Genomic DNA, 235,168 nt, shown 5'->3' with positions numbered 1-235,168 from the left:
AGTCTTTGGAGTAACTGTTTTTTCTCCGGCAAGGAGAGAGAGAATTCACCTGCCTTGGTGTCCTCCTTCCTTGTGCCACTGCTACCTTGGAAATCTGTTCATTTGTGGAGTTGTCCTACCCTGCGTGGAGTCTTGTATCCTGGTCTTCAAATTTGTGCCTAACAGTGTGTGTTGTAAAGCATCTGAGCACTGCCATTTCCACAAAGCTGGCAAGTCTGCCAGACACAAGGGTTTCTTAAGTTTTCTCTTCACACACTGGCTTTCAGAATTTCCTTCCTGTTATAAAGAACCAGCCCAGAGCTTCATCCTCCAGCTGTCGGAGCAGAGATTAGCAGCTCTATAACTGATTTCTTTCTTCCCCCTAATGCACAGGGGAGCTGCTGTACAGCCACCTGGCATGTGTCGGAGCTCATAGGCAGCAGCTGCCTACCTGGGCTGCCACTAGAATTGATGACTGAGGGGATGAATTAATTCTTCAGTGGGCTGTGGTTACAAAACTTAAGGAGTTGGAGCACTGGAAAGAAGCTGATATTCATTCTTTAGTTATCCAGGCACTATGCCCTGGTTTGGGCCAAACACCAAGGCACTCTCCTCACCCATTCTCAACTCCATCCTACGCACCTGCGGCTTCTGCCATCTTTTTTACTGAGGAACACCAGGCACAGTTGAAGATGGAAATACCATACTGGAAACAAGATGATTAAGCACAAGTTTATGAACTACTTAGATTATGAAATATTTAGTTTATGAAATAATTTAGAGGTTTTCTTCCCTCACTCAGCTCATTCAGCTTCCGGACCCTGGCAGACAGGAATGTGTCTTCCATGTAGGAGACTGGAAGAACTTCTGGGGTCTCTGCCTAACCCGAGAGAGAGAACTTGAAGATACTAACATTGAGTTCCCCAAGGAAATAGACCAGCAAGATCACCCTTGGTGAAGACTACTCTCATGATCACAGAGTTTCTGGAGAACCGTTTAGTGCCACATTCTTAAGTAGGAGCATATAGACAAGTCACCAGATATATGAAGAAAACATTTAATATGAAAGACAGAGACTAACATAAGCAAGCAGAAAAAAACAAATAACTTGGAGGAAGCAGAGGCTATGCATCAAGATGAAATTGAGACCAAAAAAAATCATTAATGTCCTCAGAGACTTAATATATTATATTTGTGAAAGAACATGCTGTTTCAAGAAGTGAACATTCAGAAAACAAAATGAGACCTTTAAAATGAAAGCATGCTAGCAGAAAATTTTTAAAACTCAAAAAGAGAAAGAAATTTAAAATAGGAAAAATGCATTTTATCTTTTCTCAGATTCTTGAAGAATGGTGGCTTGTTTCATGGTTTATATTTGTGTCTAATGCACATTTTAACATGATAGATGCAACGCACTGTGTAACTGCAGTTTTCTGGAAAAGTCAGTCTTTTAGGAATTGTTTTTTATATCTTCAGTAAGTTTTCTTTTTAATTAAAAGAAAAATAGATGGAGCTGGCCCAGTGGTACAGCTCTTAAGTTCGCGTGCTCTGCTTTGGTGGCCCAGGGTTTGCTAGTTCGGATCCTAGGTACGGGTATACCCACCACTTATCAAACCACACTGTGGCAGGCATCCTACATATAAAGTAGAGGAAGATGGGCACAGATGTTAGCTCAGCACCAATCTTCCTCAGTAAAAAGAGGAGGATTGGCAGCAAATGTTAGCTCAGGACTAATCTTCCTCAAAAAAAAAGAAAAAGAAGAAAACAGAAAAGAAAATTAATTAGAGGGCCAACCCAGGAAGTCCGGCATCTGAATAATAGGAGTGCCAGAAAAAGGTAACCAAAACATGGGGAGATGGGGCCAGCCTGGTGGCACAGCATTTAAGTTCGCATGTTCCACTTCTTGGTGGCCCAGCGTTCACCGGTTCGGATCCCAGGTGTGGGCATGACACCACTTGGCAAAAGCCATGCTGTGGTAGGTGTGCCACGTATAAAGTAGAGGAAGATAGGCATGGATGTTAGCTCAGGGCCAGTCTTCCTCAGCAAAAAGAGGAGGATTGGCAGCAGTTAGCTCAGGGCTAATCTCCTCAAAAAAACAAACAAAAAAAAAAGTGGGGAGAGGGGATTAATCAAAGAAATAGTTCAAAAATTCCCCCAAACTGAAAGATGAGAATTTCCAGAATGAGTCCAGCCCAATGGATGAAAATGGACCTACATTAATATACATCATTGTAAAATTTCAAAATTCTGGGGACAAAGAGACAATCCTTCAAATGTCTGGAATGGGTCAAGGAACAACATTTTTACAAAAGCTCAAGAGTCAGAAAGACATTGAACTTCTTAACCAGTTCTGGAAGCTAGACGATAGTGCCTTCAAATACTGCAGACCCTCTGTCTGCCTTCTCCGAAGAATAAACCGACACCCAAGATTGGGAAGGACAGTCACCTGCCCATGGAGAGTTAGGTAGGGGATCAGGGACCCATCCTCTTGCTTTCATTTCTATCTTCTGAAGTACCTGCTGCCTTTAATCCAGAGCCTTTTAGGGGTGCTGCAGTATAAGTTTCCCTACTGACGGCCAAGACTTGAGCTTTTTCAGGTGCTAAATTACCACCCATGGTTTGCTTTCCAGCTTTCAAAATTGTTACTCTTGGCTCCTCCCCACTCCACCTCTTTTTTTCCTCCTTGTAGGCAAAGAATGAAAAAGAGCTAAAACTTACTCTTCTGTATTGGGAAATCAAATGATAACAACTGAAATGAATACTCAAGAGATAGCATTATTGTGTTACTCAGACATATGGAAGTAAATATCATAAGGGTCATCTAAAATAAAGGGATTGGCTCCCAGGAACAAGAAATGATGGGGTATATGGTGAGAGTAGGGTATTGAGACAGCTGTTTGAATCAACAAGACCTATGGAACTTTTTGACTTTTCAAATTGTATCATGTATAACTTAGATGAAACTAAAAACTTTAAAAGCAGACAAAAGAATACATAGTTTATGGATGCATAGCTTCATATATAAAAGTATAATAATGGACTAGAAGAAAACCCACTAAACTCAAACAGTTTTCTGTCAAGGAAGAGGAAAGTGGGAGGAAAAATGGGACAGGGGTGTTGGTCAACTGGGACATTAGCTAAATCTTTTTTTTTTTTTTTTTGAGGAAGATTAGCCCTGAGCTAACTACTGCCAATCCTCCTCTTTTTGCTGAGGAAGACTGGCCCTGAGCTAACATCCATGCCCATCTTCCTCTACTTTATATGTAGGATGCCTACCACAGCATGGCTTTTGCCAAGCGGTGCCATGTCCACGCCCAGGATCCGAACTGGTGAACCCCGGGCCGCCGAAGCGGAACGTGCGAACTTAACCACTATGCCACCGGGCCGGCCCTTAGCTAAATCTATTTTTTAAAAAATAGGCTGAAAGCAAATATGATAAAATGATAACTGTTATTTCTGAGGATGGGGAATATGGGTGTTTATTAGGTTGTTCTTTGTGTTTTTCTATATCTTTTTAGTTTCTTAGTTTTAAAAAATAAAGACGAAACTCAAGTTGGCAGAGAAAGGATTCGGGCAATTGACAGACTGCTTAAAAGAAGTTGGAACCACCAGGGGCAGGCCTCCCAACCTGGAAAGATGGACGGCTGAGTTTGAGAGCGGTAAAGGAGGCCCAGTGGAGCAGCTGAGGGCAGACTGCCAAAATGATGAACACACGGAGAGCTCTATTCTCGGAGCAGCAGCCAGGCCACAGAGAGTCCCAAACCAAGCTCCTCTTGGACCCTGAGGTGTTTCTTCCCGGGATCTAACTCAGGAGCTTTGGTAGGAAAGTGGCCACTACGGCTCAGTCATGAGATCTGGTGCCCCTATAAAAATACTGCAGGCTTTCTTGGTTGTGGGCATGTCCGTGGCCCTGGACCTTCAGCTGCCACCTGATGGCTGCATTCACAAAAGGTGGGTCACAGTGCCCTCTAGTGGTCACAGAGTCTGTCAGCCTCTACAGCCAGACAGAAAGACAACACTTCTCAGCTTTTTAAAAGCCCGGATTGAACTCCCCCTACATCCCATTCCCCATCCTTTATATCAAGTATTCCCACTAAAGAAAGAAGAGATGGAGGGAATGTCCATGGATATGAAAAGAAGAAAGAAAACCTTTAACATTTTCCCTTATTTTAGAAAAGGTCATTAGACAACACTGATAATTTTATTATTTTGAATACTATTGTTGATAAAGGTTAAAACAGCGATACTGCTGCTGAGAGAAGCAGTGATGGCAAGAATGAGCGAGGGAAGCAAGCAAAAGGAGCTACGGGGCAGCCAGGAGGAAGACAATCTGGGACACCTGGGTAGGAGGAAATCAAAGGTCAGAACCAAGAGTGGAAAGGGACTTTGGAGTCAGGAAGACGCTGGGCCCAGTGTCCATCACTGACTAGCTATGAGGTTGTGGGCAAGTCATTTTGCTTCACTAAGCTTGTTTCTAGAAAAAACTAGCTCCTCTAGTCCAACTCTGAGCCAGAAGCCCTGATGGAATCTTAGCATTACCACTTACTGCGTGGCCTCGGGCAAACTATAGAACCTTTCTGTGCCTTGTATCTTGGAGGTGTTAACAGTGCCTCATAGGTCTATTGTGAGATTCAATGAATTATGCACGTGAAGTGCTTGGAAGAGAGCCAGCAAGCATTCAATAACAGTTGGCTATTAATATTATAATACACGTGTAAAGTACCTGGAATACGATCAGACCAGTATGATCAGACCAGTTCCCTTTCCCCTCCCCCTGGAATCTGGCTCTGGGCAAAATGCTTATGTCCCCATAATGGAACCTACTCCCCAAACAAGCCTGGTCAATACTCCACAATATCCTCCGACTCTGTGGGTACCACCCCCTTTCCTCCACAGATCTCCTTTCCACAGGATCCTAGTCCTCGCAACCAGTTCCCAGTCCTCTAGTGACATTTTTTTTTGAGGAAGTCGGGCTAACAGGCTTCCCTCAGGGAAGTCTGAATTCCTTGACTGGCCAGGGCAGGAAGCTGTGGATCAGAATGCACCTGGTCCCACTAGCATCCCTTGCAGAAGGCAGCAGGCTCCTAGAGGTGAGGCCCAGGATTGCCACAAGGAGCCATGCTCATCTACACTAGCAGGAGGACACTTGCTTCCAATTGTCACTCCAGGGGCAAGCTGCAAGTTCTTGCTCATTCATCTTATGAGCAGTGCACAGTGAAGCACCTGTGGCCACAGAAGAGTTTTTGTCCATATAGAACCAGTTGGCCAAGAAGGACAGCCAGCACATTAAGCTGACATCTGTCTGTCATGACCTCATTAGAACCAAGCTCTTGGCCTTTCCGAATAGCCTGAGGAGGAAATGGGACAGAAATGAGACCAGGATCAGGTAAACAGTTAGGTTGAGCCCAGGGCCTATGGAAAAGAACCACACCAAGAGTTTATACAAAAACCTTTATTTACTGTTTATATTTCATCTCCCCATCCCTATCCCCCCATCTGGAACCCAGCCAGCTCCTAAGGCTTCCTGCTGTCTGGTTCTTAAAATTGGGGCCTTGGGGACATGGTTGGGTGTTATGAGAGGTGGGAATCTCCTTGCCCACCAGTTGTGGAAGTTGAAGGAAGCTTTCCTGCCTGGCTGAAGCTCCAGCAGCTTCCCAGGGTAGCCCCTCAAGTTAGAGGATCCATCTCCCACTGGATGTATATGAGGCAGAATTAACATGTGTCTCTTGGAGGCCCAGAGGCTCCCCCTCACTCACTGCTTCTATACCACACCAGGCTCCGATAGCTGAACCAATCTCTCACCTGGAGATGGAGCCCAGCAGCAAAGGGGTGGGGAATGGGAGGGTGGAGAATGCAGCAGTTCTGAGTCCTAATCAACAAACAGGAAACAGGAGGAGGTTGGCCTGGTTGAACTGAAATGGGAAAGGGGAAGGAGGGTGCAGGAGAACACAGGAAGGGTTACTGGCCTGGGGTGGGGCCAGCTGGACACCTGTGAAGAGAGGTTACAGCCCCTATGGGAGTAGGCACTCCCAGCCCCACAACCACCTGGAAGAGGGAGAAGGGAGCCTTATCTCCACTTAGACAAAAGGCTAATGGCACAATGAACACTTTTGGTCTGAGAATGCCAGGAAAGGGCACCCACTGGCACAGAAATGGGCAGCTGGCTCTCATATGCCAGACATGGGGTTGGCTGCCTCCCTGGCCACCACAGCCCACTCTGGGTGCTGTCAACCCTGCCTCTACCATTACTGCCCCACCACAAGCTCCGCATAGCCCATGACCCCACTGGAGACTGATGCTGCCAGCCAGACTCCAGCTGGTGGGGCAGAAATAAGGACCCTGAGCTCCAGGGCCCATCCCTGGGTGAAGCCTACCCGTGGAGATGTCAGGGCTCTTTCCCACAGTCCTGCTGCTGTGAGCCAGACATACAGAACTCTCCTGGGAGGGTACTGGACCCTCAGGTTCTCTGGAAGACAAGTGCCTGGGGAAGCACACTCAGGGAGGGTGAAGAGCCTCGGACAGTATTTGCTCCTCTTTCTTGTCCCAGATCCTGCTCTCCAGGCTCAGAAGTCTGAGTCTGCATCCATGAGCTCTGCCTCCATCAGGTTGGTGCGAGAGTGAATGGGCCCCAGCCCCTGCCGTCGGCCCTGAGCCCAGGCCGTGGGGGCTGGGGCGCTGGGCAGAAACAGATCCTGCAGGGGGCTGGGCTCTGGGCAGAAGGGGTTGGAGACCAGGGTCCAGGCTCCTTGTCGGCAGGATTCCCCAGCTCCCCAGGCGCCTGTGGCCACCAGGCACTTCTGTCGGGGCAGCTGAGGCAGTCGAGGAACGGCACTGGAGGCAGGGGCAGGGGTAGGGTGGTGAAGCTCAGGGGGTGGCACCAGTGGACACACCTCCTTCTTCCTCTTCCTCCGCTTCTTCTTCCGGCCCAGGCGCTTCTCCAGCTCTGGGGAGATCTCAGCCTCCACCAGCCACAGATTGGCTTTTTCCTCTGGGGGCACTGACAGTGGGAGAGAGAACATGAATGAATCTGGGACCCTGGCTCTGTCTACATCACCCCTTCTCTCCTCGGACCCCTACTCTTTGAGCTCTGGGACCCAGAACTCTAGACCTCCAGTGCCTCAACTCCATACTTCAGATCCTCCAGGGCCCTTCCTTCCTCATTCCCTTCTGGCAACTCCAGTCCCAGGAACCTCCAGCCTCTATGCCCCACACCTTCCTACAGAAGCCTGAACCCCATACCTGGAGTTGCCACAGGGGTGACAGACACATCCTGGGGCAGTATGGCTCCTCTCCGAGCCACCATCTTGGTGACATGCTGGGCCCAAGCAGAGGACACATCGGCTGAGGGCTCATTGAGGTCAAAGGCCAAACCCGCTGTGGGAATGGAAAGAAAGGATAAGGAACTGTGACTGCCTGGTCCGTTGTGGTGACCACTCCTCCCTTATCAGCACCATTCACCTTCCCCCCAGCTGATGGCACTTGACTTAGCATAGAAAGCCCGCCTGGTAATCACAGTGACCTCTACCCGTTCCCAGTCTGAAGAGAGGGGCCCCACTAGAGCCAGAAATCCAGTCCCTGGAACCTGACTTCCTCTAGCCCAGGGAGAACAACTCCGAAGACAGGAGAAGGAGGACAGGGAGATGAACCTTGGGAACCAAAGCAGCAGCAAGCAGACCCAGGGACAGAAACAGAGGGGACTGGAGAAGAACAAGTGTGTGAGCGAGAGGAGGCGGCGCCTTATTCCTCGCAGCCTTCCAAACAGTCCACAGGTCCACACCAGCCTGGGAGGGAATGGGGCCCAGGGGCTAAGTGGGTGTTAAGCGGCTCTGGTGGAGGAAAGGGGCCGAAGCTCACCCACAGGCCCGTCGTGGGAGACAGTGTGCATGCTGAAGGAGAGCTCCTGGCCGGGGTTCTGCAGCAGCTCACGCCGCTTGGAGAAGGCCTTGGCAATCATCTTGCTCTTCTTGATCCGTTTGGGCTCGTCATCGCTCTGACCGGTTAACCTGAGAGCAGAAAGGGTGGGGGAGGGGGAGTGGAGGAGCAGCTGCTTCTCATCAAATCTTGTGAAAGACCAGTGAATCCATTCCGTCCAGGAAGGAGCCTCCAGAGGACCTCAAGTCCCTCAAGAACTCTGAGGAGTAGAGGCCTTCTCTGCAAAGAAGGGGGCCTAGAATGCAGGGCTTCTGTGTGCCCAGTTCTCAAATCACTCCACTCTTAGAAGATGCTGGTGGCTGGCTCACCACTTGGCCAGTCCTCCCAATGACAGGAGGTGTCACCAGGGGGCAGTGGTGAGCCACGGAAAAGGCAGCTTTAGGCGGCTTAGTGCAGGCCCTTAGAAATCACACCTGCTCAAGGCTGTGCTGGGAGATGTGAGACCAGACAAAGACTAAAGTCAGGATGCAGTGGCGGAGAAGAGCAAGGCAGCAGAGTCTGGATAGGCTGGCTGCCGACCCCACCTGCACCAAGTGCGCCTCCAGATGAGCAGCGTGGCCTTCGTCCAGACCCAGGTGCTCATGGCAATGCCGGTTCCAAACATGGCAAACAAGTTGATCTTCTCCACCAGGAGGCTAGGGCGATTCTTGATCTCACAGTCAGGGATGGGCTTCTTGGTGGGCAGCCCGATGGTCACATTGGCCTGGCACCTATGGTGAGGGGTAGGAGACAGGTGAGGCTTTCTGGGTCTTCTGGGTAGGTACCCAGATAATCCAAAGACTTTTGAAAGAGCTAAGCCCCACAGCACTGATTCGCAACCCTGGGTGCTCATTAGAGTCACCAGGGATCTTTTAATAACTACTGATGTCTAGGCTGCACCCTAGATAATTAAGTCAAATCCCTAGGGAAGGGACTCAGGCATTGGTGTGGTTAAAGCTTCCCACACTGGAAGCTGGAGCCTTTAAGAAAGAGTCTGAAGCAGTCAGGATGTGGCCTGGTGTCCATTTTAAGGAGCATTTTAACTGCTATTCCTGCTGTCGTAGGTGCTGCCCTTCTTTCAGCAGCTGAGGTGCCTTACTGTCTCAGATACATCCTCATCGTGACACAAAAAAGCACAGGCAAGGCCAACAAGCACCAACAGGTTGTTAACCTGTTGTAGGGGGGCAAATACTCCTGTGCGGGGATTTATAAGAAGCTCTGCAAAAGAGCGCAGGAGAAGCAGGGAGCAACTTGTGTGGCCAACACAGTTGGTCAGAAAAGCCAAAAGACGCGTTGGCTTCTTAACAGTTACAAACGCACCAGCCAGACAGCCACCAGGGTGAGAGGGAAGGGCGGAGGTGAGCAGGGACTTGAGGGCTGTTTGCCATATCTGCAAATTATAGAGCAACTGATGTCTTAGGCGCCCAGAGCAAGACCGGCAGGTTCACCTGCCGTGTGAGGCAGGGACTTGGCAGACCTCTGCTGGAGAGCAGAGGAGGGCTGTCTCTGCAGTCCTGGCTCCCGCTCCAGCCACCGCCATCCCCAGCCCCCCACTCACAACACGTAGTCCCGGAAGCTGCGTTCCCACTCAGCCTGGTTGAAGAAATCGTAGAAGTGGCAGCTGAAGGTGATGAGCACAAAGCCAAAGGCCAGGAAGCCAAAAATGCCTGTGGAGGGACAGGAGTGGGACAGGGCATTACCCAGTGTGGTAGCAGTAGTAGGGAGGGAGGTGTTTGCCCCACTTGGGCTGGAAAGACAGCTGAGTCTGGGGTGAATTCGTGCTGGGCTCAGTTCAAGAACTGTATTCTCCAAAATTAGGAAAGGTTTGGAAGGCATTTGAGGCAAGTGTGGAAGGGCCCCAGTGGGAGGGAAGTGGGCATGAGGAAGCATTCTTGGCATGAATTTGAATTCTTCCATCTGAGAATGCCCCCTTCTTTTGAGCTGCTATTACCATGACTATCACCACCACCACCACACACACACACACACACACGCAGCCTTGTCTTGTCCCCATGGCTGGTAACTTGTCTCATGACTTACTGCATCCTCTAAGACCCTTTCCAGGAGGGTGCAGTGTTGGACTGGCCAGTACCTCAGGCCAAAGGCCCCACGGCCACTCACCAAGCCGCAGCATGGTCTCGTTGATCTTGCTGGCAGCCTTCTCACTCAGCAGCCCAGGGTGGTTGCTCTTGATGGAGAACAGAGTCATGACTCCTGAACAGAAGAGAGACTCAGACATAAGTGGGGGCAGGCCACTCTCCTGGGAGGGATGGGTGTGTGGTAGGGGAGGGTCCCACGGCCCTAGAGTCTCAGGTCTGAGACGTGAACTATCGGTGCTGATTTAAAACTTGGGGAACTGGAGACCCTGGAGAAATGGAGTGCAGTTGGTGGCAGATGTGCTGTGGACTGGAAGACCAGGGCAGGGTGCCGACAGACAGTAGAGAAGAGAAGCACCTTGGTCTTGGCCTGGCTGCCCCTAAGTAAGGCAGCCAGGTCAAAGCTGTGCTGGCAAAGCTGGGAAAGGCAAAAAAACAGATTTGAGAACAGCGCTGCCCAACAGAAATACTGTGAGCCACATCCATTATCTCAAGTTTTCTAGTAGCCACATTAAAAAAGCAAAAGCACACAAGTGAAACTAATTTCAATATATTTTATAAGCAGCATATCATTATTTATTATCATTTCAACATGTGATCCATATAACAAATTATTAATGAGATAGTTCCCTTTTTTTGTGCTAAGCCTGGAAGGCAGTGTGTGTTTTACACTTACGACACATCTTAATCTGGACTAGTTTCAACACATGTGGCTGGTGGCTACCGTTCAGGACAGCACAGATACAAAACATAAATCAGAGGCCCAGACACTGCCTCTGGGGCAAAGAGGAAAAAGAGGTGGGCTGAACAGAAGGCTGACAGTGCCGGGGGAGGAAACTGACACCTACAAAGAAAACTCAACAAGAATGAGCTAAGAAGAGAGAGAGACTTATTGTGGAGGTGGCATATTGAGACAGGGAAATTAGGAAACAGAATCTGTGCGTGTTGTGAAAACTGCGTGCGTGTGTTGTGGGCAGGAAGGAGATGAGAACCCAAGCTCCAAAAGACTGAGAGCATATATAAATTCAGGGTGCATACACACGACTGAAGGCCCTCAGCTGGTCCATCTGGACGGGGTAGATTACTCAGGGTGTTCACCAGAACAGTGCATCTGGCCAAGGGCTGAGCAGAGGCTGGAACTCAGCCCAAGCTCCACTCAACAAGCCAGGAGCCCTGGCACGAGACTCTGGAGAAAGGGGTGCATTTTCCTGGCCAGCACAAAGGAGCTGTCCCACACCAAGTGCCCATGGTGCTGTGTCTGCCTAGAAGGGCACCTTCCACTTTGCACGAAGGCCTGTGTGAGCCAGCTGAGGTCCCACTGCAAAGGCAGCAGAGCTGGCAGCCCCTAGCCCCTACTTACACAGAGCAGGTGCTCAGCACATTTTGTTGCCCGACCGGTCCTAGCCTGGTCCTCACTCACCTCGGATGAGGAAGTAACCTCCCACAATGAGCACCAGGCCAATTGGTGCCAGCACGAAGCCAGCACGGTATCGGTAGTTCTTATAGCCCACAAAACAGATGCCACTCACAGAGTCCCCATCCACCTGCAGCAGGAAGGGGTGGGAGGGACAGAGTTGGTCACTGGTCCCCTCACCTAAGCCCACTCCACTCAGGTCCTCAGCCCCCTACCAATAACTATACCTGGGCCACGGCGAGGATTGCCACAGTGAGGACAAAGGGGAGTGACCACGTGAGGAGGTGGAAGTAGGAGGTCTTGCCCGAGAGAGGTTGGTAGGTGGTGCCCAGGGCTTTGAAGGAGGTGTGCCAGGCATAGGTGAGGACCACAAACCAGACGACGCCAGCCATCAGGGCGTAGTACACAATGACAAAGATGATGACGCAGGACAGGGTCTCATTGGAGCTGCGCAGACAGGTGAGGTGTCACTTGGGGAGGTCATTCTGTGCTCCCTCAATCAGGTCTCTCCACCCTGTCCCCAGACCCTTGGCTTCTAGGGTCTGGAGGTTCCCTAGGAGAAAGGGCTTGGAGACAGGACTCAGGTCAGCTTTGAAGAGGATATAGAAGACGCCCCTTTGAACAGATGCAAACAATCAAGGTCCTAACCCTGGAGAACTTGGGTGTAACAAGGCAGAGCTGAATCCTACACTGAAGGCTCAGTTTCAAGCTCAGCCTGTCCCTTTTGTGTAAACACACATTTCAGCCTTCCTCCCCTCACCCTCACCTCTGGGTCCCCAAGACACCTACGTGGGCTCCCCAAGCCTCATGGTGCCATCTGCACGGCAGACGATCTCCCGGCGGGCACCATCCATGAACTGGGCCAGCCAGCCAATGCTGCCCACAAAGAAACACGCATTGACGTAGAAGAGAATAACAGCAGGGTAGCGATTTGAATTCCGCCAGTCGGCTACAAATGTGGCCTAGAAGAGAGATGTGGGGCCCATTCTATGAGATTAGGGTTATTCTGCTGCTGCAGACACCCCATCTGAACCCCAGACCCCTCTTATCACAACCCTTCCTGGGGACCCCCACCAAGTCTTCCTCTCCCCATCTCCATCTCTGCTCCCAGAGCCCAGGCTTTCTCACTGACAGTCCGAGTCCCTTCCTACTCTACGGGCTGAGTGTCCTGGGTCCCCCCTCTCCCCTGACCCCTCCACCCACGGGCCTGCCCTCAGCTGACCAAGGTGAAGAGTGTGCAGAGGCCCGTGACGGCCCCGAAGGCCGCGATGTAGCTGTGCATGTCCTGGTGCTCAGCCTCAGTGAAGAGCGGGTTCTGGCACTGGATCCCGCAGCCCTCCACGTCCTCGTACCAGCTCTTGGGGTTGTCGGTCCGAACCAAGGGAGCCTCACACTGGCCCGAACTGTTGAACTTGATGTTCTGCACCTCATTCTGGCATGGGGGGAGGGAAGAAGACAGTGCAAAAGGGAGCAGGCTGGTCAGGGCGACCTGTGGTTTAATAAGGGGCGCAGGGATAGCAGGGCAGAGTGGCTGAGAGCACAGGAGCTGCAGACGACCTTCCAGGATTTGAATCCCAGCCTGGCCACTCAGCGGCTATGCAGCCTGGGGCAAATGATTTGACCTCTCTGTTACCTCAGTTTCCCCATCTGTGAGATAGCAGTACCTACTTCATGGTGTGGTTTAAGGGTTAAATGAATAACTGGATGTAAAATGCTTGTAATAGTATTTGGCAGGTAGTAAATAATAATAATTAGCATTATTACTATCATTATTACCATTATTATTATTACCATTTATGAGCTCCCCTTCCCAGAACTAGATCACATCCCCGTCTTAATGTCTCTAGCTATTTGACTCCCTAAACACACGATAAACTTCCCGGGGATGGGTTCCTGTCATCCATGACTCCCGTAACTTCCAACATCCAACAAAGAGGGTGCTAAACAATATTTGTTGAACATGAGTTATCTTTTCTAAATAAACAGATACTCCTTGAGAGACTGGCCCAGAGATTGAGCTTCAATTTGAGTTTGTGGCCTGCTGACCCCATGGCTGCAGACTCGGGGTCTCGCAGAAGAGAAGGCTCTGGACTTCCCTGCCTCCTGCTGGGCCCTGATCTATGTCTGGTCCTGCCCAGCGCAGAGAGCCCGGACCTTGCCCCACAGAGCACTCACCGGGCAGCCCTCAGGGAAGTGGTCGGGGGTGCAACGCAGGAAGTCGGGCCAGCCTCGCTCCCTCTCCACGATGGCACAGGGGCCACGGGTGGCCTGGCAGAGGGTGCGGCTGGGCAGTTCCACCCGGTCGTTCTCACACTTGGGCATGTACACGGCACACAGCAGGGGCTGGATCACCGCCCAGCAGCGGGGGGCATTCCGGAGGCCTGGGGGAATGGTGACAGTGTCGACACATTGCTGTGAAGACTCCTCCTCACTCTGACCTGCAGACACAGCTGTGCCCCCTGTTCCCCAGGCCTAAGGCATCTCTCTTTGCCACACACAGGTCATTACTGCTCAGAGCTGTCAGGCACAGTGTTTCTCAACAGGGCATTTGGACAGGACAAGTCTCCATGCTGTAGGACTGTCCCGTGTATTGCAGGACATTGAGCATCCTTGGACCCTGTCCACTAAATGCCAATAGAACCCCTAAATCATTGTGACAACCAAAAAATGTCCCCTACCCACTACTAAGGGGTGGTGACTGGAAGAGGGCCTGAAGAGGAACTTCAGGGATGCTGGTAATGTTTTTCTTCATCTGGTAATAGTTACACGGATGTATTCACCTTGTGAAAATCAAGCTTACGATCTGTGCACTTTTCTGTATGTATTTATAATTCAACTCAAGTTTTTAAAAAAGAGCCCCCATTTCCAAATGCCCTGCTAGGGAGTGTTAGTGCCTCTGGCTGAGAACTCCAGGTCAATTTACCTTTTACCTTTTCAGGGGCAAGGAGTGCAGTGGGACCCACCCCTCACAGGACCCATGCACTAGAACCAAAGGATGTTTCCCCTTGCTCAGACCCCGCGACCCCTGTTTCTCTTACCAAGCTGAGGTGAGATAGAGAACAGGTGGGAGCTTAAGGAGAGGTAGTCAGGGGAACCAGGTACTCCAAAGCCAGAGGAGGAAACAGGAAATCAGATGGAGAGAAACAGAGGAGGCTCTGTCCAGTGCAGAGGGAGGAAAGGTGTTGTCAGCAAGACAGAAACAGGCAGAGGTGTCCCGGCACCCCGTCCCAGCCCAGGCCTCTCCCCTGCCGCCCCTGCGCCCCTTCTGAATCATCCCCACTTCAGGAACACCCATTTCTCAAACAAGAAGAACAGGAGAAGCTTCTGAGGACATGAGAGCAAACAGGGTGACTCTACACTGCCAGGCTGGAGGTAGTGGGGGCAGGTAATCACTCTTTGTAGGGGCAGGCAATAAATAGGGGGGTAAGGAGCACGGACACTGCAATTAGCCTGCCTGGGTCCAGATCTGGGCTCTACCAGTTCCTGGTTGTGTGATCTTGGGCAAATTACTTCATCTCTATCTCTAGCCTAGGTTTCCTCATCTGTGAAATGGGGATAACAGATCTACCTCATGGAAGGGTTGTGAAGAGTGAGATAGCGCATTAAATGTGCTTAGCACAGAACCTGTCCTAGGAAGCACTCAGGAAATATTAGCTGTTATTGTTACTTATCTGAGGCCCCTGACCACTCATAGCTGTCACTGTGACAGAGCCTACTGCAGGGGTACAGAGCAAGTTCCTGTCACTTAAGCAGCAATATCCTGAAGCACTGGCTCCCAGACCTGACTCAACTCAGAATCACCTGGGGAACCCTTAGCAGTCTACATAGAGGACCCACTCCCAGGGAGGCTGACTAGGGGGGTGTGGGTGGAGAACACAGCAGGGGTTAGAGTAGGAGGGTTTGCCTACGCAGAGGCAGCACCGGGAGTACTTAGGGGCTGTGATAGGATTGTTGTCTTTTTTTTTTTGAGGAAGATTAGCCCTGAGCTAACATCTGCCGCCAATCCTCCACTTTTTGCTGAGGAAGACTGGCCCCGAGCTAACATCCGTGCCCATCTTCCTCTACTTTATATGTGGGATGCCCACAACAGCATGGCTCAATAAGCAGTGCCATGTCCGCAACGGGATCTGAACCGGCGAACCCCAGGTTGCCAAAACTGAATGTGCAAACTTAACTGCTGCGCCACTGGGCAGCCCACGGTTGTTGTCTATCTTGAGTGTAGTGGCTGGTTACACTACCCCATGCATCTGTCTAAACTCACAGAACTGTACAACAAAGAAACAGTGAATTTTATTGGATGTTTATTAAACAATATATTTAAAATGGGAGGGAAGCTCCCTAGAGGGAAATGTAATCTAGAGGAGCAGCAGGCAGTTAATTAATAAAAATATTGTACTATTTTCTGGATTTTGCGAATTTTTTTTGTGTTAATTATCAGCTTTTAAAACTATGCAATTTGTTGTTTTTCTTTTTTTAAATCATTTTAAGTATTGTTTCATACTTTAAAAATAAACTCTCCACGGAAAAGATATATTCTTAAATAAATCTTCAATGACAATTGAGGAACCATCTAGGGAAAAAATAAGTTGGATCCTTACCCCATTTTTCTTACATAAAAACAAATTCCAGACAAATCAAAAATAACTACAGTATTTTTAAACATTAAAGTACAGGTGAAAAGATGGGAAATGGTTTTTTAAACCTTGGAGCGGAGAAGACCTTTTGACATATGATACAAAACCCAAAAGCTATGAGATAAAAGATTTAAAGAAAAGACCTCAGAAAAATAAATTCACCAGGGTAAAAAACAAAATCATAAGAAAAGAAACACACTGAGAAAATATGTTTCCGATATATATCACAAGTAAAAAGCTAATTTCCTTATATGCATAAAGCTCTTCCACATCAAGAAGGAATTCATAATCCTATAGAAAAATGGGCAAAAGACAAACAGAACAGATCATAGAAAATACAAACGGCCTTTAAACACATAAAGAGATGTTCAATCTCACTCTTAATAAAATAAATGTGAAAAAAAAACTAAACTGAGATATAATTTTTTACCCTTTAGAGTGATAAAGATCAAAACATTTGAAAATGCTATATTGTGAGAGTGTGGGGGAAAGTGGCACTTTTATATATTGTTCGTAGGGAGAAAAGTTAGGAAGCACTTGTGGAGGCTATCTGGCATTATCTATCAAAATTTTATACTACCAATTCCACTTCACATGTTCACAAAGATAATATAAGATTATTCATTGCAGCATTGTTTGTAATAGCAAAAGAGTAGAAACAGCCTGAATGCATATCCATCAATAGGAGACCAGCTAAATAAAATATCATACATCAATATAAAAGGACACTATTCAAGGTTGAACGATTTGCACTGAAATGGAACTATCTCCAATACATCTTTCTTTTTTTTTGAGGAAGATTAGCCCTGAGCTAACATCTGTGCCAGTCTTCCTCTATTTTATAGGTGGGTTGCCACCACAACATGGCTGACAAGCGGTATAGGTCCACACCTGGGATCCAAACCTGCAAACCCAGGCTGCCGAAGTGGAGCAGGCCAAGCTTAACCACTACACCACAGGGCTGACCCCCTGGCAAAAATTTTAAAGGCTGACAATACCAAGTGTCAGGAATCATATGGAACAATAGCGACTCTTCTACAGCGCTAATGGGAATATAAATCGGCACAATCACTTTGAATAACTGTTTGGTATTATCTAGTAAAGCTGAAGGTATGCATGCTGAACGTAGCCCCATGATCTGGCAATTCCACTCCTCTAAGTACGTGCCTAGAGAAACTTGACCCAGATGCACCAGGATATACATAAAAGAATTCTCACAGCAGTGTTATTCACAGTGGCCAACAACTGGAGACAACTTAAATGTTTAACAACAACAAAATGGATAAATAAATTGTGATATATTCATACAATGGAATACTATTCAGCAATGAAAAAAGTGAACTGCAATAACATGGATGAATCTTACAAAATGATGTAGAGTAAAAGAGGCAAGACAGGGGCTGGCCCGGTGGCACAGCGGTTAAGTTCACACGTTCTGCTTCAGCGGCCTGGGGTTTGCTGGTTCGGATCCTGGGTGCGGACATGGCACTGCTTGGGAAGCCACGCTGTGGCAGGTGTCCCACATATAAAGTAGAGGAAGATGGGCACGGACGTTAGCTCAGGGCCAGTCTTCCTCAGCAAAAAGAGGAGGATTGGCGGCAGATGTTAGCTCAGGGCTAATCTTCCTCAAAAAAAAAAAAAAAAGGCAAGACATAAAAGAATACACAGCACAATTCGATTTGTATAAAGTTCAAAGACATGCAAAACTGAAATACACTGTTTAGGGATTCCAAAACTAGACGATAAAACTATAGAGGAAAAGAGAAATGATTATCAAAAACATCAGAGTAGTAGTTACTTCTAGAAGAGGAGGGGGGGATGTGATTGGAACAGACAAAGGGGAGCTTCTGGGGTTAAAAATCTGAAGCAGAAATGAAAACTTGGACCTGTGGGTGTTTTTCTGTATTTTTATACTTTCCCCAGATATATATATTTTTAACTGATTCTGATCATCAGCCAGGTTTGAAAACAGCTCCAAGGAAATTCTTCCTGATCTGCCCCTACAAACAAGCCTCTGTCACCTACAACATCCTTCCTCTCATCTCTCAACTTGATGCCTGAGAAGCAAACGAGAAATTCCTCCCAGCTCCTCCGGCTCTTCTATGGGCTGCCCCCGGCTGGGTGACAGGGCCACATGCCCCTGTACATACACAGAGTACAGCAGTGGTCAAAGAGGCTACGTGCTGGCTCTCAGGGACCTATTTCCTTCGCCAGCCGCAGGCCTTCTTGCCCCATTTACCAACCAGATTTGGCTGAAGGTGGACCACGGCCTGGACACTATGTTTGTCTGGTCAGCTTGGAATGCCAGAGAGGAGACATTTCAAGCTATAATGGGGAAAGATGCTGAGTGCCTGAAGAAGCCCAAGTCCAGAGAGTTGAAAGATATAGGAGAGACCTGAGTTCTATAAAAACCTAGAAATTGGCCCAACCTGAGCTATAAACTTCCTTACTCAATGGTATCCTTCCAAAGCCTCAGCAATCTGGGCAAAGGAAGCACATAGTTGCCACCTCTCTTAAGCAACGCCTATTTCAAGATCCACTAGGAATCTCCACATAGATGTCGAATGAGCACCACTCATTCACTGGCCAAAACTGATCCATGCTGTCTTCCTAAATCTACTCCTCCTCTAACATTCTTTACCCTAGTGAAAGGGAACGGTACCACCTTCCATCCAAACTGAAACCTAGGTCTTCCTGCTGGCTCCTGCCCTCCATCCAACTCAACAGCACATCCTATTGGTTCTAGCTCTGAAACTCTGGGATCTGTCCACTTCCTCCAGCCTGCTACCCCATCCTGACCGCCATTACGTCTCACCTGGACCACCTCACCCATCCCCTAAACAAGCAACCAGGCTCTAGTCTTTCCCTCCTCCCATGGCTTCTTCACCCAGCAACCAAAGAGATCTTTCTAAAATGCAAATATGAATACAGCTGTCCCTTACTTAAAAGCCTTCAATGGCTCCTTATTATCTTCTGGATAACATGCAAACTTATTAATATGGGGAATGAATCCCTCTTTTCTTTTTTTTTTAAGATTTTTTAATTTTTCCTTTTTCTCCCCAAAGCCCCCCAGTACATAGTTGTATATATTTTAGTTGTGGGTCCTTCCAGTTGTGGTACGTGGGATGCCGCCTCAGCATAGCCTGATGAGTGGTGCCATGTCCGCGCCCAGGATTCGAACCAGTGAAACCCTGGGCCACTGAAGTAAAGTGCGGGAACTTAACCACTCGGCCACCGGGCCAGCCCCTCCCTTTATTTTCTAATTCTGTAGGTCTTATCTCTTATAATTCTATTCCTCACACACTTTGATCCAGCTCTATTGAAATTCTTATACCTCTTTAAAAAAAGTACCAAGCCTTCTCACCTCTACACGTTTGTGCATGCTATTTCCTCTTCCTATCCCTTCCCACCCAACCCTTCCTTGGCCCAGGTACTTCCAACTTATTTCTCAGGTCATGGATTAAATGTCAGTTCCTCTGGGGGTCTTCCTCGGTTCACTAAAGTCCTTTGTGTTCCTTCAGCACACTACTATCTCACTATACCCTTCACAAGTATTGCTAAAGCCTGTTTAATTGTCTGTCTTATCACTGATGGCAGGGGTCATGTCTATATTCTTCATTTTTTTTTTATCCCCAAAGCCTCAGTACATAGTTGTATATTCTAGTTGCAGGTCATTCTAGTTCTTCTATGTGGGATGCCACCCCAGCATGGCTTGATGAGCAGTGCATAGGTCCATGCCCAGGATCCAAACCAGCGAACCCCTGGCCACTGAAGCAGAGCGTGTGAACCTAACCACTTGGCCACGAACCAGCCCCTGTATTCTTCATCTTTATATGCCCCAGAACCTGATCCAGGATGACACGTAGCAAGCACCCAATACCTAACTGAATGAGTGAGTGGATGGCTGTGTACTCAGAACTCTGGAGCTTTAAAGAAAAGTGAAGAGCAAGTCTGTACCTTCAAAAGTTTACGGATGAAGACAACCTAGATCACCTTCACCCTTTACCCACAAACACATCTCCAAGAGAGGCCGGCCCCTGGAGTAGTGGTTAAAGTTCGCCTACTCCACTTTGGCAGCCTGAAGTTCGCAGGCTGGATCCCCGAGCGTACCTACACACCACTCATCAAGACATGCTGTGGTGGAGTCCCATATACAAAAAAATAGAGGAAGACTGGCACAGATGTTAGCTTAGGGCTGATTTTTTTCACCAAAAAAACCCAAAAAACAAAAAACATCTCCAAGAGCCAGGTGACACCGACCATGTCTAATGCCAAATCAAGACCATTTAACTCAGGACAGGACAAATCACTAGCCAGAGGCTCCCAGCTGAAGGCCCGTCTGTGAGTCTCACACTTGGCTTCCATTCACTCTACCCTACCCACCCACTGACCCAGCTCCCACCAACACCTGCTTTCGGCCCTACCTCATAGAACATCTGGGAGAAAGACCCACAGCAGAGAGAGAACAATCTGAACACACACGGGAATGGGATTGAGCTGAGGGATGATGAGCGGTGGCAGAGAAAAGCTCAGGGTGAACTAAGGACCTGGGCTCAGCGCTGGCGCCTCTGCAGGACCCTGCCCCACCAGAGGCACAGCTAGTGAGGTTTGAACTTGCACAGCCAGCAGATGGTTCTAACTCCTAAACTCTCCTGCCAAAACGACTTCTGCATGCTCAGCAGCTGCTCCCAGGAGTACAGGCTGGAAAGAGGTTCGTACCCTTCCTCCTTGATTTGATGGCAACTACAGAAGGGCAGCACCACACAGGCATTTCACTTACGAGGATTCAACCATGGGCCCCCAATAAATAAATAAATAAATAGAGAAAGAGAGAGAGAGACAGAGAGACAGAGAGAGAGAGACTATCCTCGCATAGCGTGAGCAACTCTGTGGGGAGAAGTGGGTGAGATTCTAGCGCTGAGAGATTTGGATTTTCCATATAGCTGGCTCCTAAGTGCAAACTGAAGCCTTGCTTCAGGTAGTACTCAAAGAAATCTTATTTATACCTGTCTTTTGTGTTCCTTTTTTTATTCTTTTTGTCCTCTGCTCTTTTGCATTTATGTAACTTTAGAGACTAAAATTATATTTTCTATGTGTACCTCCTTATATTCTGTACATTACTAAATGTTACACATTTATACAAACATATTACCATAAAAAGAGCACACATGCAAAGTCAGATAGACCTTATGTTATGGTAATTTATGGATTTTTCAAAGCTACCGCTGATTACACATGGTTTCTGCCTATGTGCTGACTTTAGAACCTGATACCCACAAAGGATGTAGCTCCACCATGGGTACCATCCTCCAAATTCTTTCCTCTGGCAGCTGCACCAAGCCAGGAACAGTATCGCTGGCTTTGTCCTACATCCGGCAACGGCTCTGAGAACTCTAGTGGCCAAGTTGACGATGACAGACAGCCTACATACACTCCCCCATCAGATCCTCACCAGCCCCCTGGGCAGAACTGGGATGTGGGGCACTGGAGGCCTGTCAACAGAAGCAGCCAATCTGCTCCTGGCTTTTGATTTCATTTTATTTTTCAAGGACAGTTTTGGAATCAAACTGGCTAGAAGGGATGACAAGGCCAGTTCCCTTCCCCAGCCCCGTCAGGACAAGAGAGTGACAGGTGGAGAGTGAATCCACTCCACACTGCTAAGGAAGGCCCTGTTTGGGTTCAGTCTGCAGTTTTAAGGCCCAGCCATGATGCCACTTTGAGGAGAGAGCTCTGGGACTTCGAACCACCTTGGGAGTATCCACAGGCTCTCAACATCCCACACTTAAGGGTCCTTCCACAGCCCTAAGGCTGAGGATCTAAACTTCCAAAGAACACATAAGTTATCATTGGAATAGTCTCATTTCTTCACAACCTCAGACAAGGATCAGAGTCCCCATTTTTCAGATGAGGAAACTGTGAAATCTCACGTAAAAGCAAGACAAGATCACAGTTTTCTGGACTTCCTGTCTCCCAAAACAAGACTTCTGGAACTTTCTGGTTACCTTTAATTACTCATCACCAGGTTTCTTTTTTTCCATAAATTTCACTCAATTCTTTCCCCCCACCCTCTCCTTAATGTCTAAATCTTCTACCCCCATCTTTCCCTTTTTGCTCTCCAACTCGATTTCCCGGTCTCTTCTCCGAGGTATAATCACCTCCTTGAATCCCGGAGGTCTCCGGTTCCAGAGTGGCACTTAGGTGGAGCAGCTCCTCTTCTTAAAAAAATGTCCTTTTCTGGCCCCTTTCTCTCGGGACGCTCATTCCCCCTCATCCTTTGCTCACCCACTCTGCTCAGGTCCTTTGTGACTGGCTTCCTCAATTTCCTCGCCCTTCGCCCCTCATCACCGAGGGTCCCATCTTGCACACAGCCTGCCCCAATGTTTCAGACTCTTTTTCTCTAACTCTCCCGGGTGCAGTTCCCGCCTTCTCCAAAGCTCAGGCCTGAGCCTGTTCTTTCCGAGAGTCCCCACATCCCAGGACTGCAGCCCCCCGTCTCCGGCTCCCGAGCGCTTACCCGACCAGAGCACGAGCTTGCCGTGCGCTTCCTCCTGGGAGTCCGAGTCCCCGGCCAGCAGCGTGGAGGTGGCCGCGTAGGGTAGCGCCGAGCCCAGGCACACGTTGTAGCGCAGCGGCTCGCAGGGGGCGGCCCGGCCGCAGTGGCTCAGCAACGGCGGAGGGCCGGTCACGGCCGCGCTCCTTCTCGCGCTCCCGCCCGCGCTGCGCGGCCCAGGCCCCGTCGCGTTCCCGCTCAAGGCCGCCCCCCGGCCCGGGCCCCCCAGCAGCAACAGCAGCAGCCCCAGGAGCTGGAGCTCCGGCCCCCGTGCGAGGCGGGCAGCGGCCATGGCCAAACCCGCCAACTCAGCAGAAGCCCCGGCGCCCCCGCCCGCTCCCCCGAGCCCCTCGGCCCCGCGCGCAACCCTTGGGGCCGCGGAGGCGGCTCAGGCGACCTGTGCGCCCCGCGAGTCCGGTGCCGGGCTCCCCCGGACGCTCCGCGCGTCCTGGGCCCTCGGCGCCCAACTTCGCAAACTTTGGAACCCGGAGCCCATGTTGCGCGGCAGAGGGCCTGGCCGGGATGCACAACTCCCTACCCCCTCGCCTGGCGATCCAAGTAGTCTTCAGCCCTGGGAGCCTCCTGGGCCCCCAATCTCCAGCCCCATTCTCTCTCCCACCATGAAAACCACCTCCCGGCCCCGGGATGGAGGCCAGGCGCAGGCCAGGGTGCGGGACTGTCTCTGGCTCCGCCCGCGCGCCAGCCCGCGGCCCAGAAGCCACCTTCGCCCCAGCGCGCCGCAGCCCCCCGGCTTCTCCCCGCCGACTACCCAGCTCCTTTGTTGCTCTAGCTCGTTCGGCTCTCTGGAATGCACGGGCCTCGCCGAGCCAAGCCCGGCCCCCCCTCCGCCACGGCTGGGGGAGGGACTGGCCGAGGGAGGGAAGAGGAGGGGAGGGGATGCGAGAGAGGAGGAGCGCGAGCTTCAGCGTCCTGGCGCCCGGAGGGCCGCGGTCAGGGGGTTCTGTGACCCCGCTCGCCGTCCGGGGACAAGAGATGGGTGGAAATCGTGGCCCGTAGCTACAATGAAACTCTGTGGGCACCTTGATTGGCCTGAGGATCGTTCGACTCGGTCGTGTGCATGCAGTGGACTCTTCTGGTTTACGGTGGGAGAGAGAGGGGGTGCTGAAGTCAGCGGAAGCATCTACTACATCTCAGCTCGGATCCCAAACCCGCCAGTCTTTTCTGCTTTTGGTTAGATCTTTCAACTTGTCCCAGGGCCCCATGGAGGTGAACCAGGGTTTGGGGTTCCCGCTTCTCCAAATCCTTCCAGCTCGGGACCTGTGAAAGAGATGAACTGAGTCGCTCACGGCAGCTGTCCCTGCTGCTGGTACCTGTGGCAGCAGGTGTCTGGAAACCAAACGTGCCAATATCAAGCCTTTATTGCTACAAATGTGTGAAGTCTGAACTGTGGTTTCCAACCACTGGACCCGGCTTGTCTTTGGTTATGTCCAAAGGAAGCCAGTCCATCTTTGATTGCCTTTGCTGCTCATATGCTGGCCTAGGAAGTTTCTGCTGTTCTCCTTCTCTGCTCATTTTGCCTTTCCTCACTCCTTTGCTTGCCATGCTTTCAGTCACCCCACTTGATTTCACTGTGTAGCAGCTTGCGCCTATAGACAGGGGTCCAGTCAGGGGAGCGGACTTGCACTGAGCAACTGTTCCGAGTTGCTGATAAGGCAGCACATTCGGGGGGGTTTTACTTTCTTACCCACTATCCTTACTCCTCCAGCCTAGCTGAAATGGACTAGTTCTAGGTTTGGCCATTTAAGAGCAAATTAGCTTCTTGCACTTCAGCTACCTTCCTCAGTTAGTACATGGTGGGGGGGCGGGGCTGGCGTGGAAGGGTGTCTGGGGGGGGGGGTTAATTCAATTCAGCAGTCTTTCTGAAATCCTAGGATGTCCATAGCACTGTGATAAGCATCACATCCTTGAAGAACTTGGGGACTTGCATTTTACTCTGGAGACAAGGATTGCCCTCAAGAAACAGTAATACATCATGACAAAGCAGAAAAGTCTCTTCCTCCGGGGCAGAGACCTTATCCTATTCTGTGTATGCACAAAGCATCTAGTGCCGTTGGACATGCATATTACTCACTCAGTAAATAAGCTGCCGAAATGACTGGTACAGTGAGTGTGCTATAGGAATTTAGCAGGGAGAGAGCGGTGTGGAGAGAACTGGAGGAGGTGGGGTTGAATCCAGCCATGAAGTGTGAGTAGGAGGAGTCAGAAAAGTAGAGAGGAGCAGAGCTGGCATTACAAGTAGAGGAAACTGTGACTATAGCTCATGGTACGACTGGCTTGGCAATCAAGACGTAGAAGGGGATAAACAGGGAAAATGATTGGTAAGACACCTCAAATGACATACAGAGGAATTAAGGTTTAATTCTATTGGTAATAAGGAAACAGCACAAATTTTTGATCAGAGGAGTGATAATGCTAAGAACATTAATCAGGCAAAGTGAGAATGGTATAAAGGGCAAGAGGCAGGAGGCAAGTGATCATTTTGAGGGAGTTTGCTGGTGATTTATGGAAGAACTGGGAATAGACCATGTCATCAGAGCATAATATTCCCACTGGAAAAATAATTTAAAACATTATGACCTACTGCAGTTATTTTTTTCTGTGATGTAAATGAAATGGCTGTTATAACATGTCCAAAGTCTGAGCCACAGAGAAAGCTGTCTGATACCACACTGATGTTTTGTTTTGTGAATTTTCTCCACTTATTTTCTATCTGGTTGTTACTGTAGCAGTTTTGAAGCCCTGTGGGATTTTCTTAGTATTCCATGGCTTAATGAGGAACCTACATATGTGCTCAGGCAGCCCCTTACCTCTCTGCCTAAAAATGTTAGTAATTCTTTAAGTGGGAAAGCTCTACCATGCCTTGTGTAGGATTTCTTGGGAGGTATGAGTAAGAATCACATCGCTGTAATATAGCTGTATCTTTACACTGAAGATAGAAGAGGGTGAATTCAGAGGATCCTAAGGTGTTGTCTTCTGGCCAGAATGTTCTTCTCTTGAGGAAGGAGAAGATATTCGTGTGTGTGTGTGTGTGTGTGTGTGCATGTGCTTCTATTTACCAGGTTTTAGCATTCCTTTCTGGGAATCATGCTGGCCTGGGCAAAGGGCAGCAGGAAGGCAGACTGAGAAAATTCTCGTAGCACTGTACATAGCCACTGGTTCAGGTTCTCATTAGTGGAAGCTGCAACAATAGCCATGGCTCCACGTTTAAAGTGCCTGTGCTGTTTCCCAGAAACAAAAGGAAGTGGAGATTCAGGAATCCTGTCAAACAGCAGGTTTGAGAGAGGAAGGAAAGTGTTAGTGGGGACCGGGGAAGAGAATTTCCTGGTGGTTCCTGAACAGCATTCAGAGTCCTGGAGAAAGCTCATCCATCTCCTCCTGCAGGCATACCAAGACTGCCAGTGTCTGTTTGAGACTCCTCAGAGTGACTTGACACATTCCCGGTCTCCAACCTGGTGGCAGGCTGAGAAGTGCTCCTCTCCTGAGCCTGAGCTTCCCCTCACCCAGTTCCTCAAGAGACTTAACCCCATCTACACGTCTTAACACAGTCCTTTCATCAGGGCCATGAGAAACTATCCTGTGTTGACAATGCATTACAGTACTTGATTTGCTACAAGTAGCCTCCTGATTTCTGACTCATTCTCATCAAATATTTTGGCATTTTGAGGTCACACATTCAATGTTGACTCTTTGTTATTTGCCTCTGGGCCCTCCACTTAGAAAGAGTGGACATGAAAGTAACTATGGAATATCCATGGGTATACGTGAGACCTTGATTGCCTTCTTATGGTTCAGTTGTCACACCAGGCAGAATTTGGAGCATAACTGTTGTGGTGTTTCAGTTTTTTCTTTTTCCAATGTTTCCTATTTTGCAACTAAGAGCATCAAGTCAGAGAGAAAGGGCAAAATGGGAAAGGGGCTGGATAAGCCGCCTCCTCAGAGAGGTAGCACAATGGACCTGGAGTTAGAGACCTGAGTTGGGCCTTACTAGTCAGGACCTTTGGGCAATTTATTCTAAGCCCCTATTTCTTCCTTTGCAAAAATGAGATATTATCAGCTGTGTTTCCATACACTAGCAGTGAACAATCTGAAAAGGAAATTAAGACGGCAATTCCATTTGTAAAGCATCTAAAAGATTTAAATACTTAGGAATAAATCTAACCAAGAAGGTGAAAGACTTGTACAGTGAAAACTACAAAATGTTGCTTGAAGAAATTAAAGAAGACCTAAACAAATGGAAGGACATTCTGTGTTCATGGATAGGAAGATTTCACATAGTTAAGATGTCAGTACTACCCAAAGTGATCTGCAGATTCACGGCAATCTCTACGAAAATTCCAACCGCCTTTTTCACAGAAACGGGAAAGTTGATCCTCACATACATATAGAATTACAAGGGGCCCTGAATAGCTAAAACAATCTTGAAAAAGGTTAATAAAATTGGAGGACTTACACTTCTCAATTTCAAAACTTACTACAAAGCTGCAATAATTAAATCACTATGGTACTGGCATAAGGACAGACACATAGGCCAATAGAAGAGAATAGAGAACCTAAAAATAAACCCTCACATATATGGCCAATTGATTTTCTACAAGGGTGCCAAGACCATTCAATCCGGAAAGGACAGTCTATTCAACAGTGACGGGAAAACTGGATATTTATATGCAGAAGAGTGAAGCTGCACTCTTACCTTATACAATATAAAAAAATTAACTTAAAATGGATCAAAGACCTAAATTTAAGAGCCAAAACTATAAAACTCTCAGCAGAAAACACTGGAGAAAATCTGCATGACATCAGATTTGGTAACGATTGTGGGGATATGACACCAAAAGCACAGGCAATAAAAGAAAACAGAGATTAATTGGACTTCATCAAAATTAAGAACTTTGTTCATTAAACAATACTATCAATAAAGCAAAAAGACAATCTATAAAATGGGAGAAAATATTTTTACATCATATATCTGATAAGGAATTAATATCCAGAATATATAAAGAACTCCTAAATTTCAACAACAACAAAACAACCCAATTTAAAAAGGAGCAAAGATTTGAGCAGACATTTCTCCAAAGAAGACATACAAATGGACAATAAGCACATGAAAAGATGCTCAACATCATTAGTCATTAGGGAAATGCAAATCAAAACCACAATGGGATACCACTTCACAACTGCTAGGATGGGTATATAAAAAAAGACCACAAGGAAGTATCTCTCTACTTGCTATATAGGATACTGCCCAATTCATGAATCACTTAATAAAGCCAAATCTTCAAATTAAAAAAAAAAAGACCACTGAAAATAACAAGTGTTGGTAAGGACATGGAGAAATTGGAACCCTTGTGCATTGCTGGTAGGAATGTAAAATGGTGCAACTGATGTGGAAAAGTTTGATGGTTTCTCAAAAAGCTAAACATAGAACTGCCATATGACCCAGCAATTCCACTCCTAGTATATGTCTAAAAGAACTGACAGCAGGAAGTCAAACAGATACCAATATTCATAGCAGCACTTATTCAATATAGCCAAGAGGTAGAAATAACCCAAGTGTCCATCAACAGAGGAATGGATAAACAAAATGCAGTACATATACACAATGGAATATTATTCAGCCATAAAAGAATGAATGAAATTTTGATACATGGTACAACATGGATGAACCTTGAAAACATTGTTTAGTGAAATAAGCCAGATACAAAAGGAAAAATATTGAATGATTCTACTCATATGAGCTATCTAGAATAGGCAAATTCATAGAGACAGAGTATAGAATTTAGTTTATGAGGGGCTAGGAGGAGGGAGGAAAGAGGAGTTATTGTTTAATGGGCACAGAGTTTTTGTTGGAGATGATAAAAAAGTTTTGAGTCTAGATAGTGGTGATGGTTACACAACACTATAAATATACTTAACATCACTGAATTGTAAACTTACAAATGGTTAAAATGATAACTATTATGTTACGTATACTTTCCTGCAATTAAAAAAAAAGAAAAAAGAATATAGTAAGCATATTATTACTTAGCTATAAGGAATCTAATGAGGATTAATAAGAAGTAACATGAGAAATCTTCATCCTTAAGTGCTTAATAACTGTTAGCTTCACTTCCCTTCTTGCTTCTCCAACATCTTTCCTATGGTGCTATTTCAGTAGCTCCTAGAAGTCCAACTAGTAGGCAAAATTGTAGAAATGTGGCTGCTTTGGGAAAGAATAATCTTACCACATTCCAGTGTGTGCAGTATGTGACTGCACACTGTGAGATCAGGTTTTAGGTCTTTTCTGGGTAGTGACAATTCTGTTTTTATACTAAAGAACATAGTTTTCCTCTTCTTAGTAAATGGCACCATTGTTTACCCAGCTGCACTGGCCAAGAATCTTGGAATCATCCTTGACTCCTCTCTTTCTCTAACATCCCACACCCAATCCATCAGCAAATCCTGTCAGCTACACCTTCAAAATATGTCTAGACTCCAACTATTCCTCATCACCTCCACAGCTGCCAGCCTGGTCTGAGCTACCACCTGGGCCGCTCCAAGAGCTTCCTGACAGAGCTCCACGTATCGCCCTGTGACAGCCTATTCTCCAGCCAGGTGCTAGGGTGATCCTTCTAAAATGTAAGTCAGATCATATCGTTCCTGTGCTCAAAATTCTCTGATGGCATTTGATCACACTTAGAGTAAAATTCCAAGATCTCATCATGACTTCACCAAGGCTCTGTCGACCCCTGGCAACTTCCTGGATCTCATTTGCCACTCCTCTTTTTCTAGCTCACTCCATCTCAGACATGCTGTTCTTCTTGCTGGTCCTTACACCAAGCAAGCTCCCGCCTCATGTTCACTCTCATATCCCAGCTCAAGAAGGCATGCCTTATAAATTGCTCCAGAAAATGAAATTCTTAAGCATAAACCTAAAAAAATATGTACAGAATCTGTATGATGAAGGGTATAAAATGCTGATGAAAGAAATAAAAGACAAGCTAAATCCTTGGAGAGACACACTGTGGAAGATTCAACATAGCAAAGATGTCAATTTCCCCTAAATTGATTCCCTAAACCTCTAGTTTTAACACAATTTCTACCAAAATCTCAGCAAGATTCATTGTAGACATGGACAAGCTCATTCTAAAATTGATATGGAAAGTAAAATGCCATAGATTAGCCAAAACAATTTTTGGAAAAGAAGAATAAAGTAGGAGGAATCATTTCCTGATATTAAGACTTACTGCATAGCTACAGTAGTCAAGACAGTGTGCTACCGGCGGAAATCTAGACACACTGATCAGTGAAACAGAATAGAGATCTCAGAACTTAGCCCACAAATACACCCAATTAATTTTTGACAAAGTAGCAAAGAAATTCAATGGAGGAGGGATAAGCTTTTCAATAAATGGTGCTCTAGCAATTAGACATCCATAGACAAAAATGTGAAACAGAACCTAAACTTCATATCTTATACAAAAATTAACTCAAAAGGAATCAGGGACTTGGACTTAAATGTAAACGTAAAACTGTAAAACTTCTAGGAAAGAACACAGGAGAAAATTTTCAGGACCTATGACTCGGCAGAGTTCTTAGACTTGACACAGAAAGAATGACCCATAAGAGGAAAAATGGATAAATTGGACCTCATCAGAATTAAAAACTTTGCTCTGTAGAAGACACTGTTAAGAGAATGAAAAGACAGATTAAAGACTGGGAGAAAGTGTTTGCAAATCACATATTTGACAAAGGTCTACTATCTGGAATATACATATAAAGAACTCTCAAAACTCAGCATTAAAAAAACAAACAATCCAATTAGAAAATTAGGGCAAAAGACACACACAGACACTTCACCAAAGAGCATATATTGGTAGCAAATACATGAGAAGATATTCAACATCATTAGTCATTAGAGAAATGCAAATGAAACCACAATGAGCTATTACAACACACTGATCAAAATGGCTAAAATGAAAAACAGTGATTAGCACCAAATGTAGGCAAGGCTGTGGAGAAACTGGATCTCTCATCCACTGCTGAGGAATGTAAAATGAGAGACCCTCTGGAAAACAGTTTGTCAGGTTCTGAAGAAACCATACATACACTTATCCTAGAACCCAGCAATCACACTTCTGGGCACTTAGCCAAGAGAAATGAAGACTTATTTTCACACAGGAACTTGTACACGAATGTTCATAGCAGTTTTATTTGTAATAGCTCAAAAATGGAAACTAACCAAATGTCTTTTAACGGATGAACAGTTAAACAAACGGTGGTACATCCATACCATGGAATACTACTCAGAAATAAATAGGAACGAACTATTGATACATGTAATAACTTGAACGGATCTCAAGGGAATTATGCTGAGTGAAAAAAGCCAATTTCAAAAGGATACCTACTGCATGATTCCATTTATGTAACATTCATGAAATAACATGATTATAGAGTTGGAGAACAGATTAGTGGTTGCCAGGGGTTAGTGATGGTGGGGAGGGATGGGTGTGGCTATAAAGAGGTAAGACTAACGTGTCTTGTGATGATGGCACGGTTAAGTATTTTTTTGTAATAGCTTCACTGAATATAATTTATATACACAGTTCAGTACCTTGATTGTAGTGATGATTACGCAAGGCTACACTATGATAAAATTACATAGAACGATGCACACATACTCAAATGAGAGCATGTCTAACTGGTGAAAGCTGAATGAGCTCTATGGGTTGCAATAATAATGTCAATTCCTTGGTTTTGATATTGTACTATAATTGCATAAAATGTTAACATTGGGGGAATTAAGGAAAAGTGCATGGGGCTTCCCCGTACATTTCTTTGCAACCTCCTGTGAGTCTATAATTATTTCAAAATAAATTTTTTTATTGAGGTAACACTGGTTTATAACATTATATAAATTTCAGGTGTACATCCTTGTATTTTAACTTCTCTATAGACCACACTGTGTTCACCACCAAAAGTCCAGTTTCCATCCATCACTGTACACATGTCGCTCTTTACCTCTTTCCCCTTTTCTCCATCCTCCTTCCCCTCTGGTAATCTGCTCTCTGTATCTATGTGTTTGTTTGTTGTAAAATGTGGGGGTTTTTCTTTTGAGGCATTTTTAAACTGCCTTATCCAAGACAGCAACCTCTTCCGTCACTCCTCTCATAACTTACTTTCTTTGTCTTCATAGCCTATATTTCCTCTACCTGACATTATAATATATGTAATGTATAAGATATAACATATTTTGTATAAATTTGTCTCCTCCAGGAGACTTAGGAAGGCAGGAACTTGTGTTCTCCACTGTATGCCCAGTGCTAGAATGGCACCTGGTACATTACCTTTGTTGAGTGAATGTCAAGTTTACCTGCCTTCCTGTATGTGTACATTTCATTTGTTGTGTCTATACATAAATTGGCCTTTACAGTCTCCTGCCAGAAGCAACACTTTTATCAAGGTAACCACCTCAGACTCTCCATTCAGAGGAATTTCAATTGCCCTTTTCCAGAAATAACATTTTAATACATGCAATTCTCTAGTGGGAACCGGGTATTTGATCTTATTCTGTTCATTCCTTCCCAGATCCAATCAGGCCTTTTGGGAATACATCCTCATTTAGCGTCTTTCTGGGATAGTCAAACCTTCAGCTACGAGAAGGCAGCTAAATAAAGTTCCTTGAATCTGACAGAACTGACCCTGTGTTCCTCAAAAAGATTTTCAGGAGGTCAAGGCTTCAGACAGAGTTGTTCAAATAAAATGAAGCAATTTCATAAGAAAAAGAAACAGTACAAAGAAAGATCATTAAACTCTCAGCCATCTATCTTATTACAAATGGTCATGATCTATTTATTCTACTGTGCATCTGTGGTAGGCGAAATAACAGGTCCTAAGCATGTCCACATCCCAATCCCGAGAACCTGTGAATATACCTCATATGGCAAAACAGACTTTGCAGATGGATATGATTAAGGTTAAGGACCTTGAGAGTCGCCTGGATTATGGAGGTGGGCTCGATCTAATCACAGGACTCCTTCAAAGCAGCAAACCTTTCGTGGCTGCAGAGAACCAGAGGGATGGTGGTGTGAGAAGGATCTGATCTGCTCTTGCTGGCTTTGAAGATGGAAGAAGGGAATTTCAAGAAGCTGGACAAGACAAGCAAAGAGATTTTTCCTTGGAACCTCCAGAAGGGAATGCAGGCCTGTCAACACCTTGATTTTAGCCCAGTGAGACCCATATCAGACTTCTGATTTACAGAACTGTACGATAATAAGTTTGTGTTGTTTTAAGCACGAAGTTTGTGGCAAGCTGTTACAGCAGCAATGGAAAACTAATACAGTATCTTATTCTGAGTATAGCTTTTCTTTTAGCTCTGCTTGGAAGCAACAGAAACGAAGTTGAGCTTCCTTAAGCAAACAAAGCAAATTTTTCCGTAAGCATACAGAGTGTCTCAGGGAATCCAACACAGGACAGCCCAGGAGCTGCAGAAAGGTTGTAGGACCATAGTGAAAGCTTTCACCAGGAGTATCCTTCCTCCTTCCTTTGCGCTTTTGTCTCTGCCACCCTATCCCCACCCCCCAATCTGTTTCATTCCTTTCTCTCTGTAAGTAGACTTTCTCTGCTACTTAGCCCATAAGGTCTAAGAAGCCTGAGCCTCAGTTTCCCTTTGCCTTTTCTTTTTTCACCAGACCAGTCAGCCCAGGCTGTGACTAGAATCTCATTCTCAATTCCAATGTCCCAGGGAAGGAACTCTGGCACTTTGGGCTAGGGGCCTGTTATAGGTTGACTTGTGTCCCCCTCAAAAAAGATATGTTGAAACCCTGACCTTCAGTACCTCAGAACGTGACCTTATTTGGAAATAGGGTCGTTGTAGAAGTAATTAGTTAAGATGAGGCCATACTGGAGTAGGGTGGGCCCTTATTCCAATATGACTGGTGTCTTTATAAGAAGAAGAAATTGGGACACAGACACAGAGGGAAGATGGATGTGAAGATGGAGGCAGAGGTTCCAGCTAAGCTGCCATAAACCAAGGAATGCCTGGGGCTACCAGAAACTGGAAGAGGCAAGGAAGAAACCTCCCCTAGAGAAGCCAGAAGGAGCACGGCCCTACCGACACCTTGCTTTTGGACTTCTCGCCTCCGGAACTGTGAGACAATAAGTTTCTGTCATTTTAAGCCTCCCAGTTTGTGGTACTTTGTTACAGCAGCCCTAGGACACTAACACAGTGCCCAAACCTATCCAGTGAGCTATGTCTTCGAGAACATGTCTCAAATATAGCTCCTTAAGACTCACTTCTATGGCTTGACAGTAGGGGCCCAGTTTCCAAAGAAGGAAAAATCATTGTGAGCTGGACAGACGCACTGAAAAGCTGTCCATTCTATCTCCCTACAACTAGGACAAATATGATATGATTTTCATTTTTTTGTTGTTTTGCTTTAAAATATTTAATTATTTTGCCCTCTGGAATACACTGTAGTGTACAATGTAAGATATGAATCTGTTACTCCTTTTCCATACTGTAATCCATTTGTCCTCACAACTTTTATTAGTGATTACCTCTTCCTCTCATCAGTATGGTGCTTCTTGTTTATTAGTCAGTGAGTATTGATGATTGAAAATATTTCCGGAATCTCTGTGCTATTCCACTCATCTGATTGGTTTACCAGGTTCCTGGCATGAGAATGAGAAGACTCCAGAGGCTTAACTTCCAACCTGAGTTCTGGAGCATGGTTACCCCTCGCTTTATTCCCTCCTCTAAGTGTTTTATCTATGGCAATTTGGAATATCTAATTACTCCTAACTTATTTTTTTTGAGGAGGGAGGGTATTTACAAAATGTTCTTGACCTTTTTATTGTAATGGACCAGGAGAACTCTTCTGGTGGAAGACACTGTGCCCTTTCTGTGTCCCTCCCCCCTTTTTTTTAAAGATGGGCACCTTAGCGAACAACTGTTGCCAATCTTCTTTTTTTTCCCCTTCTTCCTCTCTCTAAAGCCCCCCGGTACACAGTTGTATATTCCAGTTGTGAGTGTCTCTGGTTGTGCTATGTGGGACGCTATCTCAGCATGGCCTGATGAACAGTGCCATGTCTGCGCCCAGGATCCGAACCAGCGAAACCCTGGACCCGCCAAAGCAGAGCGTGAACTTAACCACTTGGCCACGGGGCTGGCCCCCTGTGTCCCCTTTTTGAAACTGGTCCCTGATCCTGTTAACCCTAGTCTTTAGGATGAAGACAAGTCAGATAATAGCAAAGGACCCTCACACTAAACTTTGTAGTATATATGTGCCTGGCACACAGTAAGCACTCAATAAATGTTAGATAATTATTAGAATGAAGGCCAGACAACATCTACCCCAAACTCTTGCCAGTATCTAACAACAGCTCATTCCTACACCTCCCCTACTTTAAGTCATGCATGAGAGTGGGAAGAGGATATGGTAGGCTCAATAATGGCCGCTCCAAAATGTCCATGTCCATGTCCTAATCTCTGGAACCTCTGTATATATTACCTGACATGGTAAATTAAGAATCTTAAATGGGAAGATTATTCTGGATAACGTGGGTGGGCCTATTATAATCACAAGTGTCCTACAGCAATGACATAGGAGTCAGAGAAAAAGGAGCTGTGACCATAGAAGCAGAGGTTGGAGGGATGTGCTTTGAAAATGGAAAAAGAGGCCAGGCACCAAGGAATGCAAGTGGCCTCTAGCAGTTGGAAAATGGATCCTCTGGAACCCTCAGAAGGGACCGAGCTCTTCTCACACCTTGATTTTAGCCCATTTCGGAATTCTGACTTCTAGAACTGTATGATAACAAATTTGTGTTGTTTTAAGCCACTAAATTTGTGGCAATTTTTTTAGAGCTGCAATAGAACACAAATACACAGGGAATCAGAATTTCATTGAACATTCTGCAAAATTTGCACTCCTGGATACAGGTCCTTGTTTAAATTGCAGGGTTTGAGTGGTTCCTCTCTTGTCATGTCACCCTGCCCAGATTTTCACCTCCCTGCAGGCCTTTTCTCTCCATCTTTGCCTGCTCAGCCTGATTTCTGCCACCCCAAGAATCTTCTTCCATTCACTCACCTTTGAGGCCTAGATTTGATAGCTGTTCTGAGATAATGATGTTAACTCCACATGCTTGAGACTAAGATTATTAGGAACGGAAAGTCGGGGAGCAAATTAAATTGAACCATGAAATAACAATGAGAAAGCTTTTTAAAAATTGGTGCAGTTTCTGTCCCAGCATCGGGCCAAAAAGAAAGCTAGAGAGAGACGGAGAACCAGGCTGACGAACAATCCAGCCAGGAACAGCGAACTGCACTGTAGGCGTCTGAGATTTTGCTCAGCCCATTTTAAGGCCTGGGGCTTGGGCAGAAATTTCCACCTTTTTGTCCAAGCCCAGAAGGCTAGGTACCAAGAGCCAGTAGAAACTTAAGTTAAAATGTAGTTTGGAGTTTAAGAAATCTAGATTCGAACCTGCTTCTGCGCAACATCGTTCCTGGTCTCTTCCTCAAAGAGGCCCTGAACCAGGCCCCTGCCAGGTGAGCTCCTCAAACCCAGTGAACCGGGAAGGTGCAGCACCCCAGCTCCTAACCCAAAACACGGACTTCTGGGTCCGCGTCACCAAAAGAAGGAAAAGTATAAAATGCACGTCTCTGGCACTAAGAAAGCGCGCTGTTTTTACTCTCCTCTCCCAGAATAAAAGGCTCTTTTAATTCTTTATTTGTGATGATTTTATTTTTTCTTTCCGTTCTGTTACTAGCTGGAACTAAACATTGGCTGGGGCCCCAGGCGGCTGCTGGAAAGGCGCCCTCCCAGGAGCAGAAGGCTCGCGTAGGAGAGGCTGGGGGCTGGGAGCACTCACGACGCTCCAGCGCGGCGCGGAAGGGATTCTCTCGTCTTCCTCTGGCCAGCCCAAGCCCCTACTCTGAGCCCCCCGACAGCAGCGATCGGGCCAGGAGCCTTCGCGGGACGCTCACCGGGAAGCGGGACACGCAGCCCCGCCCCCGTCCCCTGGCAACCCGTCCCCCAGCTCCTCCCGGGCGAGGGGCGGAGGCGCCGGCTGGCAGCCGCGGGGGCGGGGACCACCCACGGCGCCGCGCGACCCCGCCCCGGCCCCGCCCAGCGCAGCGCCCGCCCGGCCTCCCGGCTTGACGCCCTCGCACGCTCCTCTTGGCGCGAGGAAGCCTCGCGCTTGTCTCGAGATTTTTTCTGGGGCCTCCCCAAAGCAAGATGGGCCTGGTACCCAGCTCTTTCAGATAAAGATGGAGGAGGGGGCTAGAGCGGCCAAAGTGGGGGTGAAGAGATGACGTTCTTCCTCCTTGTTCCCCTAACCAGCACTCCCCGCCTCCCCCCTCCCCCCAGCTCCGGAGACAGTGCTAGACTCTGATTTCCAGACACGTCCTTCCCTAACCCATCCTAAAAGTTCTGGGTGGCAAATTAACTGTAATTCACTTTAGTTCAGAAAAAAATTAAGGTCAGGTTTGGGGATAAAATTACGCATTCCCAGATCACAACTGAGAATCTTTCGACCTAATTTAGACCGGAGACGGCGGGGTTGTGGGAGGAGGGTAAGTAAGTGCATCTGATAGGGCGAATCAAGGGGCCCGGGAGGTACAGTGGCCTTTAGGGGAGTCCACGGTCCCCTCCTGGAGAGAGGGCCGACCAGCTAGGCCCTTCTACCCCTCCCTTTCTAATTGCCAGAATGGAAAAAATACATGGAGTCCAGCTTTGCCCAGGTGAACAAACTCTTATTGCCATTTCTGGCTCCCCAGCCCCACAAGATCCCTGCTTCTTACACTGTGGAAATACTGAGCTCCGGTCCAGAGGAATAGGCGCCTGTTACCTTACCTCCTCTGCACACTGCCAAGGTTAAAGAAACCCCACTTGCTGGAGAGGGAGGGCCAGACTGGGGAGGAATTCAAGGGCATGTATCACTCAGTCCCACCTCTGCTGGCTGCAGAATATAGAGACCATGGTTCCAAACACTTTTCAAAGGAGGTGGGGAGGGATGAATTTGGCTGCTCTTGTACCTCTTGCCCTTGCTGCCATGTTTCCATGGAAATGAGGGAGAGGCAGGATGTAGCTCACTCTGACTACCTGGGAAGATGGCAGGGCAGACATTTAGTAAACATAGTGCCTTCTACTCCTACCCAACACATACAACTGTCCCCAGCCGACCCCCAAGCTCACTGCCTGCTCCACTCCCTTCCCTTCTGGAGCTGGTATCATGCCAACTGGACTCCAGCCAGGTCTTGCTGGCAACAGCCGGAATCTGAGTAGTCCGTCATGCTTAGGAGCAGCCCTAGTAGAGCTGTTGGTTGTAGTGCCTTGGTGAAAAGCAGCACCTAGTACCCCCAGGACTCTGCAACAGCTGTTTCCCAAACATCTCTGCTAAGACAAAACTTAAAAAAAACATAAACCCAAATGAGTAAGATTAGAAACAATATAAAATAACTAGTGATGCTGAGGGCTAGGATGGGGAGAGGAGGTGCATCCTTCCAGCTGGGGGGGCTGGAATCCACTTGGTGCTATGCCCATTGCTTCTGGTTGATGAGGCTTGCCTGTCACCATAGTGAGGAGGTGCAGGATGAATTCTCAGTACCATGGGTCAGCCTGGTGCTGCTGGTTGTAGAGCTGTAGCTTGATCTGATCGCGGATCTGATTCACTAGGATCTGGGAGAGCAGGATTCCCACCAGCTAGGAGAGGCGAGAAGAAATGGGGCCCTCAGTAATGAGTGATGCCCTTGTTATCCCTGACTCAGTCTTCCCAGTGAAGTCGGCACCATCCCATGCCCTGCCCCTCAATAATTTAAGTACCTGACACCCTAGCTCATCCCCAGGTGCCCTCCCCCAAACAAAAAAGTCTTTGCAGAATTGTGGGACTGACAGGTCTTAAAGAGTAAGTTACCTGGGGGATGGCTAGGCCCAGTGCCACACCACCGACTAAGAAGAGGTTGCTGTGTATCCAGTTGACCAATTTGTCAATACAGCCATTGGTGTAGATGACTTTACTAGCTTCCAAGTATTCAAGGGCCTGCATACCTTGGCCACACATGGTGTTGATCACTGCCTGGGGAGAGAGTTGAGAAGCCCAGTAGGATTCCCATTCCAATAACTTTTTCTTTGGGGCCCTAGCTGATGGGCTTCCCACCCTTCCTAAACTCCTAAACTGTTAGAGCATATATGTACAGGATGCTAGGTTGGAAGTTTCTCATTGCAGGCCTGCCTTCCTCTGAGAGATCTGAGTCCTGTGCTCCTTGCTTTAGACACCTGCCCCTTCTGAATCCCCATGTGGGCTACAGGAGTGAAAGGTTAACAGGGCCATCAGATTGGGGTGAAGAAAATCATCTGACAGCTGTCCTACAAAATTGACTGGTTGAGCTAGGGGATGGGCAATCCCAATAGCGGCTGCCCTAATCAGAAAACAACTCAGATCGGAAATGAGGTGGGATGTGTGCTCACCTGGTTGGGGGTAGGCAAGCAACAGGAGTAAGGCACAGAGCAGCGCTCACGGCTGGGGTTGTCTTCTGAACAGTTGAAGTACATGTTCAGGGACCAGTCCTTGTAGGAAATCCCTCCACAGCAGCTGAACTGCAACAAAGCCCACCACAGAGGTTAAGAATCACCCACCCCTCACACCGAGGTGACCAGGGGAATTCTAGGAACAGCCAAAAGTCTATGGCAAGCTTCCACTTGTAAGTTCAGGTTGTTTTTAAACACAACCTTGAAACTTGAGCTCAAGTTTCTCAGTGGCCTTCACCTGAAGAAGTTTTCTCTTCTTAATTTCTATTACTTTATATATTTTATTATAACTTACCATAGTTGCATATATATTTTGTTTTACACATTCAACTATGAGCTCCTTGAGGGCAGTTGCTGGTTTTCCAGTCCTGCATAGCATAAAGCCTGGCAAAAGGAGGTGTTCTAAAATAGTGGCTGTAATAATTAAAGAAGCAGCACTGAAAACATTTGTCTTAATACAGAGAAAACACAGAGGAGATACTTCAGTATTGTGGGCCCATAACTACTCCATGAAAGCAAAGAGAATCCAAGTCAAGTGGCTGTTGCACCCAGGGAAGAGGAACTCAGCACTGGTCTCAAAAGTACTTTTATTTAAAATTTAACTTTTGATTTATAGCCACATTATTCACAATAGCCAAAAGGTGGAAGTGACCCAAGTGTGCATCAAAAGATGAATGGATTAACAAAATGTGGTATAGACATACAATGGAAAATTATTCAGCCTTAAAAAGGAAGGAAATTTGGACACATTCTACAACACAGATGAAGCATGAAGACATGCTAACTGAAATAAGCCTGTCACAAAAGGACAAATATTGCATGATTCCACTTATATGAGGTCCCTAGAGTATTGAAATTCATAGAGATGGAAAGTAGAATGAGGTTTCCAGGAACTAGGGGGAGGCGGAAATGGGGAGTTAGTGTTTAATGAGTAGAGAGTTTCGGTTTGGGAAGATGAAAAAGTTCTGGAGATGGATAGTGATGATGGTTGCATAACAATGTGAATACTTCGTGCCACAGATCTGCACACTTAAAAATGGTTAAAATGGTAAATTTTATGTTATGTATATTTTACCACCATTTTAAAAATTCAAATTTTGAATAGGTAATATTTAAAAATCTGCCTGGTTCCTCATCTCTCTATAAGTAACCACTTACAATGGTTTCTTACATATCTTTCCAGATTCCTTGGAAATATGAATACATATTCTTTCCTCCCTCTTTTTTTGCACAAATGGTAGATTACTATATATATTGTTCTGTGCCCTTAAAAGTACTTTTAAAGCACTCTGCTATGTATGTTTTTTTGCCAACCTCCTTCCCAGAATCCTGGCAAGTAATGAAGAAGCCCACAGGACTGGAGGGGGAGGCATCTCTTAGGATGGCTGTAACTTTTGCACACGGCCTCTCAGACTAGTAGCTGACCGCCCTCCCCCGCCTTAGTCCATACCTTCTTCTGCCCAAAATCAATGAGGTTCTGCAGGTCCAAGTCATCTCGGTAGTGCACAATGGCATTACTGATGATCTCACTCACTTTCCCCCGTGCCTGTCAGAGACATGAGTAGGGGATCAGAGCACAGGACTAACCCCTAAGTGGCTCCTCCTTGCAGAAATAACAGTAGATAGTAGTCAGCCTTCTTTATTTAAATCAGCCTTGAAATCAGAACCAAGTCCCAGCGAAGGAAGATGGCCAGTTCTGAAGCCCAGCATCCTTGGGCCCTCAGGTACTGTGGGCAAGATAAATGCTGGACCTGCTGTTGCACTTCTCAGAGCCAGATTTCAAGATAACCCTGTGTTTATCTACCTCTGAATACTATTACCACAAAATACTTGTTGATTGATGAAAAGCAGAGAAACTCTTTTTGTTTTTTTTAGTAGAAAAGGGCTTACTGAGCTGAGGCACTGACCTCTAGTGGACATAAGAGAATTGCATCTCTTTAGAATCAAAACAGATCTATATCATTTTAGGAATTTACTAAACCAGGAGGATTAGAACATTCTGAATGGACTCAGGGGCTCTCAACTTCATAGTTTCTACCATGCTTTCTTCCTTCCTGATCCTCTACTTTTCTCAGAGTTTCCTACCCATAGTCCCATAATCTGCCCCCAGCCATCAGTTGCCCTTTGGGAAAAGAATTCTGGTTTTTAATTAAAAGGACTGTCACTGAACGGCAGACCACTTCCAGATATGGTAAGCACTGCTTAAAATCTTGTTTACTTTCCCCCTTCCTTCCTTCTGTTTATCCCAATAAACAATTTTTAAAAGAAGTAAAAGGCTCTTCAGGTTGTCTGTGGTCCACTGGATAATTTTTACCCAACCATTTGCCATTAAAGTTTGCAGATTATTTTAACTTTGTGTTCACAGAATTTACTTCTCATTTGGCATCTCAGACTGTCAGAGGAAAACACCTTACAATCTTGAAATCCTCTTTAAATATGGGGACTTTAGAGGCCATTCATTCATCCCTAAGGAGAACCTTCCAAAGGCTGATGCTTCTCAGGGGAAGCACTATGGTTAATTAATCGGGCTAAGCATGGGCAGGAATCTCCCTTCCTCCCTCTGGTTCACACCTGAGGAGGCCCCTTGGCTCCCAATGCTACCTTATCTGAGAAGATGAAGCCCAGGATCCCAGCAGCCAGCTGCAGCAGGAACACAATGGTGAGGCAGAGCGAGAACTGTGGGGAGCAGGCAGGAAAAGCAGACAGTCTGTTACCACGCTGGGCAGTGGCCCCTCCCAGGGCTATGGAGAGTAGTGGGGGTCCACAGGGCACTTCTCCTAGACGCCCCTCACATGGTAAAGGCCAATGCCTCTGGGACACTGTCTTGGGGGTGGTCACCCTGTGCTGGGTCACCTGGGCTGAGCTCCACAGTGAGGAGTGGACAGCACAGGCCTTGGAGGTAGGGTGGGACAGGAAACCAAAAGGTTGTAGGAATGGCATCAGGAAGCTGAGAGGCACATGGAGGGGCCAGAGTCTTTCTGGTGGGGCCCCTGACCACTCACCGTCTGCAGGAGGCAGATGTTCTCTCGGAGGGATCCAATACAGCCGCAGAAGGTGAGCAGGAACATGAGGACGCCCACCACGATCAGCACGATGGCAGGGTCCACTGCCAGGTAGGCTAAGGCTGCTTCTGGGGGGAGAGGGCTATCTCTCAGTCTGAGCCTGGTGCCAACTGAGGGGGCTACCCAGAGATGGGTTTGGGGAGTGCCCCATCAAATGTTCTCCTCCTCCGGTGGGGGAATCTCCAGTGTGGTTGGGTGAAGGTTATGGGGAGGCAGTACTGCCTTCCCACGGTGAGAACAAAAAGGGCCCAGAAGGGTTTGTAGCATTTAATTTGAGGAACTGACAAAGTAAGAGCCTTTCTTCCTGGGCTTAAGAGAGGAGGGACCACTTTCGCTCCAGAAAAGAATTAGAATGGCATTAGGCTGGCCAGCTTTGCAGATTCTGTTTCCTGGAGACTCTGTGCAGTGGAAGTTGAGTTACTCCAAAGCAAAGGAGGGGCTAAATCCTCTGATTACTCTGCATCCAGAGGCCGACCTTCTTTCCTAGACACTTCCTAAGCCTAAAATGCAGGCATATCTTGGCAGATTTGTGGGAGCTCAGGGAAATCCAGGTGAAGTGGCATGGGTGGCCTGATGCCTTGGAGTAGGCCACTAAGATTTGGCTGCCCCCTTTAGCCCCATAGTTTATGTGGGAAAGAGTGCTAGACGGCCAAGGCTGAAGGAGGCAGAGGAAGAAGGGGCATGCAAGAGTCGTGGAGAGACGGATGGGGACCTATAGCTCACCTGCATGCTTCATCAGCCGAGCGTAGACTCCCACGGCCACCATCACCATGGAAATCACCTGTAGAAACAGGGAACAAACCACACCCTGAGATTTTGGAAACCAGAGAGCCCTGATGGCCGTGAGTAACCTTAAAGGAGAGCAGGAGGAGGACGACTTTCCCAGGACCCAGAGATAAGCATCCTTCTCCTCGGCAGTGACACTGCTGATGGTATCTGTCAGTGTGGTCCTCACAACGCAGTTATCTTGTGAGGCAGCTATTATTCCCATTTTACAGATAAGGAAATTAAGGCACTACAAGGTTAATACAGAACAGTGGTTAAGAATATGGGCTTTGCAGCGACTCAAACCTGGGCCCATGCCTCAGTTTCTGTATCTGAAGATGGGAATTAGAAACAACTACATCTGGGGCCAGCCCGGTGGCACAGCAGTTAAGTTCACACATTCCGATTCGGTGGCCTGGGGTTGCCAGTTGAGATCCCAGGTGTGGATGTGGCACCACTTGGCAAGCCATGCTGTGGCAGGCGTCCCACATATAAGATAGATGAAGATGAGCACGGATGTTAGCTGAGGGCCAGTCTTCCTCAGCAAAAAGAGGAGGATTGGCAGCAGATGTTAGCTCAGGGCTAATCTTCCTCAAAACAAAAAAAACCAAAAAAACAACTACATCTAATAAGATTACTGTGAAAACTAAATAAAAGAATGCATGGACAGGGGCTGGCCCCATGGCTGAGTGGTTAAGTTCCCGTGCTCCACTTCGGTGGCCCAGGGTTTCACCGGTTCAAATCCCGGGTGCAGACATGGCACTGCTCAAAAGGCTATGCTGAGGCAGCGTCCCATCTACGACAACTAGCAGCACCTACAACTAAAATATACACAACTATGTACTGGGTGCTTTGGGGAGAAAAAGGAAAAATAAAATCTTTTAAAAAAAGAAGAAAAGAATGCATGGAAAGCATTTAACACAATGTCTGACAATAAGCATTATCTATTCTCACTAATAGTTAATTGGCCAGGGTCACATAGAAGCTGTGAAGTTCTGAGTTCTAATCCAGCTACATCAAAGGGCAGGTCTTAAAGCTGAAGCAGGCCTGAGTAGATGCACACTCCCAGGTCTCTAACTCTCTTCGAGGTCAATATAGTGCCAAATGCAAGAATGAAAGTGCATATCAATGTGAAAGAAAGCACGCGAATGGGTGTGTGCAAAACAGCAGAAATGCCTTGACAAAGGAACTTCTATCTTTATAAACCCCGACTCCAGTATGGAGGAATAGAGGAATTTAGACTTTTCAAACTTCCTGGCTTCTCTCTGAGAGAACAAACCCATTAGAGACGAGGGGTCCCCAAAGGGGCCTTCTCTGCCCCAGCCCCCCCAGCCTCCAGGCACGCAGGGAGGCCTAAAGTGAACATCCCTTGACCATTTCTTTGCGCCCAGTCCCCAGGCTGGTGCTAAGCAGCAGCTGGCTGTCGCCATGGCAATAGCTGGGGCCAAGCTCTGGCTCTGGAGGGAGTTCTCAGCAGCAGGGACTTGACCAACTCAGCGGGGAAGGAGATGGCTGGCTAGACTCCACTGTCCTGCAAGACAGAGACCAGCTGAAGCCATCTTGGGGCTTTGGTGGGAGAAGGGAATTGGGCCCCCATAGCAGGTAGTAGGGTCAGACTAGTCTCTCAGTAGAAAGACATTTTTTTCCTTGGGGGCCTCCTTTATTAAGGTCCTCTGCCATCTGGTACATTCAGCAGTAAATGGGAAAGCCTTATCTAAAACCATGTCTTTCAGGACCCTTCTCTGCTGATATGCACAGACCCCTCTCCTTGCCCACCCCCCGTCATCTGACACTGCCACTGACTCAGGGCCAGGAGTGTTATCTGCCGCCTTCACACTCTTTGTCCAGGAGAGAGGGAGCTGCTCGCAGAGCTGTGTGTGGGGTTGGAGGTGCCAGCTGGCTTCTTGTCCCATAGCACAGCCAGGCTCAGGGAACAAGGGGGAATGGGTGGGAGGCAAGGAAACCACACGACCGAGATCCCAGTCATCCTCCAGGCGCAGAGGCACAGCCCTTTGCCAGAGTGACTGAGCATCTCTGCCTGCCCTTTAAAACTCACCACAGCCAATTACACTTCTGAATATCACTTTACTGAATCATTTAAAAATATGTATCTGCTCTTTATTTCTGTTGCTCTCAGGCTTCTCGCTGTTTTTTCACATGTTAAATTTTCACTAGGGTGTATAACTCTCCACAAAGATGGTCTCTGATTGAATCCTAACACAGCTAAAACAAGAAAGGGAAAGTAAAGAGATGCCACGTATCAGAGTAACTGAATTCCATGTGTGGGCCTGTAATTACAGCAGTTGCTCTGTCTCGATTTGTGGTAGGTAGAATAGTGCACCCCCAAAGATGTCCTGTCCTAGTTCCCAGAACCTGTGACTATGTTACCTTACATGTCCAGAGGGGCTTTGCAAATGTGATTAAGGATCTTGAAACGGGGAGATTATCCCGGTGGACCCAATATAATCACAAGGGACCTTATAAGAGAAGGGCAAGAGGGTCAGAGTCACAGAAGGAGAGATGACAATGGAGGCAGAGGTTGGAGTGATGTGGTGCTATGAGCCAAGGAATGCGGGCAGCTTCTAAAAGGTGGAGAAGGCAAGGAAAGAGATTGTCCCCTAGAGCCTCCAGGAGGAACATCCCTGCTGACACCTTGGTTTCTAGCCCAGTGAGACCCATTTTGGACTTCCGACCTCCAGAAGTGTAAGAAAATTAACTTGTGTTGTATGACGCCATTAGGTTTGTGGTAATGTGTTACAGCAGTAATAGGAAACTAGTATACTACCAAAATCCAATTCATCAGCTGCTTACGTACAAGATACTCTGAGGACTGCAAAGATGAGTAAGATGTGGCCCTGCCCTTAAGGAAATCTGTGCACTATATGGAGAGAGACAGGAGCATCTATAACCTAAAGCAGTGCTTCACAACCTGGCTGCCATTAGAATGAACGGAGGAGAACTTAAAAACTCCTGAAGCTTAGGCTGCACCCCAAACCAAGTATATCAGAATTTCTGGCATTGCAACCCAGGCAACAGTATGTGTTTCAGGTGATTCCACGGTACAGCCAAGTTTGAGAACCACAAGCCTAAAGCATACTCAGCCAGGGACCTAAAGCAGCAGGTGCAGGCTACGTTAAAGTCAAGATTAAGACTTTATATTATCATTAATATTTAATATGATCCTTAATGATACTCCTTACCTGGAGCTCATTAGCTAACTCCAAAATTCTGCATTTCTGTCATTGATCTGCCTCCTTCTCCTAGAGTCACAGCTTGCCCTTTCACACTTCTATTCCTGCCAACATCTCCCACCCTGATTTCTTCAAAGCTACTGCCATTCCAAAGTTAGTGCTGCTGCTGTTAATAGCATAGCATTTTAGAGCTGGATAGAACCTTAGAAATGAGCTCGGCCACTCACCTCTTTTTATAGATGAGGCTGAAAGAGCAAAGTGACACTTGACCAAGCATACATGGGTGCAGTGGCAACGTCTGTTCTAAACTCAATTTCCAGTCTCAGTGTGGTACTCTTTCCACTACATCAGTCTTTGCCACAAAATCCTTGTAACACCCTACAATATCACCAATGACCTCCTTTCATGATGAGGATGGAGATAAAGACACTTCTCTTCTTAGAATGGCTTTTCATATTCTGGCTAGAATGAAGCCTCGCTGGAAAATTTTAAAAGCTAGACACAGTTTTAAAAATAACTGAGTCCAGCAAAAGGCATGTTCCTGAAGAGTTGTGGACCAATTTATATAAAATAATTTGCGTGGACCAATACCTTTTTCCTTATGTAAGGTGAGTAATCATCTTATAAAGAAAATAGCCATCCCCTGGGCTCCTTGGGAAAAATGGCTGATTCTAGGACTCGGGTAGAAAATACACAAGATAAGCCTAGAGCGTATTGTAGTCCCCGAAAGTAAGGAAATGCTCAAAACCAAACAAAAAGCAAAAACAAAACCCTGCATTGATGTGGGTATGCCAAAGGGACATCAAAATAAAGAAGTATGGAATGACTACCCCAAATATAAAATAAATATCCATGAGTTCATACTGATAAAAGTGACTTAATAAATAAGCAAATAGGGGAGAAACGACAAATCTCCCATACAGAAGAATTCCAAATAATGTATGCGGCCACTGCGCTCTCAAGGAGGTGGAGCATAACTCCATTCCTAAGGGTAGGCTGCGCATGGAACTTCCTTCCAAGGAGTACAGTATGCAAGAGGGGGAAAAGACTAACTTGACAGTGGAGAAACCTGACAAACACGACCTCAGCCAGGTGATCAAGGTCAACATCAACAGAGATGCATCATAGGTATATAAGATGATGTAATGAAAATGGCACTTCACCTCTGTGGCCTTCCTCCCCAAAACCCATAACCCCAGTATAACCATGAGAAAAACATCAGGCAAGTTCCAACAGAGGGCCACTCTACAAAATATCTGACTAGTACTCCTCAAAACTGTCAAAGTCACCAAAACCAAGGAAATTCTGAGAAACTGGCACAGCCAACAGGAACCTAAGGAGACAGGACAACTAAATGAAATTTGGTATCCTGGATGGCATCCTGGAACAGAAAAAGGGCAATAAGTAAAAACTAAGGAAATCCATATAAAGTACAGACCTTAATGATAATGCCATTAATTGTAACAAATGTATTATACTCATGTAGGATGTTAATAATAAGAGATTCTGTAATAAGAGTTCCTGTATATCGCACAGGAACTCTCTGTACAATCTTTTCAATTTTTCTGTAAAACTAAAACTGTTATAAAAACTGAGATCTATTTAAAAAACAGCCACCCTCAATTTGTTAATGTTGTAAATCTGCATTTTTTAATATCAGATTTTCTTTTTTTTTTTTTTGAGGAAGATTAGCCTTGAGCTAACTACTGCCAATCCTCCTCTTTTTGCTGAGGAAGACTGGCCCTGAGCTAACATCCATGCCCCTCTTCCTCTACTTTAAATGTGGGACGCCTACCACAGCATGGCTTTTGCCAAGCGGTGCAACGTCTGCACCCAGGATCTGAACTGGCAAACCCCGGGCCACCGAGAAGCGGAACGTGTGCACTTAACCGCTGCATCACCGGGCTGGCCCCAATATCAGATTTTCTTCCCTGGGATTCACTCATATGTAATTTACACTCTTTAATCAGGGTAATTTCTCCTCACACCAAAATGTAAGGCAGTGGGTCTTAAAACTGTTCAGGTGACAGAGCACTGGAAAGCTACAGTGCTCTCTTGGTATACACTATACAATTTTGATATATTAAATTCTGTTTTTAAACTTTACTATGTTACTGCTATCTAATTTATAGACCATATTTAACTTTCCCCAATTATCTCAATAATGTCTTTATAACTGTTTTTTTCTTTTTTCTGTTCCAGGATCCATTCAAGGATCACATACTTAGTGATCAAGTCGCCTTTAGCCTGGAACAGTTGCAGCTTTTCTTTTCCTTGCTTTTGGTCTTTCAAGACACCGACTTTTAAAAAATTGTGGTAAAATACACATACTACGAAATTAACCATTTTAAAGTGTACAGTTCAGTGGCCTTAAGAACATTCACATTGCTGTGCAACCACCACCACTATCAGATTCCAGGACTTTTCCATCACCCCAAATAGAAACCTTGTATCCCTTAAACAGGCACTCCCCATTCCTCCACTCCTCCAACCCCTGGTAACCACAAATCTTCTTTCTGTCTCTATGGTTTTGTCTGTTCTGCACATTTCCTATAAATGGACTCATGCAATATGCAGCTCTTTGTGTCTGGTTTCTTTCACTTAGCATAATGTTTTCAAGATTCATCCATGTTGTAGCATGTATCAGTACTTCATTACTTTTTATGGCCTGATAATATTCCATTGTATGGTTTAACATAATTTTTTTATCCATTCCATCCATTGATGGACATTTGGGTTGTTTCCACCTTTTGGCTATGGTGACTATGTTGCTTTGAATATCCATGTACAAGTTTTTGTTTGAATATCTATTTTCAGTTCTCTTGGGTATATACCCAGGAGTGGAAATGCCAGGTCATATGGTAATTCTATGTATAATTTTCTGAGGAGCTGCCAATCTGTTTTCCCACAGCGGTTGCACCATTTCACATTCCCATCAGCAGTGTATGAGTGTTCCCATTTCTCTACATCCTTGCCAACACTTGTTCTGACATCTTTGATAAGTCCAGACCAGTTGTTTTGCAAAATGTCCCTCAATTTGGATTTATCTGATTGTTTCCACACAATTAGATTCAGATGACTTTTTTTTTTTTTGAGGAAGATTAGCCCTGAGCTAACATCTGCTGCCAATCCTCCTCTTTTTGCCAAGGAAGATTGGCCCTGAACTAACATCCGTGCCCATCTTCCTCTACTTTATATGTGGGACACCTACCACAGCATGGCTTGACAAGTGGTGCCGTGTCTGCACCCGGGATCTGAACCAGTGAACCCCAGGCCACGAAAGCGGAACGTGCACACTTAACTGCTGTGCCACCGGGCTGGCCCCCAGATGACACATTTTTGACAGGAATATTACACAGATAATGATGTGTCCTTCTCAGTGTGTCATGCAAGGAAGTGCAACATATTAATCTCTATCAAAGAAATATGGAAAAATTTACGACAGATGATATAGCTGTTAGACATATGTCTCTGCATCTCGTAAAATAATACAGGCACTACCCTAAATAGATTCCTAGTTTTCCATAATATTTGGCTGCTACTTGTCCTCTGTCTTTGCCTTCTGCTAGCACTTGCTGGCAGATAAGCAGCCACAGGTACTAATATTCATGGGAGAAAATGGAAAATGGAGAAAATTCTCTCCATTATCTTGACTTCTTTTTTTCCCCTCTGAAAATTGGAAAAAGAGAGCTATGATTTGATGTTTGTGAGAAAGACAGGGTATTGTTCTGTTGGAGTGGACGAGTCCACAGGGCTCTTTCATCTCCGATGTCTGGGGCCAACCCTTTAGCTTCTTCCTTAGGCCATCGCTGGCTTTGGTTTCCAAGGTTATAAATAAGGAAGGGAAGTCCACAAGGGCTCACAGTAGTATAAACACTCAGGAGTAACCAGCCTGACACCTAGCCTGCTACCAAGACTCTGAGAGGTACTACAGGTTTCCTTTTGTTCTTTTTAAAGGCTGCTTGAAGTTTATGATATTCTACTTGATACAAGGCAAACAGAGCTATTAGGGGAGTTAAGAAGGCATGCAAGTGACTTGATAGCAGAGGGTGTAGTTCTTGTCTTCATTTTTGGAGTTCTGGGGTTTTTCCTTATTTTTAGAAAAAGAATGTGACTACTTCACTTATTGTGGACTGTCTAGGCCACGGAGAAAGAAGGGGAGAAGGAGGAGGAGATGGGCTCTGCCTCCTAGTGTATGTAGAAGTGGGGGGAGGGGGCAGAAAGGGCCTTTGCCACTCAGGAGGAGTTTTTGCCAGGCTTCATGCCTGGTCACTTTCTCATGGTTTCTGAGCCAGGTTACAACAGATGGTGCTGCAGGTGGTCTGGGGTGATTCTGAGTGCCCTGGGGACTCCAATACAGTGGTCCTAGATGGGAAAATGAAGTTCTTAAAGAAGATGCCCCCCAGAGGCCTGGATCGTCCCAGGGAAGACTTGGATGGGCATCCACGTGAGCTGTAGTGGAAGTGAAAAAATATAGATGCTGTAGCTAGTAATTATGCATGGCCCTGAGCGAGATGCTGGAGTGGATGGCTGCCATTTTTTCTGACCTGGCTTGAGGGAGGGGTGCCAGACCACAGGATCCACCGCAGAGGAGAAGACAGTTGGATACCCCCACACACCAAGAATGCTTGAGGACTTAAAGTCGTGCTGCATCTTGACAGACTAGAGTCCAGGAGACAGGGAGGAGGGCCATCACGTCTCTACCCTGTAGGGTCTGCTCTCTTATTTGCCATTTAATAAACAGTCAATAAGTGCCCACTCTGCCAAATGCAGCTGGGCATGAGAATCCAGAAGTGAATAAGGTACTTTCTACCCTCAGAGCCTGAAGTTTAGAGGACAAGACATAATTAGATACACAATTACAGCACAGGTAAGAGGTGTGACAGTCAAAGAATGTACAAGGTGCCAGAAGCCCTGAGGCACAGCCACCAAGGAAGCCTGGGTGAGACACAGGGACTGGAGGTCTGAGCTTCTGGGCTCTGTCTGACTCAAAAGCCACCCCAACTGATGCCCTGAGTGGGAAAAGGACCAGCAAGGAAAGAGGTGGCTGCTGTGGGCAGCACTGATAATGTTCTTACCAACGTATGCCCAGGGCTGACAAAGCATGTACTACCCTACTATCTTCCCTCTTCACAGAGCTGTCCAATACAGGGAGGTGAGGAAAGTCAGCTATTTCTTTCTTTCTTTTTTTTTTTTTGAGGAAGATTAGCCCTGAGCTAACATCTGCTGCCAATCCTCCTCTTTTTGATGAGGAAAAAGACTGGCCTTGAGCTAACACCCACACCCATCTTCCTCTACTTTATATGTGGGATGCTTGCCACAGCATGGCTTGCCAAGCAGTGCCATGTCCGCACCCGGGATCCAAACCGGCAAACCCCGGGCCACCGAAGCGGAACGTGTGAACTTAACCGCTGCACCACCAGGCCGGCCCCTTAGCTATTTCTTAACTGAAAGAATGAAATACAACTTTTGGGATCTTGGGGCAACTAGTCCAGGCCATGTGATCCCAATGATCAGTAAGCCAGCAATATGGTTCTGGGGATAAAATCAGAACTACCAGACAAAGGGGAAATGAGATTTGAAACATGAACAGGAGGAAGTGGTCCTGGTTCCAAAGGAGCCAGCAACTTTCTGAGTCAGACTCTAAATGCCCCAAGGGTCAAGGCTCCTAGAGCAGCAGCAGAGGTAGCCACTGCCATCACTGAGCATGAGCGCAGACAGTGCTGGCTACTTTCGCAGTGTGTTCCAGGCACAGACACAAGCACAGCCCATACACAGCTCCCCAGTAGCTGGCCAGAACATGCACTCTGCCTGGAAAAGGAGTGGACTGACAGTCCCAACCATGGGTGCCTCCAGGGCAGAAGAGGACAATTTGATTAAGAAGCCTGCAAAAAAGAAACCACAGTAACCAGTCCCTGAAGGCAGGATGGAAAGAAAGATGACCTCTGATCTGGGGAAGCAGCCCTTCATCTCCAGCTGCATTTGTGTGAAATGTAACTCTGCGGCTCTGGGCCTGGGGAAGAAGTGACACTAAGTAACACCCACAAAGTCCCCTGGGAAGGTCAATGTCCCAGGGATACCAGGACACAGAAAGATGCATCCTTAGATCCAGCCCCAGGTCTTGAAGAAAGAAAACAGTCCCCAAAGTGATGCATTCATTTTTAAATAGTTCACAGAGGCAGAAAATTTTCTCCTTTATAGGAGAAAGAGTAAGGACAGAGAGACAAATATATTAGCTTAGGGTCACACAGTAAGTTGGTGCCAGAAAGAAACTGGGCCTCTTGTCCTTCAGTGTGCTATTTCTAGAGACTCTGACTTTTTATAAGTCTAAAGTAGAGCCAAGGGGTTCTTCTCTAATTTGGGGTGGTGCCAGCTGGTTAGCCAAGTCCTCTGACCTTGAATGAGGCATTTTTACCAAAGTAAATGGGTCTATGGAGCCAAACTCTCTCCCTGGCTGCACCCTCCCAAAGTCATTTTTCTGGTGAAAGGGGGGTGAGGTGGAGTCGGGAAGTCCAAGAAAACAACCAAGAACACAAGTGTAACAGATGCACCCAGCTGTTAACGCTGGGGAGCACACATAAGGGTGTGGTGCCAAAGGCTCCAAAGGAGATGCAGAGTCTTGGCTGATAGAAGAAGTCAGAAGGAGGCCCTAAGGTCACTGGGATGCTAGTGCTGGCTCTGAGGATGGCACGTCATCCTCCAGGCCTGGCGCACTCAGTGAGCATGCAGGAGGGTTCACTGGGGCTTGACTTTAGGTGGGGAGTTCCCCTTAGGACATCCCCTAGCCCTTGTCCTTCCCTAACCTCCAGCTGGAGCAGAACCTAGACCATGAGAACTTGGGTTGACTGGTTAACTACTAATACTGCTAACATCCCAGCTACAGTAGCAACCATCTGGGGCAAGGACTTCCCCTAGAGGCACTGTGGTTCATTAGAAAAATCACCAGATGAAGCCTATGAACCAGCTGTTGGATCTTAGATAGAACAGTTAACATCTCTGTGCTTTAGCTTTCTCATATATAAAAAGCGAGTGTTGAACAAGATGTCTTCTAAATTTTTTTTCCAGTTCTAACACTGAGAATTTGTTAGGAGCTCAAACTTCATTTTTCCCAGGATAATGGCTGAGAGTGAGCTGTCATCACCATTCTCTGGGATTTCTCTCACTTGTTCCAACAGGCTGGCACTTATGTACTTGGTGTCTGTTTTTCACACCATGGCCCCTGTGAAACCTTTCCAGCAACTGAGTTAGATGCCTGGTCTGCTCCCTCTCCTAGAAAACGTATTTTAGACTCGTGACTCCTCTCTCCTGCAAGTCTGAACTTTAGGTCTCAGGCAGAGGTGGACAAGGATAATGAGCTCCAAGAGCAGCAGCTCTGGTGTGCTTGGAGCTGGAAGAGAAATGGGGAGACGGAGGAGAGACCTCCCTAAGTTCTCAAATCCAGAGAGGCCCAGGACTCTCTAGACACAAAATAAGATTGAGCTGGCATTTCATGATCTGGTATTTCTGCTATCCCTGATCATACTGGGTTTGATTTTATGGAGGGGGAAACTAAGGCCTACAGAGGTGAACATATTGCCCAGGTTAGTCAAGTCAACAATTAGTAGCAGAGTGGAGATGAGAACCCAGGTAGCTGAAGTCCTAATCTTTTTTCCATTTCTCTACCCTGAAGCAGAAGATTCTTAAAAGACCCCTGGCTTGCCAGGCCAAAATAGGGTCCTATTTAAAGAAGCTGAAGACTGCCAGGCACCAGGAGATGGAGTCTGGTCAGGAGAAAGGTGGGACAAAGTTCAGGATAGTGGTAGGAAAGACATCCACACCTGGAGGTCATTCCTGTTCCTTCTCAGCCATCGAGGGGAAGGGGGCACCAGAGGCTGCAAAAGGAAGAGATGAAGCCCTTTAACTCATCCTCTCTGATGTAAGGGGGAGGGAAGGTCTGGGTTTTCCCCCTTCCTCTTTTTTTTTTTTTTTTTTTTTTTGCCAGCAGGGCCTCCCAGCCTCCAGGCCTGAAAGTCCCCCAGTCATGAATGTTCCAGTGGGTCTGCTTTGGGTCAACAGGAAAACCCACTCCGCCCGCTCAAACCCACCCTTTTGGCCTGACACAGACCCTCATCTGATGCCCAGAGAATACCCATAAGTCTTTACTGAATCCCTTGCATACCCTCCGCCCCAGTGCCCCCACTGTGGTGTCCCTCCCCAGGATAAATTACTCCAAAGTGCCGTCAGCCCAGAAAACTAGACAGTGCCGCTCACCACGCTCGCCTTGAACCCAGTATCCCGGGACGCCCCTTCCTCAGCCGCGGGCAGCCCACTCCACCCTTGGGGGGTGCCCTGCAGCCCAGGTGCCCCCACGACCCCCAAGACTCACCCAGAAGAGCATGTTGAAGAAGAAGAGCAGGTATTTAACCAGCGGGCTGACGAAGGAGAATTCCTCCCCGTGCGCGGCCGGCGCCGCGGGTCTCCGGGCCATGGTCCCGCCGCCGCAGCCGCCTCCGGGGGCCTATCTCCCCGCGGCTGCCGGCCCACCTGCGCGCTCCGCGCCCGGGGGCATGAGCCGCGCCGCCGCCGGAGCCCGACCGGCGGGGGAGCCGCGCCGCAGCGGGAGGCGCCCGAGCCGCGCGTCCGGGAGAAGCGCGGGCAGGAAAACGGCGCCGCCACCGGAGCCGCCGGGAGTCGCCGGAGCCGCCGCGGGCAGCTTGAGCGCGGACACTCCGCGGCGGCCAAAGGACCAGCCCGGCCCGCCCGGCGCCCAGGAAACCGAGCCCGCCCCCGGCCGCCCATTGGCGCGGCTGCCGAAGCCTGACTTCTCATTGGCCGGTCACTGATGTCACTCAGTGTCCAGCCATCCCTCTCCTGCGGGAGGCGGGGGAGACACCTGTTCCGTGAGGGACAACTTGGTAAAGGGTCAGCGGTTCTGCCTCCTCCCCCGAGAAGGAAAGCATCCAGCCTGCAGCTGCTCAAGGGAAAAAGAATGAGAAGGAATGCACGCTGCATCACACACCCACGTCCTCTACCCAGTTGCTGTGTACGTATGCAAACACACATCAAAATCAACAAGTACATACACCCATCGTGCGTTGAGAAAGACACCAAAAGCTGTGGGAATACAAGAGAACAGAGGTAATTCCCGGGGGGGATGACAATAAAATCGGGGAGACACAACTAACCTACACATAACAATTAGAGAATAGTTGCAATCCTGTTTAGTAACTATATATTGTAAATGCTTATATCAAAAGCTCTGTAAGTCAACAGTGGAAATTTGGATTTATCACCAACAGTCCTGCCAATCTAATTCGTTACTGTTTCAGTCTCCACTCCCTATTTCCTTAGAGTGTTTGTCTACACACAGACACTGTTTTTAACATGTCAATCCCACATACCTCCACAGGTATGGTGCAGCACAAGTGGTGGACACTAGGCAGGCTTCCAGAACTAACACAAACACAAATACTGTAGACTGAATGTTTGTATCCTCCCTTAAAAAGAACTCATATTTTGAAATCCCCCAAGGGGGTGGTATTATGAGATGGGGCTTTGGGGAGGTGCTTAGGTCATGAGAATGGGGCCCTCATGAGTGGGATTAGTGTCCTTCTAAAAGAGACCCCAGAGAGCTCCCTAGCCCCTTCTTCCATGTGAGGACACAGCAGAAAGACAGCTGTCTATGAACCAGAAAGTGGGCTCTCACCAGACGCCGAATCTGTGGGTGCCTTGGTCTTGGACTTCCCAGCCTCCAGAGCTGTGTGAAATAAATTTCTGTTGTTTATAAGCCACCCAGTTTATGGTATTCTTGTTATGGCAGCCTGAATGGACTAAGACAATGAGCATCAGGGAGGAACCTGATTGCACCCTCATCAGCTGCATGACCTGGGCAAGCTACTTAATCTCCCTGAGCCTCAGTTTCTTTATGTTAATTGGAGAGAGTCCTGGCCTGACAACACTGATGAGCGGATTAAATGAGATAATGCATGCAAATCACTTAGCAGAGGTTGGCCCATAGAAGGGCTCACTAATTGCAGTATTTTGTTTTAACGGAATTTGGAATCCAGTAGGGAGATATAAGTGCACAAATAACTACCACACATTTGGTGGAGGCTAAGTGAAGATGTCATGGCAGGTCAAGTTAGGAGAGGATGAGATTTGGAATAGCAGAGATGGAGGGGAAGGGTGATCCAGTGGACAAAAAGGGTGATCCAAAGCCTGGAGATGCAAAAGCACACTGTGTGTTTAGTGAGAAATACTCAGACTGGTTTGCCCGGTATACAAGGTATTCTTAGTATAGCAGTGGAAGATTGATTGATACCAATACAAGTCGAACTGAGTTAAAATCGTGGAAGGACTTGCATATCAAATTGCGGAGTTAGTGCTCAACTGATTTGGAAATAAGAGTTTTGAAGAAGGGAATGATGTAAAACCTGCTTTTTTTCGGTTAGACTGGGAAAGAGGCTGCAGAGAGGAAGGTTTGTTAGGAGACCACTGTTAATAATCTAGATAATTAGAAACCAGGATCTGATTTAGAGGTAAGGAATAGAATTGATACGAAAGGTTAGGAGTGAAGCCACTGGGAAGATAGACTCACTAGGGCTAGCTTGGGGGTGGAGGGGTAGGGTGACAGGAGCACCAGGGGTGGGGAGTGAGGCAGTGACCCAAGACCAGGTTACTGGGAGACTGGCCATTAACAGGTTAGTTGAGCATTTGGAGATCAGTTTTACTATGAAGGGGGTGGGTGGGCAGAAGCCATTTTACAAGACGTTGAGGAATGAATGGGTAAGCAAAGGGTGGGTACCCATTTTCAGATGTCAGAGGAGTGAGGACTGAGAAAAAGCCCAAGCTGTTAAATGCTTCTATTAGATGACCATCCAGAGATCGGTTTAGTACAGACAGGAAGAGGAAGGCAAGGAGTCAAGGGGGGAATGGGGGGTGAAATGGAAGCTCTGGCTGAAGACTGTGGACACCTCTATCTAGAAGTTTGAAGGTCATGGGAGCTTCGAGGGACCTTAGAATGAAGGGAAAGTTCTCTTTTAGCGTAGAAGAGACCTGACGTGTTTGTAGGTATAACAAGCCGGTAAAAAGGGATTGAGGTGGATAATGGATGGGACAAGGTTTGGGAGTAGACATGGGATCAGGAATCAATGGGATGACCGCAGTGTCCATCACGTGGAAGTCAAGGATGGTGCCCAAACAGTAGGAAGTCATGCAGCTGTAGGACAAAAAATGAGGAAACCCTCCATGTACTGAGTTGGAACAATCTTCAAGATAAATTATTAAGTGAAAAAAGCAAAGTGAGGAACAGTGTACATAATATATCGCATTCTGGTTAAAAAAAAGAAAGACAAAAATAAAAAGTGACATTTGTATTTGCTTGCACCTACCTAAATAAACTCTGGAAAGACACAAAAGATACTAAGAAAGGAGGTTACATCCTGGAGCGGGGGTGAGAATTAAGAAACGAGGAGAGAGACTTTTCACAGTGTGTCATTTTATTTTTTCTAATTTTTGAAGCATGGAGTGTATTAACTATGCAAAGCATTAAATTAAAAAAAGATATATCCTTAGTATGGACTGCTATGTAACCATTTAAAATAATGTAGAAAATATAGGTACTAACTTGAGAAAAGTTCCACGACATAAAAAGTTCAAAAAGCAGATTGTGGGGGCCGGCCCCGTGGCCGAGTGGTTAAGTTCGTGCTCCACTGTGGCGGCCCAGGGTTTCGCTGGTTTGGATGCTGGGTGTGGACATGGCACCACTCGTGAGGCCATGTTGAGGCGGCGTCCCACATGCCACAACTACAAGGACCTGCAACTAAAAATACGCAACTATGTACTGAGGGGATCTGGGGAGAAAAAGCAGGAAAGAAAAAAAAGGAAATTGGCAACAGTTGTTAGCTCAGGTGCCAATCTTAAAAAAAAACAACAAGCAGATTGTAGAATAAAGTATATAAAGTATCCAATAACCAGGAAATGGTTTTGATTTATTTTAGGTCCTTGGAAGGCATTTTAATCCTTTGGAATATATGATGTGGCCCTTTAAAATAGAAATCACTAAGATTATGTAATCACATATAAAATTTTAACAATGTGAGTGAAAAATTCTACACAGCATATTCACAGTATGAAATATGTGTAAATATCAACAGAAACAAACCGAAGAAAATGTAAAAGTAAGATCAGTTGCATTAATGTAGCAGGGTGTGCAGCAATTTCTAACTTAAAAATTATATTTAATATCATTATATGGGATTACGAAAATAATTAAAACATTTGAATGATGTTCTGTAAAGCAAAAAAAAAAAAAGAAAGTCATGTGGCTGGAGCTAACTTTGGCACGAAGGTGTGTGAAGAAAGGGACAGTGACGAGGAGGAGAGAAGGTGTGGATTGGAGCTTTCGGAAGGAGGAGTTTCAGGTAGAGCAGGGCAGGAGACCAGAGGCAGGATGGTTTAGCAGAAGTGCTAGCCCAGCGGGAGTGCCTGAGAACTGCGATCTCAATTAGCCTCTTTAAAAATTTCTTCAGAAACATACGTGGTAGCCTGGAGAGCGCACCGTGAGAACTACCAATGCTAGGAACTGCAAGGAGGCAAGTAAGTGATTCTGGGATGGTTTGAAATGCACGATTGAAAAGCTCATGTGTGGCATCTAGGATTGTAAAAGAATCAACTGCTGGTATGTGAGTCTAGGAGAATTAGAAAGTTTGTCTGCAAACCTCTGTTTAGTGTTTAAAAATTTTTTTTTGTATTTTAACTTTTTATTGATATATAACATACCTGCCAAATACATCATTCTCTTTTATTTATGTGCTCGTCTTTCTACCTTTTGTATATGCTATTTTAAAATCTGAGATCAATACAAAACTATATGTCCAGAGTAATCACAGTTTTGTAAAATAGAAAGAATTATATATGTAAGTGTATAGAAGGAAATGCATCATAATATAAATAATGATTATCTCTGCATGGTAGGGTAATATTTGCATTTTATTTGTGTTACTTTTCTTCTTTTCCAAATTTTCTTTAGTGAACATGTTTTATTTTTTTAAGCAAAAAATGTTTGGGGTTGTTGTTTTCATTTTTGATTAGAAGCATTTTCAAATACACCGAAAAGTAGAAAGAATAACCTAAAAACATCTGTATTCCCATTACCAAATTTTCACATTTTGCCATGCTCATTCATTTTTAAGCTACAGCCACTCCAATTAATTCAGTTTTCATATATAAAAATAATGACTTTTTTTACATAACTACAAGAACATTATACTTCCTGATAAATTTAACAATAATAATATCCTTTTGTATTCGTTCATACTTAATTTCCCTAAATTACCCCGGATAATCTCTTTGAGCTGGTTTGTTCAAACCAGGATTTAACCAAGAACGAGTCATTGCATTTGATGTTATGTGGGGTTCTTTTTTTTTAGGAAAATTATCCCTGAGCTAACATCTGCTGCCAATCCTCCTCCTTTTGCTGAGGAAGACTGGCCCTGAGCTAACATCCTTACCCATCTTCCTCTACTTTATATGTGGGATGCCTACCACAGCATGGCGTGCCAAGCAGTGCTATGTCCGCACCTGGGATCCCAACCAGTGAACCCTGGGCCACTGAAGCAGAATGTGCACACTTAACTGCTGTGCCACCAGGCCGGCCCCCTTTTTTTTTTTTAAGATTGGCACCTTTTTCTTCTTCTTCTTCTTCTTCTTCTTCTTCTTCTTCTTCTTCTTCTTCTTCTTCTTCTTCTTCCCAAAGACCCCCAGTACATAGTTGTATATTCTAGTTGTGAATGCCTCTGGTTGTGCTATGTGGGATACCACCTCAGCATGACCTGATGAGCAGTGCCATGTCTGCGCCCAGGATCTGAACTGGCGAAACCCCGGGCCACCGAAGAGGAGCACATGAACTTAACCACTCGGCCATGGGGCTGGCCTATGAAGTTCTTTTTGAGAAACTTTACTTAATTGGAACTTCACAAGCAATCATAACATTTCATGAAGAAGGTGGCATTGAAATCTGTGTCTTTAAGGAATATCAGAATTGACATGGGTAGAGAAGTGAGGAGGTCATTTCAGGAACAGAGACAAAAGTGAGAAAATGTAAGAGAGACAGAAAGGTACATGTGTTTGGGGAGTGGCAAAGAGCCCAGTTTATTTGAATCAAAGGAAAGGAAATAATGAGGGTTAAAGTCAGCAAAATAAATTGGAGACAGATCACAGATGGCCTTGAAGTTTTTTCCAGTTCACGCTGTAGATCACTTGAGAATTCTAGTGAGCCCCAGGTGTGAATAGCCCATCACGCCTGTGAATGAAACGCCTGTAGGACAGTGGCTGTATTTTATTCATCCGTGTATCCCTGGCACCCAGCAGAGTGTAACTTGCAGGATGCTCAGAATGTATTCATTGTTGAAAACATGGTGCTATTGAAGGATTTTTCACTGGAGACTAACATACTAAAATCTCCTTTGGGAAGATTTAGAAAATTGATTGGTAATGGTGGTGAGTAGAATAAAAATTTTGAGAAGACAGTTAGCTGAATGAGTTGGACCAATTGAAGAAGGCTTCATAGCGGATGTGGGGCTTGGCTAAACTAGATGGGGAAATATTGTAAGCAAAGATGAGGAGTCAGGAGTAAGCTGAGGATGCTTTGAGAAACGAACTTCCAAAAGATAGGTTCAGGAATAGTTTAGTGGGTCTAATATTGTTCAAATATCTGTTGTTATGTAATAAATGACCTCTGATCATACTTGAATTCAAGATTTGGGGTTTTAAAAATTGTGTCTACCTATATTTTTTCATATAAGAAAAACTTTCAGTACAATAAGAAAGACAAAATTGAATAAGATTATTCTGAGCTTAAAAAGAATTAATAACTCAAGAAAGCCTAAATGAAGGAACTATTAGATCAGAATTATATTGGATTGTGTTCATTTCAAATTTGTTAGACAATTGAAATATGATACTGAGTACAACTACCTGGATGAAATGGGAATATGTTTGGCAGTTAGCAAATTTAGTTAAAATAAACAATAAAGAAAGCAGAACATTTACTGAAAACCACATAGGAAATTGTGAACTCTTATTGAAGCTTGACAGCTTGTCCTCCTTCCAGAAGGACGTTGGACTCTCCTTGATTATATTCAAATTAAGGTGCAAACCAGACACATTTGTCCCTTTCACAAAGTGTTCACAGATGCTCTACCAGCAACTTTTGCTAATATCTCATTGGCCAGAACGGGGTCACATTGCCCCCTTAGCTGTAAAGGGTCTGGGAGAGTAGTAAAGTAGTATTAACTAAATGTACTACTTCTCTGAGAGGAAAAAAAAATGGAGCTCTATTTTCAGGAAAGAAGAGGAGAACGATTTGGGTAGAAGACAAGAACAATGTCTGCCACAAAGTGTTTATTGTATGTTATGGTGTCTATCAGAATACGTCTGTGTGTATTAACCTGGATATTTGTGTGAGCCTAACGTGTGAATTAAGGTCAACAGAATTGGTTATAAGTTCATTCAATAAATATCTATTTCTTGGCAAAGGCATTTGAAGATGAATGAGCCACTATCACTGCCCTTGAGGAGCTCTTGGTCTAGCTAGGGAATCACGTACGTAACTCTAATGGAAGTTTTGGACCATCTACCCTGTCCCCAGTTACCCTTAAGTGCTCCAACTCATCCATAGAGCTGGTGTCCAAGTTGTATGATGTGATCCTGCCCATCCACCATCCACACCACCCAGATATGTCCTGACCTCTAAGCCGGGTCAATCAATTCCTTCCCTCTCAAAACAGAATTACTCTCTCTTTGCATGGCTAAACCTCTAACAGATAAACTCAGTAGCTGAGGGACACACCAGACAGCACAAAGAATTGATCTTCAGTGGGTGAATGAACCAGCCACCCAGACAAGAGAGATGGTTGGAGAGAGGAGTCGCACCACTTGCTGGATTACCCCTCCTCAGGCCCTGTTGTCTACTTGCCCTTGGGTCCTAGCAGTTACTTTGCTTTTTTGATTGATTTCCCTTTAAGTTAGTTTAAGGTAGTTTCTCTTTCTTTCAGTCAAATAATCCTTGTTCATACAATAGAAAACTATAGGATGCAATAAATGGACAGCTCAGGACAGATCAGGTGGACCATGATCAAGCATTCAACCTTTACTAAGGCCCAGTGGCAAGTCAGAGCTATTTCTTAAAAGGAGAGCAGTTATGTGCAGAGGACAGCACAGCTTTGATCCAAAATCCTAAGTGTCTATGCTGTGATGCACCTAGAGGGGTCTGCCAAAGGCTTCATGCAGAATTTCTATCTGCCACAGACACATCAAACACCATCATATTTGCTAGGTCTTATGACAAGTAGCAGAGCAGCTTGCATGGCAGCCTGGACCTATTGCAGAGCCTTCTCTTGTCCTGAGCCCCACTCAAAACTGGCAGCTTTCTAGGTTACTCAATAAATAGGCCAGAGCAGCACTCCCAAATGGAGTCCACTAGGTCCACTAGGCATTATGTCTTTTTCTTAGAGGTAGGAGGGCCAAGGTGGAACAACCTGTTCATTATCTTGAAAGTGTTATCTCAAATGCCCCTAACCACTGGACCCCTAGAAATTTTACTAAGGTGGGAGGCTCCTGAATTTTTGTGGGATGTATTTCCAACCCTCTGGCACATGTGTATTGCCAATGTGTCTACAGAGTTGCTACTTCCTGCTCACTGGGTCCAATCAATATGATATCATCAATGTGATGGACCAGCACAATGTTCTGTGGAATGAAAAGTTGATCAAGCTCCCTGAAGACTAGATCATGACATAGTGCTGGAGGATTGATATAGCCCTGAGGTAGGACACTGAAGGTGTATACTGGTCCCACTGGCTGGCAGCACATTGCTTCTCACGGCCTTTACTAACAGTATAGAGGACAAAGCATTTGCCAGGTCAACAGCTGTCTACCAAGTGCCAGGGGATACGTTGACTTGCTCCAGCAAAGAAACCACAGCTGGAACAGCAGCTACAACGAAAGTCACCACATGATTAAGTTTACGTTAAATTGCTTTCGCTCTCCAAGATTCTCTTGTCTTCATAGGCCAAACAAACAAATTGAATGGGGATGTGTTAGGAATCATCACTGGTGCATTGCTCAAGTCTTTGATAGTGGCATAATCTCAGGAATATGGGATTGCTTTGAGTTTCCTATATTGGCAGGTAGAGGCAGTTCTAAAGGTCTCCACTTGGCCTTTCCTACCATAACAGCCCTCACTCTATGTATTAAGAAACCAACATGGGGATTCCTGCCTGTGCTAATTTTACATTACACAATTGGGAAAATTAACCAGAGGGTGATTGTGGGAACCCGCTCGGCCCCCTGTGAGATAAACCAAGAGCAGAACTCCACTATCACCTGACAACCATAAACCCCTATTCTGACTAGTGGACCACACTGGCATTTTGGGTGTTTAGGAATTACTATCAGTTCAGAGCCAATGTCCAGTTTTCCCTAAAATGATTATTTCTCCTTTCCCAAGGCATAGCCATCCAAGAAAATGGCTGCAGTTCCTATTAGAGAAGGCTTCCATAATTAATTAGAAGACGATTTACAGTATAAATTTTTGACTGTGTAGCAGCTTCCTTCTTCAAGGGGACCTGGATTCCTCTTCATGAAAGGGGCTCTGGGTCTCTGAACTTGTTCCAGTCTTGGAATTGGTTGAAGGGCTGAGATTCTCTATTCTCAATTCGGATTATTACTTTGGTTCTGCTGTCCATGGCAATACCCACAGCACATTATCTTTGCCAATTAAGTACCACCCCTTGGTCCTTGCCACCCTGGAATCCCATCATCCTCCCTGAATTCAGGGAACCCAGTTTAGTGATAGCAGTTCTCGCTGTCATTCCTGGCCTGCAGAGAATAGCCACCACAGAGTTCTTTAAGGAAGCTGGAGCTCTCCTTACAAATATCTTTCTCACTGTCCTGGGGGACACGGTAAAGGGTGGGTGAGCACATCTTACATGATAAATCTACTTTAGTGTTCCAATACCCCTAAGCCTTTGGAAACTTTCCTCTATAGCAGTGGTTCTCAACTGGGGCGATTTTGCCCCCACGAGACATTTGGCAATGTCTGGAGACATTTTTGGTTGTCACAACTAGGAGGCTGCTCCTGGTATTTAGTGGTTAGGGGCCAGGGATTCTGCTAAACAGGGCCAGGACTAGGATGAGCTGAGTGAGGCTCCCAGGGCACAAAACTCGTTGCCTCGCTCACCTCACCTTAGTCTCGGCTCTGCTGCTACAACATCCTGCGATGCACAGGGCAGCTTCCCTCAACAAAGAATTACTCAGCCCCAAACGTTAATGCTGCCAAGGTTGAGAAACCCTGCTCTATCGTGCACTAAAAAAAATCCATTCAGTCTAGGCCACCTTTGGGTCCAGATTTCAGTTAAGTAAGCAAACTACAAGAGCCATTTCCAGCAACTTGAGCTAACATATTAAATCAGCATCTCTACTTAGTGAGCCCATATTGATAAATTTGGCCTAGTCTAACTTTATATTTCTTTCACCCTCACCTCATACTCTTAGGATTCATTCCTACTCATATTCCCCAGGTTGACATAAATTGGTAAATTCATGCAAGGGGCTCTGGGTCTGTGAACTTGTTCCCGTCTGGGAATTAGTTGATGTAAATTGGTAAAATAATGCAATCCTTCAGGAGGTATCTCATCTCTTCACAGGTTATACTCTGTACTTCATCTTGTGGGTTGTGCTGTCACTTACCTTATCTAGGTCTAGGGGCAATGAGAAGTAGTGGGTATGGGTCCTTAGGAGGACCTGCAGTCCCTTGCCAGGGGAAGGCCATTATGAGTTCTTCAGACAAGGGGAGTCTGTTGCAAATTCTTATCAGAATGACATGGAAAAATAAATAAAAATATTGAAGTATAATTGAATTTTACATTTCAGGTATGATCAGTTCTTTAAAGATACAACTTCATTACAAAAAACAGATGGAATTTGTCCCTTTTTGAAAGAAGGGTTGAATAAAAATTGGGTTTCACAGACTATATTCTTTCTATTATAAAACCCACGTATTTGTGACAGCAATTGCTAGGGTAGACATTACCACTGGCAATTTTGACCACTATTAGTCTTAGATTTTATGTCACCTTAATTAAAGAAGAGCTGTGACTCACCTTCTCAAGGTGATGTATTTGTAGTAGGATACTGTTCTCTGTGGTACTTTTTGTGGGCACTCACCATGAATGAAAACGGATGACAATAGCTTTAAACTATTTAATCCATGAACAGAATTTGGATACTAGTATCCTGAAGGAAATTATGCTTGTAGGAGTGTTCAAATACAGTATAGCAAACGTGCTGTGGGCCGCCATTATATGTCAGGCATTGTGGTAAGTGCTGGGGTACAAATAACATGGGCTTATGTGTAAATTAAGGAACACATAACCTAGCTGGAGCTTAGCTAAACTATTCAGATTCAAAACAGAAATTGAGCTCTGCCTTATCAATGAAGACAGAAAATAAATTTGAAAAGAATCAAGATAATTCTTGAACTATCTGGAAACATCATACCAGCACCGCTTTAAAAAGAAAAAAAGAACCTCAAACTGCTATATAAGTAGAATACATTCATTATAAAAAAATATACATAATAAAAAAGGAGAAAGTAAAAATCATCTGTAAGCCCACTGCTTTCCAGAATTTTCTCTGGGCACATGCATGCGCATGCAAAAAACATATTTTACATAAAACGTCTGATATTTAATGTTTTCCAGAGACCTATACAACATTATGGAGGATATCTGGAATTTTTAAAGAACAAAAGAAAGAATTCTGTAATTGCCTTTTGAACTGTCCCCTGATAATCCTGCTCATTTTACTGGTTAATTTGAGGTTAATGCTTAGTGAGTGCCAAACTTATCTGTAAGTGTCCACTTTTTTTTTTGAGGAAGATTAACCCTGAGCTAACATCTGCTGTCAATCCTCCTCTTTTTTTTTTTGCGAGGAAGACTGGCCCTGAGCTCACATCTGTGCCCATCTTCCTCTACTTCGTATGTGGGACGCCTACCACAGCATGGCTTGTCAAGCAGTGCCACGTCTGCACCCGGGATCCGAACCGGCAAATCCCGGGCCGCCAAAGCTGAACGTGCGAACTTAACTGCTGTGCCACTGGCTGGGCCCCTTGTAAGGGTCCACTTTGATGTGGAATTTGATACGTTTGTCAGAGTATGTTTTGCCTAGTGGTTTGAAAGAGAGGTCAAGTCTGAAAACCAAAGGAAAAGGAAGAATGCAGTGACCTTAAAACAATCTTGAACTGACATTAAGAAGCAGCAAAAGCAAAGAAGCCATTCATAAAAATTTGGTTAAATTAAAAAGTGGTTAGATTGGCCTCGTTTGCCTGGGACTGAGGGGATTCCTGGGATATGAGATTTACAAGGCTAAAACTGGGACAGTCTGGGGTAAATTGGGTTGACTGGTCGACCTGGACATAGCCTGGGGTATTATGGAATACGTGTTATACAGACATTATTACAGCCTAAAATCTGAAAAGTTCTAGATTCTGAAACACATTTGTCCCCAGGGATTTGGAATGAAGCACTGTGGACTTGAATACACACAGACTGTCTCTGGAAGGTGACACAAGCAACGGGTCAACACCATCCCCCAGCCCAGAAGAAACATGTGGCTGGAGGGCAGGGGTGGAAGGGAGAGTTTTCACTGCACATCGTTTTGCATCTTTTGACTATGAACCCTGTGAATGTATTACCCAGGCAAAAAATAAATTATTGAAAAAAAAAGTGGTCAGCATTAATTTAGGGTCTTGATTCATCTTCTATAATTAACTTTCCTGGTTATTTATAAAATCAGTGGTTTCCAGTATCACTTGCTTACTTACTCTTTTTGGCCGTGTCTATAATATTCTTTCTATGCATATCACTTCACCAGGAACAGCAAGGAGTAGTGTAGGCAGATCAAGCTCTTTGGAGACATGCTACTTTAAGAGTTTCCCAAGTAAGGATGTTGAACTAGACAAGAGTTAAGCACGAGGAGAGGACCTTCCCTGTGAAGGTAATGGGACTTAACCAGTCAGAAGAAAATAATATTTGTAACAGTGCTTACTAAGTGCCAGTCACTGTTCTAAGTACAGAGTGTCTGCAAAGTTAGGAAACAGGATAAAAATAATTTTTTTATTCTTTTTTTTTTATTTTTTGAGGAAGAATAGCCCTGAGCTAACTGCTGCCAATCCTCCTCTTTTTGCTGAGGAAGACTGGCCCTGAGCTAACATCTGTGCCCATCTTCCTCTACTTTATATGTGGGATACCTACCACAGCATGGCTTGCCAAGTGGTGCCATGTCCGCAGCCGAGATCTGAACCAGCGAACCCCAGGGCCGCCAGAGCGGAACATGCGCACTTAACCACTGTAGCACTGGGCCAACCCCAGGATAAAATAATTTTCAAATCATGTGTTATTTAGCTTTTCAGATAATATGTACGGGGGTTTTCTTTGTTTAGGTTTTTTTGTTGTTGTTTTATTTTTCCTTTTTCTCCCCAAATTCCCCTGGTACATAGTTGCACTTTTTTTTTTTCAGTTGTGGGTCCTTCTAGTTGTGCCATGTGGGATGCCACCTTAGCATGGCTTGATGAGCAGTGCCACGTCCGCACCCAGGATCCAAACCAGTGAAACCCTGGGCCACCGCAAAGCGCGTGAACTTAACCACTCAGCCACGGGGCTGGCCCCTGTTTTGTTTTTTTTTTAAATCCCAAGACCTCTCTTCAGTGAAATATCTCTAAATTTGAAGCAATGGATATATTTGTTATTGTGGAAAAAGGTTTATTTCACAAATAAATATAATTTTCCCTTTATTTCCAGGCTTTTTAGACACTTTTTAGTGTAATTATTGTATTTTCTACAGATTAAAATTGGACTCATTGCTTTAAATTGGGGGTTGTCTACAGGACAGGAACATGTTACCGGGGAATCTAAAAATCTAATACGTTGTAGGAATGGTAACAAGATGATCCCGACGAACATGTGAATTGGCGAAAGGCCCTGGGAAATTTTGGAGTTCTTTTTTAAGCAGAAATACTACAAAGCAGGAAATGAGTGGGGGAGTTTCAGGTTCTTGCGTACTCACTCAAGAAGTCAAAAGCACTGAAGTTTGTCAGAATCCAGTGAAAAATTCCAGTTGTACTCAACTTCCACCAGCAGTGTAATCCCCCTAGATCACAGTGGGTGGAGGAGATAGACGATATAGAAATTAGCGAGGCAGCAGGGAGGAGCATCATGCGCAAAGGTGAAGAGGAGAGTCTGTGAGTGCCTTCTGCGGGGAGGAAGAGCCAGAGGAACAGCAGGACCTTGAAAACCAGAACAGATTGTATTGAGGAGGAGCAAGAAATAAGTTGGGGGCTGACTGAGGAGGGTTTCAGAATACAGGCAGCAGAGTTCAGGTTGTGTGGGTGGGAAACAAATAAGGCTTGGAATCTGGGGCCCCAGATGCCTTGGAGATGTTCTGTCTGTAGGATATCTGGAACTGGAGCGAGCATGTGTGAGAGGTCAGAACAGCAGCTGTAGATAGAGAGGGTGGGGATCAGGGGAATATAAGCAACACGTCCAGAGGAAGGTTGACCTTTGTAGACTAGGAACTTGTCAGTGAGGGAAGTGGTCAACCCAGTGGTGACCTCAGGAGAAGTATAATGATTCTGTGGAACCGGGACTGGGGCTGTGGACTGCAAACAAGGGAGTTGGGAACATTTCCTACCAGGAGCAGCCTTACACTCACATAGGGGTAGAGCACTGTCCATTTTTGTGTCATTTGAGGGGCTCTATAAAAGCTTCTCTTTCTCTACCTCTCACCTTTACCATCTTGCCTGAAATTCCCATCATTCTCTAATCCGATCATAATCTAATCTCATTTTAGATTAAGGTATTGAATAGCTTATTAAAATGCAAATATTCTTGGGAGGGATACCCAGTCCAATATCAACACTCCATACTGTGAAAGTCACACATTTACAAAACATTTATTCTGTATACCCTCCCTTCAAGCCAGCCAGAAATCAAAGATGATAGAACTCAGACAGAATCTCATGAGTATGAAATTCAGTCACTCTGATTTGAGGGAGAAACTGTTTCAAACGCTTAAAGGAGTAAAACTGATTCCCTGTTCGTTATTTTTCCAAACCCAGCATCCATTCCCCGAGCTTGTCCCAGCATTCTAGATTTCCTTTGGGAAACTACCCTACCTTCCCTCTCAGGCTAAGTTTATAAGGGAGAGTTTTCTCTTGGGCCCCAGAGTTGGAGCATGTGCCTCTGTTCTGGCCAACAGAACACTGGGATGGATATGTGATCCAAGTTGGCTCAATCAGAATGAGTCCTGGAGTATGGTGGGGAAAAGGAACCTTACTGAAAAAGATTCCCTCTTTCTTTTGCTGGGACCCCTAGCATTACAGATGACCTGCTGCCACTGAGGGCCACCACTTGGATCGAAGTAAACACTGAGGGTAGACAGAGCTGAGAGATGGAGTGAAACTAAGTCCTGATGACATTGTTTGAGACCTAAGATCCCCAAATCAGCCCTATTCTTAGACTTTTCAGTCATGTGAGTCAACAAATTCGTTTGTTTTGCCTAATTCAGATTGAAATGGATTTTCAGTCACCTTACAACTGAAAAAGTATTCCTATAGACCGAATATTTGTGTCCCCCCAAATTCATATGTTGAAACCTGATGCCCAATGTGATGGTATTAGGTGAGGCCTTTGAGAAGTAATTAGGTCATGTGAGTGGAGCCCTCATGAATAGGATTAGACCCCAGAGAGCTCCCTTGTCTCTTCTGCCATATGAGGACACAGCAAGAAGACAGCCAGCTAGGAACCAGAAAGCAGATTCTCAACAGACATCGAATCTGCCGGGCGCCTTCATCTTGGACTTTCCTTATGAGAAATAAATTTGTGAGGTTTGTAAGCTACCCAGTCTATGGTATTTTGTTATAGCAGCCAAATGTACTAGGACAAGTACTGACTGGCACACCATTAAACCCAGTTGTGTGCTGTGTTCCTTAATAAGGTTCATCTTTTCTCAGGAATTCATCCCATATGCCAGAGCACCATGATGTAACCATATCTAGGATGCCTGTTTTTATACTCAGCCATTGACTTCTTTACCTCTGGAGATTGCCTGATGACCTCCTTTTAGCATCTCCAGCAGAGAGAAGTATGGAGGGGCTCTTTTAAAGGTGGATCCCAAAGGCTGGTTATGCCGATAGCCAACCACAGTTAACTCCGGTAACCACAGTTGGCCTGGGTAGTTCTGAGGCAGATGACTCACCCCTATACTGTGGGCAGCTCTTCCTGCAGTGCTAGACCCCAGAAAGGACCCACCGCCAGCTCCTTGCTAAGGAGGGAAATAACCCCAAGAAATTTGGCTCTCTGATCTTGGGATAACCGAGAAATGAGTCAGCTTTCTAGAGAAAACCCTCTTTCCCACAGTCTGTGATTCACCATCTCTAGCAGGCTTCCATCCCCACCCCCACACTGGTAAGGCCTATGCATTTCTTTCAAGAGCATAATAATACTTTATATTTGAAAAGTACTGAAGTGCTGTACCTCTTTCAAAGTATTTGTGCATTCATTATCTCATTAGGATACCAGATTTGCCATTTTTTCCCCTCAGATTCATTTTTTCAAAACCTCAAATCCAGCAGAGAAATTTTTTATGTGGCTTTCAATGAGCTTTGAGAGGAGAAAATCAGAATTCAATCCAAAAGCAAAGCTTTCCTAGAGCCACAAATATAATTCTTCTCTCTTATGCCAAAAATAATAAGGGGGCAGAGGCTAGATTCTAGAGGAAAGAACATTAAGTGGGAGCTGAAACTTGGGTTCTAGTTCCAAACCTGGCACTAAGGAGCTGTGTGATTTGGACAAGCCCCTAACCTCTCTGTGCTTCGTGTCTTCCTTTGTAAAATGGTGGCATTGAGGCTTCCTAGAGAGGTTGGCCTTGATATTTTCTGAAGGCCTTTAAAGCTCTGAGGTTTTATGACTTTATACAGCCTGAAGGAATTGATTTATAAGCAAGTTGGCACAGTTTAACAAGCCCAGCTGCTATTTGGGGTATGCAGAGGAGAGCCCCTGTCCAGGGTGCCAGGAGCCATAACACAGTGGGACATAGAGCTGAGGATGGCTAATTCCCCAGAGATTCCAAGGACCACCTCTGACAGTGGCGGTTGGTCGGTGGTGCTTAGGTGGTTAAATGAAGGGTAAGTGCCTGACCACTCACAAAGTGCGGGCCTCTTGTGGCCTGTGGGATAAAGCACAAGCAGATGTCAGATTGCTTCTTGGAACGGAAGGGAAGTGGAACCCTGGTATTTCCCTGGAGACGTGGCCTATGTAGGGCTTGGCAGCCAGGGTAGTAGGTCCTACTTAGCAATGCAGAGACTGGCCCCAAGACATTTTTCTTGCTGAGTTCAACCTTCTCTTTACAACCCTTTCCTCCAGCAAGAGCTTTCTGCCCAGTGGAGAGGTGAAAAGATTCCCCAACCCCAGGAGCCCCTTCCATAGGACTACAATCTGCAGTATATCCTAGCTCTTCCTTCCATTTCCAATGACTACTTTGAGAAACTAGGATGTCAGTGGTTTATCTTGCCTCACTAGTGCCTGAATTATGTATCCTTTGAGAGCAAGGACTATGATAGACCGCGTCGTACCTTACTCAGGCCTGCTTTGGTTCTGAGCCAAACCTGTCCCCTCCCCCACCTCAACCTGCACTCTCCCCAAACCCTGAATTAAAAAAAGAAAAATCAAGACAACCAACTACCACCACCACTCAACAACAGAACCCCTCACCATCCCATTATGTATCTTGTCTTCTTTAGGAAATTTTTCTTTGCTCCTAAGGTAATTCATGCTAAAGTGCTGATAGCTGCTAAAGCTTATTACTTGCTCATCCCCCCTGCCACTGCTCTGAGTGTGTATTTGCATTTTAACAGGGAAATTGGATCCAGTTTGGCAGAAACACTCACATCAAAGGAACAAATGTGTTTCAGGGTCCAGCATCAGACCTAAGATGGGAGATATTTTTGTCCTTAAGGAAGGGCCATTTTGGTTCCTCCGAACACTGAGAGGAGGCTGAGTACTGGTGAGGTCAGAGCTATTGGAGGGCAGCCTGGCCAGTCGGGCCTTCCCCTGAGCCAACAGTGCCTTCTTATTCATAATCAGACCTGCAATTTTAACACGCAGAAAAAAATCTGCCACATTGCATTTGCGAGCCTCCCTGCATTTCACAATGGTATTTTGTTGATTCTTGGATCTCTCTTTTCCTCCTTAAATCCTGGCCCAGCCTCAGATGCCCCTGGCTCTCTATGGGCTGTACAGCCTGATGCTGGGATGTGAAATCTTGGCACCCTCTGAGAACTCCTTAGATTTGCCTGCCCCGTCCCGCCCCTCCACACACCGTTCCTACATCCCTTATAGAGTCTCCTGCAGCCCAACCCCCAGCCCTAGGACATCATGGCCTGAGCTTAAACAGGATGAGAGAAAGGGACCACAATTCCATTAAGTAAAACCAAACTTGAATTAATACCAGGAGGCCAGCTGAGTCTCAGGAGCTTCCAGATCTACATTACAAAGGAGCAACTTTCTATTCCAGTAATTTTCCCACTCTGAATTTTGGTCCCAGGCCAGTACTCTCTGCCACTCACCTCGTTCCACCCCACTCCCAACGACAAGGTTGAGAATGTCCCTGTGAACAGGAACCAACCCAGTTCCCCCAAATTGAAAGTCAGCTTGATTCTTTGAGGAGAGGGGTCAGATAGCTCTAGGATATACTAAAGTGATCGATTGGATGCTCTGGTTTTGCTGGCCTGTACTGGTGTTAACATGCAAACTAAGAAGGAATTTGCACTGATGTATAAAATATGATGGCCATGCTAAAGTAATGACATGAATAAACAGATAGTATAAGGAAAGTTAAAGTCTCTCTTAAGTTTGGAATTTCAAAATAACAAGAGTCCCATTGGAAAACCAATACTACCCCATCCACTGTCTCTTTCCCACCCCCACAGCCGGGGGCTGAGTCTTGGAGCTGGAGAGAAGGGAAAGAGCCAGTTCTCTTTCAGTCCCTGATTCATCCTGCCTAGCTCTGCTGGGTCCTAGTCTAAGCTTGCTGGTTAGAAATGTGGTCACTTCAGTCATCTTCTGTCCAGTCATCTTGTCCTTTCTGCTCCCTGATGTTGATTTGGTGGACAACACAGTAAAAGCCATGGCAAGCCCTCAGGAGAGGAGAAGCCCAATGTAAAGGGCAATGATTAACCTCGTAAAGACTGGGGACCATATAAAAGGAGATAGTCCTGAAAAGAAAGGAGAAGGAGGAAGGCTAGGGCTGAGGCCGAAACAAATCTACAACCCAGCAAAGTGCATTCCAAGGTCTTCCCTGCAGCTGTGTCTGTGGCTGAGCAAATTCTTGCAGCTGGGCGGATCCAGGTGGAGCTTGTCCAGCAACAAATCTGGAGCAGCCAAGCGGACTTTGTTCCTAACCCCACTTCGCTTACAGTAAAGGAGCTTTATCATCATCTCTAGGCTTCTAAAACCTCACCACTGTTTCCTAGGTTATTACTCCAGAACCAGACTTGGGCTCAGGTGGGCTACAGAAGAGGTTCTGGCTCAGTTCTCCGACTCACACACTTGCCAGCAAAGTTACGACGGCTAGCACCAAAAGGGCAGAGGGATTCTGGGTCAGCTCTGCTTTATGCAAAACTGAGATAGGAAAATCAAGATTTTTCCCAAAATGATTAATTCAGGAGGTGATTATGTTTTTATTTATTTAGTTAGTTTTTCCTTTACAAAAGCATCTCTGAAGAGTTTCTTCGGCTTTTCTATGGTTCTGTTTTTTAAAAGATTATCTGTGGAATAAAATTATATAATTACATTACGAAAAGATTTGGGAAAAAGTTGAAAAAAGAACATCATATATGACTGCATCCTCTTAATGCATCCGTCGCCTGCTAGCATTTGGATGATTCCTTTCCCATCTTTTCTCCTATATACTTCTAAACATTAAAGGTTTGCTTTGTTTTAAATTTTAAAAAATAAAAGTAATTCAATACACGTGATAAAAAGTGTAAAGTAAAAAGTAACAGTCTCTCCCTCCACCCTCATCCCCGGTGACCACTGTTAAGTCTTACACATCTTTCTAGAAAATAACTTTTCATATAAGGGGTGTGGCTTGGGAGGGGGGTTGGCATGTGCTGTGAGGGGCTAGGAGCAAGCAGTAGATTTGCTCCTATTAGGAATGTGGACACATGGACCAAGTTAGCAACCCCTCCCTGGTGTCAAAATTGTACAATCCCCGGGAGCTGCCAGGGATGGTGTTTCTGGCCATGTAACTAAAGTAAGTGATAGGAGAGCTGCAAAGAGAGTCCTGGTGTTATTAGAGATTCTGGATCCAGCTCTTTCTAAGCCTGATCCACGACCTTGACCTTCCTATGGTTTAGTTGTTCAAACTTTCTCAGAGTTCATGACCAATAAATTCCCTTTCTGCTAAAATTCACTTGAATCGGGTAGATGTCATATGTCAACAAATTGGCACATTCATTATAAGCATCTTTCTTTCTCTGCACAATTTTCATGTCTATAACTTTTAAGGATGAACAATAGCAACAAGCAACGGAAAGAAAAAATAGCTAAGTTGGACATCATCAAAATTAAAAACTTTTGTGCTTCAAAAGACATCAAGAAAGCGAAAAGATAACCCACAGAACGGGAGAGAATTTTTTTGCAAATCATATACGTGATAAGGGACTTGTATCTAGAATATCTAAAGTACTCTTACAATTAAGTAATAAAACGACAAATAACTTGGGCTGGCCCCACGGCTGACTGGTCAGCTCGCGTGCTCCACTTTGGTGGCCCAGGGTTTTGCTGGTTTGGATCCTGGGCACAGACCTAGTACCGCTCATCAGGCCATGCTGAGGTGGCATCCCACATAGCACAACCAAAAGGACCTAGAACTAGAATATACAACTATGTACTGGGAGGGGTTTGGGGAGAAGAAGAAGAAGGAAAAGAATAAAAGAAGATTGGCAACAGATGTTAGCTCAAGTGCCAATCCAAAAAAAAAAAAAGACAAATAACTCAATTTAAAAATGGGCAAAAGAGTTGAATAGATATTTCTCCAAGGAAGACATACAAATAGCCAATAAGCCATGAAAAGATGCTCAACATCACTAGCCATCACGGAAATACAAACCCAAATCACAATGAGATACCACTTAATACTCACTAGGATAGCTATATCAAAAAGACAAATAATAACAAGTGTTGGTGAGGATATATAGAAATTGGAACTTTCATATACTGCTGGTGAGAATGTATGATGGTATAGTTGCTTTGGAAAACAATCTGGCACTTCCTTAAAAGTTTGAACATAGAGTTACCATATGACCCAGTAATTCTACTCCTAGGTATATCCCCAAGAGAAATGAAAACATGCCCACACAAACACTTGTACATGGATGTTCAGAGCAGCATTATTCAAAATAGCCAAAAGGTGGAAACAACTCAAGTGTCCATCAACTGATGAATGGATAAGCAAAGTGTGGTATATCCATACAGTGAAATATTATTCAATAAGTGAAATAAACACCAATGAACATAAGGGTGCACAAGTCTCTTTGAATTGTTGATTTTAAGTTCTTTGGGTAAATACCCAGTAGTGGGATAGCTAGGTCATTGGTATTTCTATTTTTAATTTTTTGAGAAATCTCTATGCTGTTTTCCACTGTGGCTGCACCAGTTTGCCTTCTCACCAGCAGTGGATGAGGGTTCCCTTTTCTCCACAACCTCTCCAATATTTTTTGTTTTTTGTCTTGGTGATTATAGCCATTCTAATGGACGTAAGATGATATCTAAGTGTAGTTTTGATTTGCATTTCCCTGATGATTAGTGATGTTGAGCATCTTTTCACGTGCCTATTGGCCATCTGTATATCTTCTTTGGAAAAATGTCTGTTCGTATCCTCTGCCCACTTTTTGATTGTGTTGTTTGTTTTTTTGCAGTTTATTTGTGTGAGTTCTTTATATATTATGGAGATTAACCCCTTATCGGATATATGATTTGCAAATATTTTCTCTCAGTTGGTGGGCTGTTTTTTCATTTTGATCTTGGTTTCCTTTGCCTTCCAGAAGCTCTTTAGTCTGATGAAGTCCCACTTATTTGTTTTTTCTTTTGTTTCCCTTGTCTGAGTAGACATGGTATTTGAAAAGATCCTTTTAAGTCTGATGTCAAAAGAGTGTACTGCCTATATTTTCTTCCAGAAGTTTTATGGTTTCAGGTCTTACCTTCAAGTCTTTGGTCCATTTTGAGTCTATTTTTGTGCATGGGGAAAGATAATGGTCTACTTGCATTCTTTTGCATGTGGCTGTCCAGTTTTCCCAGCACCATTTACTGAAGAGACTTTCCTTTCTCCATTGTATGTTCCTGGCTCCTTTATTGAAGATTAGCTGTCCATAGCTGTGCGGTTTTATTTCTGGGCTTTCAATTCTGTTCCATTGATCCGTGTGCCTGTTTTTGCACCAGTACCATGCTGTTTTGATTACTATAGCTTTGTAATATATTTTGAAGTCAGGGATTGTGAGGCCACCAGCTTTGTTCTTCTTTCTCAGGATTGCTTTGGCTATTTGGGGTCTTTGGTTGCCCCATATGAATTTTAAGTTTCTTTGTTCTATTTCTGTGAAGAATGTCATTGGGATTCTGATTGGGATTGTGTTGAATCTGTAGATTGCTTTAGGTAGTAGGGACATTTTAACTATGTTTATTCTTCCAATCGATGTGCATGGAATGTCTTTCCATTTCTTTATGTCATTATCAATTTCTTTCAGTAATGTCTTATAGGTATCTTTGTATAGGTCTTTCACCTCCTTGGTTAAATTTATTCCTAGATATTTTATTCTTTTTGTTGGGATTGTAAATGGGATTGTGTTCTTAGTCCATTATTAGAGTATAGAAATGCTACTGATTTTTTTTTTTAAAGATTTTATTTTTTTTCTTTTTTGCCCCAAAGCCCCCCGGTACATAGTTGTACCTTCTTTGTTGTGGGTCCTTCTAGTTGTGGCATGTGGGATGCTGCCTCAGTGTGGTTTGATGAGCAGTGCCATGTCTGCACCCAGGATTCGAATGAACAAAACACTGGGCCGCCTGCAGTGGAGCACACGAACTTAGCCACTCGGCCACGGGGCCAGCCCTGATACTGATTTTTGTAAGCAGACTTTGTACCCTGCAATTTTGCTGTAGTTGTTGATTATTTCTAATAGTTTTCTGATAGATTCTTTAGGGTTTTTGATATATAAAATCATGTCATCTGCAAACACTGAGAGTTTCACTTCTTCAGTGCCTATTTGGATTCCTTTTATTTCTTTTTCTTGCCTAATTGCTCTGGCCAAAACCTTTAGTACCATATTGAATAAGAGTGATGAGAGTGAGCACCCTTGTCTTGTTCCTGTTAGACTTGGATACTTTAAATGGGTGAATTGTATGGTACGTGAATTATGATAAAACTGTTATTTAAAAAAAAAAAACCTATTGAGTGGAAGTGTCAATGGGATTATTTACATTGTTGTCAGGAACAAACTATTCCTTTATTAGTAATACTGCTCTGTGTTTCATATCACTTAACAGATATCTACAGAGCGTCATATGTGTTGGGAATATAAAAAAGCAGAAGAGCATCTCATGGCCCAGCCAAGGAGGCAGCACCCATGCATAGAAGGTAAGTAAGTGGGCAAAGCAGCACATAATACATGGTACCGGCTTCAGAGGCAGGCTGGCTGTCACCTAAAGAAGGCTTCACTGAGGAGGTGGACAACACTGAATCTGGAAGGATAAATGGAGAGAAACAAGACGTAACACACTTATCATTTGTTGAGCCCTTATCATGATGGGCACTGTTCTAAATACAGTACTTAGAGGGTGAGACTTCCAGAATGGCAGAGTAAGGAGTGAGGTGGACCCTCTCCCCAGCAAAACAACTTAACTGATAAAAAGTATAAAACAAAACACAACACAAGGGGCCAGCCTGGTGGTGCAGCGGTTAAGTTCGTGTGCTCTGCTTCGGTGGCCCAGAGTTCATGGGTTTGGATCCCAGGCGTGGACCTATGTACCGCTTATCAAACCATGCTGTGGCAGGCATCTCACATATAAAATAGAGGAAGATAGGTGTGGATGTTAACTCAGGGCCAATCTTCCTCAGCAAAAAAAGACAAGAGGAGGATTGGCAGCGGATGTTAGCTGAGAGCTAATCTTCCTCAAAAAAATAAAAATAAGTAAAAATAAAAACACAACGCAATCATTTAAAACCCTGGAAATTGTTCTAAGGGCAAAGAGCAAATGGAGAAGTATTATACAAGAAAACCTAAATCTCAGGAAGAAAGCAGAGAGTCTGTGGCATTTGAGCCATGACTCGTTATTCCCTCAGCCCTTCTCCCCCAGCTCCTTGTTATGGAAGCTTTAGCTGAGAGCTCTATTCTCAACAAGAAGATTCCTCCCAGCTCCCAGTCTGTAGCTACAGTTGCGCCTGGGAGAGGCAGACTGTTGGGTCTTCTCACTGCCCTAGTCCTCTGTTGCAGAAATTCTATTGTAAGAATGGCGGGCTGAGACTACTGAGGCTCCATCACTCTACCTCTCCCCCAAGACAGTTTGAAGAACGGGGTTCTACATGAGAACGAACAAACCAAGAAGATCAGTGGCTTCCATCCCCTGCCCCCTGCCTACCCACAGAGCATGGAGTCACTCCACAAAAAGTGGGGCCCCACCCCCAGCTCTGATGCAGTGGCACAGGGCCTCTGCCCAGGAGGAAAGGCAACCCATAAGGACAAAGAGTTGTAGAGCTCTGCTTGAGTCACTGACTTTATTGGAACAGAGCCTGGAGAACTCTGCCTAAAAATCTTGTGGGAAACAACAGAGATCTGGATGTAGAGCACCTAAGAGGCTGGTAGCTCCATGATACAAGCAACATGGCAGAGCAGCTATAAAGTTAATAGAGAACCAGGGAAAGAGAAAGCCAATGTGGAAGCACACTTAACTCTAGAGATCTGGAAGGCTCTGCACACGTGCCTGGCTGCACCCACGCAGGGGCAATCAGAGCAGGGCATGTGTCAGACTTGAAAACACTCCCCAAGCCACATGCAGGTCCATTAACACAGGGCCCCTCAGGACTCAAGGGGCTTAAACCCCACCTCTGACCAACAGTGACTGAACAATAAGCTACTCTGACCAGGGGCAACTTCTAGGAAACCAGGCTTAAAAGTAAAATCACACTCATCCCTGGTACTCCAGACGACTGTGGGCATGCTCGGGGCTGCACCCTATCAGGAGTGACCAGAGAAGAATTTCCAATCTACGAGGCCCTGGACAAACCTGGGGCAAAAAAGTAAACTCCCTGAACTGTGACGGCAGCCTCCAAGCCAAACACACATCCAACGATAAAGGGTAAAAATGTAACTGGCTAAGGGGCCTTAAATACAACCTTTGACCAATAAACAGCTCATGCCAACCCAGGGCAGCCCTTAGGTAGCCAGGCTAAAGGTTAAAAACAAGAGGAAAATATCTGGGCAGGGACATTAAAGGCTGCACGCCACAGGGGAGAGAGACTTTGCAAAATTCGTTCAGTCAAGTCATTAAGCAAATAAACAAATGATGAAACAAACAACGATAGCCACAACCCCCTAGGTGGTAAATCAGCATCCACAGTTGCTACAATCTATTATCTAAAATGTCTACTTTTCAATAAAAAATTATGAGATATGAAAAAAAAGAGGAAAGTGTGACCCATACACAGGAAAAAAAACAGGCACTAGAACCTACGTTGAGGGGCCCAGATGGTGCACTTAGCAAAGACTCCAAAGCATAAGAATTAAAGGAAACCAGGCCCAAAGATTTAAAGGATTTATGATGACAGTGTCTCATCAAATAAAGAATATCGTAAAGAGATAGAAACTGTAAGAGTCAAATGGAAATTCTGGAGTCAAAAAGTATAATAACCAAAATGAAAAATTCACTAGAGGGGCTCACCAGTAGATTTCATCCCTCAGAGTAAGAATCAGTGAACTTGAAGATAGAACAATAGAGATTATGCAATCATAAGAACAAAGAGAAAAAAGAATGAATAAAAATGAACAGAGGCTCAGAGAAATGTGTGACACCATTAAGTGCACCAACATAAGCGTAATGGTAGTACCAGAAAGAGAGAGAAAGAGATAGAAAAAAATATTCAGAGAAACAAATGTTGAAAACTTCCCAAATTTGATGAAAAGCGCTAATCTAGACATCCAAGGCCTGTCCTGGTTTCTCCTTGTTGCATATAGTAAAATGAAAGAGGAAAGAGATCAATTGAAAAAAGGAACTGTTAAACAAAAAGAAACCAGAGCTTAATGATTTGGAAAACTCTCAGCCTGTCTGTATTGCAGAAGATGAGAATATGTGCTCTGGAGAGAACACTAATGGTCTCTGGAGAACCATTTGTTAAAGAGATTAGGCATGTGACTTATGGATCCCATCAACCATCTCACTAGAAGCCAGGAATACAGATGGGTTTTCCAGGAAGACTCTGGAGAACTAGTGTGTCTAAAGGCGTGGATCTCCTTTACATCACAGAAGACCAACAACGTTGTTGAGAATTTTCTACCAGGAGAAACACTGCCAGCTTTGACTGAAAGGGACAGAGATGGGAAGAAATGGAGGAGGAAAGACTCTAAAGGGAGAGCTATGGAGGCAGAAGCCAGAGAGGGCGAGGTCATCCTAGGGGACCCAGAGGGCAGAGCATCAAGCCACAGAGGATTAGGTTTTGAAACCTAATGGGATCTGCCCTGCTAGGTTGCAGACTTGCTTTAGATATGTAACCCTCAGCCTCCCATTTTTCTTCCCTTCAGAATGGAAATGTCTATCCTATGCCTGTCCCACCATTGTCTTTTGGAAGCAGATAACTTATTTTCTATGCTTAACAGGTTTGTGGACTGAGAGGAACCTTGCCCCAGGATGGACCATACCCAGAGTCTCACCCATATTTGCTTAGATAATTTAGATGGTAAGTTTGGGGACTTTTTGAGTTGATATTTAGATGAAATATGGGAATTAGAATTGATGCTGGAATGGGTTAAGGCTTTTGGGCATCTTGGGATGGGGTGAATTATATTTTGCACATGGGATGCATATGAATTTTGGGGACCAGAGGGTGGACTGTACTGGATTTATGACACCCCCAAAATTCATGTCCACCCAGACTCTCAGAGTATGGCCTTATTTGGAAATAAGGCCTTTGAAGATGTAATTAAAGTTAAAATGAGGTCATACTGAATTAGGATAGGTCCTAAATCCAACGGCTAGTGTCCTGATAAGAAGAGGAAAAGATACACAGAAACAGAGATACACAGGGAGAATGCAATGTGACAATGGAGGCAGAGACTGGAGTGATGCATCTACAAACCAAGGAATGCCAAAGGTTGCCAGCAGCTGCCAGAAGCTAGGAGAGAAGCATGGGACAGTTTCTTCCTCAGAGCCTCCAGAAAGAATCAACCCTGCTGATACCATGATGTTGGCCTTCTGGCCTCCTGAACTGTGAAAGAAAACTTTCTGTTATTTTAAGCCACTCAGTTTGTGCTGGTAATTTGTTACAGCAGCCCTAGAAAATGAATACAAGTGCCAAGACCATTCAATGGGGAAAGAATAGTCTTTTCAACAAATGGTGCTGAGACAACAGTATATCCACATGCAAACGAATGAAGTTTGTGCGGCCACCCCATGGCATAGTGGTTAAGTTCAGCATGCTCCGCATCGACAGCCCAGGTTCATGGGTTCGTCTCAGGCACAGACCTACATCATTTGCCAGCCATGCTATGGCAGCGACCCACATATAAAGTGGAGGAAGATTGGCATAGATGTTAGCTCAGGGCCAAAAAAAGAGGAAGATTGACAACAGATGTTAGGTCAAGGCTAATCTTTCTCAAGGAAAAAAAAAAAGAATGAAGTTGAACCTCAACCTTACATCACATACAAAAATTAACACAAAATGGATCAAAGACCTAAATTCAAGAGCTAGAACTATAAAACTCTTTTAAGAAAAAATAAGAGCTTTTCTTTTAAAAAAAGAAAAGAAAAAGTAAGAGTTTTTTTAATTAAAAACTTTTGGATGGGGCCAGCCCCACGGCCGAGTGGTTAAGTTCGCGTGCTTTGCTTCAGTGGCCAGGGATTTCGCCAGTTCGGATCCTGGGCGCAGACATGGCACCACTCATCAGGCCATGCTGAGGGGGCATCCCACATGGCACAACCAGAGAGACCTGCAACTAGAATATACAACTATGTACTGGGGGGCTTTGGGGAGAAGAAGAAGAAAAAAAGAAAAATGATTGGCAACAGATGTTAGCTCAGGTGCCAATCTTAAAAAAAAACAACAAAACCTTTTGTGCTTTAAAGGACACCATCAGAAAAGAATCAATTGAAAAGATAATCCACAAAATGGGAGAAAATACTTGCAAATCATATATCTGATAGAGGACTTGTACCTAGAATGTTTAAAGAACTATAACACGACAATAAGAAGATGATAACCCAATTTAAAAATGGGCAAAGGCTCTGAATAGACATTTCTTTACAGAACATACACAAATGGCCAACATGCACTAGTCATCAATAGTTATCAAAGGGTGAATGTTATGGTATTGAGTAATATCTTGTTTAAAAAAACGTAGTGGCATAAAATAATATGTATAGAATTGTATTGTTGGGTCTATAACATGTAAAAATGTGATATATTTGACAATAACAGCACAGAGAAGGTAAGTGGGAGCAAACCTGTATTGGAATGAGGAAATGACACCAGATGGTACCTCAAATCCATAGGAAGAAGTGAAAAGAAATGGGACGTGTAAATCAGAAGGTTAATATAAAACTCTAGGGGGCCAGCCCTGTGGCCGAATGGTTGGATTTGCACACTCCACTGCGGAGGCCCGGGGATTTGCCTGTTCGAATCCTGGGCATGGACATGGCACTGCTCATCAAGCCATGCTGAGGCAGCGCCCCACATGCCACAACTAGAAGGACCCACAACTAAAAATACAACTATGTACTGGTGGGCTTTGGGAGAAAAAGGAAAAATAAAATCTTTAAAAACAAAAACTCTGCAAATATATACCTGCTCTCTTCCTCTAAGCTTCTTTAACAGTCATAACTATAACAATGTATTGTTGCATTTATAACATACATAGAGGTAATATGTCTAACAATAACAGCATGAAAAAGAGAGAGAAGGGAATGGAGCTATATAAGAGTAAAGTTTTAATATTTCACTGAAACTATTTAAAATATAAATCCCTGGGTCTGCTGAATCAGAATTTCAGAGGGATGGCAGGGCTTTCTTGGTCCGTACAATGCCTTTGTGTGAGTTCAAAAGGCTCCCCTTCATCCCATGAAAGGCAGCTCCACGCCAGGGCCAACAGCTCAGCAAGCAGAACACGAACTGGATCAACCACCCGCTTACCCTTGTGCACTGAATAATCTGCACAACTGTCTGAGGGGGTGGCCCCGGCCATGACCCAGGTTTGTATTTTAAGATTGTTGCCCTGGTAATTCTAATGTATAGCCAGGGTTGAAAACTGCTGGGTTAGGGAAGCATTTGAAAAGAATCTAAAGTATCAAGTAACTGATAAAATAAGAGAGATGATTGTGAGGGAGGATTTGGAGGGAGGACTGTCAGGTTTCTAATCTAAAATACTGAGAGTATGGTAACAGAAATAGAGAGGATGGAAGGAAAAACCTGATTTGGAGGGAATACGTTCAGTTTTAATCATGTGGACTTTGAAGTCATGGCAAGACAAAGTAGGAATGTTCCACTGATGATTAGAAGAAAGATGGTCCTAGAATTTAAAAACTGTATATTCGGGCATCGTCATATAGCATAACGGTAATGAAAATAGATACCGTTTATAAAGAGCCTGCTCAGTGCTCTCCCTTGTGCTGGACATTTTATATGAATATGAGCAACAGTCAGCAGAAGGGTGATGCCACGGACAGCCACTGTCCCATGCGCAGAGCCACTGTCCCATGCGCAGTTATTTACTTTCCTGCGTTTGGCTAGTGGTGGAGTGAGTCAGATGAAAGGAGGGATCTGGAAGTAGGGAGGGACTAGGAGTGGGGAGGTGGGCGTGCACCTGACCGTGAGGCCTGTGAGTCGTGCTGACAAGCAGCAGGTAGCTGAGGAGTGGCTGCCACCTGAGGTCTCAGGGCACTACCTTGGCATCTTGAAATAGGTAAATGCCAGGATCATCATGACAAGTGGTGATAAAAATGTCAGAGGTTTCACAAGTCCCATGGCCAACTGTCATGGGGTCTCATGTGGGACTAACCCCTTTTACACCTCTCACCCCCAGTAGAGCATGTCTGGCTCTGACATTCACCAAGAGCAGAAGTCTGGGTGTGTTGGCATCTGGGCCCAGTGGACTGGCCCTGGTTGATATGGTGGCTCAATACTTTTATGGCTCCAACCATGGAAAAATTTCTGCAGATAAGTAGTGAGTCATGAAGGAAAAGAGAAATGTATAAAAACGTTTGGAGGGCCAGCCCAGTGGCACAGCGGTTAAGTGCGCATGTTCCGCTTCGGCTGCCTGGGGTTCGCCAGTTTGGATCCCAGGTGCGGACATGGCATCGCTTGGCACACCATGCTGTGGTAGGCGCCCCACATATAAGGTAGAGGAAGATGGGCATGGATGTTAGCTCAGGGCCAGTCTTCCTCAGCAAAAAGAGGAGGATTGGCAGCAGTTAGCTCAGGGCTAAACTTCCTCAACATAAATAAATAAATAAATATTAAAAAAAAAAATAAAAACGATTGGAACTGGCAGGTTATTTGGGGAGGAACATGCAGCAAGTCTCATCCACAGCATAAATAGTCATGTACATATAGTTATAGTCGTCCCCATGGGCCTGCATTCTGTGGACAGCCCCCAGCCAGGTTCTGGGCTTGGCCAGGCTGGTGAGCAGGTATAGGCAGTTAGCCAGCCTACCTTTCTGTCACATCCTCAGGGCTACCATTTCTGTAAGGCCAACTCCTTCAGCATGCAAGCTGATTGATAGCATCATTATGTTCAATGCTTCCTGGAAATTTGCACACAGTCAAATCCAGAGCAAGGGAGCAGAGCTCATGAAAGAGAGGCTCACTAACCCCTTCTTTAGCTGAAGCGGCCCTTGGCCAATGCCTGCCAGGGTCTTCTTTATTCCGTATAGTCCCATGAGGAATCCAGCAGAGTGGATGCTGTGCAGGGTCCTTCTGGCTACATGAGGGGCACAAATCATTTCAGAGTTTCCCAGTAGGGCAGGAAAACAGAAATCATTCTATGATTCTCCTTGCCCAAAAAACATGAGGTCTGGAGGGCCAAAAACTTATGCAGCTGCACCAGGACGCCATGAAACTGCAATGTTTTTGGTGTAGTTGGGAAGCTGTGGACTTGGCCAGCCATGGGGGAGGTTGGCAATGGCGCTTAGAGGCTCAGAACTGTTGGCTCCCCTGGCTTTAAAAGCTGGAATTCACCTCTGAAAAGATAAACTTTCTTTACAATGCCAAGTTAGCCAAGCAGAGCGAATGCGGAGTGCCTGTAAACTCTTCCTTCTCGCCTGACTGGGAATCTCAGAGTTTGCGAGTTAGTTACTGAGTAACTGGTAGAAGTGGTTGATAAGACCCTAAGGCCTTTCGTAGAATCAGGAACTTAAAAGAGCTGCAGCCAGACAGTGAGTCCAAGGTCAAAAGCTGGGAGAAACCAAATCCTGGCCTAAATTGCAGAGCTGCAGGGCAGAGACAAACCAGTCCAAGGCATGTAATGCAGGAGGCAAGTGAATGGAGTAGAAAAGTGAATTTGTGCACTCTTTAAATCTGGCCTTAGATTGTCTTAATGCGATGGGAGCCAAGCAATAAAGGACCCAATCAGTCTGGATGTGATGAGATTTGTGCCTTTAGAGTGTCTATAAGCATAGACCCATGGAGTAGACTATGAGTTGTGATTCCATAATTCCTCTTACCTTCTACTTGTTACTCAGGAAATACGTTACTAATTATATGGCTCCTCTGCAAAGCTTTCTGAGCGGCCTTCCTTGCCTTCCCCATTCCTGCAGAGTTCGTGGGTCCTTTGCTCAGCATGTAAGCACACCTCGTTTTGCACATATCTCACTCTGTTGAAAGTATTTATTTGCATAGCTCTTTCCTCTCCCTAGATTGTGGCTTATTGAAGGTAGGGCAATTTCTTTATTCATTTTTATTTGTGTTAGCAGTGCTGGACTTGGTACAGAGTGCATAGAAAGTGCTAAATGTATACCTAGTGAATGAAAGACTCAACTCCAGACTGAAGGCACATACGTATTAATCTGGTCCTCCTCCCCTTCTTCAGTCTCATCTCCCATGGCGTCGTTCCATTCATCCTGAACTTGAGCTAATAGACTGAACTTCTATCTAAAGTTCCCAGCCAAGGACACATCCTCTGTGTCCACATCTTTGTGCTTTCTCTGCTGCTGTCCCATCACTCTGAATTCTCTTCTTCCCTCTCTTTGCTTTGAACATGTAACTTCACCCTTCCCTCTCTACCCCCTGGCCTGGAAGCTCCTTGAAGGCAGGACTTATCTGTATTTCCAGCAGAGCCTGACTAGGTGCCTTGCGCTCAGCAGAGGCTCAGTCAGTGTTTGCTCAGGGACGGAATGAGTTACTTTGGCTTTGACTGAAGTGACCTTCGCTCCTTTGTCAGGCACCTCCTCAATATGTGGTTAATTGCCACTTACTTAAGAGAGTTTACTTAGGAGAGATGAGATGAGTAACTAAGAAATGCAAAAACTCGGTGTTAAACAAGCCTTTGAGCAGCAGTAGTTTGAAAATTGTTGGATTGATCAAGTGGCCAGCTACTTCCCGTTTCACTGTGGCCATTTAGTTAATAGCATGACGCTGTCTTGGACTTGTGACAGGGGAACTCTTGGCTCCCCCTTATTCCATGAGAGCCAAATAGGTGGGAGGAGGAGGGCAGTGTGGGGAGACATCTCCCCCCTACGCTCTATTGCCCCCACTTCCTGCCCAGCCCCAGGACAATATCAGGCAGACACCAAATCATAAAGTAGCTAAGGTTTGGCTTTGTCTGTGCCCTATCTGTATACGTGTTTTCCCTCTTTGTCTCCTAGCTTTTTCCCAGTTTATGGACTAAATGTTTCTACTCTGTGCCCATTCAGGGCGGAGGAGAGAGAATTTGATCAATCAGTAACCAGGATTGGAAAATTCAAATGCCAGCAGAGGCCAAAGGAAACAAGCCAAGTTGGTTGGGCAGTGACAGCGACCATGGCCTGATTAAAGGGGCAGCTGCTTCCCTGCTCAGGGACTGCGGTCCCAGGGCTGTCTGATCTTGTGTTTTGCACAGTCACCCTTGTTATGAGCCTTGGCATCATCAGGAAAAATTGTCTGAGACTGGGAAAAGGGCAAAGGAGATCACTGGGTGTGCTTTCAGTGGGTTGCAGGGGGCAGTCTCTCGGACTCTCTGGGGGATATCTGATTTTACAGGAGTTTGCAGCGTTGATGGATCTTGAGATGGGGCAATTAGCCTGGATTATCCAGGTGGGCCTAATATAATCACAAGAGTGCTTATAAGTGAAAGAGGGAGACAGGAGAGTCAGAGTCAGAGAAGATGTAACAATGAAATCAGAGATCCCAGGGTGATGCAGAGTGAAAAAGACTTCACCAACCACGACTGGCTTTGAAGATGGAGGAAGGGGACCATGAGCCAAGGAATGAGAGTGAGCACTGGAAAGTAGAAAAAGCAAAGAAATGATTCTCCCCTGGAGCCTCCAGAAGAAACACAACCCTGCTGATGACACATCGATTTTAGCCAAAGTGAAACCCATTTTGGAATTCCAACCTCCAACTGTAAGACACTCCAAATGAACTGTAAGATAATAAATGCGTATTGTTTTAAGTCACCAAATTTGTGGTAATTTGTTACAGCAGCGATAGGAAATGAATATCAGATTGTTTTACAACCTGTAGGGGTAGAAGTTGAATTGTAGAAAATTGATAGCAATACAAATGCCTCTTGCCCATAGTAATGCAAATGGTTTCTTTTTCTCTTGTGTGGGTGTTTTTTTTTTTTTAAGATTTTATTTTTCCTTTGTCTCCCCAAAGCCCCCTGGTACATAGCTGTACATTTTTAATTGTGGGTCCTTCTAGTTGTGGCATGTGGGACATCACCTCAGCATGGCTTGATGAGCAGTGCCATGTCCTGGCCCAGGATCCGAACCAGTGAAACCCTGGGCCGCCACAGTAGAGCATGCGAACTTAACCACTTGGCCACAGGGCGGCCCCTGTCCTTTTTTTGAGGAAGATTAGCCCTGAGTTAACATCTGCTGCCAATCCTCCTCTTTTTCTGCTGAGGAAGACTGGCCATGAGCTAACATCAGTGCCCATCTTCCTCTACTTTTTATATGTGGGACGCCTACCACAACACGGCCTGCCAAGCGGTGACATGTCCACACCCGGGATCCAAACTGGCGAAACCTGGGCTGCCGAAGAGGAACGTGCGAACTTAACTGCTGTGCCACCCGGCGGGCTCCAAATGGGAACGTGTGCAACTCCTTCGAGCCGGAATCGAACCAGCGACCTAAGGATTCTTACAGAGACCAGACTATATAGTCCTTCGCTCTACCAGCTGAGCTATCGAAGGGTGCATGCAAATAGTTTCTGTTCATAGAACCGTAAAAATACATTATCCAGTGTGTCAAATTCTCATTTGAACTTCTTTTAACATCTTATTGGTTCCTTCATTAATTAATGAGTTGAATAAAATCTTTGCATGTTACTTTTGTATTTGCATAAGGTCAGGTTATTAACTTAAAAAAACCTTTATTTTAGTGTGGTTCATGCACGTTCATGTTATGTTCATATTCCGCACGCCTCTGCCTTTGATTTAAGCTCTATCAATACTTTTGAATCCACTAGGATATCACTCACTAATTTGATTTCTATTTTTCAAGCAATTATCACCAATTTAAACAAGGCATGTGTTAGCAAGGCAGTTGGAATCCCAATGAGAGGGTGCTATATTTTCCAAGGTTTGGGTCATGCTGCGGTAACTCATTCAGACTTGGGAATGTGTCAATTAGCGTATTTTTTCCATAGCTAAGGCTTTAAGGAGTATTTTCTACTGAGGCAACAGACATGTATTTTGATACTTCTCTTCTTTTTTTTTTGTTTTTTTGTTTTTATTTTTTTTTATTGAGTTAATGATAGGTTACAATCTTGTGAAATTTCAGTTGTACATTAATGTTTGTCATTCGTGTTGTAGGTGCACCACTTCACCCTTTGGGCCCCCCCACCACCCCACCTTTCCCCTGGTATCCACTAAACTGTTCTTAGTCCACATTTTTAAATTCCTCATATGAGTGGAGTCATACACAGATTATCCTTCTCTCGCTGGCTTATTTCACTTAACATAATTCCCTCAAGGTCCATCCATGTATTGCAAATGGGATGATTTTGTTCTGTTTTACAGCTGAGTAGTTGATACTTCTTTTCTGACAATTGATGCTGACATCTTCCATGCCATCAACTGCTTTCATATTATCAACAGGGACTGGGAAGATCAAAAGCACTATGTGCAGGGGCAACTAGTCAACCTTGCAAAGTGCTGCCAACATGAGGAGGGCAGGAGCTGGGTAGACTGGAGGGCTGAGCCGCTGAGCAGGAGGGCGGGGGGCTCTCGCTATACAGCCTGCCACAGGTGCAGGAGACATAGTAACTGCCGCTGCTGCTGCTGCTGCTACGGGATGCAGAGGCCAGCCTCGCAGCTGAAGACACTGAGGCTCAGAGATGTTAAGTGACTTGCTTGGGGTCTCAGAGCAAGTTAGGTCGAGTGCTGAACTCAGGTCTTTCCCAGTCTGAAGCCCAGCGTTTTGGTCGCATCCCATATTTCAGGCAGGACTTTGCTGTACAGAGCATGTACTATAGTGTTCTCAGTAGGAGAAGGACTGCCCCAAGGAGTTTTGGGTTGTCACAATGATTGGGGGACGCTATTGCCATTTAGAGGGCAGGGGCCAGGCCTGCTACTCTGTCCTGCAATAAATGTGACAATCCTACAAAATGAAGAATTGTCCTGCATCCTGTCTGCTTTTTGAATGTGTCCTCAGATAGTCATGTAGGTGACAAACTGTCCATAATTATCTGAGCCTAAAACCTAACTCCTTTTTGTATGTAAGCACAAAGTATGTTTTACATAGTTTAAAAATACAGTGACGGGGCTGGCCTGGTGGCGCAGTGGTTAAGTTTGCACGTTCCACTTTGGCAGCCTGGGGTTCACCATTTCGGATCCCGGGTGTAGACATGGCACAGCTTGGCAAGCCATGTTGTGGTAGGTGTCCCACATATAAAGTAGAGGAAGATGGACACGGATGTTAACTCAGGGCCAGTCTTCCTCAGCAAAAAAAGAGAAGAATTGGCAGCAGATGTTAGCTCAGGCCTAATCTTCCTTAAAAAAAAAATACAATGACTTTCTCAGGAATACAACTACTGTGTAAGTTAAGGGATGACTACACTTTGTTTTGTTCAGAATTTTACCTGAAGTTGTTCACCAACTTGGAAAGTCATGTCAGGGACAGCAGCGTGTGGGGTTAGAGTTGTCAGTACAACCACTGGGATTTGTCTTTGTTCATGGCTGTTTGAATTTGCTTATAGTGAGCCTGCTTTTAGGGGCAAGCATCTATTATTTCATTACATGTTCTAGTATAATTGTGCTCAAGCATTTATTATATTATTTCTAATAATACTATTATTAGATTATTTTATTTGTGAATATAGTAATTATTTATTATAAATCACTATTCTTTTATTTCTCCTTTATACTATAGGGGCAACTTATTGATTATCTTTTGAAATTATCTATAATTTCATTGTAGTAAAGGGGGGGGTGATACAAAATATTTTTTATAAAAGGTGAGGAGATTAAATGGGTTTGGAAATGAGCATTTGGCCAAGAAACAGCAAAACCCTTGATGGAGGATGTGGGTTCTGCCACTTATTTTGAACATGTCACTATCTCCCCAAGACTGCCATCTTCTCCATAGAACAAACACAACTTCCGCCTTCTCCTTTTCAGAATACTCGTTATATTGACCAAATGGCATCATGTAAATACAACACGAGTATAAGGACTACCCCTCAACATAACCCATAAATAGAAGGTGTTTATTTGGGATTAAAGTGAATACTGAACAATGTTCTTATCATTCTGGTGGGTAAATGTAGGCTTTAAATTGTTTGCCTTAAAGCCTTGAATAGGCACTTGACGAAAGAAGATATCCAAACCAAATGGCTGATAAGCTCTTTGAAGGGTGCTCAACTTCATGAGCCATCAGGGAATGTAAATTAAAACTACCAGGTAACACCATTACCCACCCACCAGGATGCCTACATTGAAAAACAATGTACAGCGTTGTCGAGAATGTGAATCTACAAGGGAAACTCGCATACATTGCTGACGGGAATGTAAACTAGTACAACACTGGAAATCTGTTTGGCAGTATCAAATAAAGCAATCCCAAGATCCAGTATGAAGCCAACTGAAATGCGTACATATATTTCCCAAAAGCTATGCACAAGAATGTTCATAGAAGCATTCTTATAATAACCCCAAATGTCTACCATCAGTAAAATGGAGAAACTGTGGTGTATTTCTACAATGGCATACTACAGCAATGAGAATGAACCATATGTGACAACACAGATTAATTTCGCAATATTCAGCAAGTCATAGACATGAGTACATATTGTTTGATTCCTTTTATACGAAATTCAAAAGCAGGGGCCGGCGCAGTGGCACAGTGATTAAGTGCACACGTTCTGCTTCGGTGGCCCGGGGTTCGCCAGTTCGGATCCCAGGTGTGGACATGGCACCACTTGGCATGCCATGCTGTGGTAGGTGTTCCACGTATAAAGTAGGGGAAGATGGGCAGGGACGTTAGCTCAGGGCCAGTCTTCCTCAGCAAAAAGAGGAGGATTGGCAGCAGTTAGCTCAGGGCTAATCTTCCTAAAAAAAAAAAGAAAAAAGAATATTGGTTGGGGCTGGCCCCGTGGCCGAGTGGTTAAGTTTGCCCGCTCCGCTACAAGCGGCCCAGTGTTTCGTTGGTTCGAATCCTGGGCGTGGACACGGCACTGCTCATCAAACCACACTGAGGCAGCGTCCCACATGCCACAACTAGAAGGACCCACAACGAAGAATATACAACTATGTACCGGGGGGCTTTGGGGAGAAAAAGGAAAAAATAAAATCTTTAAAAAAAAAAAGAATATTGGTTATCTTGAGGATGAGTTGTGACTAGAAGAGGGCACGTGGGCAGCATTAAGGAGTGCTGGTAATGTTCTGTTTATTGATCTGGATGCTGGTTACATGGGTGTGCTCACTTTGTGAAAATTAACTGAACTGTACATTTATGATTTGCACATCTTTCTATTTTTATTTTAATTTGGTTAATTTTTTGAGTTGATGAAACCAAAAAATAATTGTTTATCTCGGCTTGTGCTTCTTTGGTCGTATGCTTTGCTTTTTCTTCTTGTGACCAAGCCTTGGCATGTTCAAGGCTCTATTTGTGACCACAGAGCAGAACAAAGTTAATGGGATCCTACAGGGGTCAAGGTCATGACCTCAGCTTCAAGATCCGAAACCCAAGAACAAGGGTGTGGTCAGGTCCACCCTTGTGCAAAATACAAGAAAAGCATTTACATAGGTCGTTATTTTTCAGTTTTTCCTTCTCATTCTGGAAGAGAAGAGAGGTGATGTGAAAGAGTGAGAAAGGATCACATGAGATGATGTTTGTGAAAAACACTTTGTAAACTGCAAGGCATTACAAGTTATTAATAGAAGGCAAGGATAAGTGGGAGGACTGGCTTTGGGAGGCAGAAAGAAATGGTAAAATAGAAAGAGGCAATGAAGAGTGTCCCTCTGGTGGCGTCTTTATTTTCCTCCTTCTCTTACCTACCCTTGGATCCGGTAGAACTGTAGGTCTTTGCGGGCTGTTTCTGCCCCTAAGCGTTTGTTCTTCTCGCCAGGTGTAGTCCCGTTCTCCGCCGAAAGAGGGCGGTATAGCCACACTGAGCTGGGGTCTCACTGCCGAATTGAAAGGATTCTGCCCTGAGTGCTGGAGGGGCGGCTTGGGTGTAACCCGGTTTTGAGGACTACACCCCAGACTGGCCAAACCCTCCTTTGTCCCCTCCTACCCCAAGAGAGCCATGGAGGAACTGTGGAGCAGGAAGGCAGCGAGGCATTTTGCACGTTGCATTTCGTCTCGGGCGTATTCTAATCTGGGGGCTGGGAAGTTCAGGAGCGCTTTTTTTTGTGGGCTAGTGGGGAATAAAATGTGCATTGCCTTTGCTGGGGCTCGGAGACCAATGCCAGGAATCCAAGTCTCTCTGGACCGGAGTCGTGAGGGCTTTCAGAACGAGACTATTGATGCAATAGGATTTTTAAAACACTCCCCATCAACATTTTCCTAACTGTTGAGCGATTTTCCCCTTCACTTTTCCTCTCCCCCCTGCTCCAGCCCTGTGACTTCTCTTCACCAGCTCCACCTGAATCACGCTCCAGAGGCACAAGGAGCCTAAAAGATCATTTACTCGTGTGTTTCTCAAATTATACACAGGGATGACCAGCGTGAAAATCAGTTGGGTGCTTGTTAAAAATGCAGATAGTGTCCTACCCCAGACTTAGTGAGTTAGCACCACTGGCTGGACCAGAAACCTGCATTTCTAAACAGGCACACACATGGCCGCCCCCTCCACTATGCACGTGTGGTGGTGCACACGTATTTTGAGAAGTTCTTGTTGAGCTCAGCCTCCTCAATTTGCAGAGGAAGAAACAACACTCAGACAAGTTCAAGTGACTTGCCCAGGGTTACGCAGCTGGTTGGCAGCCAGCATCCTATGACTTAAATTAAGACTACAAACTCTGACCTCATACCCTTAGTTCTTACTCCATTTTTCTGAGAGCCCTAGAGTTTTGAAGAGGTGCTTTGGGGGGTTTGACAAATACTTTATTGTAAAGAGACCCGCTTAAAAGAAAAAAAAACCAAGCTGTTAGTATTTGTAGCTTTTTGTGGTGTGAATCAGGATTTTTTAAAATTTATTTTTGAGGAAGATTAGCCCTGAACTAACATGTGCTGCCAATCCTCTTTTTTTGCTGAGGAAGACTGGCCCTGAGCTAACATCCGTGCCCATCTTCCTCTACTTTCTATGTGGGACGCCTACCAGAGCATGGCTTGCCAAGTGTTGCCATGTCTGCACCTGGGATCTGAACAGGCGAACCCCAGGCTGCCGAAGTGAAGGTGCGCACTTAACCGCTGCACCGCCAGGCCAGCCCCCAAGAATGGGGATTTTTTTTAACACTGAGTCTGCAGTTGTCATTCATCATCCCCATTTAATATTATTGAGGTCACCACAAAAGTCCTGAAGCTGAGGGGCACTGTGGATATTAAACCAATTTGCTGTTTTTGCTGTTTAACTTGAGGGGTGACTCAGGGGTCTAGAGGATTTGTGAGCTTGTTTTGCAGAAGAAAGAGAATGCCTTTGGTGAGGTTGCGATCACCTAAAGACCGGCCCTCAGCAGCGTTGACACCCCTCAGTCAGATTGCCTAGGGGCTTATCGGAGGGACCCCTTTGTTTCCCCAAAGCTCCTCCTGCCAAGCCCCTTAGCTCTATGAAACTCCCCAGCTTTCTGTTCTGGGGGGAGGTGGATTTGATCAAGCCCAGGCTCCCGCCTACTCGTTTTGGCCACTTATAATAAATCTTTCTCCATCTCCAAGCACCGATGTCTCAGTGTTTGGCTTCCTGTGCGTCTGGCGCACAAATTTGAGATTAAGAAGTTCGGTATCAATCCCTCTGTTAGTACTGACTGACAAATAAAATAAACTATTAAAAGCCACTTTGGTCTGTTTTATATACTGGGATTCTGTGTAAAATTTCACTTGACAAAACAATTCTGCTGCTCTGTATAAAATTGATTAGGCACCCATTAAACTGAGAACATAGTGTTAAACATTGTGGAAATAAATGAAGATCACCCAGGTGAGAAGTGAAGCCGTTTATTCAGAGCTTTGCTCTAGGCTGGGGGGTGGGGGGGGGGGGCGGGAAGCTTACTAGAAATGGGGCATCCTATGTGATTGGTTTGGGGAGCATATTTGGTTTTTCTGCTTGATCCTGAGTTGGCAGCCAGGGCAAAAAGTAGGTAAGTTGGCACTCACTGATTTGGTCAAGTCCTGACTGTTCTGGGCCAATTGCTGCAGAGGTTGTGGTTTGGCTTCATGGACTGTTTGCTGCAGAGGCTGTGGTCAGAGTTCTGTTGTCATATATGGTCTGGCCATCGTCTGTCTGTATTTTCAGTCTCTCAGCATCATACGTATTATTTCACTTAAGCCCCATCACAACCCCATGAGATTGTTAATATTATTATCTTAGCTTTATGAATGAGAAATGGAGTTGCAGAGAAATTAGGTAACTTGCCCAAAGTCAAACAGCAATGAAGAGGTAAAGCTGGGTCTTGAACCTAGGCAGACTAACATCGGAGCCCTGGGTTTTTCATTAATATGCTATATTTCTGTCTCTGCTCTACAGAAAAAAAATTGTAGAAATTGACAAGCTGACTAAAATTCATACGAAAATGAAAAAGACCTAGAATAGCCAAAACAATTTTGAAAGAGAATAACAAAGTTGGAGGGCCAACATTACTGGATTTCAAGACTTCTTATAAAACAAAAGGAACCAAGATAACATGCTATTGACCTCAAAGATAGGCAATGAAACTGAATAGAAAGTCCAGATATATATGCATATATATAACAAAAATTGATTTTTGAAAAAGATCCATAGACGATTCAATGGAGAAAGGATAGCTCTTTTAATGAATGAGGCTGAACAACTGGATATCTGTATGGAAAAAAATGAACTTCAATCCATACCTCATACGATATACAAAAATCAAGTCAAAATAGAACACAGACCTAAATGTAAAATTGAAAACTATAAAACTACTACAAGAAAACATAGGAGAAAAATCTTTGTAAACTTTGATTAGACAAAGATTTCATAGATATGACACCAAAAGCACAATCAATAAAAGAAAAATTTGACAAATTGGACTTCACGAAAATTAAAACCTTCTGTTCTTAAAAAGACACTGTGAGAAGAATGAAAAGACAAGCCACAGACTGGGAGAAAATATTTGCAAAACACATATCTGATAAAGGACTCGTGTCTAGAATTTATAAGGAACTTTGAAAACTCAATGATAAGACAATTCAATTTTTCAAACAGTGGACAAAAAATTTGAACGGATATTTCAAAGAAGATATACAAATAAGCAAATGAAAAGATGGCAAATAAGCACATGAAAAGATGCTAAACATCATTAGTCATTAAGGAAATGAAAATTAAAATCACAGTGAGATATTGCTACATATCTATTAGGATGTCTGATTAAAAAGACTGATCATACCAAGAATTGACAAGGATGTGGAGGAACTGGAACTCCCATAAATTGTTGGTGGGAAAGTAAAATGGTACAACTACTTTAGAAAACAGTTTTGTTTTCTACCATATAATCCAGCCATTCCACTCCTGCATATTTACCTAGGAGAAAAGAAAGCATATGTCCATACAAAGACTTGTATATGAATGTTCATAGAGTTTTATTTATTTATGTTTTGTTTTGTTTTGTTTTTGAGGAAGACTAGCCCTGAGCTAACATCTGCTGCCAATCCTCCACTTTTTGCTGAGGAAGACTGGCCCTGAGCTAACATCGTTGCCCATTTTCCTCTACCTTATATGTGGGACGCCAGCCAAAGCATGGCTTAACAAGCAGGACGTGGCTCTGCACCTGGGATCTGAACCGGCGAACCCTGGGCTGCTGAAGTGAAACGTGCAAGCTTAATTGCTGCGCCACTGGGCAAGCCCCTAGAGCTTTATTTATTTATTTATTTATTTATTTATTTTAGATTTTTAAATTTTTTTTCCTTTTTCTCCCCAAAGCCCCCCGGTACATAGTTGTATATTCTTTGTTGTGGGCCCTTCTAGTTGTGGCATGTGGGATGCTGCCTCAGCATGGTTTGATGAGCAGTGCCATGTCCGCGCCCAGGATTCGAACCAACGAAACACTGGGTCGCTTGCAGCGGAGCATGCAAACTTAACCACTCGGCCACAGGGCCAGCCCCCTAGAGCTTTATTTTTAATAGCCAAAAACTGTAAACGACCCAAATGTCCATCAACAGGTGAATGGACAAAAAAAGTATATTTTCCAGCAGTATATTCATATAATGGAATACTACTCATCAATAAAAAGGAATATACTATTTTTTGTAACAGCTTTAGTGAGATATAATTCACATACCATAAAACTCACCCATTTAAAGCAATAAGTCAATGGTTTCTGCTATGTTCACAGAGTTGTGCAACCATTGCCACAATCAATTTGAGAACATTTCTGGCATCCTACAAAGAAACCCTGTATTCTTTAGCAGTCACCTTCAGTTTCCCCCCAATTCTCAACCCCAGCCCTAGGCAACCAATAATCTACTTTCTGTCTCTATACATTTGCCAATTCAGAAGATTTCATATAAAAATGGAATCATGCAATATGTGTTTGTGTGTGTGTGTGTGTGTCTGGCTTCTTTCACTTAACATAATGTTGTCAAGGTTCATCCATGCTGTAGCATATAACAGTACTTTATTCCTTTTTATGGATGAATAATACTCCACTGTATGGATATACTACATTTTGTTTATCCATTCACCAGATGGTTGGTATTTGGGTTGTTTTCACATATTGGCTACTATGAATATGCTGCTGTAAACATTTGTGTACAACTTGTGTGCACACGTTTTCATTTCTCTTCGGTATAGACCTAGGAGTGGAATTATTGGGTCAAATGGTAACGCTATGTTTAACAGCACTGAGAGAACCAGGCAGAACAGAGAGGGGCAATGTCCCTTCAGCAGAACACAGACTTATTTTGTGGATCCAGGAGAGCACCCTGACCCCAGCACACCTCTCTGTGGGGTAATAGAAGCATGCAGGACTCCTGCTTTCTCTTTGCTTGCTGACTCAGCCTTGTAAGATTTCCTTTTACCTCGTAAAGCCTAATCCTTAACTTATGTTGAGTGACGTATTAGAGGAGTTTTTGTTTTTGTTTTTGTTTTGAGGAAGATTAGCCGTGAGCTAACATCTGCCGCCAATCCTCCTCTTTTTTGAGGAAGACTGGCCCTGAGCGAACATCTGTGGTCATCTTCCTCCACTTTATATGTGGGACGCCTGCCACAGCACGGCTTTACAAGTGGTGTGTAGGTTCGCAGCACCCGGGATCCGAACTGGTGAACCCCCGGCTGCTGAAGCAGAATGTGAGAACTTAACTGCTGTGCCACCGGGCTGGCCCCTGAGTGACATATTAGAATGCATCCTAAATCCTGGAACACTATAGGTTATTACCCAGGGCCCACATGGCATGACAGAAAGACACCGAGAGTCACATAGTCTATCCTTCTGTCTCAGTTCCTGTTTATTATTGGCCCGGGGACTAGGATGATTCTCTGAGCAAAGAAGTCCCTAACAGGATAATTAAAAGGTGACTATATAAACATCTCCATAAGTTAAACCAAGGCAGTGTATTTAGCTCTAGCTGAATCTAGATACTACAGTTGGCCCTCCATATGCAAGGATGCGATATCCATGGACACAGAGGACCCTTTAAGGGACTTGAGCATCCATGGATTTTGGTATCCGTGGGAGGTCCCGGAACCAATACCCCAGGGATATCGAGGGATGATGGTAATTGCTCCTTGTGATCAAATCATAAGACCTTCTTTAAAATTTTTTTAAATTTCCAAATTGTTCATTTACTGTGGTAAAAAATGCATGACAAAATTTACCATCTCAACCATTTTTAAGTGTAGAAGACAGCACTGTTCAGTATATTCACATTGTTGTGCGACCAATCTCCAGAACTTTTTCATCTTGCAAAACTGAAACTCTATACCCATTAAACAATAACTCCCCATTCTGCCCAGCTCCTAGCAACCACCATTCTACTTTCTGTTTTTATGAATTTAATTACCCAAGATACCTCATATAAGTGGAATCATACAGTATGTATCTTTTGTGACTGGTTTAATTCACTTAGCTTAATGTTCTCAAGGTTCATCCATATTATAGCATGTGTCAGAATTTCATTCCTCTTTAAGGCTGAATAATATTCCATTGTATGTATATATCTCATTTTGTTTATCCATTCATCTGTCAATGGGCTCTTGGGTTGCTTCCATTGCTTGACTATCGTGAATAATGCTGCTATGAACATGGGTGTACAAATAACTTTTCAGGTTCCTGCTTTCACTTCTTTTGGATATAACCCAGAAATGGAATTGCTGGATCACGTAGTAAAGGCTTCCTTTCTTATCTTGAAAACAAAAATCATTATCTTAATATTAAAATGAACATAACTCTATCTTGGAGTAGAAGATAAAATTTGCATGAATTTTTAAGATAAAACATAACACTTCAAAATTATTTCAAGTTGTTATAGGCTGTGTAGGACTACTCCTCAAATTTTTCCTCTTCACTGCCCTTAGGGCATCTTTGGTGGAAAATCTGAAAATCACTATTTCAAGACAAGTGGAATAAAAGGAGGCTTTCATAAGGATTAGGAATGTAAATTCAGTACCTGCATTAATACTAAGTTTCCCTAGAAGAATTAAATTGTAGCACAAAATTTGAAGGGACCATATAAAATGTTTATGTACTATCACTAAACTCTTTTGTTTTTTTCTAAACAATACATATATCCAGTGCTGCATCTTTTCCTTCTTTCATCTGGGTGGGAAATGGGCTCTCCTAGATCCTTACCATTCATTCATTTACATTGGCATAGATGCCAGAAAAAGAAATATAAAAGCATCCCACTTGGAAAGGGATAAGTAAAACTATCTCTATTTGCAGACGACAAGATCTTGTATACAGAAAATCCTAAAGAATATACTAAAAAACTGTTAGACCTAATAAATGAGTTTGGCAAGGTTGCAGGAAACAAAATCAATATACAAAATCAATGGTATTTCTATATACTTTCAATGAACAATCAAAAATGAAATTAAGAAAACAATTCCATTTACAATTGCATCAGAGAGAATAAAATACTTAGGAATAAACTTAACAAAAGTGCAAAAGTTATACTCTGAAAACTTCCGAACACTTGTTGAAAGAAATTAAAGAGCTAAATAACTGGAAGAACAGCCCATGTTCATGGATTGGAAGACTTTGCTAAGATGGCAATAGTCCCCAAGCTGATCTACTGATTCAGTGTAATCTCTATCAGAGTCCCAGAAGACTTCTTTGTAGCAATTAACAAGCTGATTCTAAAATTTATATTGAATTGTAAGGGACTCAGAAAAACCAAAATAATCTTAAAAAAGAAGAAAGAAGTAAGAGGACTCACACTTCCCAATTTCCAAACTTATAATAAAGCAATGTCATTCAAGAAAGAGTGACACTGGCACAAGGATAGACATATAGATCCATGGAATAGAACTGAGAGTCCAGAAATAAACCCATACAGCTATGGTCAACTGATTTTCAACACTAGTGCCAAGAACATTTAATGGGGAAAAATTAGTCTTTTCAACAAATGGTGCTGGAAAAACTGGATATCCACATGCAAAAGAATGAAGTTCTCACACCATACACAAAAATGAACTCAAAATGGACGTAAGATATAAAACTATAAACCTCTTAGAAGAAAACATAGTGGTAAATCTTCATGACCTTGGGTTTGGCAAAAGACTCCTTGATATGACACCAAAAGCACGAGCAACAACAAATAGATAAATTGGATTTTATCAAAATTTAAAATTTTTCTGCTTCAAAGGACGTTGTCTTAATCCATTCCAGGTGCTATAACAAAATACCACACACTGGGAACCTTATAAATGACAGAAATTTGTTTATTACAGTTCTGGAGGCTAGAAGTCTGAGATCAGGGTGCTAGCATGGTCGGGTGAGGGCCTTCTTCTGAGTTGCACACTTCTCAGCGTATCCTCACATGGCAGAAGGAACTAGGGAGCTCTGTGGGATCTCTTCTATAAGAGCATAATCCCATTCACGAGGTCTCCACTCTTACAATCCAAGCACCTCCTAATGGTCCCACATCCTATTATCATCACATTGGACATCAGGGTTTCAACATATGAATTTTGAGGGGACGCATTCAGCAGACACCATCAAGAAAGTGAAAAGACAACCTACAGAATGGGGGAAAATATTTGCAAATCATATATTTAATAAAGGACTTGTATCTAGAATACATAAAGAACTGTTACAACTCAATAAAAAAAAAAATCCAATAAAAATAGGCAACAGACCTGAATAGGAATGAAGTACTGATCCATGCTACGATGTGGATGAATCTGGAAAACATTATGCTGAGTGAAAGAAGCCAGTCACAAAAGGCTACATATTTTATAATTCCATTCATATGAAATGAGCACAACAAGGAAACCTATATGTAGAGAAAGTAGATCCGTGGTTGCTTAGGGCTGGGGTCGGGGAGGAGGGTGTGGGAGAGAAGTGATTGCTGAAGGGTATGAGATTTCTTTTGAGGTGATGAAAATGTTCTAAAATTAACTGTGGTGCAGGTTGTACGTATCTTTATCTGTGAATCTACTAAAAATCATTGAATTGTACATTTAAATGGGTGAACTATATGGTATGTGAATTATATCTCCATAAAGCAGTTTAGGAAAAAAAAAAATGTGGGGCTGGCCTGGTGGCGCAGCAATTAAGTTTGCGAGCTCTGCTTTGGCGGCCTGGGGTTTGCCGGTTCAGATCCCCACTGTGGACATACGCACTGCTTATCAAGCCATGCTGTGGCAGGCGTCCCACATATAAAGTAGAGGAAGATGGGCACGGATGTTAGCTCTGGGCTAATCTTCTTGAGCAAAAAGAGGTGGATGGGCAATGGATGGTAGCTCAGGGCTAATCTTCCTCAAAAAAGCCCTAAAAAACCTAAAAAAAAGAAAAAAATGGGAACTTATTTATTAGAAAGATATAAAGTCATGTAACCTAAGGCAGGGCTGGGCCTGCTGGTCCCTCCAAGGCCCTGGAACTCTGGCCCAGGGCACCGTCCTCACAGTAGTCCTTAACTTGCAGCATCAACACCACCTGGGAACTCCTTAAGAAAGCAATCCTTGGGCCACACCCAGACCTACTGATTCAGAGCCTGTGGGGGTGGGGGTGGGGTGGAGTCCAGTGTGTGTGTTCTAAGGAACCCTTTAGGTGATGGATGCTGCCGCAGGCCCAAGTTTGAGAATCACTTGAGCACTAGGGGGAAGCCGGGAAGATTCTATCTCACTTCTGCTCTTTCTGGGCCTGTGTTTCCTCTGTTGCTACAGACAGGCTTTCTGTACTGCCCATCCTCCCCTACACCTCACAGTAGTCTTCGTGGTAGAAAATGGCCACCAATAATTCCCAAATTTAAATCTCTTTTGGAGCACTAACCAAATTGAGACTAGCATCCAGTTCCAGTTGCAAATTCTGGGGGAGGAGCTCAGGTGGCCCAGGTTGTGTCAGCAATCTCCTCAAGGTCGTTCCCAGTATAACCCTTGAATGGAGGAATGTTGGGGTTGGGAAGGGCCAGTTCCCAGAAAAGAGGTGGGGGAGGCAGAAAAAACAATGGGTATCCCTTATGGGAGGCAATAGAAGAAGATCTAGGATGACTAAGCATCTTGGTTTGCCTGGGACTTTCCTAGTTTTAGCACTGAAAATCTCTACTCCCGGGAAACTCCTTGGTCCTGAGCAAACTAGAACAATTGGCCACCTGAGAAGTGAAAAGTGGGGCAGGAAAGGAGGGGCTTTCACTTTTCGGGGGGTGCACAAAAGGAAGAGAAGGGGTCAGGTCAGTGAGATTCCCAAGTGGGGGCATTTGGAGATGTTTGTTGCATTTTTGGTCATCAGCATGACTGGGGTGTGCTAGTGACATTCTGCAGTGCTTGGGTTAGACCCACACAAGGAAGATCTGTCCCGCCCCAAATGCCAGTTTCTCTCCCACTGAGCAACCCCTCTGAACTAAATGAAGGCATGGCTAGCAACCTACCTGTACATTAAAATCACCTGGAAACTTTAAAGGACCTAGACTGGCCCTCCAGCCCCAGCCCCAGGGTTTCTGATTTAACTGGTCTAGGGAGGTACTCAGGCATTGGTATTGTTTAAAGATCCCCCAGGTGATTTTAATGTGCAACTGGGTTTGCAGGCCCCACTGAGAAAAAAGTGACAATCAGAGAGGGAAGAACCACAGAAGTCGGAGTCCTAGAAGGTGAAATATATGGCTACTGGGGGAAGAGGGAAGTATGAATGTCCGACGCCATAGAGAGATCTAGAAGACTGGAGGACTATGATGAGGGCTTTGGGTTTGTTCACGGAAAGAGGCCTTGGAGTCTAGAGCCAGCAGCTTGGAACTAGAGCAGGTACGTGCTCAGTGCCTCCTACGCAGACTGGCAGGGAAGGTGAGAGTCATAAGTGGATCTAAATATCTAAATTCTTCAGAAAGTAAGAACCAGCTGGGGAGCACTTTGACCCAGGGAAGTAGGGAGATGCAGGCAGCGTGACAGGTGTGACTGTGGTTAGAGTGTATGGCTGGTGGGATGGCCAAGCCTTGGGCTTGTTGACCGCCTGAGTAGCTCATTAAATACAGTGCTCCTCCAGTATTTGAAAAGCCTGTTGGTTTGGGGTAAAAACCTGTGTTTTCTAAGAATATCAATAAGACCAGAAGTGACTGTTTGATTCCATATATTTGTAAAACTGTATTTAACTACTTTACACTTGTTTACACTGAACCAATCCCAGGCACTTTCACATGATCTTGCTTGGTCCTCCTTGTGTGTTGGATGGGTAGGCATCATGACCCCTTTTGGCAGAGGAATCCAGCTTAGGAATGTAGTTACCTGGCTAGAGTCACATAGCTAGAAAAAAGTGGTGCTGGGCCAGGCACCAGGGGGTCTGATTTTTCGGAGAGTCCTCTTTCCACCATGTCATACAAGAAAAGAGTTATTTTTTCTCCCTACAGCCACATGGAGCCTTTTGCATTTGCGAGGGAAGTGCATCCTCCCATCAGCCTGGTTTGACAACAGTCTGGCCCATATCACACCAGCCCCAATGCATCGCTTAATATCCTGAAGAAGTAAAACTGGGCTAAGTGTCAGTAAACTGTGGATATAAAATGACATAAAAATTAATCTTGTTGGGGGGGCAGCCCCGTGACTGAATGATTAAGTTCATGTGCTCCGCTTTGGCGGCCCAGGGTCCCCTGGTTCACATCCTGGATGCAGACCTACTCACCGCTCATCAAGCCATGCTGTGGTGGCATCCCACATAGGAGAACTAGAATGACCTACAACTAGGGTATACAACTATGTACTGGGGCTTTGGGGAGGAAAAAAAAAAAGAGGAAGATTGGCAACAGATGTTGTCTCAGGGCTAGTCTTCCTCACACACGCACACACACACACAAATTAATCTTGTTGGGAGAAAGCTACTTTTCCCCCTCTTCTATATCAGGTTTCCAAAGAAAGGAGCTCAACAGGGGAGGGAAGACTTCGTGAGGGATAAAGGAGAAGGATGCAGGGGTAGCTTGGTGGACATTTACTGAACTGTGTATGTTTTTTCTCTTCCATTGCTCCTAGATTCTCTGTACCATATTCCTTTTCTGAAATAAATCTCATTTTGTTAATGTTCAGAAAAATTCAGACCTACTCAGTGCTCTCCCGCTCCAGTGTTATTGCTGTCCCTCAGAACATCTTTAAACAAGGCTCCTTTGGACTGTGGACAGTTAATTTGTGCTTTCATTATCCCATAGAACACTAGCTCTGTCCTCAGTGCCAAAGAAAACACAGAAGAATTCATGATCTCTATTCACCATCCTCCTCTTCTAGCCCCTCCCACCAGTGTGAATTTGCTTTGCAAGTGAAATCGGGTGAAAAGCTGGCCCACATTGAAGGCAGTTCTGAGCTGAGAACCAGACAAAGGCAGATGCTGTCCTCAGCACACGAGCCCTGAATGTGGGCTTAATTGAGGGAAAGGAGACTTGTTCAGTGCTTGGTTTATGGCTGTCTTAGGTTGTGCAGCTGGAGGAATTTAGTCTAGAATATGTACCCCAAGGGTTGAGTAGCCAGGTGACAAATAAATGGCAAGCAATAGGATATATCGGAGTATATGAGGAAGCCATTTAGTATAACCCTGATTCAGCCTGACTTTGTTTTTCCATAAGAGACTGACATGGCCCTTGAGCATGCATTGTGTATCTGCTTTAAGCATTTGCTATGTCCCAAAGACAAGAACAAAGGGCCTTAAGATGAAGGTGCAACTTCCCCCACATTGGCATTTCCTTAAGGATAAATATCTTTCCCTAGGCTAGGAACTGATCGCTGCATTCAACTGCGACCACCCAGCTCTCACCCGTGACCACCCAGCTCGAGACAGCAGACCTGCCACCCTGCTGTGTCCATCAATTGCCGTGCCAACAGAGCAGTCTTGTGATTATTGTAAAAGGGACATTTCAATCATATGTGAAACATGCTGTTTGAGGGTATATAACCACTCTGTACACCCCACTTCTTTGGTGCCCTTCCTTCCTTGCAGAAGGAAGGCCCTGGGCTATGGTCCTCACATTTTGGCTCAGAATAAACTCACCCAAATTTTCATTTACAGGTTGGTTATGGATTATTTGCATTGACACAGGAGAATTTGGGCCAGGAGAGGTCTGTGCTGTGCAGCATTTTCTTGGCAAACAGCTACCAAGATTCAGTCAACACTGGCCCCTGACAGTTATGACTTCATGGGAATAGTGTTCACTGGAAAAAAGCAACTGTGTTGTTTTTTTATAAAATATATTTGTTAAAAATGTAAATAATCACTATAAAGAAAAAACTCAAATCATATAAACTTTATTAATGCATTTAGCAAATATTTTTGTGCATCTACAATATGCCAGGCACCATTCAAAGCACTGGGGATAGGATAGAGACCACACAAAGTCTCTGTCTGCATAGAGGCTGCATGTTAATGGGGAGACTAGCCAAAAAATAAAAAAATACGGACTATATCAAGTGATAAGTGCTATTGTAACCATGGGCCCTCCAGGACCAGTTCAATTGACCCCATCTTATCAACAGAGTAATTAAGAGTGGTTTTTCAGGAACTGAGACCCCTTGTTCAGTTCAGGTTGGTTGAAACCACCAACCCATCAACTGGGCCTGTGCAAATGCTTGATAAGTGACCTTTTTGACATCAAGGAGCTAAAAACTCCACCCTCAGATCACGGTAATACCACCATTTTGTGAACATGCATCCTGTGAAGAGGCATGAAGCTTGACGAGGCTTATGCATATTATCAATTACCTCACTCCTCCTTACCTTCAGTCATCTATCTCCACACTTCAGACTGCCCTGCCCTTCAGCCTATAAATTGCACCTCAACCCTGGATTGGGGCGACACATCTGAGAGCATATGTCCCTGTCTCCTTGCAGATCGATCTTGCAAAATAAAGCTGATTTCTTATCCCAAAAGCTAATGCCATAATAATTGGCTTTTTTAATGCACATCAGGCAAGAGAACCCCAGTTTTGTGGAGTAACACTATGAAGAGACACACAAAAAAGAAAGTACAAACCACTCAAAATCCCATCAACAGAGATAACCATTGTCAACACTTTGTTGAGTATCCTTCCAGACACCTCTCTTTGCCTGTTACAGACATAGATATAATTTCACATCAGTGGGTATTCTCACCTGTTTCTCTTTCCAATAATATTTTCTGACATATTTTCATGTCAATAAATAAAAATTGACATGATCTTTTTTTCCTAGTTTTGACTATTTTTTAATTTGGAAAATTTCAAACATAGAAAAGTAGAGAGAATGATATAGTGAACACATTTACTTATCCCCCACATTTAACAACTGTTAACCTTTCGCCATATGTGCTTCATCTGTTTTTTGAAGAGGAGGCTCATGTCTGTTAAACTAAATCATAGACTTCATGAACATCTCACTGTTCCATTTCTACACCAACTGGGTGAAGTGCAATTCAATTCTGACACTAACTACCTGGAGTTAGTATCAGACTCCACAGGCTTGAGGTTCAGTCTCCCACCAGACTGCCCTCACTTCAGATGTCAACCCTACCTCAGGGGTCCGCAGGCCACCTGCACTCTTGACCAACAGGCTACAAATTCAGGGTTTCCCACAACCCCTACAGATTCGATGATTTGTTAGAACAACTCAGAGAACTCAGTTAAGTGCTGTACTTATGGTTAAAGTTTTATCATAAAGGCTAGACAGAGGGCAAGGTCAGGGAGGAAGGCAGAGCTCCCGTGACCTCTCTCAGTGGAGACCGGGTGCGTCACCCTCCTGGCACATCAATGTGTTCATCAACCAGGAAGCTCCGCTGAGCTTCAACGTCCAGACCTTTGATCTGGGTTTCATTCCTAGGCATGACTGATTAAATCAGTGGTCAAGTGACTGAACTCAATCTCCAGCTCCCCTCCCCTCCTAGGAGGTCATTATGGCCCAAAGTTACAACCCTCTAATCACGTGATTGGTCTTTCTGGTGATCAACACCAATCCTGAAGCTATCAGTGGCCTACCAGGAGTCACAACAACAGAAAATTTCCTATCACTTAGGAAATTCTAAGAGTTTTTGAAGCACCGTGCCAGGAACTGGGGACAAAGACCAGATATATTCTTTTTTTTTTTTTTTAAAGATTTTATTTTTTTCCTTTTTCTCCCCAAAGCCCCCCAGTACATAGTTGTATATTCTTCGTTGTGGGTCCTTCTAGTTGTGGCATGTGGGACGCTGCCTCAGCGTGGTCTGATGAGCAGTGCCATGTCCGTGCCCGGGATTCGAACCAACGAAACACTGGGCCGCCTGCAGCGGAGCGCGCGAACTTAATCACTCGGCCACGGGGCCAGCCCTGATATATTCTTTATTATACTACGTCACTCCTAAATACTTCAGCATATATCTCTAAATACATAAGGACGTTTTGCTATATGATCAAAAGACCACTATCATATGTAACAAAAATTAACAATAGTTCTGACAATTTTCAATGGCTGCCTAGTATCTGATGTTTGCATACACCCTAAAGTTCAGTTCCTTATTGATGGAAATTGAGGATATTTTCATTTTTTCACTAGGGCAAATGATCCTGGGATGGACATTTCTATGCATACACCTTTTTACCTTACAAGTGTCCTTTTACTACCTGAGAAAATTGTGGCTGCTTGTTCCTGGCAGTGTGGCAGTGGAGCTGTGATAGTCAATCCAAGGGTATTGTCTTCTGGTGAAGCACAGCACATCTCTGCCCCTGGGGCAGTCTGCACAGCTGTGTCCGAGCTTTTACCATCATCTGTGTGCCAAAGACGTCTGATGTTATCTGATTCTTTTGGGTGAAGATGAGGGCCTTCTCCTAGCTCTCCAAGGCCAGTGGAGGTACTGGCAGATGCAATGGACTGAATTGCATGCCCTCCAATTCATATGTTGAAGCCCTATATCCTGCCTACCATGTGACTGTCTGGAGATAGGGTCTTTTGGAGGCAATTAAGGTTAAATGAGGTCATAGGGGCCGGCCTGGTAGCGCAGCAGTTAAGTGCGCACATTCTGCTTGGGCGGTCCTGGGTTCGCCGGTTCAGATCCCGGGTGTGGACACGGCACCACTTGGCAAGCCACGCTGTGGAAGGTGTCCCACATATAAAGTAGAGGAAGATGGGCACCGATGTTAGCTCAGGGCCAGTATTCCTCAGCAAAAAGAGGAGGATTGGCAGCAGATGTTAGCTCAGGGCTAATCTTCCTCAAAAAAAAAAAAAAAAATGAGGTCATAAGGGTCATGCTCTATTCAATAGGACTGTGGCCCTATAAGAAGAGGAAGAGAGAAAGATCCTTCTGACTTTTCTTTCTCTCTACCACATAAGCACACAGTGAGAATGTGGTCATCTGCAAGCCAGGAAGAGAGCTCTTACCAGAACCTGACCATGGTGGTGCCCTGATCCTGAACTTCCAGACTTCAAGATTGTGAGAAAATAAATTTCTGTCATTTAAGTCACCCAGTCTACGGTGTTTTGTTATGGCAGCCTGAACTAAGACAGCAGATTATTCATCAAAATTCTTTTGATGCCAGGTGACAGAAACTCAATTTGAATTAGTTCGGAAAAAAAGAGCATTCCTTTAAGGAATTCTAGGACTAACCCAAACAAGAAAAGAATAGGCATGAGGAGAAGACCATTGGCCTCTGCCATGCTGCCTTTGAAACTTCTCCCCAAAGCGCAGTGTCTCGCCTCACCCTGGGGTTTGGAAGATGGACGAGCGGGAGTCAGGGGATGACAGAAGAGAATTAAGGAGGACACTGTGGGGCCATGATCTATGCTTAGTGTAACCTGAAGTTTGCTACAAGTCACAAGCACCATCCCATGGCAGATTTAAGGTTTTATAGAGGTCCCAATGGCAGCCCCCATATGGAACTGGAGAGGACCTTGTTTACTGAAGTATGGTAGTCAACCTTTGGGTAAGCTCACCATTAGTGAGTAAAAGAAACACTCACCCTCTCTTTCCTTCTATCCCTCAGAAAATTACCTTCCGGAGCCAACCCCGTGGCCAAGTGGTTAAGTTCTTCTGCTCTGCTGCAGGAGGCCCAGTGTTCCATCGGTTCGAATCCTGGGCGCAGACATGGCACCACTCATCGAGCCATGCTGAGGTGGCATCCCACATGCCACAACTAGAAGGACCCACAACTAAGAATATACAACTATGTACCGGGGGGCTTTGGGGAGAAAAAGGAAAAAAATAAAATCTGAAAAAAAAAAAAAGAAAATCACCTTCTTGCTTAAAGAAAACATATTTCATTTGCTTGTAGGAGGAAGGAGTGGGGGCCCTCTTTGCTGGGAGTGGTGTTGGGCACATCAAACTTTGCAGCGGAGTTCAGTATTACTAGTGCAGCGATCGTGCCTCAGGATAAAAGTTATAGAGGTTCTGGTATTTCAAATATTTCATACATTTCTAATATTTTATTTCAAATGTATTGTTCTAGCAGTACTTGATCTCTCTGGAGCATCTGATGCTGCTTCAAGACGATCCCTCCACAGTACATTTTCCTGGTTCTCCACCTTCCCCTCGGCTACTCCTTCCTAGCCTCTACTTTGCCAGTCCTTGAAAAGTTTCTCTGGAGAGCCCTGCCTTGGTCCCTCTTCTCCCTGGATCATTTCAACCACCTCCTCTTCTTCACCCACCACCTATATAAACACTGATGACTGTCAAATCTATAGCTTCAACCCAGTCCCTGGCTTCAGTCTCACACAGGCAACAGTCCGCTGGCCTTAGGGGGCTCGTAAGTGCCTCAGTACTCAACATGTCTAAGATTAAACTCATCTTCACCCTTGCACCCCTCCCCACTGCCGTAAAAGCTTCCCTATTCAGAAGCCGGGGTTCTCCATCTCCTCATACCCTACAGCTCAATCACCACGTCAAAATTTTTCTTTCTAAATTCATCTTAAATATCTCGATCTCCATCCTCACTGTGAACATCTCACTCTAGGCCGCCATCACTCCTCACTAGGATTATTACAACAGTTTCTTATTTCTATTCTTGCCATCCCACCCTGCCCAAGCCATTTTGTGTTGCAGCTAGAATGATTTTTCTAAGACTAAAGAGCTAAGAGAGCAGTCTGTTAAAACATTTACTATGTACCAACTATATACTACACAATGGCTTAAGGATACAAAGATGAGTAAGGTATGATGTGGGGTGTTTTTGGGGGGGGAAAGCTGTTGACCAAAAGGGAGGTTTTATTGAAATATAATTCACATACCATACAATTCATCCTTCTAAAGCATACATTAAATGGTTTTTAGTATATTCTCAAAGTTGTGCAACCATCACCCCTATCTAATTCCAGAACATTTCATCTCTCTCCACTTCCTCTCACCCGGGCAACCGCTAACTCACTTTCTGTCTCCAGAGACTTGCCTATTCTGGACATTTCATGTAAGTGGAATCATACAATAGGTGGCCTTTTTTGTCTGGCTGCTTTCACCTAGCATAATGTTTTCAAGCTTTATCCACATTGTAGCATGTATCAGTACTTAATTCCTTTAACATTTAATATTCCATTGTAAAAATATAGCACATTTTGTTTATTCATTCATCAGTTGATGGACATAGGGTTGTTTCCACTTTTTGGCTATTATGAATAAAGCTGCTATGAACATAACATATAGGTGTTTGTATGGACTGATGTTTTCATTTCTCATGGGTATATACCTGGGAGTGGTACTGTTGAGTCACATAGTAACTCTGTGTTGAACCTTCTGAGGAATTGCCAGACTGTTTTGCAAAGTGGCTGCACCAATTTACGATCTTACCAGCAGTGTGTGAGGGCTCCAATTTTTCCACGTCCTCACCAATACTTATAGTCTATCTTTTTTATTTTAGCCATTCTAGTGGGTGTGAAGTGGTATCTCATTATGGTTTTGATTTGCATTTCCTGGATGCCTAATGATGCTGAGCATCTTTTGATATGTATTTGCATGTCTTCTTTGGGGAAATATTTATTCAAATCCTTTGCCCATTTTAAAAACTGAATTGTCTTTTCATAGTTGAAGTGTAAGAGTTCTTTATAATTTCTGCATACTAATCTCTTATCAGATATAAGATTTGCAAATATTTTCTCTCCCTTTGCGGGTTGTCATTTCACTTTCTTAAACTAATAACAAAAGTTATTAGTTTTGGGGCCAGCCCGGTGGCGCAGTGGTTAAGTTTGCATGTTCCTTTTCTCGGCGGCCCGGGGTTCACTGGTTTGGATCCCGGGTGTGGACATAGCACCGCTTGGCACACCATGCTGTGGTAGGCGTCCCATGTATAAAGTAGAGGAAGATGGGCACCGATGTTAGCTCAGGGCCAGTCTTCCTCAGCAAAAAGAGGAGGATGGGCAGCAGTTAGCTCAGGGCTAATCTTCCTAAAAAAAAAAAAGTTATTAGTTTTGATGAAGTCCAATTTATCTATTTTTTCCTTGTACTGATTGTGTTTTTGGTGCGATGTCTAAGAAATCATTGCCTAACGCAAGGTCATAAAGATATACTCCTGTCTTCTTCCAAGATTTTTAGTTCTAGCTCTTACATTTAGGTTCTATGATCCTCTTTATCTTTTTGTATATGGTGCAATGTATGTCTAAAATCATTCTTCTGCTTGTGGATATTCATAGAAATTTTTAACTGTATTGAATTGCTTGTCTTTCTTTGCAATTAGACAGTAAACCCCATGAGGGCAGAGACCAAGGTGGTCTTACTAAATTTTCTTTTAATGAATGGGTGAATTAGGTAACCAAAATAATTTTCTTTTGTCTGAATTTGTATCATCTATGTACAATAACATGTTTCATTGTGATGTTGGCAGTTAAAAATCCCTTGACAACATTTCAGAAACTAACATACTACAGGATGATAGGGACTCTGCAATTTAACAGGCTTTGGAGAGAAACTGAATTGGATTCAAATCCTGACTTTTATTTAAGAACTGTGTAACCTTGGGCAAATTACATTACCTACTTCTTATTCCTTCAAGTGAGGATTCAGTTGGTATAGTTGTTAAAAGGATTAAATGAGATCTTGTAACAACAGTGCTTTGGACATTGTAAGTATTCACTAAATAGTAGCAGTTATTATTGCAAAGAAGTAGCAGCATTGTTGGGAAATCCTTTAACATACTGCTACCTTTTGTCCCAAACCTCTCCTTAGTACAGATTCCAGGATTTCTGTTTTCTTTTGTTAATTGAGAATTGTTAGACCACTGATTTTTGATTGGGAAAGAAATGCATACATAAAAATACAATTCAATGTGAGACTGACCCTAAAGATGTGTGCAAATACTCTGGAGTTCAGAGTGTCCCGAGCAATAGAATGAAATACCCTTTGGGTGTAACAATCTAGTGGAAAAGGGGAGGCTAAACAGGCATTCTAGGCATTTTGGATTTACTACAATGTGGCACGTATTTCAGGTTGGTACAATATTTGATCACGTGTCTGCCTCCTCCTTTGGAGTCAGCACAGAAACCCTATCTTAAGTCACCTTTGGATTTCCAGTACAGTGGACACTCCAAGGATGGTTCAATTGACGCACCTCGTACACGCAGGTCAGAAAGGATTCCCTGGAGAGGGATGGAGAAATCGGAAACGGGCGGAGAGACCTAGGATCCATTGCCAAGCAGAGGAGTGCCGCTCCGGTATGGGATCCACATCGGTCCTAAAGCTCCACTCGGACGCAAGAAACTGAGAGAACCACATCCGACTCCTCCTTGCCGGCTCCTGGCCCTGCAAGGACACTTCCGGAAGGGGGCGGGGAGACAACAGGAGGCGTGCCGGGAAAGAGGCCGTTTGCACTGCACCAGGCGGAAGTATGCCAGAGGTCTTGGTGCTGCCGCTTCCGGTCCGGGTAAACGCGGCTTAGGTACACTGCATGGTTTGTGTCTTGCCGGGACAGATTTCTGAGGGCAGGTCAGCAGGTGAAAAGGGGACTACCGGCGTCTGGATTCAGAAGTCTCGAGTCTAGTGGGAGAATCGGAAAAAAGGCCAGGAACTTGAACACGATCTCACCTGTGTTTCCGAGGGGGCAACTTCCACAGGGAACCCCTCTGCCGTGGTAACGGCCAAAGAGGAGATGGCGCCAGTCAGGGAGCGGCCGTGGCCAACACAGTGAGGAAGCGCGAAGGCGGGGGCAACCGGAGAAACCTCGGGAGAAGAGCCAGAGCCGTCGCTGCCACCACCACCGCCACCACCATGGAAGGGGCAAAGCCGACACTCCAGCTCGTGTACCAGGCAGTGCAGGCGCTTTACCACGACCCAGATCCCAGCGGAAAGGAGCGCGCCTCGTTTTGGCTTGGGGAGCTGCAGCGTTCGGTGAGGGGCCCAGAGAGGCCGTTCTGCGCCGCGGGGCAAGGGCGCGTGGGACCGAGGCTCGAGCTGGAGCCTGAGCCGGGCGGTTGGCCTCGCGAGGTCCTCCTTGGGGAGGAGCTGCTACCGCGGGGTGGGGCTGCGAAGCTACATCTATGCCGCTTTTCGGAAACTACTCGCAGCTGGTCGGTCGCGAACTGGCCCTTTCCCCACCCCGTGGAATCTGATTTGTAGGTCCGATACTTCTCGCTTGTGGCATCGACCTGGTGATCTTCTGTAAGTTTCCCCGTTGCTATTTGCTTCTTAGGCCCTGCTATTCTGTTTTGTCTTCCTTCAGTCATATCCAGTCCCAGGCTTTCTCCATCTTCCACTTAAGGATGCTTTATCTGTCTCCTCTCGGTGTCCAAATGTTGCATGTGGCAATTCCTTCCAGGTTGTAGCTTTACGCTTCACTGTTCCTTGGTGATTTGCACTCTAGTTTGAGTACATTATTCTCGAAACTTCGCAGGTTTCTAGATTCTTAAACACGTGAATTTTCCCCGCGTTTTGGAGTGCAACATAATGTAAAGAAAAAATATCAATTCTGGATTCAGAAAATCTTTGCAGTTCTCATTTTGCTGCATGTTGGTTCTCTAACCTTGTCTTTTCGGTTCTTTTTAAGATGGGTATCATAGCTGCCTTGATTATTGCATATAACTGTGAGCAGCCAGTGAGGGGTTTAATTGCGACCTAGCATACCTATCGTATTTCTCCATTCTTTGATTCACGTGTCTTAGGCTTCCTTCTCTAATTTTCATACTTACCTTTGCTGTGTTTAATTCTGTGTAAGTATGTATACTTGGTGATCTTGCTGACTTTACCTTTTTTCGTTTTTGCATTTTATACTTGCAAGCGTGTTTTTTATTTGCCTCCCTCCTTTCATTTCTTTTTTTAAACTCATAACTGGTCCTTAAAGGTGCTCTGTCCTTTTAAATCAGCCCCCACGCTGCAAGTGCATAGTAAATATTTAAAAATTTGCAACTTTGAATATTACACTTAAAAAAAATTGGGAACCCAGGTCCCAGGTCCTTACGGCAAGATAAAGGAGTAAGTCTTCACTGTAAGCTACAGAAGAAAATTACTCATGTATGGTCTTATTTAGTGTCTAGTTTTTGTCATCTGGGAGTCACAAGTCCCTGATCTTTGTATAGTTTTCAAAGTATAACTAGGAGAAATGCCACCCCAAACCGAAAATCAGCTCTTCCCTACTAAACCTGCTTATTGTTGTGTGTATTTTAAATCAGTATTTGAGTGCTTACCATGTACCAGCAACTGTTAGGAGTTGGCATATGAAAATGAACCAGACAAAAATCTCTACTTGCTACATAGGATATTTGTGGTGATTAAATGAATTAATACTTATGAAAAGCTTAACAAAGTTCTTGGAACTTAGACCTCAAAATATGTTAGTAATTGTTATTTAAATGGTAGTCACTTTTCTTACTTTTCATTAGTCTCTGTTACAGTCTTAGATCATCATCTTCATCACTATTTACAGTCAGGGTCCCAACAGGAACAGATGGTACACTTGAAATAGGGTAATTTGTGGAGGGTTTATTTGATATTGGTACTATTTATAAAGATGTGGGTATAATGTGGTACCACAAAAGATAGTGTAGGAACCTGTAATCAAAATGTTAACACCCTTAAGCTGGAAGGGATGGGAGAGGGAGTAGTTACTTGAACTCTCAGGAAAAGTATGGAGTTGGCTGCTTTGAGATGAGTGGTAGTTTTTAAAAGATTTCATTTTTTCCGTTTTCTCCCTAAAGCTTCCCGGTACATAGTTCTGTATTTTTAGTTGTGGTTCCTTCTAGTTGTGGCATATGGGATGCCGCCTCAGCATGGCTTGATGAGCAGTGCCCTGTCGGCGCCCAGGATTCGAACCAGCGAAACCCTGGGCCACCGAAGTGGAGCGCGAACTTAACCACTCCGGGGCTGGCCCCTGAGTGGTAGTTTTCAGTTGAAGGGATACAGTCAGCATGAGGTGACTTTGCAGGGAGGGAGCTGGAGTAATAAATATCCTGACCTTATTCTCCTAACCTCCTCCTGGGATTCCCCATTGAACAACCCAACCAGAAGGTAGGGGACACGGGAACCCGTTGATGTAGTCCATACAGGTCAGCACTCTGAGGTAGAAAACATGGTAAAGAAGGGTGGACAAGTGGACCTGGAAAATATCCAGCGCAATCACACATCATCATTTTTAGGCAACTTCAGCATCTGGATTGATAATTTACCCAGCACTTTGGCCTCTTAATTCCTTTACTTCTTTTTCTCAATCACTTGGTCGCACAGTCACATTTTGGATCTTGACATTACTAAAAAGTCACCACCCCACCCAGTCACTAGCTTGGCCACCTGTTCACACATTCGTACCCTGCATCTTGTCATTATTAAAAAGTCACCAGGGCCCCCCCTCCCCCAATCACTAACTGAGACGTTCTGTTCTGATCATATCCCACTCTTCTTCCAGTTTGCTGGCTCAATCTCAAGTAACCTCATATAATTGTTTTTATTTTTTTGAAGTCTTATTTTTTTTATTTTATTTTTTAAAAATTTTTTATTGAGTTAATGATAGGTTACAATCTTGTGAAATTTCACTTGTACATTATTGTCTGTCAGTTGTGTTGTAGGTGCAACCCTTCACCCTTTGTGCCCACCCCCCCGCCCCCCCGTTTCCCCTGGTAGCCACTAGTCTGTTCTCTTTGTCCACATGTTTAAATTCCTCATATGAGTGGAGTCATACAGAGATTGTCCTTCTCTATCTGGCTTATTTCACTTAACATAATTCCCTCAAGGTCCATCCGTGTTGTTGCAAATGGGATGATTTTGCTCTGTTTTATGCCTGAGGAGTATTCCATTGTATATATACCACATCTTCTTTATCCATTCATCTGTTGATGGGCACTTAGGTTGCTTCCACATCTTGGCTATTGTAAATAATGCTACAATGAACATTGGGGTGCATGGGACTTGTGGAATTGCTGACTTGAAGCTCTTTGGATAGATACCCAGTAGTGGGATAGCTGGATTGTATGGTAGTTCTATTTTTAATTTTTTGAGGAATCTCCATACTGTTTTCCATAGTGGCTGCACCAGTTTGCATTCCCACCAGCAGTGTATGAGGGTTCCTTTTTCTCCACAATTTCTCCAACATTTGTTACTATTTGTTTTAGTTATTTTTGTCATTCTAATGGGTGTAAGGTGATATCTTAGTGTAGTTTTGATTTGCATTTCCCTGATGATCAGCGATGATGAACATCTTTTCATGTGCCCATTGGGCATCCATATATCTTCTTTGGAGAAATGTCTGTTCATGTCTCCTGCTCATTTTTTGATCAGGTTGTTTAATTTTTCGTTGTTGAGTGTGTGAGTTCTTTATATATTATGGATATTAAGCCTTTGTCGGATGTATTACATGCAAATATTTTTTCCCAGTTAGTGGGTTGTTTTTTTGTTTCAATCCTGTTTTCCCTTGCCTTGAAGAAGCTCTTTAGTCTGATGATGTCCCATTTGTTTATTCTTTCTATTGTTTCCCTTGTCTGAGAAGACATGGTGTCCGAAAAGATCCTTTTAATACTGATGTCAAAGAGTGTACTTCGTATATTTTCTTCTAAAAGCCTTATGGTTTCAGGTCTCAGCTTTAGGTCTTTGATCCAGTTTGAGTTTATTTTGGCGAATGGTGAAAAAGAATGGTCAATTTTCGTTCTTTTACATGTGGCTTTCCAGTTTTCCTAGCACCATTTGTTGAAAAGACTTTCTTTTCTCCATTGTATGCCCTCAGCTCCTTTGTCAAAGATTAGCTGTCCATAGATGTGTGGTTTTATTTCTGGGCTTTCAATTCTGTTCCATTGATCTGTGTACCTGTTTTTGTGCCAGTACCATGGTGTTTTGATTACTGTAGCTTTGTAGTATGTTTTGAAGTCAGGGATTGTGATGCCTCTAGCTGTGTTTTTTTTTTTTTAAAGATTGGCACCTGGGCTAACAACTGTTGCCAATCTTTTTTTTTTTTCCCTGCTTTATTCCCCCCCCCCCCCCCATAGTTGTATATCTTAGTTGCAGGTCCTTCTAGTTGTGGGATGTGGGACGCCGCCTGAATGTGTCCTGACAAGCGGTGCCATGTCCGCGCCCAGGATCCCAACCCTGGGCCGCCGCAGTGGAGCACGCGAACTTAACCACTCGGCCACGGAGCCGGCCCCTAGCTGTGTTCTTTTTTCTCAGGATTGCTTTAGCAATTCAGGGTCTTTTGTTGCCCCATATGAATTTTTTGTTTGTTTGTTTTTATTTTTTTGAAGTCTTATTTTTTTGCTGGGAAAGATTTGCCTTGGGCTAACATCTGTTGCCAATCTTTCTCTCTTTTTTCTCCCCCTCCCCAAAGACCCAGTACATAGTTGTATATTCTGGTTCTAAGTCCTTCTAGTTCTTTCTATGTGAGCTGCCACCAGAGCATGGCTGCTGACAGACGAGTGGTGTGGTTCCATGCCTGGGAACTGAACCCAGGCTGCTGAAGCCAAACACACCAAACTGTAACTGCTAGGCCATCAGGGCTGGCTCTAATTTTAATTTTTATCAAAATTAAAAAGTTTTATTTTTAAAATTAAAAGAATTTTAAACCATACTTTTAAAAAAAGTTGTAAAATGGAAATAGTTTTACAAGGCCTAGGATAAAAAAAAAGTGGTTACGTATAGACTTTCTCCTATGAAAGATGAGGATTTAGGCTCTCTCCATCTAGCATATGTATATCCTGGTAATATTTCCTTTTTTGTCAAAAATTTTTCTTTTGGTGGTAATCCTTACCTTTTTCTATTTTTCACATTTACTTTATTTTATATATATCCCCAAACTCTGTCAGTAAGTGTAAATATCTTCTTAGTATATTCAAACTGGTAATCTGTTCCCTTTTTTGGTGGAAGGAAACTTCTCCCAAGAGCTGCCTGCTCCAGTCTGGCCTGGTTGTTCTGCATATCTGTTGCAGCTGTTGTCCTGAGGTCTCTATTTAACACTATGCTAGGGAATTCCCTTCACCTCTTGTTTTGGATGTGCTGAATCCTGGATCCCATGATCTTTTCTTGGATTACTCCCTCATTTGATGGATAATTGAGAAGGGAATCTTCACCCCTTCTCTCTCATTGTCTTTCTGTTGGCCTTTTTGGAGCACTTTTACCTGGAGAGAATTCCTCTAGTTTTCTGCCTGGTGGTTATAAATGAGCCTGCAGGTAGCAGGAAGGAGAATGAGCTGGGGGATGGATCTCATCACTAAGTATGTAGGCTTTAATTTAATCTCCTATTTTCCTTAGGATATTCCTGTCCTTAGGTGAGTCTGTTGTTCAAGAGTCCAGAGTCCCTCTACTTCCGTCTTTCCAAAGTAAACCATGAGTCTTCTTTGAGGGTGGGAGGATAGTAGCCTGGCCACTCACAGTCAGGGAGAAAATCTAGGAGTCTAACTGCTTATACAGATTTTGAACCCAACCCTTTGTTTTCTGTTCCACCTGTGCATCTGCCTTCAGGTGTGTACTGCTAATTCTTGAGCCTTAATTAGGATTTTGCAACATGAATCAGTTTGCCCCTTGGCCTCTCCATTCCCATCCCATCCTCCCTCCCTGCCCCCAGGCAAATTTTAGCTTTCTTAGACCTGCTGACAGTTAAAACTCATCTGTTAGCTATCTAGTTTCCACAGGTTTGTTAATATCACTCATGTTTCCGTTCTCTTTGTCCTTGTGGGTCCTCCCCCCTTTTTTTAATATCTTTACTCTGATTTTAGTGGATTTTTGGAGGAGACCTGAGGGCAAACAGATGTGTTCAATTAGTTCAATCATGTTAAACAGAAGTCCCTGCATTAGTTCTTCAGTTTTATCAAAACCTTCCACTGACTGGCCCCTACTTTTTCTTTATTAGGTCTTATCTTTATTTTCCTGTTTACCCAATTTGGATTCCAAGATCTCTCATTCTAGTCGCTTTTTTTTTTTGCTGAGGAAGATTCACCCTGAGCCAACATCTGTTGCCAATCTTCCTCTTTTTGCTTGAGGAAGATTAGCCCTGAGCTAACATCTGTGCCGGTCTTCCTCTGTTTTGCATGTGGTTTGCCACCATAGCATGGCTGCTGAGGAGTGGTGTAGGTCTGCACTGAGGAACCGAACTCAGGCTGGCCAAGTAGAGCATGCTGAACTTAACCACTAGGCCACGGGGCTGGCCCCTTCTAGTCACTTTCTTAAATATACCATCAACCCTTCATGTGTTATTTGGTGAAACTTCAGTATGGATGTATCCACCTGCTTCTCCTCCTGTCAGCTGTAGGTGCTCTGCATCTCATTTCCTGAATTCTCAGGAACCTTGATCTTTTGGTTATCCTCTGTCTCACTTACTCAGACTACCTCTTTACTCGGTCCTTTCCATCAGCATTCAAACAGCTGTAGTATCTCCCATAGTAAGCAAATGGTTTTTTGGGGGAAGAAGATGCTACCTTTGTCCAGTTTTGTGATTTCTTTGATTCTTTCTTATCTCTCTGCTTTTACTATTACTCTTTCCCAGTCCTGTTTTCAAGTGAAGAAACTAACCCATCTTTTCAAAGTTAGAGTCATAAATGATTCTCTTCAACTGAAAGTCACTTCTGCCTGCACTACAAACCTAGAGCACTTTATTTAATTACATTTATCATTTTTTTCATCTTTTTGAAAATTTGTTTGACTCCCCCGCTAGGCTATCGTATCCTTTTATTTGTTTATATAATCTGATACCCATAGTTGAAGGAATAAACCATGGTTGTTAAGAAGGAATCAAGATGCCTGATGTGGTTTTTTGTTTTGTTTTTTGTTGTTTTTTTTGCTGAGGAAGATTGGCCCTGAGGTAACATCTGTGCCAGTCTTCTTCTGTTTTATGTGTGGGTCGCTGCCACAGAATGGCTGGGGAGTGGTATAGGTCTGTATCTGGGATCCATACCCAGGCTGCCAAAGCAGAGTGCACTGAACTTATCCACTAGGCCATGGGGCCAGCCCCAAAACATAGATTCTTAAAAATGTTTTTTGAATCAGTAGCTTGTAGGCACCTCCAAAGGGATAGTTGGGTAACTCAGATTTGTCTTTTTCTATGAATTTCATTTATTTTTGCTGCTTCTCTCTGCCATATCCATGGGTAATTGAAAATAGGCATTCTTCAACCTCCTATGATGCTCTGTTTTTGATCTTTCCATCCTTTTTTTTTAAACAACTTTTATTATGAGTTTATATTGACCTCTTTTTATGCTTTGAAATACTTGGGTACAGAAACGGGGAGGAATTTCTTGACTCAAGAAGTCTTTCTCCAAGTAGTCACTAAGTGATACATTTAACCAGAAGTATTTTGATGTAATAACAAGCATCAGGTTTTAATTTTCAATTTGAAGTTGGTAAGGAACAGAATTTGCTTGATTTGTTTCAAAACCACCTTGAAGAATATACATTTTGAAAAACTATTATCCTTACTCCCTTATGCCCCATGCTTTACTAATGTTAGAGTCATTTAGTGTAGTTATAATGACCCTGGTGACTATAGATTTGGTGTAAAGGTGTAATTTGGGTATGATTTAGCTGATGCCATGAGTTAGCCTTTTTTCTCTTTAATATTTGTATAAAACAGCCATTTTTCTGACGAATCTATGTTCATTGTTCTAAACTTTTTTCCTGCCAAAATTCTTGGAAACAGCCTACAGCCGTGGTTTTGTTTTATGTAATAGGCAGATATCACTCATATCTTCAAAGTATTTTAAAAGAAATAAAATTATTTTGAAACAGATCTTAAAGGAAGCCTATCTAACAGTGGACTGTTCTGAACACTTGGTGGTTTCTTTTGTCCACCTCCAGTAACCAAAATTAGTAGAAAATCTAGAAAGCAATGGAAGGAAAGACCATCTCTTTCTAGGGCTAATGAATTATGCTACTCATTTGTTCTATTTTGTAATTGGGGTTATAAGGAGGAGACTGCTTTTACAGAGACAATGTGTGGGTTAGAGGTTACTTTAAAAGTTTTATAGTTCTATCTGAACACTGAAAAGAATTGATGAAAAGCATAAAAAGCACAAACCAAGTGAAATCAAGTCATACGTTGATTGACTACGTTGGCATTGTCATTTTTGGTTTATCACATATCCTTGGGAATTTTTCTTCTAAATATATCAGGAAGGTCATGGATCATGGAGTACTGGCTTCAAACTTCTTTCCTAGTAATTTTCCTCTTTGGAATTCCTTGATTCTTTAGCCTAGTTCTGAAACCTAGGGTCTTTGGTTTTTCTCTAGCAATTGCAGTCATTGATTTGATGTATCTGAAAATCTACGCATTTTTAAATGCTTATGCTCTCATCCTCCAGTTAAGTGATCCTTAAAACATAATATACTTTTGAAAAGAAAGCCTTCTACAAAATAGAAAATGTTCCTATACAACTTCTGTGGATTGATTAGTTCAGTGAACATAGGAATCCTGTATGCCTTGCATTGCTGGAAACTGGGAGTATATAAGTAAATGATAAAAACCAAAAACTCTGTCCCAAAAGAGTTTGCTAATCTGGCTGTGTCATCTCATATGGTAGTCAATAGCCAGATGACTACTGTGGCTATTTAAATTAAAATTAAATAAAAGTTAAAAATCACTTCCTTATTTGTACTGACGCATTCCAAGTCTTGGATAGTGCAGATAGGGACATTTTGTGTTATTGGTGTATTGGAGCCTATGAATGAGAGTTTGATGGTATTTCTGTTGGCATGGTAGTCTGTTACATGGTGGCATTCATCTGGATTTGGATTAGTTTATTTCTTGTCTTCCCAGGCCTTGGACCAGAGTTGATGGTTTGATTCAGGATATAAAATTATCAGGACACTGCTGCATCTTCTAATTATAACATAGTTTTCTTTCAAAGCCTTCCAGATATTTCTTCAGCATTCTTTCATGTTGATTGCACTGATGTTTATGACAGAAATGGAAAATAGATTTTATTTATTGTGGTAAAATATTTGTAACATAAAATTGAACTATTTTAACCATTTTTTGGTGTATAGTTTAGTGGCATTAAGTACACTCATGTTGTTGTGCAACCATCACCACCACCCATCTTTAGAACTTTTTCATCTTCCTAGACTAAAACTCTGTAGTTATTAAATAATAACTTTCTATTCCCTCCTTTCTCCAGCCCTTGGCAACCACCATTCTACATGTTGTCTCTATGAATTTGACTATTCCAGGTACCTTATATAAGTGGAATCATACAGTATTTGTCCTTTTGTGTCTGGCTTATTTCAGTTAGCATAATTTCTTCAAAGTTCATCCATGTGGTAGCATGTGTCAAAATTTCGTTCCTTTTTTTAAAAGGAAAATTTTAACCGTTTGTAAGTGTACAGTTCAGTGGCTTTTAGTACATTCACATTGTTTTGCAACTGTCACTACCATCTCTCTCCAGAACTTTTTAAATCTTGTAAAACTGGAATTCTGTTCCCATTAAACATGGTTAATTCCCCATTTATCCCCCCATCCCTAAGCAAACACCATTCTGTGTTCTGTTTCTATGAATTTGACTACCTCAAATAAGTGAAATCATACAGTTGTTTGTCCTTGTGTGACTAGCTTATTTACTTAGCATAATGTCTCAGGGTTCATCCATGGTGTATCATGTGTCAGAATTTCATCGCTTTTTAAGGCTGAATAATTATGTACCATATTTTGTTTGTCCATTCATCTCTCGGTGAACATTTGTGTTGCTTCTACCTTTTGGCTATTGTGAATAATGCCGTTATGAGCACAGGTGTACAAATATTTGTTGGAGTCCCTAATTTCAATTTTTTTGAGTATATATCCAGAAGGAGAATTGCTGGAACATATGGTAATTCTGTGTTTGTTTTTTTTTTGAGGAACTGCCATACTGTTTTCCAGGTTTTATAGAATTTTAAGCTCTGTTGAACTTAAAAACTAATTCATAGTAAGTTGAGATTGCTCAGATTCCCTCTGCTGTATTTCTCTAGCTTGTACCCTGGTACTGAAATATTACCAGAGTGTTTTATTGCTGTATAGGTGAAGCCCGAGAGAGAAATGTTATTTCTCTTTATTAGAAGTTCACAGTATTGCTAAAGGCGATAATTTTGTAGTGTTGGGCAGGTAGAACTCCTTAAAAGTACTGACTTAATTTTCCTCTTTTTGGTAGAGTTCCCAAAATGAAAATATGAAACATATTTGGGGGGGCAGGTAAGAAATTTTCTGTTAACAGCGTTTACATTTATGGTTTTTACTTATTTTTTTCTTAAGCCCATAGCACAATTCTTTTGTTTTTCCCTGTATTCATTGTTTCCTTGTTTGTATTTTCTGTCTCAGCCAAGTTTAATACCATTTAAACAGATAGCCCCAAAGCAGAAGAATATACTTGCAAGTAGACATGAAAATATACATGTTTTTATGTAAGCATTCAGAGTTTTCTAACACTGTTATACGTTTTTTACAATGCTTTAAGCTAGACATCTCCGATTTCTATAATATGAAAACTTGGAACTTCAGCATCTCATTAACATATGCTTAATAAATCTGATAATCTCATCATTCTCCTTTATATGAATTATTATGAAATTTGCTCAGATAGACAGGAATAGAGACCAGTAGTTAAAGGAAATACATTTTCTATATTTTTCGCTTTCAGGAAGCTCTTACACGGGCTGCTTCTTTTGCTTCAAATGAAATGGTTTCAAGCTTGGCATTTTCTACTTTTAAAGCAAGGCTGCTCAGTATAATTAGTAAGGCCCACTGTGGAGTGATTACCAAGGAATGCATGCTTCAGTCACTCCCAACCCAAGTTGGTTTTCTAGATCCGAGTGTATTTGGGCCTTTTTTCAGGGCCATTCTTGAGGTTAATCATATGCATAGGTGACTGAGGGTTTGTAAATGGGATAGGGATTCTTTGCACTTGTCATGAAAAAGTTTTGGCAAGATTTTTCAGTACCACATTATGCATGACCGACAGCTACAGATTTGAGCCAAAATTAATTTGACAGAGGTAATTCCGACATAGGATTGTTTGAAAACACTTGTCCGAGAAATACTGGGATTTCATCAGAAACTGAGAAGACCACAGTTGCATTGCTGTCACTTGGTCTTACTGATCTCTTTTGTTGAGATCAAGATAGAACAGTGCACGTGGGCACTTGCAAAGTTGTCTTGAAGAGTGTTTGAGTATTTCTTCTGGAATTTGAATAGCTTCTGATATTTAAAGAATTATTTTTAGCCAGAAATCTCTTCCCTCCCGTAAGGGAAATAATGTCTCCCTTTTAATTATCTATTCACTTATTTTGAAAATAGCTGTGAAATGTAAGTTGGCTGAACTTGTCTCTATAAATGAGCTTTTTTGCTTTTAAAAAGATTATGCATACAAGAGTATTCTATGCGTCTGGGAGCTAGCAAAGGGCTTTATCATTATTTTTTGTGTGCTCTCTGCTTTTGGTGGTGGGAGTTGTTTACTCATCACTGCTGCGGTGAAGGTATTAGCTAAGTTTCATTTCATCATAGTTTCTGTGTTTCAGGCCATCTTGCAAAACAAGGAGTTTTGAAAATATCATTTTTAGGTAGTGATGGTTATCTTTTAAGCCCCATAGCTTATAGTTTTCTTAATATCCCCTCACACCATTTTCTCTCCCTTTCAAACCATCAGAAAGTAACTTGTGACAGATCTAGCAGTTTGTCTTAAATTTGTAAAGTTATCGTAAAGGATTAGATACAAAAACTTAAGATAGTTGGGTGATAATTGCTTTCTCTGTTTCAGATAAATTAAACGTTTTTCTTTCTTTACCTGTCTCATGAAAATAATTTTTTCTTGATTTGGGAAATTCTGATTTTCTAGCTCTATACAACATTGTTACAGGGCAGGTGTCAAAAATGTTGCGTTTGTTTGATTATGTTTTTTAGTTCTTCTTACTCTGTGCTCTGACCTGGTCTCCCTCTCCCTCCAGTACACTATAAATCTTTGAAAGTCTTTATTTAATAAGTGTATTATTCACTAATTGAAATGCTTAAAAAAGTACAGCAAGCTGACACTTTTATGTTACTTTTCAAATCTCATTGAAATATTTGTATTTCCAGAACCTCATTTCCTATTTGCCAGAGCTCTTCCGTCCTCAGTGATGTCTTTTAAGTAATTCTGCTTAATTTGGGGAATTTTTGTGTAGGATTAACTAGCAACCTTAATCCGCTGCTAATTCTTGGCAGCTAATGAATCCTTAGGCTCCTATCTGGGTGTATGCCTGCATTGTTGAGGGCCTGCTCAGTGATTTCGGTTGATTCGGCAGTTTTAGAACTGTTGGTGTAGAAGTGAGTCTTGGAGCAATAATGCACCATTAAAGCAAAAAGGGGGCAAGTACTTTAGGATCTGCTGTGCAGTATAATGAAAGACTTAGAGCATGCTAGTGAAAAGATTGCTGGGCCATAGCCTGCTTTATATTCATCACATAGTCATGGAAATATCTTTTGAAAAGACTGATATAAAGGCCTGTTCTGCTACTGCTTTGTGAATGGAAGATTGGAATTAGATGCTTAAATGGATAATGTTCTCTTGTTGCAGCCTCTTTGAAATGTGCTGCTAGTGGGAGCTGCAGCTTCCTCCTGCTGACTCTGAGCCCCAGGCTTCGGTTGAGATGGTCCTTTCAGAAATGTGGAGCTTAGTCCAAGCCTGGATTTCAGTGGGTAGCACCTGGCATCTGTGGCTAGAAAGTCCTATGAAGTGTAAGTGCTTTATTCTTTCCTTGTAAAGAATCCCTTTTCCTTCCTTCCTTCCTTCCTTCTTTCCTACCTTCCTTCCTTCTCTCCTTTTTTCTGCAGCTTAGCAGAGGGGAAGAACAGTGAGCAATGTGCTGTAGTGTCTAGGGTGTCAGGATTTGGTTGCATTTCCTTTATGATTCAGTGACCAAAGTAAGATTGTTTTTGGATGCCAACAATTCTTAAACACTCTGGCATTCAAAATAAAGTGATAAATTATGACCCCTTAATATATAGTACTGGTAGTATCGTTCTGGGTAATTTTTCGTTGACAGTTTGCTTAGTAGCTTTGTGGTATTCCACTTTGTCAGGTTTCTTTAGAGGTCACTCTTGTATTTTGTTCTTATTACAAAAGACAAATACTTGAAAAGAGAGGCACATTTGACCAGTGGGTGAGGCAGCATCAAGGTAAATAATGATGCTTGAAATGAGAAGAGAGCTCTTCTTTCACTTTGGTTCTATTTGATACATTTGTGCAAGGAGCAATTGGGGAATTTTTCTAAGACCAATTTCTCATGGAATTATCCTAGGAAATTCATATAATTGTCATCTATATTTTAGTTTAGTTAAAAAATAAAAAACTAAATAATAACATAATGAGCATTAGAACATGCAAGCTTTGTATTTGGTTTAGTTGCCAGGGCCTAAGTGCTGTTCTCCTTTTTTCCCTATTTCAGAAATACTGGTAATATTTTAAAGTAAGTTTGTTCCAGGAAAGACTTCTATTTTGGGGAAACTTTAAGGTTCCTTTCACTGAATCTTTTTTTTTTAAAGATTGGAGCCTGAGCTAACAACTGTTGCCAATCTTTTTTTTTTCCCTACTTTTTCTCCCCAAATCCCCCCCAGTACATTGTTGTATATACTTTTTTAGTTGTAGGTCCTGGTTGTGGCATGTGGGACGCTGCCTCAACATGGCCTGCTGATCGGTGCCATGTCCGCGCCCAGGATCTGAACCGACGAAACCCTGGGCCGCCGAAGCGGAGCACGCGAACTTAACCACTCGGCCACGGGGCCAGCCCCTGAGTGAAATTTTTAAATCTTCAGATTTTAGCTAAGAAAATTTTGAGCTTCTTCCCATTTCTAAAACAAAATATATATTTAAAACAAAACAAAACCAAGGCTCCATCTGGGCAAGGCAGCTGAAGTTCTGCAAATAAGGACTTGGAATGAAAAATGTCTCATCCTCTCAGGTATTTTGTTTTCTTTATCTGTAAAGACCTGATTTGCTTGTGTTCTGTTGCCCTTTCTCTCTCTAAACATTTTGGATTCTGGTCTTGTAGCTGATTTCCAATTTAGTAGGTATCTCAGCTACCTGCTAAGGGAATGGTCTTCATGTTTGGGAAAACAAAGAGATGTTATAGATTTATGAGATGATGGTATCTTGTTATTTTGCTTCATATTTAACAATTTAATATATACTTTAAGTGCCTCTTATGGCCAAAGGATTTTGAGAGATGCAGAGGTAATTAATAAGGTTGTGCTCTACTTTTTAAGAGCTTATAGTCTATTAGGAAAGATTAACAAAGGCCCAAGTAATTACAACATAAAGTTCTACAACTGAGCTGTGACAGAGTCAAGGATACCTTGGGAGTAAGGTAAAATGATTTCTGCCTCCAGTGTTTTTTCTTTATCTCTGGCTTTCAGGAGTTTTGAGTACGATGTGTTTAGTATTTGTTTATGGGAATAGGGGACAGGAATGTTCTCTGTTGCCCTCGTCTTCTGTAATCTTTAACAGTTCCACTGTCTGTTATTCTCCCTGGTGGGGCTTTCTCAGTGATCCTGTCCTCTCCCGTGGCATTTGTGCTCTGCCTTGCGTCTGGTGGGCCTTGTGCAGGATAAATTTTTTCGCCCTTTCTTCAGTGATAGTAGACCTCTGATAGTATTCATCGAGTATGATGGGCTCAAGACTGTTTTATACCCTGTCTGCTAGGAGTAGAGGTTTTTTCTTTTACCCTTATTGCAACAGCAATGAGTCTTAGCTGATGTCTTGGTGGTGACGTGATTTGCTGCCCCTCCCACATGGCTTAGGCTTTTGTTGAGTAGGGGAGAAGTGTCCAGTCAGAGCTTTTTATGCCTTTTCTGCAGATGAGGCTGCTGCTCCCAGGACTGCACCAAGAAAGGAGGTTTTCTCTACTCTCCTGCCTTACCTCCAGTCTTTCTCCTGAGTGTCGTGGAGATCTGTGGAGAAAAGCCTGTAAGTGGCTATGAAATCCCCTTGTGTCTATGAGTCCCAGGGGTTTTGCTAGCTCACACTCACTCAGCCTTTATCAATTTGTTAATAATTTTAGCTGAATTTTTATTACCTGGTTGTCTGGTGCTCTGCATCTCTTCCACCTTTGTTCTGCTACAGATGAGCCAATGCTTGCCTCCTGTCTCCTTGGAGAGGTCTGTCTTTAGATTTCAGTCTACTTGGTTGCCTTGCAACCTCAGCTTTCTGATACATTTAAGAAAAGTTAATTTATGGTTTATTTGCTATTCTTTATTTTTTTATTTTTGGGTCTCTTGGTAATGAACTCTTTTTAGTCTTAAAATGTCTTAATTTTATTGTATTTTGGGAGGATTTTTTGCTGGGTATAAAATAACCAATTGGCAGTTATTTTCTTTTAGTACTTTGAAAATACTTGGTTCCCATTGTTTTTTTGTTTTTTGTTTTTTTTTTGAGGAAGATTAGCCCTGAGCTAACATCTTCTGCCAATCCTCTTCTTTTTGCTGAGGAAGACTGGCCCTCAGCTAACATCTGTGCCCATCTTCCTCTACTTTATATGTAGGATGCCTGCCACAGCATGGCTTGCCAATCAACACATAGGTCCGTACCCAGGATCTGAGCTGTCAAACCCCAGGCTGCGCAACTGGGCCGGCCCCTTGGTTCCCATTGTTTATGTTGACAAGTCAGCTGTCAGTCTAGTTGTTGTTCATTTAAAGATAATGCATCTTTTTGTCTCTGGCCTTTAAGATTTTCCTTTTTGTCTTTGGTTTTTTGGCAGTGTTGTTATGATGTGCCTAGGTCTGGTTTTTCTGTCTTTGGGGTTTGTAGACCTTCTTAAATCTATGACTTGGTATCTTCTATTAGTTTGGAAATTTCTTGGCCATTATCTTTAAATAGTGCTTCAGCCTCATTTTTTCTTTTCCTTCTGGGATTTCAGTTATATGGATGTTAGACTTTTTCACTGTGTCCCATGTGTCACTTGCATTCTTCTCATTCTTTACCTTCTATCCTTTTTTGACTTTGTGCTTCAGTCTTATTTTCTATAGGCCTATTTTCTAGTGTAGTACTCTTTTCTTCAGTTGTCTGGTTTGCTATTTTTATTTAACTCTTCCATTTGGTTCTTAATTTCAGTTACCGTACTCTTCAATTCTAGAATTTCCATTTGATTCCTTTTTTTATAAAGTCCATTTCTTTTCTTTCTTTCTTTTTTTTTTTTTGGGTAAGTAAGATTGGCCCTGAGCTAATATCTGTTGCCAATCTTCCTCTTTTTGCTTGAGGAATATTGTCCCTGAGCTAACACCTGTGCTAATCTTCCTCTATTTTGTATGTGGGGTGCTGTCACAGCATAACTTGACGAGCAGTGTGTAGGTCCGCTCCCGGAATCCAAACCCACAAACCCTGGACTGCTGAAGCATAGTATGCAGACTTAACCACTATGCCACCAGTCTGGCCCTAGATTCCATTTCTTAATGGAAATTCTCCAGTTTGTCTTCTAATTCCTTCAGTATATTAATCAGCTATTTGATTTTCCCCAAACTGTTTACTTTCAAAAATTCATAACTTGAAAGAATTGCATGGTGAAAACTCATAAATGATATACTCTTCTCCTCAATTTGACAGTTCTCATTTGCTTTCTTTCTGTCTCTCTCTTTTCTCTGGGTGTGTATTTTTTTTAACCTTTTGGAAGTTAATTACAGACCTTGTAATGCTGTTCCACTAAACATTTTGACATATAGCTTGTAAGAACAAGGACATTTTTCTAAACTAAACTAAAACCATTATCATCTCAAGAAATTTAAGATTGATATTATGGTTTTATCTAACATACAGTCCATATTCAAATTTCACAATTGTGTCACTTACAGCTTTCTAGTTTTTAAAAAATTTTATTTTCCCTAATCCAGGATCCAGTCAAGGATAATGCGTTACTTTTAGTTGTTATGTCTCTTTAGTTCCCCAGGGTACTTTTTTTTGTTTGTTTTATGATAGTGACATTAAGAAACAAATCTAGGCCCATTTTGTCTTTGTTTTTAATATGCCCAACTATTTAGATTTGTCTTTGAATTGTTGATTTCAAGTTCTTTGGATAAATACCCAATAGTGGAATAGCTAGGTCATATGGTATTTTGGTTTTTAATCTTTTGAGAAGTCTCCATGCTGTTTTCCATAGTGGCTGCACCAGTTTGCATTCCCACCAGCAGTGTATGTGGGTTCCCTTTCCTCCACATCCTCTCCAACATTTGTTGTTTTTTGTCTGGGTAATTATAGCCATTCTAACAGGTGTAAAGTGGTATCTTAGTGTAGTTTTGATTTGTATTTCCCTGATGATTAATGATGTTGAACATGTTTTCATGTGCCTGTTGGCCATCTGTATATCTTCTTTGGAAAAATGTCTCTTCATATCCTCTGCCCATTTTCTGATCAGGTTGTTTGTTTTTTTGTTGTTGAATTGTATGAGTTCTCTATATATTTTAGAAATCAACCCCTTGTCAGATATATGATTTGCAAGTATCTTCTCCCAGTTGGTGGGTCGTTGTTTTCATTTTGTTCATTGTTTCGTTTGCCTAACGGAAGCTTTCTGGTCTGGTGTAGTCCCATTTGTTTATTTTTTCTTTTGTTTCCCATGCCAGAGTAGACATGTATTCAAAAAGATGCTAAGACCAATGTCAAAGAGTGTATTGCCTGTATTTTTTTCTGAGAGTTTTATGGTTTCAGGTCTTACATTCAAGTCTTTAATCCATTTTGAGTTAATTTTTGTGTATGGTGTAAGATAATGGTCTATTTTCATTCTTTTGCGTGTGGCTGTCCAGTTTTTGCAACACCATTTATTAAAGAGACTTTCCTTTCTCCATTGTATGTTCTTGGCTCCTGTGTCGAAGATTAGCTGTCCAAAGATGTGTGGTTTTATTTCTGGGCTCTCAGTTCTGTTGCACTGATGGGTGTGTCTGTCTTTGTGCCAGTACCATGTTGTTTTGATTACTATGGCTTTGTAGTATATTTTGAAGTCAGTGATTGTGATGCCTGCAGCTTGGTTCTTTTTTCTCAAGATTGCTTTGCTATTCGAGGGCTTTTGTTGTTCCTTATAAATTTTAGGATTCTTTGTTCTACTTCTGTGAGGAATGTCATTGGGATTCTGATTGGGATTGCGTTGAATCCATAGATTGCTTTAGGTAATATGGGCGTTTTAACTATGTTTATTCTTCCAATCCACGAGCATGGAATGTCATTCCATTTCTTTATGTCATCTTCAATTTCTTTCAATAATGTCTTCTGGTTTTTATTGTGTAAGTCTTCCACTTCCTTCGTTAAATTTATTCCTAGATACTTTACTCTTTTTGTTGCGATTGTAAATGGGATTGTATTCTTGAGTTCTCTTTCTGCTAGCTCGTTGTTATTGTGTAGAAATGAAACTGATTTTTGTACGTTGATTTTTTTTTTTACCCTGCAACTTTGCTGTAGTTGTTGATTATTTCCAGTAGTTTTCTGGTGGATTCTTTAGGGTTTTCTGTATATAGGATCATGTTGTCCTCTAACAGTGAAAGAGTCACTTCTTCCTTTCCAGTTTGGATTCCTTTTATTTCTTTTTCTTGCATAATTGGTCTGGCCAAAACCTTCAGTACTATGTTGAATAGGAGTGGTGAGAGTGGGCACCCTTGTCTTATTCCTGTTCTCGGAGGGGTGACTCAGTTTTTGACCACTGAATATGATGTTGGCTGTGGGTTTGTCATATGTGGGCTTTATTATGTTGAAGTGCTTTCCTTCTATACTGATTTCATTGAGAGTTTTTAATCTTTGAGAATGTTCCATGTGCACTTGAGAAGAATGTGCTGTTTTTAGATGGAATGTTCACTATGTATCTGTTAATAAGTCCATCTGTTCTAGTTTTTCATTTAAGTCCTGTATTTCCTTGTTGACTTCCTATCTGGATGAGATATCCATTGACAAAAGTGGGATGTTGAGGTCCCCTACTATTATTGTGTTGCTGTTAATTTCTCCCTTTAGGTCTGTTACTAGTTGCTTTATATACTTGGGTGTTCTTGTGTTTAAGTGCATATATATTCATAAGTGTTATGTCCTCTTGTTGCAGTGTCCCTTTTATCATTATATACTGCCCTTCTTTGTCTTTTTTATCTTGAAGTCTGCTTTGATAGCACTATGGCAACACCTGCTTTCTTTTGCTTGCCGTTTGCTTGGAGTATTGTCTTCTGTCCCTTCACTCTGAGCCTGTGTTTGTCTTTAGAACTGAGAGATGTTTCCTGGAGGCAGCAAATTATTGGGTCTTATTTTTTAATCCATCCCACCACTCTGTGTCTTTTTTTTCTTCTTCTCCCCAAATCCCCTTAGTACCTAGTTTTATATTCTAGTTGTTGGTCCTTCTGGTTCTGCTTTGTGGAACACTACCTCAACATGGCTTGATGAGTGGTGCTAGGTGTGCGCCCAGGGTCTGAACTGGTGAAACACTGGGCTGCCAAAGCGGAGCATGGGAATTTAACCACTAGGCCATGGGGCCAGCCCTGACTCTCTGTCTTTTGATTGGAGAATTCAATGCATTTACATTTAGAGTAACTATTGCTATATGGGGCTTAATACTGCCATTTTATCTCCTGTTTTCTGCTTGTTCTGTATTTCCCATGTTTCTCTTCCCTTCTATTTCTGACTGTCCTTCTGGCAGGTCTTTTATTTATTTGTTTATTTGTTAATTTATTTATTTATTTATTTAAAGATTGGCACCTGAGCTAACAATTGTTGCCAGTCTGGTTTTTTTTTTCCTGCTTTTTCTCTCCAAGTTCCTCCAGTACATAGTTGTACCTTTTAGTTGTGGGTCCTTCGAGTTGTGGCATGTGGGACGCCACCTCACTGTGGCCTGACAAGTGGTGGCATGTCCATGCCCAGAATCTGAATCAGTGAAACCCTGGGCCACTGAAGTGGAGTATGCACACTTAACCACTCTGCCACAGGGCCGGCTCCCTGGCAGGTCTTTTTGGTGGGACTAGATCCCTTTAATCTGAGAAGGGATTGAGCAGATTCTAAACTGTTTCTCTTTCTTTTTGTGGTAAAATATATGTAACATAAAATTTACTATTTTAACTATTTTTAAGTGTACAATTCAGTGACATTAAGTACATTCACATTGCTGTACAGCCATCACCACAATTGTCTCCAGAATTTTTTCATCTTCTCCAACTGAAACTTTGTACCTGTTAAATTGTAACTCTCCCCATTATCCCCATCCTTCAACCCCTGGTGACCAAAATTCTAACTTTGTCACTGTGAATTTGGCTATTCTAGATACCTCATGTAAGTGGAATCATACGCTATGTATCCTTTCGCATCTGGCTTATTTCACTTACCATAATGTCTTCGAGGTTCATTCATGTTGTAGCGTGTAATAGTACTTCCTCTTTAAGGCTGCATATTATTCCACTGTATGTATATGCCACATTTTGTTTATTCATTTATCTATCAATGAACATTTGAGTTGCTTTCAACTTTTGGCTGTTGTGAAATATGCTGCTATGATCATTGGTGTGTAAATATCTGAGCCCCTGCTTTCAGTTGTTTTGGGTATATACCCATAAGTGGAGTTGCTGGATCACATGGTAATTTTATTTTTCATTCTTTGAGGAACTGCCCTACTGTTTTCCATAGTGCCTGCACCATTTTACATTCCCACCCGCAATTTACATAGTTCCAGTTTCTCCACATCATCACCAACACTTGTTTTTTTTTCTCGATAGTAGCTATCCTAAAGAGTGAGGTAGTATCTTATTGTGGTTTTGATTTGCATTTCACTATGATTAGTGATGTTGAACATCTTTTCATGTGCTTATTAGCCATTTGTATATCTTTTGGGAGAAATGTCTATTCAATTCCTTTGCCCATTTTTTAATTCAGTTGTTTGGTTTTTGTTGTTTTTGAGTTGTATGAGTGGGTTTTTGTGTTTTGTTTTGTGGGGGTTTTTTTGCTGTGGAAGTTTAGCCCTGAGCTAACATTTGTATCAGTCTTCCTCTTTTTTTTTTTCCTTTTTGAGGAAGATTAGCCCTAAGCTAATTCTCCTCATTTTGCTGAGGAAGACTGGCCCTGAGCTTACATTCGTGCCCATCTTCCTCTATTTTGTATGTGGGATGCCTGCCACAGCATGGCTTGGTAAGAAGTGCGTATGTCCGCATATGGGATCCGAACCAGCGAACCCTGGGCTGCCAAAGTGGAACGTGTGAACTTAACTGCTGTGCCACTGGGCCAGCCCCCAGTGTTCCTCTATTTTGTATGTGGGTCACTGCTACGGCATGGCTGACCAATGGTGTAGGTCCACACCTGAGCTAACATCCATGCCAATCTTTCTCTATTTTTTAGTATGTGGGCCACCAGCACAGCATGGCTGCTAACAGAGCACTATAGGTCTGCACCTGGGAGCCAAACCCAGACTGCCAAAGCTGAGCATGCTGAACTTAACCACTAGGACACTGGGGCTGGCCCCATCATTGGGATTGCATTGAATCTGTAGATCACTTTGGTTAGTACTGAAACAATAGTAAGTCTTCAAATCCTTGAACACGGGATGTCTTTCCATTTATTGGTGTCTTTAATTTCTTTCAACAGTGTTTTGTAGTTTTCAATGTACAAGTCTTTTTGCCTCCTTGCTTTATTCATGAGTATTTTGTTATTTTTCATGCTATTGTAAATGCAGTTGTTCTCTTAATTTCCTTTTGAGGATGTTCATTGTTAGTGTATGAAAACAACTGATTATTGGATGTTGATTTTGTATTTTGCAACTTTGTTGAATTCCTTTATTAGTTCTAACAGGTTTTTTTGGAATCTTTAGAGTTTTCCATATATAAGATTGTCATATGGGAGCAGACATCATTTCACCTCTTCCTGTCCAATTTGGATGCCTTTTATTTGTTTTGCCCACTTGCTCTGGCTAGAACTGTTCAACTATGTTGAATAGAAGTGGCAAAAGTGGGCATCCTTGTCTTGTTCCTGATCTTAGAGTTTTGAAAAGCTTTCAGTCTTTGATCATTGAGTAAGATGTTTGTTATGGGTTTTTCATGTATGGTCTTTATTACGTTGGGATAGTTTCCTTCTTTTCCTGGTTTGTTGAGTGTCTTTATCATGAAAGGGTGTTAAATTTTGTCAGATGCTTTTTGGGCATCAATTGTTTATGTGTTTTTGTTCTTCATTCTGTTAATATGCTGTATTATATTGTTCGGTTTTTATATATTGAACCACTCTTGCATTCCATGAATAAATCCCTCTTGGTTATGGTGTATAATCCTTTACTGTACTGTTGAATTCAGCTTGCTGTTATTTTGTTAAGGTTTTTTTGGTATCAGTATCTATAAGGGCTATTGGTCTTTAGTTTTCTTTTCTCATAGTATCTTTGTCTGGCTTTGGTGTCAGAGGAATGCTGGCTTCATAGAATGAATTAGGAATGTTCCCTCTGCCTCTTCAAGTTTTTGGAAGTTTGAGAAGGATTGGTGTTAATTCTTCTTTAAATGTTTGATAGAATTCACCAGTAAAGCCATCTGATGCTGAGCTTTTCTTTGTTGGGAGGTTTTTGATTACTCATTCAATCTTTACTACAGTTATGTGCTGCATAACTATGTTTTTGTCAATGACAGATCGCATATATGATGGTCTTCCCATAAGATTAGTACCATATAGCCTGGGTGTGTAGTAGGCTATACTGTCTCGGTTTGTGTAAGTACACTCTGTGATGTTTGCATAATGACGAAATCACCTAACGATGCATTTCTCAGAATGTATTCCTGCTGTTAAATGTTGCATGACTGTAGTTATAGTCATATAGTAATATTGTCTGTTCAGATTTTCTGTTTATTCTTGATTCAGTCTTGGTACATTGTATGTTTCTAAGAGTGTGTCCATTTCTGGACACATAGATTATCTGACTTGTTGGTGTACAGTTAAGAGTATGTTATTTAATTTACACATATTTTCCAGGTTTTTTTCCATATGAATTTTCCAGTTTTTCTTCTGGTATTTCTAGTTTCATTTCACTGTGATTGGAAAAGATATGTTCTATGATTTCAGTCTTTCTACATTTATTAAGACTTGTTTTGTGGCCTAACATCTGTTCTGTCCTGGAGAAGTCTTTTTGAGGTATATTTCCTGTTACTAGAGTATTTACTAGGCCCCCTCTTCCTTGGCAGGCTCTGAATTCCAGTTTTCATCTCCCCAGTCTAGTGAGACTGCCCAAAACTCTTAAGCTTCTTAAGCCTCTCGTCTTCCACATTCAAATACACAAGTACCTTGAGGGAAAAAGTGGAGCCAAATAATGGGTTGAACTCTCTGCTCTTCCAGTCCCTGTCTGTGGAATCTGTGGCCTCATGTTCTAACAATCTTGGTAGTTTTGGTGTCTTCAGAGTTCTTTTTTGTATTTAATTCATCTTTTGTCTTTGGTTTTGGCTGGAAAATTGGTGTAATGCCAGCTAGTGTGATAAACGCAAAGTTGAAACACCTGATAAATGTTATGAGCACAGTAGCTTGAGGTTGTTTAAGGAGCATATGGAGTATAAAACTAACTCTTCTGTGTTAAAAAGCTTCACTACACTTTCTAAAAAAGTATGTGTACAGGGATACCTTGGAGATATTGCAGATTTGGTTCCAGACGACCACAATAAAGGGACTATTGCAATTAAGTGAGTCACACAAATTATTTTGGTTTCTCAGTGCATATAAAAGTTATGTTTACACTATACTGTAGTCTGTTAAGTGTGCAATAGTATTATGTCTAAAAAATAATGTACGTGTCTTAATTAAAAAATAGTTTATTGCTAACCATCATCTGAGCCTTCAGCAAGTCATAATCTTTTTTTGTTTTAAGATTTTATTTTTCCTTTTTCTCCCCAAAGCCCCCAGTACATAGTTGTGTATTTTTTTCTCTTTTTTTTTAAAAAATTCCTTTTAAATTTTTTTATATTTTGAGGAAGATTAGCCCTGAGCTAACTACTGCCATTCCTCCTCTTTTTGCTAAGGAAGACTGGCCCTGAGCTAACATCTGTGCCCATCTTCCTCTACTTTATATGTGGGATGCCTGCCACAGCATGGCTTGCCAAGCAGTGCCATGTCCGCACATGGGATCTGAACTGGTGAACCCCGGGCCACGGAAGCGGAATGTGCACACTTAACCGCTGTTCTACTGGGCCGGGCCGGCCCTGGTTGTGTATTTTTAGTTGTGAGTCCTTCTAGTTGTGGCATGTGGGATGCTGCCTCAGCATGGCTTGATGAGCTGTGCCATGTCTGCACCCAGGATCTGAACCAGCGAAACCCTGGGCTCTTGAAGCAGAGTGTGTGAACTTCGCCACTCGGCCACAGGGCCGGCCCCATCTTAATCTTTTTCTTGGTGAGGATCTTGTGAAAAATTCAGTATCTGCAGAGTGCAGTAAAGCAAAGCGCAATAAGATGAGGTATGCTTGTAATTTAAATTGTTACAAAAAGGTTGTTACAAGATCTGCACCTTTGTTTTTTCATTGTCTATCTTAGAGAGCTTTCCATATTAAGAATACAAATCCATCTCTATTTATTTTTTCAACAAATTTTTTATTGAGTTCATAATAGTTTACATCATTGTGAAATTTCAGTTGTACATTATTTCTTGTCTGTCACCACATAAATGCTCCCCTTTACCCTCTCTGCCCACTCCACAGCCCCCTTCCCCTGGTAACCACTGAAGTGGTTTCTTTGTCTATGTGTTTGTTCATTTTCCACATATGAGTGAAATCATCTGGTGTTTGTCTTTCTCAGTCTGGCTTATTTCACTTAGCATAATTCCCTCCAGGTCCAACCATGTTGTTCCCAGTGGGTGATTGTGTCTTTTTTATGGCTGAGTAGTAGTCCATTGTGTGTATATATATATACATATATATATATATATATACACACACACACCACATCTTCTTTATCCAATCATTGGTCGATGGGCACTTGGATTGTTTCCATGTCGTGGCTATTGAGAATAGTGCTACAGTGAACATAGGGGTACATATGTTACTTTGAGTTGTTGATTTCAAGTTGTTTGGCTGGATACCCAGTAGTGGAATGGCTGAGTCATATGGTATTTAGACTTTTAGTTTTGTGAAGAATCTCCATACTGTTGTCCGTAGTGGCTGCACCAGTTTGCCTTCCCACCAGCAGTGGATGAGGATTCCCTTTTCTTCACACCCTCCCCAAAATTTGTTATTTCTAGTCTTAGTGATTATAGCCATTTAACAGGCATAAGGTGGTATCTTAATGTAATTTTGATTTGCATTTCTGTGATGATTTGTGATGTTGAACATCTTTTCATGTGTTTATTGGCCATCTGTATATCTTCTGTGGAAAAATGTCTGTTCATATCCTCTGCCCATTTTTTGATTGGGCTGTTTGTTTCTTTGTTGTTCAGTTGTGTGAGTTCTTTATATATTATGGAGATTAACCCCTTGTCTGATACATGATTTGCAAATGTTTTCTCCCAGTTGATGGGTTGTCTTTTTGTTTTGCTCCTAGTTTGTTTTGCCTTGCAGAAGCTCTTTAGTCTGATGAAGTCCTGTTTGTTCATTTTTTCTTTTGTTTCCCTTGTCTGAGAAGACATGGTATTCAAAAAGATCCTTTTAAGTTTGATTTCAAAGAGTCTACTATCTTTGTTAACTTCCAGGAGTTTTATGGTTTCAGGACTTAACTTCAAATCTTTGATCCATTTTGAGTTTATTTTTGTGTATGGTGTGAGATAATGGTCTACTTTCATTCTTTTGGCTGTCCAGTTTTCCCAACACCATGTATTGAAGAGACTATGTTTTCTCCATTTTATGTTCTTGGCTCCTTTGTTGAAGATTAGCTGTCCGTAGATGTGTGGTTTTATTTCTGGGCTTTCAGTTCTGTTGCACTGATCTGTATGTCTGTTTCTGTGCCAGTACCATGTTGTTTTGATTACTATAGCTTTGTAGTATATTTTGAAGTCAGGGATTGTGATGCCTCCAGCTTGGTTCTTTTTTCTCAGGATTGCTGTGCTGTTCGAAGTCTTTTGTTGTTCCATATAAATTTTAGATTCTTTGCTCTATTTCTGTGAAGAATGTCATTGGGATTTTGTTTGGGATTGCATTGAATCTGTAGATTGCTTTGGGTAATATGGACGTTTTAACTATGTTTATTCTTATGTTATTCAATCCATGTTCATGGAATCTCTTTCCATCTCTTTATGTCATCATCTATTTGTTTCAATGATGTCTTAATAGTTTTCATTGTATAAGTCCTTCACCTCCTTGGTTAAATTTACTCCTAAATACTTTACTCTTTTTGTTGCTGTTGTAAATGGAATTGTATTCTTGAGTTCTCTTTCCGTAAGTTTGTTATTAGAGTATAGAAATGCAACTGATTTTTGTAAGTTGATTTTGTACCCTGCAACTTTACTGTAGTTGTTAATTATTTCTTTTTTTTGAAAGGTTGACACCTGAGCCAACATCTCTTGTCAATTTTCCTTTTTTTTAATTCTTTGTCTCCTCAAAGCCCCCCAGTACATAGTTGGATATTCTAGTTATGAGTGCCTCTGGTTGTGCTATGTGGAGTGCCTCTGGTTGTGCTATGTGGAGTACCTCTGATTGTGCTATGTGGAACGCTGCCTCAGTGTGGCCTGATGAACAGTGCCATGTCTGTGCCCAGGATCCGAACCAGCGAAACCCTGGGCTTCTGAAGCAGAACCTGTGAACTTAACCACTTGGCCACAGGCCAGCCCCGTTAATTGTTTCTAATAGTTTTCCCGTGGATTCTTTGGGGTTTTCTATATATAAGATTATGTTGTCTGCAAACAGTGACAGTTTCACTTCTTTGCTTCCTATTTGAATTCCTTTTATTTCTTTCTCTTGCCTAATTGCTCTGGCCCAAACCTCCCAAACAGTACTCTGTTAAATAAGAGTGCTGATAGTGGGCATTCTTGTCTTGTTTCTGTTCTCAGAGGGATGGCATTGAGTTTTTCCTCATTGAGTATGATATTAGCTGTGGGTTTGTCTTACATGGCCTTTATTGTGTTGAGATAATTTCCTTCTGTCCCCATTTTGTTAAGAGTTTTTATCATAAGTGGCTGTTGGATCTTGTCAAATGCTTTCTCTGCGTCTATTGAGATGATCATTTGGTTTTTATTCCTCATTTTGTTAATGTCGTGTATTACATCGATTGGTTTGCGGATGTTGAGTCATCTCTGTGTCCCTGGTATAAATCCCACTTGATCGTGATGTATGATCTTTTTGATGTATTGCTGTATTTGCGTTGCCAATATTTTGTTGAGGATTTTTGCATCTACGTTCATGCAGTTTTCCTTTTCTGTGTTGTCCCTGTCAGGCTTTGGTATCAGAGTGGTGTTGACCTTGTAGAATGTATTAGGAAGCATTCCATCTTCCCTAATTTTTTGGAATAGCTTGAGAAGGATAGGTATTAAATCCTCTCTGAAAGTTTGGTAGAATTCTTCAGGGAAGCCATCTGGTCCTGGGCTTTTATTATTTAGGATGCTTTTGATTACAGTTTCAATCTCTTTCCTTGTGATTGGTCTGTTCAGATTATCTGTTGCTTCTTGATTCAGCTTTGGGAGGTTGTAAAAGTCTAAGAATTTTTGTTGGCATATAGCTTTTCGTAGTATTCTCTTATAATCTGTTGTACTTCACTGGTATCCATTGTTATTTCTCCTCTTTCATTTCTAATTTTACTTATCTGAGCTTTCTGTCTTTTCTTTGTAAGCCTGGCTAGGGGTTTGTCAGTTTTGTTTATCTTCTCAATGAACCAGCTCTTCATTTCATTGATCCTTTCTACAGCCTTTTTTGTTCCAATAGCATTTATTTCTGCTCTGATGTTTATTATTTCTCTCCTTCTGCTGACTTTGGGCTTTGTTTGTTCTTCCTTTTTCTAATTCAATTAGGTGTCGTTTGAGAGTACTTATTTGGGATTTTTCTTGTTTGTTAAGGTGAGCCTGTATTGCGATGAATTTCCCTCTTAATAAGGCTTTTGCTGCATCCTATATGAGTTGGTATGGTATGTTTTCATTTTCATTTGTCTCCAGATATTTTTTGATTACTCCTTTAATTTCTTCATTGATCTATTTCTTGTTCAATAGCATGTTGTTTAGTCTCCACATCTTTGTCTCTTTCTCACCGTTTTTTCTGTACTTAATTTCTGGCTTCATAGCGTTGTGATTGGAAATGATGCTTGTTATTATTTCAATCTTAAATTTATTGAGGTTTGCCTTGTTTCCCAACATATGGTCTGTCCTTAAGAATGTTCTTTGTGCGCTTGAGAAGAATGTATGTTCTGCTGTTTTTGGATATGGTGTTCTCTATATGTCTATTATGTCCAGCTGGTCTAGCTTTTCATTTAATTCTGTTTCCTTGTTGATTTTCTGTCTGGATGATCTATCCATTCATGTGAGAGGAGTGTTGAGGTCCCCTACTATTATGGTGTTGCTATTAAGATCTCCTTTTAGGTTTGTTAATAGTTGCTTTACGTGCTTTTGTGCTCCTGTGTTGGGTGGATAGATATTTATAAGTATTATGTCTTCTTGGTGGAGTGTCCCTTTGATCATTATATACTGCCCCCTTTGTCTCTCTTTATCTGTCTTATCTTGAAGTCTACTTTGTCTGATAGAAGTGTTGTGACACCTGCTTTATTTTCTTTATTTTTAATTTTTTTTTAAAGATTTTATTTTTTCCTTTTTCTCCCCAAAGCCTCCCGGTACATAGTTGTGTATTCTTCGTTGTGGGTTCTTCTAGTTGTGGCATGTGGGACGCTGCCTCAGCGTGGTCTGATGAGCAGTGCCATGTCCGCACCCAGGATTCGAACTAACGAAACACTGGGCCGCCTGCAGCGGAGCGCGCGAACTTAACCACTCGGCCACGGGGCCAGCCCGACACCTGCTTTATTTTGTTTGCATTAGCTTGGAGTATTGTTCTTGTGTCCCTTCACTCTGAGCCTGTGTTTGTCATTGGAGCTGAGATATGTTTCCTGGAGGCAGCATATTGTTGGGTCTCACTCTTTAATCCATCTCACCACTTTGTGTATTTTTATTGGAGAATTCAATCCGTTTATGTTTAGGATGATTATCAATATATGAGGGCTTGATGCTGCCATTTTATCGCCTGTTTTCCAGTTGTCCTGCATTTCATTTGTTTCTCGTCCTGTGTATTTTGGTCTACCAGTTGAGTTATGTAGTTTTTTATGTTGTTTCTTTGTTTTCTCCTTATTTATTATTTGTCTGTCCTGCGTTTTTGTTTAGTGGTTATCATGAGGTTTATATTCAAAATCTCATGTATAAGATAGTCCATTTTCTGATGGCCTCTTATTCCTTAGACTAAACCACTTCACTCCTTTTCCTCCTCCCCTCCTAAGTTGTTTTTCTCACATTTTATTCCATCATGTGTTGTGAGTTTGTGGTTAAAATGACAAGATTATCTGTTTTTGGTGTTTTCCTCCTTCTTGAGTATTTGCTAACCTGTTCTGATGTATAGCTACAATTTTCTGATTTTTGTCTATCTATTTATCTTCTTACTCTATGCTTTCTAAACCTTTTCTCCCTCCACCCCCCCCCCCCCCCCAGGTATGAGGACCTTCTTGAGGATTTCTTGTAGGGGGGCTCTCATTGCTATGAACTCCCGTAGCTTTTGTTTTTTTATTTATTTTTTATTTATTTTTTTATTTTTTTCCTTTTTCTCCCCAAAGCCCCCCAGTACATAGTTGTATATTCTTCATTGTGGGTCCTCCTAGTTGTGGCATGTGGGACGCTGCCTCAGCGTGGTTTGATGAGCAGTGCCATGTCCGCTCCCAGGATTCGAACCAACGAAACACTGGGCCGCCTGCAGCGGAGCGCGCGAACTTAACCACTCGGCCACGGGGCCAGCCCCCCGTAGCTTTTGTTTATCTGGGAAAGTTTTTATTTTTCCATCATATCTGAAGGATATTTTTGCTTCATAGAATATTCTTGGCTGAAAGTTTTTGTCCTTCAGATATTTGAATATATCATTCCAGTCTCTCCTAGCCTGTAAGGTTTCTGAAGAAAAATCCACTGAAAGCCTGATAGGGGTTCCTTTCTAGGCTATTTTCTTCTGCTTTGCTGCCCTCAGTATTTTTTCTTTGTCATTCACTTTTGCCATTTCACTACTATATGCCTTGCAGTAGGTGTTTTTACATTGACATATTTAGGAGATCTAGTAGCCTTTTCCACATGGATTTCCATCCCTTTCCCTGTGTTTGGGAAATTCTCTGCTATTGTTTCTTTGAACAAGCTTTCTGCTCCATTCTCCTTCTCTTCTCCCTGTGGAATCCCTAAAATTCTTAAGTTGCATTTCCTGAGTTGGACATTTCTCAGAGACTTTCTTCATTTCTTTTTAGTCTTAGTTCTTTCTCCTCTATCTAGAGCATTTCAGGATGTCTGTCCTTGATTATGCTGATTCGCTCTTCTGTGTTGTCTGCTCGAGCATTCAGGGATTCCATATTTTGTTTTATCTCTTCCATGTGTCTTTCATCTCCATTATTTCTGATTGATTCTTCTTTATAGTTTCAATTGGTTGTGAAGTAGCTCCTGAACTTGCTGAATTATTTCTCTATGTTCTCTTTTAACTCATTGAGATTTTTGATGACAGCTGTTTTGAATTCTCTATCATTTAGATTACATATTTCTGTGTCCTCAGGACTGATTTCTGAGTCCTTGTCATTTTCTCTCTGGGCTGGAGATGTAATGTAATTTTTGATCCTGTTAGAAGGAATGCCTCTGTTTTTGGGCATTGTGGTATTATTTGGTTACAGTTACGCCCATTGCCACTGGGTGGATGTCACTAGCTTTGCATTCTGAGCCCTCTGCGTTTGCCAAGATCCCAGGCACTGGAGCTAGCCCTGGGCAGGTTGCGGGGAGGGGTGCTTTCTTCTACATTCTCTCAGGGTTTTCTCGCTTTGCCCTCACTATCTGCTCTCCTGGGGTGTTGACTTGATGAGGTCACCCCCACATTAGCTTCCACCTCGGTAGGGGCTTTCCCCTAGGCTGCGAAGTGGGGATCTTTGATGTTCCTGTGAAGGAACGTGCCTTCCCCCTGTTCATTCCCTCTCAGACGCTGCCTGTGTCCCGGCTCCCAGTCTTTTGGGCAGGGAGTGAAGTTTTCTCTTATCCCATTCCACCTCCTCTGAGGGGGGCTCCCTTGTCTCCACCCTCCATTGTATGGCTCCTTGGGTGTCTCAGATGTCTTTCGTGTTGTGTTTGTATGTCCTGTGTTGGAGTATGAATGTCTTTTTCGTTGTATGGTGGAGGGGGGAGATTACCTGGAAAGCTCACACCACCATGATGCTGACGTCACTTAGTCTTTATTTTTAAAGGCAATTTCAAAGGACATGTTAAAAAAATATTCAGACATTATTAAAGGTCCTTGAAAAATAAATCTCCTTTGCATCCCTGCCCCATGTTTACCAGTTCCCCAAAAAGAAATCGTTTTTTCTGTTTTGTTTTGACTTCCTCTGTTTTTATAAGGGCTTTTCTGCAGATTTTGAGGCTTCATAGAATCTTTCTGCTATTATTTTTAAAAATATCAGTTTGTGCAAAGTATATTTTTTCTTCTTTTTGTGAGGAAGATTTGTCCTGCGCTAGCATCTGTTGCTAGTCTTCCTCTTTTTGCTTGAGGAAGATTGCCCCTGAGCTAATATAATATCTGTGCCAGTCTTCCTCTATTTATTGGTATGTGGGATGCTACCTCAGTATGGCTCGAGGAGCAGTGTGTACGTTTGTGCCCAGGATCTGAACCTGGGAACTCCAGGCCGCCAAAGCAGAGTAAAAGCATTTAACCACTTGGGCATGGGGCTGGCACTGAGCAAAATAAATTTTGATGGCCTATTAAATCATAGACGTATTTAGGTTATTGGTTAGATAATGAATGGCTAAAAACTTTGTGGCCTGGAAGATGTTTTGTGATATTATGCCAGGAGTGAAAGGTACAAGAAATTAATAAAATGTGTTTTATCTGCAGGGAACCTAGTTTTTCATGCTTATTTTCCACCAATTTATTATTTGATTTAAAGCTAAGTTTTATGTCAATAAGCCTATCATTGTGAATTTTAAGGTCTCTATTTTCAGTTTACTTTGGGAACTTGTACAGACCATTTATTCTACCTCTTTCTTTTCCTTGATTTCTTGTTTATCTTTGGAAAGATATTGAAGAATTATTATGTATAACTTGCAAAGTGTTCTAGCTTCATAAGAAATTGACTAAGTTAGTCTGTGTGATCTCTCTTCACAGTTGGCTCTGTTCCTGAATTGAGATTGAAAAGTTTTTTCAGTTCATTATTGCCAGCCCATTTTAGCCTTCTCTGGTGAACAGGCAGTTTTCAGTAGAATTGGATTAGAATTTGTCAGTTAATTAGTTACCTACTGTGTACTGCACAATTTTGTTCCCAGAGTTATCTTTCGTAATAGGACTACTCCCTTTTATAACTCTGATTAGCTGTTAGAGACCAAATTCTATGCTTTTGTTCTATATATTATTTCCATAGATAAATATATTTTCCTGTGAAAATTATTTTAGTAACATGTATAGCACTTTGCCAAATATAAATACATCAGAAAATAATTGAATCATGTGAAGATTGTTTTCCTGCTGTTTTATTCAGGAACTACAGATTGAAATGTAGGCCTATTGAGACCAATATGAAATATAGTCTCCTATTTATAGGATATATTAAAATAGCTTCCAGACTCAATTCTCAGAGTGAACAAAGCTTATTTTAAGTGGAAAAGAGAGGAAACATCCACCTGTAGATAGGGGTTTGGAGTTACACAGTGACATTTTAGTTTTAGTAGAAATTTCTGGAATACTTTTCTTCTTACTCTACCCCCTACGCTGTTAATGATTCTAGTCAGCAAGATTAGATCTATTGATGCAGTTGATAACTCTCAATGCCTTCCTAGAATGAGTCAGGAGATTTTAGGTAATACTTTTGTTGAACAGGGCCTATAAATATATAGTTGAAGTATTGGCTGAATTAATGGGTGTTTTAGCTTCTCATATTTTTGTTTTATTATATATCAGCCCAAATATGGTTATATATGTATTGAGGTTGTATGGCATTGAAATTATGTAGAAAAGTCGTCTCTAAGACATTTTTGTCTGATCTACTTTCAGGTCCATGCGTGGGAGATTTCAGATCAATTGTTACAGATCCGACAGGATGTGGAATCATGCTATTTTGCTGCACAGACCATGAAAATGAAGATTCAGACCTCATTTTATGAGCTCCCCACAGACTCTCATGCCTCTTTACGGGACTCATTACTAACCCATATCCAGAACTTGAAAGACTTGTCACCTGTCATTGTAACACAGGTAAATCCTGTGCTTCGCTTTAGGGAAATTTGTAAGACCATTTGGATTTATGAAGTTAATTTTGATTGACATTGCTTGGCCGCAGGAAGTAATGTTAACTTTATTACAGACTCATTGCTATATTCTTCTAAGTGGCTAGAAAGTGAAAATTTAAATCTTTTGTCTTAGTCTTAAAGTTCATTTGATTTCAAACTAACCTAAATACCAGAAGTGGGGGAGGTAGGTGAGTGTAGGTTTACACAGATAGGCAGTTGCCGCCCTGCCCCGCCCCCTCACATTAAAATTGCAGATGATAAAAAAGAAAACTACATTGTCTTGGGTCAGAGGTCTACATAGTTGCATTTTTAAAAAATCCTTTCTAGACCGATTGGCTAGTAAAAGTCTCATGAATGAAATGGCGAACTAGAGTATCTGACATCTCCCCCTTAGACAGGGAGGTAAGTTAGAAAGGGAAGGAAACTGGAAGCTTCAGTGAATGTATTCTTACACATGTTCTCTGCCTGGCATAGAAGTGCCCTTGAAGAGGAAGGAGGCTTTTGCGTAAGGCTTCAAGATGAGAAATGGAAAGAGAAGGGAAATGGCAGTCCATTACTTGAGGAGTGAGTCAAAGGGCTGACTTTGTCAGTAGCTTTGGCCTTATTGCAAAGTATAATTTATCCATGAAGTTCTATGGTATTGCCAAATAAAAGTAAGTATTGATGTAGTCTGAGGAAAATCTATAGTCTGTTCTGACTACTTTTTGGTTTTGTTTTTTTCTTCATTTTTAAAAGTTAAACTTTTAAATCCTAGCAATTTATAGCTAGCCCAGAAGAGTTTACATGATATATATAGTTGTGGGGGTGGGGGGAGGAGGGGGTTGTCAGTCTTAGTTGTCATGTTGTTTGGAAGAACTTTAGTTTCTTTTTTTTCCATTTAATATTATGGTAACTCTGTTCATCTGTTCTATTCATTTATTTAATCTCTTCTTATTCAGCTGGCTTTAGCAATAGCAGACCTTGCCCTACAGATGCCTTCCTGGAAGGGATGTGTACAAACATTGGTGGAAAAGTAAGTACTTGTATTGACTGTATGCTAGCATTTGGAATTACTATTAACTTACAGAGAAATTTGTTAGTAATAGCTAAACATTTGGACCATTTCCCCAAACCCTTAACATAGAATTATTTATTATTAAATTTTGTTCGATTAGAAGAAAATCATTTAAAATTTAAATACTACAGAAATATGTCATGTGGGACTACATAAAAGGTCCTCATAATTTATACACACACTTACACATTCCTTGAATTAACTGCAGCAAAGTCCTTTATTGCTTTGTGGATCACTCCCACCAACTGACGTATCCACAGTTCTGTAAAAATGTTGTCAAAATGTTTAATGTTATATTAAATTGAAAGTCATTATGAATATACGTTCTTACTAGTTGGGGTTTGTTTTCATGTCTATCAAAGGGACAATATTATTTTTAGATATATGGAGACTGCTCCTTTGAATAAAGCATTTCCTCATGGTCTTGGCAAATAATCTGGATATTTGCTTGCATTTTAGCATTTGCTGAGAAACTTATTTTGAAGAAAGTGGATGTCCTTTTTACCTGCAACTATAGTGTGTCATTAAAGCCTTTATGTGAATAGTTTATTTCTTGTTTTAAGAAAATTTTTATTAAGAATATTGAGACTTGCTCCTTGAAAAAATTCTAACAGTATGGAAGCTATTCAAGTAAAAAGAGAACACCTTCCTCTCTCCTTTTTCCTATATTTCATAAGTAACCACTGTTAATGCTTGGCTAAATAGCCTTCCAGACTTTCCTTTAAGCATTTTAAAATAAATAAGTGCATGTATGTTTTAATATACATATACTATGTATTCACTCATTTTGTCATTTAGTATGCTGTTGGCATCTATTCATGTTATGACATAGATATCTCACTTACTGTAATGGCTGTGCATGTTCTATTGTACAACTGTCTTTAACCTTTTTTATACTAATTACAGAGCACCTTTATGTTTTCCCAGTATTTTTGCTATTATAAAAAAGTACTGCAGTGCACCTTTGTATACTTTGAATGTATATGTGAGATTTTTCTGAGAGATAAATTCTTGGAAGTGGAATTGCTGGATCAAAGATTATGCAGGTTGAAATTTTGATTTCCAAAAAATTACATCTGTTTTTTTCTCCCCTTTAACTGTAGTAAGAATGCTACTTTTGTTTTCATTGGTTATTCTGATGGCTGTTGTGTTTTTCTTATGTGATTGTGTATTTTCTGACTCTAGATAACATCTATTTCTCACATTTTCTTTTTCAGATATAGCAATGATGTAACTTCTCTGCCTTTTCTGCTGGAGATCCTTACAGTGTTACCTGAAGAAGTACATAGTCGTTCCTTACGAATTGGAGCTAACCGTCGCACAGAAATTATAGAAGATTTGGCCTTCTACTCTAGTACAGTGGTATCTTTATTGGTGAGTAAGTTTGAAATACTAAGCTGCTGCCTAGGGGCAAAAAGCCATAGTGGTTATTTTGTAATTCAATTGCACTATTGTGAAATAGCTTCTTTGCAAAATTTGACAAGTATGATACTGTGGCATTTATATAACACTTCACAATTCAAAAATACATTCAGAAACCATACTTTTTGAACTTCTAAGTAAATGTGAGGTTGATGTTATTTCCGTTTTATGAATAAGAAACAAGCTTTAGGGGGCTGGCCTGGGGGCATAATGGTTAAGTTCACATGCTCCACTTCAGTGGCCTGGGGTTCATCAGTTTGGATCCTGGGCGCTGACCTACACACTGCTCATCAAGCTATGCTTTGGTGGCATCTCACATAGAAGAACTAGAAGGACTTACAACTAGGATATACAACTATGTGCTGGGGCTTTGGGGAGGGGGAAAAAAAAGAAAAAGGGAAGCAGACTGGCAACAGATGTTAGCTCAGGACCAATCTTCCTCACCCCCCCCCCCCCCCAAAAAGGCTTTAGAATTACACAACTGCTAATTCAGAATTTGAACTTGGGCCTTCTGATTACATATCCCTTGCTCTTCTACTACTTCATGATACAAGCTGTCAGCTTTTGATGAAGGACCATGCTAAGGGAAGTGTGTGTAAATTTACTTAAAGAGAGTATCCTTGCTTAAGAATGGATTGAAATTTTGATGGGGAGGTGTATAGGACTTTACTTGATCTTTGAGCAATATCACAATTAGAGATTGGCTAATACTCCACTATCTTTTAAAAAAGAGTTAAATGTGATTACATCTTTTCAGTTAAGTGGAAATTTTAATGCTCTAGATTAGGAGGGTAAATTTATGGTCTCTGGGCTGGTCGCCTATGTTTGTAAATGTTATTGGAACACAGTCATGCCCATTCAGTTATGTATTGTCCATGTCCATAATTTTGGGCTAACAGCAGAATTGAGTAGTTTTCACAGGAACTTTATGGTCTGCAAAGCTTGAACTATTTACTGTCTGACCCTTCACAGAAAATATTTGCTGGTTCCTGAACTTGTGATATTAAATTGATTATCTAGCCCACATCTCATTTTTATGTCTTTATAATCCAGCTCAGTTTTCTCAATAATTTGGTTATAGTAGATTATTTTTCAGGGTTTTTTTTCAATACTTCAGGATCATAGAACTTTTATTTGAAAAAACAAAATTTTGCTTCAAATTGTGTTCAGTTTGGTATTAGAAATTCATTGGGAAATTATTCTGTCAAGTTAAATGTTTTTCAATTAACTGTTTATTTTAAAGAGGTAGTATAGAAAATTAGAAAATATAGACAAGCAGTTATAGTCAAACCATCTGGAGATTATGCTGTTAAATAACCCTTTAGTACATATCCTCTATGAACATATGTACAGATTTTCTAAATCCAGCTGAGATTTTACTCTGCCTTCCCTTCTGCAGCTTGCTTTTTCAGTTATCCAGTTTTATCTTTCCATTTCAGTAAATTTTTATATCATCTAATAAATAACCAGAGCATATCCCCATTTCCCAAGTTGGTCCCAGACTGTCCTTTACAGCTTTTTTCCAAATTAATATCCAGTCTAGAACCATGTCTTGTATCAGGTTCTTATGACTCTTAATCACAGTCGCTCTTCCCCTTCATTTTTCAAAATGACACTGGATTTGTTGAAGAGATTGGGCCGCTTGTTTTATAGAATATCTTAACCTTCTGGAATTTCTGGTTGCCTTGTTTTTATTTCATTTAGCTTGTTTTTCTGTTCTCTATAATTCCTCTAATTGGAGGTTATATCCAAAGCAGCCTTTCTCAGTAGAGATTCCTCAAGAGAATTAAACCTTAATGTCCTAAGACATCCATTGTATGTAATGAATTCTCTCCTATGCATTGATAATGGTCTAGCTATATACCATCCATAGGATAATCGACAAAGTAAGTCACTCAAATCATTTTCTGCAGGAATTAATTCTTTCCCAGAACCCTAGTTAAGAAAGACTGAAAGCCTTGATGAATCAGTACTAAAAGGTTATACTTTTTCGACTCCAATACATCATAGGTACTTTATGCTGCATTTTGTCAGAAGATAAATACTTTTTGGTTGACCTTCTATTAGTGATGCCAGGATTGACTGGATTAGGATGATGACAGTCTCGTTCTTCTGTTTATAAAGTTGTTTTTCCCCTTTGTAATATAATGTGATTTATATGATGGTAGTTTATTATTTTACAGATGTCCAATTCCATACGAACCTTTTGCCTAATGGTTTTAAATTCTAGTTGATAATCCTTGCCTTAATAATTTCATTGTGGTTTGCAAAATAATGTTTTACTAATTCTCTCATTCCTTCTACATATATATTAGTTTGCATTCTTCTGAGTTCCTATTAGAAAGGCAGGATAAATCTTAATTCTTTTTTTTTTTTTTTTAAAGATTTTATTTTTTTTTCCTTTTTCTCCCCAAAGCCTCCCGGTACATAGTTGTATATTCTTCGTTGTGGGTCCTTCTAGTTGTGGCATGTGGGACGCTGCCTCAGCGTGGTTTAATGAGCAGTGCCATCTCCACGCCCAGGATTCAAACCAACGAAACACTGGGCCGCCTGCAGCGGAGCGCGTGAACTTAACCACTCGGCCACGGGGCCAGCCCCTCTTAATTCTTTTTTAATTTCCTGTTTTCACAATAAGGATTTGTTTTAAAGCTGCCTCAAATGTTGCTGGGGTTCTGGCTTTCTGTTTATGGAGTATTATGGATGCATGGATTTTCACTGATTTAGGCTCTCCACTAAAATCATTCTTTTGATGCTTAAAATGTTATAACTTTGGCCACTGGAGCACTTCTTTGCTTCCTAACACAAAAAGATGACTAACACTCATCTTATTACCTTCTTGCCCCAGATCTAGAATTCTTGGTTCCTTTTAGTATTAGTCTGGGTCCAATCAGGAGAGACAAACCACCTAGTAATTTGTGGGAACGTTTAATATGAAGAATGATTAACTATAACAGGAGGTTACAGTTATGAGGGATTGCCTAATAATGAGTAAAGAATGCTCTAAAGAATATGGAAATAAAACAGATACAAGGAGCAGTCCTTAACCCCAAGGCTTTGATAGAGTTTCCAAGGAAGGAAGGAAGAGTTCATCCTTCTCCCAGGGCTGAGATCCAGACCCTGTTGGAGGGGCCATAGCCATGTGTGGTGCTGCGTGCTGCCGAAAATCTGTCTTCTCACACGTGCTGAAAATCTCTCTTCTTGTACTTGCTGGAAGTCTGCTTTCCAGGAAGCCCAAGAAAGCTGTTCAGGGAAAGTGTCTTACCAGAGGCTTGAGCTCTAAATCATCCTCCTGTCTTTGGTTGTTGCTTCTGTAGTTTTCCCTTAACTTTTACTAATGTGCATGGAAGTACTAAGAGGCTCCCTAGAGAATTCCCTGGTTTCCAGACCAAGAACTCCTTGCTTCCATTGTATAGAAGCAACACAATTTTTCTGGTATGGGATCAATTACTCCAGCCTGTAGATTAACCCCTTTTTTTCCTGTTGGCTCAGTGGCATAAGAAGCCCAGTTGTCTAAATGGTGGTCTTATCTTCCAATTCACTGGAATCACTTTTATGTTTCCTGATAGAAGCATTCCTTCCCTGGGGACCAAGATCTCCATAACAACAGAGACCAAAGTTGCCCATTAATGTCCCTCCTTTACTCTAAGTTCCTTGATTAGATATGATGTCATGGTAGTTAGATAACGGGATTCTGTTAGTCCGTGAATGATTGTGCTGGCAGAAGCATTACAAGTAGGGAAGGCAAATCTATATCCAGAATATGAGTCTATTCCTGTAAACACAAATCTCTGCTTCCTCCATGATGGAAGTCCGATGTAATCAACCAACCTTGTCCCCAAAGGGAATGTGCTGTACTGGGGACTCATTTTTGGTCTCTGCTGTTGTCGGAGTAGACATTTATCGGTAGTGTTAACCACTTAAGCCTCAGTAAGTGGAGACCCATGTTGATTTCATGTGTAGCCTCCATCCCTGCTACTATGTCCACTTTGTCTATGAGCCCATTGAGCCAGCACTGAGTGGCTGGGGAAGGAGGCTGACATCCTAGAGTTTGTCATTTTTTCCATCTGTCATTGAGAAATTCCTCTATAGTGGATGCCCTTTTGTGAGTATTCTCATAGGACAGAAATATCTCCGTAGTCTGTGCCCATTCATATACCTCTCCCTCAGACTTCCTTGTCACCAGTTTTCCAAATCTCTAATCATTCATCCAAACTGTTGACAAATTTCCATGAATAAGTGTAGATCCATATTTCTGGTCATCTGTCACTCCAGATGTAGCGGACAACCAAATATACTGCTTGAAGTTCTGCCCACTAAGAGGATTTTCTTTAAACCACTGTCCTTCACTACAGCCCCTGAGTGGGCCTGTAATGCTGTAGCTGTCTACCTGCGGGTGGTACCAGCATATTGCGCCCATCCATCTGTAATCCAGGCTTGAGTTTTCTTCTTCAGTTATCTGGTCATAAGGAATACTCCAGGAGGCCATGGGCGTGGATTGAGGGGGATGAATCAATGCAAGAAGAGTTGGTGTCAGAGGAATCTGAGCCATCTGTGCATGCAGCTTTCTTGTACCTTGCAGATCTTCCTGAAGTCAGTCTCTTATGTACCATTTCCATTTGATCACAAGTTGCTGCTACGCTTGCCCAACTTTATGGCTAGGTAGTTCAGGCAATACTCAGTTTGTGATGGGAAACCCAGGCCATGTGATCACCTGGTGTGCCATGGTTAGATGTTCAGTCTCTACCAAAGCCCAGTAGCAAGCCAGAAGCTGCTTCTCAAAAGGAGACTAGCGACCTTCAGCAGACAGCATAGATTTGCTCCAAAATCCTAGATATTTGCATCATGATATTCCTGCCAGTGATATTCCCCCTTCCCAGAGACTCCATATACTCATTAAATCCAGAATCTCTAGGAAGTACATTCATATCAATGAGTTTGGCTCAATTTAGTGTTATATTCAGCCTGCTTGGGTCTGACACCCTTAGAGTCAATCAGCTCTCACATATGTTTCCCAGGTTTCTTCAGATACCTATTGGCAAAGTTTTGTGATTCTCTTGGTGTATAAAGTATTTCCTCCTGTATGTACCCATGCCCCTGGAACATGCTGAGATTTAACCCTAGTTATGGGTGGCACAGAAGATGGTTAAGGGGGGTCTTGAAGAGAGTGAGCATCCCCTTTCAAGGCTTTTGTCTCAGATGAGGTTATTACAAGGCTTTCAAGCTGAGGAAGGCTAGTCTTCTCAGATACTGGAAGGCAGGCTACTTCCACTGGTAAGAGTGGCTTAGGGGTTCAAGATTATCAGTTTCGAGGCCAGCCCCGTGGCTGAGCAGTTAAGTTCACGCGCTCTGCTGCGCCGGCCCAGGGTTTCGCCGGTTCAGATCCTGGGCATGGACATGGCACTGCTCATCAGGCCACATTGAGGCAGCGTCCCACATGCCACAACTAGAAGGATCTGCAACTAAGGTATACAACTGTGTGCTGGGGGGATCTGGGGAGATAAAGCAAGGAAAAAAAAAAAAAAGATTGGCAACAGTTGTTAGCTCAGGTGCCAATCTTTACAAAAAAAAGAAAATAAAGTGTATGTCTTCCATTTAAAAAAAAAAAAAGGTTATCAGTTTCATTAGGGTCCAACCTGATGTCTCCATTCCAAGTTTCAGAATCCCATTCTTTACCACTCAATTTCCTGACTTTCACATGAGAAACTTACTGAGACTGTAAATTCAACTGTTACTTGTAATTCAGCAAGCCACACAATTAAATTTTATATATAAGTTTCAGCACCCTAGCCCTGTAGGTACAAAAAATAAGAGCTACTTTTAGAGATGTTACGGAAGCTCTCTGGTTCTCACTGTGACTTGAGCTAAGAGTTAACGGAGCTGAGCTTGTCATTTGCTTTTTGTAACAGCACTCAAATGAACTCAAAAGAATCCAGCCAACACTACAGTTCTTACAGTCATCATTACTGCCACATTGGTCAGGTGTAGCAGCCACTTGGGCTTCCAAGGCACTTGCTTGACTTAGCACTTCATTATAATTGACAAGTGACAGTCTGACTTGTGATGAAATCTGAAAAATATATCCCTTTGGTACTTAGAAATGTCTATAATCTTGTCATGTAGCTTGTCACGTTATAGAACCCAGAGAACGAAATTAGTCCAGAATTGTCAAGAAAAATAGATATTTGGCTGTAGTAGCAATGCCAAAGGCCTCTTAAAACCGTTTTCATTTATTTCCCTTACATTCTCTTTAATGTTTCTATTCAATCTCATCTTCTTGTCAGTATGATACTTTTGTGGGCTATTCAAATGGACCCATTCTTAAATATTGCATTGAACTTTTTGAAGTTTTTAGTATTATTCATCTTGCTCTATAGCTGAACTGAGCCTATCCTCTAATATTTTTCTCCATTTTGTTAATCCAAGAGCAATTCTTATTTACCTCTGCTGTATTTTTACTGGTGAGGTCTTCTGGCATTTATCTTTCAGCTTTTGAGGCCTTACTTTAAGAGATAGTGTTTTAAATTATATGGTTCTCAAAGAGGGACTAAAGATAACTCTTAGTTTTGAAGCTTTATTGTTGTATTTGATTTAATTAACAGAATTTGTTCTCTTCAGAGAAACTACTTTTAGATGTAAGGTTTTTCCAAAATTCTGTTATTGAGTTTGACTCAGTAATTAGAATGTACAGTCAAATCCTTCCATTTGTAAACATCATGCCTTATTAAATTGAAATGTCATTCAGGAGGCAAAAAGGCCAAGCAATTGTGTGGTGAGTTAACATTGAGAGTTTCAAAGATTCAAGTATAGGGTGGGGGTGGTTTGCCATGAACTTACTTGGATTTCTTTCTTTTTTTCTTCCTTCAATTCAGTTCAGTGCAATTAAACCTAATTAATAAGTATGCAAACATAGGGGAAGCATGGCTACTGGAAGTACAAATGTCAGCATTTAGATCATTATGGATTCCATACCCCCCATGCCTTCCAAACCCCATGGCAATTATGTTTCTAACCCGTTGCCTGCAAAAGTTATTTTTAAACGTTCTTTATCCAGAAAGAGTTGCATTACACTTTACTTTGGAAAAAATATACATCAGAAAAACAGTTTGCAAAGGGAAGCAATGGTGAGTTTTAGTCTGACTTTTCGTTTTACCTCTTTTATAAACTGTCATATTTATGGTAGTGTCACTTTTTGTGGAATGGCGTTATTTTCTAGAGTATTTTAATGCTGAAGTTGAAACATCGCCTTTTTATGTGACAATATACAGTAGTAGGACTAGCTTATTTCTGTCCTATAAAATCAAGGGTGTAGATGAGAATTACTTTAAGAACAATTCTATTGGTAAGTTTACATTAATGCGGAACTGGGATCTAAGAAACCTAGTTATTTGTGAAATATATCTATCTTTGGGCAAGTCTGTCACCTCTCTGTACCTACCTATGGAGTTTTAGTGGGGACTAAATGAATTAAGAGTGTTGAGAACAGTGTCTGTCACTTACAAAGCACTTTTAACTGTTAGCTGTTATTATTCTCATCCTTCTCATGATTACACCTGTAAGGTGATTGTAATATGGTTTAAATATAAAGATTGGCATTATTTGTTTTAACTTTTTTTCTTTCTTTTCAGATGACCTGTGTAGAAAAAGCAGGAACGGATGAGAAAATGCTTATGAAGGTCTTTCGCTGTTTGGGAAGTTGGTTTAACTTAGGTGTTTTGGACAGTAACTTCATGGCTAATAATAAGTTACTAGCACTCCTTTTTGAGGTTTTGGTAAGTAATGGTTTTGTTTATCAAAGTATTTCTGCCATATAGTCACTTAGAGTAACTATCCTTCTGGGACATAGTAGTGTTTTCAGATTTCTGCACAGTGATTGGAAGGTGTATAGTAAGAACACAGCAGTGTCCCTTCCTTGTTGCCAAGTACCAAATTAAGGCATTAGTTTTAATACCCAGAATAGAATGTATTAGTTAGGTTTAAGAGGAAAACAGTCTTGTATGTAAATCAATGATTTACCTATTAAAATCCAAGTAACAAAAAACCATTGGTCTCTTTTTTCCTTGTTTATCCAATAAGCCACTTCTTGTCTTGATTGGAGCATTTAGTCCACTGATATTTAAAGTAGGTCTTGATAAGTATGTAGTTATTGCCATTTTCTTACTTTTTTTCTGGGTGTTTTAGTAGTTCTTCTCTGTTCCTTTTTTCTTCTCTTGCTCTCTTCCCTTTGGTTTGATGGCTCTCATTAGTATTATGTGTGGGTTCCTTTCTCTTAATTTTTTGTGTGTTTATTATAGGTTTCTGATTTGAGATTACCATGAGGTTCATATGTAATAACCTGTGTAGATAGCAGTCTATGTTAAGTGATTGTCTCTTTAAGTTTGACCTCTTGCTAAAAAGCTCTACTCTTTTACTACCCTCCTCCCACATTTTATGTTTTTGATATCACATTTAACCTTTTTTTTGTGCATGTGTATCTGTTACCCTCTTAGCCTGGAAATAGATTATTTTAGTACTTTTGTCTTTTGACCTTCGTAGGTGGTTGATCTGCTACCTTTACTGTGTATTTGCTTTTATCAGTGATTTTATTGGTTTTTTTCCAGTAATTTTCTTGTTCTTATTTGTGGTCTTTTCTTTCTTTCTTTTTTTTTTTTTAAAGATTAACACCTCAGCTAACATCTGTTGCCAATCCTTTTTTTACCTTTCTTTCTTCTTCTTCAAAGCACCCTCCTGTTCCCCCCATACATAGTTGTATATTCTAGTCGTAGGTCCTTCTAGTTGTGCTATGTGGGACGCTGCCTCAGCATGGCCTTGCCTAGGATCTGAACTAGCAAAACCCTGGGCTGCCGAAGGAGAGCACATGACCTTAACCACTGGGCCACAGGGCCATCCCCTTGTGATCTCTTTTTCCACTTTAAGTCCCTGTAGCATTTCTTGTAAGGCTGGTTTATTGGTGATAAACTCTTTTAGTTTTTGCTTTTCTGGAAAACTCTTTATCTCTCCTTGCATTCTGAATGATAGCCTTGATGGGTAGAGTATTCTTGGCTGTAGGTTTTTTCCTTTTAGCACTTTAAATATGTCATGCCACTCCCTTCTAGCCTGTAAGGTTTCTGCTGAGAAGTCAGCTGATAACCTTATGGGATTTCCTTTGTATGTAACTTGTTGGCTTTCTCTTGGAGCTTTTAGTATTCTCTCTTTATCTTTAATTCTTGACACTTTAATTATAATGTGTCTTGGTGCAGGCCTCTTTGGGTTTATCTTGTTTGGTGCTCTCTGTGCTTCCTGTAGGTGGAAGTCTGTTTCCTTCCTTAGGTTAGGAAAGTTTTTAGCTATTACTTCTTCAAATAGATTCTGTGCCCCTTTGTCTCTCTCTTCTCCTTCTGGGACACCTATAAAACGATGTTAGTGTGCTTGATATTGTCCTGGAGGTCCCTTAGACTGTCCTCATTCTTTTTAATTCTTCTTTCTTTTATCTGTTCAGCTTGGGTGATTTCCTCTAGTCTTTCATCCAGCTTGCTGATACATTCTTCTATATCGTCTTCTCTGCTATTGATTCCCTCTAGTGAATTTTTTTTATATATAATTTTTTTTTATTTCTAGAATTTCTATTTGGTACTTGATATCTTTCTTTTTTTTGAGGAAGATTAGCTCTGAGCTAACATCTGCTGCTAATCCTCCTCTTTTTGCTAAGGAAGACTGGCCCTGAGCTAACACCCATTCCCATCTTCCTCTGCTTTATATGTGAGATGCCTGTCGCAGCATGGCTTGCCAAGCAGTACATAGATCCGTACCCAGGATCCAAACTGGCGAACTCCGGGCCACTGAAACGGAACGTGTGAACTTAACTGCTGCATCACCGGGTTGGCCCTCTCCCTGGTGAATTTTTCATTTCCATTATTGTAGTCTTCATTTCTGATTGGTTCTTTTTTATATTTTCCAGTTCTTTGTTGAAGTTCTCACTGAATTCATCCATTCTTCTCCCAAGATCAATGAGCATCCACATGACTCTTAGTCTGTACTCTTTATCAGGTAGATTGTTTATCTCTGTTTTGTTTAGTTCCTGTTCTGAGGATTCGTCCTATTCCCTTATTTGGAAGATATGCCTTTGTCTCCTTATTTTGCCTCTTTCTCTCTGCCTATATCTCTGTATTAGATAGATCAGCTACGTCTCCTAATTTTGGAGACATGGCCTTATGTGAGAGATGCCTTCTGAGGCCCAGCAGTGTGCTTCCCTCTTGTCACCAGTTCCAAGTGTTCTAGGAGTGTCCCCTGTGTGGGCTATGTGTGTCCTTCTGTTGTGGCAGGGTTGCTCTTGCTGCAGGTGCATGGAAAGTCTAGGCTGTCCCACTGGCCAGCTAGTTGTAATGCTCAGCTGTGTACAGCTACGATGGTCGTTTCAGTCACTTTATTGGGCATGGGGAACCCCAGCACAGATGGCTGGAAGATCTAATAGCACATTCCTTCTGCAGTTTTTCTGTTAAGTGATTAGTTCCCCAGCATGACTGGTTGCTAGGCTCAGGGGCTTACAATTGCTATAGGCCTCCAGCCTGCAAGGCTGTTGTCAGCTCTCTCAGTAGTGTAGCTGGGTGGGGCCAGCCCCAGGTATGGCAGCACACAGTTCTTTCAGGCATTGGAAGGTGGGGCTGATCCTCTGTATTGCTATTTTGAGAAGCATAAGTCTGCTGCAGCTGACAAGCCCCACTTCCTTCAGGCCCACACACCCTGTTAGTGCAGTCCTACCCCCTGCACACACCCCAACCCACTGAAGCAGATCCACTCACTCTGCTCCAGAGGCCCTGCACACTCCACCAACACAGGCCTGCCCCTTGGGCACACCCTGCCCTGCAAAGGTGGACCCACTTGTCCCTGCTGCAGCGGTATCCTGCCTATGCAGGCCCACAAATTGCCCATGGGCTTGCTGTTGGTTGGGGCTGGTCCCTAAGGCAGGCTCCCTGCCTTGGCTGAGCTGGGTTAACTCTAGTGCTCTAGCGGGTGGGGCAGACCCTTGTGCTAAACAGGCTAGGGGAAGAACTCCAATAGCATCTGCCAGTGTCTGTGTCAGCATGCCTGTACTAGGTCACAATAATGGCTGACACCAATGTCTTCAGTTCCTGGGGAGGTAGTCCCAGCCTGGTGAGGTCTCGCCTCTTCCTGAGATGCCCCCAGAGCCTTTCAAGTGAGTCTCTTTTCACCAAAGGACTGCACACCTTTTTTTCTGGTGATTTTATGTTGCTTTCTGACATGAGTGAATTTGCCTGTGGGCCCTGTAAGAGCAGGCTTTTCTTTCCGTTATGTTCAATAGCTTTTTTGGGGGTATTCCCTGTTGTTGTTAAGAGCCAGCAAAGCCAGATATTATGACACTTGTCTCAGTTGTGCTGAGTACAGAAGCTGGTTATTGTAGCAAAGCTCTCCTGCTCAGATCTTCCACTCCTCTAGGGAATGCTTCGTACCTTGAGATTGCTCCCAGCCATAAGGCACCACGGCTAGAGTGTGGGTTTTTCCTCTCCAGAAAGGAATTTCTGCCTCTTCCACCTCAGTCAGCACTGTCCCTTCTTTTGGGGGTTCTTTTTAATCCAGTTTTCAGTTCTCTCTGAGTGGTAATTGTTCCTGGGGTAGTTGTAAATTTGTTGTGTCTGTGGGAGGAGGTGAATACGCTGACATCTTCGCAGCAATCCCTTCTTCTTCCTTGTTTTAAAAGGTATAAAGTTGTGGTTTCTAATAATGGTCATTGGGCCTTTGAGGCAATTATAGATCAGAATATTATCTTTGTACCTTAAATAGTTTACTTAAACATCAGGGTATGTCTAGGATGGATTTTGGGTTTTGGGGATTGAAAGAATAAGACTTAATGTCCTTCTATGTACTTGTTCATTTCTTCCTTAAACTTTGAAAGTAGTAATGCCTGGTAATACATTCCTCTGTTTTGGTGGATAGGAGTAAGTGAGTGCTTGGAATAAAGGGGCTAGTTTTTAGAACAAGAAACATAGCAATATCTTAAGCACAGTAGTTGTGTGCTGGTACACTATTTTTTAGAAGATAGAAGCATGATACTAGATTGATATCTCTGTGAATTAAAGAAGGAAAAGGAAAGCACATTCTCTAAGGAAACACTTTTGACATTTCATTGTTGTCAGTGTATTTCTTCTGTCATTCTTGTATCAGAAGCTGAGACTCAGGAAAGTTGGGATGTTAATTGTTTTGCTAGTCATTGTCTGGGTCTCCATGTCTCTCGATGCCCTACCTCAATAATGGTAATTTTTATTCTCATCTCACCAGATTGTGTGAAGAGTAGTCAGTATAAATAAATTCAAATCCCACTTTTGTTTAAAAAATTTATAAATATGCTTACATATAAATGGAGAACAGTCTAGAATACACTTTAAACTTAAAACAGTAGTGACTTCTGGGAATAGAGATGGTGATAAGGAACAAGCTAAGTAGTGTGCCAGGATTATGTTATCTTCTCTACTGATCCACTGTCAGGACCCCTCTGCCACTTAAAAGAAGAGTGTTTCTAGAGTAGTGTTTCTAGAGTCAAGTGTATTCTTGTTCTTATATTCATTCAGTAGTTCAAAATCATGCCATATTTTAGTTTGCTTTATATTTTGACTAAAACTTTCTTATATAACTTTTTTCCTGTAATTCTTTTAAAAATATAGTACTTGATATATACAAAAGAATAAATTTGAGCATTTATTTAACTTTTAAAACATAGTAATACAATGAATATTTTTGAATCCACCACTCAGTCTAAGAATAACCTAATGAATAATTTGTATCTGTGCTCTCCCAACCCTGCTTAATATAGCTTCCTCCCTCCCCGACCCTGGAGATTCTAAATATCCTTGTTTTTTATTATTCACAGAAGACTAAGTTGCCTTCACTAAATTCTCAACTGTACTCTTCAAAATGGAAACCCTGGAGGCATCCCTTTTTGAGCTTTCTGATGTGCTCTAATTTGTATCAATTGCTCTTTAGATCTGCTCCCCAGCTGTCATCCTGGGACTTCTCTTTACTGTGCTTCTGGATTGGATTAACTCTTTTTTGAACCTCCTCAAATACCTTCCCCAGAAGGATATGTGGGAAGTAAACTTTGAGTTTTTGCGTGCCTGAGAAATATTTTTATTTTACTTTCACTCTTGATTGATCATTTAACTAAGTATAGAGTTTTAGGTTTTTTCTTTTTTTTAAAGATTGGCACCTGAGCTAACATCTGTTGGCAATCTTCCTTTTTTTTTCTTCTCCCCAAAGCCCTAGTACATAGTTGTATATTCTAGTTGTAGGTCCTTCTGGTTGTGCTATGCAGGACATTGCCTTCGCATGGCTTGATGAGCCATGCTAGGTCCGTGCCCAGGATCTGAACCAGTGAAACAGTGGGGCCACCAAAGTGGAGCACATGAAATTAACCACTCAGCCATGGGACCGGCCCCCACTTTTAGGTTTAATATTCCTTCTCTTCAGAATTTCCAAGACCTTGCTGTCTTGTATACTGGCAGGCATCGTTCCTAATGAGAAGCGGGATAACTGTCTGATTTTTGCTCCTTTCTATGTTACCTTCTCCTCTTTTCCCCAGAAGCCTTAAGAATCTCTGTTTAACCTTGGTATTCTGAAATATCATGGTGATGTGTTATGTATGGATCCTTGATACTTGTTGGACCCTTTCATTTTAGATGGTACTTGAATGTCAGAAAAAAGATGGAAAAGATTTCCACAGATTAAAGTAGGGCAGGAAACACATGGCATTGCATTTGGAAGGACTTGATGGAAAAAAAACAATGGATTTTAGGAGTCATGTGACTGTAATTGAGGTACAAGAAAGGCTGTTTTGCTTGGCATATAGGGAAATAGAAATAGGACTGTGAAGGTTGATGGATGTTGTCTCATCAAAGGCCATGACTGTTAGGTTGTTAGGCATTTAAAGTACATGTTAGGAAACAGGCTATAATTGTTTTCCTGTTACTTGTATTACAGCCTAATCATACTTCTTAAAGTTTTCCTATTCCTGTTATCTCCTAGCAACAGGATAAGACCTCATCCAACCTACACGAAGCTGCTTCAGACTGTGTGTGCTCAGCTCTCTATGCCATTGAGAATGTGGAGACTAATTTGCCATTAGCCATGCAACTTTTTCAAGGAGTCCTAACATTGGAGACTGCCTATCATATGGCTGTGGCACGTGAAGATTTAGACAAGTGAGTAATTATTTAAGGCAGTAGTTCTGGGTTCACATGCAGTCTGGTGTTCTTCTAAGTCACTTTTCATTATTTATTTATCCTTTGTGATTCTTTGTGACTGTAAATATATACACTGCACCCTAAAGATGCTCTGTTATTCTCATCTGAACCGAGAGTGGCGAATTGGATGTAGAAGGAGAAGTTGTAATCATAGAAAGTAGCAATTTTTTGTACTTATGAAGGGTAAGGCTCTAAGAAATAGGGATGAACTTTGAAGTATCAAGTGTGGTTTGATGGAAATTTTATTCAAATGTTTTAGTAATTGAGAATTGGAACTGACTTATGAGTCGTTTGCTTATATGTATGAAAGTATGTGATGTAAGAAAAGGTGGTTGTTATGGAGATCGTGGTACAGCAGATAATCACTATATGTCTCTTAGGCTGAGGATCCTTCTATTTGATTAATTGTGTCTGTGAGTATGTACATATAATATCCAGATTTCTGACTTGATGCTCTCATTCGTCTTTCATCTACAGAGTTCTGAATTACTGCCGTATTTTCACTGAACTATGTGAAACTTTTCTTGAAAAAATTGTTTGTACTCCAGGCCAAGGTCTTGGAGACCTACGAACTCTGGAACTGCTTCTTATCTGTGCAGGACATCCTCAATATGAGGTAGTGTTTATACTGTGGTAAAGCAATTATTCTCAAAGTTTTATGTTGCATATTGTCTATATTGTCTCCTGTCCAGCTTTTTATTTGTGGGAAATTATAATCTTATTTTTAATTAATGTGATATTGGGCTTTCTTCTATATTGGATTCTTTGTTTTAATTATATTTGGACTTCTTTGAATCCTGTTCTGTTTTCTTACCTGGTTAGCTGGACTGACTGGTGTTGGCATCTCAAGGAACCAGTTAGAAAGGAAGCCTATTACCTTTCTACTGAGTCCCCTCTCTAGCTCCAGTTATTCTTTAGAGCTTTATAGCTAAAAAAAAAAAAAGAAAGAAAGAAAGAAAAAGGAAAGACCAAATCTTAACTGTACCTCCACAAGTCTTAATGTCCAAAATTGTTCTCCGAATTATGGATGGGAATGAGAAAGAGATTGAAAGAACTTAAAGAGTGTCCTTCATTCCAAAATCTCTATGACACCCTACCTCTTTTAAGTTTGCTAGATTTAGAAAAACAGTCTCTCCATTTATTCAAGAAGCTTTACCTCCTCTTAATAGTCGAAGAAGTGAGAGAGAACTCTCAAGTTGCGTATTGTTTTAAATAGTCCTATTTTGGATCCTTGATGGGAAAAGAATGGTAGGGCCCCTCTTTGGGAGGGGCACAGTAGTCCTGTGACTCTCAGCCCTTTTTCTGTTATCACACAAAAGATAATATTTATTTGTTTGACATAATCTCATGAGGATATCTAGATTTGGATGAAACTCAGAATTTTTTGGGGAGGAAGTGTAGCACTACATAATAATTATCACTCCTGTAAACAGTCCCATATGTAAGATAAGCTATGGATAAAGTCCCAGACTGTCCCACTCAAGAGAGCAGGTGAATAAAAGTGGCAAGAGATTGGTATGTTCAGGTTTTTGTAGATGGTTTTTCTGGTAAGAGGTTTTCTAATCTAAAACATAAAATGAAATTATTTCAGAATTTGGGGAGAAAACACTTCAAAAGAGACTTCCATGTCTGTATCTATTTTTCTGAATTCAGAATCTAATATACTGTTGGAGAAGGTATCCCAGGGCTAAACAGGAAGGTAAAGCCGGTCATTTTAAATGGAGTTTTGGGCCTAATATGGGAAGGTAATTTGGGAGGATAATAATAAATCTGCTAGAGAAAATGTGGCTGCTTAACTGGCTCTACTCCTAGTATTTAAAAGTTTATCTTCTTTCCTATATGCCCTAGCAATAATAAACCTGTCTTCTTATTCCATTTCTTTTCTGATTCAAATAAACCATCTTTTCTCTTTCTCTCTTTTAATTTAACAGGTAGTAGAAATTTCCTTTAACTTTTGGTACCGACTAGGAGAGCATCTATACAAAACTAATGATGAAGTTATTCATGGCATCTTCAAAGCCTACATTCAAAGGCTGCTTCACGCCTTGGCTCGACACTGCCAGCTGGAACCAGACCATGTAAGTTAAGTTCCCGTCTCTACTTCTTCAAATCTTAATTTCCTCGTCTTTTCAATGCTAATTTGAAAGGGAACTCAAAAAGACAGAGAATAAAACTAATGGAATCTGTAGGTTTTTTGTTACTCTATAGCTTAACTGAAGAAGTCAATACCAATAATACTGAAGAGTATTAGGCCTGTATAGAAAGAAGTCAGTCCTGCCGAGCCAGTTATTCTTCTCCTGGGAATTTACCTCAAATAATTCTGCAGAAGAAAAAAATAGCTATTTTATGTACCAAGCATTATCTATAAAAGTAAAAAATGGTAAATCCGTGTACAGCAATAGAAGAAGAGTTACATGAATTGTGATGTAGCAACTTAATGGATCATTGTGCGGCACTTAAAAGTAACTATTGAAATAGTGATGGTTGGTATGCTAAATGAAAAACGTCAGAATGTAAAATTTTATACCCTCTATTTTTTTTTTTGGACAGCTGAAGATTCCCCCTAAGCTAACATCTGTTGCCAGTCTTCCTCCTTTTTTCTTTCCCCTCACCCCTGACCCCTCCTCAGTACATAGTTGCGTATAGTTGTGTGTTTTTCTGGTTCTTCTATGTGAGCCGCCACCAAGCTTGGCTACTGACAGAGGAGTGGTATGGTTCCGTGCCTGGGAACCGAACCTGGGCCACCGAAGTGGAGCATGCCAAACTTAATCGCTAAGTTTTGTATACTTGTGTGAGGAGGATTTGCCCTGAGCTAACATCCATTACCTCCGTTGCCAATCCTCGCCCTTTTTTTTTTTTTGCTTGAGGAAGATCTGCCCTGATGTTAATCTGTGCCAGTCTTCTCCTACTTTGTATGTGGGATCCCTCCACAGCATGGCTGATGATTCGAATAGGTCCGTACCTAGGATCTGAACCTGCAAACCATGGGCTGCCAAAGTGGAGCATGTGGAATTTAACCACACAGCCACAGGGCTGGCCCCAATATGCCCTGTAACTTTTTTTCTTTCTTTCTTTCTTTCATTTTTTTTTTGATGAGGAAGATTGGCCCTGTGCTAACATCTGTTGCCAATATTCCTCCCCTCCACCCCCAAAGCCCCAGTATGTAGTTGTATATCCTATTTGTATGTCACTCTAGTTCATCTATGTGGGATGCTGCCTCAGCATGGCTTGATGAGCACTGCGTAGGTCCATGCCCAGAATCCAAACCCGTGAACCCTGGGCCGCTGAAGCAGAGTGTGCAAACCCAATCACTTGGCCATGAGCCGGCCCCTACCCTGTATTTTTAATAGTGTAAAATATGTGGTTGGATTAAAACTAACACAAGAGTAAAATATTTGTGTGAGGATTTGGAGACTAATATGATCCCCCCCTCCCCTCCCACATACATGCACATTTTTCTTTATATTATTTGTACTGATATTATAATTTAAAAGAAAATATAGAAATAATCTGTTTGCTTAGAAGAAAGTATACTAGAAATATTATAAAATAGTCCATTGGAAAACTCTTTAATCTCCGTTGTTTAGTCTCTTCAAATTTTATAGCATTTATTTCATCCTTTTGGTTGGTTGGTGGGTTAAATCCTTGTCCTTTAACGTAGAACCTGGAAGTGAGTTTTTTCCCATTGCTTACAGTTAAATCTGACATGAAAACTGTCTGTTCTCTTCATTTTAATGTCAGTATTGTTGTTTGAGTCATGGTATTTTGTCTTTCCACAGAACCTTAGTGATGATCTAGTCTAGTGGTTTCCAATACGTTTTTTTTTTTTCAATGAGGAATCCTATCTACAGCTACATCTTACTTGAAAGCCTGATATGTAAATAAAAGCAGGGCCGCTCTGGTTTAAATGGCTCTGCTTGCTTGATCCCCTTCTTCCCTTTGCTAGTTGCATGGCACCATGTCCCTTGCAGGTAATTCCTTACGCTTGTAGGTGTAGAGTGCTTTGTAATTTGTATAGTGCTTTATAACTCATTGTCTCATATGGGACACCCATCATTTCCTCCTTATTCCTTGACTTTAATTTCTTCATCTTGAAGCAAGGAGAATGAACTAAATCAACTCTGAATAGTACTAAGGGCTTTTTCCAGATATTCTTGGTCCAAGATTCTTATACATGCCCTTAACCATCTCACAATTGGTCAGCCTTTGTTTTCTCATAGGAGTGTTTTGGAATAAGAAAAATATAAGAAGCATGAAATATAAATGATCTCTCTATTTTTTTTGTTGTTGTTGAGGAAGATTGGCCCTGAGCTAACATATGCTGCCAATCCTCCTCTTTTTGCTGAGGAAGACTGGCCCTGGGCTAACATCCGTGTCCGTCTTCCTCTACTTTATATGTGGGACGCTTACCACAGCATGGCTTGCCAAGCAGTGCCATAAAGGCACCCCAGATCTGAACTAGCGAGCCCTGGGCCACCGAAGCAGAACGTGCGCACTTAACCGCTGTGCCACCGGGCCGGCCCCAATCTCTCTATTTTTTAATGAAAAATTTCAAATATACAGCAAAGGTGAAATAATTTTATAGTGAATATTTATATACCTACTCCCTAAATTCTATCATTAATATTCTACTGTACCTATTTTATTATGTATCTGTCTACCTATATAAAATTCTTTTTAAAGTCTGAAGTTCTGTTCTACATCTAGTTATTGTGATAATGATTGATTTGGGTAGATCTTGAACCATAAAGCTTCAGAGGCTTATTCAGTGCTAAAAAGCTAGACCTTATCTAGAGAGACTTGTAAACTCTTAAATTACCACCTCTTCCAGGTCACTTCCCACTCCCACCACTCCAAATTTTTCTAACAATAGAGCAAGGTGTTGCTTGGAAATGCAAAAAAAGAAGAAGAATTATTTATTTCTCATAGTAAAGGTGGAGGATAGATTATATTGACACTTGACATACCTGAAAGTTTGGGAGACCATAGTAAAATAAAATATCCTTGTGATTTAGACAATTTATCTGTTATTCGTTGGGACTGGACTGCTTAATGACTTTTTCTTCTTTGTTCTTGATTTTATAAGGTCAGTGAAATCCTTAGTGAGTTTAAGACAACTGTTGTCTGATTTGAAATTTCAGGAGGGGGTTCCTGAGGAGACTGATGACTTTGGGGAGTTTCGGATGAGGGTATCAGACCTGGTGAAAGACTTGATTTTCTTGATTGGGTCTATGGAGTGTTTTGCTCAGGTAAGCCCATTTGGCGATTCTTCACAGTTTATGGATCATTTAATTGTGTTCACTTCTGTGTCTTCTATAAATGTTCCATCTTTTTCTTCAGTCTCAATGGCTAAGTGGGACACTAGATATTCAGGTGCCTAGCACACTGCCTGGCATATAGTAGCTATGTTTATGTAGTATCTTACAAGCCCATTGCAGTCTGTGGATGGTTCAGTTATGGTTTACTCTAATACTCTTACTAATGAGAGCTGTTCTGCTTGTCCAGTTGGAGTGAAAGATCGTAGATAAACCTTAAAGCCCCCAAGATACTTGTAGGGAATTTGGACCTAGCCAGGAAAAATAGGCAAGTTTTTCTTCTTTAATAATTATGTTCCAACTCCTGGCAACTCTTAGTTATTTGGCATTTCCTTGTCCACACTGATGGTTAGATTCCTGTGCAGTTTCATCCCAGAGGTGACTATACTAGAGTAGAAGATTCAGTCCTGTGGTTTTCCTGACAGTCAGTAACATTTTACCTCATAAGGTTGCAATCATCACCATTCCACATCGCTTAACATTAGCATAATTACAGGTGGTTTTCGTTTTGCTGGATCATGCTCTGAGATCTGAAATACCAGTTTTGATGCTTTGTCAGCAATACTAAACTAACCTTTTTTTTTTGGTAACCCAGTCATTTTGTGTATTTTGGGGCATAATCTGATCTAGAAAGTATTAATAAAATTCTAACCCTTTTTCTTTATATTAAGCAAAGTGTGTTTATTGACTTAATTACAAAGGGTTGGGGATTCTTTGAAAGCACATTCAGTCAGGAAGATCCTCAGGTCACAGGCAGATGACCCGTGCTCAGATTTCAACTCTTCTCTCACTGGCTCTGTGGCTTTGAGCAAGTTACTTGTTCTTCTCCAGACCTCAGTTCACAAATTTACATAAATTATCAGTTTTGTCTAAAATGTGCTCTGTGGAACACCAGTCCCATGAGATGTTCTTTGGCAAAAATGAAAGTTCTGTCATCAAGTAAAATTGGGAAATGACTTAAGTAGTATGTTAAAGGCTCTGTGAAGTCCTGCAACAAACAGAATTGTTTAATTTTGTCTTACCTGGCAGCATCTGTTTTTTGATTACAGAAATCTTACTTGGACTAACACCTGGTCATAGCACAGATAGTTATACCCTGGGGAATTTCTGGACTTCTCTGAGTATTCTGCTTGGTCTCCTATTTTTTTCCTTGCCTTGCACATGGTATTATGATAGGTTCTTCTAAACAGCTACTTTTTAGGAATGTAGTCTCTACTACTAGTGTTGATGCAGACAAGTAGTTCAAACGATAGAAATGTAAAGCTAATGCATATATAGAGGATTTATGTTGTATTTCAATTTTAAGTGCGTTTATATATTTATCAGCTATTATCAGGACCAGGAAAAGACACTCATGTAATATGTTTTGTTTTTTCCATAATACTCATTTTGTGGGGGCAGACAGTAATCATAATATACTCTTGGGGACCTAAATGGGTTTATTTCAAAAATTAAATTAGTAGTTATAGTTAGTGAAGATGTGAAAAACGAAAATAATATTCTCCCTTGGCTCTGAGAGATAGTTAACTAGATTTCGAAACAAGGAGCTGGATTTATTTTAACTAACAGGATTTTTTGTTTGTTTTGGAATTCTATTCTGTTTTTCTTTTAATGGATCCATAATCCACCTCTTCTTCTCTAGTTATATTCTACTCTGAAAGAAGGCAACCCACCCTGGGAGGTGACAGAAGCGGTTCTCTTTATCATGGCTGCTATAGCAAAGAGTGTTGATCCGTGAGTGTCTAATAAGTCTTTTGCTGGGAACTCTAAATATCAAAGGAAGGAAAATTACACAATTTTTCTCATATGGTGTATGTTGGAAACTCACAGAACTTCTATAATACTCTCTAGTCTTCTGACTTCTAGAGTCTAGTCCAGAGTGGCATGCATTGCTGATATGTATGTTTTAACCGTGTTTCCTAGAGTTAAAATTATTTTGTTCTTGATGCTAGGAAAAGAATGCTGATTTATTTTTCCAAACGAGGCTCCTTTGTGAAAGTTGGTATAATCAAAAAATTGTTAGACTGGTAAATTGTTGGCACTTGATTAAAAGCAGGTGATTAGGCACTAATTTGGCTCTCACCTGCTTTTGTGATCTCGGGTAAGTTGTCCTTACAAATATTTAATTATATTGTTTTTTTTTTCTGTCTCATAGAATCATTTGTGAGTTTCAGAGGAACAAGGCATGGGCACTGTTCCACTTAAAAGAGCAGCAAAATCTAAAGGGCAGTTTTTATTTTTGTTATTGCCATTGGAAATTGTTTAATTACTAGAATTTGGTTTGCAATTGCTTAGAGAAATTCTATTTATTATTTTGACGTGAATCCCTAAAAACAGAATTTACTTTGTGCTGTAAGTTTATGAATTGATGTTAATATCTATCACGTTTTCTTGTATCATGATTGGATACTTGCAGTTGAGCTCTCTATCCAGGCCTTGATTGGAGAGATTGTTAAGGCATGTATTTATATAAGTACAGAGCTTCTTTCTTAGCTGCCTTTCAGGGCCTAGTCATTGAAATCTTTTCTTGTTTCTAATCAAGTAAATATTCAAGGAAATAGAGTAGGTTTGTTTTTCTTTATTAAGAAGTTCTGGTTCTGAATTATACACCATACTGTTTGCTCTTAAACCCGTTTTGGTATGTTTTGGAACATTCAGTGACAGTCTGAAGATTATTAAAATCACTAATATTGTAACCGATAAGTGCTGGTGTGAAAAAGGATGGGTAGAGAGTCTCAGTGATTAGCTTAGGGCCCCTAGGAATCATAAGGCATAGATAAGAGAAGATTTTGTTTTGTTTTTTTGTTTATCTACATTTCAAGCCAACTGCATGATTACATTTTTTAGTGTATATAAAGGGCTTCATAGACTCGTTTATCAGCAGGGAGCACTCTTGCTCTAATCCAGGATATTATTTACTTTTAAACATCTTTCATTTCTGGATTGTGTTCTGCTATTTTGGGGACGTCCTCCACTCTGCTTAAAGAACTTCAGCTAGTATTCTTGGGGAGTGAAAAAAGAGAAAGAAAGGGAAAAAATAAATTCATGGAGCTGTGGAAAGTATTTGGTTAACTTTAATTTTCCCTTTAATTTTGGTTCCAAGTCAGAGCACCGTTACCTGTTCTGCAGCTTGTGTTCTTGTTCCTTTATTTAGTCAGCTGGCCCACCCATTCTCACCTGTCCTTAGAGTTTCCAGTATCCAGCTGTAAGAAATCTTTTGGAGAATAACAACTGATAGAAAGTAATCAATGAGAATTATTCATTCATTTGACCATTTGGCAATATTTATTGAGTGCCCACTATGTGCCAGGCACTGTTCTAGGTGCTGCAGATATAGGAATAAATAAGATAAGAGTCTTTAAAAGAAGACATTCATCCAAAGTAAATGCCTGCCTCTCCAATTTGAAGAGCCTTATTTTGATAGCAGGATGTGTCTTTAGACACTTCACTGGTGTTCAAAAGATTAAGGAGCAGTATGTTTCTGAAAACAATATCTTTCATTTCTGTCTTTTCCCCTTTTTTGAGGATTTAAAGAACTTTCACCCAGGTGTTAAGCACTTTTATCCAAATGGTTATTTATTTAGAAAGAAGCCCCCTTAGCAATGATTTCTGTCATTGCAGCCTGTTATTTGGCCAGAACCTAACCTCTGAAATCTGTAACTGTGAGTGCTTGCCTTCTGTACTCAGGGAGAACAATCCAACACTTGTGGAAGTCCTAGAAGGAGTTGTCCGTCTCCCAGAGACTGTGCATACAGCTGTGCGATACACCAGTATTGAATTGGTTGGAGAGATGAGCGAGGTGGTTGATCGAAATCCTCAGTTCCTTGGTATGTGTGAACTCTCCCTCTGCTGCTGCTTCTGATTTTTCTGATTTTCTTCTTTCTCTTTCTTGCTTTTGCTTATTTTCCTGCTTTCTCTTTTATTGATAGGTAGGATGTTTCTAGACACTGAGTAAATACTATATTATGAGTTATTGCTTAGTTGATAGAGCATTTATAATGTGATCAGACTTTGGAGAAAGGACCTTTGAAAGATTACATATCTGGAAAGGGAAGCAGTTTGCTACCAGTACTGTGCTTCAGCATGAACATTTCTGTCTTTGATAGTGTTTGGCATATGCCTGAGCTAATCGGACTCTCCTGTAGTTCTAACCTGGAAGCTACTGATAGGCTAAAGCAAAGGAGAGGGTTTTTCAGTGTTAAATACGTGCTGCATTTAAAAACTAAGAATTATCATTTGAAACGAAGTACAAATTAAAATGAAGAGTGTTGAGTTATAGAACCTCTGGCTGCCGTTATTGATTTGAAAAAATAACTAAAGATCATATAAAGTAACTTTAGAATTGAAAGTAAAGTTATGAATAGTTTCTTCTAACCCCCTCTTTTTTTTTTTGCTTGAGAAAGATTGTCACTGAGCCAACATCTGTGCCAGTCTTTCTCTATTTTATGTGGGATGCCACTGCAGTGTGGCTTGACGAGTGGTGCTTGTTCCAACCCCAGGCTGCTGAAGTGGAGCGTGTGAACTTAACCACTATGCCACCAGGCCGGCCCCTAACCCCCTCATTTTGCAGAGAAGGAAAAGGAAATCCAAAGAGACTAAATAATTTGTCCAGGGTAATATATATTAAGCCCCCCTGATATTCAAGAATGATATATTCTGAGAATTTTGAGAATCCCCAAACTTGTGAAAAGTATTGTTTCAAGTTTGATATGTTTCCTGTGTTTATCTTTATTACCATCTTTCAACTTGATTTTAATTTTTTAATTTACACATCTTTTTTATTGATTGAAACTCTTGCTTAAAAAGTGATGTGTTCCCTTTTTCTTATTTCTGTGTACAGTGCACATGATAGACATACTCACATCATAGCTGAGCCACTTTTCAAGTTCATCATACCCATTTAAAATTTTTTCCAAAATACCTGTTTTCTAACTCTTAGATTTCTTCACATCTATTATCCACCTCAACATTTGGCTTTTCTGAACGATTTTTTTTTTTTTTTTTTTTTTACAAAGAAACAAAGTGTGTTTGTTTATTTGTTTAAAACCTATCATTCAGTACCACCTTGGAGTATCTCATTCAAATTTGTGCCTCAGCAGTAAGACAAATTGCTACATGTTCATACTTAATCTAGAATAGTCAAAACCCCCAGTACTCAGTTTCAGAACCACTGAAGTCTACAGTAGTAGAGTTGCTGAGACTAGGTTCTGGATTCTTGTTCTTCTGATTCCTAGGCTAAATGCTTTTTTTGTGGAGTGGGGCAGGGGGGCTCGTGCTGGGTTGGTGCATTGTATTAGTCATTAGACTAGAAATGGAGATAACTTTTAAAAGGGCTTTAAGACATTATTCTTTCCTTTATGGTTTGGTATGAGGTTGCTCGGAAGTACTCATAAAGTGCTCTTTAACCATGTATGATTTTTCTGAAGACTTTTTTCGTAGAAAAACATTCTCAGTTTTATAAAGCAAGGTAAAAGATAAGTTAAATTTGCTCTATAGAATTTCACCTTTGGGGCCGGCCCGGTGGCGCAGCAGTGAAGTTTGCACGTTCCGCTTCTCGGCGGCCCGGGGTTCGCTGGTTCGGATCGCGGGTGTGGACATGGCACCGCTTGGCACGCCATGCTGTGATAGGCATCCCACATATAAAGTAGAGGAAGATGGGCACAGATGTTAGCTCAGGGCCAGGCTTCCTCAGCAAAACGAGGAGGACTGGCAGTAGTTAGCTGAGGGCTAATCTTCCTCAAAAAAAAAAAAAAAAAAAAAAGAAATTCACCTTTATGATCAGTTTTCTTGGAACACTTAAATTTGCTAAAAAGTAAAACATAATTCTTCTAGAAATGCTAAAGATCCACCTGCATGTTTTTAAGATCTTTTGTAACTATAAAGAAGCAAGTATAAAAGTGTCAGCTTTAGCTAGCTGTCATTGTCCTGATTAGTGTAGGCTGTTTTTACTAGGTGATTCATCTCTGAGTATAATGGTAACTCTCTGAGCTTTTCATTTTTCTTACATTACCTTATTGTTGATACTTGGATGGTCATATTCACAGCCGTTTTCAAACTACTCTGTGAAACCCTAGCAGCAAGCATCAGTTGACTGCCATGAGGGAAGAAATGGAAGATGGATAGATAGGACTCAGGGCTCCCTGACACTATGACAGTGAGGTCAACCCCACTTTTGTATGTTTTATATATTGGGGTTTGAATACATTTCATATGATTCTTTTGCTTTAAAAAAAAAAGCAAAAACAAACTAGAAGTTTTCCTTGAGTTTCTTATGTGTAATCTCTACTGTATGGTGTTTCTCCTTAGACCCTGTGTTGGGCTATTTGATGAAAGGCCTGTGTGAAAAGCCTCTGGCTTCTGCTGCAGCCAAAGCCATTCACAACATTTGCTCTGTCTGCCGAGACCACATGGCTCAGCACTTTAATGGACTCCTGGAGATTGCCCGTTCCCTTGATTCCTTCATGTTGTCTCCAGAAGCTGCTGTGGGCTTGCTAAAAGGTATTTACTTAAGATGTTAACCAGCAACAGTCTCCTCTAAGCTGCTTCTGGGGGTTATCTTACATCAGTCATGTCCTGGTTTTCCAGTTTCAGTTTGCTTAGTGACGGGAAAGGTGGCTTTTCCACTCAGGGGATAGGGTGTTGCTTATGTGTACATGCTTTCTTTTCTTAGAATATTTTAAGGCTGTATAACTAATTCAAACTGCTTATGGTATGTAGCGCAGACCTAGATTTTGGGTGGAGACAACACATTCAAACTAAACATAATTCTTTTCTGTGTTAAGAGAAGAATAAAAAAGGAGACCAAATAAGCATTCCCATACCAAAGAAATAAGCTGAAATGTAAAGGTAGTGTGCCTGGATCAGTCCTATAAGTAGAAGCCAAGAGTGTTGGTCTCTTAGTGGTCTTTAACCATTGCTGATCAGCCTACACTGAGTGATTGCCTATCCAAAGGCAGCCAGCCAGAGTGGTGAGGAATCTCGGAGTAACAGAAGAACTTAGAGATATTTAAACTATTTAAAAAAGAAAGGCAAACTCAACTATTTCCTTTCTGTTCAAAGCACTCATTTTACAGATAAAGAAACTGATACCCAGAGAGGATGCCTTACCTAGCTCACAGATTCTTTTATGGTAGAACTAGAATTAAATATCTAATGTCGGCCCTTTCTTCCAAAAAAATTTTCTCCATATTCCTCGGACTTCTCTGATGATAAGAATTGCCTACAATACTTATCAAAAATAAAGGTTCTCCTTGACTCACTCAATCAGAATCTCTGGGAAGGCTGAAAACCATTCTACTACAGTACATGAAAACAGCTTTGGCATTGGCTTTGTGAAAGAGATTTTAAAAGTCTTTGAAGAATTGGAACGGGAGGTGTATTTAAATATCGTTAAACCTGTAGGCTGCTGAGGAGAAATAATCTAATATTAACTTCAGTTGTAAATGTCATTGTGAAAGCCGGTATTGTCTTGTAAGCCAAATAAAGAAAAATCAACCATAAATAGCAAAACATATTGTAATTTAAAAAACAGTGCTGATCTTTTTTAAAAAAATGGTACCAGTCAGCCTTTTCTAGTAGCTGAATTACCTCACTTCAGCTTTTATTTTCTTCATTTGTATCTTTCTTTGTCTTTCAGGGACAGCACTTGTTCTAGCCAGATTACCTTTGGATAAAATTACTGAATGTCTTAGTGAACTATGTTCTGTTCAGGTTATGGCATTGAAAAAGGTGAGTCCAGTGAAACAAATACAAGATGTTTACATCTTAGAAAGGAAAAGACAAAATTATTTATTTACAGGTGATCTTAGAAAAGCCAGGAGAATGAGCTGAAAAGTTATTAAAATTAGTAAGTCTATCAAAGTAGCTATATACACGAATACGTATTCCAAAATCAATCGATTTTCATTCTATCAGTAATACTGTTTCAAAGATATACTGGGAAAAACACTGTTCAAGTTAGCAACCAAAACTGTAACTTACCGTATTTCCTTGAATATTGTAAAGATGTTAGATCTTCACATACTACATTTATAGTGGAATAACAGTGAACACATCAGTGGGATTATAGGAGAGCTTGGCAAAATGATTCCAAAGTTCATCTCTAATGATATGCTTGTGGACGTATCTAAGAAATTTTAGGAAGGAAGAGGCACCTTGCCTTATCTTAAAATATATTATAAAGCTATAATAATTTTAAAGCTTTATAATATGAAGTGAAATATAAATATAAAATACATTATAATGTTATTATATAACCTATATTATAATATATAATATCTTAATCATAGTAGAAGTAAAAGGAAAAGAATTAAATGATGCTATTTTCTACTCTACAATGATCATGTAGTAAAATGTAGTAATATGCTGTCTTGGCCAAGATACAGTAAGATGGAGGAAAGTAATTTGACAACAAGAATTTAAAAGTGTGCACCATTTGAATAACTTTCAGGAATCTATTATAAGGAAATAAGTTGAGATTGAGACAGAGGTTGATGTATAAAGGATGTGTGTCACAGTGTTTGCTGTAGGGGTGTATATGTAACAACTGGACATTAATGTCTCTGTCCCTTCAGCTGTTATCTCAGGAGCCCAGCAATGGCCTGTCCTCAGATCCCACTGTGTTCTTAGATCGCCTTGCAGTAATATTTAGGTAAGAAAGGAAACTCCATATGCCTCCTTGGGTTAAAATCTCACATGAGACCCTTATGTATTGAAGTAAGCAAGTGTTTCTTCTCAGACTTCCAAGTACTTCCTGTAATTTCCTCTCTCAGGAGACTAATTAAACTTGCTACCTGAAATTTTGGGGCAAAGCAAATTCTAAGAATTTCTTCTTGGTAGACCTTTATCAAAAGACCCTTTAAAATGTTATTAATTCTTCTGGTTTCTAGATCAGTGATTCTCAAAGTTTAACATGCATCAGAGTCACGTGTGGGGCTTATCAAAACACAGATTACTGGATCCCATCCCCAAAGTGTCTGATTGATTGGATCTTGGGTAGGACCCAAGAATTTGCATTTTTAATAAGTTCCCAGGTGATGCTGATGCTGCTGCTTTCTATTCCAAGGACCATACTTTCAGAACCATTGCTGTATACTGTTTGGGTGCAAAAAAACATGAAAACCTCTTCAGTGACCAGGTGAAATTAATCCTCCTTTGAAGTCAAGAAGAGCCTAATTAAAAAAGCAGTTGTAATTTATGAGACCCATAGGTATAACCGTAATCTCAGAGTAATAGTTGCATAAAAGCTTGTGGTGGAATAAGTTAAAACTGAGGCATTGTTTTAGCTTATTAGTTCTTGTTAACAGGTATCTTTTTCTCATTGGTGCAATGCTCTCCTTGTATAATGAGGAGAGCCCTGTTACATGCCTCTCTGAGAATCTGTTAATAATAACCTTTATTTCATAATAAGTGAAAGAAAATGTGCAATAGTTGGAAATGCCTTGATTTAAAGAAAATTAGATTTTTATTAAGTTGCTGTTGAGCTTTTTAAAATTGAAGAATTTCTTCCCTTTGAAGAGGTTTGTAGTTAATCATACAGGTTTTTTTTCTTTTTTCTGCATTTCTTCAAATTAGTGGATTCTAGAACTAGACAAATAGTTGGATTTGACATATTGTAGGTGGGCCCATATTGTATATCGTTGGATTCAGACTAGAACCATGAGAAGCATCTTTGGTAGATTAGAGTTCCTAAAGCCTGTGCCTTTTAATGCTGGGAATGGAGCAGTACTTAGTTTCTTGTAGTGGATTCAGGCAACCTGTGTATATTTTTTATTAATTTGGAAGAGACTACATATTCAGGTTTATAAAGGAAAAAATATAAAAAAGATAGTTGTAGTGCCGCACACCCACAGCCCCTGTACCCAGAGTTGGAATCAAGTTTACATGTTCTATTGAAAGTGGCTTAAAGGTGGCAGAAAATGATAGGATGATTTAAACTATGTACTTGTGTTTGTTTGAATAGTGTAGGATGAAAAGATATTGAGTCTTAAAGAAAATCAGATAGTAATGTTATTTTTATTTGGTGAGAATGATACTAAGTCACCTAGCAGGGATCAGTGCTCTGGGTCCTTGGTGAAATTGCTCTTCTTTCACTACTTTGGGCCATTGTCTTTCTCTAGACACACCAATCCCATTGTGGAAAATGGACAGACTCATCCGTGCCAAAAAGTCATACAGGAAGTAAGTACTAATGGATGCCTGTGGAACAGGGCTTTCTTCCTTTTTCCTTACAAGGTTATGGGTAACTAATGTGAGAAGGCACTGTCTTCTTGGTTCATAGGAAGATTCAGTTTGTTGATATGGTTTAAATATCAGTGAAAAGAGGAACAGAACCATCCAAATAAATATTTTTGATTTTAGATTTGATTAAAAAAAAAATAGGCTGTGGGGAAATGCACTGAAAGGCCAAGGAAGTAGAGAGAGAGATAACTTTGTGAATCCTAGAGTTGGTAGGGAGCTTGATCAATACTAGCAAAAATTTTTTTTTTGAGGAACATTGGCCCTGAGCTAACATCTGTACCCGTCTTCCTCTATTTTATATGTGGGACGCCTGCCACAGCATGGCTTGATAAGTGGTGCATAGGTCTGCACCTGGGATCCGAACGAGCGAACTCCAGGCCGCTGAAGCGGAACGTGTGAACCTAACTGCTGCACCACCAGGCTGGTCCCTAGCAAAATTTTTTTTGACAAAGCCAATTAAGCCGCATGAGTTAAGTTTCCCCACTGATAACATACTTCCCTCATACTTTTTTTCACTGAGGGTAAGGCGAGGATCAAAAGGTATATTTTGAAAAGTACTTTTCAGACTTCAGCAGGAAGACCAAATATCCTTATGTGTTCAAAGGTATCAAATAATGTCATTTCCTTAACTCTAGTCCTTTTGTTCAAGGTCTTCCAGCTTCTTGGAACAGTCTTTAAGCATCTCTTCCTCTATAACTCATGCTAGCTCTTTGCATCTTAAATTAGGAAGTCCAAAGTTTAAGAAAATGTGTCTTTTGTCTTTTAGTAAAGTTAGACGTGCTCCTCTTGCTGTTCTACAGAGTCACTGTGCTCTTAAGAAGTGGTTGTGTTTTAGTGATGGACAGTGTATTGAGTCTCTGCGCATATACACACACCCACTGGCCAGAATCAGGCCATGTGTGTTCCTGTAAAGAAAGCTTTTTCCAAATTATTTAAAAGTCAAATCAGATCTTACCAGCTTGGAACATTTTTTCAGTTCTCAGTTGTTCATTATTTTCTTTTTTGTGTTCTTTCATTTTTGACTCAGATATGGCCAGTTTTATCTGAAACTCTAAATAAGCACCGGGCTGATAATCGGATTGTAGAGCGTTGTTGCAGGTGCCTCCGCTTTGCTGTTCGCTGTGTAGGCAAAGGATCTGCAGCCTTGCTGCAACCACTAGTCACACAGGTAAGTTCTCCCTGAGAGGGAAAATGTAAAGTGTACAGAATTTGAAATGGAGCCTTTAGAACAAAAACTTTGCTGATGAAATGAAATGCTTTTGTATTCATTAAATACAAACTAAAAAATATTTGAAAGAGATAAGTAGTCCCTGTAGTGGGTATGTTGTATATAAGGGAGACAGCCTGTAATCTGTTCTGGATAGTGATAGTGTAATAGCAACACATTGCAGTGTGACATTAGGAAAAGAGAATGACTTTAATGCTCAGCTCTTATATACCCAATGTTAAACACTTTTGTATTAATTTCCTTTTAAAAAATGTGGCAAGTCAACCTTGGCTATTTCTTGGCCCAAAGGGATTTTTTTCTATCTTGACCGTAGTTAGTCCTTCTCATAAGTCTCTTATTTGTCATGAAATAAATTTGACTCTTTTAATCACTGAGATTGATATGTAATTATGAGGGTGTGACTCACTATATTAGGTTTTCTAAGATCATATTCACATCTAGAGCTACTCTGTATGAGACGCCTATGACTAGTGACTTAGTTCACCAAGTAATTTGTGTTGATGTTAACCCTACAGCAGGGCCAGAACTAGATTAAGGCAAGTGAGGTGCCATTGGCCCAAAACTGAGGGAGGTGAGGGAAAATGCAGATCCTGCATTTGCAGGACTTTGAGCAAGTGCCTTCTTACGTTTTGCACCCATACTAGGAGGAAAAGTACTGTAGGACTTCAGGCTAGACCACACCCACCCAGCCTAAAGTGGCCCTTCTCCACCTGGGCAGGGCACCTACGTACGGTGCAGATTTTAAAGAGGGAAATACTGTCCTCACAGTGATTCTGCACCCACTTAAATTCTGTACCCTGGGCACCTCACTCTTAAGGAAACACTCACCCTCAGGCAGGGTCATGCTAATGCAATGTCTGTTGGCACTTGCGTGACCTTGCCTCCTTAAGTCGTAGATTTGATTAAAGTTGCGTAGGTAAATCTTTTAACAGAATTTTAATTTTTAGTGATTTTCTACTTTTACTATCCCCTGAGTACAACAGTTTATGTCTGCATTTAGGCTGTGTCTACCTCTGGTCAAGTGTCCCCTTCAGTGCAATATGTTCTAGGTCCCTTATAACTTAACTTAATGCCCCTTTGCTGTTAGAGGATACCCTCATGACTTTGATACTATTTTTTTAATTCCTGCTAATTAAGTATATGACTAACCTAATAGAGTAGGGTGGCACACTTTAGGAAGTGTGTTCTAAAGTCAGTACATGTGACTAAAATGAAAATTACTTTTAAAAATCTCATAAATCAAAAGTCAGCAACTATAGCCAATAGGCCTGCCACCTGTTTTGATAAATAAATTGCACTGAGAGCTAGCCATGCTTATTCATTTAAGTATTATCTGTTGGTCATTTTTGTGCTGCTGTGGCAAAGTTGAATAATATCGTATGGTCAGCAAAACCTAAAATTTTTACTCTCTGGCCCTTTAAGGAAAAGTTTACCAGTCCCTGAATTAATCATTCATTAAGTAGAACATATAGTTTTGAGTATACAACACTGAACAGATTTGTAGCTCCCATTTCATATTCAGTCCATGGTGTAGGCTGATAAGAGTCACTCTATCCTTCAGCCCCCATTAAGCTCATAGAGTTGAATTTATGTGATAAGATCAATACATGTGTGTTGTGATGGCATTTTAAATAGACGCCTCTTAATTTTTGGAGGACATTACAGTAAAAATCCTGAGCAAATGGTTTAATTTAAATATATGTATTATGTTAAAATTTTTAGTCTTTTGTGATTCAGATATCTTGATCAGAAATACTGTTTTTTTACTTAAAAGATTAGTGGGGTTTAGGATCAACTCAAAATTTAAACAGTTACTTTTGCAATCTTCTCTGAGATGAGGACATTTGATATTTTTGTCCCTGCTATGGCCATATATGCTATTAAAAAAAAGTTATCTTTAATACAAATAAGAGCAACCTTTAGGTGTTGGAGAATTTTAAGTATACTGTGCTAGGGTTTGCAAATATTACACAAGCCTTGGATGATAATAGCTCTTTAATGGCTTCCAACTTGGAGTATTATACAACTCTCTTAGAACATTGTTTTTGGAAGATAAAAGGTCAAAAACTTGAAAGAAATCTAAATAGAGTACTTGAAAATTATAGGGGAATTGAGCCCTATATTTCAAAAAATGTTGCCCAAAAGCTTTACTATGTTGTCTTAAAGAGAAGAAACCAGTCTATCTCTGAATTTCCTCCTCTAGACAGCTTCCTAAGTTGATACTTTTTGAGGTTAAAGAACTGAACTAGGGGCCAGCCCCTTGGCCAAGTGATTGGGCTCATGCACTCTGCTTCGGTGGCCTGGGGTTTCACCAGTTCAGATCCTGGGCGTGGATCTAGCACCGCTCATCAAGCCATGCTGAGGCGATGTCCCATATGCCACAACTAGAAGGACCCACAACTAAAAAATTTACAATTATGTCCTGGGGGGCTTTGGGGAGAAGAGGAAAAATAAAAAAATAAAATGTTTAAAAAAAGAGAAGAATTGAGCTAACTGATTTTTCCCTTTGCAGATGGTGAACGTGTACCATATACATCAGCATTCCTGTTTCCTGTACCTTGGCAGTATCCTTGTGGATGAGTATGGCATGGAAGAGGGCTGTCGGCAGGGACTACTAGACATGCTCCAGGTGTGTTTTCTTTGGGGAGTATAGATGCATCAGGCTTGTAGGGTCTAAAGCCTGGCAGCATGTTCTTCACTATGTCTTTAAATCTGTAGCTTCCTTATGTGTCGTGATCCTCCCTCCTTTCCCCCACCCCCGCACGTGTTGATTTCCTAAAAATGGAGATAGAAACTTCCTGGTTGTTCTCTAGACAGGTCTGCTTGGGAGAATGAGAGAGAGACTGACCACACAAATGTAATGGTCATTATAGATATTATTGCCTAATGTATGGTTTCCAGAGATGATAGTTTTTTGGGGGAGTGGGGAGGTGGGCAAATGGATTTCAAATAAAGCATCTCTAAGCTTAAGAATGATTCTGTTTTTAATTTCTTGCCTGGAACAGCCAATAAACTAATATACTTAGCAGGCATGGTCTTAAGGTAAATAGTAGATATTGGAAAAGCTCCTGATATACTACCTTTTTCCCCCTCCTGGTCACAGAGGGGAAAATATATTAGGGAGTTAAATTATGATGCTCCTTTTCCCAAGATGTCTTTTCCTTTAAAATTGACATTTCATTATTATTATTATCAAAATTTCATCTACTCCCTTAGTGGATTGTACCATATCTAGTACATAAGCACAGTCTTTACTTTCAGAAACTTCTAAAACTTTGAGATGACGTCTATCCAGTTTCATCAACTAAAAGCTATACCCTCAACACTTTTTGTAATGTGGACTTCATATGTGAAAACTGTCAACTGAGAATGATTTCTGTCTTCCTCTTCTTGATCTGCTTCTGAATCACAGTCTTTCTCTTTTCCCATCTGTGCTTCCCATCTGTTCCCATTGTGTATGTTGTGATATTTAGCAAGTCTGAATGCTGTGGCATTTGTAGACAAGCATTTATTTTAAAATCATTTCTGTTTTAGGCACTGTGCATCCCTACGTTTCAGCTCCTAGAACAGCAGAATGGGCTTCAGAATCACCCTGACACCGTGGATGACCTGTTCAGGCTAGCCACCAGGTCAGTCCTCTGAAGAGCAACCCTTTCTTTTATTGCTCATCCCCATCGCTGCTTAGTCTTGTCACCTAACACTTTACTGTTTCATTCTCTATAAAATGAGGTAAGTGGAGTAGGTAGATTAATGATTCATAACCCAAAGTTAAAAGTTAAATTGTGAACCAGAATATCCCCATAAGTAAGGAAGAGGAGTTGGAAGGGAGCAGGTGAAAGTAGCTGAGTTCCCATCATGAAGGAGGGAACATGCACAAGACAATAAACAAGCTTGGTAAAAACATTTGACTAGATAATCTCTAGAATCCCTTGTAGTTTCAACTTTTTATGCTTCTATGATGTCATGCTTCACTTCAGCTTTTTCCTTGAGAAGCTTAGCATCCTTTAGATATAATCATATCTCAGAATAAAAAATTCTTAGGATTTTAAGGTTCCTTAGAAGATATCTGTACTGTACTTTCCAGCTCTAGCCCTAGCCTGCCACCCCACTTATTGCTTAAATTCCCTTGACCAGTAACACTGACATTATTGCCTACCTTTTGAATTCCTTCTTAGTCCCAAATCAGTTAGTGAACATAAAAGCATTTTTAAAAAGTAAACCATTATTAGGTTATATAATTATATAAGTAATATATATGTTTTATCATTTACAAATGTAAAGTGGTATTGACATGATTATTTCATCTCAGATTGAATATTGAACACTTTTTTGTTAGTTTTTAGACAAGTTAGAGAAAACCTTTTATTTGACTTGATGTGAGAGAATGATTCGGTGAGCTGTCAACCTGTTTTCCCAGGGTGTGTTACTTGAAAAATTAATCCCTAGAGATGCTCTTTGCACACATGGTTACTTGGTGAAATAAATTAGGAAAAATATTGTATCTTTTTCTAGAAGATTCTCCATGTACATTAAAGGATCTGAGAAACCTTATAGAAAATTGAGTGGAAAGTGTAGAGAGTTTGCATATACCCCCTGCCCCCCCCCCCACACCCCTTTCCACAGCCTCCCTCACTATCAACGTCCCCTGCCAGAGTGGTCCATTTGTTAGAATTGAAGAACCTACATTGACACATCATTATCACCTGGAGTCCATAGTTTATATTAGGATTCACTCTTGGTGGTGTACCTTTTGTGAGTTTAGACAAATGTATAATAACATAAATCCAGCACTATAGTATCATACAGAATAGTTTTACTGCCCTAAAAATCCCCTGTGCTCCATCCATGCATCCCTCTGTCCCCACCTAACCCCTACCAATCACTGGCCTTTTTACTGTCTCCATAGTTTTAACTGTTACCGTGGCTGCTTTTATAGCCTAATTCTGTCGTTTACACCCAGTCTGTCTTTCCACACTAGGTTTATTCAGCGTAGCCCTGTTACCTTGTTGAGGAGCCAAGTGGTCATTCCTATCTTACAGTGGGCTATTGCCTCTACTACCCTGGACCACCGGGATGCCAATTGTAGTGTCATGAGGTTCCTACGAGACCTCATCCACACAGGGGTAGCCAATGATGTAAGTATAAACATTGTAACTTTTCTGCTTTGCAGCTCATTGTCTTCTCATCTCCCTCATTCTTTAGGGGAAAACCAGTGTCTCCTTATTTTATCTTTATTGATAGGCATATACCATAGAGGATCATTCTCTGACCAAAATATCAACTGTTAGATTTAAGATCAACCTAAGTGCTGTAAGCTGTGTGAAACAGTCTAAAATTGTCTCTTCCATTTGGTGTCTAGTTGAAGAGATAAACAGGTATAGAGAGTTGTTAAATAACAACAAGAAGTCAGTATTTGATTGTCAGATGAGTGATAAAAGTAATGATTGCTATGAGAGAGAAAGCTCTTTGGAAAGAAATAGGTTGGGATAACTTTCTGAAAGAGGAGGGACCTCAATAAAGCCATAGATATAGGTAGAGTTTGGATGGATTGGAGAGGGGAGGATAGTCTAAATTGGGTATAAATCATGATCAGAGAAAGACAGGCATAACACTAACCATGTTAGTAGACAGTTAAGAGACATGTTTGGCTGGAGTAGTGAAGTGGTTCACAAAATTTTCAAAGGTAGATTTGGCTAGATGTAAAGGTAAGGGAGAGCAGTGAAGAAGTAAGCAAGTATGTGAATATGCTAATTATTTAGGAAGTTTGGTGGTAAAAGAGAAAAAAATAACTAGAAGTGAAAAGCAGATTAAAAAAAGTTATTGTTTCAAGATATTCGAAATTATGTGTATTCAAAAACTATAAGAAATCTTTTAATCTTTTGATGAAAAGATTAGATATCTGATAGAAGTCTTCAATTCTTTTTTCAGTTGGTTTTAAAAAAGGAAATAGGGACATTTTAAATTATTTTTCACAGAAACAAAAAAAGGTTAAGAAAATTGATACCCTTATTCTTTAACCATTGTTTCTCTTCTTTTTTTTGAGATTGGCCCTGAGCTAACATCTGTTGCCAATCTTCTTCTTTTTTTTTTCCTTCTTCTCCCCAAAGCCCCCCGCTATATAGTTGTATATTCTAGTTGTAAGTGCCTCTGGTTGTTCCATGTGGGACGCCGCCTCAGCGTGGCCTGATGAGCAGTGCCATGTCTGCGCCCAGGATCTGAACTAGAGAAACCCTGGGCCACCGAACCCGAGTGCACAAACTTAACCATTCGGCCACAGTGCCAGCTCCAAACCATTGTTCTCTTCTGCCCTCTATTCATGAAGAATCTAAGGATTAAGGTTAATCTCAGCTGAAACCCATGCCCATTTTCTTGATGCTAACTCAGTATTTTCTTCCTAACGACAAAATATTTAGTGCACTTTGTGAATCCAGCTGTTAGATATACTTCTTCCCTGGGAAAAAGAAATTGCTAGACTAAAGAGGAAAGAGTACTTGGTCTTTGGAAAGTTGAAATTAAGAACTTATCTCTTGCTCTTGTTTTTTATAGCACGAAGAAGACTTTGAATTACGGAAAGAACTGATTGGACAGGTGATGAACCAGCTTGGACAGCAACTCGTAAGCCAGCTGCTCCACACATGCTGCTTCTGTCTCCCCCCTTATACCCTACCAGATGTGGCCGAAGTGCTCTGGGAGATTATGCAGGTTGACAGACCGGTAAGATTATTTTCTTAAGGAACCCATTCTCATGGTCCTAAACTTTGGGTCTTGAGGCCGACTAGGACTTGGAAACCAGCCTTTTTTTGTGTTCTTGGAACCTAATTTAGGCATATTGCTAATAAGTTTGAGTGTTAGATGAAGGGGCCTATTAAAAACCAGTAATTTATTATTGGGTGCTTGAAAGCATGTTTGTGTCACTGTAGTAGGGTTTATTTATTACCAGAAGTGAATACTAAATACTGAATTCAGCTGTGTGGCTGGTCAGTGAGAAATTTGTTCACTTATGCCCATATATCAGTTATATAGTTACAGGTTATTCAAGAAGTGTTCATGCACTTCAAGCTCCTTAGATAGTACTGTTTGGTACCTTGATAATAAATCTAGCCAGAGCTTTGGGAGGCATATAAGTATAAAACTAGCCCGTAAGATATACTTGGATTTGTTTCCCGTTTGGGTTTATTTGCATCCTATTGTAGTTCTTGATCCAGGTCCTTTATCACTTGAGCATGGAAATTTTTTTAGTCTATCCTTAGTGTCCAAGTAATTCAGTACTGGGCCACATGATCATAAATCAGGTTACGTGTTCTGCATGAAACTTTGGAGCAAAGTGGTAAGGTATAATATAGCCTGTAAATTGTTTTAAAAATAGGATTTATAATTTTTAATATTAATATAAAAGCAGTTCAGAAAAGTGCACAGTTGGACCTAGTTAAAGTGAGCTATCTTCTAGAACCACAGAGAAATCCAGACACATAAGTATCTTATAACTTTTAAGTCCATGTACATTTTCCTGTTGCCTCCTGCTTTATATCATTGATGGCAGTTCTTAGCCTCAATTTCAGTAGTTTCACAAGTGAGAGTACACTGTTACCATTAGACTGTAATATTAATGAGCTAAAAGTTCTGCCTAGTTTTGGATTTGAGTTTATCTCAAAAATTCAGTGATTAATGTATATTGTCTTAGTGGGCATATGCTTTACTGGATCTTTGGCTCAGACAGATGAAAAATGATCACATGTAGGGCAGATGCTTGATAGATTTCTAACATTTTCTTTAGGCTTATACTTCAGAAACAGCCACATGAACTTTAATTCTTACTTATCAAGCTCTGTGAGGCTCCTGTGTAACTTACAGTTTCATCAGATAGCTCTATATTTCTTCCATATAAGCTCACGTTGCTTCAGGAATGAATAGTGCCTAGGTCCCATTGCTGGTTGTTCAGTACGTGTGTTCCATTTCAATCTAATAGTGTAGTATTTTTGTGTTTTCCTAAAGAAAGTACTCTGAGCCCCTGGGGACCAACAAGTTTATTCCAAAAGTTCTTGAAACGAGAAGTAAAATTTCTGTACTCTTTCCCTTTTGTACAAATGCACTTGGCTCCCAGATAATAAAAGACTTATTAGGTAAATTTAACTTTACAAAAGCATTCTTGATTTGTCAACATACGGTTAAGTGCTAACAGAGGAAGAAAATGAAAACTGCAAGTTTGGATAGGAACAGAAACCAGGTAGCCATGTGCTCTTAGGAGTTTACTATATATCCACTGCCAAGTAATTTAAAGTGATTGTTTTCTATAAACATCAACTTACAACTGAGTTTTTGTAAAGGAACTCTTACCTAAATTTGGGTTGTCTATATCCTGTAAACCAATTGAGATTGTATGTGAGAATATAAGTCCAAAGAAAATTCACATTCTTGAGCACTTTGTTTTTTTTTTTTAAGATTTTTTTTTTTATTTTTCCTTTTTCTCCCAAAGCCCCCCAGTACATAGTTGTGTATTTTCAGTTGTGGATCATTGTAGTTGTGGCATGTGGGATGCCGCCTCAGCATGGCTTGATGAGCGGTGCCATGTTCGCGCCCAGGACTTGAACTGGCGAAACCCTGGGCCGCCGAAGCAGAACACGCGAACTTAACCACTCGGCCATGGGGCCGGCCCCTCTTGAGCACTTCCTTAATCATAGTGTTTTCAAAGTTCAACACACAAATCCTTCAACAGAAGATGACATAGCAGCTTTGTCTCTTTACTTGAGTAAAACAATTAAAACCCTTTCCTCTGTTTCCTCCCTTTGTTGGATACCTATCTGTAGCAAATTTATTCAGTGTTTTCAACCAAATTTCATAGATACCTTTACTGGAAGGTAAGGATCACTATGTGCTAGGTAATTAGTTTCTGCCTTTTAGTTTAGTTTCTTATTGTTTTTGTTTTGGGGGATACTATAGTTACCTCATGGGCCATTTTTGGATGCCAAAACTTTGTCAATTAAGGGTTCTTTCTGAATCTTTTGCCCCTGCTGGTTTTTGTGTTGAGTGGAGTGCTGTATTCTTTGGGGGTAACATTTGCAGAATTAACATTTTTAAGCAATTATAGTGGAATATTTACTTTTGCTCTGGTCTATTATGATCATAAATTAACATAATGGGAAAATACATAATGTAAAAAATTTAGGTATGAAAAAGTTGTTTTACAGCTGAAAAATATCCTATTTAAGAAAGGCATGAAGAAAAATCAGAGCTGACTCAAAGAACAATTCAATTGAAGAGAACTCAGAGGAAGTCTCTGGAATTTTGATTTTTAGTTTGAAGAGGAAGAGGAAGTAAGAGGGGGTGGGGGCAACAGGTTTTGTGTGTATGAAAGGTATAAAGAGACTATGCTCAGATGTAAACAAATTCTCTTAAATAGCAACAAGAGTAAGCAGCAAAAGAATTTTCTAACCTAAACAACAGGCAGCTATCACAAAGGAACTGACTGGATGTGACTTCTGCTGAGAGAGATGACCTTAAAATCCTTAAGATTCTGGATTCGTATTACATATATACTTTTTGACATGTTTACTTGCTATACTTTTTGTCCCTGCTCTTTCTGGTACCTGAACCTTTGCTTTGGATTGCCTTCAATCTTTCCACTCAAGAGTTTTCTGGAAGCTGTTTAATTTTTAAAATATTACATAAGTTTAATGACAGGAACAGAACAATATCCTCATCCAGAAGAGACATCACTTTCATGGTAGAAGGGCTCTGTCTGAAATGAGGACTGCTGCCCCTTTGAGGGGAAGTCTCGGCATGCCTTTGTAGACTATTCCAATCCCCAGAAGGTTAGAAGGCCTAAAGATAGTACTTTTGTTCATTCCTTTACTTGCTTCCAAGTTTGGGAAAGCTAATGCTACTATGGAAAACCTTGTGGGTTTTGTTATTACCTGTAGAGTCCCATTTGAGTAAGCCCTGTCTAAAACTCTTACTCTCTTCTTCTCTGTACAGACTTTTTGTCGCTGGTTAGAGAATTCTTTGAAAGGTTTGCCAAAGGAGACAACCGTGGGAGCCGTCACAGTGACACACAAACAACTTACAGACTTCCACAAACAAGTCACTAGGTGAGTGATGCTGGGGTTTTTTTAAAGGAGTGTGAATAGCAACTGGGGTGTATAGAAAAAATATAGCTTTGTTTCTTATGTCGTCTTAGTTACAGATCTACCCAGGAGTACGTTTCTTGTGTGCCTTTGTAAATTTGCAATGTAGCGTCTGTTTAGCCTTGAGTTGTACAAATTGGCATTGGAAACCAATCTGGGGGAACATGTTGCTATGCTATATATGTGTGCGTCAGTTTTATTGTACATAGTATTAACTAGTATAAGATCTTAATGGGTAAGTGGAAGTATTATTTCTTCCACAAGAGAAGTGCACTGAGCAACCCACTACCCTTCAGGAGATCTGTCTTTATCTTTTTGAAGTCCTCAGTTCCCATCCATATTCAGAGGTCAAGAATGCAGGTGCCTGAATAGGTGAAACATTGGTTGTAAAATGTTATAGAGTAATATAGACTACAGTGAATTGAAAAATTTTTGCTATGCATAAAGATACTCATTCTAATTTCATGCAGCCCAAATCAAAAACCTCTCTGGGATGCATTAGGTCCATTGAGCCAGTTGCTTACAGCTTAGTTAGAAGGTTAAGTGTACATGAGTGGTTTTTTTACTGTGAACATAAGAAACATTTTAAATATAGCTAAATAGTCTTCCTAATTACTATTTTATAGCTATAAAAATGTTGCTTGATTTTCTTATAGTGCCTCTGTTAGCAGACATTTAGATTATATTCATTTTTTCAGTATTACAGATAATATTAAAAGTCCAGCCTTTCCCTTCTCTTGACTATTTTCCTTAAAATGCAGTCACTGGATCAAAGGTTATAAGACTTTTATGGTCCTTGATAGTATTAACAACAGCAGCTTAAATTGGATTTTGTAACTGGATGTTACCTTTCCCTGATATTCCTTTTTACATCTAGAGTCTTTAGAATTTTGACTAAATTTTAGGCAATGGCTTATTATATTCATGCAGTTGTCGAACGATTTATGAGTGTTGCAGCAAGGTTGGTAATAGTGAAAAAACTGGAAATATTATAATTGTCCATCAGTAGAGAATAGTTAAATAATTATGTCTATACTAGTAAATATCCACTAAAAAAGAAGAAGGAAAAAGGTGCATGTGATGGTATAGAAAAATATATAAGATATTATAAAAGTAAAAATAACAGTATCTTATAACCCAACTTGCACTTAAATTTTTTTTATTTTTTACTTTTTGCTGGGAAAGATTCTCCCTGAGCTAACATCTGTTGCCAATCTTTCTCTTTTTCCCCCTCCCCAAAGCCCCAGTTCATAGTTGTAGTTGTAAATCCTTCTATTTCTTGTATGTGAGCCATCGCCACAGCATGGCTACTGACAGACGAGTGGTGTGGTTCCGTGCCTGGGAATTGAACCCAGCCTGCCAAAGCAGAGCATGCTGAACTTTAACCACTAGGCCATCAGGGCTGGCTCTCTTTTATTTTTAATTGTGATAAATAACACACAAAATTATTGTCTTCACCATTTTTAGGTGTACTATTCAGTAGTGCTAAGTGCGTTAACATTGTCACGCAATCTCCAGATCCTTTTTCATCTTGCAAAACTGAAACTATAGTATTAAACAACTCCCCATTCCCCTACCCTCTAGATCCTGGCCACTATCATTCTACTTTCTATGAGTTTGACTACTCTGGATACCTCACATAAGTGAAATCATACTATATTTGTTCTTTTGTGACTTGCTTAGCATAATGTCCTTAAGGTTCATCCATGTTGTAGCATGTACCAGAATTGTCTTCCTTTTTAAGGCTGAATTCCATCGTATATATATACCATCTTTTATTTATCTACTCATCTGTTGATGGACATTTGGGTTGCTTCCACTTCCTGGCTATTGTGACTCATGCTGCTGTGAACATGAGTGTACAAATATCTCTTCAAGACCCTGCTTTCAGTTCTTTTGGATATATACCCGGAAGTAGCATTGCTGGCAATTCTATGTTTAATTTTTTGAGGAACCTCCATACTGTTTTCCATAGCAACTGTACCATTTTACCTTCCCACCAACATAGGATTCTAATTTCTCCATATCTGTTTGTACTTTTGTTGCCCGTGCTTTTGGTGTCATATCCAAGAAATCATTACCTATTCTAATATCGTGAAGCTTTTCTCCTGGTTTCTTCTAAGAGTGTTATAGTTTTAGGTTTTACGTTTAGGTCTTTGATCCATTTTGAGTTATTTTTGTATATGGTGTATGTTAAGGGTCTAAATTCATTCTTTTGCATGTGGATATCCAATTTTCCCAGCACTGTCCTTTTCCCTGTTGAATGGTCTTGACACCCTTACTGAAAATCATTTGACCATATGTATACAAGGGATTTGTTTCTGAGCTCTCTATTCCGTTGGTCTGTGTGTCAGTCTTTATGTCAGTACCATATTGTTTTGATTACTATGGCTTTGTAATAAGTTTTGAAGTTGAGAAGTGGTGAGACCTCCAACTTTGTTCTTTTTCAAGGTTATTTTGGCTATTTGAGGTCCCTTGAGATTCTATATGAATTTTAGGATAGATTTTTCTTTTTCCACAAAAAATGTCTTTGGGACTTTTGATCAGGACTGCACTGACTCTGTGGGTCACTGTGGATAGTACTGACATCTTAGTATGAAGTCTTCCACCCCATCAGCATGAGATGTCTTTCCATTTGTTGGTGTCTTTAATTTCTTTTAGCAATGTTTTGTAGTTTAAATATTTTATTCTTTTTGATGCTATTGTAAAAGAACCAACTTGCACTTTTAAAAGCTGTTTCATTATATATGTTGTATATATACAGGCTACTTTATGCATAGTAAATTTCTAGAAAGGTATACAACTAGGACCAGGATGGGAGGAGAGGGAGACTTTAACTTTTCATTTCATAACCTTCTGTACTATTTGCATTTTTTTCATGAGCATGTGGTATACTTTTATAATTAAAACCAGACCTAGTTTTTAAAAGGGAGAGAAATTAAATTTTAGGCAATGGTACAAGAGCTAATCATCTTCTCTGAAAATTGATTTCTTAATGTCACCTTCCAAAATGATTTACTTTCTCATCTCTTGGAGTATCTGTAATAATTTTGTTAATGTTAAATTCCCAAACCTTTGAGTGCTGTTCTTTTGTAGCTTACTAAGTGGCTTTAACTTCATGCCCCAGAAGTAATTGACTTTTGGCTGTAGATCAAGTGACATGCATGACTGAAGAATAGCATATGACTGGCTTTGTAACACGTTTTGCTGGAAGAGGGGATTTCCCTTCTACCAGGTAGGCATATATTGACTGGGATGACCTTACAAAATTATTTCTTTTTGCTATGAATCTTCCCAGTAGAAGTAGTGTTCCGCCTACAAGCTCTCTCAGGGGAAAGAATTGTAACAGTTACTTCTCTCTGCTTCTGTTTTGCTCTCTTCCATCTAGTGGTTGGTCAGTAGTAGCGCAGGATCATATTGGCTGTAATTTCCTTAGAGAAAATGGGCAGCTAGGGAGAACCCTCAAAGGACTGGGCTTAGAGTCAAGGATGTTGGTTTGAATCTTGCCTCTCACTGACTGTTACTTTGAACTTCAGCTTATTCATCTGTAAAATAGGGTTAATAATACCTATCTCAGGGTTATTATGAGATACCATGTGGAAATCTAAAGATCTGGCACGTAGTAGGTGATCAGTGAATGTTAACTTTCTCGTTGGAAAAGAACCTGTCAGAATGTCATTATGTACTTGCAAAACTAGCTGGAGCGTGTCTCCTGCCAGCTCTAAGGCAACCACCCACACATTCTGGAATAAGTCTCCAACAAGCCCATATTCCCTCATCCAGGCTGATATATGACAGGTAGAATAGAGTAAATCTGAACTAAAAGTCATGGACTTTCCCTAATTTAAGGAAAATCTTGGGTCAAGGAAAAGGAATCCAAATAATGTAGTGCTGTGAACAGAAATATCTGTGATCTTTCCCTGTGATATGGGAAAATATAGTACGCTACCACCCTGACCTACTTGATCTCTCATTGCTAGACAAGTTCTGCAGCTCCTCCTGTATAGCAGGCTGTGACATAATGGAGGGACGTGAACAGAAGTAAGAGGTAATGTTGAGGTGCTAGAGAAAGGGCTTGAGATTGCTCACCTCCTCTTAGTAATTCTCTTTCTTTAGTATGCATGTTGCCCGTGAACTTTCTGTTCCGTGCATGACTCAGTCTCCCTTTTGGTTTTAAGGTCCTATAACTCCTGCCTCAACATGCTGCTTTGTTTGCCATCATAACAGGGAGGTTGAACTGGTTCTGTTTCACTTCAGCAAGTCCAAGCCTGTTTTTCAAATGGTACTGGTAATTAATTAATTCCCTAGTATTTTAGTTGGTCAGCTTGAAGAAACCTGGGATTTTTCATTCTAAAATACCATTCTTGCTTTCTAAACACTACTAATTAGGATTAGAAGAAATTCTACCCTCGTTTCCCATTTCTCTATCCTGGTCTTTATTTTGTGACCCTTATCACTTGCATAAGGATCTCAAGGTCAGAAGATATTGAACAATATAGGAGGCATTGACACCAGAATTAGAGGCTATTATGGGGGTGTCTTCTTGCTCAAGTCATTAGTTGGAGCTTGGTTACTCTCCATTATCTACCAGAACATCCAGATGAAAATGGTCATATTTCTCAGCACACTCCTAGGATTACAGGTCTTGAGGGATAGTGACCATAAAAGTTTTCAGAAGTGTGGTGAAAGGATTGGGATTGTGAGACTGAAGCCAGAAAATAGAACCTAGCAAAATAGTGGCAGTTTAAAATAAATAAATAAATAACATGAAAAACCAGGAAATATTAAATGCCAGAGCGACTGAGACAGAAAACAGAAAATAGTTATAGCTTTTAAGGAGGTTTTTTTAAAATCCATTTCTTTGGGCTTAATCACTGTGGACACTTACATTAAACATTTGGCTGAAGCTCTTGACAGCAAAGCACTTGCTGACAAGATTGGGAGCAGAAGCTGAGCTGACTGGAGACACTGTGGCCCGTGCCTCGTTTCACCGTCACACCACAGTTCTCCTGTACTTGCATTTTGGTTTCAGTACGTTTTCTCATGGGTCTCAAAAGAGGCTAAGGGTGGAGTTATCATTTCTCTTCCAGATTAAACCAAGATCTCTGGTAGAAGGGTAGAATTTAAAACATGTAAGGAGGGGGCCAGCCCGGTGGCGCAGCGGTTAAGTTCGCACGTTCCGCTTCTCGGTGGCCCGAGATTCACCAGTTTGAATCCCGGGTCAGACATGGCACCGCTTGGCAAAAGCCATGCTGTGGTAGGCGTTCCACCTATAAAGTAGAGGAAGATGGGCATGGATGTTAGCTAAGGGCCAGTCTTTCTCAGCAAAAAGAGGAGGATTGGCAGCAGATGTTAGCTCAGGGCTATCTTCCTCAAAATAAATAAATAAAACATGTAAGGCATTAGGATAGCAAAAGACTTTTGAGTCTTCAGCACTATCCTAAGTTTAACTGTTTCTTATTGTCTTGCTTATAACATACCACACAGAGGCTTCTCTTGGATTAGTGTCTTCCTCCTTCGTGACATTGGGAACATGAGTGATAGGGGCTCAATCACCCGGGCTGCCTCCTTATCAGTCAGTATTGATTTGGAAATAGACTGAGAAATGTAGTGCTTTCATTAAAGTATTTTGAATTCACAAAGAGCAAATGGCAGAATTCCAATAAAACCAGACAACTTTCCTCATTTTTATTATATTTTAAGGATGGAGAGAGACTAGAAGGAAGTTGCTAGAATATCCTGTTGAATCAAGTCCTGGAGTCTAAATCAAAGTTCTTAATGATGTTTCAGACCTATAGGTGGGGAAATCCAGATGTGGGCACTTAAGGAAATAGCTCTCATTTCACCTTCTTTTCTGTTGGATCACTATTAGCAGTTTCCTCCTCTTGTGTTTAACTGTTACAAGGAGAGAGCGCTTTCTTCTAACATTGAATCCTAAGCTGTAGGCTGTGGTCCTTGAGTTTTTCTGAGGCAAAGAGAAGACCATGGAAGAGTGAGCATATTAGGAAGTAGTTCCTTTTCCACTGTTTTTGGCTTAGCCTCGTGTTCAGTTACCAAAAACAGTTATGAAGACTGACACAAAAGAATGAAGCTGGCATCAACTAGTTTCTTGGTGGCAGTTTTGGACAAAGGAGACCTTTTGAAAAAATAGGATCAGATGAATATTGGGTTATTCATACGACCTAGGCATCTCAGTGCTTGCCTGAGGACCAAGTCCTGCTTCCTCCTCCTCCCTTTCTACATGCCTTAACCCTTTCCTCTCTCCTCTCCCTCCTTCCACAGGAGGAAACCTTGAGCAGGCCTGTTCACCTAGAAAATCGATAACTGATACAGACTTAGTTGCTGAACTGGGCTTTGTAAACAGAATTTGCCTTTGGAAGAGAATGAGGAAACCAGGGCACCTAGTTAGCTTAGCTTGTAGAGTTAAAACTGTCAGCCTTTGGTGAATGTGCTTGCTTTTTTACTTGGGGGTTCTGGCTTTCTTGTAGTTATGTCAAGGACTTCAACCAAGTGTTGTTATTGTTGTAGCAGCCTACATTTGTTGAATATTGTTTTGTTTACTGCTCTGTTATCTGAAGTACTTTACGTATATGAACTGATTTAATCCTCAAAACTTTATGAGGTAGGTTAATAGATTAGGACATTGAGGCAGATTGTTAACTTGCCCAAAGACACAGACAAGCCAAGATTCAAACCTAGGTAGTTTTTCTCCAGAGCCCACTCTTTAAGGACCACACAACTTATAATTATTCTCATGTAAATAGTTAATATTTACCCTTGAGTTATAGAAAGATCAGAGCAGAGTCAAGAGATGATGGAGAGAGCTCCCAGCAGAGCTGGGACGGTTCTGGGTGTGCCTCTATGTTGCAGCTGCTTCTCAGTGTATTATGCATCTTTCTTATCAGTCAGGGTCCAACCTGTCTTGTCTTTTCTAGTGCTGAGGAATGTAAACAAGTTTGCTGGGCCTTGCGAGACTTCACCAGGTTGTTTCGATAGCTCACACTCCTGCACTGTGCCTGTCACCCAGGTGAGTGTTACGTAGTTCCCAGCTTTTCCCCTGGCTGTTGTGAGTACCTGGGGCTGGGTATAGGTTTTAATGTCCATCATGAAACTAGTACTACAGCTAGAGTCAGGGAAGGACTTAATAGTTTAATGCTGTTGAATAGCTCGGAAATGCAAGGCCCCGATTTTCTTGGGCCAAGGTAGCCAGAAAATCATCAGCTTCCTTTGGATGCCATTTTTACCCCCATAAGAAAGTTGCTATTGCAGACTATCTCAAAAAAATAATTCCTCCCCATTTCCCTTTACAGACGCTTCTAGGATGGTAAGTGTGTATGGTAACAAACAAGTCTTTTTTAACCTGGCTATTAGTATGATGAAAATGAGGCTGACCTAAAGTTGACCATGATACATAGCACCATTCTCCTAAAACCAACCTTTCAGATTTAATGAACAAAGATGCTTATTCTTAGCACTTTTACAATTTGAACACTGAAATGCCAGGTTTTGACTGAGGCAGGAGATAACAGAAAAAGGAGCTAGCATCTTTGTCTAGCTCCTGATTATCAGTTTTCTCCATGTGCTTCCTGTCTCCTGATGCTGAAGCAGAAGCTTTGTTGGGGCAAGAAAGGATTGGGATGTGGGTGCCAGTTTTTTGACTGAAAGAAGAAAGACAGTTCTCCTCTAAGCCCATCTTTTGACGTCGTAAGCAGAATTTATTCTCCCAGGAGGCAGTTCTCAATGAATGTGCAGCGTTCTCACTGATGTTTCTGTGATTAAACGCATTAGTAGGTGAAGGTGCTGTTCAGCAGGGCCTCTCCACACCAGAAATTATTTCTAAACTTTAGTTCTTTAGTGAGTAGTGATAATATTTGGGATCCTTAGGTTTTGCAGTATCTGTAATACACATTGACACACACAGGCTTGTGGACAACTCTGGGTGTTCACAGCTAACATTTGTGGAGCCCTTACTGTGTGTCAGGTACTGTTCTAAGTGCTTTATATGTATTAACTAAGATAATCCTCATGCAGTTCTCTGGGTCAGTTACTATTATTATTCTGAGTTAATTATATTATCACTAGTTACTATTATAATTATACTAATAGTATAAATAATATTATTTTACAAATGAGGAAATTGAGATTCCAAGATGTTAAACAATTTGCTAGATGTTACAGTCAGTAATTGATAGAGCCACAATTCAAGTATAGACATTCTAGTGCCAGTCCTCACTTTTAACCCTTCTTCTTAATGCTTTCATGTAGTAACCCTTTCCATAGAGTCTAAATCAGTGGTTTTTAAACTTTTGTTAGCAGGCAAAGCCTTCCTTCAAAATAAAGTCTTACCTCCAACTCTAATACTGAACCAGACTGAGGTGAAAATTTTCGGGTTGGTTTGGAGTGGGTGGCCTCTGCCTGTTGGCTCTCCATTGATGTTTCGTCCCTGGTTCCCACAGCACACTCAGAATTGGAAAAGAACTGCAGACATTATTTCATTAACGCAGTAGCTCCCTTGAAATCACAAATAAAAAACCCAACTTCTTCCTTTTTGTACTGAGTTCTTGTGGCAGAGGCCAGAATGAGCTACCTGTGCAAGTATAGAAACTTCTGTCTTGAGGTTGACTTCATAAAATGCTCACTATCTCCTGGACCACACTTATTGACTATCTTTTCTCTTTTTGTCAGGAATGTCTTTTTAAATTAGAAGACAGGAAGAAAACAAAAACCAGACTGTGTCCCACAATCAGAAAACTCCATTGTGGCAGAGGGGCCTTCACCGCCACCAGGGCGTCCCGCCAGACAGGGAGAGACTCCAGCCTTCCGAGGCCATCCTGAGGAGTTCCTGTTTGGGGTGTGAGGGAAAATCAGCGCGGTTTAAAAAAAAGATGGCTGTGGCCTATCTGGCGTGGTGGGAGGGGAGCTGGTTTCCTGGTGAACTTGTTTTGAAAAGGAAAAATAATTTTAAGGAAATAAAAAAGGAAAACTAAACTGAAACCAGAACTGAAACGTTCGCCTGGTAGCAAACGACACACACGCATACATACATGTACCTACACACACATGCTAACATGCATGTGCACACAAAAGTAAAAGAAACTTTCTGTGAAATGAAAAACATTTACTTAGGGAAAATGGGAATTCACATGAGTTAAATAGCTAAAGGAAAGGGTCGAGATCATCTCTCAAGGTTTTCTGTTGTTTTGTCCTCTGTTTTTCTCTCCCACCTCCCTTCCCTTTCTCCCTCCTCTTTTAATGAAAGTGATTAGAAATTTCTCCCACTCAACTATTTCTTCCCACCTTTAGAGTTGTTCAGACAAGGAGGAGTAAGCAAGGAGCCTGCTCTGTTTTTTATCATGATCACATCAGTGATAATAGGACCTGCCAGGGCCAAAATTCATGTATATCCCACCCCTGACCCTAGTCTGTCTCTAAATCTACTTCCAATCCATGTTGGCTTGTCATCAGCCTTGGAGAGAAGAGCCAAAATTGGGGTGAGTGGGATATAAATGTATATTCTAAGTTTTAGGTTTTTTTAAGATTTTTTTTTCTTTTTTAATTAATTTTTCACCCACAGACATGAGAGAGAAAAAAAGGCAGTGGGAATATAGAAGAAAGTGTTTACAGGGCTAACTGTATTTTACTAAGAAATGTGGAAATTATTTGACTCCATGGGGGGTGAGGCGGGAGAGGGAAGACCAAAGCAGATCTTACTGTTTTAAAGGAGTTGCAACCCTGCCCAGGCGTTAGGTATGAGGGCACTGTTCTGTCTGGTGTTGTAGCCATCTCAAGAACAAATCCACAGCAACAAAAAAAGAAAAGAAAAAAACCAATAAATTTTAAAAATGTAATCAGTGTTTGTTTTTACTTCCTTTCACTGCCTCACAGCTCTGAAATAGTACAGCTAGACCACCCATGTTAGCTGTCTTAGTTGTTATCTAATAGACGTCTAGGTACGGAGTTTAAAAGGCAGGCCCCTGCCCTTAATGTCACAGACCCTTCATATTTCAGGGCAGTGGCTCATTCTTCTAGTTCACCCTTAAACTTCTTGTTCTTCTAATTCACCCTAAAACTCTTCATGCTACATTTTAGCCTTTCATGTAGCCTCAATGGGAAAGAATTGGTCACTTGGGCGTGTTAAACAAATGTGGCATATTCTTTCCACAGTGGCCACTCAAGTAGATTGATTGTTTCCTAACCTACTGAGTATTTGGTCTTTTAAAAAGAAAAGCCTATATTGAAATATAATTGACATACAATAAGCTGCACATATTTAAGGTAATACGAGTAGCTTTGACATAGAATTCACCCATGAAACTATTAACACATGCAAGATAGTGAACATATCCTTTACTCCCAAAAGATTCCTCGTGCCTCTTCCCATCCTCCACTATGCCCAAGTAACAGCAGATCTGCTGTCGCTGTAGATTAGTTTGCATTTTCTTAAGTTTTATAAAAATGGGGTCAGACAGTATGTTATAGTAATTGGGCTTTGAGCTAATTAACCTTGGCTACAGAGCTGCATCTAGTATTTGCAGTCAGTGAAACAAAGCTTCCTGCATGACATCAGTGGTACTCAGTTTTACTCCATAAAGGGGCATTATTAGAAGGGGAGAAAAAAACTTGGATGTGAAACAGCATTTGGAGTGAGATTATCAAATTCTGGGGATCAGCACATTACCCCAGCTGTCCCTCTCATTTTCTAGTTAAACAATAAAATTTTGAAGCCTAGTCCAACCTGAGGTCCTTTCAACACCTAGTTGACTTGGCTCTGCTTAAGGAATCTGGCTTTTCTCACAGAAAGTTGTGTCTGAGATTGACAGGTGGAAGGCTTCCTACAACTCTTTCCAGCTCCTGAAAATAGCATGTGGAATGCATATCCTAGTTCATATCAAGAACAGCCTCTCTACAGCTATAGCTTTGAAAACCAGAGCTCTTACCTCATTAGTGGTGTCAGGGCCTCACTGCTTACTGTGTCTTACAGATTGCTTCAGAGTAGTTCTTACTACTAGACTAGTCTTATTACTTGGTGGCATAGCAGGGATACCCACCAAAATTTTAATTTAAAAAGGAACTGTTTGGGATCTGGTACCCTAATGTAGATACTGTGTTCCTGCATGACACTGTCTAGTGGAAGCAGGATGAGAGTCTTGCACCTGAACTTACCTAAGTCATAATGTCCCCACAGAATTGTTTTCTCATTTCCATGGTTGGCTTAGCCAAGAAATTTTAGTCATGATTATGTGGAACACATAGCACCCACTGGGGCTATTCCCAGCAAGATTGTACTAAAGAAAAGCAACTTGTAATTTTTATATACCTATTATCTAAAGATAGTAAGTGAGAACATAGGATAAATACGACATAAAGGAACTTGTGCTTTTGAATGCCATCAATACCTCATGGATGCAATGTACATGTCCACCTTCTGTGACCCTTGTTTAACAGAATCATTTTACAAGAATCAAAGTCAAAATCCAGAGAAGTTAAAAATCTAAGATTATGCAACAAGATGTGCCCGACTTTTTGAGATATATTACCAGCAAATGAGAAGGTTGCCTTCCAAGAACATTCCTCTGATGAAAAATGGGAAGAAGCAATATCCTTTCCTACTCTATGAAGACTGAAAAGTTATTTATGTTGATGAAAATCTGAATAAGAGAAAGGAGTCTTCAATTAAAAGGGGAATATTTAGGTGGGTACAACAATGAACTTGGTGAAGAGGAGGAGCTTGGAGGAAGAAAGTGAGAAGGAACTACTGGGAGCTAGAGGGATGTGTTCATCCCCAGGGTCACAAGCATCAGTGTTCTGTGGATTCCAACTTAAACACCAGCAGAGGCCACCAGAGCAGTCAAAAGCCACTACTAAGTGGATCTCTAGCGCAGCTAGGGCGCAGTGAATTGCAACATGCATTGTCCTGCCTTCAATCTCTAGAATGTGTTATGTCTGTCACTTTTTGGGGGGGGGGGGGGCGCGGTGAAGGAAGATTAGCCCTGAGATAACTGCTGACAATCCTCTTTTGGCTGAGGAAGACTGGCCCTGAGCTAACATCCATGCCCATCTTCCTCTACCTTATATGTGGGACGCCTACCACAGCATGGCATGCCAAGCGGTGCCATGTCTGCATCTGGGATCCAAACCGGCGAACCCCAGGCCACCAAAGTGGAACGTGTGAACTTAACCACTGCGCCACTGGGCCGGCCCCCTGTCTGTCACTTCTTTTGAGTAATGTTCATCCACAACTGGCTGCTACATCACAGATCTATAGGAAATGACAGCCAGGTGTGCTGTTTTTGTCTTTGTTTTAGTTTTCATTTATTTATTTTTGGTGGGGAAGATTGTCCCTGAGCTAACATCCACGTCAATCTTCCTCTATTTTTAATGTGGGATGCCACCATAGCATGGCTTGGTGAGTGGTGTGTAGGTCTGTGCCCGGGATCCAAATCCGTAAACCCCAGGCCACCAAAGCAGAGTGCACGAACTTAACTGCTATGCCACTTGGCTAGCTTCATTTTTGTTTTATTTTTAAAGGATCAAAAGATAAGTAGAGGGGCCGACCTGGTGGCACAGTGGTTAAGTGCGCACATTCCACTTCTCGGTGGCCCAGGGTTCACCGGTTCGGATCCCGGGTGCAGACATGGCACTGTTTGGCAAAAGCCATGCTGTGGTAGGCGTCCCATGTATGAAGTAGAGGAAGATGGGCATGGATGTTAGCTCAGGGCCAGTCTTCCTCAGCAAAAAGAGGAGGATTGGCAGTAGTTAGCTCAGGGCTAATCTTCCTCAAAAAAAAAAGGTAAGTAGAAGCTCAAACATTTTTGGCAGCCACTGAGCTACCTGCAATATTGGAGAAGTCAGTCCACAAGTGATCGCCTAGTGCAGACGTTCCTCCCAAGCTTGTGTAGTTCATCTATTCTCAGTCTCCCTGCTCCACTCTTAATGAAGGGTTGCAAACTCAAATGCCTTCAGTGGAAGGAGTAAAGCAGGCTGCGAGAGGACTGTACTGAACTGGGAGGACGTTCCCATCTAAAGTTTCAGCTGATTATTGCCCCTGGGGGATGTGAGACAATGTTTTCATATTTGCCAATTTTTTTTAGAGAAGCTAGATATCAGATATGTGACATCTCTTAATCGTAAAGCATTGACTACTAATTTCAATCTAAAGAGGAAATAGAACTGTACAGGCCAGTGGGGAGAAAAGGTGCTAATCTTTGTAAATGACTGACAGGTTAAAGACAAAACAGTTAACAATTCTGAAACTTCTGTACATATGTACAGTATGGAAAATGGGGGAGAGAGGAGTCACTTTATAGTGGGGAAACCTGACGAACACCGCCTTACCCGGATGATCCAGGTCAACATCAATAGTGGCAAATCATGGTGACAGTATGTACCCTAGATACCATGTGATGAGAATGACACTTCATCTCTGTGATCTTCCTTATGAAAGCCATGAGAAATACATCAGGTAAGCCCCAAATAAGACATTCTAAAATGTACCCTCAAAACCATCAGAGTCATCAAGAACAAGGAAAGTCTGAGAAACTATCAGACCAATGGAGGCTAAGGAGACATGACGACTAAATGTAGTGTGATAACTTGGATGGGATTCTGGAACAAAAAAGATATTAGATGAAAACTAATAAAGAATGGAATTTAGGGAGCTGGCCCCGTGGCTGAGTGGTTAAGTTCGCGCACTCCGCAGCGGGCGGCCCAGTGTTTCGTTGGTTCGAGTCCTGGGCGCGGACATGGCACTGCTCATCGGACCACGCTGGGGCAGCGTCCCACATGCCACAATTGGAGGAACCCACAGCGAAGAGTACACAACTATGTACCGGGGGGCTTTGGGGAGAAAAAGGAAAAAATAAAATCTTTAAAAAAAAATTAAAAAAATAAAAAAAGAATGGAATTTAGTTAGTAATACTATATTCATGTTGTTTCATTATTGTGATAAACGCACCAAAGTAAGGTGTTGACAATTGGGGAAGCTGGGTATGGGGTATATAGAAACTCTATTAGCAACTGTTCTGTAAATCTAAACCTAAAACTATTCTAAACTTGTTTACTTAAAATGTCTGCACAGGCCATTTGACCACATGAAAATGCTCAGCCTTGCTCAACGAGAAGTAGCACTGAGATACTGTTTCTCACCTGTCAGCTTGGCAAAAAGTTGACGATATAGTCTGTTGGTGAGACTGTGAGGAAACAAGCACACTCAGATTTATCAGGATTTTGCCAATATCTAGCAAAATTACACACACTTTTTTTCTTTGAGGAAGATTAGCCTTGAGCTAACATCTGCTGCCAATCCTCCTCTTTTTGCTGAGGAAGACTGGCCCTGAGCTAACATCCATGCCCATTTTCCTCTCCTTTATATGTGGGATGGCTGCCACAGCATGGCTTGCCAAGCGGTGCCATGTCCACACCCGGGATCAGAACCGGCAAACCCTGCCTGCCAATAGCGGAACGTGTGCACTTAACCGCTGCACTACCGGGCCAGCTCCCAAATTACATATTTATCCTTTGTCCCAGAAATCCCATTTCTGGGGCTGCATCACAAGATACACTGGCAAAAATATGAAAAGACATAAGTGTGCACAAGCCTATTTGCTGCAGCATTATGTATAACTGAAGATGGAAACAGCTCAAATACCCACCAAGAGGTAGTCAAAACAAAAACTTGCAGCCAATCAGGCCTCTAGAATCCGGAGTCTGGATGGAAGTACCAACTTATAGGAAATACAGGAGGCAAATTATGTTAATGTGACAGAGACGCAATTGGCAGCATCTAGGCAAAAATGAAATGCAGAACAAAGTGATTGGTTTCTTCCACAATTAAGTTGCAAGGGAATAAAATTTCTCTGTCTTAAATTTTTAAACAAGATATTTGATAAAAATTAATTTCTTCCCATTAGGTGGGAAGATACTGTAGTTTTGTTTTTTAGAGTGTCCTTGTCCTTTAGAGATATATGCTATTTACACGTGAAATGCTATGTCTGGGATTTGCTTCAAAATAATCTCAGGGTGGGCTGTGGAAGGGAGTTTAGATGAGAAAGACTAACTATGAATGGATAATTGTTGGAGCTACTGCATGGGGAATTTCATACCATTCTACTTTCACAAATGTTTAAAATCTTCCATAATAAAAAGATAAACAACAACAACAAAATTGTTCAGGCCAGAAAATTACATCTATGAGCCAGATTCAACCAATGAGCTACCAATTTGCATGCATTGTCCTAATATATTTGATAGCATATGAATACATATGAGATAGAGTGTAACAGTCCTAAGTGTAGTTGAAATACCAGCCCTTCCTTTTTCACCATTTCTTATGGGAAAATTGATTTGAACAGAATCTTAGACTTGGCACATATTTGAAACACACCCTTGCTTCAGCCAGCTTCCTCCTGGAAAGCAAAGCCAGCCAGGTGCTTATGAAGGCCTCACTGACTCATCAGCCTGGAAGGCAGGCCCTCCCTCTGTCAACGGCCCAGAGATGGAGGGCAGGTGCTAGGGGAAGGAGGGCCAGCTGGCATCAGAAATAGGGTCTGGTAGAACAGCATGGAGACAACTGGTACTGAGAAAAGTCAAGTAATAGCTGACTCTGTTTTTGACATTTATTAATCCAAAAATACGTAACATTCTACTTTCTACCCAAGATTCTTGGACTCTCAAGAAGGGAGGTAGCTGCCAGTCTTAAGTGTCTGGTGTAATATCTAAGTGCTCATATCTATCTCAGGAGGGAGAAAGATGAGGAAGCGAGGCTCAAACTAAGGAACCCCAAAATCAGGCCCGTGCCCTGCAGAGGCCTTGCGAGGGGGACCCGGCCCACAGCACTTAGTTCTTTTTGCCAGAGGAAATGGGGGCAACCACAAGAGTGGGCCACTCTGGGGCAATTCCCTCTGGACAACTAGGCCCCTAGGGTCGGGGGAGTTCCTCCCCTGCTCGCTGGGGCTGATGCCTGAGTTCCTCCAGAGCCAGCAGACCAGAGCCAGCAGTCCAAAGCTAGTAGAGGAGAGGCTCATCCAGGGAGACAGAGCCCTCAGAGCAAAACCAGCTTCTCTCAGCTTCTGCAGGGAGAATCTGGAACTTGGGCCTTTTCCCTCTCCTTCTTGGCCCAAATCTACTTCTGGGAAACCCAGAGATAGGACCCTGCAGCCAGTCAGGTGCCCAGTGGGGCCACTGCACCTCCACATCACTCCGCACAGCCGCCCAGGAAGCCTGGGCCAGTCACTATCTGCAGCCTCATTACTGCATGCCAACTGGGTGCATGGGCCAGGGCCCCTGGCCAGCACCAAGGCCTGGCACAGGAGGGGCCGGGGCCACAGGCTGCAACCGCTGCTGGGACTGCCAGATGTGATGAAGCTCCTTGAACTGTTCCACCATGCGGTCTTTGAGATCTGGGTTTGAGATCTGTAGCCGGATACTATCAGCTGACCAAGAAAGCTCCCCTGAGAACATCTCTAGCAGCAACCGAGCTGCTACGGGCACCACCTGGGGGGCAAAGAGGAGACAGGACAGGGAGAACCTTGGCAGGGCTGTCAAATCCAGTTGTGCACGAGAGCATCCACCAGCAGGCAGGTGGTGGACTGCATCCTCCAGAAAGAAGGGGCATCAATTTCTACTTTGTGCAGGGCCTACTTATGTGTGAGCAGCCCTGGGCCCTGATTATCTCTGGCTGCCTAGTTCACACTGCCCAGAGAGCTCTGACCCTCCACCCTGGGGAAGGTCCTGACCCTAGGATTTTCCAGTATTCAAGCCAAAGCAGAGTTGGGAGTGGGCGTAGATAGTGGTATACCTGTACTGTGATGAGCTTCTTCTCTCGGGGTTTGCGGTCAGGCCACTCCTCCCCAAAGCAGAAGAAGATCTCGAATGGTGGTGGGGTGTTGGTCTGGCCCTTCTGGAACAGGATGAGCTCTGCAGTGAGATCAAGAGCTTTAGTCAGAGGCTAGAATGGTGTCCCCGGACAAGAGGAGGCCAGGAGGAACATGATGGGGGGCCCTCACCGTTGAGAAAATGCTCCAGGCTGAAAAGCTTGGTCTTGACCTCCCGCTGGATGGGGTTGGGGTGTGAGCCGTGGGCTGAGGCACAGGGCCCACTCCAGAACACCTTGCACTGGCACAGGCGGATGGCATACAGATCCTGGCCTTGTAGCTGGAGGATGAGTCCGCGGTCCAGGACATCCAGCAGCTGGTTTGTGTAGAAGCGCTGCTTGTCGCTGGGGATGTCCTCAGGGCTGGGGAAGCGTACTTGCTCCAGGCTCACAGGACCGAAGAGCTCCACCTGCTCCTGAGTGGCCTCTAGCTGGCTGTAGAAGAGCCGGCAGCCATGTGGGTTGCTGATGGTGAGGGCACGGGGTGGCCGCCCCCGGTACTGGAACTTGATCTCCAGGTCAGTCACTGTAGGGCAGAGAGGTAGGCACGCCCAGTCCGTGAGTCCCACGCCTCCCCATTCTTCAGCCTACTGACTTTCTCTGCCCTCTCTGCCCATCAACCACGCCATCTCATCAGCTCTCCAACTTACATCCCCCACCCAAGGAGGGACTGGTATGAGCATCCTTGTTCTTCTCTTCTTCGCCATCCTCCACCCTCCTTACAAACCAACCCCCCAGCACTGCTTTATCCTGCCCAGCCTGCCCGTGGGTACTTACAAGGCAGCATGTGGGGGCTGATCAGCAGGTCGGGCAGGAGTTGTTCGCCCGTGGGGGGTAGGCTGGCAACCAGAGGCCCCCCAGGCTGCAGGCTCGGCAGGACCTCCGGGAGAAGGTCCCCAAAGCCAGCTGCATTGCCAGGGGCAGGGCCCAGGAGGCTGGGATCTGGAGCAAGCGGGCCAATCACCACAGGTGGCTGGAGAGTGGGTGGCCACTTGACATCCTCTTTGGGTAAAGAGTAGGGTGGCATGGGGGGGCGGGGCTGCACAGGTTCTACAGAGGGTGGGAGTAGACAGAGCTTTAATGGCACTTCTAGGAAACTGCCTCCCAGGCTCACCTACTCCCAGCTCTGGGCCTCCCCCCAGCCCCTCTTCAGCCCCCTCCCAGGCACCTATGGTACCTGCAGCTTCTCCTTATACTAGGCCCCCAACCATATCCCCTCCCGGCCCCACCTGTGAGGCTCAGGCTTGGTAACATCCTCTGGAGCTGAAGGGAAGACACAGGCAAAGGAGGAGGGAAGAGGCCAGAGAGAGAGAAGGGAGAATAGGTTATTAAATTGATCTGATACTAAAGAAATAACACATGAGAACCACAAGGCAATTCCCCGGTCTCCAGCTTAGGGGAGGCCAGACCTTGCCTGCAGTCCCAGCCCTGCGGTCTCAGGCGGGTCAGTGAGCGCTCAGTGCCTGTTTCCACATCTGCCTTCTCAGGTAGCAACATTGACTGAGCCCCCACTGCTGTGAGGGGCAGTCAGACAGTGTGCGAGCACATTTTGTAGCCAGAAAGCCTCAGGGGGGTTCAAGGTGGTGACTTTGCTCCTATCCTCAGAATTCCCAGAGAAGAGCTGCAGGAAGAGCAGCAGGGCTCCAGAGGAAGGAGACTGCTTAACCCTGAAGCAGAGCAGGACAGCAGAGACGCCTCCCACATCAGTGCAGGCAGATGCTGGGACATCAGCCCCGGAGCTCACCTCTTCCTCTTCCTCCTCCTCCTCCTCTCCTGTACCAATGGGGGCATAATCCTCACTGGGCTGTGACTCTGCAGAGTGGGGGAGAGAAAAGAAAGACGAGGAGTCAGTGGGGGAGGAGGAAGGCCACCAGGGCTCCATGTGGCAGCTCCTGTGTGGCTTCTCCCCTCCCCAGACACAGAGTGAGGTGAAGGGCTGCACAGCCACCAGGAATCACTGGGGACCTCCCCGACCCCACAGCACTCAGCTCCCTGAGCCACCAGGCCCACATTCACTGGAGCCAAGAGCCAAGAACAAGGAGGAACCGAGGAAGACAGAGCCGGGGCCCTGGTCCATGCCAAGCCATTCCTGGCCCCGCAAATGGTCCAGCTCAGGCCACTCCTGGGAGCCCTGGGTCTTAGGATCTAGCAGCATGTTCCCGACCACTACACACTGGAGGAGCCCTGGGCCTTCCTGCATAGCCTCCTAGGCAGCCCACGCAGGGCCAGGCATGATACCTGCGGGAGCGGGGCCATTGGAGCAGACCTCGTAGATCTTGTAGGGCTGAGGCGGCATGTCCCGGGGCCCATCATAGATGAGGCGGAAGTCCCGGCTCTTGTTAAGGGCACAGCGCAGGTTGGCCTTCCACTTGGCCGGATCGGCCTCGTCCACCCCCTCAGTGTACTTCCCTGTCTCCTTGGCCCAGGCCTGGGGCAGGAAAAGAAGACAGGAGACCACAGAGAACCTCTCCCCTCACCAAAGCCCCAGCCCCTCCTGGCTGATGGGAGTAGCTACTGTGCAGGGAGACCTTCAGTGACACGGAGCAGAGTGGCCATGGCAAGACAGGAGACACGACACCGGTCCTTCCCAGCCCTGGGGTTCTGACAGACTAAAGGAAGTCTAGGTGCTTTGAAAGGCATCGCATTCTCTGCTCCTGCGAGGGTAAAGAGGACAGCCAAACATAGTGGAAAAGAGCATGGGATCTGGAGTGGGACTGGGTTTGAATCTGGGAACTACCACCCACCGGCTGTGTACCAGGGGCATGTCACTTTGCCTTTCTTTGCTTTGGTCTCCCCATCACAGTGCCCACCTCACAGGGTGGTGGCAAAACTGGAGGGTAGTGAGGACCGAAGGGCCACGGCTCTCAGAACTGTGTCTGCACTTAGGATGGGCTCCGTACACCTTTGCTGTTGGTATGATTATTTTGGGGTGCAATTTGGTTGATACAAGGATTACAAATGTTTCTACCCTTTAACCCAGCAATTCAACATCTAGGAACATATCCTAGAAGCATCCACACAAGATTCTGCAGGTACAAGGTTATTCAGCACTGTTTGTAAAAGCAAAAGACCCAAAATAACCTAAATGTCCATCAGTGGGGGCAGGTTAAATTATGGCCAATCCTTAGGACGGAATACTGGGTAGCAAGGAAAAAAAGGAGGAAGCTTTTGATATACTGACACATCACAGTCTTCAAGAAATATGAGGTGCGGGAGAATATGCATACGTTTATCATTTTGTGAAAAGTGGAGAAAAGGATAGGTACATACTTGCTTGAATACGCATAAAAACCTCTCAGGAAGGATAAACAGGAAACTGATATTACCAATTGCCTGGAGGGAAGGGGTCAGGGACCCCTGGGGACAGGGCTGGGAGGTTTTTGGAGTTTTGCTGTAAACCATTTTACACTTTCTAAATTTTGAATTGTGTGACTGTGTTACCTATTTAAAAACAAGAAATGAATTTGAAAAGAACCTTGAAGAGGTAAATATCAAGTGCAAAGACTAAGAAATACATATCCAAAGCTTTAAAAAATCAGGGTTCTCTTTGACCCAGCAATGTTTAATTCTAGGAAATAACCCCAAAGAAAATCATTTAAGACGTGCAAAGGGTAAGTGTTTAGAGGGCGTCCATGGCAATGTGGGCTTCAACACTGAAACACTGAGAGCAACCTAAAGTGTCCAAACACTGGGACTGGGAGACTGAACTGTGCTAAGCCCCTCCCATGGAACACTCAGTGGTCACTAAAAGTGACATGGTCCATGTTGGAGAGGAGAGCTCGTCCTGATGTTGGGTGGAAATGCAGGTTATAAAACACTATATCTGGTTTCATTCCAAGTTTGCATTTCATATACATACACATGCAGAAAAAAGAAAACATAAGCCAAAAATATTCATCATAGTTACCTCCTAGGGTTAAGATTCTGGGGGAATTCTGTGGTCTTCTCTTAGCGTATGTGTACACCAAATGTGCACACTGAACGTGTACTCACGTGTAATGAGGATGAGGCAAGAACAAGGAGGAGGAGGGGAGTGACAGGAAGGTCTCCTCGGGGCCCCTCCGTCCCCACCTTGCTCTGAGCACCAGGTTAAAAAGGGTATACCCTGTGGTTATGCCTGCATCCCCTTAGTCCTGGCCTGGGGTCACCTGCAGCAAGGCAGCTGGGAGAGTGGCCAGTTTGAGATATAGGGAGGGGTCCTCTTCTAGGGAGGAGGTGCCTCAAAGGTCGAAGCAGTACATCCATGAAGGGCTTACCTTGAAGATGGTGTTATCTCCATCCTGGCTGGGTCCATGCCGTGTGGCATGGCGCCAGGGGATGTAGAAGAGTTTCCTCTCCCCGTTGACCCACTGAAGCCCTGGGTACTGGCAGCTGTTCACCTGGGCCACCAGCCAGGGCTTCAGCCGCACGCGGCGGGGTGGAGGGGCGGCAGTGGGAGCAGGCTGGTTCATGGCAAAGGGGTCTGCATGAGAAAGCCAGAGGGGGAGCATCAGCAGATTTGCAGTTAGACACTCCCTGCTGCAGGTGGATGTAGGGGGCCGCTCAGGGGGCCCAACCGGGGGCCGTTAGGGCTTTCCCTTCGTCCCAGCACTCAGGGCTGGAGTCTCTCCAGTCCATCCAAGTGCTCAAGGCCAATTCTCTTTTCCATCCATCAGCTTTCACGGCACAGCATCACAGCATCTGTGCTTTGTGTTGAGGGGAAAGGAGGGAAGGGTTTACAGCTGTAGTGGATGCTGTGCGTACCCCACCCAGACATCCTTTACCAGACACGGCATCCATTCCCAGCTGCTGTGAGGCTGCATAGCACAGAGCTGCCCACCACCAGAGGATTGCCCTCAGCTGCCTCACTCCAGGCTAGGCCCACCCCTCCACTGGGGGGGATAGCCCACAGCCAGTGAGGGACTGACACACAGGGACAAAAGGCCAATCCCCTTGCTTGAAGTGGAACAAATTGATGCTATGCTTGCTCCAGAGCTCCCCAGATGATTCCACATCCTTGCTTCTTCCTGCCCCACGCTGCTTCCCTCTCTCCCCTTCTCCAGAGAAGGAGAAGACTGCCTTCCAGGAAACCAGCCTAAGACCAAGGCAGAAGTTGTGAATGGAGGGAGGGTTTCTGAACCCAGTCCTCAGAGCTTCCTTTCTTCCTCAGTTTCCCTCCAGGGATGAAGCTTCCCTGTACCTGGACATCTGGAGAGAAATCCCATCAGCCAACTCAGTCTACCTCCTGCATCACCAGGAACGGCAGCCACCAAACTTAGATCTTGCCCTTCTAAAGTCATCAATTTCCTAGACTCTGGTTCTTCCCACTGACCATGCACTCATTCAGCACTTAGTAAGCACCTAATGTTTGCCAGGCCTGGAGCTGCATGGAGCTGTGGGAACGACAGAGGCAAGGTCTAAAGGTTCCCCACAGGGAGCAAGCACCACCTCCCTGGGTCACAGTCTCTGCCTCTCTAGTCCTGGGCCAGCTGGCCACGTGGAACCCCTGCCTACCCTGGCAGTTTCTCCCCGGTCCTTGCTCTTAACCTGTGAGCCTAGGGTCAGAGGCAGAAAGGACTGAGCCATCATTGATCCCTCCGCCTGAGACTCAGAAGGGAATCTGTCACTCAGCAAGTGAGGAACAAAGAGCCGAGCCAGGATAAGAAACCAGGCTGCCCCCAGCCCAGGGCTCTAGTTTCTCAGCACACGTGAGTAGGTGGGTGTGCATGTGTGTGTGCAAGAGGGCACACACTGCCCCCTGGACCATGCTTGTCTCCCGCTTCCTTGGTACCTCCATCCCCTCCACAAGGAAGGAGAGGGGATGGTGGCAATGATGGTGGTATAGTGATGGGTGGGCAAGGGGTCTTTCCTGGAGGCCATGCTGCCTGGAACAAAGGTGATGTGGAGACAGGTGCCAACATTTGCCTTGCACAAGGTGGGCACGTCAGCACTCACACCCCACTCTCCATAGCATCACAGTGGCCTTGAACTCCTCTCTGAGATGAGTGGTTTGGGGCTCTTACTCTGCCTTGCACTGCCCGGCCCCCCATCCTGTTTACCTTCCAGGTGGGTGGGCAACCTCCTCAAGGGCAGGAGTGTCTCCCACTCTTTCCTTCTTCCATGTGCACACTCTCCCTAGTCCAGAACCCTGCCATTCGCTGGACCAAAGTAGCACTTAAGAAATACCAGCCCCTTGGGGGCTGGCCCTGTGGCCCAGTGGTTAAGATTGCGTGCTCTGCTTCAGTGGCCCAGAGTTTCCCCCGTTCGGATCCTGGACACTGACACGGCACCACTCATCAGGCCATGCTGAGGTGGCGTCCCACACGCCACAACTAGAGGCACTCACAACTAGAATATACAACTATGTACTGGGGGGTTATGGGGAGAAGAATAAGAAGAAAAAAAAAAGGAAAGAAGATTGGCAACAGATGTTAGCTCAGGTGCCAATCTTTGAAAAAGAAAAAAAAAAACAGCCCCCTGATACACCCCAGATGCTGGAAGCATTCCATCCTCCAGTGTTTCTCCCCTCACCAGCCCTGCTCTCTCCAGGATCCTCCTCTCACTCAAAGAGGGGTGAGGCCAGACCCAAGAGGAAGGCTGCCGGGGCTGTGACACAGGCCTGAGGGGGCAGGCCTGTCAAGGAAGGAATGGCTGAAGGACATGGGGTGTCCAGGTTAGTGAAGTGAACACAGTGGGGTGGGGATAGCCCTATCCTTAATATTTGAAGTACCACCACATACAAAGGGACTAGGGTTTGAGTCAACACCAGCACAGCCTCCACTGAGGCAGACTAGACCCAGGTTGAAGAAGAACTTTCTAACAGATAAGGCCACCCAACCACAGGCCAGGCTGCTGCCTGGGGGTACTTAAGCCCTGGTGGGCTTCCTGGCCTGCCTGTGTGAGGTTGATCCCCCTCTGTCATTCCAGGCCTGCTCCGGCCTTAGAGCACTGAGCCTCAGTTTCCCATGAAATTCCCTGCCCAGTACTCTTTTGGGTTGTGGCTGCGAAGAAGTCTCCATCTGCAGGCTTCTCCTCAGAGTAGTGCCCAGCTCTGGGCCAGGATGGGGGGGTGGGTGAGCTCCCAGCCCTGCCCCCCGGCCTCAGAAGACTGTTGGCTCAGTTCCCCTTTCGCACCAGCCTCCACCCAGCCCCAGGGGAAATGAAAGTGGCCAGACCGGACAACTCGGAAACCTGACTCACTGTGACTGGCGGAGGGAAGGGAAGTGGAGAAAATTCACATTTGGGTCCCCCAGACCGTATTCTCAATCTCTCACCATAGCCCATCTGCCAACCCTCAACCCTGCCGGCAGTCACTTTACATTTAGTGTGGTTGGCAGCATTGGGTAGCCCCACCCACCACATTTGCAGTTGTAGCCCCCTCAACCCCCTGAAAGGCCTTGGTCCTGGAACAGAGGGGCGATGGTCACCACCAGCAGGCACTTCTGGCTAAGTGAAGGTGGTCAGAGGAAAGCTCTGTCAACACAGAGGGGAAGGCAAGCTTCCCCGATGACCCCCCACAGAGGGTCATGGGGTGGTGCAGTTGGGAGACCGGAAGGGTCTACTGCTGCCCAGGGCAAGGAGGAAGTCGGGGCAAGTCCTGTCGCCTGGCCTGGCCCAGCAATGCTGTTCAAAACAAAGGTTTTGAAATGACAACTCTGGCCTCATGTCAGTAAGATGCAGCGGCTTCTGGCAGCCTAGGGAGGGGCTGTGGAGAGAGGCTCCCACAGCAAGCCCTGCCAGCACCAAGGGACAGTCTGTCCAGCACAGAAGGGTCTTCAGCCTCAAGGGTTTGCCTGCAGCCAGGTGCGCCAGGACCAAGCTCAGGGTCAGGTTCCAAGGAGGCCTCCTCCTGCCCGGAGGCAGGCTTAGATCTGATTCAGACCATCCTAATGCCAAGAGTTCTGAATTTCAATGCCCTTGCACCCCATCTCAATTTTCCCTCCAGATAGAAGCAGTCGCCCTGATTCCAGGGGACCCCAGATGCAATAGGCAGTCCTCAGAAAGTCCCTGTTACATCTGCTCCCCTCTGCTAGGAGGAAGGCTTGATTTTCCATCAGAGGGCAGGGCTGACCAGGGGGTCTGCCTTGACACTTCACAGCTGAGCAGGTCTGCCCTCTCAGGGGTGAAATTTCTGCAGCGCCAGTTGACCTAGCCTTGTGGATTAGAGCCCTGGAAGTGGGGAAAGCCCAAACTGCCTGCTCCGGCTTTCATGGAAAACAAATTGGTGTGGGCTGCTGAAGACCTGAGGAGGCCCCCATAAGTGAAGCCTCTAGAGGGGCAGCCCAGGAGCCCCTGCCACAGTGGGACGCCCCACAACTCACACCAAGGCCTTGAAGTCCCAGGAGCCAGTCACCTGAGGAGCCTGGGACACTGCGCACCAGAGACCCCTAGGGAAGGACACTTTGCAGTCCCAGTGGCGGGCGGAGCAGCAAGCCCCTTGCCTGCATCTCCGGAGTTTGTTTGATTCACAGCGTCTCCCCGCAAACCCCACATCAAGCTCAGGGAGAAGGCAAGGGATTCCCTGCACCAGGCGAGACCCTAAATCCCGCCCCCTCCAGGTGAGTCGACCACACCCTGAGACAAGCTGAGGCTGTGGGGCAGCAGATGCGGCAGGAAGGAGCCTCTCTCGGCTTCCTCCCACGGGCACGGGCGGGGAACGCCAGTGCAGGGGGGAAAACCCCAAAGTAGGGCCTTTAGGTTAAAAAGGGTGGTTTCCCAGTGCCTCCCCAGACTTGCTGGGAGCCCCAGCGCCCAAGGCCCGACAGATCGGGGGAGGGCGGGACTCTGCCTCTGGCCTGGCTGCCCATCCCGAGGGCCTCTAGCTTCCTCCATCGGCTCCGCCCGCGTCCTGACTGGTCCTGCTCACCTATCCCTGCTCTGCGCGCGCCGGGAGCCCAGTCCAGGCCCTGCCCGCGGCACCGCCCCCGCAGGTTCGGCCCCTGCGGATTGCCTGCGCCTCCCGGGCCAGCCCGCGGAGTCACCCGGGGGACGCTGGCTTAGGGTCTGCCTCTCGGACCGCTCCTCAGGCTGGCGGCGGCCCCGCCCTCTTCCTCGCCCTGCTGTGCCCCAGGGTTGCGGCCAGTCCAGGGAAGTTCCCCCGCCCCCGCTCCCAGGTACCAGCTCCGGCTCCTGGAGGCGACCCGGAGGAAACCGCGCTGGGAGGACGGCGCAGGTGTTGGCCGCCTCCTACCCCGCATGATGGTCACACTAGTCTCATTTTCCCTCTATTTTTAGACTCTTAATTGTTTCGTTTTTAAGTTCGAGGGAAGGACGTAAAGAAACTAGTCCAAGAAGTATTGCGCCCCATAGTACTCCACTGACAGGAGGGTCAGCGCCTCCTTTTCTCGGCCACGAGTCAAAGGACAGCGCCTCTACCTGACACCATATTCCCAAACACTCTTTGCCCGAATTCCTGCTATTGGCTTTAAGATCCTGGGAGGATGAACCCCTTAAACTTCATCCTCTTACCCGAAAGGGTGAGGGGTCCCCGAGGCAGAGGGATGGCGAGCCCAGAGAAAAGGAGAATTGGGGCTCCCCCTTCCGCGGCCCAAGCCAGACTCCGGGGCCCTCCCCATCCTTGGCGAGGGCAAGACGGAGGGAGAGACGCAGCAGTGCAGCCGCCGCCGCCCGGGCCTCCCGGGGCGCTTGCGGGCCGATGGCTGCGGTGCGGGGCACCCCGCGTTGATCGGGACGTAGGAGGCACCTGGAGGCCGCCAGAGCGCCCGGGTGCGCCACGCACTAGGCGCCCACCCGAGCTCGGGCGCCAGGCGGAGCCGGACGCGGACCCCTCCCGCGGGCGCGCCCCGCTCCAGTCCCCAGCGCGGCGTCGGCAGGTGCCCAGCGGGCGCGGGGAGGAGCGTGCGGCGGCCACGACCTACCTGTCTGCGGTGCGCCCGCGTGGCTGCGCCCAGGAGCACGGGCCGGGCGGCGGGGCCGAGCTGCGCTCTCCCGAAGTTGCGCCTCCAGCCGGTCCGCACGCCGGGCACTTCCGCGTCGCCCGCCCCCGCCCTCGCCCTCGCCCCCGCCCCCGGGCCGAGGCCGCAGAGCCTGGATGAGCGGACGGCGCCCCGCCCTGCCCCGCGGGGCCACCCTGGGGCCCCCGCATTGATCTGGCGACCGTGGGCCCCGGTTGAGCGTCGTGCCAGGTCGGGCACCCCTGCAGCCCAGAGCCTCCGGGGCTCTGGAGACCCCCGGCCTCGTGATGGCCTGGACCGACGACTGGGTTCCTTCGGCAATCTGGAACTGCAAAATAGTCATTCGACAACCCCAGCCCCCCACTTCCCCGTAGTGCTTGGCGGGGCCCGGGAGCTGCCCCAGCCCGGGCCCTCTGGGAGCAGGATCGGTGCAAACACAGGCCATCAAGCAAGCCACGTAAGAGGGCGCGGCGGGGCGGACCGATGGATAGTCCGCAGCCCTCGCCCTGCCGGCCCGCGCCCCTTCCGAGGGTCACCCCAACGCTCAGCCACTGGTACCCGGACCCGGATACCCCTCCTCGACGTGCCTGCAGGCGAGGATCCTCAGGCCGCTCTGTCCCTTTCTAATTCTCACCTCCCGAGTCCACCTGCCCCAGCTTCCCCTCTCTGGTCGCCTTTGAGGCCTCTGAGGGTCAGCGCAGTGGTCTCCCGTCCCGCCTCTTCACTCACAGCTACTTGACCACCCATCTCTCATTCTGAACGTTTTTCGGTTCCATAAATGGGCTTTGCTCTCCAGCCTCAACCTTCGCACGTCCTTTTCCCTCTCCTGGAACATTGTTCGCTTGGTAACGACTTCTCTTCAAATTTTCTGCTTCAGCATCACCTCCTCTGGAAAGCCTACCTTGACTTCACCTCCTGGGTCGGGTTCCCGAGCTCCAGAGCTCATCCTCGCTGGTTTCACTTAGGATTTTAGTGTCTGATTCTCACCTGAATCAGCTTACTCAGGGATCACTCCTATCTTTTAATTGTTTTCTATAGTATTTCTTACTAAAAACATTTTTAGAAGTTACTCACCTTTCCGGAGTCTCTCCCCTGTATACATGACATTAAACTTTGATTTTCTCCTGTTAAAAAAATTTTTTTAAATGAACAAAAATTTCAAGTTAGTTGATTAAATTTTAGATAGCAGCTAAAATACATAAGTTTCAGATAGTACTATTTGTCCTTTAAAGTTTAGAGACTGTGATTTTAACAAATCCAGTAGTATTAGTTGCTGAATCGGAGCTTTGACCAGCTCTCGCGGTCCCTCTAGGAATACCTGGGCTGGTCTTTACCCCTGATCTGTGTCATTTCGTTATGTAATGTCTTTTTTCTTCTCTTCTGCATCTCTCGCCCTCTCTCCCCACCCCCTGCCCCTAATATAAAATGGAAATATAATTATATATAAGCATTTTATTATTTGTATCTGCTGAGTATTTCACTATTTTTTAAAATTTAAAGTGTGCATGGGGAAAATGTGGTTAGGTAGATTGTTTTCAATTTCTTTCTGTAAAAATGCAACTGCTATTTAATTGAAAGTGCCCCCCCCTCCCAAAAATGGGAACCTTTTTCACTGGAGATCAATTATGCTTCATGGAAAACTATTCTATGTTGGTCCAGAAAATATATCTGGGGTCATAACCAAGAAGAGCCTTCTTTTATTGTCGAATGTCCCACATATGGCCTGAGGGACCATGAAACTCTAGGATTCGGCACGCTGCTCTCCCCGTCACTGTCCCCCTTGCTCAGGTGAGGTCCCCTACCGTGGAGACTCGGAGCCTTGTAGAGAGCCATGCAGGGGCTGTGAGGGGAAGGAGGGGCGCTGCCATGCAGCTTCCTTTCTGCTCTGCTGCCTTCCCGCTGAGTGACATTCTATGGATCTCAGTCCCTGTCTGTAAGGGGGTGATGTTAGCCAGCTAACTGCATTGGCGTGAGGTCAGCTCTGGGGGCTCTGCAGGAGCTCCGCTCAGCTCGGGGCCTATTTTGCTGGAACTGGGGAAACCTGAGCCAAGAACCGCTCTGGGCTTGAGACCTGGCATAGGGAGGAAGAGGCAGGGGCAGAGGACTCTTCCAAAATGGAATGGTTCCTCCCTCGGATGTGTCTGCATGAAGCACAAGCAAAGGAGAAGTGAGGCTACTCCCGACCCCCTTGCGACTCCCAGTTCCCCCCGGGGGGGTCAGGGTACATAGGGAACAGAGACACTTGGCCTCCACAGCCCCAGGAGCCTCAGCAGAAATGTATGTCCAGGCCCCTCACTCCCAACAGTGAGATGGCCCCTGCCCCCACTTCCCCTGGCTGGGCCGTCAGATTGAGGGTGTGGTGAGAGGCCTCATTCTGGGAGAAGCCAGGGTGCATGTCTGCTTGTGTGTGTGTGTGTGTGTGTGTGTGTGTGTGTGGTGGGGAGTCGTGTCACAAAAGGGAACTGAAAGAAGCCCAGTGTGAGTGGTAGGGAGAGAAGACAGAGGTCCAAGGGGCAGTTGGACAGGACCACCACCCAAATCTGAACCTGCCCCTTCAAGGCAATCCTGTGCAGGTGACAGCTGCCTTTACCTCCCCTCCAGGAGACCCACCCCCTTGGGTCTCCCAGGGGCCCCCAGGCTGGCCTGTTCCTCAGCTACCTCCCCATTTCTGGGAACTTGTTGGCTGGACACTGGACTCTGGAGTCCAACAGAACTGAGTCACCCCGGCTCTGCCACTCAGGAATTGTGTGACCTTGAGCAAACCACAGACTCTCTTGGAAACCCCATTTCCTGCCTGTAAAGTGAGAGTGATAACAGCACTGTCGAAGGTTGGCCATGAGGCCTAAATTCAACAAATGCTCAGTGAGCGTCTTCTACATGCCAGGATGAAGTGATGATCAAAAGTCTACTTTGTCTACAACCCCTGCCCTCGTGGAGACTCCATTCTATAAAGTGAGGCAGAGAGTAAATGCTTAAGTAACAGAATTAGGGGGTACCTTGCGGGTCATTGTACAGGCTGAGCAGAGGCGCGACGTGATCTGACTTAGGTTTTAACTGAGCCACTCTGGCCCCTGTAAAGCGCATCCTGATGTTTCTGACACACACACAAGTGGTGGCTCTATTATTATTTATGCCCAGGACACCACAGCTGGGGCATCCTCCCCGTTTCTTTCTAACCGCTCCTCCTCAGAGCTTTCTGGGGCATGACCTGGAAGTCCCCCACTTGGCTAGCACTGTCACAAGGATGTCTCTAGATCTCGTGTCCCCACCTCTCCGTATCTGCAGCTCTTTTTATCTCTTCACACAGCCTGAGCCCTAGGAAGCCGTGCAGACGCCCTCATCCATCCCAGGCCCTGCTCTCTGCCCCCTTAGCCCTGTTGAGAACAAATGCTACTTCCTTTTTCCTTTGTGGTCAGCACCTTACCTCTCCCTGAGCCCCTGAATCCTGGCTCCTACCCCTTTTCCATGGACTCTGCTCTGGACCTTGAACCCACAGCTTAAGCAGGCCCTGAAACCTTCAGGAACTCCTCAGAAACTCTAGTCTCTATGTCTCTTTCTCATTTAAAATCTCAGATCCTGGGGTTTCACTATTGCCTGTGTTTCTTACCATCCTCTTCAAATAAAGATGATGGAGACATCTCATTTTGCCCTGGGATTCGGCTCCTAGCTGAGCTCAGTGCCTTAGCATCCTCCCCCCACCCCGCGCTGCCTCACCCCTGCCCTGCCACTCAGTGTAATCATCATTGGTCCCTCTGCTGATTCTTCTCCCACTCACATCCTCCATCTAGACACCAGGACGCCTCAAACAGACATCCTCATCTCCCCGCCCCCCCATACCAGCTGTACTTGGTCTGATTCAAATACTCCTAAAATTTACTTAGCTCAGCGTTTCACTCAAACAACTTCCCTCCCCGCTACTAGGCTTTGTCACGGAAAGGGTCAGGGCTTCCATCTGCCTGTCTGGAGGACTCGCTGTAAAACGTGAGGCACTTGGACAAGGAGGAAAAGGAAGAGGAAGAAGTCCAACCTGGAAACACCAGCCTTCTGGAGCTCCTGCAGTCAGATTGGCTGGGCCCCTGCTTTGTAGGGACAGAGGTCACTCCAGCCCAACAGGATCCAGCTGTGGACCTCAGTGTCCTCTTTGGTCCCAAATAGACTTTGTTGAAGCCCAGAGTCCAAAGGTGTGAAGCCCAGGGAGAGGAGTCCCATCCAGGTGCATGAGGCCCACTCACTGTTGACCTGAGGTGCAGGGGCCCTGTGGCCATGGGCTCTGGCGTGCCTATCAGCCAGATCCATCTCAAGCCCCTGCAGCTTAGAACCAGGGCTCAAGATCCTCCCTGGGGCGGGACTGTTGTCCCTCTGAGGTGGGAAAGGAGTGAGAAACTCAATTCGGGTCAGGATGTCAGGGTTAGCCCAAGGTCATAGGGGGCTCTCCTCAGCTCACATCCAGACCACAGGGTGGTGGGGAGATGACAGAGCCACCCTGGATGGACAGGAAGGGACCCAGGGATGGCTCTGGGACTCCAGAGGAGGTGCTCTCTGATGTGGAGTGGCTGAGGTGTGAGGTCATGGGAAGGGGGCAAGGAGGCATGACATTCATCCCACATGGCCTCTCAACACATCACCATGAAAGGAAGATGCCCTAGCTGCCCCTCTCTGGGGAGGGGGCAGGAAGTCAAGAAAGCAGAGAGCCCTGGGGCTAAAGGACCCTGGGAGGCTCCTAGGGCAGGGCCCACTCTGCTCTCTTGGTCCCTCCCAGAGAAGAGGAGGGTGTCAGGCCTCTCTGGAGGGGAGTCTGAGGGTGGAGGGGTTCTTACCAGGCTAGTGTCCTGGACCCTCAGTGTTCTGCAGCTCTCCAAGTCAGGAGCCAGCTGGAACCCTAATGCCCACCCAGGCCCCTGTGCCTGGCGGACTGGGGCCATGCGGTGCTGGTGGGTCTGTGGTGTTCAGGAGTCTCCGTCAATCTGTGCCAGTCAGAGCACCACATTTCTCTCAGCCTATCCTCCTCCCTCTCTCCTGGGACAGCACTTCCAAAGCTGCAGGGAGGCTGACACAGCTTGTCTGGGGGTCCGTCGATGAGTTGGAGGTTAGGGCGAGACAAAAGGAAAGAGGCACCTGCTCAGGCAGGAAAGAGCTTACAGGGGCTTCCCCAGTGGCCCCCTGACTCGCTGCAAAGGCTTTGACGTAGCAGGTCACAGGAGTGCCCAAAAGGACCGGGCAAGTGGACAGCGGGCCCATGGATCCAGGGTCCCACCTGGAACTTGGCCGACTAGAAAGCAAGTGTGCTCAATCCTGCCTCCTCGAATCCCACAGTTCGGGGTGCAGGGGACGGGGAAGAGAACGCAGGTCAGTGGGCCCCGTGCAGAGGAACAGCCCAGCCCCAGCTATGGAGAAGAACCAGCAATGGTCTGGTGGAGGCCCTGGTGGGAATGGATCTGGTGTTCTGGAGGGGGCAGACCCCGTGCTGGGTGGGCCGGAGGAGCCCATACAACCACAGCATACTAACAAGTCCTTCATACACGTAAGACAGCACTTTTTCTATGTTATTACACTCATTGCCACGACCAGCCACTCTGAGGCGGGCACCACAGGCATTCTCATTTACAAAGAAGCAAGCTGAGTAACTTGATAATCTTGTGAACTTGAACACATCGCTCAGCTTCCTTCTCTCAGTATTATCTTTGGTGGCCCTCGGCTTATAGAGGCATCACCCTGATCTCTGCCTTCACTTCATGCCATGCCCTCCCTGGGTCGTATCTCTGCGTCCAAATTTCCTCTCTTTATAAGGACATCCATCGGTCATATTGGCTTAGGGCCCACCCTAATGACCTCATCTTAACTAATTACATCAGCAATGACCCCATTTCCAAATAAGGTCACATTCTAAGGTACTGGGGGTTGGACTTCAACATATGAATTTGGGGGGATACAATTCAACCCATAATATTTCATATGAACCCTGCTCTGCACCAAATATTGGGATCACATTTGATCTCACGGCAACCGTACAAGGCAGGAGTATGCATTACTTTCGTTTCAGGGATGAAGTCACTGAAGTTCAGAAAGGTTAGGCAGTCCAACCAAAGGTACACAGCAACCAGTAAAATGAGGTGCTGGGATTTGAACCAGACTAAACCATGAGTGACAGTTGATCTCTCCGGAGTCAGATAGACCTGGGTTCAGGTCCTAGCTGTGTGACCTTGGGCAAGGTGTTCAGCCTTTCTGAGTCTCCGTGTCCATGTTTGTAAAATGAGGTTAATACTGTGCTGTCAGCAGGGAACAACTGCTGTCAGTGGTGAGGCCCACAGTAGAAGTGATAATAATATACACATGCAGTAGCTACTCTATAGAGCACATCCTTTGTTCTGTTGGTTCTGGGCGGCTGCCTCGCTGTGACCAGACATCCTCACCGAGTCCCTGGGTTAGGCAGAGCCAGGGAGGCGTGCAGATCCCCATACTCTGGTAGCCCAGGCTACCCTCCTTCAGCTACTCACCGCCCCCCATCCCTCACTCTCTCCCTCCCCTGGGCCTGACACGCAGTGAGGGGGAGGGTAGAGGGTGTTGGCTGCTGGGGGCCTCCTTCCTGGTGCTCAGGCCCTGGGATGTTGTCTGTGTAGCAAAAGAGACCCCTGAGAGAGGCTGCCCACTCCCCAGCTGTCTCACCCTTAGGGACAGGCCCATGAGAAACTATAGGATCGAGAACAGATGGGGTGATGTGCGGGAAAGGGTGGACCACAAAGGGGCAGCGTGAAGCGATGGGGAGAGTTCTCTGTCTTGATTGTGGTGGTGGTTAGACAGCTTTCTGCACTGGCCAAAACTCAGAACTGTACACTAAACAGAGAGATTTTTATTGTACGTAAAATAAAAATTTAAAAAGTGATTCAGAAGATCCAAATTCGAAACATCAAGAAGTTTTAGGAATAGCTTAACAAATACATTTAGTTTGTAGTTTCTTTTTTATGCAAGAAGACCAATATACAATAAATATGTCTTAAAGAACTCTTAAAGTAGGTCTAAAATAAAAATTCTAAGTAATTAAAGAAAGAAAAGAAAAGAGAAAGCACAAGTCCTCCACTAAGAGGCAGGGGAACTCCTTGCCCCGGCCTCTCTGGCTCTCCCTCCCTCCAGCCCGGCTCTTCTGGTCCAAGCTCCGCTTGTCCTGTGGTCCCTCTCCTGACTTCCTCTCAGCTCTCAGGAGGCTCAGTATTGTCTCTGGGGGGTTGGTGACTTCCATCAGGCTTCCGGACTGACAGGATGGCCCCAGGGACCCAAAGGGCCTCCCCTCAGTGTGGGCGGCTCCAGGTGAGAAGTGTGTGAGGTGGAGCCCTGGCAGGACACAGATGGCACTAAGTGGGGGCGAGTTGAGAACCTTTGCAGAAGGGTGAGAAGGGTTATGAAAGCCGCTGGGGAACTTCCAGGCACCCGGGGCCTAGCATAAGCCAGGGCCATTGCCACCCACAGAGGGGCTGCCCTCCAGGACCTGCGGCCACAGCAAGGTCCCAGGCATTGTCTGCTCCGTCCTCCTGCCTTCCTCTCTCTTGCCAAGGCCTCCCATTAGCCTAATCCACCCAGAATTCAGAGGCCAAGGGAGCCCAGCTCAAGCAGGCCGAGGAGGTGGCTGACTTTGGGGTGTGAAGTGAGGCAAAGAGAAGCCCAGGGTGGAAGGGGGAGGGGTGGCAAGAGGAGAGAAACCAGCCCACTGGGAAGACAGGACTCTCATGGGGGAACGGAGGGCACACCCTGGGCCCGTGGTTACCTCGGGCTTCTCCCCAGGGACAGCCAAGCATCCCAGCTCCTCTTCTAGACCGGGAGTTCCTGAATAAATGAATGAATGAATGATGAATTTGAAAATGGATCGAGTGACAGAATGAATGGGAAGGGCTGGGACCTACACTCACTAAGGACAGGGTGGATAGTTTTTTCCAGGGTTCCCACCCTTTCAGGCTTTTAGGGACTATTTCCTAAGTGCCCATTTTGGGGTCCTACATAGGACCCTGGGCAAGAGCAGGAGAGACCATGGGGCAGGTGAGATGGGGGCAGGGTGAGCCATCAGGCACTGGGTGCTCAAGGTCCTGCAGGGTGAGAGGCCTGGCTCCCTCCCCCTCCCTTTCCCTGCACATCTGCCCCCACAGCTCCACCCTCTCCATCCAGGCTATGCAGGGACATAGGCTGGGTAGGGGCTCAGTCAGGCATTGGTCTGCAGGGGAGGGAAGGGACAGCAAGGTGACTGAGGGACTTCACACCCTGATTAGCGTAGTGTAGATGTCTGCAGAGCAGCTCCATGCTTCCCAATGTGAGCCTCCTGGTGGGAGGAACAGAGCCTGGGCGGGAGACCGCAAGTGTTCTCAGAGTGCCCTGGGTGGTGGGGCCGGTGGCAGCTGATGGGGAGGGGGAGACTTTCCGCTCAGCGCCTGGCAAGCAGGAGAAACCTAACTCCCTGCTGGCACACGCACACCTGTGCGTGTGCCTTCTCTGTCCTGCATGCTGCACCCCGAGAGTCCTGGTCTTGTTGTAAAGCACCCCTCTTGCACCCTGCACATCCCCCAGTGGGGCTGGGGATTTGGCAAAGGCTGCTGTGGGTCCAAGGGTGCAGAGGCAGAGAAGTGGAAAGGCCCAAATCTCACGGGGAAAACCTCATGAGGGGCTCAGAGTCTCTGAGGTCCAAGAGCCAGCGCTGGGGTTGGGGTGAAGGTCATGGTGGGAGGCCAGGAGGCCTAGGGCAGGTCCCCTCCTGAAAGATCTGTCCTGGGGATCTTCAGACATTGTACCCCCCACCTCTGCTTTGGACCAGAGCTTGGCAGACAGCAACTCCTGCTACTGGGCATCAGCTGGAATAAGGGGCAGGGGTCAGGGGTAAATGTTAAAGGGAAGAGTGCCCTTCATTATGCTTCAGCTTCACCCATGCCCCAACCAGGGGCTGAACTCTGACCCCTAAAACCCTCAGTCTGGGTCCCTGTGGAAGTCTGAATGAGCAGCAGGAGGCCATACCCTTGGGAGTGCCCTGATTCCTGGTGTGTAGACAGCCCTGGGTCTTTACCTCATCCCGTGGTCCACCTGCTCCCTGCCCCCAAGTCTATCCCCAAAGAACCCTCTGCTTTCTCAGCAGGGCTGCTGGCTGGACCAGGAAGGCGGGAGCATTCATCAGCCCCCCATGCCCAAAGCTTCCTCGTGTTCAGATCCCCTCGCTCCACTCTCGTCCCTTTGTCTGCCCTCCAGCACTTCCCAGATCATGCCTCGAATTTTCATATGCTCTTGGGGAAAGGAGGGTAGCCAGCTTTCCCGCTGAGCCCTGCCCCCACAGCCTGTTGGTCCCTGGGGGCAGAGGGGAATGTGGACCTGCTCAGGGGTCTACACTGGGATGTATTCAGAGGCAGGATGGAGCAGCAGGGGCAGTTGCCAGGGGAGCCTGACCACAGGGCTACCAATAAGCCATGCCCAGAGCTTAGGACACGTGTTTTCCTGGACCTGGACATCTGTCCTGACTTATGAAATCTGAGGTGATCCCGAGGGCTGTGCAGCCCCAGATGCTCCATCAGAGCTGCAGCCGCTGTATCACTCTCAGGGGCCACCCTGTGGCCATCTCAATGCCTCGGTCCTCCTCCCTGTGGCCCCCTTGTCCAAGGCCATCCTTCCTCAGGCAACCTACCTACCCACAAGCTCTGCCAGGACCTTTCCTGGGGACAGCTTACCTGGATGGGACAGGAGGGCAGTACTGTAAGCTGTCCACAGGTAAATGCTAGAGCAACCACCAAGAAAATCACTCAAAAAATCTAGTAAAAAACTGATTAAAGGAATAATTAAAACATTATACCAGAAAATATTCACTTCATGTGAAAGAAAGAAGTCTAGGAGAAATAGAGGGGAAAAAAAGACATGAGATATTTAGAAAACAAGTAAAATGGCAAATGCAAATACAACCACGTCAATAATGTGAATGGATTAAACAATCCAATCAAAGAGCAGAGGTCATCAGACCAGATGATACAGCAAGATCCCACATATGCTGTCTATAGGAGACACACTTTAGATGTAAAAATACGAATAGATTGAAAGTAAAAGTACAGAAAAAGGGATATCATGCAAACAGCAATGCTAAGAAAATTGGAGGGGCTATTCTAATATCAGATAAAATAGTTTTTTGACCCTGAGCTAACATCTGTGCCAATCTCCCTCTATTTTGTATGTGGGATGTCGCCACAGCTTGGCTTGATGAGCGATGTGTAGGTCTGTGCCTGGGATCTGAACCCATGAACTCTGGGCCACCAAAGCAGAGCATGCGAACCTAACCACTATGCCATGAGGCTGGCCCCCGAAATAGATTTTAAAACAAAGAAAAGTTACTAAAGATAAAGAGGGACCTTTTATAGTGATAAAAGGGTAATCCATCAGAAAGGTGACAATTATAAACATATATGCACCTAACAACAGAACCATATCTCCCACCATATGCAAAAATTAACTCAAAATAGATTAAAGACCTGTATGTTTGAGCTAATACTATAAAGCTTTTTTAAGAAAACATAAGGGTGCCGGCCTGGTGGCACAGCAGTTAAGTTTGCGTGCTCCACTTCAGTGACTCAGGGTTTGCCTGTTCGGATCCCGGGTGTGGACCCATGCACCGCTTGTCAAGCCATGCTGTCGCAGGCATCCCACATATAAAGTAGAGGAAGATGGGCACAGATGTTAGCTCAGGGTCAATCTTCCTCAGCAAAAAGAGAAGGACTGGCAGTGGATGTTAGCTCAGGGCTAATCTTCCTTAAAAAAAGAAAGAAAACATAAGCATAAATCTTCCTAACCTTAGATAACGCAATGGTTCCTTAAATACAACACCAAAAGTACAAGAAACAAAAGAAAAAGCAGACAAATTGGATTTCGTCAAAATTAAAAACTTTTGTGCAGCAAAGGACACCATCAAAAAAGTGAAAAGAGAGTCCACAGAATGGGAGAAAGTATTGCCTAGCCATATACCTAATAAGTGATTTGTGTATCTAGAATATATAAAGAACTCTTACAACCGAATAATACAAAGACAACTCAATTAAAAATGGGCAAAGGATTTGAACAGACATTTCTCCAGAGAATACATATAAATGACTAAGAAGCACATGTAAAGATGTTCAACATCATGAGTCATTAGGAACATGCAAATCAAAACCACAATGGGATACCACTTCACATACCATGGGATGACTATAATAAAAGTCAGATAATAATAAGTGTTGTCAACAATGTGCAGAAATTGGAACCCTCATATACTGTTGGTGGGAATGGAAAATGGTGCAGCCACTTTGGAAACAATTTGGCAGTTCATGAAAAGGTTAAAGATACAGTTACCACATGATGTGGAAATTCTACTCCTATTTATATACCGAAGAGAAATTAAAGCATGTCCACACAAAAACTTGCACATGAATGTCCCTAGCAGCGTTATTCATAATAGCCAAAAAGTGGAAACAACCCAAATGTCTATCAACTGATGAATGGAAAAATAAAATTCAGTGTATAAACAACGGAATATTATCTGGCCACAAAAACGAATGAAGAATTGACATATGCTACAACATGGATGAACTTTGAAAACATTAAGCCAAGTGAAAGAAGTCAGACACAAAGGACAGCATATTGTGTGGTTCATTTATATGAAATGTCCAGAATAGGCAAATCCATAGAGAAACAACGTCGATGAGTGGTTGCCTAGGACTGGGGGTTGGGTGGTGGTGGGAAACAGGAGGTGGAGGTTAAAGGGTACACGGTTTCTTTTTGCGGTGAATGAAATGTTCTAAAATTAATTGTGGTGATCGTTGCACAACTCTGTGAAAGTACCAAACTATTGGATGGCACACATTAAACGGGTGAATTTATGGTATGTGAATTATATTTCAATAAAGCTGGTACAAATTTTTTTTTTTCTGAGTAAGAGTCACCCTGAGCTAACATCTGTTGCCAGTCTTCCTCTTTTTGCTGAGGAAGATTCACCCTGAGCTAACATTTGTTGCCATTCTTCCTCTTTTTGCTGAGGAAGATTTGCCCTGAGCTAACATCTGCTGCCAATCTTTCTCTATTTTTTGTAAGTGAGCGGTCGCCACAGCATGGCCACCAACAGGTCAGTGGTATAGGTCTGCACCTGGGACCTGAACCCAGGCCACTGAAGTGGAGTCTGCCAAACTTAACCACTAGGCCACTGGGGCTGTCCCTCCCCCAATCCAATGTTTTTTTAAAGGGGAACCTAAGGGTATCCCTGGGTTCTGGGGCATCTGGTGCCTCAAGTTGGCCCCAGCTGTGGTTTTGATCCACTGCCCCTCCCCGCTTGCCTTCTGACCCCATTTCTTCATATTACCTGAAAGGAACAGCTGCCGTTCCCCCTCCCTCAGCCCCTATCTAAGGTCTTGTTTGCCTCTAAACTGTGGGGTGGGGCTGCAGTGCCGGATGAGACCAGGCCCTTGGCCAGAAGCCCCTTGGCCAGTCTTGGCTCACAGTCCTGTGAGATCGTGTCTGCTCTGGCCAGCCTGTGTGGGAAGGCCTGTGTTGGCAGCTCAGAGCCTGACTGACAAGGGAGTCGGGAGAATGGCTGAGGATACTGAGCTAACCCAGAGCAGAGGGCCCTGGACAAGTGCAGGCCATGCCCTCGACTCACCAGCCTCCATCCAGCCCCTCAGAACCACACACAGGATCGGGCCAGTTCTGAGGCTCGCTGCTCGACCCTGGCAGGCCTTGCCTTTGTTTGAGGTCTGAACCCTGGGACCCAAAGCCGGGATCACAGGGACAGGGGCCAAAGGAACCTGAGACTCAGTACCAGCACCTCCCCCCAACCTTCCAGTCCTTGGGTTTTGCAATAGGATTGAGGCAGTGGGAGGAGAGACTCCCGAGTGTGCCCATCTACTGGTACCTGCCAAACAGCCCCCATGGCCGTCCTCTGGGGTTAAAGCAGGGCAGCGGCAGAGCTGGCAAAGCTGACCTGCCCTCGGGGCACTCCCAGCCCAGTGAGCAAGGAAAAGTAAGCCTGAACCTTATAACTGAGTGAAGACCCAGTGCTGTGGAAGGAGGGCCGGTGGAAGTTCTCAGTGTGCAGAAGTCACGCATGGTGGGAGAGGAGCAGGCAGAGATCTCCATAGTGGTTAGGAGTCAGAGCTGGGATGGAGTGCCAGTCCCTCCCCTCTCCAGCTGAGTGACCTTGATTGAGCTGCTGAAACTCTCCAAACCCCAGTTTCCTTACCTGTAAAATGGGGCCCATGACAGCACCTACCTCCTAGAGCCACTGTCAGATGAATTCTGATAATCCCTTGACCCACCTAGCCTGTGCCTGACTCCCACTGAGTACTCCCAGCACAGTGGTCATTACCACTGCCATCTGGGGGTGGGCCCTGGAGCCGGGGCTGCCACATAGGACTGTGCACCACACAACTCTAAGGGGCCTCATTCACAGCGTAGCCATTGTGGATCTATTACAAAACTTCCCCAGCCAATGGAAGGAAGCAAGCTGTCTTGAGAAGCTGCACTTTTCACTAATTTGCACAAAGTTGCCTTGTGGTCTAAATATCTGCTATCCAGTATAGCAACCATTAGCTGCATATGGTTACTTCTATTAAAGTTAATTAGAATGAAATAAAATTAAAAATTCAGATCCTCGATTGCACGAGCCATGGAGCCTCATGGAGCCACTGTATTGGACAGTGCAGATATAGAACATTTCTATCACTGCAGAAAGTTCTATTGGACTCTGCTGGTCCAAGTGGTAGTGCTGCCCAGAACTGCCAGAGAAGGCTTTGTTGAAGCTTGAGAACAGGACCATGAGGAACAGGAGGAAGAGAAACCGGTGGGAAGAAGAGAAAAGTGCAGGCAGGAAGCCACGCCTATCTTCTTCCCTCTTTCCCCCACCCTCTTCGTTTCTCCAAGCACTGACGGGATCCCCAAGGATCAGTCTTTGAGAAAACAAAGTCAGAAAAGAGATTGGAGAAGCCCTAGGCGGGAACAGGTACAAGGGTGATGGGCAAGCTCCCCTCCAGGCTGAGGACCCCGAGGCTTGCAGGTCCCTGTCTGTGGGCGCCTGGAAACCTCCTGCCCACCCCCCAGGTCCCGGCTCTACTGCGGGTTCAGAGAAGCAGTCTGATTGCATTGGTCTCTCAACGCCAAAAGCAGAAACGATAAAGCACACACACTGCTAAAATCCCAGCAGGTTCAATTCAACAAGGAAGTATTCGGTTCCAACTGTGAGCATTCACCTGTGAGCAGTGACAGTCAAGCGTGTGGGCTGGCATTTCCTACTCAAGTTGGCCTGCTGCAGCTTGGCATGGTTCCCGGAACATGGTGAGGTGGACCCCTGCGGGCACTTTAAGGACAGGCAGAGGAGGCTCTTCCTGAAAGCAGACTAATGGGCTACTTACTCCGAATTTAGGGGAAGGGTAGCCAGGCTATGGGATACACTTGTGGAATTAGGATCTCTGATCCATGACAAACAGCACATCCCCCACCTCCTGCAGCTGCTCAGCCGGTCAACCCCGGGGTATCGTTTGCCTGGGGTGGACATAATGTCGTAAGTAGGGAGAGAGGGTCGTAAGGAAATTAGGAGATTGAGATGGGAGCCACTGAGAGAGGTGACTCAGGGACAAGTTGGCAAGCCTTGTGGGAGGGTGGGGATGGAGGCTGGGATCTTGCACAGCCTGTTCCAAAGTACCATCTCCAAATGAAATCATGCAGTGTACACACGCTTGCATGCAGTGTGGGAGCCAGGTGAAGGGTGTGGAAGAACGTACCCTTGTTACCGTGGGTCACATTGGGGTGGGAGTGGATGGGCAAGCAAGGGGGCTGGAGCAGACACAGTGATGCACTTTGCCTTCATACCTTCATGGTATCTTATTTCATTTGTTACAACTGATATGATTGGAAAGATATCAACTGAAGTACAAAAATTTAATCGTTTACTAATCCCTTCTCTCCCTCCCTCCTCACAGCATCCTTTTGCTTCCTGCCACCAAATCCAGAGAGAAAACTAACCTGCTGCTGTTGACAGTACAACCTAAAGGAAGGAAGGAATGGGGAGCAACTTGTGTCGGGGTCTTCTGTGCCCCCCGTGCCACGCATATGTCAGGCACACGTTATGGACTCTCCCAACCTGTGGTAGGGGTTACGACTTCATTTTACGGATGAAAGATTTTGCCTTAGGGAGTTAGAATGACTTAGTGGAATAAGTGGTAAGGTTAGTATATGTGCTAAGGACCCAGGAGAAAATAGAATTCCCCTCCAAAGGCTTTAGCTAAAGAGAACTTAAAGAAGGGGCTATTTCCAGATTTGCCTGCACAGTTCAGAGAATCAACAATGGATGCTGAAGACCAGGGATTGACAATAGCAGGAAGTCATTGCTACCCCATGGGCTGAGGGGACAAGGGGAGGGGGCGCCCACGGTGAGCAGGAGGAGGGAAGAATCACCCCAACCACTCTCCTCTCCTGCCCCCCAGCCCTGCCCGTGCTCTCATGGCTGAACCCCCAGGAAACCAGAGGGAAAAAGCCAGAGCCATGTGGTCTGTAGGGTGCTGAGAGGCAGGAGCAGGAATGGGAGCAGGGAGAAAGGGAGAACAGCCAGCACAGAAAGCAAGTGGGGGAGCAGGACTTGAACTCAGAACTCACCGACTCTAAACCCTGGAGCCCTTCTGCTGCCCTACATAGCAACACACACTACTGCGCCCACATGCCCTCCTTGTGGCCACATTCCACCCACACGGGGGGCCATCCTGCCAAGTAAGGACTCAAGCCTGGGCCCGAGTCATTCTTTCTTTCTCTATTCAGAATGTTTCTCTTTCTGAAAAAAGGGCTGGTTTTTGGTCAGGATGGCTGCATCTGGTTCCACTATTCCAGCGGAGAACCTGAGCCCTTTATTCCAAGCCTGACGTTTGTGTGCATGGATGGTCCCGTGCTCACACCCCTCCCTCTGCCAGGAGCCCTGTTCCCCCTTCCCTCGGCCCACATGGGGCATCCTGCCCAGGACCACGTTTCGTTCATCACTATCTCCTTGTATCTGGCTCGATGCCTGGCACAAAAGAGGCTCACACTGATCACTCACAGTGGAAGCTCAAATGCCCCTGCAAATAACACTCTTTCCTCAGGGCCCTGGGTTTTTATTTCATAGAGTGAGTTTTCTAGAAGCTTCGCTACCTTCTGTTGTGGATAAAGAATGCTAATATCAGCTTTTCAGGTTGGGCCTCAGCAGGAGATGATGATTATGTTAATAAAAATAATAATATATTTTGGGTGCTTAAAACGTGCCAGACCCTGTAAAAAGTTTTTTATGTGCGTTGTCCCATTGGTTGAATACCTCTTACGTGAATTCTCTCACCCGCACCTTATTCCAGTTCTGCACAGGTGGCCCGCAACTCTGCACAGGTGCATCCTGGCAGACTCTCACCTCGGGCTCTGGCTGCAAATCTCTCCCCTCTGGCTTCGGAATGTCTCTGATGTGTGGCAGGGGCACCCTTGGGAACCCATTCGAGGACTCACTCATACATAAGTGGGAGCAGCTAGTGCCCTGATGGGCTACCCTACACAGGTGGGCAATGATGGCCAGGTATAAGTGCTTCCACTTTCTGCCCTGAGCCACTTCATATGGCTCAGATAGTCCTGTGGGACTGGACATGCAGACGCCATAGCAGGGACCCGCTCCTCCATAGGCCACCGCGTATTGGCTCTCCATCTTTCTCTGTTTTGCTCTCCCCAGGCCTCCTTCCTGCTCCCTGGGATCATATTCCAAAATAAACCTTCATGTAAGCCTTTGTCTCAGGCTCTGCTTCAGGGAAGCCGGCTAAGACAGTCCTTATAACAATTACAGCAGAGGCGCTATTATTATCCCCGGTTCACAGTGGAGGGACCTGGGGCTTAGAAAGTTTCAGTAACTTGCCAAGATCATACAGGGGGTAAGGGCACAGCCACTGAAATGATTGGGAAGGAAAGAGAGGGTCAGAAATGCTCCCCTCAGGGAGTGGGAGATTGCACTGCCCAGGGCATTGCGGCAGGAGTTCTGGCAGTGTTGCATGTCCTTTGAGGTTTGTGGCCATGAATTTGAAGTGAAACCAGACAGCCAAGTGATGGGATGTTCTCCAGCAATCCTCAGGTGCTCTGACAGAGGCACAGAGCAGGCAGGTGGTGGGGCTGGAGGAGGCACTGCGGGAGGGCAGGGGTGAGGGGGGTCGGGCAGAATAGGGATGTACAGAGCAGGAAGCAGCTGGAAGTCCAGGTGACCAGGGATGACTGGGCCTGGGCTCCTGGTGATGATGAAGTTTACAGGGAGTAGCACCAGGACGCAAGTCCTGACAAGTGCTCCGTCTTTGACTGTAGGAAATAATG

At 43.4% G+C, this 235,168-nt stretch overlaps 4 protein-coding genes, 2 long non-coding RNA genes and 1 other non-coding gene across 26 annotated transcripts; 2 read left to right on the top strand and 5 right to left on the bottom strand.

Annotated features, from left to right (window-relative positions):
* Positions 1–5,416: 5,416 nt before the first annotated feature.
* SMO (smoothened, frizzled class receptor) lies at positions 5,417–23,337 on the bottom strand. Of its 2 annotated transcripts, none has more exons than XM_008512452.2 (12): positions 22,549–23,337; positions 13,576–13,781; positions 12,623–12,832; positions 12,190–12,362; positions 11,628–11,847; positions 11,407–11,530; positions 10,012–10,104; positions 9,449–9,557; positions 8,436–8,621; positions 7,834–7,982; positions 7,219–7,353; positions 5,417–6,976 (listed from the first exon to the last, which is right to left on the bottom strand). In XM_008512452.2, exons 1-12 carry the CDS (start codon positions 22,874–22,876, stop codon positions 6,543–6,545), a joined length of 2,367 nt encoding a protein of 788 aa, XP_008510674.2. In that variant the 5' UTR covers positions 22,877–23,337; the 3' UTR covers positions 5,417–6,542. The 2 variants fall into 2 exon arrangements, with proteins under 2 accessions (XP_008510674.2, XP_008510725.2); XM_008512503.2 differs by lacking the exon at positions 22,549–23,337 and adding an exon at positions 14,439–14,555.
* Positions 23,338–37,315: 13,978 nt separating this feature from the next.
* Positions 37,316–54,835, bottom strand: TSPAN33 (tetraspanin 33). 2 transcript variants are annotated; one of them, XM_008512323.2, is made up of 8 exons: positions 54,494–54,835; positions 42,896–42,953; positions 42,113–42,240; positions 41,712–41,786; positions 40,561–40,656; positions 39,051–39,179; positions 38,497–38,658; positions 37,316–38,285 (listed from the first exon to the last, which is right to left on the bottom strand). In XM_008512323.2, the coding sequence occupies exons 1-8, from the start codon at positions 54,593–54,595 to the stop codon at positions 38,184–38,186; spliced, it is 852 nt and encodes a 283-aa protein (XP_008510545.1). In that variant the 5' UTR covers positions 54,596–54,835; the 3' UTR covers positions 37,316–38,183. The 2 variants fall into 2 exon arrangements, with proteins under 2 accessions (XP_008510545.1, XP_008510598.1); XM_008512376.2 differs by having other exon boundaries at positions 42,113–42,237; positions 54,494–54,741.
* A 3,729-nt stretch (positions 54,836–58,564) lies between these two features.
* LOC139083066 (uncharacterized) lies at positions 58,565–109,918 on the top strand. The gene is made up of 4 exons (XR_011539571.1): positions 58,565–58,704; positions 77,763–77,853; positions 81,086–81,165; positions 109,786–109,918. It is a non-coding gene; the product is annotated as an uncharacterized lncRNA (long non-coding RNA).
* TRNAY-AUA (transfer RNA tyrosine (anticodon AUA)) lies at positions 88,720–88,810 on the bottom strand. Its single transcript is given in 2 exon segments — positions 88,720–88,755; positions 88,774–88,810. It is a non-coding gene; the product is annotated as a tRNA-Tyr (tRNA).
* Positions 109,919–110,880: 962 nt separating the features above from the next.
* On the bottom strand, positions 110,881–113,531 carry LOC139083065 (uncharacterized). Its single transcript, XR_011539570.1, has 2 exons — positions 113,332–113,531; positions 110,881–112,171 (listed from the first exon to the last, which is right to left on the bottom strand). It is a non-coding gene; the product is annotated as an uncharacterized lncRNA (long non-coding RNA).
* On the top strand, positions 113,498–200,922 carry TNPO3 (transportin 3). Of its 16 annotated transcripts, none has more exons than XM_070617674.1 (26): positions 113,631–114,107; positions 126,698–126,858; positions 127,763–128,081; positions 128,977–129,085; positions 147,232–147,432; positions 148,406–148,479; positions 149,739–149,895; positions 157,569–157,712; positions 163,954–164,129; positions 164,649–164,787; positions 166,103–166,249; positions 169,313–169,420; positions 171,129–171,220; positions 173,174–173,313; positions 175,793–175,984; positions 177,123–177,214; positions 178,060–178,136; positions 179,605–179,665; positions 180,753–180,893; positions 183,466–183,582; positions 184,488–184,582; positions 185,932–186,088; positions 187,500–187,667; positions 190,926–191,038; positions 198,010–198,101; positions 199,760–200,922. In XM_070617674.1, exons 5-25 carry the CDS (start codon positions 147,310–147,312, stop codon positions 198,068–198,070), a joined length of 2,574 nt encoding a protein of 857 aa, XP_070473775.1. In that variant the 5' UTR covers positions 113,631–114,107; positions 126,698–126,858; positions 127,763–128,081; positions 128,977–129,085; positions 147,232–147,309; the 3' UTR covers positions 198,071–198,101; positions 199,760–200,922. The 16 variants fall into 16 exon arrangements, with proteins under 16 accessions (XP_008510211.1, XP_008510370.1, XP_070473782.1 ...); XM_070617680.1 differs by lacking the exon at positions 128,977–129,085 and adding an exon at positions 147,942–148,120 and having other exon boundaries at positions 113,652–114,107; XM_070617684.1 differs by lacking the exons at positions 113,631–114,107; positions 128,977–129,085 and adding exons at positions 114,196–114,377; positions 147,942–148,120.
* IRF5 (interferon regulatory factor 5) lies at positions 195,903–217,949 on the bottom strand. 3 transcript variants are annotated; one of them, XM_070617687.1, is made up of 9 exons: positions 217,802–217,949; positions 212,201–212,406; positions 210,183–210,372; positions 209,689–209,756; positions 209,174–209,207; positions 208,722–208,994; positions 208,078–208,470; positions 207,870–207,988; positions 195,903–196,344 (listed from the first exon to the last, which is right to left on the bottom strand). In XM_070617687.1, exons 2-9 carry the CDS (start codon positions 212,393–212,395, stop codon positions 196,276–196,278), a joined length of 1,341 nt encoding a protein of 446 aa, XP_070473788.1. In that variant the 5' UTR covers positions 212,396–212,406; positions 217,802–217,949; the 3' UTR covers positions 195,903–196,275. The 3 variants fall into 3 exon arrangements, with proteins under 3 accessions (XP_070473788.1, XP_070473787.1, XP_008510071.2); XM_070617686.1 differs by lacking the exon at positions 195,903–196,344 and adding an exon at positions 206,675–207,565; XM_008511849.2 differs by lacking the exons at positions 195,903–196,344; positions 217,802–217,949 and adding exons at positions 206,675–207,565; positions 216,790–217,008.
* Between the last annotated feature and the right edge of the window lie 17,219 nt (positions 217,950–235,168).

The sequence above is a fragment of the Equus przewalskii genome, chromosome 4 (assembly GCF_037783145.1).
Source record: "Equus przewalskii isolate Varuska chromosome 4, EquPr2, whole genome shotgun sequence".
NCBI classification, from domain to species: domain Eukaryota; kingdom Metazoa; phylum Chordata; class Mammalia; order Perissodactyla; family Equidae; genus Equus; species Equus przewalskii.
This window is presented reverse-complemented; position numbering and strand designations above follow the sequence as displayed.

Coding starts and splice junctions, on each gene's coding strand:
- SMO (XM_008512452.2), bottom strand. CDS start 22,876: ATGGCCGCTGCCCGCCTCGCACGGGGGCCGGAGCTCCAGCTCCTGGGG. Junction 12,833..13,575: donor ACTTCCCTGAGGGCTGCCCG/GTGAGTGCTCTG, acceptor CCCCCATGCCAG/AATGAGGTGCAGAACATCAA. Junction 12,363..12,622: donor TCTGCACACTCTTCACCTTG/GTCAGCTGAGGG, acceptor TCTCTCTTCTAG/GCCACATTTGTAGCCGACTG.
- TNPO3 (XM_008511989.2), top strand. CDS start 113,988: ATGGAAGGGGCAAAGCCGACACTCCAGCTCGTGTACCAGGCAGTGCAG. Junction 148,480..149,738: donor GTACAAACATTGGTGGAAAA/GTAAGTACTTGT, acceptor TTTCTTTTTCAG/ATATAGCAATGATGTAACTT. Junction 191,039..198,009: donor TTCCACAAACAAGTCACTAG/GTGAGTGATGCT, acceptor TGTCTTTTCTAG/TGCTGAGGAATGTAAACAAG.
- TSPAN33 (XM_008512323.2), bottom strand. CDS start 54,595: ATGGCCCGGAGACCCGCGGCGCCGGCCGCGCACGGGGAGGAATTCTCC. Junction 42,954..54,493: donor TCTTCAACATGCTCTTCTGG/GTGAGTCTTGGG, acceptor CTGTTTCTACAG/GTGATTTCCATGGTGATGGT. Junction 40,657..41,711: donor GCTTCATCTTCTCAGATAAG/GTAGCATTGGGA, acceptor TGTCTCTGACAG/GCACGGGGGAAAGTGAGTGA.
- IRF5 (XM_070617686.1), bottom strand. CDS start 212,395: ATGAACCAGCCTGCTCCCACTGCCGCCCCTCCACCCCGCCGCGTGCGG. Junction 209,757..210,182: donor CAATGGCCCCGCTCCCGCAG/GTATCATGCCTG, acceptor CCCACTCTGCAG/AGTCACAGCCCAGTGAGGAT. Junction 209,208..209,688: donor AGGAGGAGGAAGAGGAAGAG/GTGAGCTCCGGG, acceptor TCTTCCCTTCAG/CTCCAGAGGATGTTACCAAG.